At 37.3% G+C, this 223,203-nt stretch overlaps 7 protein-coding genes and 1 non-coding gene across 9 annotated transcripts; 5 read left to right on the forward strand and 3 right to left on the reverse strand.

Moving 5' to 3' along the window:
- The first annotated feature begins 35,402 nt into the window (after nucleotides 1–35,402).
- On the forward strand, nucleotides 35,403–50,968 carry LOC134652934 (alanine--glyoxylate aminotransferase-like). The gene is made up of 7 exons (XM_063508170.1): nucleotides 35,403–35,565; nucleotides 35,933–36,125; nucleotides 37,270–37,438; nucleotides 39,221–39,376; nucleotides 43,341–43,433; nucleotides 49,989–50,237; nucleotides 50,789–50,968. Exons 1-7 carry the CDS (start codon nucleotides 35,407–35,409, stop codon nucleotides 50,940–50,942), a joined length of 1,173 nt encoding a protein of 390 aa, XP_063364240.1. The 5' UTR covers nucleotides 35,403–35,406; the 3' UTR covers nucleotides 50,943–50,968.
- A 1,699-nt stretch (nucleotides 50,969–52,667) lies between these two features.
- On the reverse strand, nucleotides 52,668–157,909 carry LOC134652964 (dorsal-ventral patterning protein Sog). The gene is made up of 16 exons (XM_063508213.1): nucleotides 157,613–157,909; nucleotides 98,642–98,745; nucleotides 98,322–98,451; nucleotides 62,001–62,060; nucleotides 61,628–61,887; nucleotides 61,403–61,536; nucleotides 60,036–60,309; nucleotides 59,679–59,960; nucleotides 59,069–59,243; nucleotides 58,017–58,183; nucleotides 57,410–57,619; nucleotides 56,624–56,803; nucleotides 55,904–56,024; nucleotides 54,922–55,163; nucleotides 54,069–54,245; nucleotides 52,668–53,594 (listed from the first exon to the last, which is right to left on the reverse strand). Exons 1-16 carry the CDS (start codon nucleotides 157,728–157,730, stop codon nucleotides 53,448–53,450), a joined length of 2,781 nt encoding a protein of 926 aa, XP_063364283.1. The 5' UTR covers nucleotides 157,731–157,909; the 3' UTR covers nucleotides 52,668–53,447.
- Nucleotides 157,910–170,512: 12,603 nt separating this feature from the next.
- On the reverse strand, nucleotides 170,513–179,632 carry LOC134652986 (ADP-ribosylation factor 1). 2 transcript variants are annotated; one of them, XM_063508259.1, is made up of 5 exons: nucleotides 179,476–179,632; nucleotides 178,927–179,094; nucleotides 175,920–176,029; nucleotides 172,900–173,025; nucleotides 170,513–171,711 (listed from the first exon to the last, which is right to left on the reverse strand). In XM_063508259.1, the coding sequence occupies exons 2-5, from the start codon at nucleotides 179,072–179,074 to the stop codon at nucleotides 171,547–171,549; spliced, it is 549 nt and encodes a 182-aa protein (XP_063364329.1). In that variant the 5' UTR covers nucleotides 179,075–179,094; nucleotides 179,476–179,632; the 3' UTR covers nucleotides 170,513–171,546. The 2 variants fall into 2 exon arrangements, with proteins under 2 accessions (XP_063364329.1, XP_063364330.1); XM_063508260.1 differs by lacking the exon at nucleotides 179,476–179,632 and adding an exon at nucleotides 179,297–179,411.
- A 914-nt stretch (nucleotides 179,633–180,546) lies between these two features.
- On the forward strand, nucleotides 180,547–184,049 carry LOC134652935 (tRNA (cytosine(72)-C(5))-methyltransferase NSUN6). The gene is made up of 7 exons (XM_063508171.1): nucleotides 180,547–180,663; nucleotides 180,733–180,925; nucleotides 181,377–181,533; nucleotides 181,667–181,874; nucleotides 182,270–182,563; nucleotides 182,895–183,076; nucleotides 183,764–184,049. Exons 1-7 carry the CDS (start codon nucleotides 180,559–180,561, stop codon nucleotides 183,873–183,875), a joined length of 1,251 nt encoding a protein of 416 aa, XP_063364241.1. The 5' UTR covers nucleotides 180,547–180,558; the 3' UTR covers nucleotides 183,876–184,049.
- Nucleotides 184,050–184,806: 757 nt separating this feature from the next.
- LOC134652936 (cytochrome P450 9e2-like) lies at nucleotides 184,807–190,348 on the reverse strand. Its single transcript, XM_063508172.1, has 9 exons — nucleotides 190,065–190,348; nucleotides 189,455–189,606; nucleotides 189,035–189,158; nucleotides 188,757–188,875; nucleotides 188,358–188,536; nucleotides 187,532–187,611; nucleotides 186,929–187,144; nucleotides 185,550–185,801; nucleotides 184,807–185,033 (listed from the first exon to the last, which is right to left on the reverse strand). Exons 1-9 carry the CDS (start codon nucleotides 190,318–190,320, stop codon nucleotides 184,876–184,878), a joined length of 1,536 nt encoding a protein of 511 aa, XP_063364242.1. The 5' UTR covers nucleotides 190,321–190,348; the 3' UTR covers nucleotides 184,807–184,875.
- Nucleotides 190,349–190,963: 615 nt separating this feature from the next.
- On the forward strand, nucleotides 190,964–191,975 carry LOC134652980 (tRNA (cytidine(32)/guanosine(34)-2'-O)-methyltransferase-like). The gene has a single exon (XM_063508246.1). The coding sequence runs from the start codon at nucleotides 191,058–191,060 to the stop codon at nucleotides 191,928–191,930; it is 873 nt and encodes a 290-aa protein (XP_063364316.1). The 5' UTR covers nucleotides 190,964–191,057; the 3' UTR covers nucleotides 191,931–191,975.
- Nucleotides 191,976–192,640: 665 nt separating this feature from the next.
- On the forward strand, nucleotides 192,641–217,548 carry LOC134652732 (uncharacterized). Its single transcript, XM_063507894.1, has 13 exons — nucleotides 192,641–192,754; nucleotides 195,101–195,248; nucleotides 202,628–202,918; nucleotides 203,453–203,578; nucleotides 203,981–204,130; nucleotides 208,169–208,318; nucleotides 209,527–209,677; nucleotides 210,192–210,408; nucleotides 211,658–211,717; nucleotides 213,492–213,618; nucleotides 214,245–214,384; nucleotides 215,357–215,469; nucleotides 217,437–217,548. The coding sequence occupies exons 1-13, from the start codon at nucleotides 192,695–192,697 to the stop codon at nucleotides 217,546–217,548; spliced, it is 1,845 nt and encodes a 614-aa protein (XP_063363964.1). The 5' UTR covers nucleotides 192,641–192,694.
- Trnat-cgu (transfer RNA threonine (anticodon CGU)) lies at nucleotides 209,788–209,859 on the forward strand. Its single transcript has one exon. It is a non-coding gene; the product is annotated as a tRNA-Thr (tRNA).
- Nucleotides 217,549–223,203: the final 5,655 nt, after the last annotated feature.

Raw genomic sequence — 223,203 nt, forward strand, 5'->3', positions numbered from 1 at the left:
GTAACAGATTGATCCGTTGTTAACCTCACCTACACAACATAAATAACTTTATTTCACTTTCTAAAGCAGTTAACGACTCCGCCTTTATTCACCTGCTTCCGGTTTCATTATTTTATGTAAATCGTAGCCCGTTGAAAAGCATAGGTCGTGGCGGTAGACTCTTTGTTGCAAAACACTTTGTCATAATGATAATGTACTTACAGTAAATCTATAATCTATCTACTGGAATGATATTTCATATAGGCATGATTTAATAATGAAAGGGCCTGATGAAGAGTTAAGGAAACAATATGTACGAGTCGGCTTGCAGATTTTCAGCAGCAGGAGGATGTTCATACTTACCATCGATGTTCATACGTCATACTTAATATCGAATTCTCTATTTTTGCTATTGTAAAGATAGATTGTAAGCGCAAAATAGCAAAGGTAGTGAGTTAAAGTCTCGTTGATGTCAAATCGGTCAAAAATACTACTACTCGACTAAAATAGCATAATGTAATTAATGTACATCTACAAAAATGTCGATGACAGGTTTCAAATGTGTCAAAGTAAACCATCAGAAAATATGAAATTCATTTAAATTAACGCTTTCAGTGTCAAATGAAAACACCTAGTGTGCTCTTGACAATGAATGTGTTTAATTACCAAGAGTTACAGCAATTTTCGTCGTTATATTGAAACCGACCTTCTGGAGGAATCTGTGTAGTTTGCCACTGCGCTGTCTACCTCGCAAAATTTAAATCATGTTACCATTAATTAGGGTTCCGTCGGGAATGGAAAACGGCTTGGATAAGCATTTTCATTCGCCTGTTGCCGTTACTCAAAATAATCAAGATCACGATAAGATTTAGCTCGAAGTGTGTGTTGTTTAAGCGGATGGCTACGATTTTGATAACGATTGTTTATTTAATAATGTAAGAATGTACAGTCAGCAACGTTGGTACAGTTCAAATCCTTTGATTTGTGTTGCGTCAATGGGGTTGGCAACTGTCAAAGGTTTGCATAGATGGCGCCATCATAGCTTGCCCCTTTTTTTACGAGATTTGGCTTAAAGGGCATTAAAAAAACAAAAATTTGACACAATTCTAGGAATTGACAGGGCAAGCTATGATGGCGCTGTCTGCTAAATACTTCGACCGGCCAACCCCATTGCTTTAAGAATCACAAAAAAGTTGCGGAGTCGTGTTTGCGTAAATACGGCAAAGTGGTGGTCTTTTTTATTATGCGGCCTGGAACGGCAACGTCGTTAGTGTGCTATTATACTAAAATTACAGACACTATTTAAACGCCTGTTGAAATATTTAATAATTTTAGGAAAGACCAAAATATACAAACTACACAAACAACGTATTTATATCTACCTAAATACCTATTATCCATTAGCAAATAAAGGCACTAAGGCTGCAACGAACAACATATTTTCTTGCTAGCATCCTCCCATTTCCGCATCGGTATTTTTTCCGCTTTAGTTACGAGATTAATTACATCTCGTCAACTACAAGAAAATATGTTCAAATTCAAATCGAATACGAGTTCATTGGTAGCCGTTATTTTAATAACTCCGTCGAAATATTATACATTTGTTTTAGTAGCTTTTTTTATGCGGGGTGAATTTTTATAGGTTCCTAATACAAGATAGGTACATATATATACACGACTGTACTCATTACTCTGAGCAACTTTTGTTATAAGAGCAAACCTGAAATCGCAATTCGCGATCACATGAAAACATTTTGTGATTTAATAGTGCTGTTATAATAAAAAGTGACCATAGAAATGAGTAAAATCACGTACAAAATGTCACCCAGTATGCTGGTTATATGTATAATTTTTCTATGCGTCACATATACCACGATTACCAAGATAGGTACTATATTTATTTACGAATACTATATTGTATTCCTAAATTGTGCCTAATTCAAAAATTCAGCGCACGTCAAGCCAGACAGACTGAGCCTCAAGCCAAGTAGCAGTAGCCGTGCAGCACCAACAAGTATGATCGGTAAGGCAAATGAACACAGTCTTACTCGTACATCAGAGATAAGGCAATATTCCGTATACGGGCTACACAGGCGCTAAGTTGTTAAGCACTTGAGTAGTTTATTTTCGCAATTTCGCTGGCGTTTTGATACAAAAATGTACCCTCTATTTTATGCAGTTGTTGCTTATCTATGCCAGATATTAAACTTCCCTTATTTTAATAATTGATACAGTATTTTATTTATATTTCATGATTAAAACAAAGTCGCACAGTAACTCTCATTTTAAACTAAATATTTATCAATTTCTTGAGTATACCTACCAGTCAGACCCTCATTTTAAACTAATTATTATACCAAACAGATACGATTATGCACCTTCCTGGAAAAAATCACACTGGTCTAGGAAGCGTCGATAGATCAGTTGGTTAGAGCAATCAGAGTGTTCTGAAAGGTTGCAAGTTCGCATCTTGCTCAAAGCGGTGATTTTTTCAAATTTTCCTTAAATTTAACCACATATTTAGATCCAGTTTAGTTAAATAAATATAGAATTACAATAAAAAAAACATTGACAAATTTATTATTATTATTTATTTATTTACCTACACATATTTCGCGATAGAGTCTGTGCGGAAAGAGAAGAGTCGTGAAATGTATGGGGCCCAATACATTCTACGACTCTTCTTTTTCCGCACAGACTATCCACACCACATACCTCAATATGTATGGATATCGCGAAATGTGTGCGCTTGTTATAACAGAGGTCGCGTAGCAAACAAGCTGCCGGGCCGGATGCCGCGCTCCGCCGGTTGCTCCCCGGAAATCTGACGAGGCATTAGCGTCTCCAATATGGGGAGAGAAAAATGGCCAACTTAAATATGTCATGTGAGCACTCTTAACCCGGTTCAATGGGGCGATGAAAGTGTGACCGTAAAGGTTATCAGTATCTGAATTATGGCAGGCGTGGCTCACTCCGCGATTTCGTCGCTTTGCTACAGGTAGCTAAAAGTACATCCGTTCCACATCAATTTTGGTGCCATAAGCCGCGCGTGGCGCTGTCGCCACCTAGCGGCCATACCTATCTGTGCTGATCGTAACAGACGCGTTTTGTTAGAGAGTGAGTCTTCTGTATCTAGTACTATTATTTATTCTGTGATTATGGTAAGGTTAAACGTAGATTTGTGGTTTACAATTTTGTTTATTTTGTAGCCTTTACTTAACTTACCCTTGGGGCGACCCCACACTAGCGTCTCTCGAGCGTCGGCGTCTAGTCAAGTCTATGGCTGCTGCTCGACGCAACGTTGGCGCAACTGCGAAGCAACGCCATTTTGCATAGCGCGACGAGACTACTACACGCCGACGCTCAAAAGACGCTAGTTTGAGGTGGCTCTACAAAGATAATTACAATAAAAATCCTCTTTATTGCACAACCTCAAAAAATATTTACAGAGAGACATACATAATACATGAAGACAACCTACTGTTTTAATTACTGTTTTCTTTCTCGACAAATTCGGCATGGTTGAGCTTTTACGTTTGTTTTTGTCGTTACCAGATATTCAAATTGCAAAAATATTAACATTGTTGTAATGAATACTTATAAAGAGGAAAAGAAATGGCCAACTTGTGAATGTCACACGAGGACTCTTGACTTGACCTAGTTCAATGCGAGCGTCGCATGAAAGTGTGTGCTTAAAGGTAAAAGTCTGAGATTTATAGGTTAGCGTAAATGTAAGTTGTTTTAAGCTTTTTATTTTGTTAAGACTATTTATTTTATGTCACTCAAATATTTATCATAATTATGTTTGTCTTTTACTACTTGATGACTAATAAACCGCTGAACCGATTAAGATAATATTAGGTATAGGGATAGTTTGCAAAGATGCATGCTTTTTTATGAAGGAAACAGATTATTATGTTTTAGGCCCGAGGAAGGACGGGTAGTCTTTATCAATCGCCATCTTACACACACACAGATCTCCACACAGATGAAGGCGCAGAGGCTAGTAGTTAATACGAGTATAGATTTAGATTTAGATTTATTTATTTCATAATATGAAATTACAATATAAATTATTTTACACTAATGTATACGAATTTATATTATGATCGTCAAGTAGGAAAATAACAATTGATTATAATTATACAAATGTCAAGCAATACACAATTAAAAAAACCATTAGGTACAATCAATTAATTAACAATGTTAAATAATATAAAATGAAAAAACAATGTCAATACAGTAAGCATGCATATCTCATAATGATCGTCAAATAAAAATAAAAATGAAATACAGGTCAATAGAAAAATTAATTACATTCAATTTATTGTATTAGGTAGGTACATGTCATTTCCATATATTCATTTACAGAATATAATGGATTATCCAATAAAAAGAGTCTCAAATTGGTGTTCAAATGTTTCGTCAGATGGTGCGGTTCGCAATTTTGCAGGTAGACGTTCATAGTACGTTGGTCCAATCACCCTCGGTCGGTTGGTTCAATCATCAATCAATCAATCAATCACATGTACCTACTCATGATTTGCTAAATCATCAGGTGGATGTACCAATGCATCTGGCCATTTTACTCATTCCGAAAGAATCTTTGTAACATCCGTAAAATGTTTCCGAACTTTGTCGCAAGCACGCAATGTGATCACACATGAAGCGGTTTATTAAGCATAATAATTTCCAATAAAACTGTATGTAACACATGGGGGCGCACACTGGGCCGAAGATTTCCCATCACATTATCATACAGACGGCCGACTCACGCGTTAGCGGTGTGGATTGGGCTGTAACCATACAAATATAACAATTTTGGAGAATTAACTATCGCTCAAAATCTGCTCTTAGCCAAATAAGGTAGCCACTTAGACAGTGCCAGCACACTTTTTTTATTCGCGTACATGATATAAGTATACTTAGTACCTACTTGCCTAACTTTTATGTAGATTTCAAAATTTGAAAACATACAATTTAGTAGGTACTTGATATTTTGTGCAATTTAGTATGACATTAACTCGTTCACCAAACACGACAGTATAAAAGTGTGTTCTCTGATTAGTGATTAATAAAAAATAATACAAGATTAATAAAAAATAATATTTATTCACAGACAGTTCACTATCACTAAATAGTTCGCCTAAGAACTCCATTCACCTGTAACAACAAACAAAACATCTCACAGAAGTTAAGATAATTATTTTCACATCCTTATTGCATTTCGCCGCTATACTTACTCAACCTCGTATCTGCAACACTCATTTGATGACAAAAACACCCGTATTCTTTGAAGGAAAAGCGACATTTCCATCAAATGATTGTTGCAGATATGAGGTTGAGTGTATAGCGACGATTTCTTCTTTTAAACGAGATAAAGTGCTGTTGAATAGCTTACAATCTTATTAAAGCGAAATAACTATTTAGCCACGCAATATCATGATCGTGTAAGTATAATAAAATCAGTTTATGGTGATAGGAAATCCTACATGCCGCTAAGAGCCACTTCATGGTGGATTATAACTATATTATCCACGGGTGCAAACGTGATTCAATTTTGTGGTCGTATAAATATCTATCAAATAGGTGGTTCTATTATATAGGTTGTATAAGTACTTATACTTGTGTTGACTCAATATGGAAATAAATTGTGGGTGATTTTGTTTAGTTCCCAGGGTTATGCTCAAAGAGATAGTTCACATGCACTGTTTGGGCGATCCGCCATTTTAATTGTTTATAATTATATGATTCAATCCTTAATAATTTCATAGACATAAAATTACGCAATTGCTTATGTAAATTAGAATACATGTAAACGTAACGCAACGTAAGTGAAGCAACTTTAATTCAAAATTTACACGTGAAATTAAATTTTCATAATAAAGTTACTGCGTTGCAGACACGTTATATTTTTACCGAAAATTTACTGTTCTTTGTCACAGGTAAAGTTTCCCTAAGTGCATGTAAAACAAACTACAATACTTAGATATCTAGGTTCCACACAAGGGACCTAACATTGTCACAGCCGTAAAGCTCCGGCGGTTTAATGACTTTTTATGGGCTATTGCAAACCTCGGTCATTTTATGCGCCGCTTGTCAGGCTTTTATGGCCTTTCGAATAATCACTGCCATAGAAAGGAGGTTTTAAAGGAAATAACTACGTACAATATATGACCGGATGAGTCAGTGAGTCGTTACTAAATATTAGACGGGAAATGTATCTGGGGGCACGGTAGTGCCCCCGCCAAGACGAGCAAAGCGAAGCGCAAGGGCACTACCTACCTTTTCTCGAAGCGCTTCGTCGTTTTTTTGAACCCTCATAACTTGGGTTTGGATTATACCAGATAAACAAAATTCTCGGGATATGATGTCAATAGTGGACTTATTAAGCATAAACAATTTCAATTGCATAGCTCTTATACTTAAGTACTTAAGATTTTATTCATATCTAAAAAACCCCGATTTCGTCACTGACTCACTCACTCACTGTTGATCATCAAAACCTCTAGGGTACTTCCTGAAGTCCTAGGAAGCTGAAATTTGGTATGTAAGATAGTATTAGTACACAAACAACAAAAAAATTCAAAAACTTGAAATTTTTTGCCCCTAAGGGGAGGAAAAGGGGGGTGGAATTTTGTATGGGAAATCAATAACCGCCGAACCGATTTAGTTGAAATTTGGTATGTAGATAGTTTTTGTAATGGGGAATGGCATAGAATAGGTTTCAACCCCAAAATCATCCCGTAAGGGTGAAAAGGGGGCGAAAAAGGGCGTTAGGGGAAAAAGAGGGTTGAAGTTTGTATGGGGAATCAGTAAAAAACAGATTGTATAAAAGATGCCCCGAGGTACGTATTTCAGGATTTTTAATAGTAGGTCCTTAAATCACACGCGCAACACTTTAAATTAGGGGATGGAAGCAACTTACAAAAAGAAGTGAAATCCCACCAAAAACATTTTCATGTAAAATGTTGCCAAGACGAAACCATAAGGCTCGCACTGAAAAAAAGTTATCAGATCTCTTGTAGAGCCAAGCTTCTAACTCTACAAGCCCTAACTTCACAAACTCTACACCTTAGTCAAAATATGTGGCTTGGCCGTTTCGTTACTCCAAGAACTATTGTATTATAAAAAATAATGAATAGTGAATACATTTTTCACCTTACGTCCATGTGACAGTAGCGAAACGATCAAGCCACATATTTTGACTAAGGTGTAGAGTTTGTGGAGTTAGGGCTTGTAGAGTTAGAAGCTTGGCTCTACAAGAGATCTGATAACTTTTTGTCAGTGCGAGCCTTATGGTTTCGTCTTGGCAACATTTTACATGAAAATGTTTTTGGTGGGATATATTATACATACAATGTTTATTTAGTTACTCGACCTGTTTTCGTTTGCCTATAAAAATATCTAGTGTGGTTGGGTTACTGTAAATAATTCTTAGTGAAAGCCCAGTTGTAGCTCGGATCAGTACAGAAGACGAATAATTAGTTGACCGTGAGCCGGGCGACGTCGTTTAGAACACAGGCCCCGTAGCCAACATGCCAATCGCTAACGCTCCGTAGCGAACGAAGCGCAATTGTCACTGTCATACTAATATAGAAGAGTGATAGAGAGACACAAAGCGATTCGATGGCGAAGCGATAGCGATTGTCACCTTGGCTAGGCCGGCAGCACGGTACGTAAGCGTGTGAGGTCTCGGCGTAAATCGATTACCAACGAGTCTATACGACGTCGGCGTCGGCTACAATGCAGTTTAATTAGTAGTAAGCCTCGATGAAAGCGCCTCCGGCCTCTGTCGCTGCTAATAGGTAATTAATCGCTTCGGGAAACATCAGGTCACCAAGCCACAGAGGACCGAATTTAACTTACAGAGCAACATCTTCAAGCAAGATCTTTTTGGTAGGTTAATACGTGTACTTCAAATATGATGCAATCTGGAAAAAAAAATGCTTGACTGAGTAATTGAGTATGTAATTTTTATAATATGTTTTGGAAAATAAGTGAAAACAAACCTTCCAGTGCGTTTTATCATCTTTAAAATTTTGCGCCATAGACAACTAAAAATTAAATCTTACGGTGGTTACTGATACATAAAAAATAAAACAATACTTAGAATTATTGTTTAGGTTTCCCGATTAGATACTTACTTCTTGAATGAAAGGATTATTTATCCAGCTTCTACACGATGTACACATTATCAGGCTATTTAGTTGAAATATGTTTTTTGTTGCCACTCGTGGCCCTCACGGGTGTGCTCATAGGTAGGTTCAGATCCTACCGACTGCGCCAATGGAAAGTATCCCAACTAGCAAAACAGTCGTAATAGCGGTTATCACGACTAATTAGTGATTAATGCTAATTTGTGCTATAATCATGTCGTATAAACGTTTACAGCACTTTTAAAGCTCATGTTTTGCTAGTTGAGTATGTATAAAGTAATTCGCAAGCTAGGCACTGACTTTATTGATTTTCCCGACATGTTACAATTATTTGCATACCCGTATTATTTATGATCTTGAATATCAATGCACGGAACCACCACGCTTTTTCGTAGCGACACGAAAAAATTCTATCCTCTTCCAAAGCAATCCCGCCCTTATAAAGCGGATCTGAACAAATTACAATAAACGACGGGCCATGTTGGCAGCTAACAAATCCTGTTTCCGCCAAATATGTTTTCTGTAACGCGGTTTGTGATTGATTTCCGACGGCGCATACATTTGCGCCGCACTACACAGATTTTCAGATAAGATTTTTGCCAAGCTGTACAATGTGTAATTGTGTAGTTTCGATACATATTATGATGAAATTAAAATGGCAAGTATTGGATTGTCTTAGCTATTAAGGCCCAGTAAGTTCGTGTTCATCTCTCACTATTACTGAGCGTAAGCGTGAGCGAGATGGGTGTGCGTGCTCAGGACCGTGAATATCATGTTTATGATTTTTTTTGTGTCTAAGTAATCACTGAGTTCCCTTAAGCATAGTATTGCTTATTTTTAGAAATATTTTTCATATTTTCAGTTTTTATGCCAAATTTATTATAAATATAGATTTTTTTCTATCAAGCGAAACTCAAAGTGGCCCAATTCGAAATTTAAGGAACGTCAAACAACGTTTCTTCGAACAAAAACGTCACTTTTGACACTTACATATAATATATCGTATTGTAAAGGTTTGCAATTTTGCGAATTTTGCAAATTTTGCGAGAAGCGCTGGTGGCCTAGCGGTAAGAGCGTGCGACTTGCAATCCGGAGGTCGCGGGTTCGAACCCCGGCTCGTACCAATGAGTTTTTCGGAACTTATGTACGAAATATCATTTGATATTTACCAGTCGCTTTTCGGTGAAGGAAAACATCGTGAGGAAACCGGGGATTGGGATTAGCCCAATACGGGCCTAGTTTACCCTTTGGGTTGGAAGGTCAGATGGCAGTCGCTTTCGTAAAAACTAGTGCCCACGCCAATTACTGGGATTAGTTGCCAAGCGGACCCCAGGCTCCCATGAGCCGTGGCAAAATGCCGGGACAATGCGAGGAAGATGATGACTGTAAAGGTTTGCAACCTTTACAGCTCTTTGGCCAGTGGCTGGCAGCTTAGCCACTTTTAAATTTGGAATCGATCTTGCTGTCAAATGGAACGGGTCTGCTGATGGGCATTCCTAAAGAGACAGCCATTCAGAATAGTCGAATATTATTGATGTAAATTAACTAAAATCTATTAAAATAATATACAGAAGTTCATCTTAAACCCATTCATATTCATATTCTTCTACATCCTTCCTATTAGTTCGTCCCTCTACAGTATCTAGACGTAATATTATATCGCGTACCTTAAAGTTCTAATCGGGCCGATAAACTAAGGATTCGAACTGCTAAAGTCCCTGGAGAAAATCCTCAACATTTCTAATTAAATTTTTGGCAACCGTATTGTGATCTAAAAAAGCGCTACGACTTTTCAAAACTCTGTTTCTGAGCCTACTGCACCTTAACTGCCCAGACCAAAAAAAAAACGCTTTTTAAAAATGCGCCACTCGTTGCGAATTTCCTATTTTTCGCACTTGTATCGTAAATAACTATAATAAATTATATTAGTAACTAAATGATCACTGATTGCAGGCACGGAATACTCGTATCAGAGCGTTTTCCAAAAAAAGTGTACATTTCATTCATGTCTTCAAAATATTGACTTCTTGGGCTCATTTTACTCAGAATCATTTGTACATTCACGCCTCATACATAAAAAAATGTGTCCCAAAATTTTGTATGAAAATTTTTTTTCCAGTGCGTCACGTTCATACAAATAAAATAAAAATTCATACAAGAATGTGACGATCAGGAAAGGAAATTTTTGGACACATTTTTTTATGTATGAGGCGTGAATGTACAAATGATTCTGAGTAAAATGAGCCCAAGAAGTCAATATTTTGAAGACATGAATGAAATGTACACTTTTTTTGGAAAACGCTCATCACATATTAAATAGGCAATAACAAATAATGTTCTACAAAGTGTAATAAATGCAATAAAATCCGCACTGCCTCGAAGTTGGGTACTGCAAATGGCATGAAGTACAAAGAATTATATTTTCTATACAAAAGAACTACATGCCTACCTAAATCTAGACATATATTATTATTCGGCTGATAGATAGGTACGAGTTTGATGGATTATTTGATTATTTGTTCGTATAGGCCGATGCCTTTTCCGATTCTTTCCAACTTCGAGTAAACATTGATTTATCACATTCAACGTTTCAATGAAAAGGTTATTCGGCGGCAAACTGAAAAAAAAAAGTTTTTAATATAGAGAAAATCTCGAGAAAACTGTAGTAATTAGGCATTCATTCACTCTTTCATGCTCTTTCTGATGACGTGTACAGATGTTCTATCGTTTCATAAGAAAAACTATATAAATACATGGTTCAGTTAATCTGCATGGAAAGCTTAATCAAAGAAAAGTTTAAAGAAAGTGTTAAAATAATTGATTACGTTTAACACAGCAGTTACTCCATTTGTAAACAGGAAGTAGGTATTGTACAATGAAGAGTTTATTGTGAAATCGCTTAAGGAGTTTGAAAGCACAGGTAGGAGCACTGAGTTGAATTAAAAGTAGTTCCAAGAATACTGTAATACTGTGTGTACTGTTGAATTTAAACTGTTTATTTTGTCAAAATTATATCTTACCTGATCATTTGATTGGAAAATAAATCTTTTGTCCCGCTACATATAGGTCGTACTTAGCCAAGTCTTCGTTAACGCAAGATATCTGTTTGTAAAGGTACTTTGCCGATTTTCAGTCGGCAAAATGGTCCGCGCTGCACATTTTTATAACCTTTACTTACAGACCGGAATTAAATCGCGGCGGAAATAGAAAGTTAGCACATAATCCGCTGCAAAGTGTAAAACTGCATTTATTTTATTGTGCTTTTAAAGAGATTTGCGAGCAAAAGAGCGTACCTTAAGTACAAATATAATTAAATTTGTACTTATCTACAATAAAACTTCCTTACGGCAAATATTAATTATTATTTCATATCGTTTAAGTGATTATTAGGTATTTATGTAGGTATGATTTATGTATAGATTTACTATAGTCAGTTTGCAGATTCCTATAACTTAACTGCTTGTAAGCAATTATTGGTGTGGTTACACTGGAATTCCGCAATGTGGCCTGATTCGATTAATTATATACTTATTCGTAATGACGGTTATTTGTTATTTAAGTCGTAACTTCTTATGAAGACTTATTAGTGGATCAAAGATTAAGACGAAAAGTGTGTGTTTTTTTATTGCAAGTATAATTTGTGTTACTGATACAGTAGAGTGGGCAGAGCTACCCCTCCACGCACGACTAACTGCGCAAATGTTGCGATAAAATGCCATAAAGTCTAGTTCATGTCGCTAAAAAATAGAGCGCGGTTGTAAAAACGGTCGCGCGACATTGTTGTCGGACGACGGTGACCGCAAAAACTTTAATGGCTTCTTTTATCGACCATTTGCGCGTAATGCTCGCTTTTGTTCTCATGCGGGGCCTAATCCTTTAAGCGCTTTCGTTAACTTCATAGTTACTACCATATACCGTGGAACGAAGCTTTGGTTTTAATTAATTAACACCTGTTGTTGTACAAGGTTTAAAAAATTTAGAAGATTATGTCTTTTGACTATGTTTAAGCTTATGTTAATAGAAATAATAGATCAGAATGAATTAGCTATTATAGGTACCTAAATCGTCTCTTACTTCGAGCCCTATAGGTCAGGCTTTATATAGCAATAAGTTGCCCTCTACTTCGGATGATTATTTATCTATGATGACTAACTATTATGAGATTTATGAGATCATTGGCTGGTATGTCATTTTCGGTATTTCCTTTCTCTTGAACTAGGAGTTCGCGTGATCTAATTATTTTGCTCAACAGATAAATTTTCTCAGTCTCTTCGTTAAGCGTCTATAAAGTCATTAAGGTGACGGTAGAGGTGGGTAAATTTTCAGATTCTGTCAATTTACCCCATTTCACACACAAGCGCACTTCACGCACACTACCTCACTTTACTGGGACAGGTCATTGACCCATCAAGTTTTTTAAGATAGCGTTTTGAGTTTAGTGTTAACCACTAACCTCTTTTGAGGAACAGAAACTGTAAAAACGTTCCATTGAAAGAAGAAAGAGAAACAATACATTAAATCTTGCTCTCCTTGTCTGTTCATGTCACACGTGACGTATTTAAATTCTAATTTAATTCATTTGATTGTTAACTATTTTCTGCATATTATGGCTTTGTCGAGATACGCGTTTTGTAAAGTTAAACCGAATAAACCCAGATGTCATTAAGTCAGATGTAAAATGTACTACTCTATACGGTTATTCATAAGGCGAAAAATCAATTCAATTAAAAATTTAAATAAATAAAGTTTCGGCAGGGTGGAAATTTAATTAAGGCCGACAAAATAAAATTTAATAATATATGTCGGCTGATGTACCCCTAAGATCTTTACAGATTTACTTGTACGAGTATCGTATATTCGCTATTTATTTTGCTATTAAATTTATAAAATTAAAATAAATAATTAAATATTATACTGGCATTCCACCGCTATTATTTCAGTGCTGAACTGATTATCTTCGATCGTAGCCTTGATGATGTAGTTGTGCTTACACTTACGGCGGTAGGAGCGGCAATGAACCCCGCGCAGCGTAGAACGAGAGGTGCGTTGGGATAAGTGCATATACATATAATTCTTCGTGCGTCTGTCTGTCTGTCCGTCCGTCTGTCACAGTCTATTTTCTCCGAAACTACTGGACCAATTCAGTTGAAATTTGGCACACATATGTAAGTTTGGCACACAAATGTAAATTTGTGACCCAAAGATGGACGTGTAACGTAAATAAAATGTATTTTAGAGAATTTGAAATACGGTAGCCATTTTGGGGGGGGGGGGGATTAAAAAATATGTTTTTTAAACTATATAGTGTTACATATCAAATAAAAGAGCTCATTGTAAGAATCTCAAAGATATATTTTTTTTATAATTTTAGGATTAATAGTTCAGCAGTTATTCATGAAAATAGGCAAAAAATGATCATTCTCCGCCCACTTTCTCCGAAACAACTGGATCTAAAATTTTGAAAAAAATACACAAAGTAGTTCTTTACCTATATATGTCAGGAAAATCTATAAGAAATGTGCAGTCAAGCGTGAGACGGACTTAATATACGGAACCCTTAGAATGCGAGTCCGACTCGCACTTGTTTTTGTTTAGCTCTTATTAGGTTTAAGGAGTTTTATGAGTGAAAAAAGAAGTTTTTTGTTTTATGTGCCCGCGTTATTGCCGATCGATTGTGTTTTAAACGATAATTAGACAAAAAAACTTGTTTTTCACCAAACGAATATAGATCCCCATGACACATCTTCCAAGTCGCCTTTGGATAGGCTTAATTTTAAAAATAATTGAAATAATGTTCTATATCATTCATACTTGCAAAAAAAGACTAAAAATAATTTACGTGACCAATGCTTATTATTAGTAAATATCTTACAATTTAATATCTGATATATCACACGATACAAAAAAATGGCCGCAAAGTTAAAAGTTTATTTATTTACGTTACTAGTCCATCTTTGGATCACCGACTCTTTGTCATATGTGAAAAATGTGTACCAAATTTCAATTGAATTAGTCTATTAGGGGCAGACACACGAGTGATCTTAAAAGGGATTTTTTTCTTGAATGATTTGTATGTACTTACCCCAACGCACCTCACGTTCCACGCGGCGCAGCGTAATCAGTAAGTACCTAATAATTAGTGTCCGACCGAAACACAAATTTCTGTATATATAAATATTGTTGTCCTCCTTGCTCCCCAACTTTTGGTCTTTGTCACATAGTTTAGTTTCATAATACGAAGTACTATTTCGTATGTTTCGGCCAGGCCGAAAGATTCGGCCGTTTTTTGGCCGAAACCGAAACTACGGCCGAAACATGATTTTATGGCCGAAACTGGCCGAAACCGAAACCGAAACCGAATCTTCGGTCGGACACTATTATCATGCCGCGATCAGCCAGCCTATTATGGATAGCTTTATCCATCTTTATCCACGTGATAAAATAACTGTCACTGTTTAACACCGTGGGAAAGAAAGTGACGGACACCATTTTATCACGCTGTCACGTAGACAAGAACGACCATCATATCCGTACAGAAAGGGATTAGAAATAACAGATTTCCATACACTTACGTCAAAATCAATATGGATTGACAGCTATCTCAATCCCTTTCTAATCGCGATTCAGTAATACGAATAATCACAATGGTCTTAAGTACCACAGACCCTACTGTCGCTTAAGTCCTTTATGACAATCTCTGCCTATTAGAACTTATAAAAAAAAAAGAAACCGAGTAATTATATCCAACTACCGAACCTGCTTACAAATTTTCTCGAGATATTTGAGAAATGTGATATGCAAAGGAGAACATTCGAACAAACGAAAGTATTTTTGCCCAAGCTGAAACGGAGACCTTCGCCTACGCTCGGTCAGTGATGGTTTAGGTACAGTCAGCTGCAGGTCACCCCTGCATAGAAGATTGTATGCAGGGGTGGTATCTTTTCTCTGCAGCTGACTGTACACCTATAAAAAATTGTTGTACCTGCTGCAATTTTATACCGGTACCGTACTTTATATTTCAACAGGTATAGTACCTTCAAAACGAAGCGGTATTGATAAATAATAACGGTACCGTACCGCCTATAAATAATAATAATAATTCAGCCTATATACAGGTTGGTCCAAACCTTGACGTCCAAAAATTTTTTTTTAGATTCCTCACGTCGTGGGCTATCAGAATATACCCCATGTATGTTAGCCGATTTTTCGTAGTTATCGAGTTATGATTTTTTTTTTTACTTTTAACTTTTCATATGAAATTCCGGGGTTCCCATACAGAGTGGCTAAAAAATAACTGCATTTCCGTTGCCAGGGAGGTTTTGGGATTATACTGAGCAACTTTTACAATGGGGCCAACCCCGAAACCACGAAAAAAAATTACCCTTCCATAGAAAATGGACTAGCCAAAATGTATAAAAAGCCAATTTTTTTTTCGCGATTTCGGGGTTGGTCCCATAATAAAAGTTGCTCAGTATAATCCCAACACCTCCCTGGCAACGGAATGCAGTTATTTTTCAGCCACTCTGTATGGGAACTCCGGAATTTCATAGGAATAAGAATAAGAATAGAATAAGAATAAGAATTGTTTATTGCCACATACATGAACATAAAATAGAGTTAGAATTACTTACATAATAAAATAAAACAGTTGTTATCATATACAAAACAAAAGTGAGAAGATCTTTGTATTAGGCAAAGGGTTCCAGTCTCAGCGTGTGCCGGGCCTAGGTGCCCGGCGCTGGTTTTCAGACCGGTCCCAGACTAAGGACGGTCGGAGAATATTACCTACATAGGAAAAGTTAAAAGCTTAAAAAATCATAACTTGAAAAGTACGAAAAATCGGCTAACATACATATGGGGTACATTATGATAGCCCACGATTTTTGGACGTCACGGTTTGGACCACCCTGTATAGACAATAATCTCAACGCTAGCCCAATGCGGACTGGGGACTTCACACACAGCTTTGAATTTCTTCGCAAATGTATGCACTACGAGTATGCAGGTTTCCTCACGATGTTTCCTCCTTCACCGAAAAGCTAGTGGTAAATATCAAATGATATTTCGTACATAAGTTCCGAAAAACTCATTGGTACGAGCCAGGATACCAATGAGTTTTTCCTTACCGCTTATACCGTAAAGAAATAATGCAGTCTCTGCTTTGCACGATTATTGTGTGGACATAATTCTTATAATCACCGAAACATACATACCTCTACGCACAGAATGTCATTGAAATAAAACATTGTTTTTTATAGTAAATTAATATAACATTCGATTTATACACATAACAATAAGCAGGCCAGGCCGCAGCGATATTGGCCTGTAAGCTTCATCTCGGTCTCCAAATCCGCAAAACTCGCTGGTACTAAATGCTGGTCTTGCCGTTATTAATTATCTTGATTCTTGAAGATTATCAGAACAGCACGTTACGTAATCGCATACATAGACGGAACGAACGTCAACAAAGTAGGTGTAGACACTGCAAGTCTTTAGGTATTAAACGAATTACGCTTCGTATTAATAGATGAGTAATATTTAAATGAACATATAATATTCTCTAACATAAATACAAGATTACAATTAATTGACATCAAAAGTCATTGACGTACAGAAGTCATATACATTTTTATAATGACGCAAAATTGATACCAGCATAATGAAAATCAATCCCAATCAGTAAAACGAGTCTTTAAACTTTTTTCATTTTAAGCGGGTTTTGAAGGAACAAGTTACTTAAATTCGATTGTAATCGTATTGTTTTAGGATAATTTACTGCTGTTTTCGACCGTTACGACCCGTAAATAACAACAACTCACATTTAAAATTTGACTGGAGCTCGACGTGATTATATTTATTTACCCTATTTTATGAAATACAATTTATCTACTGGTATACATTTTCGTATGCGTATATGATGAAATGTCTTTATTAATGTCAAAAACGAGCTATGACGACGTACACGTCTGCTTCGATGCAAGGCCAACGGCCATCTGACTCGAAGAAGAGTTTTGAGTGATGTCGTCAATGTATGGAAATTATACGAAAGTTTACATTTGGGATTGAATTTCTGTGTTGTATTTGTGAGTAAAAATATAAGTAGATAATAATCTGGTAGTTTAGTTATCTAGCCTTCAAAATCCCACAACAACTCAATTACTGTCAAAGACAAAACCGTAATGCGTCTTGCTCAAACGGAACTCCATATTTTGATTTTTGGACACTTTTAGTGTCGATTTGTAGAGAATTACAGGAAATAAAAAAAAATATGGCGTGAAGAGCCGGTACACGGCTTCTTCGTGAACAGATTTACGTATAATTTAATGCAGTTATTAATCATTCATTGAACAAATTGATTGCACAAAGTGAGGTCTAAATCGAAAACGTCATATACCGTCCCCTTAAGCCTGCCGCCGTCTGCTACATAAAATAAAAATCTGTAGGCAAATCTATCGTCGTTCTCACCAGTAACCAGTCTGGCTTACGTTGCGAGCTCGTGAATGCACAACAAGTTTTCATGCATCTTAATAAACTCAGTAATTTAAGCATGCTAGTGTCTGCTGCTACGCCATTTATTGTTTTGGCTGAATACGTAACGCGTCTGTTTGCTGTGAACGTCTTAGAAACTGCATTGTTCTTTTGCCATAGCTGAGGCGGATTGTCAAAGTAAATTTTGTAGTCACAGTGGCGTTCTAAAACTTTTAATCATGTAACACTTTAAACTCTCGCGTTTTGTACACATATTTAATTACACAAACGGGTCTACCGCGATATAATTTAATTGTTTTTACTTTTAATTCCGACGTTTCAGCTGAGTTGCACCAGCTGTGGTCACGGAAAGACTGACGTCCCAACAAGTGTCAACGGAGATATTAATAAAACACTACTAAACTACCCGAAATTAGTTAATAAAAATGTTCGGGGTAGACAAAGAAATTGCAGCTACCCGTCAAAGTTTAATGTTTATTGTCCACGGCACGACACGCAACACTCACAGTATCCGTACACTGGTCCGAAGATATATCCGCTGGTTTCAACATAATCATGTGCTGGTTAATCATGTGTCGAAAGATGGCAGTTAATTTACTGTGGCTACAAATTTTACTTTGACAATACGCCTCTATTTCAAATTCTCTTTGGCAATAGTAACAATTACCGAGCGTTCGTCTAAGTCATGAACATGAAATATCGTGGATTACTCAAAGTTGAAAAGAGGATTATTATGACCTGCATCTGAATATTTATAAGTTTATTTATAAGTTTTATAATACATGTAGTTTAGTTTTATTGTTTAGTTTGTCTTTTTATGTCTCAATAATAAAGTTATAAATATTAAATATTAATTGATATATTGCAGTAGATACTAAAATAAAATAAAAAATGCAAAGTGTATTGGTGGATGTCAATATTAATAGGCTTTAGAACTTCGAAGAATTTTTGCTCGTTTCGAAGATTTATCGGCGAAAGCAAAAGATCCCATTTCAATTTATTTTTACGTTATATTATCTCGATCTTTAAAGCCTTAAAACGAAAATACAGCTTTCAATTATTGAAGCACAGGGTTTCTTTAATATAAATAATATATCCATAATAAAAGACGTTCCACAGAACCCTACTTATTAGTTTCAAATAGAGTTTCACGCAATTTCGAGTAAATGTTAAAAGCAAATCTGCTATTACTAAGAAGTCATTATTGAAAACTTGCTTTTTAAATATTGTTTCAAGGTTAATAAACAAGGTAGGTATATTAAGCAAATATATTTTTGACATCGACAAAGGGGACATTTTTCAATCGAAATCTCACTCTTATATACCTACTGGATCCTCGGAAGCGATGTGCTCGGTGAGTGACGATAAGAATAGGTACCGTAGCCAACATGCCAATCGTTTATGCTTAGATACCTACACAAAGCGATTCGTTATCGTAGCGCAAACGATTGTCACCTTGACTAGGCACCATCATGTAATATGACCAGGCATCGGAGTTTTTGTCGCATGGTAAGACTAATAGCAAGCTATGGAGTCGACATTTGCCATAAATGTAAACTCTTATTCATACTCATACTCATTTATTTAATTTATCTTAAAATGCCTTTAGAGCGGTCGGTCTTAGTCGAATTATATAAAAAAATATTTATCTATTACATTATGAATTCATAACTTCAACTATTTTAACATACAACTATACAAACTACATCGCTGCGAAAGACCTAATGTCATGTAGGTACTGCTGACCGCTGATAAAATTGATTAGTATTTGTCCTGTGTCAATCACTGGTGATTGCAAACGTAGTAGTTATTTATATCTGTATGTGGTAAATACGTTGAGAAATATTCCATAATTAATTATTATTATGCCTAACCCAGAAGTAGCTGCAATTTTGGCACGGATAGAGCCATACAACGATTTACAATGTGACTATGAAAAATCTGCTATAGTGTGCTTGAGTTGTGAAGTACAACTCGCCCAATTGAAACATACATTTATTGCAACAAATGAGGTTTAATAAATTAAACTTATATACGTAGTAACTATTTAGTAATCTGTTCTCATATTAAATAAAATTAATCATGAGTATGAGTATGAATAAGAGTTTACATTTATGGCAAATGTCGACTCCATAGCTTGCTATTAGTCTTACCATGCGACAAAAACTCCGATGCCTGAATATGACAGTAAAACTTAATTCCAGTAATTGTTTTCAATTGAAAGATACGACGTTGCGAATGTTCTGATCCCGTGGTGTTATTTAAATCCAGTGATGTTTTCAGAAATTATTGGGTTGGGTTATGGGTTTCAATGGGTTTTCAACTCAATTACTCAATTGAACCGCGTATTGAGGTACTCAATTGAACTCTCTTAACTCATTCAAAAACCTATCGGAATAACCCTGATATACCTTAATTAGTTTGTCGATAATGCACGGTGCAACCTGCCTTAACAATCTAATTGCGGTTATCTAGTGTCTTGGGCTACCTACCAATTTATCGTTTATGAATATGTAATGTAACGGGCCTGACTGCAGTGAATACCTAGGATATGCAAAACTTTAACGCCTAATACGGTCCAGTATAAGTGTACTCTCCAGTTGCGAACAATTTGTCAGGATCTTAAGGTCGCGTTTACACTGGTGCTTCTAAAGCTTGGTAAACAAAGAGAATAGTTGCAGAGCAGTCTTGGAATATGCAAAGCTTAATCCTGTAAATGCGTGTCGGCTGTATGGCACTGTGACGTCACGGCTGGCGTTTGTTACTCACCTAACTTACTCCGTATATTAACTTGGAACTATTCGGTCTCACATGCAGGGGCTTTACTTAATACATATTATCCTGAAAGGGATTTTGTTGCAAGCCGATTAGTTTGAAACTAACCTTGTAAATCAGCTGTATTGGATCAAATAGATGATAACAAGCTAGAGCAATGCACATAACTGCATGTGTTATGAAACGTGCACGTTGTGTAACACTGATTTAAACTTTCACGATTTTTACACATTATTAAATTATACAACGGGACTTAATCGCGTATCTAAGTTTTAAGGTTTACCTCCGACGTTTCGAGGACGGCGTTGTCCCCGTGGTCTCGGAGAAGCCGTCCTCGAAACGTCGGAGGTAAATCTTAAAACTTAGATACGCGATTAAGTCCCGTTGTATAATTTAATAATGTGCACGTTGTGCATGTTCTTTATGATCTTAAATATGCAACTATGTACATTTATCGGATCTATATCTGAATCCCTAAAGTCTTTTCTCCTATATTTGCATTTCCTAATATTGTTTGTCATAATGATCAGTTGTCCTAACACTAAAAACCCTAATTTTGATTTCCCTAATTATTGATTACTTATCCTAATCTTATTAGGCATATTTTCTTTTTTGCGAGGGTCGCAGTTCTAACCCTAACCTAACCCACTTTTGTGGCAGCAAGTTCTAAAACCTAACCATTTTTCAGAACCTTACATTATGGAATGGCATGTGCCCATTAGGACAAACCAGTTAGGGCAAGTGACTTTAGGACAAACGTTGTTAGGGATTCAGAATGACACCCACATTTATCAATTAGTTATTTGGAAGATTATCATAAAGGCATATTAACTTAATTTACAGTAAGGAAGTAAAAAAAGGAAGGTTTAAATATTTTACACGGGTATTTTTAGTACGTCCAGGGCTAGTGAATGCCCTGGTCCTGCCCCTAATACTGCGCTTATTCTTTTTCTCGTGAATGTTTGCGCACCTATATTATACGTGGCTTTCAATTTCAAGTACGCGCAGCAAGTGCGAGCGGCACAGCTGCGGCGTACGGCGTATTCCCTAGATCTGGACGTACCTCAAGATGCAATTAAACCATTTGACATAAATTACTAAAACTTATGAAGTATCGCTTTAAGTTCAAATCAAGTGAATTTACCTTAATTTGGAACCTAAAGGCACGTTCACATTAGACCAGAAAACCTGCCGCGGAAATGGAAAATCGAAATTTCGTTGTATACCTCTTTATCACTCTTGCCTATTCGAGCGATTGAGAGACAGATACCGAAATATCGATTTTCGATTTTTGCGGTTGACCCTCTGTTTATGGATTCCGTTATGGCAGTCGTCAGATCCAGTACCTTAATTACTAGTCATTTACATTAACAATAGTAATATCTGGGTGACCGAGATTCGCTCGGAAAACATATAAAAACTCGATAATGCGCGTTTCCCTAGAGATAAGACCAAGCTAGATCGATTTTGCGCCCCCGAAAACCCCCATATAGCAAATTTCATCGAAATCGTTAGAACCGTTTCCGAGATCCCCGAAATATATATATAATTATATATATATAAATAAACAAGAATTGCTCGTTTAAAGGTATTACATAGATTAGATAGATAGATAATAAATACTACTACAGATACCAATCTGTTGCTAGCGAGTCTAACTAATGTGATAGTTTACCGTTGACAGTCGCCGAATGTGAACATGCCCTAAGTTTGTATGTGCTTTCCTAGTAAAAACAAGTTTTATAGACTTTTTCACGTCAAAAAACGTTCACGTAGCCTTATCCGAGACGATATATCGGTAGTTATACGAGTTACGCGTCGTTATAAAGCCGCTACACGCCATTGGAGCGCGACGCGCGGTAACAAATATGGCCGAGCGTCTGTTATTTTTATACGGAGCCACGAGCGGACAACAAATCAAGATAACAAGCAGAGGCTGAGGCCAGCACGATATTTACAGATAGGACCCATATCCTATGGCAAACGTATGCGTTTTTTCTGTATATGTATTATGTAGGACGTAGTTTTTCTTTTAAATCATCTTCCTCGCGTTGTCCCGGCATTTTGCCACGGCTCATGGGAGCCTGGGGTCCGCTTGGCAACTAATCCCAGTAATTCGCGTGGGCACTAGTTTTACGAAAGCGACTGCCATCTGACCTTCCAACCCAGAGGGTAAACTAGGCCCGTATTAGGATTAGTCCGGTTTCCTCACGATGTTTTCCTTCACCGAAAAGCGACTGGTAAATATCAAATGATATTTCGTACATAAGTTCCGAAAAACTCATTGGTACGAGCCGGGGTTCGAACCCGCGACCTCCGGATTGCAAGTCGTACGCTCTTACCGCTAGGCCACCAGCGCTTAGTTTTTCTTTTAAATATTATTTCAAATTTGCACTTTGATCCTTCTGTCTGTCCGTCTGTAACGAGTACCTCTTCACGCATAAACCGCTGAACCGGTTTAGTTGGAAATTATTATAGAGATAGTTTGAGTCCCGGGGAAAGACATAGGATAGGTTGAGTTCTGCAACACCTGGAATACTTTAGGTGACTTTCCACGCGTCCCTCGGCGCCTACAGGACTGCACAAGTTTCTGCTTGAGACGCTGCTAATGGGAGACCAGGGCTACCACACCCTGAATGTTCAGTAGGTTAAGTTTGCTGTAGAGAGATTGAGTTCTGCAAGACCGGCAACGTCTGGACTTCCCACGCGTCTCTCGGCGCCTGCAAGACTGTGCTGGATCAGATTCTAGGGCTACCACACGCTAAATGTTCAGCAGGTAAAGTTTAGGGGGTGAAAAGGGGGTGGAAGTTTGTATGGGTAAACAATAAAAAGCAAATTGGATAAAAAATAAGCTACCCAAATTTCTATTTCCACGCGGACGAAGTCGCGGAGAAAAGCTAGTATAACACTTTTATACAAGAGTCTTGTAGAAGTTAATTAATTAAAAGAAATTAAAACTGAAATTGACCCTCTTCAAAGACACTTTCATGTTTTGATAATTAATTGTTCGTTTCTTAAAAATGTAAGTGAGAACTCTTAATTTTGTACTTTAATTAGGTATTTCTTTGATTTTCCTTATTTGCCTCATGGCCAAGCAGTTTCTCATTGTAATTTCTCGCTCGAGGTTTGTTTTAATAAGGGTAATGTCTATTTGTTCAACAAACAACGGCAAAGTTGCCGTCTATTTATCAAGGACTAATAAAAATAACATCAGCAAGTTAGAAGGAGGCGCGATTTGGATCGCAGCGCAAAGGAAAATTAATCGGCGCAACTCCGGTCATTCTTCAAACGAGGCCTCGCCTTCCCTTTCGTGATTAACTTCGGAATAAGGCAATTCATCGATAGAACAAGTTTATTACTTTCAAGTTTCCCGGGAATGCACGAAGGACCCCGAATTCAGTCTCACAATGGCACCAATTACTGAATTCGTGAAATTCGTACGGCCGAATTTTCCGTCGTTAGAAGCATAATCTGAGCTTATCTCAATTTCAAGAGGCAGGTCAGTCTCAATTTCACGAATAATTGGTAATTAGGCTTCCACTTGCGAAGGCTGTACATATTTATAAATTATAAAAGGTTTTTCTGTTGCCCGTTTTGGTTACTCCTGTAGCGAGTACGACTGTATCGGTACGTCGTAGCCATTCAGTGACTAGCTAAAATTTATCTGACAACAATGTTTAATAGTTATTATCATAAGAAAATAACTAATCAAACTTAGACATAGACATATAGACATAGACATAGAAAATTTTAAACTTATTTTAAAACATATTTAAGTATATCACTGTTTAGTTGAACTGTTCAATCAAGTTAACTACTTTTTTTTTAATTAACAGCGATCAGAAAACCTCTCGTCGTTAAGTATCGATTTATAGCCGGTATCGTTTTTGTAGTATAAGAAAATTAATTAATTTTGCCTAATCATTCTAAAACGTTTTATTCTTCCCGTTTTTGTAATAAATAAATAGTCATAGTCGGTGAGGAAACGTGGGAAGGAGTCGGCATTATAGCGTGCTCGTTAAGTTGACGATTGTTGTAAGCGAGTGATTTGCTCTCAGATCACAAACCTATTTAATAGATGGGGCAAGTATAAGGAATTGCAGTCAACACGAATTGGCGCTAGCATACTAAATAAGGAATAGGAATATTTTTAGTTGCATCCACTTTTTCGAAATGCATAGAAATTGCAAATATTAACCGCAACATTCTATGCGTCAACATAGGTAGCTATAGGTACTTATACAATTTTATGAGATGCAATTAACAGGCCAATTTGAACGTACACTGAAATCAGAGTTATATTTGAATCATGTTAATCAGTTATCGTGCATTTTGCTCGTACTTATTACCTATATTGGCGCGGGCGCGACGCACGATAACTAAATAACATGATTCCAATATCATTCTGAAGTCAGTGTACGTTCGAATTGGCCTGTAAGCCTTACAAAACTGTAAATATACAAGTTTCTAAGTATGATCGCGAGTCTTCGTAAATGTTTAAAATGCGGAGTCTATTCGAGTTAGTCTATGGAATCGCTTGAGCTTTGTTTTACGAGAGCTGTGCGAGCCATTTGTCAAAAGATTTAACTAAACGCTTATACATTATCTTTACATAAAATGATATTCTAACGTAACGAGAGCCGTTAACTGAATAAGGCTGTCAGCGGAACGTTTACTTTTGAATTTCGAGCTGGCTGCGGGTAGTTAACGAATTTTGTAGCTACTTGTTAAATTGCATAAAGCTTTTAAGTAGTAAAATTTAGCCCGGTCGTACAAAACTTTACATTTTATGTAAATTTTACATTTTATGTTGATTATTCTCTTCGTCTCTTCAAAGTAAATATCGTTACTGGTAGGTGTTGTACCTTTGCTATGTCAACCGAGAAAATATAATTAAAAAAAATAACAAGCAACAACGGTTGCACTCCGGGAGTGCCGATAGAAATGAAAACTCACCTCACTATGTTACCGACGCCCGATAACACGATACATACGTTTAGCGGAGGTATTCTATTTATTTATTATATATTATTATCATTCTCAAATAAGATCACACTTTTTCATTGACATGTTTATTTACATACTGCCATGACAAAGAGTCTTGAAAAGGAGTCTGCAACATAAATGTCAAATAACATTGAGTTTTTCTTTATTGATTTAAATGCCATTTAAATTATGAGTGGCCACCTTACGGGGCTTACGGTCACGTGATCGCCTTACGCCCCTTACGGTCACGTGATCGCCTTACGCTGTCTCGAGTTATCATATTTTCCCCACCTCAAAAAGTGCCCAGCGCCGCTAAAGAAGTTTTCATTCCAAAAATGGTCAAATATTTAATAGAATGGAATAGAATATAATTTATTCGTAAGCACAAACAAACGAGACAGTACATAATATAAAAGAAAACACAATATAAGGTTAAAGTGCCACGAAACTACTACTTATAGGGACTTTTCCTTCACACACATTTTAATTACATTTTTAACATAATCATAGGAAAAAATCTATAAGAGATTGGGTCGAACTATAACAAAAGTAGATATACTTACTTTTGTTTCTTGTCGATCCATTAACAAATGGTCTTCATAGATTTGCAGACAATACTACGCCATTATAATGTGCTCATATATTTCACAGCTTTTTGGACGAGACATAGCAAACAAACATTAGCGTGTATTATCTTTCCCAAGAATTGTTATCTTGCCCTTCGTCTGATTTACCGCCCGCCTAAAATAATAGAGCAGCGAGCTCCGTGAGCCAAAACTAATGTCTTGTTCAAATCTAGTATTATGTTATTTGAAGGCTTTGCCAGACAGGTAATTTTTGTGTTGGCCTAGGCATTATATATTCTATCCTCGTCTGTAGAAAGAAAGTAAAACTGAAATAAATATAAGGTAATTTATGTTAAACTATAGCCATGACTAGAGGTATGCGTATGCCTCTACGAGCAGAAATAATGCTTCAATGAGTTATAAAATAGACTGTAAAATATTTATAAATATATTTTTATTGCCTTCGTGATGGTGTACAGCCAGCCTATTATGGATAGCTTTATCCATATTTATCCACGTGATAAAATAACTGTCACTGTTTAACACCGTGGGAAAGAAAGTGACGGACACCGTTTTATCACGCTGTCACGTAGACAAGAACGACCATCATATCCGTACAGGTCTTATAACAGCACCATGTAGTTTACAGAACAACATGTATCCATACAAGGGTACAGGTAGCAATGGATATAAAAAACTACGATTAAATATCTAGGAATTAGTACGAACATCTAGGAAAAGTAGGTAATATTATTATTTGAGTAGAAAAGCTTTTGCAAAAAATAAAGATAGTGCTCTATTAGGTAGGTTTTCACTTTTCATTTATTGTTTTTCATAACCTTTTTATGTATTTAATTAATGACCGATAATTATGTGGTGGTCTTGTGCTTTTGTAGGTATATAAAATTAGGTTCTTGCGAACAAAAGTAGCTTCAAGAATATACCTACAGATCGGGTAAAATTAGAATTTTTTAGCTTTGAAAGTGAGGTTTACATGTCTCAAAGTGCTTCTTGTTTCAAAGTGCTTGTGTTTTCTAAGAATTTTTTTTAAAGCATTTTTCAGTGCGTTTTTTATATTTCTTAACCTGAAACTGGGACTAATTTTGATAAAATGAGATTAGTAATAGGACTTTGCCATTTGAGTTATCTAAAAGTTAACACATATTCTGTCCTTATTGCCTACTACAGTCATTATTTCATTTATCTCACTATAAGGACACGTTTTTCGTGCTATAAAATGCGAATCGCCTCTTCTTACGATGCGACTCCTATGCTCTTTCTAGTTACTAGTCACAGAACTAGATTAAGTGTACAGAGAATTTTTACGTTTCTCCCTGTATTCCGCTAAAGCTCAGATAAATAGCCTTCCTGCTTAAAATAAAAGGTGTATGCTTTCACAAACCATGGAAACGGTGTCACTCAACCGTCACTTGACCGTCGTTCCGGCTAACTAATTCCAGCGTATCCCCCCCTAAGCCCCTATTACCGACGCGGTGCAAAGCTGAAGGAAAAACTGCTCGTATATGCAAAAAGCCTTTATGCATTTTAAGGGCGGCGCTCTCAACCCTATGCTTATAAAACCGCAGAACGCGATGGAGGAATTGAAAATAGAGCCCTTGTTATTTCGAGTACATGTGGAGTGGAATACAAAGGGGAACATTGTCTCTGCAGCCTCGTTATACAGCGCTTCAGACATTCTGATAACAAACCGCGGTTAAGCGCACTCCCAGAATAAATGTATTTCCCTATCCCCGTAGGGTACAGGGAATTAGCGCGTCAATTTTTAACTACTGCATTAGCTCCTCGTTAAGTTTAGGTAGTTTTAGTTTTACTACTTGGTTAGATCACAGAAAGTATTTAAACAAAGATAATAGGTATAACCATAATTACTACTTGGTTGCATCACAGAAATAAGTATTTAAACAAAGATAATAGGTATAACCATAATTGCGGAAAAAGGATTGTACAAATCGTACCTACAAAGTACCCTATAAGCCTTTATCTCTCCCAGTATTGAAGCCAAAATGTGTTAACTTGAAATGTTAAAATCTGCCAAACCACCCCATTTTGTCGTTAAAACAATGAAGTGGATTGTAAGAACGCGGAAACATTAGGTCACTGAGTCAGGTGTTTTAATTTTGACAACTCACTTTCGTTGTATATTTTAGTTACCTACAATACAAAAATAAGTTGTGCACTGGCATTATTTTGTACATAATTATATAAGTTACGTAATGATGCCCCCGACTCTCCCACAATTTACCACCTTTTCATTTTATATTTTCAGCTCATCACTTATTTGGTAGCGTTCTGCTGAAATTATTTATTTACCCATTTCCGTGATACATGAATTTATTAACCGATGATTGAGTTCATCCAGTTACTACCTAATAAATCCCAATTTAGTAGCGACGCGCAAAAAGAGCTGATTTTCACACAAAAGATCGACTTGAAACGAATCGACAGCGCTTTGACCAATGGCCTTATTCAATAAAGGGACAGGACAAAAAGTTCCTATTAAAAATGGCATCTCCAGGCGATGGAATTACTAGGAATCAATTTATAACGTGAATTCGGCAGTTGTGTCCATCGAGCCATGCGACCGAAGCTCAAGTAGGGAGCAATTCGTCAATGTCTGAAGTAAAGCCTCTTAAACGCGTTTCTAAAACACGAGGAGGCCGCGCCGCGCCGCTGTCCACTTCGGTGCTTCCTACAATCGATAAGACACTCCCATTACTTATATGGATATCTATCACTCTTGCCGCCGTACCAGACAAAATTACTCCTCTTTTTCTGCTGGAAAGCGCTACAATTGTGTTAAATAGTTCGCATTTTAAAACACATTTGTTAAGTATATCTGCGGAAAAATACAGTCTGTATAACAAAAGCAGGTAGTATGTACAAGAAATGAGCAAATAAATCAATTACACACCGCCACGGCGCGCCACGGGAAATAATTGGATTTGTACTCAAACGCCCTGGGGGGCGATCGCTAGTTTATTGTCTAACATTCTTCACGTTACAAGGAAAAGCTTGTAAATCTTTAGAAAGAAAACTTATTTCTGGAATAACGGCTTTGACAAATTCCACTTTCTTCGAATGCTTCTTGTTAAAAAGTAATTACAGTTTGTCATGGATACTTAACTACAAGGACATTTAGCGTATAGCTTCCTGTATTAGCGTATAGTATCCTTAAAATAGCTTAGATAGCAAGAGTTTAAATTATTTTAATGGGAATTGTTCTTCATTTTCCTGACATTACCCATTAAATACCAGAAAAGTAGGACAAATATGCAAAAAACATTAACCTGTATAACTCTCAAAATTACTTTAACTAGGTACCTACATAAATTGAAAACTATAGGTAGGTATCTTAAAATCTTATTAAAATTCATCGACTACGAATTCCAATTCCAAATGTCTATCAAAACCATAAGATAGACCTTTCTGGAGCAGAGATGATTTTGTAAAGCACTCCCGGTTCGAGTAATCGAATGCGTACCTCGCTCACACCAATTATATCCAGACGTCACAGTTGTCACTCGCATTATAACCAAAACCAAATTGTTTCATCAGTAATCAAGAGAGTCATTTAATTAAAACTTGAACAAGTAACTCATAAAACTAAGCCCGAAATCTTTGTCGTCGCCCGCCCGCTGAAATTACTCTGAAACTTGCCTCAAACTTATACTTACTCTCGTTAACTAACAAGTGTAGAAGTTTTAACTACACTTTACGCGATTATACGCTGCCTGCTCTGTTATACGCCGATTTACAATGGATACACAAACATTCTAAACACGTTGGTTACGTAGAAGAGCGCTTGAGACGAGAAAGCGGCCAAATGTTCAGGTACTGCGGAAGTTTCACGTACGCTTATGGAACCACACACAAAGGGTCAAACAAAGATGTAGTAATAACCCTTAATATCAAGCTTTTATATTCTAGATTTTACACACACTTAAAACGTAGATTTGCGCTTTATACATGGATTGCTTCTAAATAAATGAACGTTTTCCAGATTTAGACGCAATTTTCTCGCTGGCCAAAAACATGGTAGAACTGCGAATGCGAGCCATATAATTGGATTTTTTTAAATCCAGCTGCGAACTGTTAGCCGCTACATTAACACAGCTACATAACGCAAACAGTGTAACTGAAAATTGCGGACGCAGGCGGTTAAACTGACTGTGAAAATAATGGCCCCTAACTAATGTTGCTTCTTAAATTGACTGCCACTTAGCGCCCAAAGATAAAATAATTATTCTTGATTCAAATTATTTATTGATAATATTAAAAGGATCTTGTTTTATTTATTTTCTGTTTCAAATAAAAATAGTACCCATGTTCGAGCCGATATGTATGTAAAGTCTATTTTTTTATTCGGTAGACTGAAATGACAGTTAATAGTATGAACATGAAATGTCATTCCATACTATTAACTGTCATTTCAGTCTACCGAATAAAAAAATAGACTTTAGGTAGTATCATAGAGAAAAAAATACATAGAGTGCTCACTCCATACATCAGTTTTAGTACCAAAAAGACTATTAGCATCTATCATCGAGTAGCGGAACTATCAGTACTGCTACTTGACAATAGATGTAGCACCGACCGGAAAGTCTTATGCTGTTGAGATAAGACTTTCCGGTCGGTGCTACATCTATTGTCAAGTAGCAGTACTGATAGTTCCGCTACTCGGTGCTAGATGTAGACACTGAAATTAATAGTCTGAACTGATGTATGGAGTGAGCACTCTTGTCTTACTATATTTCTCTATGGTAGTATGTCTAGTTTGTTGTTCAAATTACTTCAAAGATGTCGCTGTTCCCGACGCAAACTAAACATAGCCTATACATCGGCTCGAACATAACTCTACGACTTCTTATGCGATTTTAGTTACATTGCGGACTGTTGGTTACGTCCAATTCAACCGACCGATCAAAACCCGCAATGTAATGAAACTCGCATGCCAGTTCTCGCAATCGTCTAAATGGGCCCTACCTCTAGCGTGCCCTTAGGTTAATTGGTGACAAACTATAAATAAACATGACGAATTTCAGTCATTGTTGATCCAGTACCTAATTTTATATTATTTTTTGATTTAGGCACATTCTAAGGATCTATAACGGGTTTCCTAAAGTTTATTTATCCTATTTTTGCAGAACGATAAAACCTCTCCTTTCTAAGTCAGTTTTAAACTTATTAATGTTTACCAAAATTGGCTAAGTAATATTGGCACTACAGTGGAGTTTCACATAATAACGGTACAAACACGCCCACATTTACAAACATAAACGTTATCGGGAAAAAAATCTGGATTTAATACAATCGTAAATTTTAAACCAGCTTAGTTAACTAATATAAAACAAACATAAAACAATTACCTACACGCCATCCCGCATCCTGAGTTTCACATGCACCTAATTTCATTCCATTTCCTCCTGAGCGCCTACCGCGGACCACGTTTGACGTGTTGCCTCTCTGTCGCACTTGTATTCGTACGTAAGTGTGACAGAGAGGTAACACATCGAAGTGATTCGCGGTAGGCCCTCTGCTCTCACATTCAGGATGTAACGTATGCGTCATTATGACGGTGGGCTCATTCAACCAACTATTTCCTCGCTGAAAATGCCCCGGAAATTAAAACCAGAGAAAAGTCGCACTGGACACTTAACTTTCGGAGAGGGTTTAAGTTAAATACGTTTCCACTCTGTTTACAAACTGCTAGCTTCTACTAAAGTTATAAAATATAAGGAAATAGTTACAAATAATACGAAAAATTGTTCGCTTAAAGTGAATGTTAATAGTTGCAATTAACGTTTAAATATATTACTTTTAATCCGTCATGTTAAACAAACTATAAGTGATAGTTTATTTAACATGACGGATTAAAAGAAATATATTTAAACGTTAATTACAACTATTAACATTCACTTTAAGCGAACAATTTTTTGTATTATTTGTAACTGTGAATTCTTGAAAAAGTTTCCTACGATATCTATGTTTGTTAATCTGAAGCTCACAAAACGATATAAGTACAGTGTAGAACTCTATATAGCGACACTCAAGGGACCGCCGGACACGTTTTGACGTTATAGAGTTTTCGTTAAAATAAAGACGTTATAGGGAGTGAAACGTTATATCGAGTGACGTTATAAGGAGTTTACACTGTATATTGATAAAGTAAATATGTCATTTGCTTAAGGAATCCGCACTAATTCACCTTCACGTTGTTTTTAAAGAATCTAAAAACTCATCTTCATCTTTTGACTGAGAGTCTTCCTTGTCAACACATGGTGATCATTTGCATATTCGAGTGATAGAGAGATACATAGATCACATAGATAAACTTACGGTTTTCGAATTTCACGGTTACCCTCGATAGATGCACAACGTATGGCCACTCCACACTAGCATCTCCCGAGCGTCGGCAGCTAGTCAACTCTATGGCAGCTCGACGCAACATTGACGCAACTGCGCAGCGACGCCCTTTTCCATAGCGCTGCGCTGACTAGACGACAACGCTCAGAAGACGCTAGTGTGGGCTGGCCCTTATGTATTGTTATTAATAGCCTAATTTAAGTAGCAATTAGGATATTGTTACAACGCTCGTAAATGACAGAGTTATATTGAAGATGATTCTCTATACCAATGAAATTGGATGTCTAGATAAAAATAAAAATACACTCTGATATAGTTCGAACCTCATAAAGTTTTGTATAAATGCCCGTATTTGCTCGTATTCAGACAAAAATATGTGTGCAATATATTTTCTCGGCACAGGAATTAAATCTGTCACAAGTGCGCTGGCCGGATATGCCCACGATAAATGTGGGTTACATACAATCGCTTTCGAAATATGGTTGAAGTTGAACATCTGAAATTTATGAGATTCTATCTCAGGAAAGTTAATGTCGAGCTGAACTCTTTGAATCTGATTGTATACATAGAGAACAATATGTGTTTAAGTCTGTATTGGTTATTTTTTCATGACGGTATTTTGTTTTTAAAGTTTGCCATTTACAATAAATAATATGATGACTCGTATTGGTTTGAAATTTTCACATGTTTTATGATATTTTGTTATATCTATCTTATACATAGATACCTACCTTATTAACAAAGAGAAAGTAAAGTACATAGTTGCTTAACTCGTCAACCTAATTACCATAATACCAAGTCCGGGTTAACTGGCTGACTCTGAGAGCTTCTTATCAGCCGGGAACAGTTAAATAAAAACAAAACGAGCTAACAAGCTAATCACGTTATCACTCGGGTACAGTGACGTCATTAAGACTCAACTTTGTACTTCACTCAGTGTGCATCAAAGAAGCAGACATCACAGAACTGTGCGGAGACTGCGGAGTAATGTTCTCGGACTTGTGGAACAAGTGACTTTTTGTGCTAATATTACCAAAATATGAAAAGTGAGTTGAGAGATTATTTTACCTGTGTCGATATTTTTGTTTTTCTATTACATTCGCTAATATTGATTATTCTATTTTTAAATTTGGCGTAAACAAGTCTGTTTATGACTGTTACAATTTAATTAATTTAATTTCTGAAAGTGCTTTATACTTATATTTTCCTTCCTTAATACTATGAAAATAAGCACTATAATTATTTTAGTTAGTCATGCTTTGTTTAAACTACTAGCGAATAGGTATCTACACAGGTAATTAATCAGTAAGTTGTAAACTTTGCTCAAACATGTACAGTCGGTATCAATAGTAGCAGTTGAAACGCGTTGAAAAGTATTTGCCACATATATTATGTTACCAGAGACATATATGTTTTTGTTAACATGTATGTCTTGTGATATAACTTAACGCCTATTCTGATGCGGTGTAGTGTAGTGAAATACTTTTTAGCAATGTTTAATCCCAGGAAGACTACCTTTCACTAAGCAAGTGGTTAAATTATCAGTCGTCGTATCAGCTTTCTGAGATAGGTAATTTTATAAACTTTCATCTTCTATTAACCTAATTTTCAAAAATTTGTTTTATGTTAGACGGATGAATGTTATATTTACCCTAGTTTAGTAAAAGGCGTGATAAGGAAAATTACAAGGCATGTGTTTGCGCGCTCGAGTCCCGGCGGAGGCTCTGTCGTCTTCCCTACCTATCCTACGGGGAGGGCATCGACAGTCACTCTGGGAATTGAATCAATTTGTCGAAGAAACTCCACGCTTTTCGATCTCCGTCACACTTAGCAATAGGTATATGCCTCGGCGTCTGCTATTCCTGATCGAAAGTGCTGAATAACACGTAGTCGAAGTCGAATAGTTTCTGATCATGAGTTTTCCTTAACCTGTCATGTGTTAATTCGTTTTTACATTCGAATTTGTCTCTAATAATTAATTACGAAAGCGACTGCCATCTGACCTTCCTACCCAGAGGGTAAACTCGGCCTTATTGGGATTAGTCCGGTTCCCTCACAATGTTTTCCTTCACCGAAAAGCGACTGGTAAATATCGAATGATATATCGTACTTACGGGTTTTGAACCCGCGACCTCCGGATTGAAACGCTCTTACCGCTAGGCCACCAGCGCTCGTTCATTTTATATATAAAAAAAATAGAGTCAAAAATAATATAGAAATACCTAGATGAATAACAAATTAAAACGATGCATTATAGAATTTCAGTCGGACGCACTGGTGTTTAATATCATTGCTACACGTTTATCGATATTCATATTCTGCTGACCCTGTTATCATGCAGTAACCTCGTCGCCCGTGCCGTTACATCACACATATTAATTGGTAAATAAAAGCCCATATAAAAAGCATAAAAGCTGTTAAACCGCGATCCAACTTCATGGAACTGCAGCAAGTGGCACAAATATGGGGCTGGCACGCCGCTCGCGCCCTGGGCGAGCTAGGTTCTCTTGCCAAATGTGCCATCCGATAACGCCAGAACATTGTAGCAAATTTACAACCACCCTATTAGCACTAAATCTAAACATTAACCCGATTCCGGTAACCAAACTTCACGGTTACTTGCCCGAAATATCGGTCACAGAAAACAGATATTTTAAGTCAACACTTCGCCGCTCTTGGCGAGCGCTCTTGGGTTATAAACATCTAAATGCAAGATAAAATAGGGTACGTATTGCTTGTAAACGTACGAATTTAAAATGGTAACCGCTGCATGTTAGTGAACAGATTTTATTCATTTAGTTACTTCATTAGTTATTTCATTAGCGCATCATGCACTCGTTAGATTAGAACATTCTCATTATGGAAGCACCTAATACTATGTGCAATAATTTTTACCAGTTTCTAGTCTAGTCATTAGTGACCGTGCCTAGGAAGAAGGCGGTCCCGGTTTCGCATCCCGAATAAGCCTTGCTTAGTTTAGGGCTAGGTTGATCTGTGTAAGATTGTCTTGACTTTTTAAATGTTGAATTATTTATCAACATTAATAAAATTTATATTATTTTCCAGGAATGACATCCTATAAGCTAACATTGTCAGAGCCGGTGATCCGAGACCGGCAGTTCACCAAGCCGCTGATGTGTGGCCCAGGCCCCTGCGATGTTTGGCCATCTGTCGCCGAAGCCCTGACCAGGCCCGTCATATCACCGATATGCGATGAATACTTCAATGTAAGTGTACCTTATAATAATAAGATACTGCTTTTTCTTAAATAGGTATTAGTAGTAATAGGTATTAGGTTGATATCTAACTAGTAATTTTTTTCCGGGCCGCAGAAAAAATATACTTAGGATTCATCTTTAGAATATTATTCGCCAGTGTCCTGGGAACAATGCCTCAGGCTAATTTAGGGCTAGATTTATGATTTATTTATTTATTTTGTTATTTAATCTCTGTTTTATTAATAAATAATTTCTCTTAGATTATTATTCACAACGAAAAATTACGCATGAATTAACACTATTTTTTTATTGGATACCTAATACTGCGTATAATTAATTTATATAGCAGTCATCCTAGCATGTTGTATTTCTTCAGGTAATGGACGACATTCGCGCGGGAATTCAATATTTATTCCAAACACGAAGCCCTCTGGTGCTCGCCATCAGCGGGTCAGGCCACACCGGCATGGAGACCATCATCAGCAACCTGCTTGCCCCTGGCGAGCTGCTTCTCGTCCCTAACAGGAGTATATGGGACGAACGCGCTACTAAAATGGCCAGTAGATATGGTCAGTCACAACTACATAAAAATATTTTTAAAAAAATATTAAATGTAAGTATATATGTAAATAACGCTGCCTGCGTGATGGGCACTCTACCAAGGGCTCAAAATTTTGATAGGCATTTTTAGTTTAGTTATTTTAATTGTAGTTAGTTTTCGTTTTATACCACTTATTAATAAATGAGTGTTTTCACTTAAAATAAAGAAACATCAATACTTACAGAAAAATATAACTCGCTGCATACATTAGCCAGTGTGGGATATGTTCGTGATTGTAATAAATTGGTGAACTTTGCATGAATGCATCTCAAATAATAATCCTTGTCAGTTGGTCAGTGACTTGCCTATTCAATAATCGCTATTTCGGAAGCTTTCAATAAATAGTCGAATATCATTAAATTTTTGGTCACGTATAGTTTAACAGGAATTACGCACAAAGCGCTCAGATCAAACTACCTATTCCGGGACAGATGACAAACGAAATGGTCGACCAGCGATTTTCAAATATTTTTTAAATTCGATAAAGCCGTATGCACACGCGTCACTTGTTCCATGCACCGCCGCAGAATATTTAACAGTGCTTCATGTTGCCCCATTGCTCGGAACACCCGACACTGCAACGCATGAACGGCATGAACGCCCACCAAAAATGAAAACCGTTACATAACTAAATCGCTTTAATACGTAGGTATATAATATACAAGTATCCTGGCACTGGGTATTTTGGCACATGTGCACACTTAAAGGTGACTAAGCAATTGATTTATTTTTTAGACAGTCATAACATACATTAACTTTTCAACCCATCTAACCTTTTTATTCAAACATACGACCCAATTTCTAGTCAACACGGTAGCTTATAGTAGTCGATTGCAACTCCAAATGTGATATGAGTGCAAGTCTCGAAACGTATATTTAAGGATTCACTGTATTGAACATTTGTTAAATCCCGTGCACCGTGCATCCTTGGATTCTCTTGATCTGAAGTATTTTGTTAAACTCAATGGAGCCTTTTATTTCGAAAAATGTTGCTCCAAAACTTAGCAAATCCTAATTTAATTCGATTTGGATCGATTTTACAATTTTTAAATCGCTGTATTCAAAAGCACTAAAAACAACATCGTATTTTTAAGATAATTTTACTTTTTCAGGTATTAAAGTGGAGACAATTGAAACGTCAGTACCGTTCACAACTTTTTCATTGGAAGAAATAGAGTCAGCATTGAAAAAGCTTCGTCCAACTGGGATGTTCGTCACACACGGGGACTCCTCGACGGGCACCATCCAAAGTTTGGAGGGTCTTGGCAAGCTCTGCCATAAGTAAGATTACTTTGATACCTTATATAATTTAATTTAATGTAGCTTATAGTTATCTAATCCAGATTTTGTTCAGAAGGTTCCATATGTTTTTTTAAACCAAACCGAAGTCTGTATATAATGGAAACAAGCAGTCCTTTACTGAGGAAGTGGTCTAATAAAAAAAATCGGAACCCGAAACTCGAATATACTTCCAAACCCATCTTCGTTCGGCTTTGTGAGTATTTAAGAATGGCATCAACGATTTTTTTTAAATTAAGGTATTATACATAGATTTAATTTGTAAATGACGCCACTTTGTCGTTCTTTACAAATTTGCTATCATCAACTGTTAATACATAAAGTACCGTTTTACGTGTTTGAAGAACTAGTACAGTTTTATTCCACTTAAAAGTGGTTAGTAGTGAGACGACACAATCCGGAACAAGCAAAACTTTTTCATGTGACCTCATTTCGACAAGTCGAAGTTTCAAACCATAGCGATCCCAGGTACAAATGGGCACAGTTGAACTATTTTGTTTCGTGTTGTTATTATCTCCTAGAGATTTGATATATCAATCAGGCCAACAATGGTCTTAAACTAACCGTGCCAATTGTTTGCAAACTAGATATTTTTCAATAAATACATATTACATATTACCTACTATTTAATCAACTGGCAATCCTAATCAGACTAATTTAAAATCTAGACCTAGACTATCCCCTCTGAATATCTAAGTGGCCAAACTCGAAGTGTAATTAGACTGTCTGCTACAATCTGAAAAGGTCTGCCCAAATACCTATAAATAGTTAAATACTTAGTGAAAAAACGCTCACCGACTCCCAGGAACACGGTAACTATTTTAGCCGGGCTTCTTTCAGTGCCAAACTAAAAAGAAAACGAACTTTCAGGAGAAAAACTCTTCGATTGCCCTCTGAGAATAGGGCACAAGAGGCTGAACAATTTAATTATATTCGCTCTCTCTTTTCTCCGTGACTTGACTTTTTGCGCGTCCCAGGTCTCCGGATACTGGGCGAGATGAAAAACTCTTTTAATTGTATCCTGAGAACGACTGCAATTAGCATGCAAAGCAAAATGGAAAGTGCACGGAAGATACAAACTTTCTGCAACCGCATTCTGGAACTTTCTTTTAAATGAACGTCTGCCGTTTTAATTTTATTACGTACTAGTGGCAGTTTTAAGCTAGGTTGATTAAAACTAACTAGTTTACAACTTACAGCAATTTTGTAACTTTTCACGTAGCGATGCAATCTTCTTTGTTACTACCTGTATTTACATACTCAGGCGGAACAGTGATGGTACTAAGCTATTTCATATATTGGAATTACAGCTTCTGATAAAAATGAAGTATTGGAGTGACCGGCCTTTTGTAAAAAATATCATGTGACCGATGAACTTTAAAAGCGTTATGTAGTAGGTATGATAAATTAAGGTGAGGGAACATATTATAACAATTACCAGATATCAGATCTTTATCACTGCATTTATCCTCTCATAGAGCTGCTGAAAATATCCCCAATTTGCTTTAAGAATTTAGCTGATTCTTTTTTCATCGAAGAGTTTAGATAGCTGATTCTTTCAGATCAGTAGGTGATGTAATGACATTGATATTGAATATTGTAAGAGTGACGTCCGTGATGTCCTATCAACGTATCAATTTGTACTAGGTATAAGTAAATTAGCTTTTTAGAGTCTTACTATACACATATAAGTTATTTTTTTTGTCTTTTATTCGTCGATGATGAAGTTTTACTATATAATTAACACGACACTATTATTTTCAGATATGGAACTCTGCTGCTAGTCGACACCGTGGTGTCTCTCGGTGCGGTGCCGTTTTTTATGGACGAGTGGGGCGTCGACGGCGTGTACACTTCAGGCCAGAAAGCGTTAAGTGGGCCTGCTGGCATATCACCTGTAGCTTTCAGCGCCCGAGCAGAGTACGTTACCTACCCTATCTCCTTGTAACAGTGAGGTTCCAACTAAATAGGTTTAGTCCTCGCGAGCCCATTCGTAATTGAAAAAACTACAGGAGGGTTGTTGCAGTAGAGTACGTGAAACCAATTGTACAAATGTACACGCTAAAAGCAGAGTTTGATTTCGGCCGAAGCTCCTCACGCTTTCACATTCCGGCCAAATTATTGTTTCATACCACATTCCTTATTTAATTTGCCGAAATTTATTCCCAATTTATTCCCATTGTAAAATAATTTAACTGAACGAATTTATTTGGTATCATCTTGGGTCGTCCCATTAGTTTTTCGTCAAATTCTTAAATTAGTCCTATTCTGCTTTCGTCACTCATTCTACATCGAAAACCACTGACGATTGTGACGAATGTAGAATGGGTGACGAAAGCAGAATAGGACTAATTTAAGAACTTGACGAAAAACGAATGGGACGACCCAAGATGATACCATTTATTTTGGCTTCAATAATCATTCGGTAAGGTAAACGTACTGGTGCTCGACGCGGTCCCAGTACATGTCATCTTGAGACTTAAGTCATTGTCAATAGAGGTGACAGCAGGGTGCCATCTATTGGGCATTAGCATGTCGAGCACTAGTACGTTTACCTTACCGAGTCAGTCTCCATAAGAAGCCAGAGCTTTTAACTCTGCAAGTCAATATCAATCAGCAGATTAATTATGCACACAAATTAGAACGGTGATTTTTCCACAGACACCAAACGGTATATACCTTTTTTCTACTCGTCGACTGCAATGCTTGAATTAAGACTTCGTATACCAAAGTGAAATCGCATACTTTTTTCACTATGGGACCCCAACTCAACTATAATATTCATTTCGATACTGTTTAGGCAACTATAATATTCATTTCGATACTGTTTAGGCAACTATAATATTCATTTCGATACAGTTTAGTCAACTATAATGAAATTGACCAATCGAAAGCGCGGAGTAAGTACCAGGGCCTCATGAGTTACGAGAGGGTGTCGTTGACCAACCGGCCGGGGGCGCGGGACGCGGGGGCCGGGTCGCGTACGAGTATGAAGGTATCGCGGCTGCTCGCGCATCTTAGCTGTATACTTTTGGTTTTTTTACCTAAACATATGATTCTTCTACTAGTTTTAAGTATTCTTTCTGTTGACTCGTAGAAAAAGTATTGTATACAATAGTGATATAATCAAGCTTTTCAATCTCGTACCTTCCTTAGGCAACTCAGCAAGCTTCGTTGCCTAAACGCGGTACTCGACTGAAAAGCTCTCCATTATATCACGATTGTATAAAATACTATTATGTAAATCTCCTAAAATCCCCTTGTACATTTTCCGCGCACGTAAATGTCACTATCAATCACGCTATCCCGCGTTGTTGAGCCAGAATGTTCTGCTTGATAACCCTATCGAGCACTAAAATTGGGGCACATTGGATAATAAAAAAACTTTTATGTGCACTTATTTTATACGCAATAAAAATATTCCACATTTATACAACACCCTCCAGCACGCGAGCCTTTTGACACCGATAAGAAAACCGAGGGCAAATACTATAAATGGAGTAATTGAAATAAGTAATCTAGTACACGACACGTACTTTGGGGAAATTGTAACGGTTTATTTCACGAAGCTGGTGTGAATGGAATAAATTATTGCCCCAGCTAAATACATGTAGGGGGAAGTTAGGGAGTTGATCCTTACGCCTATCGATCAGTACATTTTATTCCTAAAAGATACGAATTTCTCTTATGTAAGTATTTTTAAGAAATTCATTCCAAATAAGATCTTATTATTGTAACTTAAAGTGCGAGGCGGCCTCGCGCACGAAAGATTCCGTACCATTACGCAAAAGCCAGCAAAAAAACACGTTTGTTGTACGGGAGCCCCACTTAAATATTTATTTTATTCTGTTTTTAGTATTAATTGTTATAGTGGCAAAAGAAATACATCATCTGTGAAAATTTCAACTATCTAGTTATCACGGTTCATGAGATATAGCCTGGCAACAGACAGACAGACGGACAGCGCACATAGGGGTAAATTCACGATCTACGGGGCCAAAATTATTTTTGTGGTTTTTTGTATTTTTTAACGTTTTACGAAGTTGAAACAACTGTTACTTGATTTTTTTTTTATTGATATGGTATTTTTTTCAAAATTCTACTGATATGTAAAATTTTGACATCTGCACAAAAGCGGAAAAAATTAAAAATATAGTAAAATGTGTATAATAATTTATTACTGAAATAAAATCAGTTGCCATATTAAGCTACAGTCTCTGCTATGATGTTTTCTTCTTCGCTTCCAGAAGAACACTCGGGGTTCGGATCGGCAGGCAATAGCAATTCTATCGTCTCTGGCAGGAAAGTACTGTGCTTTCTTTTTTTTATTTTTCTCCTGCAGCTCAGTAAGGGGTCAGAACTCAAACGTAAGCGATTCAAAATATCCGTGTTGCAGCTTTCTCTCGTAAATTTCCTTGCGAAATTAAGTCGATAAGATCGGAAATGCTTGTTACGCGCTTCTGCAGCTTCTTCAGTCAGCTGTCCAATGGGTAGTAACGCATTTTTTATAATAACAGAACCATGGACTAGTATTTTATGCATCGTGGGCGTCATGGGATGCCATCCGTATAATTTGACATATAGTTCTGCTGTTTCCTTTGCGTAACTGTCATATTTTGCAGAGTCAATTTTGTGGCCACTTGATATCGTCTCTAAAATTACATTTAATCTATATATCAGCTCGTAACTGATTCCAGTTATATCTGATGCTACTTTTGGATCATCAAAAAACCTTCTGCTGGTGTTTCCATCATTAGTGTTGCCGAAATTTGCCTTTGGCATATCTACCAACAAGCCAGTTTCGTTATGAAATCTTGTCGGCCTGGTCGGTTTGCTGGACTTTCAGCAACGGGAATCGCGAAAGTGCCTTCTAGCCAAGAATGATTGTTTTTTATGAATCTGACTTCTTTATAATGAGCTTTACTCCATCTAGTCTTAAATTCTGACTTGAAATAAGCAAAATTGCTTTTAAATAATTCTATTTGATCATTAGTGCAGCCTTCACTAGATAAAAGTTTATCTCTTAAGGAACACAGTTTTTCTTCCAATGTAGGTAAATTTTTACTTTTGAAGAGATCAAATATGTGTTTTCTAGTCACGATCTTCATTCCTGACGTATTTGGTACATCTAAAACAAATAAACATGTCGATTAAACTCAATACAAAAAAAAAGTTAATTTTTGAGTAAAATGACGAATTATTTTTAAAGTATAAAAATTATGATTTGGCGGAAGCATGCGGAAGGTTTTTTTTTTAAATTCTAATAACCAAAACAATAGACTATAACATGCCATTAACAATTCTGCTCGATCTCACCCTATTGTATTACTTATTAACGAGTGAAGTTTTCTTTTTGCGAAAAATGACGCTCAAAAACAGTCTCTCTTTCAGAGCATTAACCTAGCCTTAAAAACAAATAAATAAAGCATATTTATATATTTGGTTATAAATTACTAACCTGCTGTTTCAGAATCCATGATTTTTTTCACTCACTTAAAAACAATAAACCACACCTTCAAAGTTTTGCTTTTCTAAGAGCGCCGAGAACAAGTAACGTACACGAAGTGACACGATCAAATTCCGACTGACGTGAAACGAATTAGAAAGTGCATACGAGGGTGGGGGGGGGGGTTGTTATCTAGCGGCTAAAGGGTCCTCTACCGCAGGTAGCTGTTATCGCAGAGGTATTTATTGTTTTGATAAATCGACTTTTGGCCGCGTAGATCGTGAATTTACCCCTTAGTGCAGCGGAGTCTTAGTAATAGGATCCCGTTTTTACCCTTTGGGTACGGAACCCTAAAAACCGTATTCATATAAATGCAAACTCAGGAGTTTTCATGAATAATATTAAGAAAGTTCTAATGTAGATATGGTTTGATTCCAGAGCAAAGATAAACAACAGGAAGCATGAGCCACCGTTCTACTTCGACATGAAGTTATTGGCTCAGCAATGGAACTGTTATGACAAGATCCGTGTGTAAGTATTTATTTAACCCATTTCCTTCCCGATAGATATTGCAATAACGATAGCTTAGAATGAATTGAAAGTTTTATCACAAGAGAGATGCTCGTAGACTAGCTAATCCCATCAAAAACATTACATGTAAAAAGGTACAAAAAAGTTTTGAGATATAATGTGAAACCAAGTCGGTTATTTTAATCAGTTCCAGGGGGTATTAAAACCGTATCAATATCCTTGGCCATCGTACAGCTGCATAATGACATAAGGATCATCGACACCTAATTGAACATAACACTAGCGCTAATTGCAGTTTGAGCATTACCAGGCATTACACATATTTACGAGTACGGTACGAGTAAATCATTATGTGCGATTGCCAAGTCATTATATGTATTACAAATTAAAGATATCTTATTGATACGGTTTTAACACCCCCTGGCACAGATTAAAATAAGCGACTTGGTTTCACATTATATCTCTAAACTTTTTTGTAGTAAAAGCGGTGCGAGACTGTCACCTTTTTACATGTAATGTTTTTGATGGGATCTCATCTCTTTTTGTAGACAGTCCTTCTTTTCGGATACTCATACCCATACTATGTATACACATGTCATATTTAAACACATCTTCATTCATACTCACATCGTACATCGTTGTGTACCTTTACCTACTATTTGTAGGAACTGCAACAGTAACTTTGTAATATCATATTTTTATATGGGATTACAAACTTACTTATGCAGTTCTTAGATCTTTAAAACGTGACTGATATTGCAATATTTTTAGGTTTTCTATGGCTTGATAAGCTAAAAACTACTTATGTTTAAAATTTGAAACTTGTGGGTATGCTAGAAGTATGAGATCGAGAATGATGATCGGTGAGTGTATAAGTGAGTGAGTGAGTGTGTCTGTCGAAACTAAGGAACTTTGACGTACAATAATTCTTAAACTACAAGTTCAGATTTAATGTTTTTGAAAATGTATCTTAAGCATGTTAAGCCCTATATGTCACTGAAAATTCAGGGTTCTAGCTTCAGCCAGCACAAAATTACAGGACGTCGAAAATGGCCTGAATCGCTTCGAGAAAAGGATGGTACGGCCGCATGCCTCTTTGTTTTGCTCGACTTGGCGAGGGCACTACCGTGCCCCCAGAATTTTTGATGCTGCACATAATTCGTATTCTTACCGGAAGTTTGTTCGCTTTACTTTGCTCCAAAATTCGAAAGTATGAGGGAAAAAGAGGGAGAGGTAGACCTATAAATAAATGGATAGTTAACATTAAAGACTGCACGCATACAAAAGACGCAGCCACCCTCCAGAGATTGGCAAACACTAGAGAGCTGAATGCCATGCTGACCGCCGACGCCCATTAGACTGGGCATGGCACCAGAAGAAGAAGGGTGAGACTTGAACTCACGGCCTCTGAGTGTTCAAGTCTCACCCAAGACAGTAATTTTCCCACTTTTAAATTTATTCTAAGCTTAATAGCATCGATCGCAGACGTTTCTGCTTGTTAAAAATTAAAAATCATAATGTATTGTTTGTCATAATTATTATTATTAGTCATAAAACTGAAACCGTTAACATTTCAGGATTTTCGTTAGGTTATCCTATAGATAGGTTAGGTTAGATTAGGTTTGTTTTATGGCAATCCTGAAAAGTGACGCGTTTCTGAACCAAATGAATTATGACTAACGAAAATTCGGGCAAACAATGCATTATGGCTTATAACTATTTGGGAAACAATAGAGATCCAGTTTTCGTATATAAAAACTTTTGGATCACAATTACCCAGTGGGGTTGTTCCTCGGTTTTAGGCACATTTTACGGTAACAATCAATGCGGAAATACAGGGCTGACGGTGACACATATTGGGACAAATCATCTTTACTCAAATCATTAATTCACTCATTCATTCCATTCGTGCCAGCTCTTGTGAATCGACCTGTACATACAGAGTGCTTCCTGTAATAGGAGCAATAAATTAAACTGTAGGCTGTACTCCTCAAACTGACCAACATTTGTTAAACAACTTTTGAAAATAACTCAGGTTTTGATTTTTATTAGACTTTAAAGTTTATTCTAAGACGCAATGTATTGCAAATTTTGTTATGTTTAAAGCGTGACAAGCAACGTCAAACACACTGATGATAAGATAAGATAAGATAAGATAAGATTTCTTTATTGTCAAAGCTGGTACATAGGTCTTATTAATATCAAAAAAGTCCATCAGCTTGCCCATTTCGGGCGTACAATTATAAACTAACCTAGTGCATGCAAAAAACAATAACAATAACATAACATCATAACGATTCATTGTCTATGTACATAAAATATTCATTTAAATTATAGAAACTTTTTGTTAACAGCCATTTCTTGAGCTTGTTTTTGAATCTAATCCCCTCTTGGGCCTTAATATATTCAGGCAAGTGATTAAATATTTTTATACCTGAGACATATGTGCTCTTGCTTAGTATAAAGCTAGACGACCTAACTGTACAAACATCATATTTATATTGCGATCTTATATTATTTTTTGAGTCACTTTTTTTCATAAATATGTCATTTTGTTCCTTAACCAATACACAAATTTCCAAAATATAGATACATGTCAGAGTTAATATTTCATTGTCTTTAAAAACTTCTCTAAGAGATTCCAGATGCCAAAGCTTAAATATTATACGCATGCATCTTTTTTGAAGAATGAATGTCGATTCAACGTTTACCGAATTTCCCCAAAATATTATGCCATATGTCAAGTGAGGATAAACATTTCCATAGTACGCCTTCTTTGCGACATCAGTTGAGGTTATATTGGCCAATATTGATAATGCGTAACATGCGCTAGCTAGTTTTTTATTTATTTTGTCTATGTGATGCTTCCAGTTTAGGTTGCTATCTATTGTGACTCCTAAAAAGTTTGTACTATTTACTTGTTCAACTTGTTTACTGTTCATAACTACATTAACACTTTTTGATACCTGTTTATAATTTAGAAATTGTACAATTTTCGTTTTGTCTAGGTTTACATTTAGATTTAAAGTAGACAACCAATCAATTACCTGAGTTAAGGTATTATGTAATTCGTTGGCTATATCTGACTCATTCTCTTCGGAGACAAAGATAGTGGCATCATCGGCAAACATAACACACAAGTGGTGAGCTATCAAGGGGAACTCATTTACATATACCAGAAACAATAGTGGTCCCAGCACACTGCCTTGCGGTACCCCTTGTCGATTTATTTCACAATCTGACTGCACTCGTTTTACTGTTTTAGTAGTCCTGTCATATGAATCTAATACAGTGACTTGAGTTCTTTTATCAAGATAGGTTTCTATTAATTTTAAGGCAACTCCCCGTATCCCAATGTGATCCAGCTGTTTAAGTAAAATGTTGTGAGTTACGCAGTCAAAAGCCTTTGACAGATCTATAAATAATCCGAATGAAGGTTTTTTCTTGTCCATATCTATCCATATCTGATGCAGAATTTTGAATACGGCTAAGGTTGTGTTTTTCCCTTTTTGAAACCCAAATTGATTAGCGTTTAATATTTTATACTTGTCAAAGAATGATGTCAAGCGATGCAATATAACTTTTTCAAATATTTTTGAAAAATTTGGCAACAAAGCAATGGGTCTATAATTGTTTAATTCCTGTTTGGATCCTTTTTTATGCAAAGGTCTTATTAACGCCTTCTTTAAATCGTCCGGAAAGATACCGTTTTCTAAAGTTAAATTGATTATATGTGTCAAGGGTTCCGCTATGTATTCAATACTTGCTTTTATTACTTTCATATGTATTTGGTCATGACCAGTGGTATTCTTACTTTTTAATTCTTTAACAATTTTCACGATCTCTTCTTTTGTCGTTGGTCTCATAAAAATGCTAGTTAAAATTGGCCGAAACAGCGGTTTATATTGAATGTCATTTTGTGTACTAGAATTATTAAAATTTATAAAGAACTTATTTACTGTATTTGCAATGTCAAGAGTATTTTCCAGAACCATATCGTTTATCTTTATAGACTCTACTGTACTTTTTATTGTGTTTGTTTGTGAGGTATTTTGTTTTATTATTTGCCACGTAGCCTTACTTTTATTCGTACTTTGGGTAATATAGTTTATATTTGTGTTTCTTTTCGACTGCTTCGTTACCATTTTCATGATCCGGCAATATTTTTTGTACTCATTTTTGACTATTTCATTCCCTGATTTTTGGGTTTGCAAGTATAGTTGCCGTTTCCGTTTGCTAGCTACAACAATCCCTTTAGTCTTCCAGTTTGGCTTTTTTTTGTGAGTAACTGTAATTTTTTCAGTCGGTATGCACAGGTCAAGAACAAGACTGAAAGTATCAATAAATGCTTTATAAGCATAATTTGGATCTGTTGAGGAGTAGACGTCTGCAAAGCTAATTTTAGAGATGTATTTTAGAAAAATTTCCAAATACTTATCTGGATTACGCGTATATATGTACCAATACCGTTCTTTAAATTCTAAGCCAGCTGGAACCGTAATAGTCTGACAAGTATGATCAGACAGTCCCAGGTCCAGCACTTCTACCTGACAGTTTTTTGCATTACTGAAAATGTTGTCTATGCATGTTAGTGAATGTGTTGTTATCCTAGTTGGTACTGAGATTTTAGGCTGAAGTTTGTAGGAATGGAAAGTATTTAGGAAAAGTTCAGTTTTATTGTTTTTCTCAAGAATATTAACATTGAAATCCCCCACGATAAAAATATTTTTATAGCTGTGTCTTTGCCTTGTCACTAGCTTGTTTAAAAGAAATTCTATGTTTACAAGAAAGACGTCGAGGTTACTATCTGGCGTTCTATATACACATATTATCAGATAGTTGAGACCACACACTGTTGCCCCACAACATTCAAAATGACGTTCTACCGACATTTTGGTTATCCAATCCAGCTCGCAACACTCTATTTCGTGTTTTGCATAGATTGCTACTCCACCCCGTTTTTTCCACTTGCGTGAGAAATGAGCAACTTTTTTATAACCGTCAATTTGTAAGATTTCAACTTCCTCATCTTTTAAAAATGTTTCCGTGAAGCAACAGATATCGATATCCTTTTCATACAGCGTTAATTCTAATTGTTCTTGTTTTGATTTTAAGCTTTGTGTATTTAGATGCAATATGACGAGGTTATTTTGTGTCTTTTTAAACATATTTTTATGTTTCTGCTCGAAAAAAGGTTTGTTGGTTTTGATGTTTTTTACTTACCAATGAGTATTTTTTTCCATTTTGTGCTTCACTGCCTTGTTTAGATTTGATTGCTTCAAACATTTGCGGAATTGTGGTGTTTCGCCATTTCCGTATTTTATCTACATTTTGTTTTTGTATATTTATTTTATTCGTACTCGCGAAAAATTCAGTAATACATTTTTGTTTTTGTTTTGTACATGGGTGATTTGTTGCTATTTGATTTTTTGAATTTATGCTATCTGTAACTCTATTTTTGTAACCAATGCGTAATATTTCCCTTAATAACCAGCCACCAGTGCGTTTTCGACTTTGTGTGTTATTATTATATTCAAAAGCTACGTAAGTTGTATTAAAAAAACTAGAACAAGCCTTACGAACCGAGTCATTAAGACTATGTACATTTAGATATTGATTGTGCCCAATCTCTCCGATTAACACATTTGTATTCGAAAGCAATGATAATTTACTCAGAAGAGTGGAATTAAAACTAAAGGGGTTCATGTCATTTGATCCGCCAATTATCAGTACAAAATCTGACATTGTAAAGTCTCTACATATAATATCACATGAAGATAAAACTTGCTCAATACGTGCATTAGGCTTAACAATAGCCGATACATTATAGTTGTCTCCTAGTAAATCTTGTAGTACTTTCCGAAGTCCCTTGCCTTGTTGATCGCAAAAAATTATCACTTTTTTTTTTGAAGTAAAGCTTGAGTACGTAGCATGCATATATGATGGATTTTTCCAGTTTGCTTCCTCATTTTTCTTTTTCCGTGTGTTCTCCCTGTTCAACTTAATTAAATCTGTCACATTTCCTACCTTTGTATTTGTTATCTCCACTATGTTTTGATTATTCGTCATTATGTTTCCTTCTGTCCTATTTACAGTGTCCGTGTTCTGTTCAATATTAGATTGTTCCGACGTTTCTGCGTCTGTAAAATTTAGCCTTGTCCTATTTATACTTCTGTGTCCTTTGATGAGTTTTGTAGGTGTCGATTTACATATTTGTGTTAATTTTTCAGTTTTCTTCTCATATGCCAAAAGCTGTTTTTTTAGGCCAACATTTTCCAACCCTAGATTTTCAATTTCCGTTTCAGCTGTTTGGAGTTGCGTTTCTAATTTAGTTATTTTAATTTTGTCATGTCATGTCATGTGTGATGTCAGCGTACATTGAAGGCAATATTTATTTTGTATGAAAAAGAGGAAGTCTAAAGGATTCATAATTTTTAAAAGTTGCTGAACAAATGTTGGTCAGTTTGAGGAGTACAGCCTATAGTTTAATTTATTGCTCCTGTTACAGGAAGCACCCTGTATATGTTTACTTACCATTATTTTCCAATATTATAGCTACCATCACACATTAAGTCCACCACTAGTGTGGGCGCTTCGACGATGCCTGGAAGAAGTCATCAGCGAAACTCTTCCCAAATCTTGGATCCGCCATGCGGCAGTCACCGCGCGCTTCCACAAACGTCTGCAGGACTACGGATTCGAGTTCCTCATCAAGAAACCAGAGGATCGACTGGCTACCGTCACCACCATTGCATTGCCGAGGGGATACGATTTAAAACAGTTCGTGGATCACATGAGAGCCAAGTGAGTTTCAACTGAACTTCAACGAAATGAATATTTTTTCACAGAAAAATGTGGTATACATTGTGGTAATGTGGTTGTATGCAGCCGCATATTACTTACTTAATCCAATTATTATTAACTAGCGACCCGCCCCGGCTAGGCACGGGTTAACAAATTATATATAAACCTTCCTCTTGAATCACCCTATCTATTGAAAAAACCGCATCAAAATCCGTTGCGTAGTTTTAAAGATCTAAGCATACAGACAGACAGACAGACAGGGAAGCGACTTTGTTTTATACTATGTAGTGATGATGTAGTGATTCACAATCTTACGGTGTCATATATACATTATACATAGTACCTACCATCGTATTTTAGTAAGTATGTAAAAGTCGATAGGTACTGGAGAAACAGTTTCAGTATCTGCGTTGTAAGCGTTTCGTCTAATCTAGGAATTATTCTTCTAATCTTAACTGCTAAATAAATTCAAGTATTTTTTTTCTGCTATGTGACTAGGAAAAGTTAATTACTTTCTTCTATATTTTATACACAATCTTATTGTTTTATAGGCACAATATCATGATAATGGCAGGCCTGGGACCTACCGTCGGCAAAGCTCTGAGGATCGGCATCATGGGAGTCAACTCTACTATGGAAGTGGCGGACCAAGTCGCGGACGCGATGGCAGAAACCATGCGAACTTTGACCAAATCATCACTTTGAGTCCCATTTGTTGTTTTTGATACGCACAGCGGGATTAGAACCCGTGACCTTCTGTCACATCGAGATTGATTGTTCTACTATTAATATGCTAAGAGGTTCTTACCGACATCTACCGCAAGAAGGCGTAAACTTCTTAAATGGTGTTAACGTGTCGTTTTTCATTTTCTCGTCAACTCTATTGACTGTTAATTGTTATAGAATGATCTCTGTTTAACTAGTAGTAACTCAAGATGCTCATGTAAGTCATTCATATTACGTATTTCAGCGAGTTATTAAAATATATGGGTTTTTACGCAGAAGTTTACAAATATTTACCAATTTATTATTGAGTTTATATTATAAATGCACTTTGCAACCATTTATACCGTAGTTTTTACGGTATTAGCAAAGTAGATCGGAAACAATTAAAACCAAGTTGACTGTTGTGTTCACAGGTAATTTATTTCTTTAACCGTACTGTTTACAAACTATTTATCGAGTTTAAACAACTCACGATATGTAAATTTAGGAAGAGAATAAATAAAACTTGTAAAGGTATAACGAAATGATTGATCATAATTTGGTTCAGTGTTTGAAGTCCTCTCCGTATGAGTAAACTCACCATCAAATATATTGGAGCGGCCAATGTGGTCACCAATAAAGTGCATATTCCGCTATATATTTTTGAGCACCTTGGCCATTCTAATATATCTAATGGCAACTGTACATACCTACATAAATATAACAGAAATATATTGGCAACACGATACAGTGGCCGTGTAGTGGCTATAATATTATTACGTCATTAGCCATTCAATAGATGACATGATAATTATAATAATTGTTAAATAATAAAACATTGCAGTACAAGCGAATTCATATCCTTTATGGCCATTAGTTTATGTTATTCGCAAGCCATAGTGCTACGTTCCTATTGTTAGATTAAACAAAAATTAAATCAAGATAACTCCTTGTGCCTTTGTTATAGATTGATATCCATATGACATCCACAAATAGCCGTAACATAAAATGTAATCACAAAATCGAATACATATTTTGATGGACTAGAACCCACAATAACGTGAATTTTGTTCTTTATACCTAATTTTTTTAAATCCTTAAGATAAAAGTATTACTTAAGTAACTTATAATGAATTGTAAAATGATCTCTCAAAATGGTTCTTGGATACCTGGCTCCCTCCTTCAAACATTTGGACTAGCTTCCTTAATTACGTAACTAATCGTTAACCTAGTAATTAATCAAACTAGTCGCTACCTACTTATTGAACCATAGCAGTGCAATCCGTATGTAATTAGTATAAAATAATATACAATGCAAAACATTAATTACTATATAGCAATTAAACATTAACGTAAAGTGATACCTAAATTATTTACACATTCACATTCCGGCGACGAGATGTCGGTCGCCACAACCTATCTGCACCTATTTATAACCTACGTGACATAATTACTTATAATGAATGAATAACAATAGCTGTCGCTTGAGGAGTCCGTGTGACTCGATTTCACGCACTGGCATACGTACACTCAATCAAAATTGACCTGTAGGCCACTGTACAAGCTTATCATAATGCCATAAATACGTCAATAAACGTTAGTGTGGCATGGTGCTTTTTCAGTTGAGACCGTGCCCTGTTTATCAAAAGCTTGTAACTTGTATTACAAGTGGATGTCCCTTTCTAACAAAAGCTGTCAAAAAGGGACTTCCACTTGTATTACAAGTTACAAGCTTTGAAACAAATGACTGTTTTGCAGTCGATAATATAAAATCTCTGCTTTGCTTTGCTGCAACGACTTAAAAGCACCTTCAGACAAGTTTCCACAGAGGACTACAAATTAAATTAGTTAACTGTACTGACATAAAACTAAAAGCAAATGCACAAATCAGGCGACCAATCCAATGATAGCTTGTGATGGTTCAAACACGACTACCTAAGCGTGCGTGACGCACATACACGTTACAATCGTAAATAAATATGCACATGAGTAAAGTAAAAAATAATAATTTATATTTACATTAAGAGAATATGGCACATCTTCAACGATATCAACCGCTCGCGTTCTCTCACTCCCGGGCGCGAGCTCTAATACTCTAAACGTGTTTATTGTCGGGTCAGCGTGTAATGCGCCTATAAAATTTCGTGACATCATAATACCAATTAAAATACCGGTGGGTAAGTAAATATTCATCGCCGAATAATACACAATAAAGCTAAAATTCGTCCGTCGATCGGAATCCCGGGCCGACGCGGTCGCGCCGCGACCGCCGACTACATACAACTAGACATTCGAATCGCACGAGTACATAAAAATATATCAGTCTATAGAGCGAAGCGTTCACTCACTTAGCCTACGAGCCGGCCGGGGGCCGACGGCGGGGCCCCGGCGTCCGTGTCACGTCAACACCCGCCGGGCGGCTCGCCGTGTCGGTGCAGCGTTAAATCCCGCTAGCCGCAGATGTTAACATAGCAGGGTGGTCGGTCTCGGGGGCGCGCCGGCCGCTCAGCTCGGCGGCGGCGGCGGCGGGCGCGCCAGGCGCGGCGCGCGCTGGCGGCGGTGGCGCGGGCACGCGCAGCACGTGTCGCCCCGCCGCCGCCGCAGGCACGCGCCGCGCCCGCACCGTTTCTTCACACACGTCACCTCGCCATCCTGAAACATATAAGAAGTTAAGTCGACCCTCAAACAGATTTCACTCGTCAAAGCATTAGAGTTAGATGTCGCTAACTGACTGAATCGTCAAAATAATATTTAAAACCTTCGCGTTTTGAACACATATTAACTCACATTTATAGACGGGTCTAACGCGAAATTTATTCAATTACCTTTATATACCGACGTTTCGACACAGGTTTCACTGGTCATGGTCGCGGCCAACTAAAGTCTCAGCAAAATGTCAAAACAGAGATTTGTGCAACTACCCGACGAAAAGTGTATGAAAAAGTTTGGGGTAGACATCACATTTTCAAACCACCCACTACACATAATGTTAATTATTGTCTTTAGTTGGCCGCGACCATGAATAAATTTCGCGTTAGACCCGTCTATAAATGTGAGTTAATATGAATCGTCAAACTCTAGTTTCTGAGCAACCGAGGTAGAAAATAAAGGGTAAGACCGTCTTACCTTACAGCGACAAGTGACGCATCGCTGCTCGCCGTGCGAGTGTATGTTGGGGTGCACCTCCTTGCCGTTGGCCAGCGGTCCGTAGGGGAACTTGCATCCTCCCTCGGCCAGGATTTCTTCCGCAGTCTTCGGTGCACCTTCTTGATCTTTGATGAGCGATTCGTCTTCAGGTTTTTTCTGGAAATAGTAGAAGAAAAAAAACATTTTACTTATAGGTCAAATTTTTACCACATACCTAATATTCTTCAAGACGTAGAAAACATTAAACGTAGTAACCAATTGCAAGTTACCCTAATAGCTATAGGCTAAGCTAAGGAGAAGATATTTTTTCAGCTCGGATCGTCTTTCTCTTTATTCAGTAACGCAACCATCCTTTTGATGGTCAAAGAAAGTGCTCAATAATGCTATATCTTTGCTTAAAGAGATCAGGGTCCGAGCCGAAAAAAATGCCTCACTTCGGCCTTGCTGTATTTATTCTACAATTTTCTTTAGAATTCATGCGCACAGTCATGCATCAAATACATCGAAGCGGATAAGGTGTTTACAAATACCTGAAGCCTCTATTATCTAGACATTAAAGTATATGTTCAAATAATTTCGCTCCTATATATCTGATAGCGACTATACCTACGGAGATACCTGTCTGTAAATAATCTAGATATTGAAACCAAAATTCCACCAACGCGGCGTTTTCATTTTTGCTCTACCTAGTGACGTACCTACCGTCACCTCAGGATACCTTGACAAGTCCGTTACATCTACAGTTACTCGACTTGTGTTCAACCGAAAAGATGTGTGTTTGTCTTTTAAAGTCAAAACTGTGTTGGTTTAAATAGTAAGTTGCTGAACTGACCTCAGGACACACCCGGCAGCACGCCTTCTTGTCCGGCCTGTAGGCCTCCTTGTCCGAGCACTTGAGCGGCGGGCACCGCACGCGCGGGCACTTCACCTGCCGCGTCGGGAACTCGCACGTGCACACCGCGCACGTGTCGTAGCCGCCCGGCACCAGGTACGGGTGCCACGAGGAGCCGGGCGCGTGGTACTGCCCGGCTAAGTGGCAGCCGTGAGACTCGTTCCATACTGCTGTGGTAGAATCTGAAAAAGCAATCATTATATTCTTAATTCTTAGGTATATTGTACTCGAGTAAGAAAATGAGGGACTATAGAGGGTTAGAGAATGGTGGGATCAGTAAGTGGTCTATCAAAAAACCGGCCAAGTGCGAGTCGGACTCGCGCACGGAGGGTTCCGCACCATCAACAAAAACAAGCAAAAAAACGGTCACCCATCCAAGTACTGACCCCGCCCGACGTTGCTTAACTTCGGTCGAAAATCACGTTTGTTGTATGGGAGCCCCACTTAAATCTTTATTTTATTCTGTTTTTAGTATTTGTTGTTATAGCGGCAACAGAAATACATCATCTGTGAAAATTTCAACTGTCTAGCTATCACGGTTCGTGAGATACAGCCTGGTGACAGACGGACGGACGGACGGACGGACAGCGGAGTCTTAGTAATAGGGTCCCGTTTTTACCCTTTGGGTACGGAACCCTAAAAATGAAAGTTTATCAAGAATACCTAGGTACAAGTAAAGTGTGTTTCTCCGTGGTGAAATTCACCTTTCCTGATCAAGTGTAGAGGTAAAACGACTACAGATAAATTTATCAAATGTTAGCTTCCATCGAAAGAGTTGACACATTTATCCCATGGGGCGTTTTTGTTCGTGAGATACATTTGTCCTAGATCGCAAAAAGTTGCGTTGTTTTAGAGCCTTCTAAGGACGCCCAGAACTAAACGATTGTAATAATTTTACAGGTAGATAAAAAAGCAAACTCACTGGTGCAAATAGGGCAGCATTGTCCCGGAGGCTGGATAGTTGGCACGGCGCAGTTAACGGGTGGACACCTGACTGGATCGCAGCGAAGGACGCCATGCTCGCAACCGCACATGTTGCATGACTGGAAAAGAGAAAGAAGTTTAACACTGATTTAAACTTTCACGATTTTTACACATTATTAAATTATACAGATTAAGTCCCGTTGTATAATTTAGAAAGAAGTTTGTAAATATTGTTGTCTTGGTGACATGAAAAGGATTTAAATCTCTTAACGGGATATACTATACCGGCGAACCGAATTCATACTATTATAAATTGAAACCGACATTAATTGCGGTGTCCAGGGTAAAACAGAAGGAGGCCATGAGTGTACATACATACGTACTTACACTTCTAAAACTATATCGAATTTTCAGCTTTCATGAAATACGTAAGTAATCTAACCTTAAAATCTTCTTTTTTATAAAGTCTATTTTTTTATTCCGTAGACTATAATGACATTTCAGAGTATGAACATCATGTGTCATTTCATACTATGAAATGTCATTTTAGTCTACCGAATAAAAAAATAGACTTTAGGTACCCCGAAGGGTTGTCAAAAATGATTATACTTAGACAAAAACAGGTTTAAATAGTTAAACTCAGTAACTACTTTTTAGTTGAACATACTTAACCTTTTAGAATTTAATAAAACGGGCAGATTCACGGAATCCGAAATACCTCAGCTGCCATCCATTGGGCACCGTCTTCGTAAAATCTTCCATTATAGTAGCACGAGGCAGTGTTCGGCAACGAGTTGTCTGGCGGCAGCGAGTTCGTCTGCTCTGGGGGGTAGTTGACACTCAGCGTGTTGTCCGTCGGCCAGGACAACGATGGTAGGCACGACTCGGGCACGCTTATCTAAAATAGGTAAATGTAAACTGAGAAAAATGATGGAAATGAATAGATACTTATAGGGACATACGAGTAACTTCTTCTCCTTAGCGAGACGTAGAACAATTGAATGGGATGACTGATAAGCTTAGATTAATTAGATATTGTAACGTACATAAGTCTTACCTTATAATTCTTGTCATCTAGATAAGCAGCATGAAAAAATTACGAGTGTTATTTTAATTTGTTCCGAAAGCATGAACGAATAGTAAAAAAGTTAGTACACACACACACACACACTAAGATAGAAAAATAATTGATCACCTCGTGGCCAAAAACCGAAACAGAAAACATGAATTCGTCCCTTAAGTACTGAGTAACTTATAGAGTTTGCAGATGGCCAAAGTTTGCATCGACTTAACGGTGATAAGTAAGTATAGGTAATAATATAAGTACCTACCACGCCACACTCCAAGGAGCACTTCGCAATCTTCGCAAACAAACTTATCTTTTACGAACTTAATCACGTTAATCACGTAGCGAACCTTGTTACACTACGTAAATCTTTTTGCTATGCGGATTTGTGGTGGGCAAAACTTAAATAATATTAAGCCTAAAATATTGGGTTCCTACCTGTGGTAATCGCGTGCGCAATAAAGCAGTGTCGTTGTCCGGTGCCCTCAGATCCAGATAGGCAGCTCCAGTGTACAAGGCTGCCAGCTCTGCAGGGTGGGGCTCCAGCACGCAGCCTTCCATGCCGGCCAGCATTCGCGAGTTAGCGCCCGACGCCGCGTGGGTCTCGAGGAACGCCGACCACACGCCCGGGTTGCTGGTTACTACCACCTTATCGAAGAGAGCAAAAAGTTAACAAACGTAAAACAATACATAACAAGACAGAGGAATTCACAAAGCACTAGATGCTTTAATTAACAAATTACGATTATAAATTGATGATTAAAAATTAAAGTAAATAAGTAAGTCGTTAGATTATTTAGAGCCTGCGAGAAAATATTAGCATGTATTGCCTGACAGGAAAATGAGGTATTCAAAGATATTATGTAATACTTAAAGAAGTATAATTTCCAAAGTCGAGTACGTACGAGTGTAAAACAGCTTTACATTTCTGCCTAATAACACAACTAAGATAAATAGGACAGATTTGTGAAAACTTGCTTAATCACCTGCCTCCGTCTGGCGGCGGGTGAACCGTCAAGAGGTTAGGTAATAACTATGTAGTTACCTCATAATGAATTCCACAAAGAGAATCAACCGACAGCCAAGCAAGACCAGCGACGGGGGTGGCGGAGACGGGTGCGCGTGCGTCGGTTCGGCGGAGCAGCGCAGGACCCTCGCCTGCCGCGTCCGGCAGCGGCCGGGACGTCAGGCGGCCGCGGAGGATAGGGGGACCTGGAACATAATTAACACGGGCCGTATAATATTTCGGAAATTGCATTATTTATTACTTAATATTTTTCAGAAGTATTTGTTACAGTCTACTTATTCTACATATATAGATATATATATGTGGTAGGGAGGGACAAGTAGTCCTGATAGTCAGGGTATTTGTAAGTAGTTTTATGTGTTATGTTTCCGTGTAAACTAACCTTTAGGCTATTAAGATGCATTTTACTAACACTCCTATGGATTATGCTGGTCCGAAATAAACAATTTTTATTTATTTTATTTCTTTATTTATATCTTTTTGTTAAGAGGTTAGAGTACGGTAGATACTTTTGACGCGTAGTCTTATCCGTTACTTTTATTGCTGTCTGTACGGATATTCAATATTGTAGAAATGTATTGCGTTTAACTTTGACTTTTTTGCAACTTACCTAAATGAGCCTACACAAAATCGTCGTCACTACAGAACATATTAAAGTGTGGTCGTCACAAGATGAGGTCGGTAACAAGAGGATTCAAGGATTCTTGGAAACTACCTACTTAACAAGATAAGGGCAATAAGGATGCCCTTCAACTGTAGTAGTATCTACAATTACAAGTTGCGGTAGACATTTCCTTTTCCCTTGAGTGGTTTCTTAGAACCTGCCGGTACAGTGTTCACATACTCGTGGAAATATGTACATAAATCTGATAATGATAGTCATATTCTTCCTTGGTGAAACAACTTAGCGGTTTGTTCACCCATCATTGATTCCATTCCTTAATCGTTTTTGGTTTTCAATCTCTACACTGGCTTGTTGATAACTTTGCAAAACTTTTATGATGTCCTCGCCACCAGTTAGATACAATAAACTAAATCTGTAAGTACCTATTTCATAAATAATAACTTACCAGCATCAGCTCCAATATGGACAGCCAACTGATCTTCGTACAACGGTGGAAAAATGCGAGCACTGGGTCGAGCCAGAACTCCCATTCTTGTGTCCAGAATTTCAACTTGAGAATGACGTTTTCCTTGTTCTTCGACTAGAGTTATCTTTGGATCAGTGATTCCCAAATTTTCGACCTGAAAATAAATGATTTAATCGATGAATTCTTACGTCTCATCATCCTCGCGTTTGTCCCAGCATTTTGCCACGGCTCATGAGAGCCTGGGGCCCGCTTAGCAACTAATCCCAGGAATTAGCTTAGGCACTAGTTTTTATGAAAGTGACTGCCATCTAATCTTCCAACCCAGAGGATAAACTAGGCCTTATTGGGATTAGTCCGGTTTCCTCCCGATGTTTTCCTTCACCGAAAAGCGACTGGTAAATATCAAATGATATTTCGTACATAAGTTCCGAAAAACTCATTGGTACGAGCCGGGGTTTGAACCCGCGACCTCCGGATTGCAAGTCGCACGCTCTTACCGCTAGGCCACCAGCGCTTTTTATCAATTCTTACGTATTTCAATTAAATTTAAAAAATGAAGACGTATCAATACATAAGGTATTAGACGTACCTGTATGTCATACACAAGCGATCCCTCCTTATCAATGTACAGCACAGCCATGCCCTCAGGAGCAAGTGAGGCAGGTGCTCTTTCTGCTAGCAGTGGGGAATGGAACACCTCACAGGCAGCCCTTTGCCTGACGCTTCCTGAAATGCGGCGCTCAGGGGCTCCTTCTGCTTCCACAGTCAGAAGTAGACGGCCCCGAGATAGTGAGCGTAGTTCTGCTGCTGATACCGGGGTAGACACTTCGAGGATATTTATCTCATAGCTTGGTTTAGACACAGGTTGGATCTGTGGAAGAAAGATATGTTAATTTCGAAAAACAATGAAATCTAAGTAATTGGTTAAAGTTATGATAATATTTACCTCGTCTATAATCGTTTGGTTTTTGTCCGGCAGTGTGAGCATCACTCTGACAGCATAATCTTTACCGGTCGGCGGGAAGACTCCATTGTAAATCAGAGCTAGGTGTAAGCTGGGCGCCGCTCCCGCGGCCCCAGTCACCACTGCGGTTCCGCCCCACCATCCTGGTTCTTGGCCAGGTATGCGGACGTCGTCACAAGCTCCGTTTTCGAAACCTGAAGGTGGTTGTTCGGGCTCTAGGAGTGACGTGAACATTTCCGTGGATAATGCCGGGTACCTGATCAAACACATAATAGTTAAAAAAAAATTAAGTCTAAGAGCAGGTATTACTCAAACTTACAACATATTTAAGCTTATAGTTAGATACAATATTAGGTACGGTCAGCCAAGAAAGTAGTCTACCACTTTCTTGACTGACTACACTACTGAGTACAATAAACTATAACGTCATGATGAACAAAAGGTAAGTGTTACACAAATCAAAATAAGAAATAAATATGTAATAATAGGTAACTACAGAATAAGATTTTTTTTTATTTATATTTATCAATAGTGTGGTAAATGGTTTATTTTAAAAGTTAACACCATAAACCAAAACTTTTTAATAATAGGGAATGGTGCTTCCTAACCTAATAGCGGTGGGAAAACTAGAGCATCAAGTCTAGTAAACAAACGTGACGTAACCGGCGACGCGTATAAATATTTGAGAAGATGAATGCGTGTTTTAACTTTTAACACTTTCGTCTGGGCGTCTTGTTGCGCGAGTATTTATTTTTATGCCACTACTACGACACTGTGCGTACCTAAATAAAGATCACACAAGTATTTCAATGCTTACGTTTTTCCTATGATTTCTAAACTTTAGTTCACAGTACACGTCCGAAATTAAAATTCTTGTCACAAAGAATTGGCAAATTAACGACAGTAGTTTGAATTTAAGTCTTGGAAATTAGTAACCGCTCGGATACCTACTTGCAAGAAATGTAGGCATGGGAACTGCATTACTTGGTATTTTTCCTATCTTGATACCAGTAAAGTCGGTACTTTCCGCAATTCATCACACGGTTAGTTAATTTACAATACACAACGTGCTATAAGGCTGTCGGCTCACAATTCTCAGAATGATTGCTTCAAGGGCACTTTATCATAGAGATCAATTTTAGCGAAGCTTTGATCCCCAGTATGTAAAAATATTACGTATGTATGTTAATACCTAGTCTATCCGTAAATTTAGTAGAGTGAAAATAATATTTTTGTTATGACATAATTACCTACGATTTTATGTATTATTTGTATCCATCCGCAAATACTCGAAGCTAAACCCAAAAACTTAAATACTGTTGATAGTTTAAGCGACATTTTCTAATAACCTGTTAATGCGGCCGCTCAAGGTACTGTCCATAGAGCTGTTCTTCTCATCACCCCATATCAAAGCCACGTATAAGGAGCCCTCGCGGAGCAACCGCTTGTACTCGCGAGGGACCCGGCGCCAGACGCCGCACAACTGTAAAGAACAGATTAGCGGTAAGAATGAATATTCAGAAACGCAACGGAAATAGGTGCCAAAGGAATCCAAAGCACGTTTATGTACGTACCTTCTCTGTTTTCTCTTCGTATGTCGCATGGACTCCTTTCGCCTTCTTCAAAGGATGCTCAAGCAATAATCTCTCCCCTCTGTCAAGAAAGGACAGAGCCCTTGGGGGTGTCATCGAAGGACCCAATATCACCGACCAATACAGGTGGCGTCGTCGGAAAGTGAAACGAGCTGTGGCCACCCCTGGAGCCACTGGCACACCGGTCATGTCATCGCGACGGATGCATAGCGGAGACCGACCCGTCAAAAGCGCAGCAAAATCTAGAAATCACATTTAAAAGCTACATTACATCCCAGATAACAGAAAAACTGTGTTTTTAGCTTATCAATGTTATCATTAAGTTTCATAATAATGATCATAAAAGTATCCTTACGTTTCATACTTAATTCGTCTTCTTCAGGACCCATAACAACCATCGGGCTATCCTCAGGTGCTGAAACAATAAAGGAAAAATGTTTAAACGGTCTGCTCAGTGATAATGCACAATAGTTTCGAGTCTAAATATTTAGACGGGTAATTTGAACCGAAGGTGATATCAGACAAATGTATCAGACTGATGACATTTACTGATACTATCAGTAAATGTTCTGCTATCGTTTCAATGCTTTGATATCTTACATATTAAGTTGTAGCTACACACTCAGCTATTTTCTGCAATACAACATTGTGAGTGCCTATAAGCGCTTTCACCATTCCGTCACCATCCCGTAATCCCACATAAAGTTTAACTAATAATAATAATCGCACTGGTTATATTACTAGGTATATCAACGCTAGTAATTTGCCAGGCCGTGGTAATGTTAATGTATAATTTTGTAAGATAAGAGGAAGTAATGGTAGCAATAAAGTTATTTGCAAGTCGGTTGCGTGGGCATTATTATTCGCCAATGAAGACCCTGCAGCCGGTTGGCAAGACCCTGTCGACCTCTCCATTCGGGTTGATTGGATCAAATGTTATTCAATCGTAGCAGGCCGTCTAGACGGCGACAGCAGAATTTGTGTTTTGCATAGCTTTCTTGTTGGGTCTTGCACTGGACGGAAATAGAGAGAGCACTGACATTTCGCGCGACACTTTGATGGCACCCGATTTGTCGATATGCACTATGCACTGGTTCTTGTATTGTAAACTATCATATTTTAGCTTTTCCTGGACAGTCGTTGAGATCATTTTATGTTTATTACGTGTTGCAAGTAGTCATGAATTTACATTATACCTTATACCTAAAGTCAATTCGTTTAATTTAATCGAAGTCTGTGTCATACAAAAGATTTTTGAAAGGTTTGAAACCTAGGTATAGTCGCCATCAGATACATAAGAGCGATACCTAAAGTTACTGACAAATATCAGAGTAGGACTACAAAACTGTATAATAATATGTTTAATATAATAATTGCATTGCAGGCTTCGTTAGGTCGTACTCACAAATATGTAGTTATAAAATGAATTGAAATCTCTGCAACACAAGACTTGCAGATGCACAGTAAACATTCATAGTAGTGAAATATGACGACGGGACCTGTTTACGCATTCAGTTATGCCCGAAGACAGATCGTAATCCATAATAATTCATTATAGGCCGGGGACGGACCGAATTTATTGACGCACGGCGCCACGGCGGCGACGTGCAGCGTCGATGGTCTAGAATATTTGCAAGTGCACTAAGAGCAGAGCCCAAGTCAACAAGCATATTTTGCACAAAACGGCCAATGATTTGCATGTATTACAATATGACAAAGTATCTCGAATATGCAAACATATTTCTAGCGCATTATATTTATAATGATATTTAGATAGGAATTCATGATCTAGCGAATTTCTAACGTTACATATATTAAGTACTAACTCTCTTTGGTACCTACTATTGGTCTCTGTGTGTTGTTAAGCGAGCTAAGGGGTCAGGTAAAGACCAGCAGAGGCTGCGGGCGCGTACGGCGCCGCAGCACCTTTGACTTGGCGGGGCTCGACGCTCGGGCGCCTGTGTGTGTAGTGTAATGAATATTTATGCGCGCACAAATGCTTCGGCATCTGGGCGCCTTACGACCAAACTCATTAATGTCATTTAGCGAAAATTTAAACTTTTCATCAGCTACGACGTGACGAGACTGAGCTGTGACAGTTTGATTCGTATTATACATACTTATTCGGCGCCGCCGTAGCTCATAGTGCCAAGCGCATCTTTCATTACATTAGGTACCTACTCGCTGCTCGGTGTGATGCGTATGACGCGCAAACTTGACAACCCTAACAAAACAGAAAGAGATCGCTACCCAATTACCATGATTGACCTTCAGCCATCAAACGTTAGTTTTGGTAAACAGTGGAAAATAGTACGATATATTATCATATTTTTTGTTACATACAGCAGCCGTTGTGAGTTTTCCAATCGAATGATGTAACCTGGCGCCAGACTAGCGACGCCGGCGCCGTTCAAAGTCGCGCATACAAAGCGACGATCAATAATTCATGGTAGAAAAATGGTGTCTAAAGAACCCTCAGTTTAAATGACAGCCTACTTATCAAAAGTCATTTAAATTAAAATGAGTTCATTTCACAATTTTCGGCAACTCGCCATCTACAGCAAATGAAAATTTATTTAATTTTGTATGTAACGGTTTTTAATTTAACTAAACTTTTTAGCAGTGCAATATTTGTGTTAACCTACGTGATAATCTATAAAAAAATCGTGACGACTTTCATACTGTGTGTGTGTTTGCTAATGGCATAATTATACTTAACTTACCCACGATGCTATTTTTAGAAACTCATTTTTATATCAAACGAATAGTCGTTCAGTCATTATTTAATAGGTGTAGATCAACGTTCATATGAATTGGCAAGTCAATTTCATAAATGGCAATCAAATATTGATTGCACAACCAATCGAAGCTAATAAATACGACTTTAAATTTAAACTGCTCGTTGCGTTCTTCCTTAAGAGTTTTTTTTTACAAGTGTGAGAATATTTAGTGCACTCCGGTGTTGTATTTGAGTATTTGTTTTTAGTAGTTACAGCCTACCTGAAATACTATGGGGTCATCCGTAGGTAGGTACATATTCGGTCGATTGCATACAACGTCCAATATTAGGTACTACTGTGTACTTCAATTACCTTATTTCGCCAATCACAGTCAATCGGAGCCAGAATTGAGCCCACAACCCAAAAATGAAGATACGCATAGCGTTAAAGCGTTTTCTACTCATTATTAAATTTGCTCACGTACTATCAATAACGAGGAAGCGTGTGTGGCCTTGGCCTTCAGGTCTGGGAAGCCGGCGACAGCTTTCTTTAATATGCTTACCCTGGTTATATCTTTTAATCGAGCATCTGTGCTCAGACATACGCATTACGCACTTATGGTACTGAAATAAATTGGGATTTCAATTTCTTAACAATCGCTAAATACTTTCTGTGTCAATATGTCGTTAACCCTAATTGAAAACACGATGTCGTACTTCATACTCGTAATTTAGAGAACCGTAAAAAACTTGTCAAAACCTATTCAAACTACTAATAACATTCATAATAGACTGAAATCACAGATAAATGACCACAGAACAAGTTAGAATGGCGATGCGAGCAGGGTACGTGTCGCCGCCGGTTTTGAGCAAACCCGCGCTGACCGAAAACAAAGTAAACATGCCTTTTTGCGCCACAATAACCTTCAGATTAAGAAGCCAGAAATCAAATCTGTCTAAAGGAGGCGTATCCATTCACCAGGCACACAAGTTTTTACTACCGTTGCGCGAGTGTTAGTAAATGTGGAGAGGAACGAGCGGCGACACCGGTTCCGATACTAACTGCGCGTGATAGCCATTCTAACCCGTTTAATAATGTTCTGTGTAAATGACCCATTTAGGCATCTTTAGGTTTATTGTATATTGGTATTTAGCAATAATAATACTTTTAGCACAGTAAAGGTTTCCTTAATTGCCTTAGTTGCCTCTACGATCCAAATTACTAGAGCTAAGATATTTTAGTACTTTTGTCGTTTCCTTATTATGTGACTAGTAAGTACATAAGTGCCGTTTTTACCCGACTGTGCAAGACAAAAGGGAGCTATGTGTTTCTATAAACCTACAAGCTCTTTATTTGACAGTATCTCTTGGAACTACGCTACGGAGTAACTAAGACGTACGTGTATACAACTTACACAGCAGTATTTTAAACTTAAATCTAATGGAAAAGTTTTGTGTTTGAAGGTTCATTCGGAACCATTATTTCCATATTAAGAGACACATTAAATGCCAGATTGCTACTCCCACTTCGTTTCTGTATCTTTTTCGAAAAAACAATTGATCTTAAAAAGGACGATGCAATTATTTGGAGTAAGGAATAGTATATAAAAACAATAGTTGTCAGGTAGGAGCCGCTATATAAGTACACATATTTACCAAACCAAATTCAGGTATGCTCAAAGGTAAATAAATTACGATTCATTAAACTGCACATTTACTTTTTAAGGTGTGGCTTACTGCGAACAGTGCGAACGTTGAAATGTGAATTAAATTTGTTTACTTACGACTGTTTTTAGTATTATTTTATTGACAGTCTTTAAAAAAAATGACACAGAACACCATCTATAAATCTTGGGATGCATAGATGTTTATAGTAGATATTTTATAATGTAGATAGCTGTATGTTTGGCTATGTTATATAGTGATATATATAATGCCATAAGATCAGGAGATGTCTACGTGTAAATATAGGAATCTAATCTGGTAGACCACGTCAGTACAAGTGGATTTTTCTTTAATGCCATGCCCCTTGACGTCAGTCAATGATGTAGTTGTTATGTACCTACTATGTACTTTAGTGAATATGTTTGTAGATATGATATATTGGCGAATGGATGTAATGTGTAAGAAAGTTATTACGATTAGGCATGTTATTATTGTTAAATGTTAACTTATTGTTATATGTCCACAGAAAAGACACCGGCTTTCCCGAAAAATGCAATAGGTTTTGGAAAGCAAAATCCAACTGCTGTAATAGTTTGTTATTTTGAAGTGCAACAGACAACAATATTGTTGTCTTAATTTATACGTATTTATAATGTAGGTACATATACAGAGACAGCCTAGAAAGAGAGAGAATTGATAAATAATAATTCTTAATTTAGCGATTTGTCCTGCTAGAGTCCGTGCGGAAAGAGAAGAGTCGAGGAATGTATTGGGCCCCATACATTCCACGACTCTTCTGTTTCCGCACAGACTCTATAGCTAATCTTATTGACATTCATAAATCTACTAAACACTGATTATTACCTTGTTTCATAAATGTGAATTATCTTTTACAGCAGTTGCAACACCTTGACCTCGACTCGGCTGAAAACGCTTGAATTTCAGAGTGAGAGTGACATCATGTCTGCTGACGTCACGGCCGCGGCCGACGAAAGCGACATGTCGCCATCCATTGCACGTAGTCGCAAGTGCTCGTTACACATTAATTACCTACGATCCTTGTCATCAAGCCTCGTCACGTGACTTTTTAGATTTTTAATTGGAAGTTTAGATAAGTACCTATCAAAAATATAAATAACTGATTTGTTTTTTTTTTCATACTGAAACGAATCCGCCACATTAAAATTTGTCAAGTCATTTAAAGCAAATCTGGACGTCCTACATGAAATACCTAAAAATATAAATGGGTACATTTAGGCTCTCATTATATAGGTAGCAATGACAATTATAGAATGGGCTAGGCACTTAGAAATTATGCAATAATTGCAATATAGCATTCAAGCATTTTTGATCTACATTTATAAATGTTGTTTTATTTGTTTTTAGCATTGCTGGCAATTTTGAAATTGTATATCGGGCGTTGTTATAATTTTAACCCGTGAACAATTTATGGATTTTCAAATTGTCTGTTTTTTGTATAAATATTTTACGTTTTGCAAGTATTTTACATAGCATGTAGGTTACTAGTTAATAGTTAATGCTAGGTTAAAGTTGGTTTGACTCTATAATCTACAAACAGTTAAGATTAAATTACCAACGTAATAATTGTTCTCTAATAATAATAATAAACTATACGTACCTACATCATATTTAAACAAGGCAAAAGTATCGTTTAAAACAATGAAAATTGAAAAGTACCTACTTTTCTGACCTTAAATATTATACATTTTCTAAAAAATATACACTTTTCCATAGCTCTTGAGCATAGTTTGTCTTTCAGACAGCTGTTTAAGTATTAACTGCAATAGTTTCTTATTTATATTGCTTAACAAATAATTATTATATATGTAAGAAGTCTTTAATAGCCGTGCGAAAAGCAATGTTTATTACAAGAGCCCCATAATTTACTGTTTACATTTAAGTATATGCAACCGGAATCACACTCGGCCAACTCTAAGATAGGTAGGATGTACCGGATACAGAGCTTCACGACACTTGATGAATTTTTTGACTATTTCAAATGAGCGTTTTTTTTTTAAGTTGTCCTCTACACTTTTTTTTTCAAATTTGGGATTTTTTATGTTATTTCTACTCAGAATCACAAGCTCTTTCTATCCTAATAGGAAAAAAATAAGTGTCCCAAAATTTCTATAAATTTTTCGGTCTTTCCATTCCGCGACCGCCATACAAAGTCTATGAAAAATGGTGACGGAATGGAAATAAAAACCTTAGGACACTTTTTTTCTCCTATTAGGATAGAAAGAGCTCGTGATTCTGAGTATAAATAACATAAAAAATCCCAAATTTGAAAAAAAAGTGTAAAGGACAACTTTAAAAAGCGGCCAAGTGCGAGTCGGACTCGCCCATGAAGGGTTCCGTATTTAGGCGATTTATGACGTATTAAAAAAAAAACTACTTGCTAGATCTCGTTCAAACCAATTTTCGGTGGAAGTTTACATGGTAATGTACATCATATATTTTTTTTAGTTTTATCATTCTCTTATTTTAGAAGTTAGGGGGGGGGGGCACACATTTTACCACTTTGGAAGTGTCTCTCGCGCAAACTATTCAGTTTAGAAAAAAATGATATTAGGAACCTCAATATCATTTTTGAAGACCTATCCATAGATACCCCACACGTACGGGTTTGATGAAAAAAAAATTTTGAGTTTCAGTTCGAAGTATGGGGAACCCCAAAAATTAATTGTTTTTTTTTTCTATTTTTGTGTGAAAATCTTAATGCGGTTCACAGAATACATCTACTTACCAAGTTTCAACAGTATAGTTCTTATAGTTTCGGAGAAAAGTGGCTGTGACATACGGACGGACAGACAGACGGACAGACAGACAGACATGACGAATCTATAAGGGTTCCGTTTTTTGCCATTTGGCTACGGAACCCTAAAAACGCCCAAATATGACTATAGATAGGTACTGACAATTGGAATTAGATTAAGTATATACGTATGACATTTGTATATAGCATTATAATTTATAATTATAAGAAGTGACATGTATAATACTAGATTTATTAGCATTATTAATAGAAGCTCGTATTTGTGTTTTTGCATGCCAGTTGCTGGTGAAGTATGCATGTGCTTCTTACCTTCTTAGTTACTAAGTCCATTTTTGTACCATATTTTATGCAAAAAAAAGATATTTGATTTGATTTGCGTCCTTTTAATAAAAAAAAGAAGATTTTATGAAAAACTAGAAACATTGCTTATTGGAATTCGTAATAAAACAACGCAGTCATTGAATTTGGGCTCATTTGAGTCATCTTAATTGACTGGCGTGTAATAGGTATATAATTTGATTGTCAAATAAAAGTACAGTCAGCGGTTTTTTTTTAATTCCCTAGAACAAATATGATGACCTCTTAAATGCGGAATCTTGTACATATTACGGTATTTTAATATATTTATTTGAATCGAATAACGAAGACCGGTTTTAACCTCAAACGTAGTTATTCGTCATTGCACTCAAGGCAAGTCTATTATAAACACTCGAGGGGAAAGAACACTACTTATACTAAAGATTACACAATACCTTCAATACTCAACCTAATTAACCAGTAACCCATAAACAGGCCAAATAAACTTGTCCATTGCAGATAACAATGATAGTATTGTTTTACTACTTACAAGTGTTATCGGACCTAAGTGAAAATATACTGTGAGGTGAGTGAAGGAACAGTGCACAAATTATAAGACTTGGCTTATATTTTTTTGTTTTTACGACCATTTTATAAAAGAATATTACACAGAAAAATTCCGCGAAAATAGATAATGTTTACACAGAGGCGTATTTACAAATTTGGCGCCCCGGGCCATTTTGATTTGCCGCCCCCCTTCATCAGTGACGATAAAGTATTTTATTTAGGAAAAAAACCTGCAACAAGTACCTTTGGGGTGTGGAATAAAAAAAACTAAACCTTTTTACCATTTACTCACATAGGCATTTACATTGTTTTCCTATGTACAAATTGGTTGACAAAATCATCAATGACGCTGTCGTAATTTAAAACATTTGTCAGCTCAGCTTCTATATTAAGAAGAGCTAAGCTATTCAGGCGCTCTTCGCTGATGGGCCCGGCCACATGTCAGCGGTGCGACGCCGCCGCCGCCGCGCGGCGCCGCAAACCGCTCTGCGGCGTCGCCCGCCGCACCGCAAAATTTAGCGGTGCCGCCCGGCGGTGCCTCAAAGCGGTGCGCGGCGCCGCGGTGCCGCCGAGCGGCGTGCGTCGCCGCGTGCGATGCCGCGCTGCATAGAAGAATAAAAATTCGACTACCAGTTGTTTGATCAGACATGAATCCCTTCACACGTGTTCTGCTCTTGCTGTTGTCGAGGTGATATTTTGCTTAAATGTTCTGCAAAACATGGCACAGACATTCGAAAATAGTTATAAAATTTAATATTTATTTTCAGTCATCTTCAACGCCTCGTATTTTCTTTTGAAATGATTTCCATCTTCATTCATTATACGAAGATATGGGTTCACCCAATTTTTTCTTTTCAATTATTTTTTATTTCTGCGCCTTCTTAACAACAGGAAGAGCAGTCGTGTGATAGCGCTGGCGGTACACCAAGAAATTCAGTAAAATGCTGCAATGATGTTAAAAGTATGAAAATCGGTACGATTGATCTTTAGGACATTTGAAACAATTTGACCCGAAGCACCAACAAATAAAAAAAACGAGATGAGGACGTCATCTTTTTGTTGTATGGAATTAAAAAAAAATGTTTAGAAACCTATCGTGTGTGCTATTAATCGAAAGGGCTTTCTGAGCCGATTCTAAAAATATATCATATCATATGTTACACTTCAGTATTTTTTTTTAATTATAATAAAAATAATTTTCAAAACATACCAATAAATTTGGGCTTCTCCAGATACAATACCGTTCAATATTTTTTTGTAAAATATACCTCAAATTATACGTGATATTTAAAATAAAAATAAAAATACTAAATGTAAATATTTTCAAAATTGCTTTATTAGGATTAGACATGAGGTGATTAGGTATAATTTGAGGTATATTTAAAAAAAAAAAAAGTTAACGGTATTGTATCTGGAGAAGCTAAAACTTGGTATGTCTTGAAAAAATAGTTTTATTATAATAAAAAAAAAATACTCAAATGTAATGATGTGATATATTTTTGGAATTGGCTCAGAAAGACCTTTCGTGTAATACCACACACGATAGGTTTGTAAACTTTTTTTTTATTCTACACAAAAAAAGATGACGTCATAACTCCTCTCGTTTTTTTTATTTGTTGGTGCTTCAGGTCAAATTGTTTCAAATGTCCTAAAGATCAATCGTACCGATTTTCATACCTTTAACACCATTTGCAGCGTTTTTTGGCGAACCGCTATCGCTATGAAGGGATCCATGTCTGATCAAACAACTGGTAGTCAAATTTTATTTTTTACTATGCAGCGCGGCATCGCACGCGTCGCCGCACGCCGCTCGGTGGCACCGCGCGCGGCGCCGCGCACCGCTAAATTTTGCGGTGCGGCGGGCGACGCCGCAAAGCGGTTTGCGGCGCCGCAGATTTCTAGCGATATAGCTAAGTTTTATTATAAAAGGCGCCCAGAAATAATTAATAATTAATGTAGTAGCAGCATTGCTAATGTAGCGTCGCAGCAGCAGAAAAAGGAAGATATCTAAAGATAGATAGATAAATATATTGTTGCAATTAGTGACAGAACGTTCAAATAGAAATTCAGCAATGCTACTTCTGAATAGGGTGGAGCGTCGTTGTATGGAAAAAAATAAAAGTTTGATTATCAATGTGGAACCGGTACAAAAAGTTGCAGTTTGTCATGTAGATTATAGTGATTATATCAAGTTTCAAAATAAACACTACTTTTAGCCCTCTACCCAGCCGCTAAAGAAATTAATAAAGGTAAATTTTCATAAATTATTTAAATATACTATTTCACTAATATGTGTACATTTTATTGAAATTATATAATACTTAATAAGCGTATACTAAGTTATTACCAAAATTTTTGTGCCTTTTTCAATATTTATGGAATAATAAAATTTCAAACTTTCATATTAAACAGCAATTTCATGCAAAACAAGGAAAATGCTACAGTGTAAAAAAAATATATGAGTTATTTTTTTAGACGTTCTTTTGGCAAAGTAACGGTGTTATTGATTATAGTACGGCTCTTCTGAGGTGAACTTTTCGCTTCAAACCGTAATCTTTCAAACAAAGGCCATTGTCTCTATTATCGCAAAAGCGCTTGCTCCCGACTTGGCACGTGCCAGTACAACATTCATATTGAAAAACAACCGGTATCGTCATAGTATTAAGGTTCAAATTTAATGTCACTGATATTCTATATATTACGTTTTGGTAGTGTAGGACGATAGACCGCCCCGAAGCGATACGGCACTCATATTATTTTGATACTTAGTGTGGTGTTAAAAATGAAACACGGTTATTTATGATAAAGCGTTGTATATTTGTTATATAACAAAATCTAAGGTAACAATGTAAATTTAAGATTAATAAGTTTAACATAGGTATAATCAAAATTTTTCTGTGTAGGTATATAAACAGCAACTAGCAAAAAAGTCTCAGATTACGCACTTTATAAGAGTAGTGAGTTTATAGCGCTCTTATTTTTGTTTTGAACATATCATCGCTCTTATATTAGTCTTAGACAAGCTAATACGCACTTTAGTAAGTTTAGTCTTATTACCTAGTCTTATATATGTATATAAGAGCATTTTATAATACTATTATAAGCCTGTCGCTCTTACAATAACATTTACTAAGTCTCATTGAACTTGAGAGTACCTGGTTTTATATCCACATTCTCTAAGTTCATTTGATCTTATATTAGACTTTCTAAATGCTATTATAAGAATGTAAGACTAATATCAACATGGCATAATACTAATATGAGCCTCTCGCTCTTACAATAACATTTACTAAGTCTCAGTGAACTTGAGAGTACCTGGTCTTATATCCACATTCTCTAAGTTCATTTGATCTTATATTAGACTTTATAAATGCTATTATAAGAATGTAAGACTAATATCAACATGGCATAATACTATTATGAGCCTCTCGCTCTTACAATAACATTTACTAAGTCTCATTGAACTTAAGAGTAGGTCTGGTCTTATATCCACATTCTCAAAGTTCATTTGATCTTATATTAGACTTTCTAAATGCTATTATAAGAATGTAACATTAATATCAACATGGCATAATACTATTATGAGCCTCTCGCTCTTACAATAACATTTACTAAGTTTCATTGAACTTGAGAGTACCTGGTCTTATATCCACATTCTCTAAGCTAGTTCATTTGATCTTATATTAGACTTTCTAAATGATATTATAAGAATGTAAGAGTAATATCAGCATGTCATAATACTATTATGAGCCTCTCGCTCTTACAATAACATTTACTCAGTCTCATTGAACTTGAGAGTACCTGGTCTTATATCCCCATTCTCTAAGTTCATTTCATCTTATATTAGACTTTCTAAATGCTATTGTAAGAATGTAACACTAATATCGGCATAGCATAAGAACACTGTAAGTACGTACATTTCTGATCTTATTCAAAGCTATAATAAGATCAACAGCAGCACTTTAGTAAGATATTGGAGTGATATAGGATCAAGACAGTTATATCACAAAAGTGAAGATCAATATAAGATGGTTTGATCTTAAATCGTTTTTGCGAACACTATTGTAAGTATAAGTAAAGCAAGGAACCCTTATTTATTCAACATGGCCATATCATTTGTATTCAGAATGCTTATAAGACTCTAATAGTGCGCTTGAAAAATACAGCTACAGCAATGGCTGACTATCAATACAAAATAAAGAAATAAAATAGTTATAAAAATATTCAAATACCATATTTGATTAGGCGCATGAAGTTTGAAGTGTAAAACAGGGTCTACTTTACAGTAAATAATATTTTCCCATGTGAATACTTACCATAACATAAACACACAATGATAAACAGCAGGTTATTATAGTTAACATAATTCATAAACACTTACACTAATATATTTTTGTCACGTTGCAGTTAATTTCACCCGTATATTTTATACATCACAAATAGAATGATTCAAATCTCTGTGTGAGACTGTGTGACCTTACAACCAAATCAATATAAGCCTATGTAGACTTACAAGATACTTACGTTCGACCAACTTAAGCCTATGTAGGCTTACAAGATACTTACGTTCGACCAATATAAGCCTACATATGTAGGCTTACAAGATACTTACGTTCGACCAATATAAGCCTATGTAGTTGTAGGCTTACAAGATACTTACGTAAAAGCGATATTAGCCTAAGGCAGCTTAATTTAGTTTTGAAAAAGATTACTGTGAGTGCAAACAGCATTCAATTAGACTGATATTAGAACGATATTAAAATAAATACTCTTATAAGTTGTGCCCAAATCCGGGCTTAGACGATGATATAAAATCAATATAAGAGCGAAAAATTGTAGTCTAGAGACTGTTGTTAGAGCGCTTTTTGCTAGTTGGGAGTTATACGTACTACTAGATAAAATCGTGTCATAAAAAATCAGATATAATCAATTTCTTTCTTATATTATAACCGACTTTTCTTCTGACCGTTGACACGTGACGTTTTGTTAGAAAAGCTGTACGCTTCAAAGCTCCACGTTTGCCTTATCAGTGTTTTTATTGTTACTATGCGTCGGCATCACATCAGAGGTGCTAATTTCACAGTATCGTTATTTTAAAGATAAGAAAAAATAACAATGCTTGCAGCTGCACCTTTGTAAATTATTACATTTACCACCGCAAGCTAATAATTTAAATAAAACAATATAATAAATAACCGCGTTTCATTTTTAACACCACACTAAGTATCAAAATAATATGAGCGCCGTATCGCTTCGGGGCGGTTTATCGTCCTACACTACCAAAACGTAATATCTAGAATATCAGTGACATTAAATTTGAACCTTAATACTATGACGATACCGGTTGTTTTTCAATATGAATGTTGTACTGGCACGTGCCAAGTCGGGAGCAAGCGCTTTTGCGATAATAGAAACAATGTCCTTTGTTTGAAAGATTACGGTTTGAAGCGAAAAGTTCACCTCAGAAGTGCCGTACTATACGAAAAGTATCATTTTACTGCAAAAAATGGGTTATTTATATGTTTAAATGAGCGTCAAGTTTTGCCCTTCGGCGTCGCTTACGCCCTTTTTGGGTCATGTTCATACGTATGTTAGGCATATATTTACTTTTACTAGTAGTATTTTTATTATCTTATCACGTTCAAAATAGTTTTCACGGTTCTGTAATTAGTTGTAAACTCCAATTTGAGCACAGTATCCGGGTTAAAGGGCCTATTCCATAAAACCTCGATTTACGTGGTTTTACCGTGTCATAAAAATATACGTTATAAACAAAAATAAGTATAGGAATCGAGTATATCTGTAACAAAAAGATGTTATTTAATGAATAAAACTTGTTATAAAAAAAATAAGCATAAATTAAATTAATTAAAAATATACATATATTGCTATATATAATCAAATAGTAGAGGGCTAAAAGTATATACCAATATTTTTTTTATTATTTTTCCCTTAAATAATAAAAAATTAGACATCCTTTTAGAGGGGTTCCATTGCTATATTCAAGAATTTTGGATTTCGCTCCACCCTACTTCTGAATGAGTGACCGTAACACAAATTCATCGAGGAAGGCCGTCGTGAATTTTGTCTGTTTCAACTTTTGAAGGTGCAGAAATAGGATTGGCATGTCGCGCTACTCCGAATTCCAAGTATCAATCTACAGGCAACGTTACCATTGTTCACAACATTTTGGTCGCCATGTAACAAACTTGTCTTTAAACAAGTCTAATTTGCTTGCAGCGCATTATAGGCGCTCCGTACCTATTCCATCCCATCTGTCCCGGCGAAGCGACGTGATGCAACTCGGAACGTGCTGTTCGCGTTTGCGCGGCTGAGCCTTCATTGCGAATTCCCTCGACGAATGACTTGCTCAGTCGGCGTCGCACTAATTTATAGGTTATATTCGTAATGATTGCGGCAAAGAATGTGTATAGCACAAGGTGCGGTCTCATTGTTGTCTTGTCGATAGTCGAGGCCCTACTTGCCGCATAACTGTCCCAGGAATGCAGGTACCCACTCACATTCCATTTCCATAAAATGCAATTTTGAATCGATCCTGGACGGTATGAATATTTCAGTAAGGCGCATATAGGTGAACATCGCAAAGTAAACAACTGACGCCGTGCAGCCGAATGCAGAATACATAAACGTCTATACAAACCTACACAAAATGCGTTTTACGGATTTGTACGACAAGCTGATTTTACCGAGCTAAGATAGGCGGCCGCTCAGATGTATCGAACAACGGGGAATCGCTGCATTAACGCCCTGGATCCCATGTAAGGTGGCACCGAATGCGGCATTGTACCGACTCGGTATTTCAGCGGCGGCCTATACGCAGCCGTTTAAGGCGAACCGTTTACCCAAAAAAGTAGAACAACAAACCGCGTCTGCGCTGTTTACACGACGACCAACACTTCGGCCGCATTTGTCCTGCGGTGAAACGCCAGCAATTTGCATTTTGCGCCTACTGAGCTCGCTGCGCCCGAGGCTGATTCGTGTTTTACATTTCTCTCTTACCTATATCTACCCGTATAAAATGCACGATTTAAGAACAATGTATTGATTCAGACCTTATCAACCTCCTGTTTCATATAAAGACCGACGAATTCTTAACAATCAAACGCTTGTCATTAATAAGTAGGTACTTATGAAATTTTGGGCAAGATGTCAATTACTTCCTGTTTATTCCTGACGTCTAACTGGTCATTATCATTAGCCAATGTTCAAAGATAATAGGACATAAAAAGATATCTCAAACAGACACCTCTTTGCGTTTTCTCCGTCGCGCTTAAAGTAAACGAAGATGTTTGCTCTTTTAACTAAATAAATAGTGTTGCGAGGTGAGTAACTTGAGCTCCTAACCTTAAGAGCCCTTTTACATCATAAGTACTACACGTTACGGGACACTATAGGGCAAATTAAATGTATGAAGACCTAACCTACGTATATTTTAAAAATAACGCATTCCGATTCTGATCCGTACTATGTATAAATATTTATAGGAGCGGAGGGTTCCTATTACGACTAAATTTTACGGCTTACTTACGGAGAGACAACAATGAATATCCAGTAAATACATATATAAAGTGTTCTCGTTCTGGCAGACAATTCCCTGCTGACTAATAAATAAAAATATGAACCGAATGAATTCGAAAAAGAAGTTCGCCGCTAACTGGGCGCCTAATGTAAACGTGCCCTAGTAAACGTAATATTAGTTAGTAGATGTGTGACGTTTGTTAGGCATTGACTTGAAATTGCAGATTTTTGAAGGACATACAACTATATACTGTGGTGTGAGGAATATTATATTATCTATATATGTAGTCATCGTCCAGGATAATATGAATGAGCTCTTAATAGTTAAGTACCTAGATTTTATTTTAAGGCTGTTTTCGTTAACACATTAAGCGCCGACGACGACGTGCCGGTGTGCTTGTAATTATAACGTCATTGGCGTTAATCGATGAACTTGTTAAAATTATCGTATTTTTTTAAATTGCAATATAACGCAAATGAGGGGTTTACTTACAAATAGAACATGCTTACAAGTATTCTCTCTATAGTTTGTCAAAAAATTTCATATTTCAACATAGACAAAGAGAATCATACTATCCTTGTCTTACACTAGTACTATCACCCAAAAGAAAAGGATGAGTATAGTTTTTTTTGTTCTTATTTACTGACAAATTTGGTTTGACCGACTATGAAAGTCTATCAAAGAGATATTTTTTATTAAAATGAGGTTAAAGGTCAAGGTTCCCCTGCATTGTCATTACAAATCATTCAAAATCGTACAAATGAATTATACCTACTTAGCTCGTTCAACTACAAGCGGTTATTATAATGTATAATGAAATTAATTGAAAATAACTACTAATTACCCAAATACTTGTTGTTTTAATTCTACGACTATTGTTGTACTCACGCAGATTAATATCGTTTCAAAAAAAAAACAAAAATCTAAATATCTTTATTTGCTAGAATATGGTACAAGGCAAGATCTTATGGTAAAAGTTTACATCCATGCATATGTCGTAGTCAGATCGTATAATCCGCCTTATTACATTACGGCTAGCCGTTTTCAAAAACAGGGGCGTTTTGAAATGCGGCGGTTCGACGATTAGCCGGATTGTCATTGCGATACGTTCTTCAATAAGGCGGCCTACGTTTAGCCGCACCGTATCACTACTATTTAGATTGTAGAGTGACCAGTTCTTTCGGTCGCCTACGTAACCGGAGTTTGACAATGTTTGCAACTTAATTTATTTTTACCATGGTCCCACCGCACTACGAGTACCTACATGTGTTTCTTTTCCAAAACATTTCCTTCACAACTTAAATAGACGGTGCCCCGCTTTGCGGGGCTCCTATTTCTGGGCGGTTTGCCCTTCGGGCATCTGAAGCTACCTAACGAACCTAACCTACTTACCTACGAACGCTTTTTTCCCCAAAGTGTAATGTTTTCACGGACGTCTCACTAAATCAATAGGTAGGTAGGTTAGGTTCGTTAGGTAGCTTCAGATGCCCGAAGAGCAAATCGCTCAGAAATAGGAGCCTAGTTAAGTTGCGAAGGAAATGTTTTTTGAAAAGAAACAGTCCGACGAACTCCAGATTTGATGGACACCCCAGCGTTTTTAGGGTTCCGTACCCAAAGGGTAAAAACGGGACCCTATTACTAAGACTTCGCTGTCCGTCCGTCCGTCCGTCCGTCCGTCCGTCCGTCCGTCTGTCACCAGGCTGTATCTCATAAACCGCGATAGCTATACAGTTGAACTTTTCACAAATGATGTATCTCTGTTGCCGCTATAACAACAAATACTAAAAATAAAATAAAATAAATAATTAAGGGGGGCTCCCATACAACAAACACGATTTTTTTGCTCTATTTTTTGTTGATGGTGCGGAACCCTCCGTGTGCGAGTCCGACTCGCACTTGGCCGGTTTTTCATAGTTTGTTTTTGTTATGTCAGGTAGCGCCAAAAAAAATAAACAAAAATATAATTAAAAATGGGAACTAAAACCTATCAAAGCGGCGGCTAATGACTCGCTGTATTACATTACGGCTAGCCGTGTTGAAGAACGTATGGCGCCGAATACATTCCAGCGGATTCTCATTCAGCCGCATTCAATCCGGCTAATCGTTAAACCGCCGCATTTCAAAACGCCCCTGTTTTTGAAAACGGCTAGCCGTAATGTAATACGGCGGATTATACGATCCGACTGCGACACATATTCAACCTGCATGCAGGCGTTTTGTACGTAGTGCCGACCACCATTTACCATTGGTTTCTTAGTGTGCGAAAGGTTAATCTACAGTTACACCATTAGAAATTAAAATGTAATAGCGAAGTCCATTTGGCGATATCTTAGTCTATTAACATTTACATATCATATGTGAAATGTCGCAAAACCTCATTTCGAATATCTAAAAGGATAGTTTTATGTTACGAGCTTACGAGACACAGTTTATGCCCGACATTACTGCACTGCACTGAAGAGATATTTATCATAAGATTAGGTTCTGCCTTCCTGAAAGTTTATTTCCGTATGTTTTCAACTTGTAACAGGGATTGAATTAATCTCGATTTTTATTAGGGTGCCATCTTGAAATAGTCCAGTGCAGTGTCGATCTGTCTGTGCGCCGTCCTGCTGGTACTCAGTAAATCTTAATTAGCGACTGTTGCACGCCTCTCTGTTCTAATTTAGTTTGTTAAAGCAACTGATTTAACTGCTAGAATTAATAAGAATATAAGACTTGTTTAACTTGATAAATAATTGTCATACATACATACTTGTGGTCATACAGGGTGCTTCCTGAAACAGGAGCAATAAATTAAACTAAAGGTGTACTCCTCAAACTGACCAACAGTTGTTCAGCAACTTTAAAAAATTATGAATCACTTAGATTTCCTCTTTTTCATACAAAATAAATATTGCCTTCAATCTACGCTGACATCAGTGTGTTTGACTTTGCTTGTCACGCTTTAAACATAACAAAAGTTGCAATACATTGCGCCTTAGAATAAACTTTAAAGTGTTGCAAAAGTTACTGAACAAATGTTGGTCAGTTTGAGGAGTACAGCCTACTAGAGTCAGACCAAGAAAAGTCTGCAGCGGATTTGATAGCCCACACAGTGCAAGTGTTATTTATACGTCATAATTTCATAGAAGTTTGACGTTTAAAATAATACTTGCACTACGTGAGCTATCAAATCCGCTGCAAACTTTTCTTGGTCTGACTCTAGTTTAATTTATTGCTCCTGTTACAACAACCTGTATATTAAATGGTACGAACAATAACAAAGCTTTATATCTTTCACGACAATATTGCTTCAATGAATTAATTTACAAGTAGAGTTACTAAGTAGCCAAATGCAGTCATGGTTACATAAATAATATGAAGATGATGACCTAAATGGTATTCGGACGAGTCAATCAGCGGCGATGGCGGGTGTAGTCTAAACAGTCCTAATCCAAATTGATGATATACATACATAAGAGCCGTGACTCACTGCACGCAGATACTTGACGGTGTTTAAAGAATAATCAGTGAATCATTCGCAAATATTTCGATCGGTCCAGCTAGACAAAGGTCAGTATTGAGATAAACGGACAGGAAGTTTGTGGAAGCTTATGACAAAAGCTAAATATTTTATGTGTCATGTATGTCATATTATAACGCCTTAGGCTAATTCAGAATTTTGGATTATGTTTTAATGATATTTAGCGGCTTTACCTGGGGTTTTTAGAGGAAATATGACTTGTCATATTTAGGTAGGTACACCGGAAATATATGAATTCATAAGTTATTACAATCCGACTAAATGTACCTACATAAAACATATGGGATAGATATTAAAAAAGTATGATTGATGCGTAACTTTGATTTTAGGTTTGCTGTTATACATTTTCTTAAACAAAAATATATGTACCTACCTGAATACTTATAATTGGACACAATATTTAACTTTGCAACCATAGCTAGTGTTAATGCCATTTTTAGTTTTTCATAGTCAATTGGCGACTGTATATATTAGAAACCCTTATCGCCCTGTTCATCATACTGAATGTTGTGATTTATTCATATCCACTAGCAAATACGCTATTAAAAAGTTGAACAATTGCTACTGCCATAAACAAATCCAAGAGCAGCTTTAGGGACTAACCTGACTAAGGTTTGCAATCCGGATCCGGAATGTATGAAATTATCTGGATCTGCGGATCTTTCCAATACATTTCGGATCCAGCGTGCAAACCCTAAACCTGGCTAATTACGTGCGAAAATGTTACCTGAGATCATGAATCTAGTATTAAACTGGATTGGGCATGAGTGGTGGGGATAACTGACAGAACGGGATAGTTTTATCTTTCAGTAGGAGTAGCAGCGAAAGCGCTATTATTGTTTGTCCTTCTCACATTTTTTTTTATTCCCCACCGTAAATTAGTATGGATGATTGGTCGAATTGATTTGTTGCCCACCATAACAAACAAATTCGACCAATCATAGCGTCGCATTGCGTATTTTTGTCCCTCACGGAGGCACGCGTAGACCACTTCTATAGGATGCTACCCTCTATGCCTGAGATCAAATAGTGCGGGTAGGGTTACCAGATGACAGGAATTTTCCTGACATGTCAGAAATTTTGGCCTTTTGTCAGGAATGGGGACGGAACACAAAAATGTTAGGAATTTTTTGAATTGATAGACTATATAAAGTACCTTTTTATTTACTTAAATTAATCAAAAACATTGTAAAAAAATAAATAAATAATTTTGTCAGGAAATTCTAAATTTATATCTGGTAACCCTAAGTGCGGGTAATGTTATATTAGCAATGATCTTGACATAAAGTGATATAGCACACGTTCCGGTGGCCCGGTGAGCCATCAATGGCAGCTTTGTGCGCCACATGGCGAGCGGCGCCGGCGCCGGCGCTGGCCGTGAAACGTGGGAGACCGAGGGTCAAAGTTCTTGATGCCTGACCTCCATAGCAATCCAGTTCCCATGTTGCGATTTACTATTCTATCTAGAATAAATTAGGAGCAAAGTTGTGTCGCCGCCGAGCCGAAATAATGCTGTCTGAAGTTCCATCTATTAACACTTACCTAATTTAGTGACAGGTAGGCCTACCTGTTAGTAATATACATATATAATAACAGCTTGTGGTTAATTTAAGAATCTGCTGAGAATGTAATGTAGGTCGATTGTAGTCATATGACCTAAAATGTTGCATTGCGAAAAACTAGACCATAATATTATGAACATCCAGATACGTGTCTGAAATCGAAGACACTGGTGTTACATTACGCACCAACGCCGTCTCAATGCGAGCATTTATCTCATGTAAATAAATGAAATGGGTACAATAAGCGCTCTACAAATATAAGATGTTTATGTTAAAATATATATGTTTTTCGTATTGAGCAAATTGAAAAACAAATTTATCAATCTAAGGCGGAGCGGATCAGTGCCACTTTATCAGATGCGTTCGCAAATATCTAATGTAAAACTTAGACGACCTTATGTTTCACGATATCAGTCCGATTATGATATGCGACGAGGTTTAGATCTCGATACAAAACAACGTTAATAAGGTACCTATCTATAGCCAAGTGTGTGCGCACTAAAAGCGTGACATTTTTGCAGCTGTCTATAAGAAAGACATTATTATGAAGCTGCACGAGTAAATTGATGTTTTTGAAATGGGTTCACCGTTAATGTAGGTACGTTTTATAATTCCCAGAGTCACATGTATCGTGATTAATACAGCCTAATGTATTTTGTTGTTTTATAGTTAAGTATATCATCTTACTAAGCCTCCATTATTAAAGGCATTATTATATGCATTCATGTAAACAGTGGTGATTAATAGACAAAATATTTATGGTCACTTTATTAGATTCTAAACGGCAATTAGATATCCGTGATTAATAGCCATTTCAATCAGGTATTTTATCTAAGGAACTCACAGATTAACGTCGTCATTGACACACTGACTTTAGAAAAGGATCATGTTTAATGACGTTATATTTAAATATTATGTCATTTGAATGTTTAATTAACACAGTATGTTTTAAGAGCGCCTGGTTTGTTTAATAAAGAAAATATACGTGATTATTTACCAAGGTTTGTGAACTTCAAACTACTTATTTTAGTACGGGATCTTAGCTTCAAATATGTACCTATGGTATGATGATGAGTCCTTATGCATACATGCATGCTGTAACTGCATGTTACATGTTATGAATGTTATTATACATGCCGCTGTTCTTATGGTCCCTGAAAATGCCAGTACCTAAAATAGCTGCGTGTATATCTAACAAACCTTATACCTACATTACATCGTTAGGTAATAAATAAGAAAAAGAGGATGAAAAAGAAACTTTGGACTAGACCTGTTCCCTGACCAAGTATTTTAAGAGTCCTTGTCCTCTCGTGCAACCTATAAAACTTAATGATTGCCGTATTCATTCCTCGGTGCATAGGTCAAGACTGTTGCTGGCTACAAGAATCAAGAATCACTTGATTAGTATGGAAATTAATTATGCTTCATGGTTTTACTGCTCACAATAGGTACCTACGCATAGCTCAAATTTATCACTGTAATTATAAATCTAAGGAATGTAACCGAAGACTAAAATATGTTTGACAGAAAATAAATTGTTGCCAATCCCTTAATCTGCATATTAACTATGTTCGTGTAGTAGGTAACTACCACTGATTCTTATTAGGTGTCATTCTGCGATCTGCCGAGTAGCAAATCTAACCTTTACATTTAGCTTCATTGCATACATTTCATGATATAAGGCCCATAAACATGTAGCTACCTAACGTATTTAATATCCAACCCTTGCCAAATATTTAATGTTTATAGGTTTGTTATGCTTATAGCGATATTATTTACGTATTTTATTTCTGTTTCTATTTGTTATATCAATGCACGTAAGTTGCATAAATCTGAAACCGAGCCAAGATCTCGTCTATCATTACCGTTATGCGTACTTATTTATATTTGTTCGGAGTTTATAATAAAACATTTTCCATTTCTAGCTCTCAGAAATAAATAGAAACACTAAAGAAGACTAAATAAACTACAAGTCAATCGTTACCGCCATATCGTAGCGTGTGTTAGGGATAAATCTGTCGACGGCTCACCGCTATACACTATACACAGGAGTCTTATTCCAACCGTTATCCGAGCACAGGCTATTGGAAGTTACAGGCGAACCAGTTTAGGTGATCTCTCCGATAACGCATACTTCTTAAGGATCTAAGTCACACTTACAGTGGTCAATCATCCATTAAATATCCAATACTCGGTAAGCTACATAAAATCCACGCCAAGGCGCAGATTATTCGCTGCACTATGTTTACATTCCTCTCATCGGCCTTTCGCACTAACATAGTTCAATAAACACACATGCCAACAACTCCCGAATACCTCACTTTATAAATGCCACATTACGAATTTAAGCATTAAATTAGATCACATCAAATGCAAAATGATAAAACTTAACAAGTATTCCGGCCAATAATACCCGACTTTAGTAGCCATGTGTATTTCAGTATGACCCAATTAAAAAAATGGCGCATGACTCAACTGCCAAAGATGCACTTACAGCGTAAAATCATTCGATTGAGCAACTGATGTTTATTGACTCCATGTTTCCGTTTGCAGAGAACGCGCGTAATTTCATAATAGGAATTATTCATTTCGCGCTCGTGAACGATCGTGAAATGTTGAAATGTTAAAATTCTGAACAGATGTTTGTAAACGTCATACGCTATTCATGGTGCTGCTATTAACATGATACGAAGACGTGACGAAAACAGCATTTGTAAACTTAAACTCTGAGACTCCGTACTGTGTCGTTTTATAAAGAATACCAGTCAAGCCCACATAGGCGGTATTTTCTTTGCAAAGAACTACTCCGCAAGTCACACTAATAATTTACATCTCCCACCATTTCATGCTACAATATATTATTTTTGTAAATTGTTTTTAAGCGCCGTACATAACCGAACTAAATTAAAATGTTGCGTTCTCTTACAAAATTATTGACATACTCCGTCTAATGAGTAAGTAATCTGTGTTTGCAAGCGACCGATCGTAAAATTGCATAGGAACGGGTTGCCGCCGTTGCCGGCGCCACATTTCTATGAACAATGAACATGGTAATGGCGCCAAATGCTGGATCATAATCTGTGCACGCGCAAACAGTAACCGAACGACATAGACTACCTCCCCCAGACTCCACATTAGGAAGCGACTACAAAGTCTCATTGATATCGCTAAATTAATCCATGGCAAGCCAGACCATTCGGTTACATACAAATCGCTATCTTACAATACGCATACGTTGAGAATTCAATTTTTATTCCTATTCTTTCCCACTTACGGCCATGTTTGCCGTATTAACACCTAGTACCTGGGCTTGGAGAGCTGCGAAAAACGTTATCGCCCTACCTAACACTGATGATGAATTTACGTAAATTTGCGATTTTACTTATGAGAATGACAATGTGTGGGTAACTGTGATATATCTTTCTTAGAAAGTACATCCAGTACAGGTTTACCACGTAGAAATAAGAGTCATCACGGGAAGCTCGATGCGAAAGTTGTAAACGGGCATTTTCACTTAACTGTGCACCTTTAACGGCCGGTTAGTATTAGCAATCGTTACAAAACTGACGGTCAATGTCAAATCCCATACATTTTGTCAGGAATGTAACGGTTAGACGTTACTGAAACTAACACGACTTAAGTGGAGCTTTAAAGTGCAAGTTAAAATGAAAATGCCCGAACACCTCTATTCTCAATCTAGTGGTTGTGATCTGTGCCGCACGTCGGCCATATTTACAGTTTATGACGTCGCGGTATTGTCACGTCCTTGGGTAATGAGGAGCGTCGCCGGTCGTTATTCTTTCACCACAATGCAGCTTTCATTGCCTTGACGTTCCTGAATAAAGGTGAGTGGTTAGGGCTTAGCTCGTTGAGGAATATTGACCAGGGATGTTGCGAATATCCGCAACCGCGGAACTTCCGCATTATTTTCAACATCCGCATCTGCATCCGCATCCGCATAAAATCGATGCGGATTTAATGCGGATGTGGAACAGGTCGGTACAGGAACGTATTAGCATCGGCGTAAGTGCTAGACTGCTAGGTAATTTAGTCATTAGCCAAAAAAACCTATTACAAATTAGCAGTTAAGCGTGAGTGGGACTTAATGTACGGAACTCTTGGAACGCGAGTCCCACTCGCACTTGGCCGGTTTTTTGAAATAAAAATTACTAAAATGTAATATTTGACGTTTTTTATGTACCTATCTCGGTCTCGGTCTTGCTGTATCCGCATCCGCATCCTCATCCGCGGATGTGAGCCTTTAAAAATCGGAATCCGCATCCGCTTCCGCGGATGTCAAAAAATCGGCATCCGCAACATCCCTGATATTGACTATTACTGCTCCGTTTTATTGGTACCTATGTTTTATGGAGAGTCAATTTTACATTTACATTTTAAGTTTAAGGTAAGTAACTTAGTATAATTGTATATATTTTACTGTTTGTACCTTATATTATCAGAAAATCTGGTAAGAATAAGTCGGAGCCGTTGGTTTAATCCCCGTGGAGCGCCCAGAACCAAGAATAGTATGGAGTTACCATCACACGTGTCTTGGTAGCGCGCTCCACGGGTTAAAACGTCTTGTTTAGCGAGTCGCCTTTATTTATTTATTTTTATTTATTTAGTAAAGATAAAGATAAAAAATGTTTTATAGCACAAATAGAACACAGTAAAGGTATACAGCAGTTGTTTAAAAAGTTTGTAGAATAAATATAAACCTGTATAAACCTTGTTGAGGACCAATATATATAATTTGTCCATTTCATAGTCACAGATAAAAACAAAATCGATCTGTAGGGATAGGAATCCCTATTCCTACAGATCCCTATCGGCCGAAGTCAAGGCGCGCTTTGAAAGGTATAGGTAACAGGTATAAGTTGCTTTCAGGGCCCTTAAAACCAAGACATCAGCGTAGTCTAATAAAGGACTGCCTCCGACGCCCTCATACTACATACCTAGTTAGGAAAAGCGGGACATTTAGACATCGGCGGAATCCGTTTAGTGGGACGTCATCAACGAAGGTGAGACGCATCCAGAGGTCTCCAGAACCGCTCAAGGCTGCTCAAACCATTGGTTAAGTTGAACGGAATGTATGGTTAGCCTTGATCTTGAGAAGCAAATAAGAATGTAGATAATCTTTTTTGCATAATATGATAACCTTGTTGAGGATCAATAGATAAGTATAATTTTTCCATTTATTAGATGTAGGGAGTTTTTGCAGTTTTGTTTTAGGACACAAAGTAATAATAATCTTTAATAGAAAAAAACCGACTTCTCTAACTACGAGGGGCGTTCAATAAAAAGTGAGAATGAGTATGTTATATACAACTTTTATTAAATATTATTTTATTTTTAGCATAATACACTTAGTATATCTTTTTTCTAAACTTAAAATTCCATTTCTAAAAAAGGTTTCATCTTGAGTACTTAAAAAATCTTGTACTGCAGCGACTACCGCGTCGTCGTCTTCAAATTTCTTGCCTCTTAGGTATTCCTTCAATCTCGGAAATAGGTAGAAATCACTAGGGGCGAGGTCTGGTGAATACGGAGGATGCTTAAGGATATCGAACCCAGCATCACGTATTGCAGCCATTGCAACGGCGGACTTGTGTGCCGGTGCATTGTCCTGATGGAACAACACAATTTTCGAGAGTTTACCTCGCCGTTTTTCACGGATCTCATTGCGCAATGTTGCTATTTGTTTGGCATATAAAGTGCCCGTAATAGTGGCTCCATGCTCGAGATACTCAATCATTACGACCCCTTTACCATCCCAAAAAACAGAGCCCATGACCTTACCGGCAGATGGGCCCACCTTGAATTTCTTCGGAGTTGGAGATGATGGCCTTTTCCATGTCATAAACTGGAGTTTCGTTTCAGGGTCGTAATGATAGAGCCATGTTTCGTCCATTGTTATAAATCGCGCCAAAAAAAGTTCCCGGTCTTGCTGTATCAGGTCCAAACCTTCTTGACAAATCTCGACTCTAGTTTGTTTTTGCGTGTCAGTAAGCATTCTGGGTACCCAACGCGCTGATACCGTTTTCATACCCAAGCGTTCATGTAAAATATTATGCACGCTCCCCGTTGAAATCTTTACATTTTCAGCAATAAAACGAACCGTGACACGACGATCCGCCAAAACTAAGTTTTCGACTTTTTTCACAATTTCTTCAGTTACTGCTGTAGTAGGGCGTCCGGAGCGGGGGTCATCCATGGTCGATGTTCTTCCACGTCTAAATTCGGCGCACCAACGTGCGACTGTCGGATACGGAGGAGCATTAGACCTTAAAGTGTCCCGTAAATCTAAATTGACTTGGTCTGTAGAAAAATTTTTCAAACACAAGTATTTGATAACGGCGCGCATTTCAATTTTTCTCCATTTTCGCTAACGTACTCAATAGCATCGCAAAGAAATCGCCGTATTTTTTTTTTAAACAAAAAACAGTTAGTTTTTTTTTTCATGGCAATCAGCAAGGTAGATTAGATTTACCGGCCAGTATTTACTTTCCTAATATTTAAAGAGTTTACATCTCATTCTCATTATATATTGAACGCCCCTCGTACTAGCCTGACCCACTTAACGGTGCTTATACTTTATTTGGTAATATGTATACATTTTATGGTAATCATAGTGGTTGATTTAGTTTAGGTATCATAGTGGTTTTCCGGGTCAAGGTCCGGGTCTGGGTCCGAGTCCGAGTACGGGTCCGAGTCCGGAGTCCGGGGCCCAATCCAAGTCAAAATCGAAATTGAAAATCACAAAACGTGTACTATGCGTCGTTGAGGAGTTCTGTTCTGATCATCATCAGCAGTTCCACTTCATCAAATGCCACAGTTTTTAATGTAAATGCTTGATTTTCTGATGAATATATATAAAATTCTATACGGATGCCTTTAAGAATTGAGAAGTTCCCTCGATTCCTCATGGATACCATGTTCAGGACTTGAGATTGACATAAATGTGCCTAAAAACCTAACTTGCTTAACAAACATAACGAAAAGGACAAATCGCCAAATGCGAGCTATGCGTCGTTGAAGAGTTCCGTTATGATCATCATCAGCAGTTCCACTTCATCAAATGCGACAGTTTTTAATGAAAATGCTCGATTTTCTGATGAAAATACAAAAATCTCTATACGCATGCCTTTAAGATTGGAGGAGTTCCCTCGATTCCTCGTGGATCCCATCATCAGAACACTAGCTTGACAAAATTGTGGCTTAAAAACTTAACTTGCTTAACAAACATAACGAAGAGGACAAATCGCCAAACGTGAACTATGCGTCGTTGAAGAGTTCTGTTCTGATCATCATCAGCAGTTCCACTTCATCAAATGTCACTTTTTTTATGTATATGCTTGATTTGTTGATGAAAATACAAAAATCTCTATACGCATGCCTTTAAGATTTGAGGAGTTCCCTCGATTCCTCATGGATCCCATCATCAGCACTCGAGCTTGACAAAAATGTATCTTAAAAACTTAACTTGCTTAACAAACATAACGAAGAGGACAAATCGTCAGACGTGTGCTATGCATCGTTGAAGAGTTCCGTTCTGATCATCATCAGCAGTTCCACTTCATCAAATGTCACTTTTTTGAATGTATATGCTTGATTTGTTGATAAAAATACAAAAATCACTATATGTGTGCCTTTAAGATTTGAGGAGTTCCCTCGATTCCTCATGGATCCCATCATCAGAACTGGGTTTTGACAAAAACGGGACCAATCTGTATGCATATACATACAATCAAAAAAATAATTTTCAAAATCGGTCCAGTAATGACGGAGATATGGAGTAACAAACATAAAAAAAAATAAAAAAATAAAAAAAATAATAAAAAAAATAAAAAAAAACATACAACCGAATTGATAACCTCCTCCTTTTAGATTTGGAAGTCGGTTAAAAATATGGGGTGACCCCCAGGTGAATACCATCTAATGTTTTGCCATGTTATGTCAGACGGCCTCACAGTATGAAAATATCTGTTATTAGTTTTAGAAATATTATGAAGAATAGTAAAATTTCGTCACACTAAAAATATCGCTACACTAATATATATAATAATATATATGTAATATATTGTTTTCCGCTATAAAATCGACAGGTTAGTTTATACTAGAATACTAGCTACAAGTTTAAGTGCTCGATGTGCGTAATGCTGGCGCCAGACCACTTTCCAAATAGCCTTTGCGTCTCGCCTGTGACCTTTTACGCACGTAATACCTACCGGCTCACGCCTAGACACATACTTGAGCTAACATTATAAGACAAAACTGTTGTTTTAACTTTCGCATTTTAAACATCTTGCTGATTACCAATTATAAGTAACTACGTAAAATTCGATCAAAGTATAAATATTGAAAATGTAATGAAAACTAACCTAAGTACTTTTTTCACTCATCAGTTCCCGTTCCCACTCCCACTAGGTACCACAGTAAATACTCGTATCTACCTATAAAATAGAGCTTTAATCGTAATCAAAACAAAAAGTGGATATCAATGAACAGATATGTCGTTGACCTCGGGTTATTCTTGTTTCGCGTCTAATTCAACGTATAACTGTGCCGTTTATAACATTTTGGCACCAAAATATAGGTTATCCCCATCATTATGCCTCGTGCCTACTTTATACAATCATTTGCAAAAAATTATTTCATAAACATCTTTTAACATGTATCCTGTACGCGTTATCGTACTGGGAAAATAAAACGGCCACACTTTTAGCAACTATTCCCTTCAACTATTCATATTTTATTTATTTTTAAACTTTGGTTAAAAAAAATGTTGCACTTCCAGGTACTTTTTTCCTTTAGTAGTACTTAGTACCTACTTAGTGATAATAAAAGTATATACAACTAGGCTATTTGTGATCTACGAGTATTAATACTCTAAATCTAAATAAACGTTATAAAAAGAGAAACAGTTTCATATAACATGATGATAAATGAAACTGCAAGCGCGCGTAATTTCAGATGCAGTGATAACAGAATAAAATCAGTGCCGCTTGTCCTGCTGTGTATGTACAAGAGCTTATGTCTCTAGAAGATTCGATGGCACATATGCCCTTTATGCAAACACGGCCGTATACATTAACCCGTATATTCGTGGCGCCAGCGCAGAAGCGTGTTTACGACAACAAAACATCCACTAGATTATAAGTAATGACGTAAGTCCAACATACAACTCGCATAGTAAGATTTTCATATGAGATGCAGGAGAGAGAGAATGCGAAAACATGCGTTAGGTAGGTACAGTACTATACCTACCAACTCATTGGACTTAAATAAGATTATGAATTGAAGGTCTCACGTACCTACACGTTAAAAAGGTTCATACGGTTGAGAAGTTTGATATCTTGTAGCAATGGAAATTTTAAAAATCTATCTAATGGAGTATGCTAATATCACAAGAAGTTTCATCATCCTCGCGACTACTATGTCATCTATGTGCATACATGGATAGGTACATATATTTTCACTATAGCTTTTATGATAAATAGACGTGCTAAGACAATGAAATGGAAAATCCGACATGGAAGAGAAGTAGCACGGCTCAGCTGGTTAACTTTTTTACTTCACGCGTAGATAATTCTGCAAATAGGTATTGTAGAATCCATAACAAATCATTACAGCATACTAACTAACCTAGGTATTTGATTTAACATGATCAAATGTACACTTACGGACCACTATATTAGTATTTGTTTTGCATAGTCAGTATGATTTGAAAACAGAATTCATTAAACTAATCTGATTAACATCAGATTACTCAATTGATTGAAATCCCACTTACTTCAATATCGAGTTAAGTACCTAACTAACCTACCTAATCATCTGATCAAATACAAGTAGGTAGGTGATTCCACATTGTAAAGGTTGGTGCACCTGCACTATTGTGTAATTTAAATGCAAATGAGAAAAATGTACTTGAAATAGTATGTGATAAGTTTATTCGATGGTATAATTTACGTACATAAAATTATAAAACTATATTTAGTATTAGGTCGTATTAGGAAGGTTTAAAAACTGTAGGTACAAGCCAACATTCCAAAATGATATTTACAGTATTTACACGACCTTATGGTCAGTGTCTTAGAGGCGTGTAAATATAATTTTGGAACGAACATTGGCTTGTAAAGATGTTAGTGAACTCGACTGTACAAAAAGTAGACTAGAGCAAGGAAGTACTCGCTTGGCTAGTCTATTTTTTTAGTACTCGTAAGTGCCTAAATAGTAAGGAAGTGCGCATGTCCTCGAAGAGGCGCGCTGGCGCCGGCGCCGGCGGCGCGACGTCGGTGTTTGTACATCACGTATGTTCTGTATTTACACATTATACTTCTCCCATTGTTTTACAAACATTCACAAATCTTACGACGTCAATAAACTCGCGAACAATCTTTTAAATGCAGCAAAACTCTTGATATTAAATCATCGCTGGCTAAGCCTCAGTGACGCCCGAGCCAGCTTTCCTTGCGTTGTTATCCAAGCCTAGAAGTAGCGGTGTTCATAAATATGCCAAGCTTATAATGAGTCGATATTCGATTGTCACTTAAATACGTCGCACCGACCCGGTTTAATGAAAAGATTAATGTTTGAGGTAAATCAGAAAGGGCCGGGCGCCACCGCCGCCGCTGCGCCCGCGTCCAGCTGCCAGGCTGGTCACGCTCCGTTCGCACCACAAACCACGCCGCTATTACTCACAATAAACTTGCCCACTAACCGCATTCACCTAGCGCTGCTTCATTAGTCGACATTAAAATAATAACGATCACCGCACTTGCGGCCGACAAATACACCCATTCAGGCCGTTTAAGATAACATCACCTCCATACTCCCACTCAGTTCTCGGCGCGCTCACTTCAATCTACCCGGAGCGCCTTATAATGATGATACATTGTTCTCACGAGGGACCGACGTTTTCGACGAACGACGTGAAAAAGTTGTACGGTAAAAAAGCAGGCCGACATCAAAGCAATTCTTTTCACAGTCACAAAACAGTTGAAAAAGGCGCAAACAAAATATACCGCGAGGAATGCGATGCAACGGCAAAGACACTGATCTCACGAAAATAAAACGGCGATTGTACGCGGCATCGGCGTGCACAAAACAAATTCCTCGGAGGCACTTGCAGTACACTGAATTAGATACACTCGTGATCGACTGGTCGGCGATGCGATGCCCAATGAACCGTGAAAGGCGCTCTCTCGCCCGCCGACTTGACTCCTGAGCCTTTGTTTGTGCTACCCGCCTTAAACACTAGCTCATCGATATTTATATAAACATGTTAAAACTAACTCAACCATGTCAAAAAATCACCGACCAAAACAGCATGTGACACGACAGTTAATTAATATTTTCGTTGTCTGTTACCGAGTAGCGAGCGAGTTACAAGTACGGTCCAAGCCAAGGCTTTGTATTTAGATAATTCAATTTGCGAGCAAGAAATCCGATTCATTATTATCACAACACCTGGCCAGGATTCAATTAAAAATTATCAATTTTACAGTGTTAAAGGGCCGATAAACCATGTTATTACAGCAAACGGGCGGCAGACGGCCAACTGTGCTTACAAAGGCAGCCGATGAATCAGATTTGATGTATTTTATAGTTACGATGCATTTTATTGTGAAGTTAATTTGCAGATTTGCAATTCGATTCAAATCTGAGTTTTTCTATTGTCAATTAAACCAATATCTTAGAAAAAATAAACAAGTTTTGGTTTACATATATGTACCTAGGGAATTTCTTAACGAAAGGATATACCAATGTAGAGTCTGTTCGGAAAGAGAAGAGTCGTGGAATGTATTGGGCCCCATACATTTCACGACTCAGTGGATCTGATGTATTTGATCATCCCGTCTGGACTCCACTTAGGTACTTTGTTAAAATGTTAAATTAGTTATAATGTATAACTAGCCATTTGAGACTATTTTGCATGTACAGCCAGCCTTAAATTTATCCTTTTTGTTCATTACTCATTTGTATGTAGGTAGTTTTGCACGTTGTAACTTTGACGAAGGTGAATATTTTTCCTCAGCGCGCCGTGGACCACAAACGCTGTAAAGAATTTGAAACGTCGACACAAAATAAGTAATAGTATTATGTCGAGAGTTATTTTAAATTCATAATACGCCATAAAATCCTTTAAAATAGTTTTATTTTAGTTTAATAGTAATACTCGTAAATATAATTAACTAATTACGATGACAGTTCCACACTATGTCATTGCAAATAGAGTTACCTAGGTCCGACTCTAAATATTTAGCAAAAGGTACAGTGTGGATACCTGTCCAAGACCACGATGCATTGATTGTGCACAATTACTATTGCAGCTTTAAAAGGAAACAGCTATGTATAACAGAAAACGTTATCAAAGCCTTGCATTACGTTTGTTAAATCTAATTCCAATTTCATCTGATAAATTGATAATTTCATGGTTCTTACACGCGCATTAGCGGTGGCGGTCGCGCAAGAATTAAGAGCCAACAGGAGCTGAGATTTAAATATTTTAGGTAAATATACCCGTCTCGCTAACGGAAGCGGCTCCTAAAACTAGTGCGATAAGGACAAGGCGAAAAATCCTGCGTAAAAATCTCAAAAATCGAGGTTTCGTACTCGACTGTTTCCTCCTCCAAAACTTAACCAATCGTAACCAAATTTGGAAATCTAAGTGATTATGACATTATCTGTGTCGGACCGTTTTGCTTTTTTGGCTAATTGATATAAGTTTTGAATAGCGCGCCTCTCATTGCGGCATAGTCAATTAGGCCATTTTGGCCATTTTTGAAGGGCTCTAGCGCCTTAAAAAACAAAAATATCAAAAAAAGCAAAACGGTCCGACACAGATATTCATAATATTAATCTGTGTTGAAAAAATCATTGCTCTAGCTTCAAAACCCACGGAGGAAACAGTCGAGTACAAATGTACTCGACTGTTTCCTCATACAAATGTATGGAGAAATGACCACTCCTGTTGGCTCTTAACCATCTGCTACAATTTTACGATAACATGGTAGCATTTAGGTACATATAAAATCCTCGGACGAAAACGTCACTTACGTAACGTAGTGATGGCACACGTTCGTTGACATTATCGATATTAATTTGCAAAAATGCGTCGGTTGTGAAGTATCGTTCGCTAAAAAGGAGCGCAGACGGCGTCGCGGCGTTCGGGTCGACGTCCGCGCCCGGAATAACCATCAGCACCAGCTATATTTGCAACGGAGGGGGTCGGGGGGCAGCGCGTGCCATTTCTGCAACCGCCCGGTGCATCTGAGTAATGCCATTGTAATGCTCCCTATATAATCGCTGGACGAAGGCAGACGCTGTGTCGGCAGCAGTGGCCGCCGTCGCGGACGCAGCTTCTGAGTTCTGACCCCCCGATTATACATAAGTACCGGAATGAAAAACTTTTAGAAGCCAGGAATTTTGTAGGTACACTTTTCTCATTGGAAATGCCTTGAGCTTTTAAAATATCACTGCCTGAATGGTGTTCAGGACAAATATTAATAACGCGAGAACTTTATTATGACTTACTGCATATTTTGTATGATGTGCAGTTAGTTACGCTATTTATAGATAGGCCGTCTGGTATTGTGAGTATCGAAAATAAGTCAGTTATTTTCGGATGTCATAAGTATAACTGATTAGACTGAAGTGGAATTAGTTTATTTTTCAGGTGTATATAGTCAAAATTAAGGTTATTTTCTTTTTTTTTCTTGAATGATCAAACTAACTTTATACCTAGTTTCACTAGACTTATATCGACCGGGATATGGAAGTACATATGTGAAATGCATAAACGTCGACAGATATCTAATGAAGTAATGAGATTAGCACTAAGTAAAAAGTTGAAGCAAAAGTAGCATTCGCCAGGATTATTTCAGACAACGCACAGAAACTTTGACTACTCGTCATATAAGTCAGCAAGATACCTAGGTAAATGAACGAAGTTTATCATTTAATACAGCATCTTTACAGATAAATTAATTAATTTTTTTTTTTCCACATTGACATTAGATATCAAAAATTCAGGAAGTTAAACTAAACGGTTTTTTCTTTCAAAACTATTCCAATCGGAATTTAATACCTATACGAGTAATAGAGGTGCAAAATATGTAAGTATACTTCAGTGATGAGGCATTCGTGGGATCGCGCGGGAACTCACGATCGCCATCATTTGTCATCAGTCGTCCTGTCAACCACATACGCATACTTTCTTACGATCCGCAATTACCCTTTAAAGTTCGTAAATTGGCCGATGTTACAAAAAATACCTCCTTAATGGAAAGATGAACGGAACGACAGTGATGAATAATGCTAATGGGTAATTTCTTGTGAATAGTGCCGACGACGCTTTCATCTCAATTTTAGCATTTTTCCTATACAACTCTAGATAATATAGGTACATATTACGTTCCTCACAGTAACAATATACAGGGTGACATTTGAGTCGTGATCAGTAATATGTTTTTCTAACTCCATAAACAACGAGCAATTTAATGCCCCTACTCTTACTAAACTAAGACAAGATTTTTTTTATTTTTTGTTTATTTTTTGTCAAATATTTTACTTTTATACGTGGATTTAGGATATTACAACGGCTTATTAAGATATTTAAATTAGTAAATTGAATCGCCTCTTTGAATCGGAACTGTCATTGACATCAATTTTTTCATTTGTCCCAGTTAGAAATAAAATTTACTTAATTTTTCATTTGAAATATCTTACAAAGCTGTTTAAATACCACATTGCCACTTGTAAAAGTAAAATAAATGACAAAAAATAAACAAAAAAATAAAAAAATCTTGGCTGATTTTAGTAAGAGTAGGGGCATTAAATTGCTCGTTGTTTATGGAGTTAGAAAAACATTACTGATCACGACTCAAATGTCACCCTGTATATATTATTTAATTTAAAGTTTTTATGTGCCAAAGTGTCGAATTTCGCTAGACACAACATCAACCCAAAATGGTAAATAAATGACGGTCATCAAAGCCATTATATTATACCTACCTATCTACAAAAGTTTATAAACTTGAAAAATATATATTGTCGTTCACACGATTTCCACATGTGTGGATAGTTTTCGCGACAGATGTGCCGTGAGTCACTCGCAAACCTGTTGGCGGCGATATACGTTTCCAATGTAACCGATACTGCAATACATTACGCTAATATTAATAAAAGTCTAGAAGGTATCATAAACCGATCAAGCATCACAGAAGTTGAACGAACATTCGTTACGTATTATTATTTTAGTCGGTAGTAAGCCGTACCCGCTCGTGCATCACTTGCTATCAAATGACTAGCCGAAAAAATCATGACATCAGTCAGGCATTTAGCTCAAAACAAACGTGACATCATTTATACTTGGTCAACCAGATCTTGACAGTAGAAAAAGGCGGCAAATTTGAAAAATGTAGGCGCGAAGGGATATCGTCCCATAGAAAATTTGAATTTCGCGCCTTTTTTTACTGACAAGATTTGGTTGACCAGCTATAATTAAGAATGATTTGGGCGTAGCACGTCGTCGACGGCAACGTCGGAGGCCGCGCAGCAGCGAGCACGCGGCCGGCGCCGCCTTAGGAGCAGAAGGCCTACCGCGAACCACGTTCGACGTGTTGCCTCCCTGTCATACTTACGTACGAAATTACAAGTGCGACAGAGATGCAACACGTCGTACGTGGTTCGCGGTAGCCCCTCAGACCTGCCGTCAGCGATCACCTCACTTATCTCTAATTTCATTATCGTGTTTACAATAAAATTATCGCAAAGTGCCTAGTGTAAGCAAACAGAACTCCTGCGCTGCTGTCTCCGTCTAATTAAACCCCGGACCGGCTGGCGCTTGTACATCATTAATTTTCTCCAACTCACCATCTAGATTGGTTTGCCGACTACTATCTTGATGCTCTTTTGTTATTGTGTGTCCATAAATTATATTATTCTCCACCTAAAAGTCTACGCATAAATCTTACAAGAGGACAATGAATAGTGGACTTACTGTCATCCCCTGGACAAGTTTTACAGCACCGACCGGGCAGCAGCACGGGGGTGTCACACGACGGCTCCGGACATTCGTTCTTGATATTGCGACAGTGTACTTTTGCCATTACGCGACGTTTCTTTTGAACCTGTGAAAGTACATTTGCCATCATTACCGTAGACGTCCGTCGTAACCATATAACAACATAAGGCTCCGTGGCTCAGTTGCGTGAAGCGAATACGATAAAGGGGCTATAGTTTAAGTTAAAAGTTGATATCGGTTAACGCAGATGAGCCTAATCCTGGTTTACAATTAAAATAACTGTTGTTAATACGTACCGAAACACACTCACATTGGATGCAGTACATAACTCCGAAAGGCGGGCCGAGGTCCGCGAACCATTTGGAGCCTAGCTCCTTGGCTTGTTTGCCGAACTGGCATTCTGTAACAAATACAATTTATTGTAACACGAGAAACAATCGAACCTTTGCGGGCGTGTAGCCTAAAATAGGGGCGACAACTGCGGCTTAAGGGCATCTTAGATCGGGTTTTGGTCGTGCCTCGGCGAGGCTGTTAAGGAGTCGGCTTCTAAACTAGCTCGAGCGGCCTATGTAACTAAGAATAATAACACCTATTTAATATCACCGACATGGCTTCGTAATTTTCAGTCGTTATTAGCTTCTCATGGAGAGACAGCCCATTTTGTGTTCAATATTACTACTAGCTATTACCACAGACTTATGAAGAGGTTTCTGCTTCTTGACTTTTAATCCGATACTTTTATTAGAATGTAAATATTTGTTTACCAAATAAATTTAACAGTAACAGATTGGCAACTCATCCATGGAATCGGAGAAATGATGCTAAAATTTAAAATATTAGAAACTAAAGTGTCACGTTATAAATTCAAGCCGCCTGAGGCCTAAAAAAATTTCTTTTTTTTGACTATTAACGATTGCAATACAACAATTTATTGCACAAATCAAGTACATAATACAGAGAAAATACAGCAACTGTGTAGAAAGGCGAACTAAAAAAAAGAAAAAACATGATTTAATGCAATTATTTAATGTGTGTGTGTGTGTGTGTGTGTGTGTGTGTGTGTGTGTGTGTGTGTGTGTGGTGTATTGTAGATGTTACATTTCAAAGCAAATCGGATTTTAAGTGGACTTTTATTTATAAGGCGGATGGTCATTAAGTACCCAAGTGGTCATTAAGGTCCAAAAACCTTTAACATTCCCGATGTATACGTCGCAGTCAAAAGTGTGAACTGGTCAAAAGAACTTTTAACCGACAAAAACAGGCAAAACTGCTTTTGACTGAGCATGTTGGTCAAAAGTAGTTTTACCTGAAAATCATTGGTTAATAGTAATTGTGATTGTTACTATCAGTCAAAAGTACTCGCACTTGACAGTTTTTACATAGAAATTTGTTTTTATGTAATTTTGGGCTAGTTTTTAGGATTTGTATGGTAATATTTGCTACATTGGGGTAAAATTCTCTGCTACCAGAAATAGGTAGGTTAGGGTTATTTTTTTTTTGCTACGCTCTAAAAACGAAACTGTTCCCAGAGATAGGTAGGTTAGGGTTATTTTTTTTGCTACACCCTAAAAACGAAACTGCTGCCAGAAATAGGTATGATTTTCAGGTAAAACTACTTTTGACCAACATGCTCGTCAAAAGCAGTTTTGCCTGTTATTGTCGGTTAAAAGTTCTTTTGACCAGTTCACATTTTTGACTGCAACATATATATTTGATGCACAGAACCTTAAGAGATGAATCGATAGACGTCCATTTTAATTGGAATGGAGTTGTCAATAGAGGCGCCGGCGCAGGCGATTCGGTGCCGTAGATAGTTCGCTATCAGATGGCTCAGGTCGATAAGGTGCCCCGTCCTCTATAAATAGGCGTCACTGTTATCTCTCGTAACTATTTAATTAACCTCACTCCACGAGTGCACTGATAAACAGACACGTTGCGTGAGAACATTATTGATCTTAATGTGTTTTATGTTCTTAATGGATTAATTTCCCTATACACAGTGACCCTAAGACATCCCCGACAATAATAGGTACAGTACATATTAAGCGCATCGGTCGCAATTTGAAATGTTTTTGTACGCACCAAAAAAACAATTTTAACTCTATTTTTCTATGTATAAATTGGTTTTATCTCTCAAATAACTAGTCGACTAACGACATTTCTCTTTTAGTACAATCAGTACGACATATTTCTTAGTGAAGAATACACAATTTTAACCTGTCATCGAATTGGTTTGTCATGTCGTCATTAAGAGAACAATGATCCTGTTCGATATCGACGCGGGCGCACGTAATAAGGAAGGAGGGTCCCGGCGCCGCGATACAGATCAGGATGCTACAATCACGATGTGTAAATCGCTTGTAGCAGACAAGCACTCTATTTTACATATTTTATTCTTGTTATTTCTCTCCCCTGCCAGGAGCACGAAGCTGATGCAACTTTGCAAATAATAAACGAGTTGTACAACGATACAATACAAACTTTATTCCTAACAAGAATTGCATATAAATGCGAAACCTAAGTAGATACCGGTGTAAATGTGTATAAAAGCTATAAGTCAATGTACTTTGGTAGGTAGTTTTACTATATATTTTACTGCGGTAAAGTATCGAACGTAGCAGCGATTCATGTAAGTATAGGTAGGTATAGTAACTAATTACTTCGGAAATCATAAACATTACCTATCGTAAACTTCTCTTTGATTTTTAAAATCGATTTCCTTGAAGTAATTGACGAATGAAATAACTTACGGTTGTAATGGCGATGATAAATAATATTTTTCAATAACGAATAAGAGTGGTGATGTAGTGCCAAGAAATCGGTGCGGCTCCTCCCGTCCAATCAAAGCGACGACGCTGGCATTCGCGCGACCGCTTGTACCACGGTTCAAATATATTTCCCCTAAAGGTCTAGGTCCTACCACAACAAACGACCATAAATTCTACTCATAAATTTCACTCTGACCTCATGCGGTTAAAGTAGGTAGGTAGTTAACGACTCGGCACCCGACCCGTACTGATACCTGTAGTGATCCTATTCGTATTACGTGAGCAAATGAAACGATAGCTCTTTGAAATAATCTTGGCTAAAGAGGACCATCCTATGTAAATAAGACGTGAAATATTTAGGCATATAAAGAGAGGCGAGACGTCGCGTAACCTTCTCCCGAGTTCTCGGAACCGCTGGCTCAGCGCCAGTCTCAAGCACTTCGCCGGAGAAATGAAGGATTGGCGACGCGCGCCGCGCCGTATGCGCGCCGTCTCTGCTTATGGAAGATGGCTTCAATACATTACGCGATCTTTATTTTGAATTCAATATCGGGAAGTTTCCGTCCGTATGGCAGATGCCGATCTGATGACGCCTAGCTGCATATTAAATAGATCCATAGTAAAGTTACGCGCGGCCACTTAGCGCTTAAAACATGCTAAGGAGTCTATGCACGCTGCACGGCCGCGGCCGCTTGGCTACACTGTGTCATAGATCACAATAAGTATGAGTTACATGTCAAACGGGCAGCATATGGTCGGCTCATTGAAGCGTGCGCGAGTCGCTTCAATAAATATTATTCGTAAAAGGGTAGAAAGAGGCGTGCGCCGTATTTCAGCGCGTGGGCTGCGCATAAATTGTTCGCGTTCGAATTAGCCTTAAGCAGGATATTTTGACAGTCGCTCGATGCGCTGACTAGTTTACATGCGGGACGAGTGGGCGAGACCAGCGCAAGGGTACTTGCCAGCTTGTCTTTTAATCTAATATTCAAATGGGACGGATGTCTGTCGCTCGGATTATATCACTGATAATAATTATGGGAATTGGTACCTAAATAAGGGTAGGTTCTCTATTTTCATGTTTTCTCTTGATACCTTGATGAGTTGCTATGTGAAACTCTTTAAAAAAATGACCCATTTGTTCATTTAACACTGTAGTGGATATTACACTAGGCACGTCCTTTTACACTACTTTCATCAACCATAAAGATGAGTTTTCCAAGCCTTATTGTCTGCTACTGGCAGATATTGGCCGTGGTCGTCACACTGTGGCCCGAGTATTATGTAAAGCGAAGAGTATCGGGTGTCACGGCAGGTGCAGTTAGTGCTAATAAGTTTTCACACCGATTTAATCGAATTAATATAATAAAAATTAAATTAAAATTGAGTAATAAAAAACAATAGGATTTAAAAACATCTGGCGACCTTCGTATTCATTATAGATATCATTTTTTTTATCATTATTATTTAGATTCAACCTTGTCCTAACCTACATATATAATCTTTAAGAGCTTAAGGCAAATCTTGCTCTCCCCGTTGATACCCTAATCCTGAGGGTTGTGGTATTTTGTGATTCGGAATGTTGGTACATTGTAACAGCGAAGAGCATTGTACAATTGTGTACCGCTTGGACACGGCAACTCTGACCTAACTTACAACAAACGGCTACTTATTAATAAAACAAAGATGGACAATGGTACACAACACATCTAAGTCCATTAAGTCTCAATAATTAAAACTTGTAAGTACTTACTACTACATTACAGCGACATAAATATTTTCTTCACTTTATTTAAACATAGATAATCGGGATGTAATATGAATAGGTACCTACGCGTTTTAACAAATATAAACAGGTAAAGGATGACTCACGCTAAACCGAGCCGGGGCCGGGTCGGAGCTTCCGGCGATTAGTTTTCTATGGAAAACACCACGTGATCGTGATCGGCCGTCATAGAAAATGACTTGTCGGACGCCTCGGCCTGGTCTAGCGTAAGTCATCCTTAAGACGGCGTAAGGTCGTGATGGGTAAGCAATGTAAGCATCAACTGTTACGATGTCAAAGCAGTGAATCTATTGCCGTATTCGAACTTCAAGATATTCACAAGAGACGACACGTACTAGATCCATTCTAGATACGTTATAGTTTAGATTTCAACTAGTTCTCTTTTGCAGCGCAATTCGGGAAACCAATGACACTTTTACGATAGATCGTGTTAGATATCTATTAGATGTGAATTAGATCTCTAAGTGATATCTTGTGAAAATCGTTCAAGAGTATCTCCAGAATCGCGGAAATGTCAAATTTGACAGGTTATATCTTAAACATATCGTTATCGTATCTTGACGATGTCTAAAAGATATCTAATAGATGTATATTACAAAATCCGAATCGGGCCCCTAGTCTCAAGTCTAAACACAGAGCGCGTTTTAGTATAAAACCCCGACCCATCATAGTTGTCTGAGAGTTACATACATTTTTATTTACGTACTTACACAAACTACGTAGGTACAATAGTACTACGTAGGTATTGAACACATAACGATAAAAAAAGTTGAATATGGTGTCGTCTACCAATTATACCGATTTCATTTATTAATTAACATATTTACTAAAATTATCGACCGAGTAATAAACGAGGTATTAATTGTTTTTAGCTTCGCTTCATAAGCGCAAGCAATCATAATTTATGCATAATTCTTCTATAAACGACATAACATCGATGGCACAAATGGTACAAATGAAGTACAGTTGCTCCAGTGACTGGCCATTAGTATTCAGAAGACGGACTCGGTGTTTAATTTCTGCAGTATATGTACTACGAGTATGTCAGAAATACAATGAAGTTTTTTGTGGTATAATAGAATTCAAAGGAATGTGCCCATGTTAAGCGCCAGATCCCGCAGTACCTCTAAAGATTCTAGATATGCGGCCGCCAATTATTTAATAACTATTTTTTTTCAACCATCTGATCTGATAAAGAAGATAAAAATAAACCTAAAAAATAGGTTGGTACAAATAAGTTTGTATTAGTTGTCTCCTTCTGCATGAACTCCATTAGGAACTGAATACACAGTTTTTTTCGCTTCATTTTTGTGGATTTCGTTTTGCAATATATAAGTAAGTAATGTAACTAGTCGTAGTCACTTATTTTAACTTATTTTTCTTATCTTAATCACTCATAAGATAAAAAGTCAATTATTAGATAAGATAACTATAAAGAGGCAGAAAAATATCGTTTTTTTTAATACTTGGCTTGGGCAGAACATAGTATTAGTGCCATACAATAATGGTTGGATTGCTCGTATTAATTACTAAATGCATTATTTCGACTAATCACTACCTACTTAAGAAAGACGACAAGCGGTCTGTGGTGTTTCATTAATTTTCATAAGACAAGTCGCACCTGGACATAACGACGCCTCTCCGGTTTCAAACACACATAATTAACTACCATATAAATAAAATTATACTTTATCATCAACTACGACACAAATGGTAAAAGAGTAGACGCACGCCACCTGTTTAAACTATTTCTATTACACATAGTATGTAAAACAAATCACATTAGCATAGTACCTATCATTAAATATAAATTTCATTTCGCGTTGCTAGAGGTACAAATATCATATGAGTATTCTAATAATACAACGTTCGTAAATACTTTATATTATTATTTTATTGGTCTACCGTACCAAAAATGTTGCCAAAACATAAAGTCCTCATTATATTTAATCGATAATTCCATTAATAACTTCAAGTTCATGACTTGTTACAAACCAGACTATTAAAAAGAATATACGATTGTTTGTTTTATTTTGTTGATAGGTCATAATCTAGTTATTTCATCGTAGTTTCTAGGAATTATTAAGAAAATACTACGCTTTGAATAAATGTCATATACTAAGAAAAAGTGACCAAGGCTGGAATCGAACCAGCGTCCTCTAATACTACGCATCTAATAGCTACGGTAAATATTTTGACAGATAGTGATTAATGGGTTATTCAAAAAGTCCCCTACACGCGCAAGATTTTAATTTCCTTGACGTAGTATTATCTAATATATATTATAAGTAAATTAATTGCCAGCGCTCAAATCTGATTCGCGAAAAGAACTAAGAACATTTTGGCCATAAAATTTAATTCAAATATATAGGAGTCCGATACGAGCTTAAATCTGGATTTTGGCAAATTGATGTCTGTTTATTCATAAATTCATAATTTTTACCGCAACATATACTCGTACATAAATAGTTATTTAATATATTTTAACAATGTACTAAGTTACACGTATAAAGTGACCTAGGCGTGGAGGCTCTGTTGTGCTCGAAGCTGAATTAGCGTCATCTGCATAATTTTTTTTAACAAAATAACTTTATAAATAAATACATATACTACTTGTTTTTTTAGTATCCATAAGAACTAGCGAACTAGCCAAATACTTCATTCCAATCTAAGAATAGTTCTTTAAATTTTCAATTGCGAACTAACCTCCAGACTTGACAACTTCCTCACCTATGAAGTATCAGGTAAAACTGTCTGCTAGGTACATGGCTATCACAGAGGGCCGCTGTATGGCCGGTAGCCTCGCACTCGCAACACGCGCCGCCGGGCAAGGCTGACGGCAGACGCCTTCCTGCTCCTTCCACGAACATGTCGATACCCAATAAATATATATAGACCAATATATATAGGTCAATGACACATCTGAAATGCGTTCATCTCGATACTAAAGATAATCATAACACAGATTATATTTCTGACTAAATGTTACCAAAGGTCGCTTTAACATGTCGAAAGTTTACCAAAATGAATACTGTATTAATTTATGGTGCGAGTTACGAGTATGTATGTATAAAAGGTACGGTTAACTTAAATAACAATGAAATAATGAGAAACTTTATTTAATTAAAAATAAACTTAAATAACAAAGTAAAACTATTTAATCTACAAACCCTATGCTCCATAATATGTAAACAAAGAATTGATCTTGCAGTCTAGCATGAGTTGCCGCAACTTACAACATCTTGCGCGACTTACGTATGCGCGAGTATGGGACTATGGAGTAGCGCGCGAGAACGCAACTCATGCTAGACCGCCTGATGATGAAAAAAGTGAGAAAAGGGAGGTACAGTAACCAATAGAAGCCCATAGATATCTTTTTTTTTACAAACTTATTTTGTTAGTCAGGTTGTTGACGTAGCTCCCTATTTTTTTTCGAGTCTTTTTACAGATGGACAGCTACAGTCATGGAACTCATGACATGAAAGTTACGCAACTGGGCGCGTAGCCAACGTGCTAATCGTTAACGCTCCGTAGCGCATCGTAGTCATCTCTCCCTATCACTCTTCCCCACTAGTGTGTACAGTGACAACGTTTCGTTCGCTACGGAGCGATAACGATTGCACGTTGGCTACGCGCCCTTGTTCTGGTTGTTGAGGCCGATACTTCATTCATACTGATTAAGTCATTTTGATGTCACAGTGTAAGTTTGAATTGTCCTCTGATAATTGTAGACACACGACTACACAGTTTTTTTCTTAATCGACGTATAGCCTGAACAAAACTAGGGATTAGTTATTTCAATCGTATCATCCAAATTTCACCCTATCTTATAACCGTTGCACAGTTTATATGACACATTAATTGTCTGCTATTTAATTGTTTTAATTTCATCGGTATATCGTAATATCCCGTTTTCTACCTAGGTACTTCAATTACGTCAGAATCGTGCAATTATAAACTCATCGTTACGTATTACCACATAGGTATCTATAAGCAACGTCCTCCGCCGAGTCGATCTATTAATTCTTGATAGATATACTGGGAAACTACTAGATCATTTTAGAAGCGGGGTTACTAACTTGTTACCTTATTATATGTGGCATGATATTGATACATAATTAAAGTTGTCGATATACATATTTAGTTACTTAAAGGACGACTAGATGAAAATAAAAATCGAAAATATAAAAATTTTAAAAAAAAGTAGTATCAAGCGGGTACAACATAGGTTTTGTACGAATAAATATTCAATTTATCTTGCATATACAAAACCATATCGCTATAAAACTGTGCGCACTTGCCCCATGTTTATTATTATAGACTTCATTCAGCGCGCCGGCGCCTGCTTGTCGCAATTGTGACTGGTTCTTCTCGTTCTAAATGTCCATAATTCAACATATACATATGTTTATTTCCAGTGTTTCTTAATTAAAATGCAAGAAGGCGACGCAGAGGCCATATACATTGTCGAACCAATTAGTAGGAGCCATAAAAATCACATAAATCATTCTCCTTCCTTATCGAGCGTTTTTGTTGACCGCGGACGTGATCTTTATACTCTTATAATTTTTGGATGACTTATATTGAGACAGTTTTACGAGGTGTAGACAGTTTAAGTGGTACAAGATATCTGCTTTTAAGCCTCTGCCTAAAGCGCCTCGTGGAAAACCATTGGAATAATTGAATTTAAGTTTCCTTTACATCATACTTAAATTAGCTACTAAAATTAAGTTTTGTAATGAAAATATTTTCCTTGTTTTTTACATGGAAGCGCCCAGGAGAAAACCGTGGACGGGAGCCAATATCCTAACAAAAATATCACGTATAATTTATTATTCTACGAATGCCTAAGTAGTGAGTATCGTACGGTTGCACCTCATAAAAACATACTTAATAAATATTCGCGAGTTTGTCGTGTCGCGCCGCCACCCAGCCACCGATTTAGCGTCTATGCATACTTTCCACGTCCAGATAAAATATAATTCTATCTGTCATATTAGAATAGCTTTGTCTGAACACTGGTGAAACATTCTTATGAAAATAGACCGCGAATAATGAAAAGACAAGGTCGTCTCAATGATAATATTGTTACAATTGAACAGATTTAAATGAAATACAATGATAATAGTCAATAATGCGGGGAACACAATTCGCCGTAATACGCTCGCCAAGACCACGACCTACGACACAAAATCGCTTTACGACATAACTAGCAGTAAGACCATACATACATAACTACTGCGCTAAGCGATATTAAGCGGAGCCGACATATCCTCTTACCTTTCCATCCATATAAGTCTCATAATGTCGTTTCAAGTAATCCAATTAAGACCTCTAACTTGAGGATTGGACTAGAAGGGACGATGTGCCGACGGGATCACTATGTACACCTCGAGAGTAACGCCCACCAATCTATTTTAATTGTATCTACCAACAAACTTATCAATTAGACGGCAAGAATGCAAATTTAATTGCGACAGGGTCGCTGTCCTTAGGGTTACCGCACGCCAACGAGCATTTTAAACCGTATTCACTGAGAAATATTATATAGTCGTCGACCACAGGATAGTATTTTATGATTTACAATTTTTATTCCTTACAACGTTTGTGCAGCGTTATCTTATATTACCAGTTTATGGTACTGTAAATTGACGCGTGCAGGTTGCGACAACCCTCACAGATCAACATTGTCGATGGCAATAATATTCGCACACACGACGGTCTAGCCACTTACATGCATTGCATTACGCTGGCTAGCCAATTATGACTAACTGGCTTTTCTTCTATGTTAATGTCACGTAAGATTTTTCTAAAGGGATTTCACATGCCAACAAAAGTAAACTCAAGATTTATCACGTTTCCGGTTAGGTACTTTGTCGAGACTACGTTATTGCCATTCCAAAATTACTTTGTGACATTTTTATATAGAGTACGTAACGATGCCGCATCGTGACAAGTTGTATACACATCGTATTTAAATAATCCTGAATTTCCAGACGAGACGATGAACTCTAACGAAAACAATATTTGGGTGTGAAGATCGGGAGCACGAGTCTCGGCGCCGCTATCTGCACACGACTATATACCACACCACAAGTATAGAACTACCTATAGGTGTGTATAACAACCGTGTCGACCGCGCCGTCGCGACTGTTGACTTTTCACGAGGGTTTTCAGCGTGGTTTGATAGAACGCGACGAAGCGCGATGAGACGAGCGTGGGTATGGCCCCGTTTCCTGGGCTAAATATAATTTCACTTGATCATTTAATTATGTGGAGATTAATGGGCGAGCTGAGATGCCAACTTCGCGTTAATAAACTGTACAATATGGCGTAAAGCATTTACTATATAACTGACGAGACATAGTTGCTCATTGTTTATGTTGTCAGTTTGGCATTTACAGCTTGGCGTGTGGGCCACCAAAACTACGCCTCGAGCAAATTCACTACACTACTAGAGGCCATTAAAAATAGGTGCATATTATATTAATCTGTTTGCGTCCCTCTCGCACTAATGTATGAGTGTGAGATGCGCAGCGATTTATTATATCTATATATTTTTAGCTGAATGTGTCTACTAGGCAGATGCAGTTTTGGAAAATGCGGGCTTGCTCAACAGTCTAAATATTGTCCAACGCATTAACTTTTATTAGCGACCACGCTCTTACAAACCCAAGAAACTAACAGTTTAGAAATTAACAGGTATACTTAAATTTCCCATTTTCGTATTACGTTTTTTTATTCCCTTTTCGGCAACTTTTCGGTATCTAGTGGTCTCATAAAAATCAACCTGACCTTCCTTCATTTATTATTAGACGGTTATAAAAAAACGTCTCAATACAATAATCCGTTCTGGATTAAGGCTTAATCCTAATTTATATTCCTGGCATGGCAGAAATAACAGACAGACCCAATCACCCAGATCCCGTATAATACAGTGTGTGCAGAGTGGTCTGCATTCATAAACAAAAAATTAGTACTTAGGTATTAATGTTAAACCGAATCATTTTAAATATTAAGTAATGCATTTACGCTATATTTAATTAACTTTTCTAGCAGATGGTGTAAATTTGTGAAAATATTTATTTTTTTTGTTTGGATATCTGCTATTTAGGTCTACAAACTGATAGCTGATTTTCGATACGAGGCTTGGTTTTCAAGATAGTCGTTTCGTTAAAAAAGGTACTTATTCACAATACTTATTCCGACGAAATGCTGTAAGAAATGTTAATAGGTATGTGTTTAATTTGTATACGGAAAATGATTATAATTTATTATGGTAAATGAGAGGAAAGCTTAGGTACCTATATATACGCCAAGCACCATATTTAAAATTTTGATTAACGTGCCTCGTGCAGATAGAGTAAATAAAGATTATCTAGGTACTTAATTGACACTTAATACATTCAGCAAAAAGTGATTTACTTTCCGCAGTAGATGCGTATCGGATAAGTGATAATAAAGATTGCAAATATGTACATCTAATCAACCATTCAAAAACGTGTTACGAAATCGTTAATAACAGCAATCTCATCAGGCTTAGATATACGTATTATGAACAAGCAATATTCTAGATAAAGATAAAATTTCCCTTAAACATTTTCTTAAACACTACCAAAACTGGCACCACAGCCAGGCACGCTATGCTTATATGCTTAATTACCCGTTTTATTTAGTTATTCCTTAATGTAATAATACTTTATTAAGAAATTATAATATTTAAGTATTACGTAAATAGTCGCATTAATTTTCCAAAGTCGTCCGAGACGCAGCGGCGCAGTCGCAACCGAAATGTTAAAAGCATTATTTATTCATGTTTAATAGTTGGTGACAGAACTCTTCGCCCCTGGACGGCCTAATTAAAATTTAAATTTAGAACTCGACTTGAGGTAGCTTATCTCCGAAACATAGTCAGATATATTGTGTGTGTCTCTTCGAAAAATGTTTTCGCTACAAATTAAATACCTCCACATTGTGCAATTGGTACGTTCCATACTGTTAAAAATCATCTGATATAATTTTTATTGCGACATCTCGGAAATGATACTAAATTTACTCCTCTCCGATAAAATAACCTATATTAAGTATATAATTATTATGTTTATTAGACCTTGGCTTACATTATTTTCAAATTTGGGATTTTTTATGTTATTTATACTCAGAATCACGAGCTCTTTCTATGCTAATAGGAGAAAAAAAGTGTCCCAAAATTTCCATACATTTTTCGATCTTTCCATTCCGCGACCGCCGTACAAAGTCTATGAAAAATGGTGACGGAATGGAAATAAAAACCTTAGGACACTTTTTTTCTCCTATTAGGATAGAAAGAGCTCGTGATTCTGAGTAGAAATAATATAAAAAATCCCAAATTTGAAAAAAAGGTATAGGGAACAACTTTAAAAAACGCGGTGCAATAACTCTAGGCTAACTTTATAACATGAAAACAGTAAACAAGACGTAAAAGAAACCCGATGACATGGTGTCGGTGACATGTGTTCGTAGTTCGTAGGTCGGACAATGAGAAAATTATAGACAGTGTCACGTCACAGTAAAGAAATTAATATTACTTAGGTAGGTATTAAGTCGTTAAAAACCCCATATTTACTTCTACAGTGGTTGAATTTCGAATAAAACGACTTATCTTAGTACGCCTCCACACCCTTTGAAAAATATGTGTTTCTGATTTGAAACTCCTACTTTAAACGGTATATACTGGGCTTTGTCATCTGATAAGTAAACAATACATATGTACAATGCAAGCATCGCACATTTCTCGCGTCAGCATTAAATACAATGACTTTATAATAATTGCTGTATTTGCGATTACGCCATACATCGATTTATGAATTAGTTTACGTTTATACGTGCTCCTAGCTAGTACTTACTTATATACCTTGGTTATCAATAAATACATATACCGAAATCAGTGTTTCCATCAAGATTGCAATCAACCATCAAGAATCATATCAACTCAGATGTACGACCCGTACATCTTTTGGTCCTTCAAAGTTATCAGTGACTGTGACAGTGATTTCGTCCAAACGGCCTCCCACAAGCGGGTCTCACCGTGCGGATTGAACAGGCGCTTTGAGTCATCCAGAGCCTGATTATATTCATTGTCATCGGAGAACAGCATCAGTTCATCATCGAAGATATCAAGATTATCAAGAGACGTCTACTATCAAGCCAAGTAAGAGGAATCTCGAACTTGAAAGATCATCATTATCAGTGCTGCAGCAATTATCATCAATTTTAAATCAGGAAATCAATATCATTATCAAACATCAAATATCAGTGGCCACAGTATTGTCAATTATTTGTTGATTAATACTTATTATTATTATCAATATCTACTCAACTACCTATCAATAAATCAAGATGAGTTCGGAAAAGGAAATGGAAGCGATTCGCAATGATCAAAATCAGCTCATGGCCAATATGAACAGGCTATTTGAGAACTACAAAAAAGATGGTCCAAGCCGACGAACTGAGTCTAACATCAATAACAAGTTGACCGGCCTCGACGGATTCTGGCAAGAGTTTCAAAGCAATCATGCAAGGCTGGTAGCATTCCAGAACGAGGATTGCACTTATTTTGCCGAAAAGACTTATAACAAAACCAAAACCTTCTACGAATCAGCTAGGTCTGTATTGCTAGATCATTTGGAAACAGCTAAAAGCGCTCCTCTAACAACGAGACCTAGGCCAATCTCACCGAAACCGGCAGAACGTTTATCACACCCTTCGTCAGCAATGCCCAATTGGGCCGAAGAAAATACAAAAAGTGAAGAAGTGCACCCTGGGCCATCAAATCACCAGAGCCGCGCCGTCTCTCAAAACCAACGATCTGAGAATCAAGAAACGACGGCCATCCGGGCTCCAGTCAATCCAGGGTTCGCAATTCCACCTATTTTCAATTTCACCGAAAAACCAAGCGTCGATGCTGCCAAGTTGTCAGAGAAGATGAGAAAACAACAGAGCAACTTCAAGGCCTTCGCGCGTACTTTACATTACATAGACCTCTCCACGATTAATGAAAAGTGGGAATTGGAAGATTTACTCAAATCAGTCCAGTCTCGTTGGGCAACCATTGACACTCTGCACTGGGATATCGACAGTGAATTTCTCGAAGACGACGAAACCTATAATCAAACGTTCTACAAATATGAGAAGAAATTCCAAGACATCAAAAAATCTATCAATTCGAAAATATGGTCCATGGCTCACCGTGAGAAATCAACCCCCGTCATGGACATACCGCCGTTTAGTGGGAACTACCAACAGTGGGTTTCATTCAAGGATCTATTTAATGAAGCCATACATCATAATCGCTCCATGTCCAACGCACAAAAGATGCAATTTTTGAAAAACAAGGTCAGAGGTGAAGCTGAAAAACTTATTCAACATCTCAACATCAGCTCAGAAAATTATGAAACCTGCTGGGAAATCTTAAACCACAGGTACAACAACACGAAACTAATTTTCACCGCCCACCTCAATAACCTGCTGTCGCTATCAACAATGCAACAACAATCATATCAACAAATCAAGCGTTTACATGACACCACCAACGAGTGCTTAAACGCCATCAGGAATCTCGGCGTGGACACCTCGTCATGGGATCCGCTTATAGTCCATATTTTATCACAAAAGTTGGACGCGGAAAGTCATACGGAGTACGTCGAATCATTAAAGAACCCACGTGACTTGCCGACCTTAAAGGAATTCCTAGATTTCCTAGAAATGAAGTTTACATCATTTGAAGCAAGCCGTCGCAAGTTGGACACACCAAAACCATCCCAACAATCAGAAACATCAAGAAAACCTTACTACAAATCATTTGTAGGCATAAAGGATTCATCATTATCACAAAATAAATCAAATGATGTTAAATCAAGCTATTATCAAAGAAAACATTGCCCAGTTTGTAATAAGAATCATGGCATATTTAATTGCGAAACATTTCAAAGTGCAAAGCCAGAACGCAAACGGAGCATTATTGCAAGTTTGAATTTATGCAAAAATTGCCTTTACAATCACTACGATAAGGAATGTTTTTCAACAAGTCGATGCCGCACGTGTCAGGAAAGACATAATACACTCGTCCATGATGCCTACAGTCAGAAACAAGACACTTCCGACCTGCTTAATAAACGGAAAACTGTTGCAACTATTACGCAAGAATGTAATAAAAATATAGAAGTTTTATTACCAACCGCCCTCATCAAAGCAAGGGCAGTAGATGGAAGTTATCACATTCTGAGAGCATTTATTGATCCTGGAGCACAGATGTCACTGATCACGGAGGCTGCCGCTCAACTTCTACAAATACCCCGAGAAAGCTGTGACGACACTATGTATGGCCTCGGCATTACTGGAAACACCTGCAACGGCGTTATAAACGTCACCATGTCATCAATGCATTGTGACTTTCAATTTAACGGAGAGTTATATATCATGAATAAACTCACTCTTCCATTACCGAATCAAACCTTCATCAAACCCGATCTGTCGTACTTAAGAGGACTTCCACTGGCAGACCCGGATTACAACATCAGCCGCCCTATCGATATAATCTTGGGAACAGAAATCTACGCTAAATTCGTCCAAAATGGAACCATAATAAAAGGCGACGACCTTCCTGTAGCTCAGAAAACTAAACTTGGGTACATCATAAACGGAAAGGTCCCACTGCCATCTTATCAATGCTGCACCGTCGTCAACAACATGACTGATATCTCGCGCTTCTGGACCATAGAAGACATCAATGAAGCATCAAGTTTGTCATCAGAAGATCAACATTGTATAAACTTCTACCGCGAAACTACATTTCGACAAGAAGACGGAAGATACGTCGTTCGATTGCCGTTGAAGCCAGAGATGGAAAATGCTCTAGGCCACTCAAAGAACATTGCCATAGCACAGTTCAGGCACCTCGAGATCAAGTTTCGAAAGGATCAAAACATCGAGAGAGAGTACAAGAAGTTTATTCAAGAATACATCAGTTTGGGCCATATGCGCGAATGTACAGACGAAATCGACGGGCCACCCAACTCGACACAAGAGTGCTTTTTGCCACATCACTGCGTGCAAAGGCCTGAATCAGCAACTACATCTCTTAGAGTCGTGTATAATGCGTCTTCCAAAACATCAAATGGGACAAGTCTGAACGACATCATGTACAGCGGACCCAATTTACAACACGACTTATTGTCACTCATCATTAAATGGAGACAATATAAGGTCGCGTACGTTGCAGACATAGAAAAAATGTTTAGAATGATTGGTATAAACATTCAAGATCAAAAATATCAAAAAATCATTTGGAGAGACAACGAACATCAAAGGTTTCGAGAATACGCATTAACTACCACAACCTACGGCACCAAGGCTGCCCCCTGGTTAGCCATGATGACGTTAAGACAGCTGGCCAAGGACGAACGCCACAACTATCCTGAAGCGGCTAAAGTCGTAGAAGAGAGTTTTTACATGGATGACCTTCTACACGGCTGTCACGATCTCGAATCAGCGAAAAAAATGAAACAACATTTGATTGAATTGTTAGAATCAGGAGGATTCAATCTTCGCAAATGGGCATCAAACACACCCGAACTACTGCAAGGAGTTAGCAAGTCTCAAGATCAACAACAAGCTTTCGAATTCAAAGATCAAGAAACAACGAAAACTCTGGGTCTACGCTGGCACCCGCAGGAAGATCTATTCACTTTTCAACTAAAAATTACACCGCTATCAACTCTAACATCGATCACAATGACGAAGAGAGAGTTACTGTCAAGTATAGCGAAAGTATTCGACCCTCTGGGGTGGCTATCGCCAGTAACCACGAAATTGAAGTTACTGTTTCAAAATGTCATATCAAATGACATCGGATGGAACGATCAAGTGCCCCATAATATCAAGAAGGAATGGTACACAATTTCACAAGACCTACAAACTATCAAAGATATCAAAATCCCACGTTGGCTAAATACCTACAAGAATCAAGACCTTGAACTACACGGGTATTGCGATGCATCGACTAAAGCATACGCGTGCGCAATCTACTGCCGTGTCATCCCTACCGATGAAAAACAATCAACGCCGCCGCCGGTACTGATAGCAGCAAAATCAAGACTCGTACCGACGAAAAAAGCTGTGACCTTGCCGAGATTAGAACTGTGTTCAGCTCTACTTCTATCAGCCCTCATGGAGAAGGTCAAGCAATCCCTATCAGAAAACAAAATCAAATTGGTCTGCTGGTCTGACAGTACAGCAGTTTTGGGATGGCTAAACGGCGAACCTAGCAAATGGAAGCCATTTATAGCTAACCGGGTTACGCAAATTACAAAAATCATACCGCCGACTTGTTGGAACTACGTCAAGTCCGAGGAAAACCCGGCCGACTGCGCTAGTCGCGGAATCACGGCCCAGCAATTACTAAAACATCCTCTTTGGTGGAATGGTCCAAAATGGCTATCATCGTACAGTGAAAATCAAGAAAGGCCCATATTCACTACGGATCAAGAGGTTAAAACATCAAAACAAAGCCACGCGGTAACATGTAAACAAACCGACGGGGACATTATCAATGAATTAATAAGCAAGCATAGCAACTTGACACATTGCACCCGCGTGCTCGCATGGATACTACGAGTGGCTTCGCGGCGTCAGCAAAACTCGAGTTACCTAACAGCTGACGAGTTAAGAAGCGCTAAAAATAGAATCATTAAGTACGTGCAAGAAAGAGAGTTTGCAAATGAAATCGTCAATTTGAAAACAAATCAATCAGTGGATTTAAAGAGCAACATTTTGAAATTAAGACCTTTCCTGGATCAACATGGAATGCTACGCGTTCGAGGACGACTTCATAACGCACACATCAGCTGGGAAATGAAGCACCCTCTTATCATTCCACATAGAGGTCGCCTGACGGAGCTGCTTATAGATCAAGCACATAAAGCTGTTTTGCACGGAACCGCCAAACTCACTCACTCCAAACTAAGAGAATCAGTCTGGATAGTAGGAGGTAATAGAGCTACGAAAAATCTCCTACGCCGCTGCATAACGTGCCTTAAGCAGAAACCTCCAAAACTATCACAACTCATGGGTGACTTACCTGAGTCAAGGTCAAATCCATCAAGGCCATTTTATAATACCGGTGTGGACTATACAGGATACGTATCAGTGAAGGCAAGCAAGGGTCGCGGCATCAAAACGACTAAGGGCTACATTGCTGTGTTTGTTTGCATGGCAACAAAGGCAGTGCACTTAGAGCTAGTTTCAGACCTAAGCTCCGAATCATTTCTGGCTGCTCTACGGAGAATGTCCGCCCGGCGTGGAGCACCCCGTCACATCTTCAGTGACAATGGCACGAATTTTACTAAAGCCAACAAAGCAATTAAAAGGGAGTATGAAGAGATCACTGCCTCGCTAGATGAATCATTCTTCAAAGCCATCAGCGATATGAACATCAGCTGGCACTTCAATGCACCTTCGTGGCCCAGCGCGGGCGGCCTGTGGGAAGCGGCCGTCAAAAGCCTCAAACATCATCTTCACCGAGTTCTGGGAGAACAACACCTAACCTTCGAAGAATTTTCGACTCTATTGGCACAGATAGAGGGGTGTTTAAATGCACGTCCACTGTGTGCATTGACCGAAGACCCTGATGACTTGGATTACATCACGCCGGCACACTTTTTAGCAAGTGGTCCGACTCTTCACATCGTGGAGACTGAAAGGGACGAGCGTACGCGGTGGCGCCTAACACAGAAAATATTCCAAGATGTATGGAAAAAATGGCAAACTGAATACCTGTGTCAGTTACAATCACGCTGTAAATGGACGCAACCCAAGCCAAACATTGAGATCGGCGACGTCGTAATCATTCACGACGCAAACTTACCTGCCGGCAAGTGGGCTCTTGGCAGGGTATCAGAGGTTCATGCAGGAAAGGATGGCCTTGTCCGTGTCGCTTCAGTAAAGACAAAAAATTCAATAATCAAAAGGCCCATCATCAAGCTGTCAAAACTGTCAGTATCAGAAAACGAATCATCAACCAGTGAAGAACAGAAAAAAGATTCATCGGCCACGCCCCCTGCAAAACAAACAAATCAAAGAAAACCAGCAAAATCCAAACTTATTGGTTACATCACTATGGCGCTTATGATGTTCATGTTATTTATATCGCCGGCGCAATGCGCTCATGACGTATCACGTTTCAAAGAGGGACAAGGCATTTACTTTGATAAAATAACAAATATGAAACTGGCCCGAGACGAGTGGAAACTTGTAGTTTATTATGACATCAATCCATACTGGGAAGGATCAGAACTATTTTCCAAATACATCAAGCACTTGGAAAATATGTGTCACGCCATCAAAAATAAACAACAGTGCAACATCGTACTCACTCAACTGCGTCATGCCTTTTCGGAATTAAAATACTACGACAGCATGCTACTCGGTCAACGTGTCGAATCACCACGAAAGAAGAGGGCATTCTTCAACGGCGTCGGTAACGTCGCTCACAGCCTATTCGGCGTGCTTGACGATCAATTCGCCGAACAATATCAGAAGGACATCGACCTGACCAGAGCTAATGAAAAACACTTGGCACAATTATGGAGGAATCAAACCTCGGTTATAGAAGCGGAAGCCAACTTACTAAAGAGAGTTGAAACATCAATGCAAAATCAGCACAAAACTTTCAACCAACACATAAACAACATCGAGATGAGCCTTAACAAACAGGCCACCGAAATTCAAGAATCAACCCAAATTAATGAAATCACCGTGTCATCAATCATCGCTAATAACATACTCGTGAACCTGAAAAGCATACAAGACACTTTATTGGACACCATGGCTAACGTCATTTATGGAAAATTCAACGTTCACCTCTTGACACCACAACAGTTGAAAGATGAGCTGAATATCATAGCCGGGCAGATGCCAAATGATTTGACTCTACCCTGCGAAAACATCAACACCGATCTACCTAAACTATATCAATTAATGAAGGTGCCAACAAAAATGACCCGCCAGTACCTTATCTTCGAAATCAAGATTCCCTTAGTATTTCAAGATGTGTACGAACTCTTCAGATTAATATCAATTCCACGTCAAGTTGGAAAAAATATGATCAAAATACGACCTATAGCAGATCAAGTGGCTATAAATATCAAAAAAGAATCGTATATACCTATGTTGGATGAAACCGTAAATAAATGCTCGCACTACGATTCTAATACTCTTATTTGTACGCTACAAGGTCCAATTTATCAACTGAAGTCTGACTCACACCTTTGCATTGCCGATCAAATTTCAAACGAGTGCTCAGCTGACTCTGACACTTGCCACAACATATGGATGGAACTAAGCACTATGAATACATACCTATTCTTTTGTTGTGACGAATGTACTGCGAGAATCATATGCGGACAGGAGGTCAAGGCCGAGCATCTAAATAAGGCAGGAATCATAACCCTTCAAACAGAGTGCGTGTTAAATGGAGACGCCTTTACCATATTTCCACAGAAGAAACTTTCGAACGACATCAAAACACAAGCAACCGTTGTTAAGTTCGACGTGCCCTCCATAAACAACGTTATAAACCTAACAGTACCAGTCCTACAAGGCGAATCAAATGCTCTTGACAGCAATGACAAATATTTCAAGGTCATCAAAGACCAAATCGAACACATGAAGAACGACGGAGCGCTATCAGACAGAATCAACTACCACGACGTGCATCACTACACAGTAATCTACGTGGTCATGGGCATCGTCATCGTGTTAGCAGCGCTGTACGTGCGCCGCTGCATTCGACGCCGCCAACTCGTCGCGCGCCTCACCCCTTCGTTCGCCGCCGCCGCCGCCCCCCGGGAGAGCGGTCGCAGACCAACCTCGATGTCATCCACATCGCGCAGCTCCATCCCATCAGCGACCGAGCACAACCACAGTGGACAATCCCCTGAGAGACAAGATCATCGCGTCGTGCCAACTGCGCTCAACTCTACCTCTATGTTTAGGGGATTTACTTCTATCAAATAATTTAATTCAACTTAGATATCATTTGATTCAGTTTCAAATTACCTCACTATAACAATCAGTTTTATATAAAAATATCTTCTTTGCATCTCTTATCATTCTTATCAACTTCTCATCTCCTGGCCGGGAATATGTACAATGCAAGCATCGCACATTTCTCGCGTCAGCATTAAATACAATGACTTTATAATAATTGCTGTATTTGCGATTACGCCATACATCGATTTATGAATTAGTTTACGTTTATACGTGCTCCTAGCTAGTACTTACTTATATACCTTGGTTATCAATAAATACATATACCGAAATCAGTGTTTCCATCAAGATTGCAATCAACCATCAAGAATCATATCAACTCAGATGTACGACCCGTACAACATATCTACCTACGTTATATTATAGATTTAGTGTGGTGTCACAGAAAACCGTTTCGACAATTCGTGGATTAATATTAGAATAGGTACCTACTTTAGAAATAATGATCACGACAGCCCCTGGGTCTGCCGTGATCATTATTTTTGGACAGCCCCGAAAAACGGTAACGGTCAGTCGATAGAATCCTAATGTCATGGTAAGTACCTATAACATTTCTGTCTTGTACACGTTATATGACCGGGGTCCCGTTGTTTCCCATAAAGTTTTAAGTCATAATGTATTGTTTTTCATATTATCATTAGTCATAAAACTGAAACCGTTAACATTTCAGGATTTTCGTTAGGTTATCCTATAGATAGGTTAGGTTAGGTTAGGTTTGTTTTATGGCAATCCTGAAAAGTGACGCGTTTCTGAATTAAATGAATTATGACTAACGAAAATTCGGGCAAACAATACATTATGGCTTAAAACTATTTGGGAAACAATAGAGACCCTATATGACCTTGTTCATGTTCAACTATATGAACCCCTGCATACGAAGACCCGTTCATTAATTTGTCTCCCACAATGCACATACCTACCTAGCTACCTACCTACTACCAGTGCCCCAGTGCGTCGAGGCAATCAGTATTGTCGTATTGTAAACTGATTGAGCAGCAACAAAGATAGATAATACTGGAATAAGTATTATGTTCAAGCCACTCCCTTGATTGTTCGTTGGTACCAATGTTTTGATACAAGCTTCATTAGTTTTCCCCCGTTCTTGCATTAAACTGTCAGGTTTTGTCCGTAGGTTAATTATTTAAATGTGTAAGTAAGGACAGCTACTAGATAGATCAAAATGGTTTTTAGATATATTACTTAACTTTTTTTATACATGATCATTAAAAAATTTCATTAAAAATACTTAGGTAATTGATTACTGCAAACAAATGCATCTTCGTAAATAAAATATTTAAAAACTTGTTATTGGAAGCTAGGTAGCTTACAGAAAAGTATCATTATTATTCGACGAGATAACTCTAGCCATTTTCATGTCATCAAATGTGCTAGCCACACTCATACATGACATGTACCTACAGTACCTACACATTAAGAGGTGAAGACGTGTTGAGGTAAGCTGCGCCGCCCAGCTTTGAGTAATAGTGGTGCAGTGGTGTACGGTGACGCTCCAGAATTTGAATACAATGCCGCGATAGCTCAGCTGCCATGCTAAGTGTATTCGCCGTAACAACATTTGTAAACTCGTTCAACTATGTTACGTATTGTATGAGTACAAGGTATAAAATTGAACGATATTTCGAATGTATATACGGCGGATATGCTTAGCGTGGCAGTCAGGGCCGCCTGCGTGCACGCATGCATAATCCTCGCGTTCATTTCAAATCTGCCACATTCTCTGTATGACTGATCAGTGTGCTCCGCGATCAAACAGACACAGGTCCTGCCTACGCATACTATTAATGTGACAGCCCTTGATGGCTCTACGGCGGTTTTGTTTTAAAAATTGATACCATTCATTTGAACGACATTCCGATGCAAACGTATGTTAATTTTCTGCGAGATTATTCTTGAGAACAATGATAAGATAGATGATAACATGGAAAATGTTTTGTCTGTTTTATATCTTGATTAGTATTGTAACTACGCGGCCTGTTAAAAAAAAGTAATATTTTAATTTAGGCATTATCGTTAAAATTGAATGCATCAGCGTAATTGAAAGGCCAGCATGCGTACTGCACAATATACAGTACTTACTTCAAACCACAGTTGGCAAAATCAAATGGAAGAGGTGGAGCCATAATTTAGCAGAAGATAAAGTTGCTTGTGAATAATTTGAAATGAATCAACGCCCTCGCCGACGACGCTAGACTGCAGCGCCCACGCTCTGCCTACCCAGGATATTGTATCTTCATCCTGAGCCTTGGCCGACTGATACTATAAATTATCCCAACAGTTGTCCAGGACAAGTATGTCCCTGTACAAAAAATACCACTTAACTACATTCTTGTAAACCAATATGCCACATCTCATAAATTGCAAATCATCAAGACTTCGAATTGTACTTGTCACGTAGATCACAGCGCGATGGTATTTCATATTGATTACTGGTAGTCCTCGGCGGGGGAACGATATCATTGTGGGGCAAAAAAACGTGTAGACAATGGAAAAAGGCGAATGGGTCTGCGATGTCCTCGGCTGCTTCGTCGACTGATGCCTATTTGGGATGAAGCGCCGTATTTGGAAGGCTGCGGGTCGAGTCGCGATCGATATCGGTGCGAGCGCCGCAGCGGCGGCGGCGCTGTCCGCGCAGCCGCCCTGTCATTCATTTCCCGACAGCCGTTTTTCATAGTTCATCAACGGCAGATCAATATAACACTATACATTTTAAACTCGTCATGTATCTTGATCATTCTGCTCCTTAATTACTTCCTACGTTTAAAGAAGTTATATTTAGAATAGACTTTTTAATTTTACGTCAGCAAGCGATATTTTATTGCTACTGCGACCTGTATTGTGATGAGTCGCAATATTCTATCGCCAATCTGTCTATAGTACAAATTTACATATTTAGCAGTAAGCACCTACTGCAAAAACATACAATATATCAAGTCAGCAATAAGTTTTTGTGCTGTTATTGTATTTTCTTGAAATACGTGAGACGTCGCCTATGTCTTATTAGCTTAGGGCGTATTGCACTAAGTATTATGAATGAACCGCTCTCCTTTAAAAATGGCGGCGGTAACTGTCATTCAGTAGAGAACTGTCAAACTCTACATACAAATATCAGAGTTTAGCGGTAAGATGTCACTACTAGGCATCCCTTAGCATCGCGAATCGATTGGCATCGAAGCACATCAACTAATTATTTAGTCGTGTTGTAAAGTTTGCTCCGCTAGTTTTCCACATTTCTATTCCTTTAAAACTAAATAAAATGTCAGAGCAATTGCGTGTAATGTCCTGCTGAATTTCTAGACCAACATGACATTGCCTCGTTAATAAACTACACTTTTTTATTTACATAATAAATGCCCATCCTAATGGTAAAAGCATTTTACGCGATTATTTTTCTAGACTAAAAGAGCTTCATGCTTGAAAACAATTTTACCACCCAAATACGTATAGATATGAACCATAATTTTTCACGCTGAGGCTCAATTTTTTCATTCTGCCTGAAATTTCGATGCTTCCTGATTTCAATCGCTTCACGTATTTTTCTGATAAGATGGTGAAGACCTTCCGTTGAGAGGACTTTTGGTTTGTGAAGCTCAATCTTTGTTTACTAAGCGTATCGTATAGATAGCCTCTTTACTAACTTTGTTTACATGACGATTTGAAACATTTTTACCTAAGATGACCCACCCCACAGCCATATCCAAAGTAATCTTATAGAACACAACAGCCAAAAATCGGGCATAAGTGCCGAGTGAGAGTTAACGTGTGCGTGGTTTATTTTAACTGTGCGCGTTTATTGGTAATAGGTATTTAAGGTGGATTAATCCACCATAATTATGCTTAATATAGTGTCAGTGTTATTTCAATCACCTACCTATTTGATCGAACACCGCTCCAAAGAGGCATACAACGTTCCATACCTTATGGGTCTCACGGCATTACGAAGGTCACGTTCCACTGGTTCACCAAGAACTCGCCTCGCCCTTGCTCGCGCATCCAGCGCAGAGCGTGCGTTGCGCGTGCGCGTGCCGTTAAAATGAGTGCTCGTTAAAAAGCAACCCGCCGTGTAATTAGCAGGCCACAACACAAAATGAAACAAACCCCGTCCTCTGTCCCACGGCCCCCTTCGACTCGTGAGGATCCATCACGATATTTTACTCACATTGCATCTTATTAAGTGTTATGAAAGCACTGGTAAGTGACAGAGCCTTTTAAGGTAGCTGAACGCCCTTTGCCGCCGCCGAAACCGGCGCTTGCGCGAAAGCTTTGATGTAGCCAAGTACTCCCGGTGATAAGCGATCATCATTTACTTTGCACGACATTGTACCCTGTTGCCTGCAAGTGAAGGTCAGTGCAACGTCTGCAGTGACGCGATACCTACTTAAGTCTAGTTACTAATGTTTGTCTTAATGCAAATACTCTATTAAGTGTAAATATCTGGGTGACCGAGCTTCGCTCGGAAAACATAAAAAAAAAACGAAAATGCGCGTTTTCCCAGAGATAACACTAGCTAGATCGATTTTTCGCCCCCAAAAACCCCCATATAGTAAATTTCATCGAAATCGTTAGAGCCGTTTCCGAGATCCCCGAAATATATATATATATAAATAAACATTTTCGTGTTTTCATATGTTTTCCGAGCGAAGCTCGGTCACCCAGATATTTAGATAGATTAAACGAGCAATTCTTGTTTATTTATTTATATATATATGTAGGAATGGAACGTAAGGGGATAGCGTGAAACGGAACGTAAGGGAGAGAGAAGGATGACAAGAGGTGCGACAGGGACGGGGAGAACGATTTGAATGGTGAGCGAGCGAACGTGGATTACGGTATTAAATATTCATAAAATTAGTTTATCATAGTTAAATAAAACAAGTAAAGTGATATTTTGGTTTTTAATTACGAGGCCTAACATAATCCCACATATATTTCGGCGATCTCGGAAACGGCTCTAACGATTTCGATGAAATTTACTATATAGGGGTTTTTGGGGGCGAAAAATCGAGCTAGCTAGGTCTTATCTCTGGGAAAACGCGCATTTTCGAGTTCTTATATATTTTCCGAGCGAAGCTCGGTCACCCAGATATTACTCTATTAAGTGTAATAATCAAACACTTTCAGTGACTACATACATTTAATGTTGTGAATAACGCTCATGTTGAGGCTTAAAGACTCAAACCCTTAAGACTCTCGAGGCTTAACGCCTCAAAGGCGGCAAAGACGATTTCTTACATACATACGCGTAAAATAAATAAATACAATTCTCAAATATAGTCGGGTCTTCAAGACTTACGAGTCTTGAGGGCTCGAGTATTTAAGCCTAAAAATAAGCGTTATTCACAACACTGCATACATTACGTCATAAAGTCAAAATCTTAAGATTAGATATTTCAGCAAGATACATTATTTGACTAACCACTTTACTATTTTAGGGACTGCAAATGTTTCTTCACATATAACTGTCCCTTAAATAGGACAAACGATTAAATACCTAGTGCAACGTTTTTCAATATAAACTATCCTTAAATTTACAGGAATCGTAATTATAAATTTATTAGACTTAAGTGACCGCTATTGCAAAATAGCAATCATATACACAATTATCGTATACGCAGCTACTTTTATCTTTAAAAAATACGACATAATAATACGTAAATGAACGCATCGGCCTCAATTGGAAGCGAAATATTATAAATAGGAGAGCTGGAGGGTGCTATTACCGCGTCGCGGAAAGCAGACTTTACCGCTCAATTTAGTGATAATTTCATATACATGTAGGGCTACCATAAATGTAGCTACAAATTTTAAACTTCCGACAAATAGGTACCCTATTTTTGTATAAAAGTCAGACGTTGTTCTTTGATCTATATTTTTTTATGCAAAACGATAGTGATAGTTAGGTTGAACTCAATAATTTAAAAAAAATGTCGCAATAACCAAGCCAATAAAGTCAAGATAAAAAAATACCCACTTTATAAGTAGTACCTATTTAAAGTGATTATTGCAACCCGATACGGGTTTCAGAAACTTGTTAGAAAAATATCACGGTCATTCAAAGCATTCGTTTTATTCAAAATTGTTTTAGTTCGAGGCAGATCCTTGGAATAATTAATTGACAAAATGTTGTTCCGGTCTGGTCGATTCCCTAGATTTACACAATTAGATCAGATTAAAACTAAAATGTATCGACAAACCATGATATTCTAGTGGGCCATTTTATTTAAAGTTGTCCCCTACACTTTTTTTTTATTAGGATTTTTTATGTTATTTCTACTCAGAATCAGGAGTTCTTTTGATCATAATAGGAGAAAAAAAGTGTCCCAAGATCCATTTTTCGATCTTTCCATTCCGAAACCGCCATACAAAGTCTATGAAATTTCTCCTATTAGGATAGAAAGAGCTCGTGATTCTGAGTAGAAATAACATATAAATTCACAAATAAAAAAAAAAGTGTAGGGGACAACTTTAAATAAAATGGCCCTGATGACCGGATCGGAAAAAAAATCCTGACGTTTGGTAACCCTGATTTCATAAAGACAAGGGGCGGCGCCGGGCGCGCGGGAGGTCTCGCGCAAGTGACCACTAATTGCGAACCGCTTGAGGACGCTGATCGATAACACGATAATGTCTTCAATGCCGCTGCGCGCGCGACGCGCTTTCCTTTGCCTCTTGAATCGTACGACAAATTGTTTTGTAGTAATTCGGAAGCGGGAGAAATAACGAAAAGTACTCGTTATGGACTGTACAGAATTGCTCCCCCGCAACCATATGACTACTCACATCACCATAATATTCTAAGATACCTACATAATATATATCTGACCAGAGAGGATAACAGAAAAATTAAACATCGATTATAATTTTGTGACGCTAGCCTATCGAGACTGAACTTTGATTCGGATATAAATACTTACGAGCACAGGGAAGATACATTAGTGCCCATGCCCATCATACCGAAATTTCTGTAATAACATAAGTAAATGTAACAAAGTATATTCGTTACGGACTGATAATGACAATGACATCTGTTCTAAGTACCTCCGTCGTCCTGCCTTCCGGTCTTGGCAGTTCTCAAGCGAAGCATGTCCGCTATTTGGCAAATGCCGTCGTCGGTCTGTCTCACTGGCCGTCAACATGCCGACCCTAGATGGTACCATAGAGAAATATAGTAAGACAAGAGTGCTCACTCCATACATCAGTTAGACTATTAATTTCAGTGTCTACATCTATTGTCAAGTAGCAGTACTGATAGTTTCGCTACTCGATGCTAGATGCTAATAGTCTTTTTGGTACTAAAACTGATGTATGGAGTGAGCAATCTATGTATTTTTTTCTCTATGGTGGTACTCATGTTCATAATGCCGTAACTTCCGTGAAAACTTTCCACATTACTGAATGCTGAATTAAAGAAATTATTAAATGAGTAATTAAAGAAATAATTAACCCTTTTTTACATTAAGTACTTACATACGTACTAGCGAATGCAATAAAAATGCAGTAATGTTTATAACAACAATCTTTGACCGGACCCCACTGCTCATAGGAAAACTTTGAACAAATATTTGTTTACTGAACAGTTAGATGCTCGCAAAGTGCCGTGAAAAATCTTGGCAATAAAATATGAATCAATTAAATTTTCGATAATTGCTCAGTTCATGCGTTGGCATGAAGGTAGGCACTAATTCAAAGAACCCCCCCTAATTAGTATGCAATGGGGCGTCCGTTTAAGATGAATGAGTTGATACGAGCCAAGCGAGATGCCGCGCTCGCACGCCCTTTTGTGCCACGCTAACCCTCAATTTAAGGCAACCGTGCACTTTATACGTGTAAGAGATAACGAAATGGTGTTACTATATATCACAATTTTAAACCGTGTGAAACTTTAATTTCATTTGCATAAAGGGTCAATTTCTGAACACGATTTTTTTTCTGTCCGTGATGAAAATCGCGGGTTAGCATCAGATAATACTTACCATTTTTTTTTTACATAAAGAAGTCACACTTTCACACCGAGTTCCATATGAATTCACTGATTAATTGGTTTTTAGAGTACACTTAAAAATACCTAAAGGCTCAAATTACTGCTCCCGTGCCCTGTCCGGAATCTACTTTTGAGCATAATGAAAAATCCTACGAAAAATTCTACATTAGTATCACTAATTTAGTGTCAAATACTTAAACTAGATGATATTTACTATCACTGAGCACATACACTATTAACTTCATTGTGGTAAATAACTCGTGATCGATGTTTAAATTTTGTCCGAGCGCGCGAGTACAATTTCGTCGGCAAAACTCACAGGGCTCTGACAGCCGACGTCTGTATTTGAACCGCCTCGTGTCCCGCCTCACCTGTACTGGCAGTATTCGGCTGTCTTTTAAAGCAAACGGATGTACGTCAAGCCGTGGCGTATTTGAGCAAATCGCGTAAGTATTTCGGAATCCGGGTGGGCGACAATTTTTTTCTAATTTCGATGCCCCTTATAAATTTTATTTTCCACATAGCTTTTCAATAACAATTGTCATATTTAGGAGCCCTTTATGTATCTTTATGTAAGCGATAACATAACAGTTTGGTCAAACACGATTTAAATTTTTGGCGAATTTTTTTATTACGAATTCTAATTTCCGTGCCCTAATTCCCATAGCAAATTTACCTAAAACAGCTGATTAAGTGGCACGGGAATTAGAAAGTATTACATTTATTGTCAACAAATCTTTTATTGGGGGCACTTTAAGTTAATTGGCAATGTTTACGTCATATTATTATTACATTTATGTATATTGGCATTGAATATATATTATATGTAATAATAATATGACGTATATCTTTCTATTTTGCATTTAAGGAAATCTTAAAGAATGCACAAAAATTTGTGAACGGTTTTTTAGTATAAGTACTATAGTACATACAGGGTGGACCCGAATAACCCGGGCAATTTTAATACGTAAGGTAAGGTGGGGTAAGACGACACCGGGGTAAGACTATCACTTGTATGGAATCCTTGTACTGTTAGTCTTGCCCCACCTTACCTTATTCATTGATCATATTATAACATTAAAATATTATATAAACATAAAACTATTTCTGGAATTATTACATATTATAATACCTGTACCTAAGGTTACATGAAACAAAATGAATCAAATTTGCAATGTTTTTTTTTTTGTAAATTTGACAGCTGACAGCGTATACCGTATAAAGTTTAAATATCTGGGAGACCGAGCTTTGCTTGGAAAACATATACCTACCTAAAAACTCAAAAATGCGCGTTTTCCCAGAGATAACACCTAGCTAGATCGATTTTTCACCCCAAAAAACCCTCATATATGATCAAATTTCATTCGAAATCGTTAGAGCCGTTTCCGAGATCCCCGAAATATATACAAGAATTGCTCGTTTAATAGATTAGTTGTTATAAATTAGCTTTTCTAATACAAGAAAAAATAAATATATATCCTATTCTTACTATATTATAAATGCGAAAGTATCTCTGTCTGTCTGTCTGTTATCTCGTCACGCTTAAACCGCTGAACCAATATCATCTTGATGATATTTGGCATGGAGATAGTTTGAGGCCCGGGGAAGGACAAAGGATCTGGGGGCACGGCAGTGCCGCCGCCAAGTCGAGCAAAACAAAGTGGCACGGCCGTACCATCAAATCTCAATAACATTCTATCAAAATAACATTTAATGCACTTTACAATCCCTTAGTTTTGTCACTGACACAATCACTCACGATCATCATTATTTTAAGGTACTTCTAGCATACCCAAATTTGAAACGTAATTTGGTTTTAGCTTTTTAAGCCAATAAAAATCTAATAATACTGCAATATTAGTCACGTTCTAAAGATCTAATAACTGCATAAATAAGTTTGTAATCCCATAGAAATATATGCGATAACAACGTTACCTTTTAGTTCTTACAATTAGTAGGGAAAGTAAAGGTACACTACGACGTACGATGTGAGTATGAATAAAGATGTGTATACATAGTATCAGTATGGTATGGGTATGATTACCTGAAAAGAAGGACAGCCTACAAAAAGAGATGGGATCCTATCAAAAACATTACATGCAAAAAGATGCAATCTACTACAAAAAAGTTTTGAGATGTAATGGGAAACCAAGTCGGTTATTTTAGTCAGTGCCAGGGGGTATTAAAATCGTAATACTATTAGATACCTTATTAGGGTTCCGTAGCCAAATGGCAAAAAACGGAACCCTTATGGATTCGTCATGTCTGTCTGTCTGTGATAGTCTTACCCCACCTTACCTCATATGTGGTCAAACAATTTTTTGTGTTATGAATTTATGAAGGCAGCATATTCGATTTCTTCAGATTAACTTACACAATAACTTCTTCTCACTGTGCCCCTATTTACTTATTTCTTAGTATCATTTCCTATACGGCCATATACCAGATCAAAAAGTGTCATGATGTAGATACATCATGACACTTTTTAATTTAATGAATAGTTTTGTATGTATGTATGTATGTAAGTAGGTATTGTTTTGAAATATGTACATTTTACTAAGAAAGAGAGATTAGTTGCCATTAAAATCAAGGAAACGATTAGTCAAATACGTAGTTTTTAGTGTATCATACTTTCGTAGATTTGTCGTCCGAAACTAAAATTAAAGAAGGTAAATATGTTCGATGCCGCTTCAGTATGGTTAAAGTACATTATTGTAGATTAAAATATACATAAATAATAGTTTTAACTACCAAAATAAGTTAAGAAAACAATTCCTGTGCCATGTTCTAATTTCCGTGCTAGTAAAATCTAATTCCCATGGACACACTAATTCCCGTGCCCTGACCAAAATTTTAAATTGAAATAACTTTTATAGTTTTATGAATATTTTTACCCCATAAGAAAATTAATGTTTATTATATTTTTTATCAAATTATCAGCATAATTTTTTTTGTGTAATGTTAGTATTTCAAAATTCCATGGGAATTAGACAAAAATGCTCGTTTGGTGAAATTGACCCAATTGCTTCTTTTATGAAAACCTTTAAGAACTAAGATTTTAAGATTTTTTTCTGTACCCAATCAGGCGTGGCTCACTCCGCGATTTCGTCGCTTTGCTACAGGTAGCTAAAAGTACATCCGTTGCGCCCCAATTTTGGGGAAAGCCATAAGCCGCGCGTGGCGCTGTCGCCACCTAGCGGTCATATCTGTGTCAAACACAAAAGCTGTCATGCTGACGCCATGTCACCGAAGTGTCAAAACTGAAATTGAACTTTATGCATGTGCACGTAGGTCTATGTTACTGTGCGGTCTGTGACCGATTAATCGGTCTTTGGCGTTGAACCTACGGTGCGGATATATCGGTCATTGGCGTCCAAAAGGTTAAGTGTACCTACAGCCATGCATGACATAACATAGGTATAAACATTCGCTATGGAACATAAAGATCAGATAATAATGCATCATACGCGTAACAAAAATAACGTCTTGCTATGATAGGCCCGCCATCAATTGACGTGTAGAGGACGCTACAATAATAGCAACGAACTAATTCTGCTACTGCCAACCTACTGCAGCGCTAGAAGCTTTTGATGATCAATGCATTGAAAACCACTATTTGTAAATTATAGCCATTCTAAAAAAAATAATAGGTACTGGTGTATAATTGTCTAATATTCCAGCATGTGTTTCTCTCGTATTTCAGCTTTCACTCGAACATAATAATATGAATTCTGCCAAGACAACATGTCGATGGACGCATCATTGCTCCAAAAAGGTTTCCGTATTTCCTTTTAGAGGTAAAGAATCCGAAAAAGGAGTGAAGCTCGTACTCGATATAAAGCTGTTTGCTGACCCTTTCCGTTGCCCAGGAGATCACAGGCTGCAACCAGTTACATAACATGCATTATTTAAGCGCGACAACCTTTTACGAAAGTAATAATGTGATAGAGTCTACGCATGTCGCGTATGGTGAGTCAGGGGGCGTTGACCCGGCGCGGACGCAGTCTCGAACTATTCCTGGGGGGTAGGCACAAGGCACAATTTCTCCAACATGTACTAACTGTATTTTATATACGATAATTATATATAATCGACAGCTTTACGCTAAAGAGGCAATGAGGTGCAGAGGCGTAACGTTAACGCACTTATCATATCATATATCATATCATATCATATTTATTCATCAACAATACAAGATTGTGTAAGAACTTACAGAATCAGGTATTTCCCAAAGTAATCAAGGTGATACTTGTCCCCTTGCGCTAGTGGCCTAGCGATAAGAGCGTGCGACTTTCAATCCGAAGGTCGCGGGTTCAAACCCCGGCTCGTACCAATGAGTTTTTCGGAACTTATATACGAAATATCATTTGATATTTACCAGTCGCTTTTCGGTGAAGGAAAACATCGTGAGGAAACCGGACTAATCCCATAAAGGCCTAGTTTACCCTCTGGGTTGGAAGGTCAGATGGCAGTCGCTTTCGTAAAAACTAGTGCCCACGCCAATTCCTGGGATTAGTTGCCAAGCGGACCCCAGGCTCCCATAAGCCGTGGCAAAATGCCGGGATAATGCGAGGAAGATGATGACTTGTGCTCTTGTTCTTGCTGATCTTTGTACCTATTTAAATACCTGTATTGATATTAACAGGGGATCTTTTTTTTAAACCCGTCAACTTCAATCATGCCGTCGTGAAAACATGAATTATGACAATTTAAAAATCAGAGCACTAATTATTTTGTATTTTATTGCACTTCAAACAGTACTCATTGAGATTCTTTTAAAGTAATGACAATAATTATTACGCAACAGTAAAATAATCATCATCATCTTCATCGCGTTGTCCCGGCATTTTGCCACGGCTCATGGGAGCCTGGGGTCCGCTTGGCAACTAATCCCAGTAATTGGCGTGGGCACTAGTTTTTACGAAAGCGACTAGCATCTGACCTTCCAACCCAGAGGGTAAACTAGGCCCGTATTGGGATTAGCCCGGTTTCCTCACGGTGTTTTCCTTCACCGAATAGCGACTGGTAAATATCAAATGATATTCAACAGGAAAACAATAAAATAATAAAAAGCGGCCAAGTGCGAGTCGGACTCGCCCATGAAGGGTTCCGTATTTAGGCAATTTATGACGTATAAAAAAAAACTACTTACTAGATCTCGTTCAAACCAATTTTCGGTGGAAGTTTACATGGTAATGTACATCATAAATCATATATTTTTTTTAATTTTATCATTCTCTTATTTTAGAAGTTACAGGGGGGGGGGCACATTTTACCACTTTGGAAGTGTCTCTCGCGCAAACTATTCAGTTTAGAAAAAAATGATATTAGGAACCTCAATATCATTTTTGAAGACCTATCCATAGATACCCCACACGTATGGGTTTGACGAAAAAAAAATTTTGAGTTTCAGTTCGAAGTATGGGGAACCCTAAAAATTTATTGTTTTTTTTTTTCTATTTTTGTGTGAAAATCTTAATGCGGTTCACAGAATACATCTACTTACTAAGTTTCAACAGTATAGTTCTTATAGTTTCGGAGAAAAGTGGCTGTGACATACGGACGGACAGACAGACGGACAGACAGACAGACAGACAGACAGACATGACGAATCTATAAGGGTTCCGTTTTTTGCCATTTGGCTACGGAACCCTAACAATAAAATAATAAAACAACAGTAAAATAATATATAATAAAATAATGAATCCCTTAATTTGGAGCTTGTTTGATATGCGAGCGACTACGATACGATCACGATTAGTCTTTTCCACGACGGTGGTAAACAAGCATATGATGTTAAGCAGCCACCGCAGCCGATGGGCGTATGAAACAAGCGTGCCGGCCCTACAATCTTACAAGTCTAGAGAAACAACGTAAATTGTACCTACACAGATCTCATCCCCGTGTTCCTTTCCACAGAACCATGTTCGATGCAATCACGACAGAAACTAACTTGTCAAGTTCAGCCATAAATTCCAACTCGCACTTGGCCAAGTCTTAATTGCTAGACGGAGCAACAGTCAGTACATGATTCAGTTGCAGTCAATTTGCATCGATCGGTGCAGGCGTCGCCTTCATTTAAGGCTCCTTAAGAATACTGACTGTAATTAAGAGCATTTTTAGTTAAATAAGTATCAAATAAATGTTTTGAGTAAAGGATAACTAATTACAAATTAGGACATGTTTCAGAAAAATACAAGCTACAGACTTATTTTTTTTTTTTCATTAAAAATATTTTATAAATTTAAAGTGAAATTGTAGTTACGTGATATAAAAAATAATTTACAAAAAAACACAAATAACTAACCAAATCTTTGGTGATACACAAATCAACCTCTTACAAAAGCTATTCCCAGAAGATGAAGCTGTGTAATAATTACCTATGTTTTGGACACAATTACCAAATGAAATATGTACTTAACAAAAGAAAATATTGCGAATATTTCATTTTGAATCTTTTGTTAACATAATAACAACACTTGAAATTACCTTCAATCGCTGATTGCATTTTACGCATACGGACTCTTAAAACGCCGAGGCGATCTCATGTCGATACTGTCACATGACTAATGGAGTAGGCGCCGATCTCAGATATCGAGAAATAAAAGTGTTTTCAATACACCAACGACCTGAGGGTTCCACCGAAACTTAAGAAACTCTATTTTGCATGTTTAATAAGTATTAAAAAATTATGTAATACTAATTATATTCTTTGAAAGTTGGGTATTGAAAAATAATGCATAAACAAACTATAAATACCTACAAAATAGTTTTGCAGCATTAATACTTACCTAAGTACATTATATTGACTGTAAATTAAAAATGGCAAAGTGTCACAATTTGTTTTAAGTGATATAGGTAGCAAACTAGCAGGTAAGTCGCAAAATCCCCACAGTGAAAGTCTGCGCTCCAGTTTAAGTAAAGTCAGACCAAGCTAATTTGGCAGCAATTTTGATAGCACAGATTATGCCAGTGTTAAACGTCGTAATTTCACAGAAGTTTGAGATTTAAAATAACACTTGCACAGTCTGTGCTATCAAAATCGCTGCCAACTTAGCTTGGTCTGACTCTAAGCGCCACTTGCACCATTCCACTAACCCGGGGTTAACCGGTTAAACGGGGTTACCATGGTTACCAGTACATTTTGACACTGGATTAACGGTTTAACCCCTCCCCGGTTTAGTGGGATGGTGCGAGTGGGTCTAAGTAAGGAGGAACCCTAAAGTAGCATAGGATTCGCTCACCGCCCGCATCGCTTCGATTCCCATACGCTGCACGTGAACGTACGCATCTAGATCGTACAACACAGGCGTTATGGACGTTACAGTGCCATTCAACAGAAAATCTATCAACATACGACAACATCAAAACAGTTGGCACTTAGAGTTTTATTTTTCAGACAGCAACAAGTTCCATTGCACAAAGATTGATTTAAATGTCGTAGAACTAAAGACCATTGGGACAGACAAGCTACGGCAACCATGCGACGCGACGCGAATATTCCTTTTCACAAAGGTTGACCGACGATATGATGAACATTGTAGTCATTGTATCAATGACCCCCCCCTCATTCATAAAACTTTACAAGCCTTAATTAGTTAATTTATGTTGAATCCCTTTCTTACAAATACATTAGTCAAAATGGCAGATTTGGGCAAACGATTAGGTAACGTGTTTATTAGTAACGCCATACTTAAGTGCGCTGTGTGAATTTTAGGTGAAGTCTTGTCCGTTAGGTAGTGGACAGATACGACGACGACATAAGTGTAAGGCCTGAGTGGACGCTCGAGTTGGGCGTGCAGCGGGGCGGGGCGTGCGGCGTGCATGTTAAACAAATGCAAACGTATAGGAGCGGCCTTAGTGCACGCTGCTCAGATCCCTTGGGAGCTCGACGCCACGCTGCACGCCCCGCCGAACGCTCCGCTTCGAGCGTCGACTCAGGCCTTACACTTAAGACAGTGATTAAAATACTCTATCACGCGTTAATTATACCTACTCGAGTATTTATTAGTAAGTTATTGCTAAATTTTATTATGAAGCTCCCAACTAATAAATATCAAATTGTGTCGTTCATAGTCATAAAAAAAATATTATTAGATTTAGCAAGTTTATTGTTGGTTAAGAAAATTAAATATTTGCTAAATTAAAGCATGTACTAAAAAAGTCATAAGCAATCGTCCAGCGCTTAAACAGGATTGTTTCTCCATCGATCATAAGCGCAAGCGCAACATAGTATCGTTCACTTACTCCCGTTCTGCCGTGTAAGGCGAGGCTGGGTCTATCTAGCTCATATATTAAAAACCGGCCAAGTGCGAGTCGGACTCGCGCACGGAGGGTTCCGCACCATCAACAAAAAATAGAGCAATAAAATCGTGTTTGTTGTATGGGAGCCCCCCTTAAATATTTATTTTATTTTATTTTTAGTATTTGTTGTTATAGCGGCAACAGAGATACATCATTTGTGAAAATTTCAACTGTCTAGCTATCGCGATTCTTGAGATACAGCCTGGTGACAGACGGACGGACGGACGGACAGCGGAGTCTTAGTAATAGGGTTCCGTTTTTTACCCTTTGGGTACGGAACCCTAAAAAACATCTAGTCTCGACTGTAAGATCGTTTAGTATAACTTGGTCTCGAAACATATTATCACTATCTGTGATCGGAGGCCATACTAAATGTTGTAGTTAGTAATCAGGATCTGATCTACAAAGTCGTTGTGTAAATTACGCGCGGGAAAGTATTTTTCACACTTCACAGAGTCATTTTGGATGGAATTAACTACATTTTTTTTTTACTTCTTATGTTCCTTTAGTATTTAAGTTTATAAAATAACTTGTACCACTTTCCTCGGAGGAATCGCTGAATCCTGAGTCACAGGCTTTGTCCTAGTTCAGGAAACAGAGGCTCAATCCAAAATGAAACTGATACAAACCTAATACTTATAAGTTTTTTTTTGTTTCCTTTTTTGTAATTGTATAAGGCTGTAATACTTACTGTATTAGGTTTCAAGTAAATAAAGATTATTATTATTAGATTATTATTTTAATCATGTGACAAATGAACGGGTCTCGAAAAGAGCATAGAGATTTTTTTTATCACTAGGTTATAACTTAGTCCCAGTAGTTTCAATACATACCTGGTCTATCACAAGTACATTGCAACATTGTAAAATGTAAAACTTCAGGTATATATCTGCGATTATTTTGTACTTAGAAATCAAACTCTGTAATTCTAAAGTATTTATAAACCGATTCAGATGACATAGATAAATTGTTACAATTAAAATAGTATTCATTTATGAATATTGAATAAGAGCCGATAACTATGATCTAGCGACATTAACGACAATACATTATTAAGATAACACTTTATAGCAGATTTAACCCAGATTCTAGTTGTGGACGACAATGTGGTTTATTGTATACATCGAGTTATGTATGTTATTCACTGCACTGAAACTGTGATAAGCGTTATTACTGGAAACTGGAACAAGACATCCGGTGGAGCGGCTTAAAATTATGGCACTATCCCGGTCAGTGACTGAAATGTTTGCAAATTCCATGATTTTCGGGGATGCCATAAACTTAATGATATTTGTAATTGAGCATCGAGTGTGTGGGTGTTATGTATCTGCAATATTTGGTGCCGATGCCGTGCAATGCTAAAAAAAGCGGCCAAGTGCGATTCGGACTCGCCCATGAAGGGTTCCGTATTTAGGCGATTTATGACGTATAAAAAAAAACTACTTACTAGATCTCGTTCAAACCAATTTTCGGTGGAAGTTTACATGGTAATGTACATCATATATTTTTTTTAGTTTTATCATTCTCTTATTTTAGAAGTTACAGGGGGGGGGACACACATTTTACCACTTTGGAAGTGTCTCTCGCGCAAACTATTCAGTTTAGAAAAAAATGATTTTAGAAACCTCAATATCATTTTTGAAGACCTATCCATAGATACCCCACACGTATGGGTTTGATGAAAAAAAAATTTTTGAGTTTCAGTTCGAAGTATGGGGAACCCCAAAAATTTATTGTTTTTTTTCTATTTTTGTGTGAAAATCTTAATGCGGTTCACAGAATACATCTACTTACCAAGTTTCAACAGTATAGTTCTTATAGTTTCGGAGAAAAGTGGCTGTGACATACGGACGGACAGACAGACGGACAGACGGACAGACGGACAGACGGACAGACGGACAGACAGACAGACATGACGAATCTATAAGGGTTCCGTTTTTTGCCATTTGGCTACGGAACCCTAAAAACCCAACATCTGGATGGCCGTAATTGAGATCAGGGATGTTACGGAGCTCCGTTTCCGTTTCCGTTACGTCGGAACTTCCGTTTGGTATTACACATCCGTTTCTGTTCCGGTTCCGTTACTTTTGAAACGGAAGTTATATCGGATGTCAATGCTTAGCGCGGCGGCGGGACATGAGTGGTGTACATCAAAAACAAACAGGTTTATACCAGTCATTCGCTCATAGCCCCGCTTGCCACGTGCTGCAGTAATTAGATGTTCTGGTTTATCCGTGTTTTCCTGTCCTGTATGTGTTGTGTTGTGTAATGTATATCTACTGATAGTACTGACTCAGGCTCCGGTTCTGGTTCCGGTTTTTCGGTTCCAATTCCGTTTCTGGTTCCGATAAACTAAATTTAAAACATCTGGTTCCGCTTTCGGTTCCGATAAAACCACATCCGTTACATCCCTGATTGAGATTATATTACACTTTTGTTTCCTTAAAAAGACGACTTTTTTTTAATTCGGTATGTGTACCATTAGTGCTTAACACGCCTACAACAATTGTATAGGTATATTCTATATTCAGTAATTTAGATATATAAAAAAACTATATACCTACCTACTAAACTCGCAAGTTGCAATGCCCTTCGCTACTTTTAAATTCATAAACCAAACATGTATTAATAAAGGTATTTTTATTTCTCAACTTCTATCACTCACTGCATCACCTAGTCACATTAGGTACCTACTTGTTTTTTTTGCCTTGTCTCCACTACCCTAAGGTTGTCTGGAAGAGATCGCTCGTTAGCGTAAGACCGCCTGTTGTCAACCATAGTTAAAGTTATACTTAATTTGTATGTCATGTTCTTTTTCATATTGGTAAGCATCTAAGCAATAAACAATATTTGTATTGTATTGTGGCACTTGCAAACTTTTTTTATAGCACATTCTGGGTCTTGTTGCCAACCCTTTAGAACGCTTTAGAAACTCCATATTATCGCCCCTCGAGAAAACCTCGGGAGCACATTCCACAGCCATTCGTTCGCGGTAAAATTTCATGTTATTTCAGCAAATTTTGAAATGCTGTTAAAGTCGAATAGTGAAATAAAGTGTCTAGTTTTTACCAAAAAACAAGTTAATATACAGGTAGCACATATTCCATTCGCGGAAAAACAGAAAGAGACTAATTATGTCGTTAAATTATTTTTAACAACCACCTACATCCGTCTCACGTAATAATCACTCCGCAAAGTTTTATCTAGAGATCTATTGTAGATAGAAAACGAGGACCGCCGGATGTGAAGACCTTGCCAAATGTGTACTGCAAACTGCGAACGCGCCTACTGCAGCAGCGGCGACGGCGCGGACCAGACGCCGACGACAGACACTTCCTGAGCCGTCACGTGACGCGCCGTCACCACTAAATATACTCGTGACAGTGAGACACTCCGCCGCCTGTCGCCTCTCCCCGACCTCCACCGACGTGTCATGCCCAGTAGACACCATAATGCCCGCCCTGAAACCGTAGTACCTACCCGGTCATACGACCCCATCCTAATAAAACTAGGTTCAACAACCGAGCCAACGGGAATGACGCTTCGTCTAGATATATGCGGTATGCGTTTAATATCTACCGAGATCTAAATAAATCGCTAGGATTATTGCCAAGTGGAAAATCATTATATTATTTATATTGGACGCGCGGAATTCACTTTGACAATATTTTGACAGTGTGCGGTCCGAGGGATTTAGATCCGTCCGCGGCGCGCACTTGGAATTTTTGTCATTTTATTTTCTTGCGAGTGTAAACACTAATATTTATCGACTGCTGCTAAAGGTTCTACTTTGATATAGAGGTATTAAGATAAATGCATATGAAAATAGCGTTACATTTTAGTTTATTTATGAGATCTGAGATCTGCTGACCATGTTTATTTCTCGAATAGACGCTAAACTTGATCTACATAAACCACTCAAAATAGCAGCGGTCTTCCACCTGAACAACGGATAAAATACATTAAGCGGTTCCCGGGTTTTCTCCAAAGATGGAGAAATTAAGAGCTAGTACGAGTGCCAGAATTGCAGTTTGTTGTGTGTTTAATACCGAGAGTTTGATGCATAACTTTGCGCTGCTGGGAATAGTTCTATTCTATAAGTTTATTCAGTGTAAACTATGAAATTGGAAGATGTAGTTAAAACACAGTAGGTATGCTTTGTAGCAGGCGAGAGCGCAGCAGCGCTAGCGCTACGCGAGGGAGAAACGGGCGCCGCGCGCCAGTGGCCATCTAAGGAGTGCAACTGTACAACCGGACCACATTCACCTCGCTATCCGACACTGCGCTATGTTACTCCTTAATATATTGGCACGCCGTCAACTTTATCGACCTAATCAAAACCACAATCTGAATCCTAATCTTCAGGAGACATATCAACAATCGATGCAAGTCTAGATACAGCATTAGATAAGTATCATACTATTCATACTCGTAAGTAATATCTCAGCATTGAAATGTCAAAATTACTACTTAAAGAAAATGAATCATTTTACAAGATTTCACAATAAATAAATAAGTGTGGTGTAGTGTTTTTATCAAAAGTTTTCTACCTATTATGTACCTAATAACATAACCACGATTGATCTTGTTTTAAATTGATACTTGAGCTGAGCTTCAAAACAATCGCTTGGACTGACTGGTTTTTTATGTATTTTGCCGCACATTAAAAAGTATTATTATGTATACATTCGTCGTTTTTTATTGCTATCTAGTATTACATAATGACTCATTGACATGTCAAATTAATCATAACTCTTATTGGACTTAGACTTGAATCATTGATTAATAATTATACGTAGAGATTGCTTTCAGGACACGGTGTTGAACTTTATAAGGGTCGTCTCAAAGTCATCATCATCTTCCTTGCGTTGTCCCGGCATTTTGCCACGGCTCATGGGAGCCTGGGGTCCGCTTGGCAACTAATCCCATGAATTAGCGTAGGCACTAGTTTTTACGAAAGCGACTGCCATCTGACCTTTCAACCCATAGGGTAAACTAGGCCTTATTGGGATTAGTCCGGTTTCCTCACGATGTCCTGACGAGGGTCGTCCCAAAGTATTGTAATGAAAAACATCTTTGCTTAATTTGCTGGATGCTTTCCCACATAAAGCTAATGTTTTTATCCCCAGTGAGTTATGAAAACAATTATTTAATTACGTGCCGCTGTGTGTAGAAATTACATTTCCTCAAGATTGTCCTATAAATGCGAAATTGCGAGAGGTAACATACCCATACGAGATATTTTTCTTGAGAATTGTTTTTTTTTAATGTGTTCATGGGACGGTCTATGCTGCTAGCAGAAAGCTATCCTAGTTGCGTGTTCTCCGGTCGTCGTACCCTCATTATAACTCAATCGTCTAGAAACGGACTGGACCCACAGATCTACAAGTTTTTTCCCGCGTTACAATCCCGAGTTGCTAGGACGCGTATTTATTTTTACCCCTGAGCAAGATCCGAGTTCCCAAGAATCTTGCGCGAGTACTTTATACGCAGACAGCGGGACGGCATCGGCAGTGCGCCCACCCCGCAACCACCCTTACCGCTCGCGCGCATACTTCGGCGCTTCAGCTAACCATAATCGTAGGGTACTCACATTATTAAACGTTCTGTACCGTGAGATTTTTGTACGTAGCGCTTATTAAAACGCACTTGGTCCGAGACGTGACCAGATACCTAATACGAATTAAGTAAAACATTATCATTTTCGAGGAACTAATTTTCATGATTTTTTTAAGTTTTATAGGCAGACTCGGTGGTGGTAAATAAGTTTTTATGATAAAGGCAACTGTTGACCTTTTTTAAAGGTGTAATATTAATAATCGATTCTTCTTCTAATAAATATCTATCTAATGCCTTTAAGCGAGCAATTCTTGTTTATTTATATTTATATTATATATATATTTCGGCGATCTCGGAAACGGCTCTAACGATTTCGATGAAACTTGCGGGGGCGAAAAATCGATCTAGCTAGGTCTTATCTCTGGGAAAACGCGCATTTTCGAGTTTTTATATGTTTTCCGAGCGAAGCTCGGTCACCCAGATATTGATTTTTAATTGTAGTAATTGTTTAAAATTGTTAGAAAAATATAACGAAGCTAACGTGCGATCATTATATTGGCATAAAAAGAGTAAAGCAAAAAGCTGTAAAGCAGAATTCCCAGGCAGCGCCGCAGGGTTGATTCTCGTGTGTACGTATCTACGTAATTTATGCCAGAACATAAATAGAGACGGTGAGGTGCCTACTTACTTACCTATAACATAGGCGCATAACCGGCGCTTGGATATGAAAGTCATAGCATTTATATCCAAACACGTTTCTCGAGCGATTGAGAAGAGTGCTGGGATCCATTACGTGTTGCATGAGCAAACAAACACCCGTCAAGGCATTAGAGTCTTTAGCTGTATTAAAATTAAGTATGAGATCGCGCGTGAAGTGTGACGGGCGTGTTTGTTGAGGCTGGCCAGCCGGCACTGACGATGGGTAATCTCTAGAAAATTGACATTTGGCGCCAAAAGGTACTCTTATTGGGAGTGCAGCATTTGGCGCAATCTGGGAGTGTGTAAATATTTATTGAGCTGAATTCGTAAGTGACTCGCTTGCCTCGAGTGACGACACGCATCGCCAGCTTGTTTTGCGAAGTAGTGTAAACATAAATTCATACGGCACGGGTGTTATTTTTCATTGCAAATCTAGTGCGATTGGTCTTTACAACAGCATCCCTGTAATTGTGTTCACTTTTATAGTTAATGTAATACGATATTAATAGGGTGCTGGTATTGTTGATTAAATTAAGGGCAAGTTTTGTCTGGCCGCATCCTTACGTGTCTTTTTATTTGATTATACCAAATCGATCACAAATGAGTTTACCATAACAGTAAACCTTTACATAAATAATTAATTGGTTTTAGATTTCATATTTATATTGTTTTTTAATTCGGCCATTAAAGTTATAATATCTGAGCAGAAAATGTTATTGGATGCCGGGTTATAGATACTTACTATTTATTATAATTATAAAAGCTGCAAATTGAATTTTGTGTTACGCTAATAAAAAATCCAATAGACATTGGTTTGATTAGCCATAACTTTTTAATTTTGCCTTCATGCAGCGACGCTACTGACCGGCACGGCACTGCCACACCTCGGCGGAGAAGGCAACGCAATCCACAGCTTCACAGAGCATACCGTAAATGATTTATCGTAGGAACGGTGTTTATGAGGAGGAATATCTAGCAAGTGAAAGATTCGCACTAGATTGCAGGCGGTGGTCACTTCCACCCGCCAAAAATCTGAACCGTTCTGAAAGGTAAGAAGGGCAGAGCAGCGCCTTAAAAAGAAGAGATAAAGGTCTCTACGGCGGCAAATAGGAGATTACTCAAGCTGAGAACGGAATGCCGAAACATGGACAAATTTCTGCAGGCCGTGTATGCAGACTCTCTGCAGACGCTCCCTCTTGTTCTTCATTACGACTCGGCCACGACATTGAGCGACTTGCGACGGCGGCAGCGACAACCATAGGTGGGAACGAAAGGTCCGATCGCTGTGTCTCGCTCCAACCTATGGTTATCGCTGCCGCCGTCGCAAGTCGCTCAATGTCGTGGCCAAGCCGTTAAGGTCCAGTGTCTTGGTGTCCCCATAGTCCAGAAGGGGTAGCATATATATAATTCGCTGTTTTATAGGTATTACTATCTCGGATTAGGTACTGTATAATGAACCGATATAGCTCAATTAATAGCAGTTATTGTTATCCGACATAAAAAAATACATTCACCTTAACAAGGATTTCTTATACATACGATTATCTGAAGAATTAATAATACAAGTACCTAGAGCCTACATTTACAAGCTAAACATAAATTTATATAAAATTCCTCATTTATTACGCTAGAAATGTGTGTAAGCTGCATTTAATGGCTTGAAATAATTATATAAGACCATAATGCACCTTCCTCGAATTGGTTAGAGATCAATGACTTAGTACCATACTTGTCTCTACAATGGTCACATAGTTGGCCATAGACATTAATTTGTTAAATTAAAATTCACCATTCAATCACAATTGTACCTGTTAAAAATTTTTAGTTCAATAACATTGTATTTGATTTACGCAATTATATAATAATCAAATGCATATTAAATCAATGACGTCGAAAGTATTAACAAAGTAAATTAACTTACGAGTATATTATATAGTATACTTATAGAAGTCGCCGCAATGATATTATTTTAATATGACTTTACGCTTAAGTGTAGAGGTATTCATTATCTTTTAATCACTATAGCTAAATTCAGTCATAAAATCAAACAAGTCTTATAACGATTCCTCAGATTACGAGTGATGATCAAGCGATTAAGTCTTTGTGTCAAAACTGTAACCAGTTTTTGTAACGCGGTTAATATGTTGAACTACACAAATGGAAGACGCCTTAAAGTCTCCAATAAGCATCGAAAAAATAAAAGCTGATTATCTTTACAGAATTGCTAATGAATGCCTTTATTAGGGTTTGCTCTAGCAATTACTAGGTTTATTACACCTGCGTTAAGCTATGCAAAGTTTTTATCGCTGCTCTTACTAGGGACGGGTCGGTTAGGTTCCAAAGAATGCCACAGCCTACAAGACCTACCAGACTACACGTCTCCTCTAGCATCGTCGGTTCTCTATTATAATAAAAACGCGCGTCACTATTGTGCTCGCTTTTAAACTGCGTCACATGACATTTAATATCGACAATTAATTTGATAAGTAATTTTGCGAAGTATATTTAAAAGACTGATCGATATTAGTATCGCAATAAATATACCGGTTTTAAATGGGCAGGCAGATTTATAACATTGAGTGTATTAACACCTGCTACTCGTAGTAGTTCAATATTAATTCAAAAAATCATTTGGTGCAACTTGCGTAAATAATTATTTTGTACAAACCGCATTAAAGGATATAGGTAAGAATAATCTTCAATCTTTATCGTTTATTTATAACTTAACCTTGCTACTAAAGACCCTAAGGTTTTTTTGTAGGCTGACTAATAAACTCTTAAATATTAAATGGTCAACAGTTCACAGTTCACAATAGGATCTATTTGGACTTGGTGTTTTTTTTTGACAGAGTTTCATATCATAAAATTTGAGTTTCCCTTTAAGTTTGAAGCTGAGTCAGCCCGAAATGAAGTTTGCGACTGATTTCCAGTTCCACGAAAGCTACACATACGTCGAAAAAGGAAAAGAAATATAATATTTATATAATATTTTTGTGTATTTTATATGTATTGTAACAAGTTTTTCAGTTGTTTCCGATAGTTCTAATAAATATCATTATTTTTTCTCTTTGTACCATTTTTACATGTCTGTTTAGCCCGATGGTTGACTGGTATAGGATGCCATTAGGCATTAAGTCCGCCTTTTGTACATTATTTTAGTATTTTGTGCAATAAAGTTTAAATAAATAAATATTTAGAATGACGGATTAACCTAGATTATGATGATTGGAGTAGGCTGGGGGACGGGCAGCGCGGCGCGCGGCGCTCGGCGCACGCCCTCGCGCAGCGGCGCAGCGGATGCACGTGCTCGTGCGCCGATGGACTAGCGTGCTGAAGCGCGACTTGCACTTCCGACTCACATTCATTCCCGCGCCATTCATACAACTGCGTCATTCATTTAATTCAAGTTCATAACGAGCCACCGCACGTGGGAGGCTCACGACACGACACACCCGCGACTTAACCATTATCACTAACTTTTAGTGTCGATAAAGATAAACGAGGGCCCATTTTCACGATTCATCCGGCGACAGCGAACAGGTCCATAAAATAAATCGGATCGCTCAAGTTTCGGAGGCGCATTTATTGCTTCTCGGTATTTACGCCGTTTTAAATTCTGTAAGGCGCGCAATATTTCACGGCACCTTTAAGCCGGTCTTCTAATTATACGGGCTCCACCAGTGACAGCGGACGCCGATCGATCGGCGGCGAGGTGCGGACGGCGCCGGCGCGGGCGCCGAGATGCTATCACGGGTGAACCGTCGCACCGCGCCATACTTTTCTAACTTTTTGGCCTGCCGGGTCGCGCGGAGGCGTATTGTGTGCAATTGTAGCACGCGAGGGCACCTCGGGCCGACGACCCTCTGTCCCCCGCGTCATTTAATCCGACAGCGTTATGGCCGGCCCGGCGCCTTTGTTGGCTACCGGCTTAATGAGAACCGTGGGTGGCTTATGACACGTCAGGATATGATCATAAAGGTGCCAAAAATTCTACCTGCCCCAGGTTGCGCCGACGACATTCCTATCCCGCGCCTTTCAAAATTAATGTCTATTGTCCGCGCATGCGCTCCGGCGCGATGGCGCGGGCCGACGGGGGATATGAACCGATTATGAACGACATCACCGCCGTGCTAAGGAGCGGGAATTAGGTACGGACGAAATCCACACAAACATGCATTCAAATATTTAACTCGCCGGCGTCGGTCTCTGATAGCGTCGCTTTTAATTGAGATGTATGCACTTAAATTCTTTGACCCCAATTAATTTCGTGGAAGCGAGTTCGTTGGGAGTTAATTAAGTGTGCTAATATTTGCTAACACGGGCCCGCGTGAGCACTTTAGTTGTAATTGCAGTTTATTCGTTAAATAAAATTACCGCTGCACCAAAATAAACAATAACCCTAAATTTATATGGCTTTACTTCATTGTGTAAACTAATAAAATTGCGCCGCCGACCTGTTTATTAAACATAATGTCGTAGTAGGCAAGTATTAAAGGTATAATTATGTTAATGAATCATTAGCTCTACAAATCGATACTTATACGAGAGTATTTACAATAATAAAACTTTTGATTCACTTTATGTAACCAGATTCCAATTGGATAAATAATATAAACCTGCATTATCATACTTGCTGGAATTCTAGGTACCTAATGTAAACGCACTACAAATCTGAGCTCCGAAACTGATTGTAATCTATTTGCCTAAGATGTTTTTCTGGCATAAACAATTCGTCACAGCGACTGTACTGTAAATACTGTAATGCAATTTGAGTGCAATGCATTGCACATGGCGTGACGTCACTGGGCGTTTGTTACTCGGGGCAATGAACCGAGGACTGAATTGGACATACTTAAGTGTCCTGCGATGGAGAGCAATACCGACAGAAAGCAACGCGATCGCGAATTTACACTTCATTCGACACTTGATCTACTGAATATATTTAAATTAACTGATGCTTCCTTAAGTCCTCCCAATCACAGATATGACCCCCAGCGAAATTCTTCTAGAATACTGCAGCGTACAGAAAAAAAAGATTAACCTCCGTTATGTTAACTAGTACACCTTTTGTTCTGTGAAAATTAGAATCCTATTATCCTACCAAAGCATCTATTGTACTTTCATTAAAACGTGCTTGCTCAACACACTTAAAATCAAAATAAATCGAAATTATGTTTGCAAACACTGGACAAATTTGTACTTGCTGTCTTCTATATCCATGCTTTCAATTAAATCAAATATCAAATATCAACATTTATTCAGCAAATAGGCCACAAGGGCACTTTTACACGTCAATATGGAATTTACATACAGCAAAAAAAAACACATCAACAATTATAAAATACAACTAAGCCGTAAATATCAAATCAAACTAACATAGAGATGTATAAAGTCTCTAAATGTCGAATTACAAAAAACGCAATAACAATAGTACTTATTGAAAAAAAAACAAAGATACAAAATATCAGTGATTACCTAATGATCCTTATACGGCCAGTACATATTCTAAAAGTTTGTAATTGGAAGAAGTGCATAAACATAAGTATACCATTACATTCCACGAGATATAGTGGTGTGCGCAAAATAAATACTAAGAGACATTTAACGGTTAAGGGGATTCAAAAGTTGGACAATGATTATGGAACTGACTATATAATTAGACAAAAGAAGAGAATTCAAAGGCTGCGATGAGGACGAGGGATTGAAAGAACATCATAATAAGTTAGAATCACATCCCTAGAAAAATACACTAAACTAAGAAACAAGTCTCAAGTCAGACTCAATAATGTCTCCTAATAATAACAACCTTTCTTGTTGATACTTTTTCTATATAATTTTTCTATTTCCGTCCACTTGGAATAAAATTAAAATATAAAAAATATAAATCAAAAATATAGCTTTTAAGCACTTAATAATACTTAGCAAAAATAACTGTAATAATACTGCAAACAAATGATTATTGAATAATGCGGATTTGTAATGGTTGTGCGTGGCGGGTAAATGATATTGCGGGACCTTACAATGTCGCGCAATACTCAACGCTCATTCTGATTCCGAACACGCTGCGATGTACCTACCACCAAGAGTAAATACAAACAAACTACAGCGCACTATATTCTGCGTTTAATGCGCGCGGGCATTCCAGAAATCAGGATTACAAGACTACTTCATACCTACTTTTATAGTATTGCATTCCACTGTTTCATCTTCTGCTGATACTTATCTAAAGAGGTCCTGTCATTTCCATAAGCGACAAAGATCTAAAAGATAGGATCGATAGTGGGAAGTTGTTGATGCGCTACCTAGATAGCTAAACGAAAAACTAGCTTTGTACCTAGGGGGTAGTGTTTTTTTTATAATTTCTTACGATCTTAGAAATCCGAGCATAAAAACAAGTAAGTTCTGTCTGCAGTTTACGTTGTAGATTACACACCTACGGGATTTTACAAACGCCAATGGCAATCGAATATCGTATCATCTTTATCACTTTTATCAGTCATGTGAAGTGTGATCTAATCGATCGATCTGTCAAGAGCACTGTTAATTTGACAGTAAAACTCTGAACGCGTGACACCGCGTTCCGCGTTGCTCCCGTGTGTACTACTCGTACACGACACGTATAACCATTACGCAAGCCCAGGCCCGTGCTGGCGCCCTTTCAGCCGACACCCACCTCACTAAACGTCACGCGTTCACCACGTAGGTACACTCTAATAATAAACGTAAATACATAGATAAGATGCATGAACACTACAGCACAACCACCATTCACACAACTCGCACGGTGCTGATGTAAAAATTTTTGATGTACTTCAGTTTTTTATGCATAAATTAAATATTCATTAAGTACATATTTCATAATTATGTTCATTCAGTTTTGTTTTCTTTAACCTGTATAATAGTAGTTAAAGTTAGTACTTTAACTACTATTATACAGCATTAGTATGCTTGGTTCGTGCTGACATTCGTCAAACAAACTACGTCTTCGCTTTGACATCGCAACGTACACGGTAATTATTATGTATGTTTCCTTGTCACGTCCTGTCTCGACCGTCTAGACTTTCCCGGCGAAGACGACTTTACCTCCTCGTAGGTAATACAATTTTTGGCACACTTGTAAAAATATTTTGGCAAACATACCTAAGTGAGTTTCAGCCGATGCGGAAAATGAATGAAAGTTGACGGGCGCGTGAGTCACGGCCCATCGAATTGTCTACGTAACACGTATTTAAGGAAAAAGTAATGTACCGGTTATCGCGGCCAACTATGGGGAAAAAACTGATTTTTATAGACAAAACGACATTAAAGATCGAATTATTTTTATTAGAATGACTATCACCTGTCATTAGTATGGTTAAAAAAAATTTCTTGTTCAAATAGAAAGGGGAGGTAGAGTTCCTAATATACATACTTCACTCTTTGAGGTATAGCCCGTCTAAGCTAATTTTGCACCGAATTAAATAAGCACTATTTTTCTTTATATTATACTTTAAAGCCCTGGTATTCCACATTGACAGAAATAATTCTAGAGTTACATGTAAGTAATAAGATTGCAACAAACTCTTTAATTTTATGTGTAAAACGTAATGTGTAATATGAAGGTGCGATTTTCGAGCCACAGCGCGGCCTCCTTATTGCCAAGGCTACGAGACGAGATCCACAGCTCGGGCCGATACGACACCCGACACCGCCGCGCCGACATTGCCGCTTAAGCTACCTTTTCTAGCCTCTATTTATGTGCTTACATTTGTAATAAATATTTCATTCATTTTAATACTGTGGGAAATTTAAAATTAGGTTGTCAACGTGTAAAATAGTAGAATTATTATATCCGTTACTTACGAAACGAAATTCCTAAGTAAACCAATAAGTTTTCACTTGTTCGGATACGGATATCAAGCTAAAGTTCCTATATCTAAAGTGTGGCAGGGTAATTCCGTTTTTCTTATAAAAATGGTGTACATTTTTAGTAGGAAAACCTACGTGGAATACCTGTACAAAGTAGAATTACAAGAGAACAATATAAAACGATGAGTTTAATTATACGATCATTACAAGTAAACAAAACGACAAAAGTTTCCACAATTATTGTCAATTAACGTTGTCTTTTAGACTTAAACTAGGCATATTTATTTAATTAACTTAATTTACTGCCCGCTAGCCGAAGCCGATTACTCGTGTCGTCGCCATGTAGATGTTCTTAGAAAAATTAAGGCTACCCTGAGAAAATTCTCAAGTCATTATTAAATTTTCAGAAACCTATGTAAGTCCATGGGTTCCAATTCTCCGTCAAACTCGATGATACCTGATGATACTACAAGTTGTTTATGTAATATGTATCAAGTCAAGGCCCCCGGTTTGTCTTTTTCATTATTATTTTTACTGAAAATTTACATCTAATACAGAGTGCTGATATATTATTTATTTATTGATCAAATAAGTAACACAGCATTACAGTATACAACCAAGGTACTGTGAAACTATAAAATATAAAAGAAAAGATACAAAGAAAAACTACATAAAAATTAAATTAACTAAATATTCGATTTGGGCAAACACAACATGCATGATATATGATAATAGATTGATACTTTAGCTTAAAGATGACTTTTGAAATATGAACACCAGATAAATTAAGCCTTTTTCAGCTACATACATTTGTGATACAAGTTTGTCGAATTTACGGTGTGACCAAATACAAATCTATTCAAAAGCTCAAGAGCTGGAATCGGCGACAGAATATATTATATAGGGCTGATATAGGGACGAAGCTCTCAGTATATTTTTGACTTAGAAAAACGGTCAAAATGACTGACACGTACTTATCTATCTACTAGCTGTTGCCCGCGACTTCGTACGCGTGGATTTGTATATTGGTGGTTATATATTCTACATTAGCTTAGAACATTATACAGCAAAAGATCGCAGTAGGACGGTTAATCATTTGTTAATTATTAATATTATACAACGCATGAGACTTGTCTTTCACAACCTACGAAGTTTCAAGCCCCTAACTGAATAAAATTGTTCTCGATATACTCCCTCATCTCAACCCCCTTAGAAGATTTTCATGTCCTCTATTTAATAAAACCTACTACTTAACAACCTATTTACGAAGTTTGAAGTTCCTAGCTTTAAATAAAATTTGAACCCTATACAAACTTTCAACACCTTTTTAACCATTTTAGGGGATGAATTTTTAAAAACGCTGAAATCACTTTTTTTGTATTTTAATACTTATATGCCTTTATACAACGATTCAAGTCCCGCACTCAAATAAATGTTTGACCTCCATACAAATCTTCAACTCCTTTTTCACCACCATGGGGATGAATTATCAAAAACTCTGAAATTAGTTTTCTTCTCTTGTGATGAAATACCTTTTTACGAAGTCTCGAGTTCCTAGCTTAAAATAAAATTTGAACCCCATACAAACTTTCAACCCCTTTTTAACCCTTTTAAGGGATGAATTTTTAAAAACGCTGAAACAACTTTTCTTGCATTCTAATAATATGCCTATGTACAAAAATTCAAGCCCCACACTCACAAAAATATTTATCTCAATACAAACTTTCAACCCCTTTTTCACCACCTTGAGATATGAATTTTCAAAAACGCTGAACTTAGTTTTTTGCCGTTTAAAATAATACCTTTTTATGAAGTTTCAAGTTCCTAGCGTAAATAAAATTTGAACCCCATACAAATTTTCAACCCCTTTTTAACCCTGTTAGGGGATGAATTTTAGAAAATGCTGAAATTAGTTTTCTTATATTTTAATAATATGCCTCTGTACAAAAATTCAAGCCCCGCACTCACAAAAATGTTTGATCTCCATCATCCATACAAACTTTCAACTTTTTAACCCTGTTAGGGGATGAATTTTACAAAACGCTGAAATTACTTTTCCTGTCTTCTAATAATATCCCCAAATCCAAAGATTCAAGTCCCGCGCTCGTAAAAATGTTTGATATCCATACAAACTTTCAACCCCTTTTTCACCACCTTGAGATATGAATTTTCAAAAACGCTGAAATTAGTTTTCTTATATTTTAATTTAATATCTTTTTGCAAAGTTTTAAGTTCCTAGCTTAAAATAAAATTTGAACCCTATACGAACTTTCAACCCGTTTTTAACCCTGTTAGGGGATGAATTTTACGATACGCTGAAATCACTTTTCCTGTCTTCTAATAATATCCCCAAATACAAAGATTCAAGTCCCGCGCTCGAAAAAAATGTTTGATATCCATACAAACTTTCAACCCTTTTTTCACCACCATAGGGGATGAATTTTCAAAAACGCTGAAATTAGTTTTCTTGTATTTTAATTTAATACCTTTCTGCAAAGTTTCAAACTCCTAGATTAAAATAAAATTTGCACCCCATGACGAACTTTCATCCCCTTTCTAACCCCCTTAGGGGTTGAATTTCCAAAAATGTTGCAATTACTTTTTTTGTAATCGGCTATTATGCCTTTCTAAGAAGTTTCAAAGAATTTGTAATGGATTCAAATTTTCAACCCCTATTTAACCCTGTTAGGGGATGAATTTTACAAAACGCTGAAATAACTTTTCCTGTCTTCAAATAATATCCCCAAATACAAAGATTCAAGTCCCGCACTATCAAAAATATTTGATCTCCGTACAAACTTTCAACCCCTTTTTCACCACCTCGGGGGATGAAGTCTTAAAAACGCTGAAATCAGTTTTCTTGTTTTTTAATTTAATACCTTTTTACGAAGTGTCAAGGTCCTAGCTTAAAATAAAATTTGCACCCCAGGACAAAGTTTCATCCCCTTTTTTACCCCCTTAGGGGTTGAATTATCTAAAACGTCGCAATTCCTGTTTTTTGTCATCGGCTATTATGTATTTCTAAGAAGTTTCAAAGCATTTGTAATGGATCAAACTTTCAACCCCTTTTTAACCCTGTTAGGGGATGAATTTTCAAAAACGCTGAAATTACTTTTCCCGTCTTATAATAATATCCCCATGTACAAAGTTTCAAGTCCAACACTCACAAAAATATTTGATCTCCATACAAACTTTCAACCCCTTTTTCACCACCTTGGGGGATGAATTTTCAAAAACGCAGAAATTAGTTTTCTTGTTTTTTAATATAGTACATTGTTACAAAGTTTCAAATTCCTAGCTTAAAATAAAACTTGCACCCCATACAACCTTTCATCCCCTTTTTAACCCCCTTAGGGGTTGAATTTTTCAAAATCGCTTCTTATCTCTTGTACACTTTATAAATTCAACCTAGTGTGCAAATTTCAACTTTCTAGCTTTTGTAGTTTCGGCTCTGCGTTGATGAATCAGTCAGTCAGTCAGTCAGTCAGTCAGTCAGTCAGTCAGGACACTTGCATTTATATATATAGATATCACTGAAAGTTATCCCTTCTCCGTAAATATACCCCGCCCGCAGCGTAATGAAAAAAGTTGTGATTGCTCAATAAAAGTTTTGATCGGCTAAAATAAAATTCTATATACAAAACTTGCGCGGCATTACAATAGTTTGACGTTTTCAACATGCGCTTGCGCGCATCGCAGTACATTTGGTTGTGGGATCAGTTTTGAGCTCTAGGCAGACTTCTATAGGTAATCATTCTAGTTCGTTGGCTGGAATATAAAACATCGCAATTCAGAGTACCTATCTGACACATCCAGATACCTGAAGTACGGGTTTGTAAGTAAAAAACGATGTCTTCGGGTAGCAAGTACCTTTATAATGAATGCGAATAACTTGTCTGTTTAGAATAATATTTATATTTCGCTAACGATTTCTTGAATTTAATTGCAATGTCCGGTATTCATACTGGTACTATCGGTTTATTCATGCGTTAAAGTGAAGTTTAAAAAAAATGCTTGCTTACTTCAGTCATGATAAATTAAGTAAAAATTGTTTTGTTTCAATAACTTGCTTTATTTAATTTAGCATAAAAATTGGGTTGCAAAATGAATGTGATTTTTTATGAAACTGATGTCACACTTTAATGTAGTACAGCTATTTACCTTAACACAAACGCACCTACTGTTTATAGTTTATGCTACAGGTCATGCCCATAAAATAGACAAATTAAGATATAATAGAATATAGCTCGGACTTCCAAAAATAGGTAAATTGTATTATTTTGAGCCAATATGTTATTATAATACTTGTCATAATTACATACATACATGTAAGCTATTAGTTTAAAATGTTCGAATAAAAATAGAAATAAACCTGATATTACACAACGTCACAATACCTACTCATAATGTATTTATGTACGTTAGTTAGCTCACTTTACATACCTCCTCAGTTTACTTTAGTCAGCGACGACAAGTCGTCTAGTGTTTAAATGCCTAGTATTATTGCCTAGAGAATGTGATCCACATTCTACACTCATAACCACAGCCTTTGACTGTAAATATTAACGTTTATACATTCTGCTAAAAATAAGGGATTAGGTACCTCTAGCCAGGTAAGGTGTCCGCTGATTGTAATGATATAGCACCTACTTTTCTCAAAATTGTAAAGTATTTAAGTATAAAAAGCTTAAAGAAAAGAAACCCGATTTCAAAAAGGATACAATAAAATATTATACCTTATACATAGCAAACGATATGTTTGAAGTCGGTGCCAAGCCAAATCTTAAATAAAAGAGCCAACACACTGTCGAAACGAATGTCAACCGTGGTGCAATTCGATAAGTAAGTAATAAGAAAGAAAGAAAGCTGTCATTAGCTTTTTGGGGGTATTATTCACCGGTATCAGTTGCTAGTGCATTATTATTTTTGAAGTTGGTTTTCATTTTTTTTTCTTTTTTATACAAAAAAATATATTTTCTAAATCAGTTTACAAATGACGGAGTTCTGAGCTAACTAATATAAACATACAAAAAATCGGTCGTATTGATAACCTCCTCCTTATATGAAATCTGTTAGCTTATAATAAAGTTAATAAATTAAGCGTAAATGTGCAATACAGCACTCGGGTACATTGCCGGTCGACCGACTGGAGTGGCAATACACACGGTTTCCCGGAGATATTAATTAGAGAGAAAAAAGAAAAAATGAAGACAATAAAAATGATGACGAATGAGTGTAAGAAAAAATGTGACTCCATGTCAATTGCCATATAGATCGCGCTATTATAATGCGCCATATGAAGGCCATATGTATTGTAGCACTGATTTGCCAAACGTTTACTTTCGGTTTCGACAATCAAGAGAAGCTGTCAAATTCGACGCCCCATATTGTCTTAGATATTAAACGTACCTAAGTAGGGTTTGCAAGATACTTTAAATAATATATTTATTTAATTATTTATGTTATATTACTATGATGGCTATAAACAAGCGTGTGGTCCCCCTTAGTCTATGAGAATTCATCGTGCCGTCACTTTTACCGAAGCCTACTCGGAGCTTTGGCTATAGCCTTACTCAGTATCAGAAACACACCTCTACCTACGGAATAAGCAGTGTAAGTACGACTCGAAATAAATAGTTGTCATGTCACGCTAATTGGTTTACTACTAAAAGCAATCATTCATAATTGTACGTATGGTACCTAGAGATAAGATTGCAAAATCGTACGACGCTGATAGCCACCTAGTGTTATGAAATACCGGCTCTATTAAAAGTTACAACGTGCAATAAAAACGTACAATTCGATAATAATTCATGTGGGCATCGTCATAATTAAATACGTCATTATATTTAGAGAACCTAGTTACTTTACCAAGACTACTATTTATCAAAGAACGTGTATGGTATATATATTTAAATATATTACAGTACATATGGGGCTACTTTTCCGCACTAGTGCGTAAAATAGCACTTTTCGTGCGTATGTCGAAACTTTAAAGTGCCATATGTAATGTAAAACGTTGTTCGATACACGTGCGAATAGGTAATTCGCAACTCGTGTCGATTTAAAACACTCCCTTCGGTTGTGTTTTAATTTATCGCCACTCGTCTCGAATTTCCTCTTTTCGCACTTGTATCGAAAATAACTATTATATCACTTTAGCGAATATACCATCGAGACCTAAATTACCAAATGAAAACGTAAAACGACGAAAATAGCGGGGTAGGTACTTATATAAGTGCATGTGACTTGTTCCTGTCGGATTTTTATTCAGCTAATAGACATTTAGAAACGGATAAATTATGCAAGTTATGAATTGAGAATAAGTAAAATCAAATCATCGCTAACTCAATATTCGCAGGTACATTAAGGCTTGCATTAGGCTTGAAGTAATGTTCGTATGTATATACTTAATACATGTATATAATATACCAAATGTTACACGGTTACGAGCTAAATTCTAGTCATAAAGATTTTTCGTTTTTGATTCTAAGTTGATTCTATCTTGATTCCAATACGAAAATTATCAATTGGACGTCATATCATATGTTTTGTATCTAAAGCGAATGATATAATTTTTGCTACTATTTTATTGAACGCACATGCATTACAGTTAACTTTAACAATGAGTTAATAAACAAAATATTTTCATTTATATATTGAGCAGGTATTATACTGCGTTAAGCCAATTGGAGATTTTCCAATGGTACACCCTGGACACCATAATGCTGTCTCCATTCGATTTTGCATGCACCCCACGAGATGCGAGATGATTGTTTGCCCGATTACATTCGTCAGATGTCTTTGGCCGATAACAGTTGAGTTATTGTATCACTGTTGAAAATAGATCTGCGTGAACTTCCTCGGGCGCCGATACCGCTTCGTAAACCTTCTCACGTGGTATTGTTTTTATTATCCCTCCGGCACCGGTATCGGCTTACCTACTGATAACGATACGTTAGATACGTGTGTATTATTGATAAATAAGGACGTACTCGCTAAGCTAGTCGACGTCGGCAGCAGCCACGCTCTACGGCGCAAGAACATCGCTACGAGTATGTCTATTGCGATATGTCCTCCAATGCTTAATGCTTCATTGCGTTCTAATGAATCGACTTACCAGGTCACAGGAACACGATTAACATGTAAAGAGTGATGCATCAGAAGTTTTGTTATGGGTGGGTTTGTTTGTTTTCATGAGGTTAGGCTAGGAGTAACTCACCGGCTGGTCTCGTGGTGCGGCGGGCGGGCTCGTCCTCGCGCAAGTCGGGCGCGTGTCGGCGCGCGGCGGCCGGCGGAGCCAGCGCCGCCAGCGCCAGCACCAGCACGGCGGGCAGCATCACGCCGCACTGCTCGCACTAGAATCTCGTATCGGCCTCTTCGCTCCCGGCGAATGACCGAGCTCACTATTTTCGCCGCGCGCGGAGTCGGTGCAGCGAGCGTTCGGATCGAGCGGAGGTTCGCGACTAGCGGGCGTCGTCGTGGCGCGACGGCAGAGCGGGACTGAGACGAGCGCGCGATTTCCCGGCTGACGCGGCGAGGGGGCCGGCAGGCGGCAGTGGTCGCGGAAAACGCGCGGCCCACCGCGGCCCGGGCGGCGGGCGGGGAAAATGCAACCGCCATCCGCCCCCCGCCCGCGCCCACTCCCGCATTCTGCGTTTGCGCCGCTACTGCACCGCGCTTTATCCTCTACAATTAACACTTAACTCATTCATGTCTTATTAAACATACATTTTAATAAGACTTTATGGGAATTTTTCATCAATTTCACCAATAGGCTACATGACTAATTTTCATTTATGGTATCAATCGATCGGGATTGTTTTTAGGATCAAATGTCTATATGGGACCCATTGCATTAAAACAACACAAAGGTCAGAAATTATAGTCAAAGTCCGACAGTCGCACTTCACTCGCGAAACGCCCCTCACAAAAGTATAAGTGAACGTGACGTCAAGGTCACTGAGATCCCATCTTGTAGTATGGACATAACAAGAAAATTGCGTTTTTGTCCGTGAAATATTGCGTTTAGGTATGTATATAAAGTCTATTTTTTTATTCGGTAAACTAAAATGACATTAAATAGTATGAAATGACATTTCATGTTCATAACTTCATACTATGAAATGTCATTTTAGTCTACCGAATAAAAAATAGACTGTAGTTGCTTTACAATATTTTTTTGGATAAAATGTAAGGAATCGAATGGTACCCTTACTTTTATCGTTTTTGGAAATTAAAAAAAAACTTAAATATTGAAACTTTCGGGTCCTGTATTTTTGTAACATTTCCGTATTTTATTTTAGTATCCACATTATTGTAATAAATTGCTCATTTGCTATCTATTTTACTAGATTTTGTTATAAAATTCAACATGTGTCATCATCCCTATTATATTTTATTTTAAAAAAGTGCTTTTAATTCCTTAAACTTGTTACTGTACCTACATACTTGAATAATGTAGGTACTCTTGTATAGCCACATAAATTAATCCTGTTTACCTCTTTATTAAGTTTAGCTAACACTAAAATTGCGAATAATTAATTATGGGTATTTTTATATTATACGCGTTCGTGTCATTACGCGTACGTCAAACACGTCTGTCTGCATGTTTTCCACACTTCTTATTTATTGTATGTACCTAAGTAAGTACCTCAGAAAATAAACTACATCATGAGCTATTGAGGACAAGAACGAGGAGTTATCATTAAGTAAACTTACATGAAATAGAACGGACACTGAAGTGCATATATGAATTTGACAATGAAAGAAAACCAAAGATGAAAAATACGTGTAGATTTTCAGTTTTAGTTTCAGACCAGTCAATTTAATTTTAATATTATATGCTTGTTGTTCATCTTTAGATAGAGTCTGTTTTTTTTTAAGTTTAAAGTACTACTCCAAACGTTTTCTATGCAAGAAATAAAATGAGCATCCTATTATATTTCTTATGGGCAGTACTTAACTACTTACTTTAGTTAACCTTTTCCACGCTGTGTCAAACACAAAAGCTGTCACACGGACGCTACATCAGTGAAGTGTGTGTAGGTCGATGTTGCTCTGTGGTCTGTGACCGATTAATCGGTTTTTGGCGTTGAACCTCCGGTGCGAATATGTCGGTCATTGGCGTCCAAAAGGTTAATGCTTTAGTTCAAAAAAACTACTATGTACTTATAGCTAAAATTGAACAACAACAATGAAAATCAATCGAAAAGACGAAATCAGTAATAAACCCCAGACCTCAAGCCCCTCAAAATTTATTGTGTAGTGTGAAAAGTTACAAACGCGCACCTGTTTTTAAATATATGGCAATGCTTGAAAATATTCTCGTATTTCCATATAATAGCCGTTAGCGTTCAAAGGGTCTACCGACTTTTGGGTTTTATATTTACATGTGTTTGGTTTAAAGCTGTACCACTGTACCTGCTTTTCTGTCAATTTTAGCATTTTTGGTACCTATACCTACTTATGTCACGACTTACGCTGAGTGGCATTTTATTCAGTGAATCTATATTATTATTATAATTAATGTTGTTGTTTTATGTAATTTTTTGTAAACGGTAAAACCCATGCGTCAGTTACATTATAACCACCATCACCGCAACCAAAGATATTTTTATTTTTAAGTGGAAAAATGGTGTTCTCACGATCGTTTGTATGAAGCAATGCGTGGTGTGCACGCTTAATGGAGGGTTCCGTACGTTCATACGACACTAAAGAAACTACATAAATTGAAATAACGTACCAGCGAAAGAGAATACTTATTTGCACGCTTGTGTAGGTACCGACGTTTTCTTTCCCCTGAAAAAAGCAAACAAAAAGTTACTGTCAAATGGGCGTTTTTTTTTTGTTGTCCCCTACACTTTTTTTTTCAAATTAGGGATTTTTTATGTTATTTCTACTCAGAATCACGAGCTCTTAATTTCTATCCTAAGAAAAAAAAGTGTCCTAAGGTTTTTATTTCCATTACGTCATCATTTTTCATAGACTTTGTATTCGCTAGGTGCACGACTGGTGCTGCCGTCATTTTGGCGGACTTTCTACGTTAAATCTTATGGAGTAAAATTAGTTCAAGCGGCTGCCGCTAGTACTAATGGCGGACATTCCATAAGATTACCTGTGTTTGTGACGATCAGCGCCACTTCCCCCTCCACCGACTTCGCACCTTGCCAATAGCGGTCGCGGAATGGAAAGATCGAAAAATGTATGGAAATTTTGGGACACTTTTTTTCTCCTATTAGGATAGAAAGAGCTCGTGATTCTGAGTAGAAATAACATAAAAAAATCCCAAATTTGAAAAAAAAGTGTAGGTGACAACAAAAAAAAACGCCCAAATACTATAGTGAGAAGACTAAGTACTAAGTATGGGCGATATGGGTCAACAACGCAAGCAACAACAACAAGCTAGAAATATTATTAAAAAATACCTAGTTAAAACGAGAGGGAAGTGCACCGAAATCACTTAATTACGGTCTTGTCTATTATGTACCTAACCATTAAAAATTAATTTGTAAATAATTTAAGACTCCTTAACTCAAAAATCTTTTTAAGTTAAGATTAGTAGTTAAGTTTAGTATGTAATACAATGTCTTTTTACTGAAATAAACAGTTTAAATTTTTTTTTAACGAATGTAAACATTTCAATTGGATCTTGATATTCCATAAAAACATTTAAAAAATCAAAATTATTATACTTAGTTAGGTATTATTTATTAGTCATCTTCCTCGCGTTGTCCCGGCATTTTGCCACGGCTCATGGGAGCCTGGGGTCCGCTTGGCAACTAATCCCAGTAATTGGCGTGGGCACTAGTTTTACGAAAGCGACTGCCATCTGACCTTCCAACCCAGAGGGTAAACTAGGCCCGTATTGGGATTAGTCCGGTTTCCTCACGATGTTTTCCTTCACCGAAAAGCGACTGGTAAATATCAAATGATATTTCGTACATAAGTTCCGAAAAACTCATTGGTACGAGCCGGGGTTCGAACCCGCGACCTCCGGATTGCAAGTCGCACGCTCTTACCGCTAGGCCACCAGCGCTTATTATTAGTATTAGGTATTATTATTAGGTATTATTTATTAGTATTATTCAAAAATTAAAAAAAATATTATCCTGATTAATACGCATTATTTTTTTTAATTATGTATCTCAAATTCTACTGCAAAAGATTTTTTTCAACGGAAAAAAATCAACAACACCATATTATTACCTATTTTTTCTGTGAGAATCAGAATCAGAATGTGTCTGGACATAGATTTATAAGTCACAGATGGAGTGTTCGTACATACCATGTGAAGCCATTTCAAGTGCGACGTCACGTCGCACTCATGTCACCGTATTCGAACCGCCCTGGCAGTTTTCAAGGTCAAATTAGTTTGTGTACACCTCCCGTTTAAAAATCAAAACCACAGGAAAGATGGTTGTTTGTGCAGTGAATGGGTGTCACAACGCATCATATTATAAAAACAAACAGACTGACATTACATTTCACGAGTAAGTATCGAGTTTAATGTGATATTTTTACGTAATCGTAAATACAAAAATCCTAAGTTTCTTCAGCCGCCATTTCTTATAAATGTTGCCAGTGTAGTGATTTTTTTTTCCTCAAAATGAGACATGACGTTTACATTCTAACATAAATACGCTTAATTGAAGTTCCTTGTGTAATTGCATAAAAAATATATATTTTTAAGTATTTCATTATTTAATTTCAATGTATGTATTATTTTTATTATTTTATGCACATTTTAAATAAAAATAGTCCAAATGTATCCGTTTTTTTTTGAGAACTTATTTCACAAAGTTCAGAAATGCAAAAAATCCTTAAAAGGAACATAAAAAGCTTTTGCTACAAAATCAAATCTACACACATACAAATTATTAATAACCAAGTGTTAAGGATGTGGTTAAAATACCCCACTTTGAGAGAAATATCTATATACTGGCAACACGTTTTTGTATATATGTGTGTGTTGCTGAGCGTAAAACACGAGCCTCGCACGCACACATCGATCGAGTTTCGGCTTCACTTTTGACAGGTCAGCCGAATGGGGACTATCTGTCTATGCGTTATTCGTTTAAGTGTCTGGAATTCATTTTGGGCGAAAATCCACGACGACTGAACCGAGTACGAAAAAATGTCATGTAAGATTTTATTCGTTAAGCCTTACTTTAATATTTTTTTTTTGGACTCTATGTACACAACCCACATTATAGGGTTTTAGCGAATAATATCTATTTTTTTTAACCGACGAAAAAACGGAGGAGGTTCTCAAGTCGACGCGTATATCGTCGTGGAATGTATTGGGCCCCATACATTCCACGACTCTTCTCCTTCCGCACAGACTCTACTTGAAAAAATCATCAATATTTTTATTTTACCGCTTTGTCGGTTGACATACCTACTAGAGTCTGTGCGGAAAGAGAACAGTCGTGGAATGTATTTGGCCCCATACACTTACAGCTATTTCTGCCAAAGACTGACAGACACACAGACATGCAAACGGATGCACATGGCACAAATAGAAGGATTCCTTGTTAAGTACGGAACTCTAAAAATGGTGCCATCAAAATTCGCAACATATCACTTATAAAAAAAGTTATGGCTAGTGATGACAGAATAATTGTGCCCTAATATTCCGGCGAGAGACAGGATTCCTGGAAAATAATAAAACAATCAACAGCTTTGAAATAAACTAATAAAGACGCTATAAAAGTACGAGGAAGGTATTTGAAAATTTCCCAACATAAATTATTTTTTTATTTACACCAGCGTTTGTTTTTAGGGTTCGATACTCTGAGAAAGCCAACGGTAAACATTACATATAATGTAGAGATGCCCCGAATAGTGGTTTTGGCCGAATACCGAATATTATGCCACTCTCTCGGCTGAATACCGAATATTCGGCATAAGATGCGAACATTGTGAGTCACAATTATTATCAAAACTGTTCGCCAACAAAGCACAACGTTTGCTAAGATATATTTTTTGTAAAACAAAACTAATTAATGTAGTTAGAGTCAATCAAACCCATGATTTTTATAAAATATTTTATTATCAACAAATGCTTAAAACAAGTGCGAGTCGGACTCGCCCATGAAGGGTTCCGTATTTAGGCGATTTATGACGTATAAAAAAAAAACTACTTACTAGATCTCGTTCAAACCAATTTTCGGTGGAAGTTTACATGGTAATGTACATCATATATTTTTTTTAGTTTTATCATTCTCTTATTTTAGAAGTTACAGGGGGGGGGGACACACATTTTACCACTTTGGAAGTGTCTCTCGCGCAAACTATTCAGTTTAGAAAAAAATGATATTAGAAACCTCAATATCATTTTTGAAGACCTATCCATAGATACCCCACACGTATGGGTTTGATGAAAAAAAAATTTTGAGTTTCAGTTCGAAGTATGGGGAACCCCAAAAATTTATTGTTTTTTTTCTATTTTTGTGTGAAAATCTTAATACGGTTCACAGAATACATCTACTTACCAAGTTTCAACAGTATAGTTCTTATAGTTTCGGAGAAAAGTGGCTGTGACATACGGACGGACAGACAGACGGACAGACGGACAGACAGACAGACAGACAGACAGACAGACATGACGAATCTATAAGGGTTCCGTTTTTTGCCATTTGGCTACGGAACCCTAAAAAGGTCTTCCTATTTAACAACTTTCCAATAATACGTTTTAAATATTAAATATACCTAATTTTATTTATTTATTTAAACTTTATTGCACAAAATACAAATAAAATGTACAAATGGCGGACTTAATGCCTAATGGCATTCTCTACCAGTCAACCATAGGGCTAAACAGAGATGTAATAAAAATGGTGCGAGAAGAAAAGTAAGAGAATTTAATTAGGAACTATTGCAAACAACTGAAAAACATAATAAACTACATATAAAATACACAGATAGAAATAATAAAATATATACAATGAATATACTATTACATAATTCTCACATAGGTACATATTAATATATTACGATGGATACTACCTACTCATACTCTTGTTTTAGCAGATGTTTATGCAGCATTCTCTTAAAAGCAAATTTGCTCGGGGCTTGTCTTATGTTGAGAGGGAGAATATTTTTTTTTCACCTCAGCAGCTCGAACAAGGGTACTTTGCTACTTAAAAACAGTGAGCAAAATCGCATTTTGCTCACTGAGTGAGACAAAATGAACAAAATGTGATTTTGCTCACTCAGTGAGCAAAATGCGATTTTGCTCACTGTTTTTGAGTAGCAAAGTACCCTTGTTCGAGCTGCTGAGGTGAAAATTTAATTGCTGGTATATCTTAAGAAAACATGAGTGAATAGAGGTAAGTGATGAAGAAGGAATACATTTTTCGGGTTCTCTAATATGTTCTCACTGCTGAGGTGAAAAATGTTGTGTACTACACGAGATCAAAGTTATTTACATCTCGTGCGCTTTTGAGTCCCTTACTACGCTCAAGATTCTAAATTAGGTTCACTCGCTACGCTCGTGAATCTATTATAGAATCTTTCGCTTGCACGGGACTCAAAATAAGCACTCGAAGAAATATCAAACTTTGATCTCTTGTTGTACAAATAACTATTGTGTAATTTTTCTTTTTAGTTAGCGGCAACAGATATTCGGTATTCGGCCGAATAGTAGGCAACATTCGGCCGAATACCGAAGTCCTGTTACATTTAAGGACCATAATACTGTATGAAGATATTGCTGTAGGACTGATGGGCGAGATAGAAAATTGTGAATAAAATTTCAGGTTTTCTCCATAGTAAATGTATGGAAAAAGTTTTTAATAATTTGTGGCTTTTAGTACATTACCGTAAGTTGACCCCTAGGAAACTATTGATACTGGATAGGAATGGAATCGACTGGCATACAAAAATCGTATGTGAAAAATAAAAGTTTTCATTTTCATACAAATTGTATGGGATAACTTTTCCTCGATTTGTGGCTTTTCTAGCCGGAATTTTTTCCACTCGCTCTGCCCTAGATCCGGGCCTGCAAAGAAGAGTGCGGGTCCCGCGGCTTGAACATGAGCCAGCGCGAGCTACCCGCGCAAGAAGAATCAGACGTCAGGAATTTTCCTGACATGCCAGGAATTTTGGCCGTTTGTCAGGAATGCGGCCGGAATACGAAAATGTCAGGAATTTTAGTGAATTAACAATATGTACCTAAAAAGTTACATTATTCAAATCCCTCCGTCGCCGGCCGATGCGAGCGTCAGGATTTTTTTCGCAAATCAGGAATTTTGTCAGGAAATTCCAAATTTGGATCTGGTAACCCTAGCTAACTGATTCAAAGCAAAAGGCGCGAGATAGTAAACTTGCCCGTTCGTCTCGCTCGCGGCAATGCTCGAAGAAGCACGAGCTAATTGCACCCGCGCGTGATCATAAACAAAATGAATTCACTTTGGTATCGGAATTTAAGTTCGAATTGGCTTCCATGACTCAGGATAATCAGTCATCCGATTCTGAGGGCCTACCGCGAACCACGAACAACGAAGTGGGACAGAGAGGCAACACGTCGACCGTAGTTCGTTGTAGGCCCTCTGATTCTAACGGACCCTTAGTCCGTCACTGGTTAATGCGAGCTACGAGCTACGAATGCTACGCGCTACGCAAACATTCACTCGTTTACATTTTCGTTACCTACCTGTAACAAACCAGTTTTCACAACTAAATGACGAGAACAGTTTAGTATTTTATCTGCCGTATTCGAACTTCAAGATATTCACAAGAGACGACACGTATTAGATCCATTCTAGATACGTTATAGTTTAGATTTCAACTAGTTCTCTTTTGCAGCGCAATTCGGGCAACCAATGTCACTTTTACGATAGATCGTGTTAGATCCTATCCATTACGTAGATGTGAAGTAAACGTACCTAATATCTAAGTAATATCTTGTGGAAATCGTTCAAGAGTATCTCCAGAATCGCGGAAATGTCAAATTTGACAGGTTAGATTTACTTTACTCTTTGGGTTAGATCTTAAACATATCGTTATCGTATCTGGGCGATGTCTAAAAGATATCTAATAGATGTCTATTACAAAATCCGAATCGGGCCCAATGTTAGACAAAATGAATTTACTAAGACCAGTATAGTAATGGAAAATGTTTTTAAGGCATAATTGACAGCGCAAGTAGATGGCGCTGTACAACTTCATAGGTACGTTTTGAAAAACCTAATGCATCGACGAAATCGCAAAAAACCGTCAATAGTTAGTTTTCTATATACTATACATCTTTATTAACATATTTACCACTGAGCTACGGTCGTAGCGCTACGTCGTAACCGATAACATGGGTTTCCCGGTATGTAACAGAAATGCTTCGTAGAGGCACAACGACAATTCAGGCACGTGGCACCTAGTTCATAGAAGGAACTCAAGAGTATAAGATCAGACGGGGCGTAAACCATACCTACTCATTCTAGTTTTATCGGTATGATTTATACAGGATTTTTATTTATTCACCTTATATTTATTTATAAAGATAAATATCGTATGTGATTTAAAAGGGACATATATAAATTAAGTACCCGTGACAGATTGCAGGATTACTATACTACTAGGATTACTGAGCTACGCCAAGGGACACACAAAGCTAGTAAGGGTTCCTAGTTGCCAACGAATCCCTTTCTAAAGACAAAGATACCTATTAAGTACCTACATGAAATGTAAGTACCATTGCCACAGATTAATAAATAGTGAGGTACTACCATTGCAAAGCTATGTACCTACCTATGCTGGAATCCATAGAATCTACGCATGTTTGTCAACACGGTACCTAATAAAGTCAATAAAATCCCGTTTACCGTTTGGCTAAAATACGAACCCTAAATTCGCCGTTCGTACATAACTTCGCCTTTAACTATCATTCATCTTCCTCGCGTTGTCCCGGCATTTTGCCATGGCTGATGGGAGCCTGGGGTCCGCTTGGCAACTTATCCCAGTAATTGGCGTGGGCACTGGTTTTTACGAAAGCGACTGCCATCTGACCTTCCAACCCAGAGGGTAAACTAGGCCCGTGTTGGGATTAGTCCGGTTTCCTCACGATGTTTTCCTTCACCGAAAAGCGACTGGTAAATATGTATCAAATAATATTTCGTACATAAGTTCCGGCATTTTTCCCACCATTTGGGGTAGAATACGTCCAAGTCCTCCCGCCATGCCGATGACAGGGTCGAGGGGAGAAAACGAGGGGAGGCCTTTGCCCAGCAGTGGGACACCAAAATAGGCTAAAGAAAAAAAAACATAAGTTCCGAAAAACTCATTGGTACGAGCCGGGGTTCGAACCCGCGACCTCCGGATTGCAAATCGCACGCTCTTACTGCTAGGCCACCAGCGCTTTTCGCCTTTAACTATCATTACTTAAATGTGACGTCCCACGAGTAAAGGTACCTTATGGCCGTTGGCGCTTACGCTATTATTAACGCCGCTCCGCCGCCGCGCGCTATTATTATTGCGGCGCTATGCGACGTAAGCGCCAAGTGCCATAAGGTACCTTTTGCCGTGGAACGTCACAAATAATAATTCCGCTATAAATTGCGACCCGTATTTTTTAATGAGCAGTGATCGTTAATTTTCCAGCAGTTTTGGTGCAGCATTATTGGTTAAAAGCATCTGTATATGCCCTAATCTATTTGGAATAGATAATTAGGGTTTAATAACAGTAATATTAACCTTTAACCAATCCTCTCCCAAGCAAAAAAATTCACCATAAGCGTTCTGGCTCATATATGAGCCGTGGGAGCTGACAGATTAAACCAAGCATTTGGATTTTTTAAAAGTGCCATTTTTGAGTGGAACTGCTGATGAAGACCAGAACGGAACTCTTCAACGACGCGTTTTTCACGGTGATTTGTGATGGAAGAGTGATAGAGAGACAAAGTGTTTCGTTGTCGTAGCGCAAGTGATTGTCACCATGGCTAGGCACCCTAGATAACTAGACCGAGTGCCCACGCCCGCGCTCCCCGTACTCGCCGGGTGTGGAATATGCGCTAGCCGAGCTATGCTGCAAAGTTTATACTACCTACCCATTTATTTGGTTGTATTGTATATTTAATTTCCTGGGCTCGGCTTCGCGCCGCGATTCGCGCACGAGTGTGGAGGGGGCTTTAAAGCAAGCGAGTTGTCCCATATTATTTTTCATTTCTCATGCTCTGAAAGAGGGTCATTGTTGTTTTAAAAGGTGTGCAGAAAGTGATACGTTTCTGCACTAGAGCATTTAACTCTCCAAGTACGACTTTTTTAATTTTTTTAAGATAAACAATTGAAATTTGGTTTTAAATGGATTTGTTATACAATTTCCTACAATTTAAACTTCCCATTTCATAAATAACGATACTTTTACCTAAATTGTTAATTGAAAGTACTCTCGAGAAACAGTAGGTACATACAATTTACCCAGTCATATTTTATTTGTATTTTATAAAATCACATGCATTTTATACTTTCCTCGTATTCGAAATGAAAAGTAGAGTGTTTAACTCGGGTGAAAGGCATCATTTCAGCCTCGGACTATTGGCGCTCTCACTGCGTTCGAGCACCAAACTACCTCGGCAGAAATAAGTGCCTTTCACCCCTTGGTTAACAATCTACTATATTCAAACTGATGTAAGGAGTGAGCATTCTAAGCTTACTTATTTGTCTATCTTCCGTTCCGTCCGTACGAAACTTTCAACATAAGCCAGTTTTTTAAAGCTCTGATAGAATCCTTGTAAGTCCCCTCGTGTATTCGCTAGATGCGCTTTCTAGAATCGCATAATTATTAGCGACAATACTTACTGTATGCCTTCTCGCCAACTAATCCTAAGTTATATATCGCCGACTTTATAACTGAAACTAAAATGACAGTTCACCAGCCCCTATCTGTGCGACCGATCTCTCATTTTAGTACAAACTGATTAGGGCATTATCTATATGAAAAGGGACCTTATTGTCGATGGCGCTTACGCCGCACAGCGTCGCGCGGCATTGTATTTATATCGGAGCATCGTTAATAATGGCGTAAGCGCCATCGACAATAAGGTCCCTTTTCATAGATAACGTCACAAATAGGCCAATCGAACTATCATTCTAGTATCTGAGATACAATAAACAGAGCTTTGGCAACGCTTATTAAATCGGATATAGACTATATAGGTAGGTAATCATTGATTGATAATCAAGTTAAGAAGCTCAAAGGGTAGCTACACGCTCTATAGTTATCTGCCAAAGACGTTGTGCAAATCCCACTATAGCTATATTTTCATTACAGAATACTACAATAATAATGTTATAGATACTATACTACTAGGATACTAATTCGATTAGTCTACAATCGATGAACTATTTTATCCGCCAACGACATTTTATTATGTTTAAAGTAGATACATGCTTGACTTTTTCGGTCTCTTAGCGAAAAGAAATAAACGACTCTTAGTATAAGGCCTGAGTGGACGCTCGAGTTGGGCGTGCAGCGGGGCGGGGCGTGTGGCGTGCATGTTAAACAAATGCAAACGTATAGTAGCGGCCTTAGTGCACGCCGCTCAAATCCCTTGGGAGCTCGACGCCACGCTGCACGCCCCGCCGAACGCACCGCTTCAAGCGTCCACTCAGGCCTTACACTAATAGTTTAAGGCCTGAGTGCACGCGCGCAGCGGAGCGTTCAGCGGGGCGGGCGGCGTGTGCGGCGTGCATGTTAAACAAATGCAAGCGTATAGCCCGTATAGGAGCGGCTTTAGTGCACGCTGCTCAAATTACTTGTGAGCCCGACGCCACGTTGCACGCCCCGCCGAACGCTCCGCTTCGAGCGTCCACTCAGGCCTTACACTAACACTTACATTTGGATAGTCACTAGCCAAATATATTTCATAAAAAAGTAGTCAAAATATTTTCTTAGTTTTCGCGCCTACATATAAGAACTAATAATAAAATTACTGTCACAAACAAAATGTGTGTTGACTAGTAATTAGGCCAACAGTTTTCAATTACTTAAGTACTCAGTTTCTTTTGGTTTTGAGAGGAGTAATTTCTAGAAGTGAATTATATGCTGGACATAGTAATTCAATAGCAATAGCAGTTTTAATGGTTAGTAATCATCAAATGAGTATTTCAAAGCAAAAATCAAATATTTGTGAGGATATTTTATTCCATAATACAGCATAAGACAAACCGGAATGTCACATTTCGCATTTTCAATATTTTTTTGATTCTCATATCATATCATAAAAATAAAAAAAGACTATTCACCACACGAGCCACAGTGTATCCTTGGATATTAGGTTTTAACAATTTCTTCTAAATTATTATAAAAATGCTAAGTTATAATTAATTGTGTAAGAGCTGAAGATTCTGAGCACTGTTTCCCTGTAGGTAGAAACACTTCTCAAAATGACACCATGTTTATCTAATACATACATATACCTAAGTTACAAGAATAATCTCGGTTCGCCGTGAGATAACTGTAAATGCAGACTCCTCACGACTGGCCGCCATCAACCGTCGATCGGAACTATCGTAATGGAAATACATAACAGCTTACTCTACCACGTTAACTCCAAAAAATAAACTATCATCATACAATAAGTCGTTCAAATAAGTGGAATATGCACAAAACTGGTGACACCACCATACAATTAAGAGGAGCATGTGAAAAATTGTTATAGTAAAAATCAAAGCGATGTGAACAGGCTACCGGCGGGCCTCAGCCCCGCCTGCCTCCCCGGTCCGATTGAATCAAAGTCAGCAGGTATGAAGTAACTTTAAATACTTTATTACGACAACTTAATCAACATTATAGTACACATACAAAACATGTTATACTGTGATTCGTTTTATCACGTGTTAGCTACATACCTATCCACATCACGATGCGCGACACAAAAGTGTCGTATCTTCTCGTTTACTGATAATTATTAATTATAAACAAAATTGTATTTTTGCATAAACTTTACACGCTATATTTTGTTCAACGTCGTCGAGGATCGAGCAGCCAGCGCGGGCGAGCGAGGTACCGTCCCGCGCACGATGCGAGCTCGGTCGCGGGCCGACGACGTATCAGTAAGTAATACATTTATGATTCCGCACATAATACATCGTATTTATAGCAAATAAAGTTAAGATATCTTAAACCATAGTCTCTTTCAGTGTTGTGTGTGGGGCACGTTAGCGGCTGGCGTTCTTGAGCTGGTTGGAAAGCCAGTCGAGCCCCTCGTACAGGCCGTCGCCCGACGTGGCGCACGTGGCCTGGATGTACCAGTTGCGGTTGCGCAGCGAGTGCAGCCCCAGCTTGTCCGTGATCTCCGCTGCGTTCATCGCGTTCGGCAGGTCCTACAACACCACACGGCCAAACATCAACACGACAACTCGCTTGGAATTCTTATAAACTTTACTCGCCACTGCGTCTATTAAACATGGAAATTCGGCTTTCTTAGTGAGTAGAAAACTTACAAGCTCTTGCAGATGATAAATATGCCAAAGTTTACGAAATATTGACCGTGTCATGACATGGAAATATATTGAAAACTTTAAATAGTTAGAGCAACGTCAAGTGAGTAATGAGCGTTTTGTACCTCATTTACCCAAGAGAATTATTTTAAGTTGATATTATATTGATATAATTTTGTAAATCAATTATTTAGTAATTTTATAATGACACGGTATTTTTGTTCAAATACTCTAAAGATTATCTCTATATTTATACTAAAATATCTTAATTGCAATTTTGGATTATTTTATCAAAATACAAAATTTTATTTTTATTTTATTGTTTGATTCCTGCCTACTCAAATCAATGTTATAATGTTTCTGTACATGAAAGTAAATTATGTTCGTAAGACCAGCACCTTAAATGTAAAGTTTTAGTGCTAGTTTTACGGATATAATTTACTCAATCACTAAAGACATTTTCGAAGCTTAGAAAGTGCCCTGTATACATTTTATATTTTTCAAAAAGTATGTCTAGGCTAGACCACATCAGGAATACGATAATCCTTCTGGTTTCATCGGATCACCTAGTACAGCGGTCGGCAACCTGCGGCCCGTGAAACTGTCACTGTATGTAATATTGACAAACGACAATGTCTGATTAAGTCATAAATATTAACAAAGTAGGGCTCGCGTCAACTTCGTTAACTACTATGTGGCCCTTGGCTGCAAAAGTTTGCCGACCGCTGACCTAGTACAATAGAGAAGGTTAGTTACACAGAACAAGTAGAATGGCGATGCGAGCAGGGTACGTGTCGCCGCCAGTTTTGAGCAAACGCTCGCATGCTACTCGCCCGCGCTGACCGAAAAACGAAGTAGACATGCCTTTTGCGCCACAATAACGTTCAGATTAAGAAGCCAGACATCAAATCTGTCTAAAGGAGGCGTATCCATTCACCACGCACACAAGTTTTTACTACCGTTGCGCGAGTGTTAGTAAATGTGGAGAGGAACGAGCGGCGACACCGGTTCCAATACTAACTGCGCGCGATAGCCATTCTAACCTCTTTAATATGTTCTGTGGTTAGTTACCTGTTTGTTAGCGAAGATCAGCAGCACTGCATCCCGCAACTCGTCTTCACTCAGCATTCGCATGAGCTCTTCGCGGGCCTCGCCGATACGCTCCCGATCGTTACTGTCTACTACGAAGATGAGACCCTGGAATCAACGAGAATTCGGTCACAATACGATGTGTCGTAAGCGTAAAACGAGGCGAGATGGCACACTGAGTGGGGAGCAAAATGGGCAACCACATTAATCATGTAGATTTAAAAAAAAAAGTGCCACATTGCAGATACCAGAACAAAACTTCTTCCACTTGGATAGAGGTCGTTAAACTGCCCCTTCCTCCCCTGCACTGCACCCCCCTAGGAGATTCTGGGATAAAAATAATCACATGTTCTTTTCCAGGTCAACAAAACTTTTTTTAGTCACATTTTTATTTTCTTTTTTTCTATTTTATAAATTTTCATCCAAATCCGTTGAGCTATTTTTGATGGAGGAACAAATATCCGAATATTATATAGACTTTCACATTTTTACTATTAGTAAGATACTGCATCAACCGCATGTAATACCCATACATTCTCTTCTCTTTCCGCACAGACTCTACACTAATAGCATTAAAAATATAGTACATTACTGCAGAGGCCGTGAAGTAAGGGATTGCAGGACGAGATTGCGGTAGGTCGAATTAAGCGAGTCTTGCAAGGATTGTATAGTACTTTTCTCAAACAATGTAAGACAATAAAAATGTAAATTGCCGCCTTTTTTATTTTTTAAACTTGACATTTGAAAAAGCTATTCGAGCACCAAGTTTAACCGCTTATAAAAATATAGTACTTTAGTTTTTTTTACACGCCACATTGTATAGCTTCTATCCGACAAAGAGCAACCGGCCGCCCGTATTTCTATCGAGGACCGATTGACTCAATAATGATACAACATAATAAAAAAAATGTCGCAAGTATGCTTAAGCCCTTGCTACACGGTCGCTGACAAGCCTTCAGACCGCGTGGCCTTGGTCCGTCCCGGACCGTGTAGACAGTTGTTTCCAACAAAATTTGACCAAAACTGACCAAGGACAGACCAAGGTCAGACGGTTAGAAGGCTTGTCGGCGACCGTGTAACAAGGGCTTTACAGAGAGAATGGTCGTTGGCTGTATGTAATATTTCCTTTGTCAGTTTAATCTTAGTGAGCAAATTTAAAAAGTTAGAGCAGCGGACAATAATGTACGTTTCATACTAACTCCCTAACCTAGGCCAAGAAGTAATATAAGGAGCCATAAATGGGCAAATTCATGTCTTCATTTCGTGACATGAACGCATACATTTTGGAGTATGTTTGAGAAAATAATATTTTTGCATACAAAATGTAACTTTAAAACATCGCCTTCTACGCTCCTACTACCTTTACCGTTAAAATCTGAAGAGCTACCTCTGATGTTGGCACGCTTTAAGACAGATATTTTCATATCAAGTACGTGACCGATAATTATAAGCGTTTCGGAATTAAAGATAATGAAACAACGCTATACGTGTGAAAGCGATAACGATAGCGAACTGATGGTGGACTGTCAATGTCATATCTGTTTGATGTGTTTCCACCACCACAAATCGAAAATGACGCTTACGCTCAAAGATAATCGAAGTGTGCAAAAGGGAAGCCATCACGTAGGTATATGAACATGTCATGAGTGCAAAAGAAGCACGCAAAAACAAGCAACAACGGTTGCACTCCGGGAGTGCCGATAGAAGTGAAAACTCACCTCACTATGTTACCGACGCCCGGTAACACGATACATACGTTTAGCGGAGGTATTCTATTTATTTATTATATATTATTATCATTCTCAAATAAGATCACACTTTTTCATTGACATGTTTATTTACATACTGCCATGACAACGTCAAATTATTTGAACATAGGTAAAGTCTTGAAAAGGAGTACGCAACATAAATGTCAAATAACATTTACTTTTTCTTTATTGATTTAAATGCCATTTAAATTATGAGTGGCCACCTTACGGGGCTTACGGTCACGTGATCGCCTTACGCTGTCTCGAGTTTATCATTTTTTCCCCACCTCAAAAAGTGCCCAGCGCCGCTAAAAGCGCCGCTAAAGAAGTTTTCACTTCAAAAAAGTTTCTTCTTTTAAAAACTCAAAACCATTGTTAAAACTTGCTTTCGCTTTTTATGACTACGATATCAGGTTCTTCAACAACTGTTCAGAGTAAATGTGGTTATTAACATGCCCTATTGATTAATAACAATGACTATGCTTGTTTTGTTTCAAACACTGGGAAGTAACTCTCATGCGCAATAACCTACAATTCATATTATATCATAGGTATTTAAATGACTAAGACGAAAAGGAAATAAAATTAGTGTAACACACAATTACAATAGAAGAAATTAATAATTAATTCGATTGAAATATATATTAATTTCTTGTATTGAAATTGTGTGGCCCGTCCGGGTTCGCATTGGTAAACCTTAATAAATTATATAGCTAAACCTTTTACAAGAATCACTCCATTGATAGGCCTAAACCGCATGAAAATCCGTTCAATCGTTTTCGAGTTTATCACAAACATACAGACAGAGAGGCGCAGTGGGGGACTTTGTTTTCTAATATAATATGATATTAATATTGGATTTTTATTGACCGATAAAAATACAGTGAAATCTCAATTCTATGTCAGTAAAATATGGGTGCACAGATCACTCACAAAATATGTCCCATAGCTCTTACTGTAAAAATATTTTTCATAGTGAATTAGCACACACACAGACAGGGACAGATTTTTGAGTAAGTTACCTACATTTTTACACTCAACTGTAATGTGGATGAAAGGGTAAATCGTCAATTACTGGCCACCGTATACTAAAAATGAATTCTACTCACCTATAAACAGAATTAATTTTTCTACAAACAATGCACAATGGAACAGATACTATCTTTTTTGCTCACACTTAGGCTTAGTCCACAAGTTCAATGAATTAGCTCCATAATAATCAGAATAAAAAAAAGAACTGGTTGCCTCACTAACCTGTGTGTTTTGGAAGTAATGCCTCCACAGTGGTCTGATTTTGTCTTGGCCGCCGACATCCCACACGGTGAAACTGATGTTTTTGTATTCTACAGTTTCCACATTGAATCCTGAAATTTTTTAATGCAAAGTTGGTAAAAAGTAATAAACAGAATGCTGCAGAATAAATTTCATTGCTGCTTTTGAAATAATTTAACCCCTTTTTTTATTAAGAGTTTGAAGAGACCTTTTTCTCTACAGACACACCACCAGATTCCTAATTTTATTTAAGAATTGCTTAAACCTAAAAGATGAAATAATTTGTGAGAATAAACACTAGGGTGTTGCTTATTTCATCGACATTGAAATGTTCTGTCTCACCCCCTTAAATTATTTCCTATCACTAAAAAACAAGTGTCGATTTATTTCAGAATTTTTAATTTAGTTTTAGGGGTTGCTACTGACTTTAGAGAATTTGGATCTTTCATACAAGATGATTTTTTTTTAATTTTTCGTTTTTTTTTAGTGAGTCAGTGAGTCAAAGTATATGGAAGCTATTTATATATAATTCAATAATAGGTATAGTTAATATATACATATTTTTAAATAATTTTTATTCCTGTTTTAGGAGTGCGCACTGCTGAATCAATATTTAGAATGCCTAAAACACGCATAATAAGTTTAAAAAAAATAGTGGTATTATTTTATGTTAAACTGCACATTAATACACCCTGACCCGTTGTCTCATAAAGAAAAACGAGAAAATATTAATAAAGATTTATCTTGTATGGAGGATCCAAATTTTCAAAATTCGGTAGCAATGCTTAAAACTTAATTAAAAATACTGAAAACTCCACATTTGTTTTTTAATCAAATATAATAAATTAAGCGGGTGAGACATAGACAATTTTAACTTCGACGAAATAAGCAACACCTAATAAACACATTTATAATTTTTATGCATGTGCCCTTACCACAATGGGTGTTGCTTGTACCACTTGGAAAGTGTGTCAAGAATATGATATTTTCAAAACATTGTCACACTGGCATACTTTTCAGTGTTATTATTAAAAAACTCTAAAAACTTGAAATTATAGTCATCTATTGTTTTTGGGTCATTCCATAATAAACGCTACCAAGGATTCAAAAATGAAAATTGGTTTAAGAAGTCAACACTAACCTATTTCCATAGAAAACATACTAAACCTTCATGTCAGAAAAAAAAACCCGAAAAAAAAACCATTTTTTACATGTTTTCCATGTACTTGATCGCAACGTTTAAATGATAGGCGTAAAACTAATTTTATACAGCAATATTGGCAAGAGTAATTAAAAAGAAAGTAACTGTAAACTGTTACAAATATCCCGCAGTTATTTGAGGTCAAATATCGTAATTTTATAGTTTGTCTTTAAAAATATTAAAAATCATGGATTAATCGATTTTTAGAAGAGTATTCTAGACTGTGGTCTCAAAGTAACACCCGAAACGAAAAAGAGATAAAAGTATGTAACTTTTCGCGTAATTAACTAATAGCCAAACATGTTTTATCAAAGTAAGGCTATGGTGAGAACCTATTCAAATGTGTAATAATTATTGTTTTAGCGTCTGCTTTAGTCGTATGTTTTAAAGTTTGAAGTTGTGTAACACCCGAAACGTGTCGATCGTGTCCCCGGCTTTTCTCCGTGATGGTTAGTGCTAGAAAGCTGCAATTTGGCATGGATACATAAATCAATCATGGCAACAAAGTAGTAACACAAGAATTACAAAACAATTTTTCAAATTAAAAAAAAAAATTTTTAATCCTGTGGTGTGGGGCGTCGTTGGATAGATTTTTCAAAATGATTAGGTGTCACCATCAACCATTTTTTGATTAAGTGAATATTTTCGGAAATATACGCATCAAAAGAAAAATAATTATGATATCTTCGATAAATAGTTTTTATTGTTAAGATTAATGTATTTTATAATAATTCAGCATTTATTACTTATGTTTTTAATCGAATTTATTAAAAAGACAATAATTTCAATAAAATAAGGCATAATTTCGTATAAATCTGTCTTGATTTTGTACTCGTAACACCTGAAACGAACCATTAGTAACACCCGAAACAGGTAATTTATTTTATTAAAATTAATTAAAAAGTGATACTAAGTGTTACTTCAATGTTTCAGTAGACTATAAGAACTATTATTACTTGACATAAATAAAACTGGAGGTTACTTGAGAAAATTCGCTAAATTATGCATTTTGGGACTGATGGTCAGACGGTATAGGCCAATTCGCGTAACACCCGAAACAGCTACTTTTTAGTGATTCTCTCGTTATTGCTCTTATACTTTAATTATGTATGTTCAGAAAAAGAAAATATTATCAAAGTAGTAGATGAATCAATAGTTATAACCTCCCTAGTTCCTTTACAATATCGAATAAAACCTTATTTTATGAGTTCAAGTGTAACACCCGAAATGGTGGAATGACCCTTTTGTAACTGAATTAGATGAATGTTTAAGTCATAACAGAGTAAAAAAGAAAACAAAAGTGAAATGACTCACTCTTTGTGAAATGACCAACACAATTTAATGACACAAAACATATTAGTAATCAAGTATAAGTTGAAACTATGTGGCAATAATTTTATTACCAACTACCTATGTGGCAATTTCACTTGTGACATTTCTTGAAGAAATTTAATTAGTAATTATACTCATAATTAGTATGTTAGAAACAAAGTAGCTATCCAGCATTGTTACTAGCATACTGCAACATTTGAACATAAAACTACGACTGATCCAAACTTAAGATAGTTGTCACTATTTATAATGTCCATTAAGTAGGTTAATTATATCTACACATCCTGGTTGACATGCATCTGATTATTAGCATATTAAATATTTAGAACATACCTAAACAGAAAAACACAAAATAAGCAACTAATTTATAATAACTAATACAAGAAACTAATTGAGGTTATCAGTCAACATATGTTGAAGAAGCAAACTATTTATAACTATTGTATACATACTCACCAATAGTTGGGATTGTTGTAACAATTTCGCCTAGTTTCAGTTTGTACAGTATTGTGGTTTTACCAGCGGCGTCGAGACCGACCATCAATATTCTCATTTCCTTTTTGCCAAATAGGCCTTTAAATAAATTTGCAAACATATTCCCCATTTTTCAGCCTTGTATGTATTCTGTAAGAGAAAGTATTAATGAGTAAAAAGAGAACCTCCGTGAGTCATACTTCCATAAGTCTACACGTTAATCAATGATAATGACATGGCAAGTTGCTGGAATCCCACATAGAAATTCAGACTAATTCTATGATAAAACACATTGTTTTCCTCTACTGAATACTGTAACAAAAAAATCATATTGCGTTTTATTGAAAATGACCTTCGGGAGAGCGTCAGCCCTTAAACTTCCAACAATGATTGACTAGCCAACACCGTTGTCTTAGGAGCTGCGGTCACCACCCTCGGGTTGTAGCGTCGTCACAAAATCACTATTACTGTTCACTGATTATAAATTTATTTTTGAAACACTTATTGAGGTCAAAACTAAGAAGTACTTACATTTCCACACCAAAATACCTTCACTAACGAGAAAAAAACGCTATACTTAAAATGAAATCTCAGAAATCCGCTGGATGTCAAAATGGCGGCGAACGTGGAAGTTATTCGTGCTAATGCCACGTATCGTAGAAAGTGGCCAGGAGCAATAACGTTTTTAATGAAAACCAAATTATGGTTTTTGTTTTAACTAATTCGTAATTAAATTCGATAAATATGTTGCTGTACAAGAAATAAAATAACTTTGATGCAGGCAAGGGTCGCTATAGTTGGTCAAAGGAATTTGTCAGTCAGTAAGAACCAGGAAAACTATACTCATCCTTTTTTTTGGGTGCTAGTACCAGTGTAAAACAAAGATAGTATATTTATATATCTCTGTCTATGTTTGAAATGAGACAGTCCTTTGACAAACTATAGCTCTGTAATAATGTGTATACGCGGCTTAGGTAGAAACTGTAGCGAAATTTTTATTAGCTTGGATAACTCACAATGGCTCAAACTCGCCGGCAGTGTTGTCATGATATGCTAGTCTCTCCAATTTTATGATTAATTATTATACTCTGGTACAGTCACATTTTTAGTAGAAAAGGGCGGCAAATTTTAAAAATGTACCGTCAGCAGCAGAAGTTCTTAAGCGGGCGAGGTGTTCAAAATTACCTTGACACGCTCTTATTTTTGTTTGAGTGTAAATAAAAACAAGTTTAAATCAATACTTGAAATTAATTAAAAGTACCTGAAGTAAGTGCCATTTACGACTTCGTATGGGGTAAAGGGTTAAACAGTTACGTAAATTTAAACACAATTAAAATTATTATTGTATAATATGTAATCAAGTTGAACGTTTGGATCAAATAATGGTTCCTGCGCTGGCAATCCTGAGCGGAAACGGAAACGAGACGGTTTATTGACAGTAATGACATTGACAGCAGGCAGAAGTTCAACCACTAGAACCGTGCGATAGGTATCGAAATATGTACGATACGAACACACATAAATAAAATGCTTTTAAATAAAGTAAATTCATTGATTTACAGGTTAAAAAATTACAACCTTTAAGACAACACGTGTTTCTTAATAATCGTTAATATGGAGCTTCAGACCTGGCTGTCGCAGCCTCCAAAGTATACAACTTTCAGAATAAACAAAACACGAGAATATGATATGAAAACTTTTGAAAATTACTTAGAAAACGTAAGTATTGCGATAATTTTAATGAAACTGTATTTTTATTGTTAAAACTAACCGGAAGGTTTATTTCAGCAACGTGAAAGTTTAAAATTACCATCAATACCGAAGTTCTACTGCCTCTATCCGGACTGTTTGGTTGTGGAACAGTGGCTAACCGACGTTCAGCCGAGTGGTAACAGTGAGGTGGTAGTAGACGCGCTATGCGCTGCGGCTGTACTGAGGGGCGCTCATGTGTTTGCACCAGGAGTAATGGGGCTTCCACCAGGTTAGAGCTTTGTTATAATTTTTGTAATACATATTTGACTACTATAACTGTCATACATTCAAGATCCACATTTACAATGAATTATTTTTTGCATTAATATTTAACTGTGATAATCTAAAGCCCCGTCTCCATATCGCGCGGCAAGTTATCGAACATTGGCTCGCGCGGCAGCCGCGCGCAATGGATACCGGTTAGCCAGCGAGTTGACTCGCGAGCCAACCCGGTATCCATTGCGCGCGGCTGCCGCGCGAGCCAATGTTCGATGGTTTGCCGCGCGATATGGAGACGGGGCTTGATAGTGAATAAAAAACTTCATCAAAAGTTAGACATATTTTTTTGTATAATATTTACATACATTTTTTAAGAAACATTAGGCGTGATAACCACACCATTTTGAATTTCCTTTTTACTGATTTTAAACTGCTCAAAATGCGCTGATATTAATTTACAGGTTGTAGTATCAATGATAAAGTTGACATCTATGGTGATGTGGAGGGGAAATGCAAGAAAGGGCTGAAAGTGGAGTATACTGGCCAGAAAGTTTTTGTTGGGACCGGCTACTTAAAGATGCTTCGACATGAGCTGTTCAATGATGGCATACCACCTAGGTAACTCATTATTTATACACACAGCCCCCACACACACACACACCCTGACACAGTGGGGTTGGGAATGCATCACAGCCATAGTGTGTGATGGGTCTTAATTTAGAGGTTAATGTCAACAATTGTTTATTTTCAGTGGAATTGCTGTAGAAGTTGCTCTGCCCGCATCAAGACTACCAGTTATCAATGAGTCTATATACCCCAAAGGAACGTTGGTGCTTCAAAACCTTCCATCAATGGTCTGTGGATGGGTGGTGAATGCACAGCCCAAGGACCTCATCCTAGACATGTGTGCATCCCCGGGTAATAAGACTACACACTTAGCTGAAATGTGTAATAATGAAGTTAGTAGAATTAGCCTTTTTTATGAAGAACAAATTTCTGTTGAGTAACACAGTAGTAAAAATAATATATTCAAATAGCGATTATACCAATCATGTTCATTCAACAACAATCTACCCTAGTCTTGTAGTTATTGCTTTATTTTTACTATGGTTTTGCCCTTGTTTTACCACAACTGGATGCTGTTTAGCAAAAGTGTGTCAACCCACATTAATTTTGCAATAAAATGTCAACTTTAAGTGTCAATTTTTTGAGTTGGCATCTTATTGCAAAATGAATTACACAATTTAATGACACATTATTGCTTATCAGCATCCAAATGATCAACTGAACATTTTTGGTTACTAAAAACAAATATTATTGCTCATAGGTATGACTAATTGTATGTTTGTTTTAGGCAACTATTATCGCATTAGACAAAACTCCTCAAAAAGTGGCTAGAATAAAGGAAAATTGTGAGAAACATGGAGTTACTTGTGTCACTGCTTATGCCTTTGACTCAACTAAATGCCATTTAGAAAATGGTACTACTAATGTCACCAAAGGTCCTCCTTTTAGTTCAAATGTTTTTGACAAGATTCTCCTTGATGGACCATGCAGCGGACTTGGACAAAGGCCACAGCTAGTTAACAAAATGACAGACAAGATGCTGCATTCATACAAATTCGTACAACGGAAGTTAATGGAATCTGTGAGTGAAATTTCTACTTAGAACCTTTGCACATTACCAAGATGTGAAAGTCTAAGACAATTGCTTCGAATTTGACTGGTAGGTAGTAGGTAAACGAGATATTTCGGTTCTCGAAAAAAAAGGAGAACTACTCTGCCACACATGTTACACATACCTACATTTCTTCCATTTTCGGGGGTTCGCTCATTTAACAAACATCTTATATTCTTGCGTAACGTTATTTTGTTCATTGCTTAGACCTCTGGTCAAAATAACTCAATTTACGTTCAGTAGATGCCGCTATAAATTATGGCCCAATACGCTTTTATTCCAGTCCGCTTTTTTTTTGCAGGCAGTGAAAGTACTGAAAGTAGGAGGGGTTCTGGTATATAGCACCTGCACAGTAACTCAAGAAGAGAATGAAGCCATGGTCGCGTGGGCCTTGAGCAAGTTCCCCTGCCTCCAGCTCGTCCCTGCGGAGCCCCTTCTCGGTGGCCCCGGGAAGCCCTGCACGGGTCTCACGGATGCTCAAAGGTAAATTGATCATAGAAAAACTGGCCAAGTGGGAGTTGTGGCCCAGTGGTATAAGTGGTGGTAAGTAATATAAAGAAATGTATTCCATAATAATCCTTTATTGAACCTATGTAAAAATACATTAACGTGAATAAACGTTAGAACGTATTTGACTTATAAACTAGAAAAATGTGATTCAAAACAATAGTCGTATTTGTATCATGAACTAGTAAGCTGTAAATTAATAATAATCGAGTTGAATGAGTAGTACCAAAATAGGATGTACCTACTGTACATTTTTTACCTAAGAGTATCCAAATGATGTAAGGAATCTTATTAAAAAAAAAACAATGGCATCACATTTATTTATGGCATTTTAAATCTAAAATAAACTCTACCAAGGACAATATAATAAACTCTATACCTATAAAACTGAAATTAATCTCGATAATAGGTACATAAGATGGACCTTTGTACTATCTCATAAATAATAACTTGAAATTTGTACTCTTATTGTACTCAAAATAAGGCTGCTTTTACGGATCTCTGAGCACTACACTGATATACAGTCATTTCTCACATACTATCACATTGAAAACAATCAGTTAAAAGTTACCACGCCATTTTTATGTCAATAGTACCTTATAAATAACGGCCAAATTGGTACTAAGAATGATTTTATTTATTTGGTATCTGTTACTGTTACAGAGCAATGCTACAAAGATTTGGCCCCGAAGAAGACTGTCTAAGGCCAACTAAACATCCCATATATAAAGACACAATAGGATTCTTCCTAGCAAAATTCATCAAAACGTTATAAATTACAATTCATAAATAAATCGTGTACATAATAAAAATGGCTATAATTTCATAATTTAATACCTAACAGGAAAACATAAATATTAATTAAATAATTACTTTCAATCTGTACAGTTTGCTCGGTTAAATAAATGCTGTTCTTATGAAGTGCAAAATACAGACATCACTAGCCATGTCCATATCACAATGTAAATTAATCTTGGCAAGATAAATAGTATTCTCAAATAAATGCTCGATCTATGCAAATATACCATAATAAACGCATGTCTTGAAAATGTAAATACCTATGATGCAGTATTTTATTATGTTATGTAAATAAAAGCTTACGAGACGTCAACTGAGGCGCGCGTCTACAGCCCAATATCCAATATCAACCTTCGTGCATTGAGATATGGTTCACTATGGGCTAACCATGCTTTTTAAATATATCTGTGATCGGTACCCTCACCATGAGTTTTATGCTAGCGACTGCGTCCACTCAAACGCAGTGCATCTCGCTTGCACCAATGTACTGACATTACAAGATGCATGGAATTAGTTTACGCAGTTGCTAGCGAATATGTCAGTGTCAAACTCGTGGCAAGGATACTAAGCCACAGATTATATAATAGTTGACTAAGCTGTCTTTCAGAATCATTCGAAAGGAAGGTATAATCTTCTCGCGTCATGCTTAAACAACAATATCACTGGCGTTACAAATTATAGGTGGACTATTCAAAACAAATATCAAAAATAATACGAATCTGCTAGAGGCTTATGGCGTTATTCATAAACGCGTTAATGACCTGAATTAGCTATGAATCGTTTGTCTTTATCTGTCATTTTGATTTATGTATTTGTAAGAAAGGGATTAAACATAATTTAGCTAAATCAGGCCCGTAAAGTTTTATGAATAAGGGGGTTACTTTAACTATTATTTTCTTAAGTATTAATATTAATTTTCCGTAACCATATCAAAAGCAAATTAATCTAACTCCATATCCCCGTACAGAACATATAATTCACAGGGATTCAATGCGGACCCACAGATCTGCCTTCAGCAAGAAACCCCTCTTGTCAAATTTAATGGGATCCGTAGTCTTGGGGCATGAGGAAAACTTAAAGTTTTTCAGAAGCGAGACCATGGCCAATTTTGCGGAATACATGGCGAATCGTAGACCTATAAATAAATAAAAATACTGAACATTAAACTTGCAAGTTCCGAGTAAAATCGTAGATAAGTCAAAGGTCGAACACACATATGGAAACGGTGATTTTCATTTGCACACGAGTCTGTTATCAAGGTTATAAGGCAACATTTAGTAGATAGGTACAGTCGCCATCAGATATATCGGAGCGGCCGCGGTGGTTAAAAATATCTGAACACTCTAACGCCTTGACAATACGTTAGGCGTCTTTTATAGGCGGATTTTATTATAACATAATTAAATATTCATAACATTATACTAGTCTTGCTATATTCTAGGCTTCCATTGAATTCTGAGATTCGCATTTGCACGAGGGATAGTGTGGTGACTGGTGACGAACGGTAAGTGTTGTTAAGTTTAATTAAGAAGGTGAAATCATTAAACACCATTATTCGTGTCAAAAGTACACATTGCCTAAGAATATTGTACCTATAATGTGAGGGTAGTAGGTAGAAGTAGGTATATGCTAGTGATAATATAAGACGTACCTATGCAGTTCCTCGGCCCAGCCCCAAAGGCCAGGAACAGGTGCGCCGGTCTATTCTTCTTCTCTTCCCCGATAAACCTCTCGGGCCTGAACTCCTCCGGGTCTGGGTAAATGTCAGCGTCCTTGTGGAGTCCGTACACTGGTATAGCGACCACGTCTCCTACGTTAATTTCTACTGGTGTTCCCGGTAGCGTGTATTTCTTGGTGCAAACTCTATCAACTCGGGCGACGGGCGGGAACAATCGTAACGTTTCTGAAGCAACATTATTTTTTGTCGATAATTTCATTTTATACTCGAGTTTGTTCGGGAAGAGAAGAATGTATGGGGCCCAACCCAATACATTCCATGACTCTTCTCTTTCCGAACAGACTCTATGTATTGGCTTTGTTATGTAGTAGGCATCTACTATACGTAACAAAGCTAATAGTAAAATAGTAATAATAGTAGTAGTAGTAGTCAGGGATCGGAACCGGTTTTTTGCAAAAACTTAGAAATAACCGTATTTTTCGAATTAATTTATACTCGAAATGTAGGACTCAGTTGGGTTTTTAGGTTACGACTTGGTATTATTAGATTGCCCAATTAGAAATGAAGTAATTAGCAAAGAAAGAACGAAAAAATACAGTTTCCGTTCCCATACAAAAAATACCGGTATCCGATCCCTGGTAGTAGTAATAGTAGGCTTTCGATCTCTATCATCAGATTCAGCTGTCATCATAATAATAAGTGTGATTTTTTTCGATGGCGAATATATGAGAATTGTAAGGGGGAAATTCAAAGGGCTGGTGGGGGTAACGGCACCACTTTTCAGCCCGGCAACATCGAGTTCCTTGAAGCCTGGGAGTACCGCTACAATGATCAGGAAATTCAGGAGTCAAACTGCGGTCTAACAATTATGCATACGACACAGTTCTAGAGATCCTGGTCTATTATTCATTTGTTATTCTTGTCGGCGTCAGCCTCAGACAAGTGATCAAGTATGTTGACACACACCGAGTTCGCTAAAACCGGATTGCTAAACATATTCAAAAAATGCACGTTTCTCCCACAGCACAGTTATGAATCGATATTTATTAAACGGTGCTGAGTTAAACGAGCCTTCGCCGACCAGTTTATTAAAAAAAAACAGAACCTTGTATGTATTTTTAGAACCTAATTAATTGTGTGAGAGTGTAAAACTTTACTTTCACTCTCTTGCGATGGCTAAGACAAGCCAGGGCCAAAAGTCCCTATTCATAGTAACAATAGCGGAAATAGCAATAAATACAATGTACATACTGATCCATTTTAACTATCGACCTATAACTGTTCATAAGATAGAACCCGCAGACAAATGGATTGGTGACGTAGACGGACGGCAGGTTAGGTAAATCACTCACCCAATAAAAATCCTTCTAAATAAGACAGTTGCGATAGCAGCTCGTAAGACATCTCCTTTCCCTCTGTAAGTTCTGTGACATGAGCTCGGAGCTTTTCCTGGATCTCTGGCTTGGTGGCCAGCATATGAATGGCGAATGAGAGTAACGTGCTTGACGTTTCGTACCCCGCTATGAGAAACAGCAGAGACTGCGCGTCGATCGTGTCGTCATCTAGCACTGTAAATATTAAATTCATATTTTAATTTGTAATTTTAACAAGGAGCTGTATCCCAATTTTACGATATTTAGGATAGGTACGAACTTGACACGACGCATCCATGCGGGCGGTGTTGAATCATGTCAATATAAATACCTTAGCAGTCATTCCGAACTCAAAACAACACTCTAGAAAACTTAAGTTTCTCCGAAAGATGATAAAGTAGTAGGTAATCAGACACAACCCTCAGATAAATGCTCGTTTCGGGTCTCGCCACGGCGGGGATATATCTACTTTGCTTGCAGTGCAGACTTGTCTTTATTATTTACTGGTCTTAGTAAGAAAAAATCTATATACTGTATTAATTCTCACATGTTTAGAAAAAATCTATATGTATTAATTCTCACATGTTCCTGCTTTTGTGCCGTCCGCATCAATATTTTCTTTATTAGCTCCGTCTATGAGCAGCTGCAAGAAATCATTTCTCCTAAAACAAAACAAAAATGTTTCAGAGAAATTTTTCATCAATTTTTTTCCTGGGGTTTCAGCAGTCTTAGCAAGTATAATAATGTATTGTGTGTGTCACGTAGCGTATTAACACTAAAACTTAACGGCCGATTTTGATAACTTTTCGGTATACCTAACGACTAAAAAAAGGAATAGGTATAAATGTTTATTTGTTATTGCTCCAATTACTAAATACATTGCATGCACACATAGTTTGCCCAGGTAGGTCTTAGATGATAAGATAAAACCAAATATTTACATAAACAAACATGCTTTGGAACATGTGCCACAATTTATCAATGTTATACTAGGAACTAGGTAAAGTCAATTGCAATAACATCTTGCAAAGCAGAGGGCGTAAAAATATCCGACACAATCGTGGGTGTAGTCATATGTAAACTCGTGTTAATTTTTTGTTGCGCTTCGCTGTGCACGATTTTATTGCAGGTGACTGTACTATACCTATCTATATTACCTATTCAATAACAATCTTATCTGGTTATAAGGTAAAATTTTATTTCGAAAGAGCTTGACACATTCATGCTAAAGCGGTATCTAGAGTTAACTATACTTACAGGCGTTTGTGACCGTTTCTTTTATATCATTATCATCATAAGTAGTTAATTAATTAAATTTAGAAAAAATGAAATTTTTCCTAAAATATTTTTTTCAAACTTTTGTCAATTTACTCTAGCTAATTCTGAATAAAATTTGGAAAAAACTTACTTGTAATCACCCGATCTCCTTTCTTTCTTAGCGGCTTTCAGTATTGTGACTAATTCTCTTGTACTCTCTTCGTTCATGAAAGATATATTGAAATACCTCAACATTTTGGGTGCGAATATTAAGAAAAAGAATATCATCATTCTCTTAGACTTGGACATATAATTGAACCTTTCTGCAATCTGTAATTTATTAAATGTAATTAAGAAATAGTTGGCCCAATAGAAGTCCAAGATGTAGATACTGTCAGCATCAAATAGATAGTGACGATCAAAGTGGGCAAATCGATCCACATCCCTATTTTGTTTCAATACATTATTACCTTGCAAAAAAGGCTAACTGTTGGAATAAAGCGCAGACCGCAGCTTATTTAATCTTTATTTACTTAAACAATATACTAACCTTTATAAAGTTAGCATTTTCATCAGACAAAGCATCGCATTTGATCCCAAAGGCACATGCACCTATAACTTCCAGTGTAAAATGTCCCATAGTGTCCTTCATTTCAACATCCTGTTTGTCTGAAAGCAATAGATACATAATCAGTGGAAATGTAGCATAATTGGCATTGTTAAACGGCTAAATAATCAGCGAGGTGGAGAGGCAATATTTCATAATTTTCTTATATTATATCTCACCCCATCAAAATACCAATTCTATACTAATGTTATGCAACTTACCATACTGCTTTAAAAACTGAACCATTTGTTCTGTGCACATCTCAATTAAAGGCAGCATGTTCTTTAACCGGGCAGAGCTGAATGCTGGGGTTAGTGTGCTGCGAACTCCTTTCCACTCGGAACCCTACAATGATAATAGAACAGTTGGTTGAGTATTTATATGAAAATGAAAAAATTAAAAAACTAATAATGAAAAATGAATGAATTTATTATGTTTAAAGTGATACATACCAATTTGCAAGTTAGTTCCAGCTAGCCTAATGGGCCTGACTTTTCTTAGAATAAGGTGTTAAAAAAGTTCTCACACTAGGCAAGGTGGTATGAATAAAGTTCTATGTATACATGCACCAACACAAAACACTTTTTACTGAACAATTTCACTAACCAACAAAAAAAGATAGTATATACATAAAACCTCACCTTTAAATTAAGGAGAGATTGGCTTAAGTATCTTGGTTCATTACTAGTGAAAGTATTTCTATCAACAAAATGTTCAAAATCTCTTATAGTGATTGCTTTGATCAGCTCTGGATCCAACACATACAGACATGGTCTCCTTCCTTCAAATATACCTGGAAAAAGAAACATGGTATTTATTTGATCATTGTGTTCCTACCAATCCTACCATACCATTTTCATAAAAATATTTTGTATGCCAGATTAAATAACATTAATGGGCCTAGGTGTAATTTGTCAAGAATTTTGTTTAGATTTTATCAACTTGTCAAGGAACTTTCTGTGAGATGTGCGTCTGTCTCACTGTTAATCAAATTTTACAATAATACTGCATACCTGAATAGGCATCATAGTTAACTTATCTCATAGAATGACAAAGCCTGTTGTACATAGCTTTATTGTTTGTGTGTGATGATGACACCTGTGGCAGATTTATGGTTGTACCCACCTGACGAAGACTACGTTGCGGATTTGAATTTGTCAACCAATAAAATTAATTCTAATTATATATGGACATGTCCCTTAAAATAAGTGAAATTGGGTACGTAATTTACGAATGAAATGTTCAACTCACCTCCGTATGGATTGCCTTTAAAAAAGTTGTAGACCTCATATTGGAATTCATGGAACGATTTTTGTGCCATCATCCGAGAGCCCAAATTACCTACTACAGGATACGGCTTCATGAACTTGATCCCTTTTTGTTCAAAGAATTCAAATGTACTTGTGTAATACATGTACAGGCCGAAAATTAGAGTCAGAAATAAGATCAGTTTCCATTCTTCCATCACGAAGAATATTATTTGTTTTGTTCCACTGTTTATTTGCATGATTTGGCCGTAATAAACACTCGCTCTGTGAAAATGATTAAGCTTGCTTCGGCGTTCAGTCAAACCGAAAACTGATACGAATCGCTGCAGTTGAAATATACAAAGATAATGTAATCGCTACATGAAAAGCAAACAAAACAATTCACACCAATTACTACAACTTAGTGCAACTGCAAACAATGAATGAAATGAAATCAAATCTAATCTTTGAAATGTTTGAATGGAATTAAATTGTCACTTGTCATTCACTTGTAGACAGCAGCCTGTCTCTGCCAATAGCATTTAGAACATTCGGAAACCTATTACAGAGCGCATTAGTGGTAATAAAATGAAATATTTGCAATCATTATTTTTATATATTTGTTATTTTGTTGGTGTCTAATAAAAAATAACCAATAAAAACGTTAATACTATACCACTGTTATGATATAGTATATCTAAATGAAATATTCTTTGATGAATACATTACGATGGAGTAAAACGAGTTTTTGTGTTTTTAAACGAATGTCACCGCTGTCAGTGTCAGTCAAGTCAGTTGACATATGCTTTGGACATATGGTATAATCATAGATATATTATTAATGGTATTTCACGGTATATTACGGTATAATGGTATTTCATTTGAACCAAAAAGACGAATGTTAATGTTGTTTTAATTTAATTACTTAAGTAATTATCATTGTTAGTAACAGTGCTTAACTTAAAAACATAACTAGAAAAAAGTAAAGTTTATTACTATGGGTAAAACATCAAAAGATAAAAGAGATATCTACTATAGGTTAGCTAAGGAGGAAGGATGGCGGGCCAGAAGTGCATTTAAATTGCTGCAAATTAACGAAGAGCACAACATATTTGAAGGAGTGCTCCGTGCCGTAGATCTCTGCGCTGCTCCTGGTAGCTGGAGCCAAGTACTTACAAAGAAACTTAGACAGAATGCTCAAAATGAAGACGAAGTCAAGATAGTGGCAGTCGATTTGCAAGCTATGGCGGCTCTGCCGGGCGTCAAACAAATACAAGGCGACATAACCAAGTTATCGACGGCTAATGAAATCATTAAGGAATTTGAAGGATTAAAGGCAGATTTAGTTGTTTGCGACGGAGCTCCAGATGTAACAGGTCTGCATGACATTGATGAGTATGTCCAATCACAACTTCTCCTTGCTGCCTTGAACATTACTACACATGTTCTCAAGGATGGAGGTATATTTGTGGCTAAAATATTTAGAGGGAAGGATGTGTCACTCTTGTATTCACAGCTGAAGCAGTTCTTCAAGTTTGTTACTGTGAGCAAACCCCGCAGTTCAAGAAATTCAAGTATTGAAGCATTCGTGATATGTCAGAACTACCAGCCACCAGATGGCTACATACCCACCATGGTGAATCCTCTGCTGGATCATAAGTACTGTGATTTCAATCAGTTCACTGGCCCTAACAGATATATTGTGCCATTCAATGCATGTGGGGACTTAAGCGCATATGACTCTGATACCTCATATCCTTTGCTATTGGATGGACAGACATCTTATGAATATAAGGAGCCAGTTCAGGGCCCTATCAATCCACCTTACAAAGAAGTTTTGGACAAGACAAAAAATTTGCAGTTACAGTAAATTTTCATGCAAATTTAAATAGGTCTATATTGTATATTTTGATAACCTGATGTAATAAAAAAATATTGTCAATATTGTATTATTATTACCACAACCGAAGTTTAACCCCCTTATTTATAAATTCTGCGGGCCTGATTTAGTTAAAAAAAATTCCCTCTCTTACAAATACATAAAGTCAAAATGACTTTGATATTTTATTTATAATTGGTTTGTAACCGGGGATGAACTGAAAACCAGCACTTAGACCACTAGTCTGTATGATTGCAAATGGTCCACACCTTTTGTCACACTATTGTTCTTTTACCTAGACTTAAGAAAGTATGTTAACTGTAATTGTTGCTGATCTTGGGTAATTGTCTATTATTATTCTTATTCTCTTAATTCAGATTAATTCTTAGGCTAGGTATTTATATATTTTTATAGTAGAAATATAAAGTAATATTTAAAAACACAAAAACAATACTTATTCTTTTTAGAAGTACCAATACTACTGCAACCATGACTTGTTACACTAAATATGCAGGTACTACCTATTATATGTTTACACTTTACACATAGGTACTCTTTGAACATGACATTCTTAAAACTGGCTAGATGTAGGTAAAGTCTTTGGTCCGAAACCTATCAAATCTCATAAAACATGCATAAAACATATTTTGACGGATTTTGACTTTGAAATTCCGAATGTAATTTAGCTCTAACATAAGAAATTCAAATTTTTTGTTATAATTTAAATTTAATTGTGATAAATTAATAAAATAATCATGCCTAAATTAGACAACAGTACACCTATTGAATTTAGCAAATATTTCCTAGCAAAAAAGGTACCTATGAATTAATTTTTATATTGTTCTTCCTAATTACAAAAGCGATTTTATCCCGTTTATCTACACAATCTGGGTTACAGGTAAAATAACCGGTAACCGAGATTGTGCGTACTGTCTACGAAACTCGGGGTCATTTAATGTTGTTTCCGAAATACCAATGCACCTTGACGGCCTGGCCACGACATTGCGCGACAGGCTTCGGCTAAGGCGTCAACCATAGGTTGGAGTTTCGTTCCCACCTTTGGTTTTCGCCTTAGCCGAAGCTAGTCGCGCAATGTCGTGGCCAGGCCGTGATGGCCGTCACGGTCTCGCCGCCGACAAGGGGACAGCGTGCGGACCACATGGTTTCCCACTAGGTGCCGCTCCCCCACCAAAGCTGCTGTAAGGGCGATGTCACCCAGCTGTAGCCCTGCTTACGAGGGCTGTTTGATAAGTACCCGTTTTCCAAATGTATTAATATCACGGGCCGAAAATATGTATACAATCGTTTTAAGCCATTTTTCAGAGGTGGGAAAATTTAAAAAAAAACAGCATTCTTTTGTTTTTTTCTCATTTGACAGCGTTTCAGTGAAAGCGTGAACTTAAAATTGTGAAAATGGAGAAAGAGCAATATCGGTCTGTAATTAGATTCTTGTTTTTGGAAGGAAAAACATTTGATGAAATAAAAGTAAGAATGCAAGCGGTTTACCATGAATGTGCTCCTTCTATGACAACCGTCAGATATTGGTTTAACGAGTTTAAGCGGGGGAGAACAACCGTCTTTGATGAGGATCGCCCAGGCCGCCCAATTGAGGTGACTACAGACGATATGGTTAAGAAAATTGAAAATATCGTTTTAGCCGACCGCCAAATTGAACTTCGAGAAATCGTTGATGCTGTAAATGTTCCAATCGAGCGGGTACAAAACATATTAGAAGAAAAATTGGGTATGAAGACAGTATCGGCGAGGTGGGTGCCGCGTTTACTCATGGAGGAGCAAAAACGGAACCGACTGACTACTTCGGAGCAGTGTTTGGCCGTGTTCAAACGTAACCCGAAGGAGTTTCTGCGTCGTTTCGTGACCGTAGACGAAACGTGGGTCACCACTACATCCCGGAAATGAAAGGGCAGTCGAAGCAGTGGATTTTACCGGGTGAACCTGCGCGAAAGATAGCAAAAATCGTTCCATCGGCTGGAAAGGTCATGGCGACCGTTTTTTGGGATTCGCAGGGTATTATACATATTGAGTTCTTAGAAAAGGGGAAAACGATAACAGGGCAGTTGCCAATTTATTGGATGAATTTGATGCTGTGTTGAAAGACAAACGACCCCATTTAAAAAATAAAAAAGTACTGTTTCATCACGACAACGCACCAGCTCATTCGTCTAGAGTTGTGATGGCTAAATTAACACAATTACGCTACGCCCTATTGCCTCACCCCCCGTATTCTCCAGATTTGACCCCATGCGATTTATTTTTGTTTCCCAACCTGAAAAAATGGCTTGGTGGTAAGCGATCAAATGATTTAGATCAAATGACGAAGTCATTGCCGCCACAGAGGCCTATTTTAATGACTTTCCGAAATCATACTTTTTGGATGGTTTATTGAAGCTTGAATATAGGTGGAACAAGTGTATAGAGTTAAAAGGAGACTATGAAGAAAAATAAATGCATATAAACAAAAACAACTGATTATTTTTTTCATAAACGGGTACTTATCAAACAGCCCTCGTATATTATCTCCGAGGCGTTGGGTCGCATGCATTTCTTATAGTTGACGGCGAGCCAATGAGTTGGGGCGGTGTTAATCTGGTGCTAAGCTTTTAGATATCCGACAAAAACAGCTGTCTATAGCACGCCGTCTAGTAGCAATATAAGTATGAAGGTAGGTATTATGTATTTAGCCGTAGGTACTAAGTATTTAGTAGGTAGGGTAGGTACTAATTGCGGAGCGTCAAGAAGACCCATCGGGCAAGCCGGAGGTAATCACACATTCACTGTTTTTTCCGCGCTTGTACCTAAATTCCGATAGGTGCTCGATTTTAGAAAACGGTAATCATTCCATGAAAACTATTTAATTAAGGTTTACTTTTCTGAAAATATGACGAACCACATTAAGTATGTAGATACAGCGCAGGAATTTAAAAGAGCAACCATACATTATTTTATTTGATAGGTAATAGGTAAGTTACCTATCAATCGTATCTGTAATGAAATTAATAAAATTACGCAAATTAGGCAAGGCATCTGTTTCAAAATGTGCCCTTTCACATAAGTAATAAAAAACTACCTAAAATTGCCAAACTTACTATTTATTTACTACTCACATACCTATCACCTCTAAAAAAATAATTTAATTCCAGACATTTTACGGACCAGTAAAGAAAGAACCAGTATGGGTATATTTGGAGAGAGAAATGCAAGCGAATATTGACAAAAAACCTTACAATAAGAAAGTTGGCGACTGGCTCAAGTTTTTGCGAGATTTGAAACACTACTTTTATCTTGAAAGTGAGTACAGCTATACACTATACACCGTGTTTTTTTTTATTTCCGTTTATTTCAAGGGTGCGTTCCTGAGCTTAAATCAAGTAACTTTCTCATAGACACCGATATTCTAATTAAATCCATTTCGGAGATAATCAATAATTTATTTTTTTGCTATAAGGCTTCTACAAGCGAGTACACTTGCCTTAGCGCCGGTTTACATATTGATTAGTGTTTAGAATGAGTTCATATATTTGCTACTAAACTTAAGTACAATCTCGGTCGATCGATGTTCGAAATGTCATTGATTATGTCACAGAATTTCAATTTGTTTGATTGAGTTAAATGTAATGCCCGTGTTACAACAACGCTATATGCTACATTTAATTACTTTTTAAACTTATTTTTTTTTTGTAAAAATAAAGCAAAAAAAATATTTTTTGAAAATTAACTATGCCATTTATACTTGGTCAACCAGATCTTGACAGTAGAAAAAGGCAGCAAATTTGAAAAATGTAGACGCGAAAAGATATCGTCCCATAGAAAATTTTAATTTCGCGCCTTTTTTTACTGACAAGATTTGGTTGACCAGCTATAGTTCTCTTAAACGTACTTAACCATACCCCGAAGTTAACGGAATTCAATAAAAACACGGTGTACACACTATCTACTGTTTTTATATTATTATTACTAGGTAAAGGTACACAACATGTCAACATCTCTATATTCCATACTATCGAAATGAAAACAGTCTTACCATTTTACGTCATCAGTAGAGGAGATGTGGGTATAATGATCGCCTTAAGGGAGAAACTTTACTGTGTTCACAGTTGGAGACAAAAGCACAAGATTTAGGTCTTTATGAATAGTCCATTTACCTAACTAAGTAACTGCATACTTATTTTGTCGTGTTTTTTATATATTTAAATAATTATGTTATGTTTTCTAAAGGTTTAGTAAAGGATCATTTTATACATAGGTATGTATAATACGATCCCTAGGGTAGAGTTAAAATAATCACAGATGATTCCTTTGTAATATCAAGATTTCTTTGTTTTAATAATTTAAGTCAGACGATTCCAGCGTTTCTTTATTTTCAGAAGATGAGTGCTATTTTTTTTTTCTATTTTGGCCTTATTTTTAACGCCGTCAGGGGTACAGATTTTGCTTGCTATTTTAAAAGGCAATCCATAATTTAATCGCATTAAGAGCCCTTTAGCATTTCTTCCTAAGGTAATTTTTTCGGAAGTAAGTGGCTTTGCGCACATAAATTCGCACATGATATGTTATGGCCTGTACAGAAAATGCTCATAGTAGATTACTTAGGGGGTAAAATGATTCCAGGGATCATTTTACGCCTACGAAAAGGCATCATTTGACCTCAAACACCAAATTTGAAATATCGACAAAAATATAACTTTAAAATTCAACTTGCTTCAGTATAAACATCCTTAAAGTATAGATAAACATCATTAAGATCCGACAGTGAAACATAATTTGAATAAAACGCAACATGCTAAAAGTAATGGAATTTGGAAAATGGGCTACCGTAGATTAGACGTTTTAATTAAGTATTAAGTAAAGAGCTGGCAGCTTCCTCGCTCAACGAATAAGCGTTGCAATTCAGCGAGGAAATGCTGCCAGTATCTTTGGTACTATGCCCCAGGGGCCCTCTTTAGATATAGATTTTTAGTTTTCCTTTTTTAAGTAGTAGTTTTAGTTTTGTAGGTAGTTTTAATTTTATTTAGGTTACTTTATGTTGTTTATATTTCTTGAAATAAATATATCAATAAAATAGTATTTTCTAATAAAATTACGCTACATGCTCATACCGCCATGACACTTTAAGAGCCAACAGGAGCTGAAATTTAAATATTTTAGGTAAATAATGTAAATATACCCGTCTCGCTAACGGAAGCGGCTCCTAAAACTAGTGCGATAAGGACAAGGCGAAAAATCCTGCGTAAAAATCTCAAAAATCGAGGTTTCGTACTCGACTGTTTCCTCCTCCAAAACTTAACCAATCGTAACCAAATTTGGAAATCTAAATGATTATGACATTATCTGTGTCGGACCGTTTTGCTTTTTTGGCTAATTGATATAAGTTTTGAATAGCGCGCCTCTCATTGCGGCATAGTCAATTAGGCCATTTTGGCCATTTTTGAAGGGCTCTAGCGCCTTAAAAAACAAAAATATCAAAAAAAAGCAAAACGGTCCGACACAGATATTGACAATATTAGGGGAAACTGGGGAGGGTTGATCACCCCTTTTGTTTTTAGCATACATTTTCTTAACTATTTGTAGTATTGAAAAACTTTATAGACCATACGATTCAGAATTTATCTCTTCATTAATAGTTTGAATTAGAACAGATTTGTGCAATAAATTAGACCATTATTTAATGAAAACCCATACTGTTGACTTTTACCATGTGTCCCCTATGTAAGGGAGACTTGTTTACCCCTGGTCGGGAGCCTTGATCCTAGGGGGATCAAGTGACCCTGGTTCTTGGGACACATGGTAAACAGATTTTTACCATGTCTCCCCGTACCAGATTCGCATTGATTATATAACTCGGATCGCTATTAGCAATGCATCTATAATTTGTAAAATACACAGCAAACATATATATATTGCATCTTCCATGCTTTGAAGTAGTATTTCCGGTAATCAGATGTCTAAGCCGAAGGGATCAAGTCTTCCAGATTTGGGGACACTTGGTAAAAAGATTTTAAGCGGCAATGTCATATTTCGAGGGTAGTATCTACATTAATTTATTCACTTTATCTACAGAAAATTAATATATGAAGATATCAAACACAAATTAATCCATAATCTTATACTTTTAAAAAACAATGTAATCGTATTATCCATAAAACAACATAAAATAGGGAATCAATTTTTGAACCAAAAAAAAAGTTAAAATAAAACAAAAATCTAAGTTATTAACATAAAATTTCTTGTAACAAGCTAAATTTTTTAAAGTTATTATGAAGGTATTTTTAGCGTCAGATACCTACAGCAATTTTAAATTTTTTACCCATCTCTGGTCGTTATTGTTTACTATATTAAATAAGTTTAGAAATTTACTGCTCACGTTTCGAGGACGGTGTTTGAGCTGCATAATCCTAAAATCCTTTCTATGGATCGTCGGTTCTATAGTACATAAGGTCGGAAAGCCATTGAAATAGCATTTCATCCATAAAAACAGTAGAAACATAAAAACATCCCCTGTGTGCAAAACGTTTAACTTGATAAACAAGACCAAGTGCGGGTAGTTCGTAAAATGTTGATGTCAACTTTAGTTAGTCTTTTCAAAGGCCACGGGGATAATTCCGTTTTCGGAGTTCGGAGTCGGTTGTATAATTAAAAACTGAATTATACGCCATTAAATCCCGTTTTAATAAACAATAATGAGTCAAAAACCTTGAAAGTTTAAATCAGTGTTTCTCTGGTCGTAATTTTGCGGCATGATTTACTAAAGAAAAGAAAATATTTATGATAGCTCTATGAATCATTTTGTAAGTAAATTTATTACAATGTATACTTTATCGCTTTGGGGGTGACATGATCCCGGAAACATATCTCCCCTGAAGAAAAAGACAAAGTCTCCCCATACATAGTAAAATTATAAAACGTGCCGTACTCGAAACGTGTGTTCGCGTATATCAATGTAATCCAAGTTAATCATCACTTCAATAAACAACAAATAAAATAAGCACACTCACTAACATCATTTCCATCTCATATTATAAAATAAATCCCGTTAAAGCTTACCGAAAATTGAATATAGTACGCAGAAAATCTTTCACCATCCGCCATTTTTGAACCACTGACTTTTCTGATACAGTGCCATGACAGAACGTGAAGTTAGAAACGAATGAATGAGTGTTAACAGTGCAAAAAAATGTATCTCGTTTGGTTTGATTAAAAATGAAGTTTACCAAGTGTCCCCTAGGGATCGACCCTCCCCACCCTCACCTAATCTGTGTTGAAAAAATCATTGCTCTAGCTTCAAAACCGAAACAGTCGAGTACGTTTGTATGGAGAAATGACCACTCCTGTTGGCTCTTAAGAAGCAACTGTTAGGTCACGGGGAAGACGTTTAATGCATAATTTAGATAGATGGCATCAGTAGTTGCTCAGATAAGAGGGGGGATCATTTCACTTTAAGAGATCATTATACACGCATCTCCCCTACCTAGACTATACCTACTCGTATCTTCTACTGACGCGTCTTTTGCTAATCGCTACGCTTAGATTTCTACTTCGATGGTGAAATTCTACGCTTTTCGGGATTTCCCATACCTTTTTACGCGATAATCCTTTTTTGAAATTGAATTTTTTTTTTCTGACATAATATCGTCCATATCATTGGTTAATAGTAACAAAAATCAAAACAAAACAAAGCAATTAAAATTAATGTTAGTATTACTTACGGCTAAAATACAAACTAATAACTAAACATAAACTTACAACTACGCAGTCTAAATTGCCCGCTGTCACCGGACATGTAATTTCATCCAGTGGTACTGGAACGGGCAATTCAGCCTGCTGGCCACCACACGTAGGAGGCTGTTGGGGCTGGCGCACACGCGTCGCATCAGGGATGCCGCACGTTTACGCGTAAAGGCATGAAAGCCATCTGTCCTAGCCTCCGCTCCTAGTCGCTTATTGCTCCCTCGTTACACTTTAATTTTAGGTAGGTACTACATTAGGTAATAAATTACTTCCTGGTGTTGGGTCCCGACTGAACATCCGTAAGAAGGCTAAGTAGTTATTTTTACGTTAAACGGCATGGTAAGAACCGCGAAGATTAGGAGCGTGATGGGTAGCCCGTAGCCCTCTGCCCTGGTACAAAGGGAATAGTACCAGTGTACGTCGGTGCAAGTTATCTACTTCATAGGCAGACTGGACTGGCACGACACCCATTGAAAGTGCCATAAGTAGGTACCTACAGGGCCGGATTAAGCATGTCGGGGCCCCTAGGCAGTGCAATGCTCGGGGCCCCCGTACAGTTAATTCTGCATAGATAAGTTCAGTTGTTCAGTACAGGCAAGTAAGTTTGCGGTTTTAATTTCAACCTTCAGGTGTCGGTTGAGCCTAGGGTTTGCAAGATCCGTCAATTTTTCGGATCCGGATATTTCGGATATTAAAATTTGACGGATCCGGATATCCGGATAATTCGGATAATACGGATCTGTATCAAGAAAGGTGACGAAATTTACAACTTACATACAAGGAACAGCTAGTAAAATGTAAAATGTTCATATTTTAGTTACTTACAATTATTATCATTATCTCAAAACGATATAAATAAGTATAATAAGATATTCAGTGTAGTCTTAATTAGGTATTCCTATTAATAATATTATGCATTTTTTTTAGGAGGCCGTAGTCGATTTATAACCGAAAACGCCAAAAATGAAGTAATTAAAGCAAATTTATTTCTATATATCTGTTCAGAAGAATTAATTCTAAAGGTGCCTAAAAACACCGCTTTAACTTCGGCGTTTTTTCTTAAATTTGCCATTATAAGCTCACAAAATAGAAAATGGAGAAAAAGTTACATTTATGTACTTTTATTATTTTATACCGGTGTGGTGTGATATAATTTATACTATTAAAAAACGTACTTCCTTTACCTTGGTAAAATAGCTATACCTTCAGTCGTTCGACTGAGAAAAATGGCTTAGAAAAAGTATCTAACTCATTTATTCAGTCCCCATTACAACAATCTTCCATTATAGGTATATATAAATCCAGTTAATTACTGCAAAATAATGTAAAATTACTACAAAAGTTTCGGGAAATTAAGACATTTGGGCTACAGCTTCTTAATAACGAGAAAAAAATATCAATATTAGTTACTCAGTTAGCAGCACATCAAGCACATGTTATTTATGTTAACAGAAGATTGGGAACCGACACGATAACACAAAAAAGTCACTGATAACAACACGCACAAGCACTAATGATGTTCCAGGTAGACGACCCAAAGGCGACTGAGCGAAAATCTGATATCAATTACTTTAAAACATACAAATATTTACCCTTATTCCAGTCAGGAGGCATGCAGGTAGCTCGTTTTAAGACTGTTACTGTTACTACTGTTTAGTTTAAGCAATATTTGTATTTATTTTATGACGTTATCGCGTACCAATAACGCGACCAATGCAATATTTAACGGATCCGTGAGATCCGAAATATCCGGATCCTATGAGACGTTGGATCCGGATCTTAGATTTGACGGATAACCGGATATTTCGGATATCCGGATATCCGGATCTCAAACCCTAGTTGAGCCGATCCGAACATGCCGAATGTTTTTTTCTCTCTTGCGTGGACATGGTTTTTTATATTAGTTTTTGCCGATTCCTCCTTGCGTCCAGTGTGGGGAGAGTTCCGTACCCAAAGGGTAAAAACGGGACCCTATTACTAAGGCTCCGCTGTCCGTCCGTCCGTCCGTCCGTCCGTCTGTCACCAGGCTGTATGTCACGAACCGTGATAGCTAGACAGTTGAAATTTTCACAGATGATGTATTTCTGTTGCCGCTATAACAACAAATACTAAAAACAGAATAAAATAAAGATTTAAGTGGGGCTCCCATACAACAAACGTGATTTTTGACCGAAGTTAAGCAACGTCGGGCGGGGTCAGTACTTGGATGGGTGACCGTTTTTTTTGCTTGTTTTGCTCTATTTTTTGTTGATGGTGCGGAACCCTCCGTGCGCGAGTCCGACTTGCACTGGGCCGGTTTTTTATTTCTCAATAAGTAGTTAAATATTTTGCGAGGCTGAACAGCGATTGTCCGACCATATGAACCACATGATTAAAATTAACCTAATAATAAAGATTTTACACGTGTTTAAATGATTATTCATTAACCAAACTAGCATGTAAGTACAAGGTAAGTCGGAAAAGCAATAAAAATCGAAATTTTTTGTGAAAAAATTGTGAAAGCGTGTTATAAAGGCCTAAAAATCCGAAGTTATCCAGTGAGGTGAGCTTTCATGCGAGGTCAAAGCCGTGCTTCAGGATAAGCTCAGCTAGATCACAGACGACAACCAATGTCCATTGTATTAATAAGCGAGACCGCGTTACATAATCATTTGATGATTGTGTGTCTGAGAAACTGATATTGGACATTAGGTATAAGTAGGTGACATAAAAAAATATTTATGAATTTTGGCCATATGCCAAACGTGGCAAACACATTTTTTTCTGGCGCGCGCGGGGCCGCCGGGGCCCCCTAGCCGAGGCGGGGCCCCCTAGCCGAGGCGGGGCCCATAGGCAGTTGCCTACTCTGCCTTAGGGTTAATCCGGCCCTGGGTACCTACTACCTAATACGGTATCCACTGATTCGAAACTGAGTCGATCTCATGCTGACGCGTCATTCACAGGTAAAGAGCAAGAGAGAATACTGAAAAAGGAAATTGGCCCAAATTGGTACGTGGAAATGTCAGGATTTCAAAAAGAAGTTCTTAAGAATTTAATAAAGGATATCCACTACGACTTGATCGATAATCTACCAACTCGGACTCGAAAATCCCTATCGGATTTAGGCATTAGCAGGAGCTTACACAAATCTGTTTTGTTGAAAGCTATGAATGAATCTGGGGCTGACGCGGCTGTATTTATTTGGAAGTTATACACTGCTATTTATAATAAAACGCCCAGTGTATTTCGGCGAGGTACAGTACTTTTACAATAATAGGTATAGGAACAACTAGACACACGTACTTTACGTACTTAACAGTCAAACGTGTAAAAAATCTTCCACAATCTTGTTTGTAAATAAGTGGATTTTTACGTTATTCAACTTATTTACGAGTAGGCTATAAACTTAACCTACATCTTAAACAGGATCTCGATTTGAGTGTGTCGCGCTTGCACTTCTCCGAGTGTGACACGCAGAGCCTAGAACCAATTTTATTTTATTTTTATCACTTTGGTCTCGGACTGTCTAGAACGCGAAATGACTAGTGTAATATTTTGCCTATATCCCTTTTAGTCTACATCGCAAACGGTCTAGAACACAAAATGACCACTCGTACTTAATACCTAACCTGTCTACCTGATATGTCTTGAGCTTGAGCACTTTTGGCATTGGATTTATACTATTTGATACCAAAACTCAGAAATCCTTTATGTACTTAATACTTAAGTATTAATTATTTTTACTCGTGCGTTGATATTTAATATGAATTACCATCCGCACCCCACAGAATACGATATGGACGCAATGATTCTAATGTCAGCGCTGACCTTTATTGACTTAGATGAATGTGTAGAAAACTTAAAAGACTTAATGAAGCCAGTGAAGGAAAGACCCAAGCCAGTGAAGAAGAAAGGTAAAGCAATACTTTTTTTTTAATTAACAAAGCGTGTAACCCACTTCCCGAGGTATTTTACTAAATTGTTCGTATCGGGCGTCGGCGAGCTCGGTTCGTATCGCCCTACGAGGTAATACAATACCTATCTACACCGAACAGTCATCAAAGCAGTCTAATGAAATCTGAGTGATCTCTTATTAGATCGCGCCTAATGCGCTAGTTTTGTCAGACCGTGAGAATTTACCAATTATCTATGTTGTGCCACTAAGTACCATTAGGCGGACGCAATGCTTGTCAATAATAATGATATTATGATATACCTAATACCTGCTACTTAAGAGCAGAATACAACTAGCGAAGGCTTTGAATTACAATTACCTATGAGAGTGCTTGAAATAAAATACTTGGTTCACATTTCAGTGGTAAAAAAGGCCAGCAAGCATACAGGCGAACAGTACGGTCTGTACTTAGAACGTAATATTGTACCTGTCTATTGTAGACACCCCTCTCCGCAGCGAGGGGAGAGAGTTAAAAAGCCACCCCGTATGGAGAGAAAAATCACGCTCAGGAGTAGCGAAGTACAATTTTTATTTTATTAAGCACCTAACCCTTTTTCAGACATAGTAGGTATTCATCGACCACATTTACGTGTCAATTTAATTTCAACCATAGCAATCAAATCAGTAATACAGTAAATTTATACATTCATCATACAGAGCGTTTGCGTCAAATCCGGTAGTTCTGATTTTTTGCAGACTTATTTATGATGTTGGACCAATAATAATAATCCAAGTTTGTGACCTCGAGCGCCGAACGCAACTTTGTCAAAAATCTAAAAAAACCGCGAAAATTTCGGTTTTCTTTTAGATTTGGGCGATTATAACCCTTTCAAAAATTTTAATCTTTTGAAATTTGAATTCGTAGGCTAAGTGCAGTGAGTATGCTAAACTAGTCTTTTAGGGTTATAATTGCCATCATAAATAAGTCTGCAAAAAATCGGAACTACCGGATTAGACGCAGAAGAGCCACGTTACAAAATTCGACAAATTTACTGGATTATAAATTGGATTTCTGGAAATGTGACTCGTCTTCAAATGAATCACCAAAACGTAACTACATTCACCTAGAATACTATATTTGGATTTATTGGGAAAACCTTCTAGATTGGCAAGACCTGGAAAAGGGTTAAAGCATACCGTAGTCAAGTAGCCGATAACATGAGCTGTTTTTCTCCAAGGTCGATTCCAATTAATCAATTTGTTATGGTTTTGACTTTTGAACCGGTTTTGAAACGACCTTGACGATCGTCTTGTTGATCAATTGGCGCGCATCTCACGCACAACTTTAACTTTATTTCGCATGCATCAATCAGCGTGTACGATATATCATAAGATAAAAACTTATTATTGTCGGTTGATTAGGCGCTATTTCCTTATAGCTTTAATTTGAAATCAACTTTATCGACAACTGACAATGTGTTGAATTAGTCACAATTAAATCTGAATCGGACTCCCGATATTAAGTATTAAATTAAGAAGGTATTAAGAATTCTATAGTAATTTAAATTCATTTTTTTTTCCTTATTTTCTTGTAATGCATGTTAATTATAAGATGTAATTTTTTTTGATAAGATGTGTTCCGCCGAGTTTGTTGCCGGTCCCATACTTATTGGGATACCCTCCTCCAATTGAGGGGGGATTTAAATCTTCTCGGGGCAGAGGTGTAGGGTTGGAGCCGGTGTAACTTTATTTGATGTTCATAAGCGCATTGTAATTATGCCTACTTGAATAAACTATCTTTTATCTTATCTTATCTTATCTTATCTTTAAGTACCTAAGTTTAAAAAATGCTTCGTATTAGGTGAAACCTAACGCCAGTGTGACGGGAAAGCTCGAAAAAAAAAACATAATATCCGGACCTTAAGAACCGTTTGCGGAGGCCAATTGTGATCTAAAAACTTCATTTATATTGCACCTCGCTCACGTCAAAGTCGTGTCAAATCAAGAAGAGAGCCTAAACAATTTGTTAAATCATAATTGGCCTCCAAGCATCCAAAGCTCTAAAAAGACGTCCTTTTGCTAATTCCACGTCGATATTTGTGGGGGAGCCCTAAGAGCGTTTACATACATTACATGTGTTTCTCTGTATTTATTTATGCATATATTATATTAAATCATTATTACTAAAAATGTCGCAGGTTTTTGACATGTCGACAAATAAATGAAATTTGTACGACAAAGTCCCATTGTTTAATATAATATTTCAAAAGCGTTAACTTGAGGTTGTCTACTTGTGTTCTATTTTATTCATTTGCCATTTTTTTTTCACAGAGTTATGAGCGATTAAGAATGGACGATTCTTTCGTAAGTACAAAAAGTAGTTTTTCTAACTGTAAGTGGAAACATAGATTCAATTTGTGTAGGTATTGTGAGCGTCAAGTCTTCAAAATACAATAACATGTAAGCATAGGTATAATTTTTTTCCAACCATACCCCCCAACCAACCCCCGAATTATAACTACATTTCTTTTCATGTGAAAAGATTTTTCCAATTATTTTTTCCTAATCTTACGTCATCGATTATACCCAGCAACAGTTTAGTCTGTATTTTTCTAGGCATAATATATATTATTACGCAATGCCGTGAGTCTACGGCGAACGTCGAAAATCGAAATATGCGTAGTTACGTGCTTTTCGGTTAATAGTCGTGTGTTAGCTAACATCCTTCGTCGACGTGGAGGCCAATTCTACACGTACCTTCGGAGGGTCGATTCTGATCATCTGTTATGGTTTGGGTCTTGTTTTGACACGACTTTAATTTGGTGATTGGTGCACATCTCACGCACGATTTTCATTGCATTCTTAAGGGGCCCACTGATTAACAGTCCGCCAGACGGTATCGGCCTGTCAGTTAGAACAAAAATTGGACAGTTCCGAACAACTGTCAGGCCGATACCGTCCGGCGGACTGTTAATCAGTGGGCCCCTTTAGGCATGCATTTAATTCGATTTGACCTCCCGTGATTCAACTAGGAACCCTTATAGTTTCGTCATGTCAGGCCGTCTGTCTGTCTGTCTGTCCGAGGCTTTGCTCCGTGATCCTTAGTGCTAGAAAGCTGCAATTTGGCATGGGTAATAAATCGTTAATCCGACAAAGTCATACAATAAAATCTAAAAAAAAATATTTGGGGTACCTACCCCAAACCTACCTCAAATATTTTTTTTTCCGCTACCTAGCGGAGGTCCGCTACACGTAAAGTGGGGGTGTAATTTTTTTTTCGCTTCAACGTTACAGTGTGGGGTATCTTTGGATAGGCTTTCAAAATGAATAGGGGTCTTCAACATACATTTTTTGATAAAGTGCATATTTTTGGAAATAATCACTCCAAAAGAAAAATATTGTGTCCTCCCTCTAACTTTTGAACCATGAGTCCAAAAAATATGAAAGAAAGATATTAAATGAAAACTGTAGCGAACATGATCACTTTAGCCGTTTTTGAGTTATTACAAAAAATCTTCTCTTCTTAGTAAAAATTCGTACAATGCGCTGCGAAAAGTACTCCCTTTTGCTTGTAATGTACATGATACATACTAATAGCCCCCCTTTAGCCTATTCTGACAAAATGGTAACTACGGAACCCTACACTGAACATGGCCCGACATGCTCTTGGCTAATTTTTTGTTAATGCCATGAGCGCCATTCGAACCAACTTTGACCGATTAGGTACCTATATGGATTTGACAAATCATATCCATAATAGTTTAGTTCCTAAAAGTGTATAAAACTGTACGATTTGTTCCTATCAGATTGATAAAAGACTGCAAAGACACGCAAAGTCGAAACAAGCGGAAAGAATTTGCACTTACAAATTTTGGGTGCCTCCCGCTCATCTACGTGAGTAATATTTTGTTACCTAATTTGCACTTACAAATTTTGGGTGCCTCCCGCTCACCTACGTGAGTAATATTTTGTTACTTACCTAATTTTCCGTGAGTAGGTAGTGTTTTATGTTGTCCAATGACGATGAATATGATCGAACGTAGATAATAGTAGCAAGTCGTTAAATAAAAAAAGGGAACAAAACGTGTTCTTTTATTTATAATAGTAGCAATTTCACAACACAAAAATTTGTTAGGGTGTTTATAAAAGCATTTCAGAGCGAAATTATTGATTGAGGATAAGTGTGACTTAAATTTTAATATCGATCGACTCCATAGTCGTCGATTAAAATTTAAGTCAAATTTGTAAGCTCACTTTCGTCTTATAGTGCTATAAAATCTCACGAGGCCTGATTATAGGAGCTACCGCTAAAACCGAATTTCACAAATTACGGGCATTTTTCTCTGTCACTCTAATTACGCCTTCATTGGAGTAAAAGAGAATGATTTGCGAAATTCGGTTTTCGCGGCAGCCCCTCTGATGGCTAGTCGCTATTAATGCTCCCTTATATGAAAAACCAATTCTACGATCTGGCTACAAAATATTATCTAGGATACATACTGTAACTTTGACTATTTCGATCGCGTGTTATAAATTGTACCCGATAACCATGCTTTCGGCAGTTGTAAAACGGTAAAATTACTAAATAAATATTTACTTATTATTCCAGGCAACTCTGGCCAAGGCGTGGATTATAATAAGAAGTTAAGCTTACTGCAACAGTCTGCTCAAGTTCTACATACCACTCCATTAAGTAACATACAATTTAATGTAGGCACTGTTGCTCTAATAAAGGGAAAGCTACGTTACGTTTTAAACAGTAAGTACCTACCTATAAGTTTAATTAATTAACATATACACGGTGCTTCCTGTAACAGGAGCAATAAATTAAACTGTAGGCTGTACTCCTCAAATTGACCAACATTTGTTCAGCAACTTTTGAAAATAAGTCATGATTTGATTTTTATTACACTTTAAAGTTTATTCTAAGACGCAATGTATTGCAAATTTTGTTATGTTTAAAGCGTGACAAGCAACGTCAAACACACTGATGTCAGCGTACATTGAAGGCAATATTTATTTTGTATGAAAAAGAGGAAGTCTTAAGGATTCATAATTTTTAAAAGTTGCTGAACAAATGTTGGTCAGTTTGAGGAGTACAGCCTTTAGTTTAATTTATTGCTCCTGTTACAGGAAGCACCCTGTATATATAGGTAGTATTAAATACTTTTGTTTAATTTCATTCACATTTGACAAAGTATCGTTGGTTGGGAGATGGGACTGTTGATAAGTAGGTAGGTACTTTTGAATCCAGTTTACATTTTGGTCGAATAATATGACAATATATTCTATAAATAGTGATGGAACATGATAAAAATACTTAATTACTTATTACAAGTTTTATCGTTGAAAATCTACCTATACTTACTTCCTATTTTATCTGCTGGCGTGAGAAAGGACTAGACTAATAGAGTTAGGCCAGGCTAAGCTGGCAGCAATTTAGATAGGCCAGACAGTGCAAGTGTTATTTGAACAACAGAATCTCATAGAAGTTTGACGTTTAAAATAACACTTGCACCGTCTGGGCTATCAAAATCGTTGTATATTTTATGCGTTGCTTTTTTACGCTTGTCATACCTATACCTAGTTACTAGTAGTGTAAAAAAACATTATTTTGAGTGTAGTACTTTTAATTCGCGACGGGGGGGGGGGGCAGTAGCGTAGCGTAGTGGGGGCGGGGGGGGGGGCGGCCCACCCCGAGCGGCACTTTTAAGGGGCGGCAAAATTTCAGAATAAATACCAAAAATATCGTAAAAATATTTGAACTATGTCAGTCGCACTTATTTTATTGAAATACGTAAGCTAGGGGGCGGCAAAATTTTCTTCCGCCCCGAGCGGCCGAGACCCACGCTACGCCACTGGGGGGGGGGATCACTCAGGAATCTTGTAGGTCTTAGATCTTAGAGCACTCGCGCCTAAAAAACATTGCAGCCTTGCATAAATGTTTTTTTTTACTTTAATTTACAGGTATTGCTTTATTACCGACTGGATATATAGCTATCAATGGTGGAACATGTAGATTCTCCACTGGAGAATATATGACAGTCATTAATGGAAATTGGAAATACCCAGTGGAGAAAGAAGAAAAATGCGATTATACTTGTGACTGCATACATTGGTAAGTAATCCACGGTAAAATTGTGATTGTATTTAAAGAGTTGGGCAAAGGCGCCTAGCCTTTCAAAGATAGTATAGGTACACCAGAGAATTTGGGACGGGTACCGCCGTGGCCGGGTGGTCTAGTGGTCAGGACGTTAGCCGCGTAAGCTGAAGATGCGGGTTCGGTTCCCGCCTCGGCCACCGGTGGACTTGGTCACTTTTTCTTTAGTGTATGATATCTATTTCAGTTTAGTAAATTGTCAAAGATTAAATACCTAACCGCTTTTGAAAGTCACAAGTGTAGGTAAATGAATATTATACTTATAAAGGAATGTGTTCATTTCAAAATCAATATGTACTTAAACCTTTTTCATTTTCCCCATAGTTGTAATCGCAATCTGATATACAACTATCAGATTGCGATTTACAACATACTGGAACTCCGTTTATTATCATTCGTTCCATTCGCCCGTTATAATAACCTAAGATAAAACCCTATAATTAAAGATCTATACAAAAATAGTTTCGTGTAGGGAAAAGGCCGTGATGAAACATTTAGAAGAATCCAAATGCAAGTGCGGTCACCTTTACGACTTCTACCAAGAAGGAAAATCTAAGGAAAAATACTTCTACCCGCCGACGAAAGAGTGGCCACTGTGGTTCGACGAAGCGAAAATATTCCAAATGGATCCGATGGAGGATTTTATAAAGGATACTGTTAGATTAGCAGAAAGGTCGCAAGAGCCTACGGTATGTGTTATCCCTAAAAAAGCTATAGGTAATGTCATAGAGAAAAAAATACATAGATTGCTCACTCGATACATCAGTTTTAGTACCAAAAAGACTATTAGCATCTAGCATCGAGTAGCGGAACTATCAGTACTGCTACATCTATTGTCAAGTAGCAGTACTGATAGTTCCGCTACTCGATGCTAGATGTAGACACTGAAATTAATAGTCTAACTGATGTATGGAGTGAGCACTCTTGTCTTACTATATTTCTCTATGGTAATGTCCACTATTTATACTATAAAAGTTATAGGTTGAATATGGGTTGATTCATAAATCATAAGAGCTGGGTGCAAGATTTGCACTGAAACGTCAAATGTTTCATTCATTTTGCTCATTTTGTTATTAATATCTGGGTGACCGAGCTTCGCTCGGAAAACATATAAAAACTCGAAAATGCGCGTTTTCCCAGAGATAAGACCTAGCTAGATCGATTTCTCGCCCCTCCCCCTATAGTAAATTTCATCGAAATCCTTAGAGCCGTTTCCGAGATCCCTGAAAAAAAAAAATATATATATATATATATATGTATATATATATATATATATAAATAAACAAGAATTGCTCGTTTAAAATGGGCCATTTACTAAATATGTATAACGTAATATGTACCTACATTTTTTTTAATCCCTGGAGAAAGGCACATAATAAAAAAAGGTCTGATCCACCCAGATATTATACCTTTATTTTCGCGTTATCTATATGCATTAATAATAATAATATAATTATTTTTTTTATTTTTTTATTGTTTTGTAAGTGTTTTTATATTTTACTTTTATATTCATATTGTAAAAAAACTTAGAGAAGATAAATAAATAAAGGAATAATATAATTTAAATAAAGAGAAAAACAATATAATTAAATCACATAAAATCGCTATCTATATGCATTGCAGGTGATGTAAAATTCATAAAGTTTGAATAGACCTCCTGCATGGGTCTTTATTGTTTCCCAAATAGTTTTAAGCCATAATGTATTGTTTGCCCGAATTTTCGTTAGTCATAATTCATTTGGTCCAGAAAACGTTAACCTAACCTATCTATAGCATAACCTAACGAAAATCCTGAAATGTTAACGGTTTCAGTTTTATGACTAATGATAATATGATAAACAATAGGTACATTATGACTTAAAATTTTATGGGAAACAACGGGACCCCCCTCCTGCATACTGCAGACAAAAGTATTAACTTCTCACACATTCCTTACAGCCAATTCCGTCCCGGCCTGAATTATCGGCAGGTGGTCTAAAAACGAAGGCTTTACTACAGGTAACAATAAACTTATTTATTACAAACAGCACTATACCTAATTTCCTTCCTATACAGCTCGAGTTAAAAAAGTTAGTCACTTAGCGGAAAAACGCTCAGTTTTTGAGTTGTACCACTTGTATACCTAGTTTTCATACCCCGGTGTTTTCGGGGACAATTGTTTATCGAACAATAACTGAAACTTACTAGAAGTCGATGTCGATACAATTACGACGTACCTACCACATCAGCGTTATGTAATTTTTAGGGTTACGTACCCAAAGGGTAAAAAACGGGACCCTATTACTAAGACTTCGCTGTCCGTCCGTCCGTATGTCACCAGGCTGTATCTTCATGAACCGCGATAGCTAGACAGTTGAAATTTTCACAAATGATGTATGTCTGTTGCCGCTATTTATTTATATATATTTAATTCAGATAACAAGATCCATACATTACAAATTAAATTAAACTAAAACTATTTCTTAAATAACTAAATTAGCCTAACAGCACCTCTATTATGGTCCATGTGCATATCGTTCCATTTGAGCACTATTGGACACTGTAAATTGTCAATAACAGTGTTCAGAAGGCCGCTGGGACTGTCCCTAACACGGCGCATCAGGGAGGCCACTCTCTTGCGCATTATGGCTTGGAAGCCATCCACGGGAGCTTCGGCAAACATCCCCGACGCGCTGCAAAATCGAGGCAACCCCAACAACACCCTGAACCCGTTATTATACTGAATGCGTAAGGCATTGAGAGATCTCTGCGTACACTTGACCTACAGGCCGCACGTATAAAAAGACTGACAAAATGCTCTAAAAAGAGTTATTTTGACGGTCCTCGTGCAACGTGCAAACCTGCGAGCCAACATGTTGCTTCTCACCGCCAATGCCCTACGCTCCCGCTCCACATCAAGGTCGTCAGATAGGTCCTCGGTGACCCAGTGCCCCAGATACCTGAACTGAGTGACATAACAACAAATACTAAAAATAAAATAAAATATATATTTAAGGGGGCATACAACAAACACGATTTTTTTGGTCTATTTTTTGTTGATGGTGCTGAATTCTCCGTGCGCGAGTCCGACTCGCACTTGTTAGAAATATAGTTCATATTCGATGTACCTAATAATTTTAATGATTGTCAGAGGGACTCCAGTCCGTCTCTCTTCTGTTCCGATATTTACAGTAATTATACAGTTGCGATAATATTAAATTAAATATCGATATAGGTAACATACTTGAGTCGATATTTAATAAATCACTTTTACTTATACGTTTTTGCACTGGTTTTTGCCCCTTAAAGTTTGTATGTATGCAGTTATTTCCAATATTAACAAGTCAGAAAATTCTAATAATTTTCTCAAGTCTCCTTTAGCGTCCCACCGTCCGAAGTCCTACTACGATTACCTACTACTAATTACCTACAATTATATTTAAATCATTATTAAAAGGAACAAATATGCTTTTGTTTTATTTTGTTTGATTTTAAAACGAAACAAATTCAATTCTATTTTATAATACCATTGATTCAAAGACTGGCAATTTTTAGGGCGCTAGAAGCTAATTCACATTTAACACAAATATTTGTTCCTGAGTCATGGGTGTTTTCTATGTATATACGTATGTATTTACATATATAAGTATGTATATCGTCGCCTAGCAGCCATAGTACAAGCTTTGCTTAGTTTTGGGCTAGGTTGATCTGTGTAAGATGGCCCCTGATATTTATTTATTTATTTATTCACATACCTACTAGTTGTTTGTTTGACATAAGTTTGATGTTTCAGTCGTTCCTTGCCGATTTATCTGAAACCCCGCTCGTGATACCGCACCTGCCGCAAGCGGAACTGCTCAACAACCTGCTAGAGCTCGTGAGAAGACGCTTCAACGGCGACCTCTCTCCGGAGGCTCACAGTTCGTTACTTCAAGTGTCTTCTTAAATTTGTGAACATTCGTTTTGCTGTACAGGAAACGCCCTGGATCATTTCTTGCTTGGGCGTGATTTCTTGGTTCGGGCAAAGATATATGTAACTCTGTATTCTCTTTGGTTCGGGGTTTTGCATTCGCAGCCTTAAGTATCTGGGATTTGTGGTATTTACAGCAGTCAGACAAGCCGCAGGAAAAACTTATTCTTATGAATACTTAACTTTTGCTACCTAGTATAAAAAAAGCTTTACCTAATCCCTTATCCTTATCTAATTGGGTTAAAGGGTAATAAATAAAATATACTAATCTATGGTTAAAGGCGCTTTAAACTAAGTCGTAGTATTGGCGGCGGCTGATCGTTTAATCAGGCAGAAATCGTGAATCGTGAAAAATCCTTGTCTCGTGTCCTGACGCTACGCGGGCTCCTATTTTTTTACAGTTTGCCCTTCGGGCAAGCGATCGACCTAATCTATCCCACCTATCTACTGGTTTAATGTGACTACTATCAAAACATCACACAGGAAAGTTCTAGTCGACTCGATGGGCCGCCGACATGTAGAAGAAAATTATAATACGGCAGAGTGCACACTGAAATAATTTAAACTCTTTTTCAGAACTTTCAGTAGTCCGGTCGTCGCGGCGATGGTTGTGGCTAAAGCACATGGACTTTCGAGCGCGCGCGTACATGATACACTTCACAAAGAAAGAGCTTGAGAACATTACTTGGGCGGACAGGCGAAATCTCCAGTATCTAGTATGTAAAAACACATTATTTAGAATATATTTAAATTTTTTGTAGGTATAGTAAGTTTCAGAGAACTATGCAGAAAACGGGTTGCTCTGCAGCTGAAATTAATAATGAATATAATGTAGCAAAGTTATGCAATTCAACTTATGCCATACGTCTACGTTTTTACATCCAAGCACCAGAAAGGTGAATTTATTATAATATCCAAGGAAGAGCCGAACAGGATAAATCTTAAATATTATAACGAATGAGCTATGGCCGTTCGTTGCAGTCAGTAGTAGCAATATTTTATATAGGTACCTTCCTAAATAATATTGACACGACTTGCGTGCAATAAGCGTGAGCCATGAGCCATCGTATCATATAAATATCAAAACCTTAACAAATTCTAAAATTAGAACAACGCACAAAGTATGCAAACGTGGTGGGGGTGTTGGGATTGGGCCTCGTGAGTTCGATTCGAACACGGATATTTGTACCTGATCTATGGATGTTTTTATGTAGATATGTTATCTATCTAAAGTGGATTTCAATAGGAATGCCCAATAATGAAAATAAAAATGACAGCTGTTTTGTTGGTAGAAGGTCGTATAATCATCGCTCGTCTCAATTGTTTTTCGTTTGTTTTTTTAATCTGACTGTTCAAATTTATAGCTGGTCAACCAAATCTTGTCAGTAAAAAAAGGCGCGAAATTAAAATTTTCTACGAGACGATATTCCATTCGCGCCTACATTTTTCACATTTGCCGCCTTTTTCTACTGTCAAGATCTGGTTGACCAAGTATATTTATCAAACTAACAGTAACAACAAACATTTTTTTATTTTGTATCATTCGGTATTTATCACTCGTTCTTTATTCGTTGTGTTTGGTTTTTGTCATTCCCTTCAGGTACTTATATACACAATTTCTATTCCCACTCTATATATTTGCTTTAAGAATGAGTAAGATTTACTAGATTAATGTTTATTAATTCCAGTTTGAGACCCTGTTGCGCGATTTCACAGCGCGGAATAGATTGCGCCAATTGGAGCAGACACGCCTCTGGTGGCCCACGATGAAGTTCGATAGATATCCTAGCCAAACTTTCTTGTGAGTCTAAAATGCGAAACTTTTCATTTGTATTAGAAAATAACATTAAGTTGTAGTCACACGATGTAGTGAGCGACGACTACTTTAAATGTGGTCTATGGCGATGTTTTTCATGTTTTGTAAATGTAGTATGTCCACCTTATTACTATAGCATAGCAAGGTCATTTTAATAAAAGGTACATATAGCCAAGTACCTACAGACTAATAAAATGCTTAAATCTGTTACGAAACGGTAGATTAGATCCCATTAAAAACATTACATGTAAAAAGGTGCAAGTCTCGCAACGCTTTTACTACAAAAAGGTTTTGAGATGTAATGTGAAACCAAGTCGGTTATTTTAATCAGTGCCAGCCAGGGGGTGTAAAACCGTATCAATAAGATATATTTAATTTGTAATACATATAATGACTTGGCCATCGCACGGCTGCATAATGACAAAAGGATCATCGTCACCTATTAAAAATAATTCTAATTGAACATAACGATAGCGCTAATTGTAGTTTGAGCATTACACATATTTACGAGTAAAGCATTATGTGCGATTGCCAAGTCATTATATGTACTTATTACAAATTAAAGATATCTTATTGATACGGTTTTAACACCCCCTGGCACTGATTAAAATAACCGACTTGGTTTCACATTACATCTCAAAACTTTTTTGTAGTAAAAGCGTTGCGAGACTTGCACCTTTTTACATGTAATGTTTTTGATGGGATCTCATCTCTTTTTGTAGGCAGTCCTTCTTTTGGGGTACTCATACCCATACTATGTATCCACATATCATAACTAAACATATCTTCATTCATACTCACATCGTACATCGTAGTGTACCTTTACTTTACCTACTATTTGTAGGAACTGCAACAGTAACTTTGTAATATCATATATTTATATGGGATTACAAACTTACTTATGCAGTTCTTAGATCTTTAAAACGTGACTGATATTGCAATATCTTTAGGTTTTCCCTTTATGTGGCCATTAAACCCTAACTCTGTACCAAATTTCAGCTCTCTGAGTTTATGGGAAGTACTAGTTCTACTCTGATGATCATGAGTGAGTGAGTGAGTGAGTTTCATAAATGCGAAACTTTGCTTTCGCTTAACTTCGGAACTAAATGACCTACAGACTTGAAATTTTGGATTTTAAGTATGTGATTATAGCTTACCTACTGGATGACGAAAATTTCTGCGTTCTGGTCTTATCCAGAGGTTCTCAAATAGGGGCCTGAAAATGCGGCGAAATGGTTCCAGTAAAGGATGGTACGGCAGTGTTTGCTTCGCGCTCGACTTGGCGGGGCAACTGCCGTGCCCCCAGATATGGATTCTAGTATTTCTAGTGGCACAATCACATCGCGTCGATCCTGCCGGCCTAGCCAAGGTTACAATCGCTATCGCTTCGACAACGAAACGCTTTGTGTCTCTCTATCACTCTTCTATATTAGTGCGACAGTGATGGTGGCGTTTCGATGGCTACGCGGCCTGGGTCATTCGCCGCATCAATGTCGATTGCCAAACAATCTCATAAGTAGGTATTATGATTCGGCAGGACTCAGTCTTTAAAACAATACAGTCATTCGTTGAAGCCGACGACAGGGCAATCGTGAGGGGTGCGAGGGGCGAGGGGCGAGGGGTGGGTCGCGTCGTCGCGCGCACCCGAGCTGCATACATCACCATTGTTAGTAGCTCGGTAGGTAGGTACTACTTATCAATCAATAATACAAATGAATAATAATAAAACACAACAAATTCAAATAAATAAAACAGAAAAAAAAACGTAATGGCAGAATATATGTCATGTTCTGCGGTGTTGGCATTTACGCATATATATATTATACTACTCTTTGCATCAAAGGCGTCGGTCTACTGTTACTTTTTACACTGTGGCGAGGAGTTGAAATAAGCCACAGATTTATAAAATATTAAAAAAATTTACTAATTTACTAACTCGTTTTTTTTTTCAGGGATACATACTTCGCATACATGCCGGGCAGATCGAAAGATACTTATGTTTTCAACCCATATAATGATGAGCTCACTCCGAAAGATATCTACAAGACTTGCCCGCTTTCGTGATTTTTTTTACAACCGTACTACGTAGAGTACGTATTTATTATTGAGTCAAATTTGACAGTTGTGTTGTGTATTGTGTAAAATTTAATGTCACATTTGGTATAGGTAGGTACCTTGTACTCTTGTATAAGTAAGTAGTTTGAATTTTGTATGTTTAATAAAACTAGTTCCTTTAAAAAATAACTTGTAGGTGACCTACAACCTACAACCATCCTACAACCACAGAAAACCTGCGCCTACAACTTATTACATACTGCAAAATTAGCTTGAAGTAGGTAGGTAAATTGTCAAATTTAAGGTTCCTATTATGTTACCTATTTTTAATTTTTAACGACTAATTTGTTACCTACTTTTCGTTATGAAACATAATGAAACTTTTTAAGTTCTAATGTGTTTTGATTAGGTAGGTACCTCTGTTCGGGATTGTTACGTTTCAAGCGCTGTAAATATTTAGGTACCTACAGGAGGTCAATTCGGCCAAATCCGTCTGTGGTAAAGTCCGTCCGTCGTTTTTCAAACAAAGCACCCGATGGTTAACATTCATCCGCAAAACGAGGGCTGCAGACTCTATTTCCTAAGGTTGAAAAAAAAAGGAAATACGCTAGTGTAGTGAAATTTTCCGCAGACGAATTTGGCTGCATTGACCTTATGTAAGTAAATAAAAAAAAAGTTAGTAAACCAGCAGCAGTCTATGTTAATGTAAGTTAAAAATGTAATTTGTAATTAAAAAATCGTAATATATTGTTCACGGTAACCTCTTTTTCTTTCTTATCATATGGGGTAACCTCTTTTTCTTATCATATGGGGCAGTACGTACGTATGGCTCTCGTAATTTATGAAAAGGCGTTTATTTTCACATGGAAAGGCACAGAGGGTCTACTGCAAAAATCGAAATTTCTTTATCTGAGGGGCCTACGCTCCTACAGCCCTGTGGCCACGTAGTCCGACTGCTTTGTCCTACTAGTCGGACGACGTGGATTTATTTTTCCCGTTGGTTCGTCTATCGGACTGCATGGAATCGCAATTCCATGTCGCCCGAGTGATCGGTCTACCTGACGATCTAGCATGAGTTGCGTTCTCGCGCGTGAGTCTATACATCAAGCGCGACTTCAAGTATGGACTCGCGCGCGAGAACGCAACTTATGCTAGACCGCCTGGCCTTTTTAATTCCTGTTAGATCGACTAATCGGCCTGCATGGATTCGCAATTCCGCTTAGTTCGAGTTAGTGTTGAGTCGCTCACTCGTGAGGCACCTCATTTGTACCACTCATTTTGTTAATTTGTTGCAGTACTTCGTACCGCAAAAATGTCTTACTTCACTCCTCTATTCATTTTACTCATTTAGTCGCGCGCATCACAAACACCTCTTGCCACACAAATCATTCACACACTTCAAATTTCAAAAAAACTCTTATCCGTTCAAATTCACTCGCGAGTCTTGCGACTCGCAAAACTCATACACTCCTCACAACTCGCAACAGAGTCCCTGGATCGCGCGAGGCGCTAGGTGCTCGCCTGCTCGCCGACACTTAAAACTCAAATGTCTCAAATGAAGAAACGAGTAATAATCCACACTGTCAACTGCCGAACTACAAACCTTATTGCAACGACAAAAGGTCCACCGAGAAATGCGTTGAGTTTGTACCACTCACCGCCTCTCTGTGACATGAACCCCTAAAAAATCCTTTCAAAATGAAACAATGAATTAGAAATACCCAAAGAGGGAGTGAGACCTACACGCGACGTACTTCAATATCGCTTCGCGTCACCACCGAAAATACGTTAACAATTAAACACGAAAGACAACAAGCGTAAGCGCTGCAAGCTTTAATACATCTCAAAAAAAATGTCCTGTTGGAATTAATGGAATAGTTGACGCTGAAAATATGCTAGTACCTCACCTCATTTGAAGTAAGACATTGTAACACCTCATTTTAGAAAATGAGGTACTCATACAAACTCATTTTAAATTGATGTCCTACCCATCACTAGTTCGAGTGATTGACTACCTAGCCTTTTTTTCCTGTTAGATCGATTAATCGGACTAGAAACTCTCATCATAAAATCATTATAATAAAAACAATTAAGTTCATATTTTTTTATCTATATATATAAATGCAAGTGTCCTGACTGACTGACTGATTCATCAACGCAGAGCCGAAACTACAAAAGCTAGAAAGTTGAAATTTGCACACTAGGTTGCATTTATAAAGTGTACAAGAGATAAGAAGCGATTTTGAAAAAATTTGAAAGGGCGTTAAAAAGGGGATAAAAGGTTGTATGGGGTTCAAGTTTTGGTTTAAGCTAGAAATTTGAAACTTTGTGAAAATGTATTATATTAAAAAATAAGAAAACTAATTTCAGCGTTTTCGAAAATTCATCCCCCAAGGTGGTGAAAAAGGGGTTGAAAGTTTGTATGGAGATCAAATATTTTTGTGAGTGTGTGACTTTAAACTTTGTATATGGGTATATTATTATAAGACAGGAAAAGTAATTTCAGCGTTTTTGAAAATTCATCCCCTAACAGGGTTAAAAAGGGGTTGAAAGTTTGAATCCATTACAAATGCTTTGAAACTTCTTAGAAAGGCATAATAGCCGATTACAAAAAAAAGTAATTGCGACGTTTTAGGAAATTTAACCACTAAGGGGGTAAAAAAGGGGATGAAAGTTTGTCTTGGGGTGCAAATTTTATTTTAAGCTAGGACCTTGAAACTTTGCAAAAAGGTATTAAATTAAAAAACAAGAAAACTAATTTCAGCGTTTTTAAAAATTCATCTTCCCGAGGTGGTGAAAAAGGGGTTGAAAGTTTGTACGGAGATCAAATATTATTGAGAGTGCGGGACTTGAGTCTTTGTATAAAGCCATATTATTAAAACTCAAGAAAAGTAATTTCAGCGTTTTTAAAAATTCATCCCTTAAAATGGTTAAAAAGGGGATGAAAGATTGTATGGGGTTCAAGATTTAGTTCAAGCTAGGAATTTGAAACTCTGTAAAGATGTATTATATTTAAAAATAAGAAAACTAATTTCAGCGTTTTCGAAAATTCATCCCCCAAGGTGGTGAAAAAGGGGTTGAAAGTTTGTATAGAGATCAAATATTTTTGTGAGTGTGTGACTTTAAACTTTGTATATGGGTATATTATTATAAGACAGGAAAAGTAATTTCAGCGTTTTTGAAAATTCATCCCCTAACAGTGTTAAAAGGGGTTGAAAGTTTGAATCCATTACAAATGCTTAGAAACTTCTTAGAAAGGCATAATAGCCGATTACAAAAAAAAGTAATTGCGACGTTTTAGAAAATTCAACCCTTAGGGGTTAAAAAGGGTATGAAACTTTGTCTTGGGGTGCAAATTTTATTTTAAGCTAGGACCTTGAAACTTTGCAAAAAGGTATTAAATTAAAAAAAAAAGAAAACTTATTTCAACGTTTTTAAAAATTCATCCCCCGAGGTGGTGAAAAAGGGGTTGAAGGTTTGTACGGAGATCAAATATTATTGAGAGTGCGGGACTTGAGTCTTTGTATAAAGCCATATTTATTATAACTCAAGAAAAGTAATTTCAGCGTTTTTAAAAATTCATCCCTTAAAAGGGTTAAAAAGGGGATGAAAGGTTGTATGGGGTTCAAGATTTATTTTAAGCTAGGAATTTGAAACTCTGTAAAAATGTATTATATAAAAAAAATAATAAAACTAATTTCAGCGTTTTCGAAAATTCATCCCCCAAGGTGGTGAAAAAGGGGTTGAAAGTTTGTATGGAGATAAAATATTTTTGTGAGTGTGTGACTTTAAACTTTGTATATGGGTATATTATTATAAGACAGGAAAAGTGATTTCAGCGTTTTTGAAAATTCATCCCCTAACAGGGTCAAAAAGGGGTTGAAAGTTTGAATCCATTACAAATGCTTTGAAACTTTTTAGAAAGGCATAATAGCCGATTGCAAAAAAAAGAATTGCGACGTTTTAGGACATTCAACCGCTAAGGGGGTAAAAAAGGGGATGAAACTTTGTCTTGGGGTGCAAATTTTATTTTAAGCTAAGACCTTGAAACTTCGCAAAAAGGTATTAAATTAAAAAATAACAAAACAAATTTCAGTGTTTTTAAAAATTCATCCCCCGAGTTGGTGAACAAGGGGTTGAAAGTTTGTATGGAGATCAAATATTTTTGAGAGTGCGAGACTTAAATCTTTGTATAAAGCCATAGTATTAGAACACAAGAAATCTTATTTCAGCGTTATTAAAAATTCATCCCATAACAGGGTTAAAAAGGGGTTGAAAGATTGTACAGGTTATAATTTTATTTAAAGCTAGGAACTTGAAGCTTCGTAAAAAGGTATTTTATTAAGAGAAAAGAAAACTAATTTCAGAGTTTTTGATAATTCATCCCCCAAGGTGGTGAAGGGGGTCGAAAATTTGTATGGAATCCAAATGTTTATCGGAGTGCGGGACTTGAATCTTGTTCGTGAATCGTTGTATAAAGGCATATTATTACAATACAAGAAAAGTAATTTCAGCGTTTTTAAAAATTCATCCCCTAAAAGTTTAAACAGGGGTTGAGAGTTGGTAGAGGGTTCAAATTTTATTTAAAGCTAGGAACTTCAAACTTCGTAAATAGGTAGTTAGGTAGTAGGTTTTATTAAATAGTGGACTTGAAAATCTTCTGGGGGTTGAGAGAGATTATATCGAGATTATCGAGAACAATTTTATTCAGTTAGGGGCTTGAAACTTCGTAGCCAGGTTGTGAAAGACAAATCTCATGCGTTGTATAATAATTAACAAATGATTAACCGTCCCTACTGCTATCTTTTGCTGCATAATGTTCTAAGCTAATGTAGAATTTATAACCACCAATATACAAATCCACGCGTACGAAGTCGCGGGCAACAGCTAGTTGTTATATATATCTAACTGAATAATTTAACATAACATGGTGGACTCTTGGAAAAAAGAAAAAGGGAAGTTTACCGACGAGAAAACTTTATTTTAGATACAAATGTAAAGCCTACAGATTTTGATATTTGATATAGACGTCGGTTTGTTTTTAGAGCGATTGGCTTGGAAAGGCTCGCTCTTTAAATGTTGATAGTATTCATTTTAGTGCGGTTAAGGAAAGTTTTATTTTAAAACAGAAAAGTTGTTTTGTTATGTTGAATTATTCTGTGAATAAACTTAATTGTTTTTATTATAATGACTTTATGGTGAGAGTTTCTAGTCCGATTAATCGATCTAACAGGAAAAGAAAAGGCCAGGTAGACCGATAACTCGAACTAAGCGGAATTGCGAATCCATGCAGGTCGATTAGTCGATCTAACAGGAATTAAATAGGCCAGGTAGACCAATCACTCGGGCGACATGGAAATGCGATTCCATGCAGTCCGATGGACGAACCAACGGGAAAAATAAATCCACGTCGTCCGACTAGTGGGACAAAGAAGTCGGACTACGTGGCCACAGGGGAGTGTAGCCCTGTAGGGATAAATACCTCGGTATTCTCGGGGTACCTACACACCCTCGGGTGTGTAAAAAAATTTAAATCCCTGTTAGATCACGGTTGTTGTTTGTAGACTTTGGAATAGGAATGATATACAATAAGTTTTTGAGAGTTCAAAAGTTAGTCTTATTTTTACCCGTGTTTAGAAGTTCTCAAAGAACTGTCTCATTTCA

This window comes from Cydia amplana, chromosome 12 (genome assembly GCF_948474715.1).
Source record: "Cydia amplana chromosome 12, ilCydAmpl1.1, whole genome shotgun sequence".
Lineage (NCBI taxonomy): Eukaryota > Metazoa > Arthropoda > Insecta > Lepidoptera > Tortricidae > Cydia > Cydia amplana.

Coding starts and splice junctions, on each gene's coding strand:
- LOC134652934 (XM_063508170.1), top strand. CDS start 35,407: ATGACATCCTATAAGCTAACATTGTCAGAGCCGGTGATCCGAGACCGG. Junction 35,566..35,932: donor TATGCGATGAATACTTCAAT/GTAAGTGTACCT, acceptor GTATTTCTTCAG/GTAATGGACGACATTCGCGC. Junction 36,126..37,269: donor TAAAATGGCCAGTAGATATG/GTCAGTCACAAC, acceptor TTACTTTTTCAG/GTATTAAAGTGGAGACAATT.
- LOC134652964 (XM_063508213.1), bottom strand. CDS start 157,730: ATGCTGCCCGCCGTGCTGGTGCTGGCGCTGGCGGCGCTGGCTCCGCCG. Junction 59,961..60,035: donor ACCAAACGATTATAGACGAG/GTAAATATTATC, acceptor TTTCTTCCACAG/ATCCAACCTGTGTCTAAACC. Junction 53,595..54,068: donor GCGTCACTTGTCGCTGTAAG/GTAAGACGGTCT, acceptor TATATGTTTCAG/GATGGCGAGGTGACGTGTGT.
- LOC134652986 (XM_063508259.1), bottom strand. CDS start 179,074: ATGGGGAATATGTTTGCAAATTTATTTAAAGGCCTATTTGGCAAAAAG. Junction 176,030..178,926: donor TACAACAATCCCAACTATTG/GTGAGTATGTAT, acceptor AAAAAATTTCAG/GATTCAATGTGGAAACTGTA. Junction 171,712..172,899: donor TGATCTTCGCTAACAAACAG/GTAACTAACCAC, acceptor GTGGTGTTGTAG/GACCTGCCGAACGCGATGAA.
- LOC134652935 (XM_063508171.1), top strand. CDS start 180,559: ATGGAGCTTCAGACCTGGCTGTCGCAGCCTCCAAAGTATACAACTTTC. Junction 180,926..181,376: donor AGTAATGGGGCTTCCACCAG/GTTAGAGCTTTG, acceptor ATTAATTTACAG/GTTGTAGTATCAATGATAAA. Junction 181,875..182,269: donor CTGAAATGTGTAATAATGAA/GTTAGTAGAATT, acceptor TGTTTGTTTTAG/GCAACTATTATCGCATTAGA.
- LOC134652936 (XM_063508172.1), bottom strand. CDS start 190,320: ATGCAAATAAACAGTGGAACAAAACAAATAATATTCTTCGTGATGGAA. Junction 188,876..189,034: donor TCAGTTTTTAAAGCAGTATG/GTAAGTTGCATA, acceptor TATTGCTTTCAG/ACAAACAGGATGTTGAAATG. Junction 187,612..188,357: donor AGGAGATCGGGTGATTACAA/GTAAGTTTTTTC, acceptor GTTTTGTTTTAG/GAGAAATGATTTCTTGCAGC.
- LOC134652980 (XM_063508246.1), top strand. CDS start 191,058: ATGGGTAAAACATCAAAAGATAAAAGAGATATCTACTATAGGTTAGCT.
- LOC134652732 (XM_063507894.1), top strand. CDS start 192,695: ATGCCTAAATTAGACAACAGTACACCTATTGAATTTAGCAAATATTTC. Junction 208,319..209,526: donor GCTACGTTACGTTTTAAACA/GTAAGTACCTAC, acceptor TTTAATTTACAG/GTATTGCTTTATTACCGACT. Junction 210,409..211,657: donor AAAGGTCGCAAGAGCCTACG/GTATGTGTTATC, acceptor CATTCCTTACAG/CCAATTCCGTCCCGGCCTGA.